At 40.3% G+C, this 288,358-nt stretch overlaps 2 protein-coding genes across 5 annotated transcripts; both read left to right on the forward strand.

The window, feature by feature from the left end:
• Positions 1 to 19,165: 19,165 nt before the first annotated feature.
• LOC124551243 (ADP-ribosylation factor-binding protein GGA2) lies at positions 19,166 to 148,954 on the forward strand. Of its 4 annotated transcripts, none has more exons than XM_047126248.1 (11): positions 19,166 to 19,420; positions 25,722 to 25,882; positions 56,675 to 56,908; positions 57,125 to 57,325; positions 62,441 to 62,840; positions 62,979 to 63,140; positions 88,166 to 88,295; positions 103,089 to 103,513; positions 119,074 to 119,240; positions 139,350 to 139,460; positions 148,853 to 148,954. In XM_047126248.1, the coding sequence occupies exons 1-11, from the start codon at positions 19,384 to 19,386 to the stop codon at positions 148,949 to 148,951; spliced, it is 2,127 nt and encodes a 708-aa protein (XP_046982204.1). In that variant the 5' UTR covers positions 19,166 to 19,383; the 3' UTR covers positions 148,952 to 148,954. The 4 variants fall into 4 exon arrangements, with proteins under 4 accessions (XP_046982204.1, XP_046982212.1, XP_046982220.1 ...); XM_047126256.1 differs by lacking the exon at positions 19,166 to 19,420 and adding an exon at positions 19,747 to 19,858; XM_047126264.1 differs by lacking the exon at positions 19,166 to 19,420 and adding an exon at positions 20,050 to 20,068.
• A 115,131-nt stretch (positions 148,955 to 264,085) lies between these two features.
• LOC124608664 (putative gustatory receptor 2a) lies at positions 264,086 to 264,769 on the forward strand. Its single transcript, XM_047140008.1, has one exon. The coding sequence runs from the start codon at positions 264,086 to 264,088 to the stop codon at positions 264,767 to 264,769; it is 684 nt and encodes a 227-aa protein (XP_046995964.1).
• Positions 264,770 to 288,358: the final 23,589 nt, after the last annotated feature.

Consider the following 288,358-nt stretch of genomic DNA (forward strand, 5'->3'; position numbering starts at 1 on the left):
GCGGAATGATTTGTGTGGTTATATGTTGAACATGTTTTGGAAATCTTTGATCGACCCCCTCTTTAGTAAGAATGCTTCTAGTACCGCTTTAATCATTTCTGTGATTCCGGTAAGCTGAAATAGCTTTACATCAATTGCTTGATAGATCTCGGCAATTGCCACCTTCTCTCTCGCATTGTTATCCCTTCTTCGATTACCTCAGGTGTTGCTTAGTTGTGTCACCAACCTAACTTTCTACTTGTAATTTTAGACAACTGGAGGGAATGTGTCCCTCCGTAACTTGTTCATCGAATCTAATGTTGATTTTTACCTTTGTTTGCTCGTGTCACGTTTCCTCGTCTCACGTCCATAATTGCCTTATCCTCAGCCAGGAAGTCCATTCTGATAATAATTCCTGTGACCAAATTAGGCACCAAGAATAAATTCGCTATCAACTTGTACCCTTGGCACAGAAATTCCATCTGATTTGTCCATTCATCTCAGTACTGTTTCCTAGTATCGTCCCTCATAGTTCCGTTTCCTAAACTTTTAATATTGGGACATATACGTATTTTGCACTCGTATAATTGCTCTGAGATAGCTGACAACTGACTGCCAATACCCATAACAGCTTCTACCTTGATCTCACCTTTTTACATTTAGACTATTAGATAGGAGTCATTCAAGGTTTGTGTGCGTGTCTTCAAACAGCAGTTCTCCTATGCCATCATAGTATTATATAATAACTTTACGTGACTGTTTCCGATCCTAGATGCGGGTTTCTCTGCAGCCTTTCCCACTTTGGTTCAAATGGCTCTGAGCACTATGGGACTTAACATCTTAGGTCATCAGTCCCCTAGAACTTAGAACTACTTAAACCTAACTAACCTAAGGACATCAAACACATCCATGTCCGAGGCAGGATTCGAACCTGCGACCGTAGCAGTCCCGCGGTTCCGGACGGCAGCGCCTAGAACCGCACGGCTACCGCGGCCGGCTTTCCCACTTTGGGTACTAGTCGATTTTGTACTCCTTCTTCCTCCCTTATTCATTTTGAGTTTGGTGAACTGCCTCCACAATCGCAACCTCCGGTAGACGTTCGTTTGGCGCTTTTAGATTCCGCTGAAAATGTGATCCGTTATTCCTATGGCCACCATTCCACTTTCGCCCGTTATTATTGTGGTTTCGGAACTGCTGACCGATATTCTGTGCCCTGCTTCCGTTACCATTCCAATTATTCGACTTCTTCAATTTCCCTTCATTATTAATATTATAATAGGGCTGCTCAGAATTTGCCTTACGACGACGTCCCTAGTTTTTGGCGTGATCTTCATTCATTACACAAGTCATTTCCGCAAGATACCTCGGAATGTCTCAGTATCATTTCGACATCCGCGTCAGTTCCTTAAAACATATGCGAATTATTTCACTGTCGCTACATGGTACATCGAGGTATTGATTTTTTTGCTCATCTGATCAAAGAATTTCACCGGACGCTTAAGACCGGGGGACTCCATATCTTGGAAAATCATTAATTCATGTTTTATTCGTTTTCGCGTGGCCCGCGACCAGTAGCGACTCAGGAACGCGTTTTTAAGCTGGTCATCTTATGCACTGTTTCTGCGGCTACATCTTGCAGGTGTGCGTAAACAAAATCATTCTTCTTTTCAGGCCAGTGCGGTGATATTACCTCTGTAGATTGTTCGATAAAAGTTCGGGGATGCATCATGTTCCCATTCTCTTTATAATGTTGGAATTTTCTGATGGGTAGATACCGTTCTTGGTCAAACGCCTCTTTAGATTCTCTTCTATTGCCCTCAGTCATAATATTTCGTACATAAGAACGTTTTCCATTTTTTCTGCCTCTTCAAAAATGGCTCTAAGCACTATGGGACTTAACATCTGAGGTCATCAGTCCCCTAGACTTACGAGGGTCACTCCAAAAGAAATGCACACTATTTTTTTTAATCCATCTTCTATTCTACATGTTTGAAAGTTTTACGGTGTGTAGATAAATCCTTTAGGAACAATATTTTCATTTCTCCACGTAATTTCCATCCCTCTCAAGTGCCTTACGCCATCTCGGAAGCAGCGCCTGTATAACCGCACGGTAAAATTCTGGACCAACCTGTTGGAACCACTGTTTGGCAGCGTGCACAAGGGAGTCATCTTCAAACCTTGTTCCACGAAGAGAGTCTTTCAGTTTCCCAAAGAGATGATAGTCACATGGAGCCAGGTCAGGACTGTAAGGCGGGTGTTTCAGTGTTGTCCATCCGAGTTTTGTGATCGCTTCCATGGTGTTTTGACTGACATGTGGCCGTGCATTGTCGTACAACAGCAAAACTTCCTGCTTTTGCCGATTTGGTCGAGCACGACTCAGTCGAGCTTGAAGTTTCTTCAGTGTCGTCACATATGCATCAGAATTTATGGTGGTTCCACTTGGCATGATGTACACAAGCAAGAGTCATTCGGAATCGAATCACACCGTAGCCATAACTTTTCCAACTGAAGGTGTGGTTTTGATTTTTTTTTTTTTTTCTTGGGTGAATTTGCATCATGCCACTCCACTGATTGCCTCTTCGTCTCTGGTGAAAAATGATGGAGCCATGTTTCATCACCTGTCACAATTCTTCCAAAAAATTCATCTCCACCATTCTCGTATTGTTCCAAAAGTTCGCTGCATACCGTTTTTCTTGTTTCTTTGTGAGCCACAGTCAACATCCTGAGAACCCACCTGGCACAAACCCTTTTTAACGCCAACACTTTCAGTATTTTGCAAACACTTCCTTCCCCTATCCCAACGTAGCGTGACAATTCGTTCACTGTGATGCGTCTGTCAGCAGTCACCAATTCGTTAACTCGTTGCACATTGTCTGGAGAGTGTTCAGTACGAGGCCTGCCGCTGCGAGGACAATCCTCAATATTGCCGTGCCCGCTTTCATCACGTAACCTGCTTGCCTACCGACTAACTGTATTGCGATCGACAGCAGCATCTCCATACACCATTTTCAACCTTTTGTGAATGTTTCCCACTGTCTCGTTTTCACAGTACAGGAATTCTGTGAGAGCACGTTGCTTCTGACGAACGTCAAGTGTAGCAGCCATCTTGAAGACAAGCTGTAACGGCGCCACTCACGGGAACAGATTGAACTAAGTTTGAAAACAAGCGGGAAGGATGTATCTACACACTGTAAAACTTTCACACATGCAGAATGAAAACTGTATTTTTACAAAAATAGTGTGCATTTCTTTTGGAGTGACCCTCGTAGAACTACTTAAACCTAACTAACCTAAGGGCAGCACACACATCCATGCCCGAGGTAGGATTCGAAGATGCGACCGTAGCAGCAGCGCGGCACCGGACCTAAGCGCCTAGAACCGCTCGGTCACAGCGGCCGGCTCTTGATGCCTCTGCTGACTGGTGTGACCCTCTCACATTCACGATATAGGTCCCTTTTCCTTAACGGAATGCAGTTATTGTACTGCTGAAATTCCTGATTTGCATTGATTTCACACACCAGTTCCGTTTCTTACTACCACAGTAAAATCTGAACTACGCCCTGTAAAACTGGTTCAGAGCAGAGCTGTGTCGCTGATGGTTAAATAGTGCTGTCATCATGCACAGCTGTTATTTTACGTACCCCATTTTGTGACCCTTCGCACTGTGGCGGGTTAACGCCCGGCGTCTCTATGTACGCGTGGCACTGCCCCTGCGTGTGTTGGTTTCCTATGCATTCGATACTCAATCGTTAGGGCTCTTTTTCCTCAAAACGTTGTAGAAAGCTTTGCTCTAAACCTTTCTCTATTTCTCCGAATTTTGCGTCGTGCTCTTCACTAGTTAAATTTTTTGAATGTTGCACTTTCTCCTCTTCTAGATTCTTTGTTCTACCGCGAATTTTGCTTTGAACAGTTTTTCTCGATTTTGTCGTACTTCGTGATTCCGCCTGTGTTTCTTGCGCAGTATGTTTTGCACCTCTGGCGATTATTCTCGCATCTTTCGCTTGTTTCTTTGTGCTTGAAATGTCTTGTTTTATTTCTGCGCAGAATACAAACGTCTGGTTGTCTGTCTGTACTGTCTTATTAATATCGGTCTGCAAACGTTTCATATTCGTTTCCCCATCTCGTTTTAACTCTTTCAGGCAATCGAGTATAAAACAGACCTCATATTCATTTTTCTGCCTCTGGTTCCTGTCCCCCCACGTTGACGGGCGAGGGTCTAGCTTCTCTTAAATCTGCTCTTTCCGTATGAAACATTTCTCGTGCCCATCGGACTACCCCTTGGCGTGCTAAAATCCCTTCTCTGTATTCTCAAACTGCCTGATTCGACGTCCTGATAGTCTCGAGCCGGCATTACAGCCCCTACGTGACTATTCGTCTGTTCTTCATTATCTGACTGATCTCCTATTATCTGATCATTGCTAGTATCTTCAAGATAAGGTACTTCAATGTGTGGTTTCTGTTGCTCAGCTGGAACGATGCTCTTATCGTCATCCAAGATACACTGAAGCGCCAAAAAACTGGTATAGACAAGTGTAGTCAAATACAGAGATACGTTAACAGGCAGAATACGGCACTGCATCGGCAACGCCTATATGACAAGTGTCTGGCGCAGTTGTTAGATCGGTTACTGCTGCTATAACGCCAAGTTATCAAGATTTAAGTGAGTTTGACCGTGTTATTGGCCTGCCGCTGTGACCGACCGGTTCTAGGCGCTTCAGTCCGGAAGCGCGCTGCTGTTACAGTCACAGTTTCGAATCGTGCCTCGGGCGTGGGTGTATGTGATGTCCTTAGGTTAAGTTAGGTTTACGTAGTTCTAAGGCTAGGGGACTGATGATCCGGATGTTAAGTCCCATAGTGCTTAGAGCCATATGAACCATTTGAACGTGTTATTAGAGGGCGCACGAGCGATGAGACGCAGTATCTCCGAGGTAGCGATGAAGTGGGGGTTTTCTCTTACGAACATTTCACAAGTGCATCATGGATATCAAGAAACGGGTAAAACATCAAATCACCGACATCTCTGCCACTGGAAAAAGATCCTGCAAGAACGGGACCAACGACGACTGAAGAGAATCGTTCAGCGTTACAGAAGTGCAACCCTTCTGCAAATTGCTGCAGATTTCAATGCTGGGCCATCAGCAAGGGCCAGCGTGCGAACCATTCGACAAAACATCATCGATATGGGCTTTCGGAGCCGAAGGCCCACTCGAGTACCCTTGATGACTCTACGACACACCTCGCCTGGGCCCGTCAACACCGACATTGGACAGTTGATGATTGGAAACATGTTGCCTGGTCGAACGAGTGTCGTCTGTATCGAGCAGATGGACGTGTACGGGTATGGCGAAAACCTCATGACTCCATGGACCCCTCGAATCATCTGGGGACTTTTCAAGCTGGTGGAGGCTCTGTAATGGTATGGAGTGTGTGCAGTTCGAGTGACATGGGATCATTGATATGTCTAGATACGACTGATAGGTGACACATACATAAGCATCCCGTCAGGTCACTTGCATCCATTAATGTCCATTTCGGATTCTGACGGACTTGGGCAATTCCAGCCGGACAATGCGACACCCCAAATGTCCATAATTGCTACAGAGTGGCTTCAGGAACACTCTTCTGAGTTTAAACACTTCCACTGCCCACCAAACTCCCCAGACTTTATTGAGCATATCTGGGATGCCTTGCAACGTGCAGTTCAGAAGTGATCTCCACCTCCTCGTACACTAACGGATTTATGGACGGTCCTGCAGCATTTGTGGTTTCAGTTCCCTCCAGCACTACTTCAGACGTTAGTCAAGTCTATGCCACGTCGTGTTGCAGCCTTTGTGCGTGGTCGTGGGGCCCTACATAGTATTAGGCAGGTGACCAGTTTCTTTGGCTCCTAAATGTATTTTCTCTTACCTGATGCCTTTCTGCCATTTCGTCATACTTACTCACTTTATGCGCCTTGCTACATGTGAACATGAACACCACAATCTACTCTAGATGAAAAATCAGTACAATAACACATGCAAATTCTTACATACTGACTTTGACATATACTGGATCGTGGCTATCGGTTCCAGACCTATCCTAACATACAGTACGAATTTGTGTCCATACCACACATACAGATGTAGCATAACAGGAAGACTGTTAAGGCTTCCTTTGCATGCTTTGTGGTTCTTTAGTCTATTCAGGAGCGAGGAACAGATGCTACTCATGAACGGACAATTCAGTTATTAATTAATTCTACATCTAATATAAAATAGTAAAAATAATAAAAAACTTTGATGTATAGTAGTAGAGTCACTTGCTATATCAGCTTTGAGTGTAGAAACACATACAGATACAAAAGACAGCAAACTACTTAAGATTCTATACAATTATTTTTAAATTTACTGAGACAATTATTGCCAGTCCTCCTATCTAGAAGTTTACACCCAATGTGCTGATAATATATTATCTGATTCTTCACAAAAGATCTTATTTGTGCAACATCCTGGTTCAAATGGCTCTGAGAACTATGAGACTTAACATCTGTGGTCATCAGTCCCCTAGAACTACTTAACCCTAACTAACCTAATGACATCACACACATTCATGCCCGAGGTAGGATTCGAACCTGCGACGGTAGCAGTCGCGCGGTTCCGGACTGAGCGCCTAGAACCGCTAGACCACCGCGGCCGGCGCAACATCCTGAGTAGGGTCGCCAAATCCAATGCTACCCCCATAAACTGCATGTGTGTCTGTCAATGTAATGTAAAAAAGGTGCGAATTAAATTAGTTCTGCCATTGACAACATGCAACAGGAAGCAATATGTGCGTTAATTCCCTGAGTTGTAACATTACTTCACTCTTAATCAGGATCGGCACTTGCAATCTAGTCATAGCAAAAGTAGAACAACTGGGTACCGAGTAATATATTTATTATAAAAACAACTCTGAAGAAAAATATGCAAATTGTGCAAGTACAGATATAAGATGTGAAAATGGCTGTGAGCACTATGGGACTTAACATCTGTGGTCATCAGTTCCCTAGAACTTAGAACTACTTAAAACCTAACTAACCTAAGGACATCACAGGATTCGAACCTGCGACCGTAGCGGTCACGCGGTTCCAGACTGCAGCGCCTAGAACTGCATGGCCACACCGGCCGGCCATATAAGATGTGAACTCCTGCTCATTAAGCTAAATCTGAGATTGGCAAAACGTCTATGATTTGATTCAAAATAGCATCCCCCTTTACAAGACAAAAACAGTAAGTGATTGATACTGATTAGCATCGAAGCTGCACCCTGACTGGTACTGTTGTAAAGGGCTGTGCGAGCAACCAAATGGAACTTAACATGTTTACTGTTAAACATTAACTCCCTATCTGCCAAGCAGTTGCATGTATCACCGAACTCAGTGCTGGAAAGTTATATTCTGCAGTGGCGATCTGCTCACTGCTGCCGGCTTTAATTTTTAGCTCGTTCGTACCTGGACAGAGAAAATACAATGAATTATAGTAGTGAATATTAAATTTCATACAAACTCTCGACGCTTGAGCATGGCCTTTTTTTATGTTAAAGATCCGTTCATGTATTTATTAACCGTGTTTCGGCTCTCTGTGTTTTACTATAATTGGACTTCGTAATAAGACAGCACCCAAAGACGACGTTGGATCGAGCTGGACGACTTTTTGCTTAGAAGTACGGAACATTTTGCCATGCCAAGAGAAGTACAGAACATTTTGCCATGCCAAGTCACCCAACAATCTTGCAATGACTAAAGATACAAAATAAAACATACAGACTAGTAATACAGTATGTTCTGAAATAAAACTCAATTAAATTACGACACGTACATTGAGACTTGAATTATGCAATTGCGAGAGCTGTTTGGTTGCAATTCGTAAATGTATTAATACAATAATGCAGTGTTAATGGCGGTGTGCCAAAGTACATCCGATCTGGACAAGACCTAGAAAACAAAAGATGCCTCTTATTCTGCCAATAATCTGACGATCAAAAATCTTCAAATGTTTCCTGCAGCTGCATACAATATTTATACAGCCGCGGACTATGTCTATGGCTCAGATTATTTCTTTATTTCATTATTTATAATTAAGTTTTCTGCTAATAAAAGCTCTGCATGCAAATGTGCCTTTAAACGGCGGTCCTGCAGACGACATACGTTGCGTAGCCGAAGATGCTGATAGAATAGAGAACGAGAAGCAGCATTCGCAAACTCCTAGGTTCGAAGATATTTCAGTGCAAAACCAGAGACGAAAAAAAAATTGTGCTTTCTCATAAGCCAGGAACATAGACTTGACTCAAACGTGTGGTAGTAAAGAAGCATTTTATAATGCTGCAGTCTCCACAAAGCACAGTTTCGTTTATGCACTCAGAAAGAAACGAATGATACCATCCTAGTGGCGAAATCAGTGGTTTCAAATAGCCAAGTGCACTTATCGACACTTCACAGAGAGTCCTATAACACACAGTCTAGTGATGTGTACCTATTGACACCCTGCCAGGGAGCCTGCTCACTTCCAAGTGCCTAATTTTCAGCAAACCTCGCCTCATTAACGTGAACCCTTCTTGCAGCTAGTCACCACCTCGTCTCAAATGGAATACCTCAAATTCACCAAGTCATGAAGCCATCAAACAATCTTCAACAAGTTGTGACCCCTCCTCTCTCTACAAATTCAGCCAACCAGATGCTTTTCTGTAACCTTTGGTGGAAATAAACCTGCGCGTCTGCCATTGGAACTATTGTGACAGTTAGTTCCCATCTGCAGCAGACATTCTACAGTACATTCCACCATGCTAAAAAGGCTGATTGTGGCGGTTGCAAGACGCTGTTTCAACACTCTTGTGGTTTCAGTATCGTCTTGGTCCCACCTCCTCAGTGACCGCAGGTCTGCTGTGAGAAGCCCCCTTTTCCACTGGCCACTTGACGGGGTTCCGCTCATAGGCTGTAAACACCCAGCATTCTCTTTTCAGAGTCATAAAAGTGCTCTCGCTGCAGAGCTTGTCCCATGTAGATCACAGGGACTAAGAGGGCCCATTTTTGTCCCACTGTCAAAGGCAGTGTGAAAGTACATTCTAAGCATGCACCTCTACAGAAATGTTAGTGTGGCTACACCATACCAACCAATAACTGATTAATAATGCAATTACCCCTCATAATGATGCAATCCCATGCTAGGTAAATGAAAAATGCATTGTCCAAATTATTCATGTATCTTAGCAACTTCTTGCTGCTGTACACTTTATTTTCTGTGATGTGCTCAAATCACAATATTTTGTTACAAAAACTGAGTTCTTACATAATCAACAGAGTAACTAACTGGTTAGTCTCATAATACTTAACGGATAGAATGCAGAAAGTTGTATTTCATAATTGAACAGCTACAGACAGGACAGTCAATGGAGATCAACAAGGTTCAATATTAGTTCCTCTGTTGTTTTTCGTGTGTGTTAATGGTCTTCCATTTAATATACATCCATTTAATAAGCATTATAGCTGTATTTGCAGATTACACAAGTACTATAATCAGCTGCAAACGACATCAGAACAAGGAAAATTTTAAATAATTTCTTTGTAAATATTATTGACTGATTTACTGCAAATGGTCTCTCTCTTAGTTTTAAGAAAGTGCATCATATTAAGCTCAGCATGCCAAAGAGTACATCACTAGTGATAAATCTGAAGCATACACAGTGGTTAATAAGCAAGGCTGGATATTTAAATTTTTGGGTACATATGATTATGAGAATTTAAATTGAAAAGAAACAAATTCTTGAGGTTGTAAGGAAGTCAGTCAGATTTGCCCTTTATTTTGTAGAGGGTCTTTGAACCAGATAAATCAGTAAGTTAACATGCTTAGCTTATTTATATTCAGTAAGAAGGAATAATGAAAGCCATGACCGCAAAATTAGAAAAAAATGATCCTCATTACTCTTTATTGAAACTGACTGTATTGCTGAAAGGAATGAATGGTGCTGCTAGTGAATTATTTTATCATGATATTAAATGTGATATTAAATGTCTGAAAGACAGCAAGGCTAAATTTCAAAGCAACGTGGAAAACTTCTTTCTGAGCAACTCCTTCAATAAAACAGAAGACTTTTTATGTAGAAAATTCTCACTTATTCAGTGGAGAAGTGTTAAATAGAGACTTCAGTGACTAAACTAAATATTATTTTGTGTTATGTGAACGCATCTGCAAATGGCCTGTCTTCAGCCACCATGCAATTTATATTCTGTAAACTGAACTACTCCACTTCAGAGTCAGCTTGTAGCAAACTAACTAACCAGAACTAAGAGTTCAGAACTAAAGTGTCACATAAGCAAATTGTGCATTTCAGCCAACTTCCATGATCACATTCAAGAAGACATAAGTAATCAATACAGGACATACAGTTAAATTTATACCGAATCATACCCTGTACAAGTGTTTCAATTATCTTCTTTATTTGATTTACCTTCATAACATTTACACACTTTACAGCTATGTTTACATAACACACCAATGTGTTTCATGGCTGAATCCTCTTGTTTAAGTGCTAGAAGTCTTTAACTTATCTCACCCAAATTACTAAATGTCGATATGTATTAGACATCCAAAAATGTGAAAACATCCCACAACATATTTCAAATGCCAGTGTTCACACATGTCATCAACAGAATGGAACAGGGTGCCAACATTAAGGTTGGGAAGAAGGTTTTGATGTTAACATAGGTGGTGGAACTGAGAACTGTAACATAATCTACTAACATTGGAAGTTAAATAATTCTTGTCATGGTCACTCACATTATTGTACTGGATTTTGTGTCTTTCTCTAAGTTTTTATTTATTGTTTGCTTTAATTTTTGTGATAGGTTGCAAAGATTCTAAGTAACTTGGATGTTTTACTTTCTAGCGTTCTTCGAACACAGATGAGATATCTCTAAGCAGTATTGTACCTAGACAAAGAAAGAGCCTACATTTATGAGTCATACGAATATGAATTATTTAAACAATTTTCATTCAACAGCTAATAACTCACCTCTAGTGAAAGAGAAAAATCGCTGTTAATTTTAACTTATTTGGTATATAGAAAGAAAAACAACAATAGGCGAGGAAAATATGTTGTTTGACGTGTTTGCATTTATTCTCTAGCAAATAAATGTCTATATGTTAAAATGTTTGGCTGAAACATTTCCAATTGTTTCATTTCTCAGCAGTTTATTATACACATTTTTGCAGAATGTTTGTTATGAATTATGCTTCAGCCTTTAATAAACTTTATATTTTTTAGTTCCTTAATTGTGATACTATATCCAGACCTTTTGTATCACTTAATGTACCATATCTCATAACCTCAATTATGCTGTTCAGTACTGGGATGAACCAATGAAGTGATACGTCGATGTTCCATGTAGTATGAACACATAATCATGTTCCAGCTTCATTTCCCAGTTTGCACACATTTCGCATCTAAAAAAATTATTGATCTACATGTCAGGATCTGTCTGCATGGATGTTATGTGCACAAACATTTCTGCAGATAGACTGTTGCATGTAGATCAACTTTAAGATTTTAGATGTCTGTTTTTCAATTGGTCAGAGAAAAGGAATTAATATTGAAAATGAAATTGAACCTTTATAAGTTAAAAAGAGAAAAGTACTTGGAGATTTTACTAAATAAAGTTAATTTTCCATTGCGCAAATGCACAATGTTTGAAATATTGCCTGAATTTAATCATGTGTTGCAGGTGGCATCACTGCTAAGGCTGCCAGCAATATATCGCCTATGTTTGGGAGGGTACCTTATGGTCACTTTTTTGGCACCATATTAAATAAAAATCTTTACTGTCTCTTCCATGCACTATTTTTATATATGTTTTAAAATTTTGTAGTTCATTACATTTAATGTAGAGTACCTTCTAAACAATTTGCACTATGTACAAAATTTTCTGAAATCGTTCTTAAAAATTCATGTTTCATTTAATTTCATAACAGACATGTGGAGGCAGCCAATTTGTACTACACATGATAATGTGATGACTAACATACTAGACCAATTTAATTCCACACATTATGTATATTAACCATAAAAATATTATATGTTACATTTTACTTTTTAGGACATGTTGCCAATTAAAAACTTTATTTTTCTGAAATTTAGTTGAAACTGCAATGATCTACGATATAGGTATAGACAATTTTGAAAATATGACCTGGACAAGATTACAAATGGAGATTTGTTTCATATTACATTGCACCAAAGACCATTCCTGAAGCATAGTTATCATTCTGCGGTATTTCTTTGTCTTCAAACTTCTTCTTGTCATTCCTTTCTGCATAGGTTGCTTCTTTGGTCAATGTATATTAATTATATTTATGTTCACCTAGTTCAACAGAAATAACTATTCAGCTTCTTTATGTACAATGATGTTGCTTAGGAGATAAATATACAGGGTGATTCAAAAAGAATACCACAACTTTAAAAATGTGTATTTAATGAAAGAAACATAATATAACCTTCCGTTATACATCATTACAAAGAGTATTTAAGAAGGTTTTTTTTCACTCAAAAACAAGTTCAGAGATGTTCAATATGGCCCCCTCCAGACACACGAGCAATGTCAACCCGATACTCCAACTCGTTCCACGCACTCTGTAGCATATCAGGCGTAACAGTTTGGATAGCTGCTGTTATTTCTCGTTTCAAATCATCAATGGTGGCTGGAAGAGGTGGCCGAAACACCATATCCTTAACATACCCCCATAAGAAAAAATCGCAGGGGGTAAGATCAGGGCTTCTTGGAGGCCAGTGATGAAGTGCTCTGTCACGGGCTGCCTGGCAGCCGATCCATCGCCTCGGGTAGTTGACGTTCAGGTTTCATAACTAGCCTTTTTCGTAGGACTCTCCTTACAGTTGATTGTGGAATTTGCAGCTCTCTGCTAGCTCTGCGAGTCGATTTTCCTGGGCTGCGAACAAATGCTTGCTGGATGCGTGCTACATTTTCATCACTCGTTCTCGGCCATCCAGAACTTTTCCCTTTGCACAAACACCCATTCTCTGTAAACTGTTTATACCAACGTTTAATACACCACCTATCAGGAGGTTTAATACCATACTTCGTTCGAAATGCACGCTGAACAACTGTCGTCGATTCACTTCTGCCGTACTCAATAACACAAAAAGCTTTCTGTTGAGCGGTCGCCATCTTAGCATCAACTTACGCTGACGCCTAGTCAACAGCGCCTCAAGCGAACAAATGTACAACTAAATGAAACTTTATAGCTCCCTTAATTCGCCGACAGATAGTGCTTAGCTCTGCCTTTTGTCGTTGCAGAGTTTTAAATTCCTAAAGTTGTGGTATTCTTTTTGAATCACCCTGTATTTTACATAGATGAATCGCTTAAAATAAATAATATTTGCCTAGCAATAGAACTTTGACTTAATTTACCATTATGCACATAATTCTGGCAAATATTGTTGTATAATTTCGTAAGTATCTTCTTTGATAAAGAAATTGTCGAAATGTAAACAATGTGATGGTGTAGATTGTCTGGAAGTAATTGAATAACAAAGTAGTAGGAAGGGTTTAGCATCTACTAGAAAAATCGTGACTGCTAATTTTATTTATTTATTTATTTCATTTTATATAGATCCTGAAGTGTGAGCATGTCACATGAGATGTGGAACGACTCATATATACAAAACAACAAAATTACAAAAAGATACGAAATATACAAAACAATCTTCTTTAAATACCTAAAAATTTTCTGTGTAATTACACATTCTAACACAAGATTTAAAAGAAAAGTATATATAAGAGCATATTTCTTTGATTATTACATAGCTGAAAAGCAGTACTACAGTTTTACATATTTTAAATTGGAAGATTGAAAGCCATTTCTTTGTTTATAAAATGGAGAGTTCTCTCTAAATGCAGTGTCCCCATTTGGTACATAAAACTTTTCTAATGAATAGATGGGCATATTTAACAAATGTTTCTGTAATTTAACTTTAAACAGAGGTCTCTTAGACATTTTATCTGTTCAGGGAGAGAGCTAAAAATTTTGGTGCCTGATCATTTGACATCTCTTTGAGTCACTGTCGTGTTCTTAAGTTGATAATAAGGATTCACGAAAAAATTTGAATCATTAGGAGGCAAGCCACATGGGAGCTTCTTACCCAATAATTGATACAGAGGTTTCTCTCAGTAGCACTGACTGCTCTGTTCGTACACTGATCACTCTTGATTTTTTCCTTTAATGAATTTATGGATGTATTGGGTTGTTAGTATTTACTGCATGCCAAAAAAATCTACACACACAGAACCTATTTATTTATTTGTCTATAGACCATTCAGTGCAACTGTATCAGACTGTCATATGTTACAGAAATAATATATACATATGTAAACAATAACAGTGTATGATAGGCTTAGGTGAGGATAGGGCAGGAGGTCAGCTTTGGCCTAATCAAAGGAACCACCCCAATATTTACTCTAGCAACTAGGGATAACTATGGAAAACCCAACTCAGGATGGCTGGATGATGAATAAGCCCCGTTCCTCCCAAGTGGAAGTGTGCAGAATTAAGACTGACATAATCATCTCACTCAGCATGTGACTGGAAGAGGAATCACAAATCCATAGTCTATATTGTGACTGTAACATGCACAAGAAGTAAATCAAAGGTATAACAAGAACAAGAAATTTTGAAAATAATGCTGCTGAAAAAGTGAAAACATATCAACACATTATGTAACACTATTGAAAAGTACAACATACACAATAAGTAAATCAATGGTATACTCTAACTAACACGTGAAATTTTGATATAAAACACCCTTGAAAAACTAAAACCACACAAAATACATGACGTACCTAACACTGCTGAAAAGTACAATGCACAAAGCCCACCAACACTACATCTGTCACAACTAGGCGAGAACCAGATCGCCCCTCAGAGGAGATGGTATTGCACTGTATCTGTACGAGCTTAGGCAACATTCTTTCAGTAGGATGTAAACAAAATACTTCACCAAAGTTAAAATAAACAGGTGCAAACATGATGATTTGCAAGTGCTGGAACACCATGACAGGAAATCACATAACATAAAGTCATTGAGCTCACTACTAACAAGTAAAGTCATTGAGCTCACTACTAACAAGGAGAGGTCCCTAGTAGTGGGACCGGCTTTTTAAAACCAAATGTACGGTGATGTAGGTTAAGACACAAAGTATCACATCCTGCATCCATTCACCCTGGTGGACCCTCGATTGTGGGTAGCTGACAAAAAAATTTCGGAATTTTAGTGATTCCCAATGGAGTTAAGAAATCTAATTATGTACTCTGGTTGCATGGTGTACTGGATAGGACAACAGCTTAATATGCAACAGGTTTTGAGTTCGATTCTTATCGGGTGCAGCAATTTGGTTTTTTTTTCTTTATCGAAATGACTTTGGTTATTGCTTTTAATTCAATTAATTGGTTTTAATGCAACTTTTTTATTTCTACTCCTTTACTTTATATTAATCACCATATGAACGTCTTACATTTGTTTCATTTTTTCTTTATATCTTTCTTTTTCCAATCGGAATTTTTATGAATATGAATTTAATTATATTTGTATATTATTATATTCAGTTATTCGAAAATTCCGATCTATCAGTTAGAAAACAAAAGACCAAATAATCTTTTTATTTATTTATTTATTTACACGTCAAGTTCCGTAGGACCAAATTGAGGAGCAAATCTCCAAGGTCATGGAACGTGTCAGCACACGAACTTACAACATAAAAGTAATAACACATAAAAATAAATGTTCATGAACCTGTAAAAAAGTCTGTGCGTGAGTTTAAGTAAGCGCTATCAGCAATCTAATAAGAATCAGCTTAATTTTTCAAGGGACTCCTCGACAGAACAGAAAGAGCGACCCATGAGAAAACTCTTCAGTTTCGATTTGAAATCTCGTGGATTACTGCTAAGATTTTTGAATTCGAGTGGCAGCAATATTGATTGTGCAGTGGTGTGAAAATGTATTTTTTGTTGCCAGATACGTAACTTTTTTGCATGGTAATCCTCATACAAACATTTAAAACATAACATAATAACTATTGCACTATGCACAAAATAACGAAGGTGAAGATTTAAATGAAAAAGGGGCTTTTAAGTACAGCAAAATTTAAACAAAATGAGAAATACACTCCTGGAAATTGAAATAAGAACACCGTGAATTCATTGTCCCAGGAAGGGGAAACTTTATTGACACATTCCTGGGGTCAGATACATCACATGATCACACTGACAGAACCACAGGCACATAGACACAGGCAACAGAGCATGCACAATGTCGGCACTAGTACAGTGTATATCCACCTTTCGCAGCAATGCAGGCTGCTATTCTCCCATAGAGACGATCGTAGAGATGCTGGATGTAGTCCTGTGGAACGGCTTGCCATGCCATTTCCACCTGGCGCCTCAGTTGGACCAGCGTTCGTGCTGGACGTGCAGACCGCGTGAGACGACGCTTCATCCAGTCCCAAACATGCTCAATGGGGGACAGATCCGGAGATCTTGCTGGCCAGGGTAGTTGACTTACACCTTCTAGAGCACGTTGGGTGGCACGGGATACATGCGGACGTGCATTGTCCTGTTGGAACAGCAAGTTCCCTTGCCGGTCTAGGAATGGTAGAACGATGGGTTCGATGACGGTTTGGATGTACCGTGCACTATTCAGTGTCCCCTCGACGATCACCAGTGGTGTACGGCCAGTGTAGGAGATCGCCCCCCACACCATGATGCCGGGTGTTGGCCCTGTGTGCCTCGGTCGTATGCAGTCCTGATTGTGGCGCTCACCTGCACGGCGCCAAACATGCATACGACCATCATTGGCACCAAGGCAGAAGCGACTCTCATCGCTGAAGACGACACGTCTCCATTCGTCCCTCCATTCACGCCTGTCGCGACACCACTGGAGGCGGGCTGCACGATGTTGGGGCGTGAGCAGAAGACGGCCTAACGGTGTGCGGGACCGTAGCCCAGCTTCATGGAGACGGTTGCGAATGGTCCTCGCCGATACCCCAGGAGCAACAGTGTCTCTAATTTGCTGGGAAGTGGCGGTGCGGTCCCCTACGGCACTGCGTAGGATCCTACGGTCTTGGCGTGCATCCGTGCGTCGCTGCGGTCTGGTCCCAGGTCGACGGGCATGTGCACCTTCCGCTGACCACTGGCGACAACATCGATGTACTGTGGAGACCTCACGCCCCACGTGTTGAGCAATTCGGCGGTACATCCACCCGGCCTCCCGCATGCCCACTATACGCCCTCGCTCAAAGTCCGTCAACTGCACATACGGTTCACGTCCACGCTGTCGCGGCATGCTACCAGTGTTAAAGACTGCGATGGAGCTCTGTATGCCACGGCAAACTGGCTGACACTGACGGCGGCGGTGCACAAATGCTGCGCAGCTAGCGCCATTCGACGGCCAACACTGCGGTTCCTGGTGTGTCCGCTGTGCCGTGCGTGTGATCATTGCTTGTACAGCCCTCTCGCAGTGTCCGGAGCAAGTATGGTGGGTCTGACACACCGGTGTCAATGTGTTCTTTTTTCCATTTCCAGGAGTGTAGATGCAATGAATGCAATAATATGAATGAAAAAAAAAAAAAAACAGGGTGATGAAACAAAATAAATTAAATCGAAATTAATACATAAAATTAACTAAAAGCACATGAACAAAGCTTCCAAGTGGAAAAAGAATGACAGGTGGAAAATGGGAGCAAATGAAGAAGTTGATATAATGATTGAAATGATGTGATGAAGGATTGGAAAAAAATTGAACCTTTAAATCAATTACTTGAATAAAAATGATGATCAAAGTTATTTAGATAAAGATTTAAAAATTTACAGCATGTAGCAAGATCCAAATCCAGAACCCCCTGCATGTGAAGCTGCTATCCTGTCCCTCACACCACACAACCAGACTATTTAACATTTTTAATGCCACACAAAATTTCGAAATTCCTTTCGTCAGTTACTAGCAAATGAGGGCCCACTAAGGTGAACAGCTGCATTGTGTGATACCGCGGATCTTAACCTACATAACCATATAGATGATTTCGAAAAGTCGATCCCACTGCTGGAGACCTATCCTTGTAAGTATGTATGTGGGGCCCACTGCATACAATGTATTCCAAACAGAATCGCTGAAAGAAAAAAAAATCCAGTTGCTTTCCAGAACTTGAATGGTTTACTGTTGTTGAAATAAGGTGTAGCAGCAGACACGATCTTCACTCTAACATTTTGTATCTTACGGTCATTTCTCATTCTGTACCCAGTAAAGTACGTCAATGTAATCAAGAAAGACTATAGAATTTAATAAAATCATAAAAAATTCTGTTTATCGATCATTCACAAATACATAGTAGCTTAACACTATTATAAAGGTATGCAAATCTGTTATGTCCAGTATTGATGCTAATTCTCCACATATCCTGAAGCTTTGTTCTTAACATACACATTTGAAGTTAATTAACACAAACTTCAAATGTTTCAAGAGGAGTTTGATTACTATCCTATAGTGCTCAAATCACTCTTCTAATGTTTACTATTGATGATAGCAGTATTTTTGCTAGCGATACTGACTAGTCTGCGAGAACCATAAACATGTGATAGTTAAATGAAAATCGCAATTTAGTAGTCTTCGTTGAAAACCATTAACTTTCTGTCATCATTGTTATTCTTCTCAAAATTAGTAATGATGTTATAAAGTGCGTACGTGATTAATCGCTAGCTGAGAGCTGATACGATAAAGGAAGACGCATCTACAACTACGGTAGCCAAATTTTGTAATGAAACTTTAGAGCAGATGCATAGCAGAGATATTATTTGAGTCGCAGCTTTTCATTTCATCATAAATTTTCTTCATAAAACTAGTACCAGTATATAAAATTTACATTTGACATTGTGATCCCTGTATTTATTCTTCAGATAGACCTAAATGTTTCTTGACTATTGTTTTAAGCTACTCTCTTATGCGCTGGATATAAGGCCTACATGAGAACTTTCTAAAACTATTTTACTCCACTATGGCTTTTTATAGGTGAAAAACCGTGTAGGAAAGGCCATTGGAAGTGATAGAAAAATCGAGTATCATTACGAAAATGTTTGATTGAACGCTGCGGTGTACTCTTGATGAATCAGCTGATGCAATTGAATTTTGCATAGAAACGTCCGCAGTATAATGTCTATTACAATTAAAATTTGCTTTTACTTGAACAACGAAAACAATTAAATGAAACTTCTGCGAAACTGAAAGCAACATACCACAATTTGTATCAGGGGCATTTAGGTCTGAGTATTTTGTTTTGACAAATGGCTGTACAGTTGGTAAGACTACTGTGCAGTGGATGCAGTGTTTGTGGCGATGGAGGACTACTCAGCTACGCTAGAAAATATTATACGTAAGTTGTTAATGCTATGTAGCTGGATGATATTAATTCAAAAGTAGAGTGCTCAAAGAAGATACCATTGTCAATATTGTTCGCCCAATGAAATGCGTCAGTCAGCAACGAAGATTTTAAAACGTCGCTTTCTATGTTGTTACCTTCTGTTTGACAAGCCCTGAGAACCGCTCGACATGAATTAGTTTAGCTTCTTGAGTATTCAGCTATTGTCAATAGCATAGAGTTACAATGCGTGGTACATCGTTAGTAGACGATGTACGAATGAGAAGTTTGTGTTTAGGCGCTACTTCTGACTATGAATAAAAATAAACTATCAATGACTACGAGAACCAAAATTTCATGGAACCTCGAACCTTTCGGAAGATAGCGAAATTCAGTTTTTTTGGCACGACTAGAATTTGGTTACTGCGATGGCATTTCCAACAAAAGAGCAGTGTGTGTTTCTGATTTTCATTACGTTCTATAGAATTGAAGTGAATTTTGGAAAGTAGGACGACACTATAGCGCTAAATAGAGTAAACAATGTCCTTGGTAAACAGTTTTCTTGTGCTTCAGTGATGTAAAAATAAAAAGTGGCCACAATAGTTTTTATCAGCAGTTGACTGGTAGGGGGTTGTAATGCTTACGGAAACTAAAACAAACGAAGTGAGCAACAGCTTCGTAACAAAATCCAATACTTGAGACTTGTCGACTGATGTGTTTTCATATTTCTAAGAAAACATTTTGTAATGACTTGTATTAAAAATCCGAAGCTTTCGACTGTTGTGAATATTTTGATGAAATGCGTACACACAGAATGTCAGCATTGTTCCTGTAACTGTGATGTGCAGGTGTCTGGCGTCAGATCTAATTGTGCTCTCGTAAAAGGTAACTGTGTGCCTGGTTAACCACTGCGTGTAGAAGGATTATGTTGAATATTTGCTTTTTTGTAGGCGAAAATTGTTTTTGTCTGCATCATCGTAATATTTTTTTCTTGACAAACTGTTACATTGGGATTGAAATAATTTGCTAGAGAACGCGTGTGGACAGGAATAGTCTTACGCCAGATCCCCAGTTTTGTGCAGTGCGTCCAGAACAAATGATACACATTCTAGATGTACGTATATTGCTCGTGGCCAAGCGACGTTAGGATATGAATCGCAAAGGATAAAACAAAGTTTCATGAAAAGTAGCTAGTTGAGTTAATTTCATGATTCCAAGAATTATGTACAACATCTTATTTAAAACATAAATTACACTATTGGCAGTGTGTTGCTTCACTTAGACTGGGATGCAGTTGTGTGTGTAACTTATATTGAGAGTAAACTACCCTTTCGACAAGTTTTGTGTTATTTCTGAGGATACGGTATTGGAAAATAGTTATTTTAATCTTAATTTGGTTGAGAGAGAGCATAAGCTAAGTATTTATAAAAATCACCACATATAATTGACCAAAGTTCAGAATTATCATTGCCTTCTAGTATGCTGGATTCCCTTCTGAGCAGGGTATCAAGAATTTGTTAGTTGTGGATCCTTTTTCAGTGGAATGGCTTTCGTAATTGGCAGGCCATTAGAAAATAAAAGGTATAATAAATAATGTTAGTACAGTAGGTCACAATATAAACAACTCAAATCGTATTATCCTCATTATGTAAATCAAAGAATTCTTCAGTGTTGTTAGTTGTTTAGAGCTACATGTTCCATGAATTATAAGTACATTTACTACTAATGCTATATCATTGACAAGGTAGGACCAAATAAGCCCCATTGGAATTTCATTAAGATACTATAATAAAATGGAGAAATGCACTTTGTTAATGTAAAATATGGCAACATGTTGACCATGACATTGATTTTATTATATGATAATGAAACTTAAATTATAATTCCATAAATACAAGTACTTTGAATGTGATACAAGTAGGATGACAGTGCTCCATTCATTTATATGGACAGTTCTTTGCATTTTTCGAATGGTGATGATATGAAGAAAATGATCAAATACAAGTAGGTTGTATGAATTATGTGAATGTAATAACCTACATTACATCACAAGAAGATAATTGCGCTTCTCAGTTTGCTTATTTTCAATGAGATGTATTTTGCACAAAGTAGCCTAACTTTTCATTGATGTTAAGATATGTCGCCATTTTCAGGAGATGATGGTTTAAATTTTCCTCCAGGTTTATTTTTGAACACATTGCCTTCTTTGATTAAGCTGAATGCTTCCTTAATCGGTGTATCCTCCACATAAGTGACCCAATGATGGATCCCTGATAACTCCACTGTTTATGCAGGCTTTGAAAACTTATGCTTCTTTTTGTATTCATTGTCTGGTAATAGGAATTGATTTTTGTGTTTGTGTGATCTTTTTACTATTCCACTATTTTCAAAATCTTTTACGTAGTATTTGAAGTAAATCTCCATTAATTGGTCAGATGCATCTTAAAAAACTTGGAGATATATCATATAGCTTTTCTTTGTATCGGTGTGAATTTTTTGAATGTTTTTGTTTTGGGAAAATCAGATGAAAGACACAGCAGTACTCTGTGCATTGTTCTAGTGTAAAAATTTCTTTTATAATTAATTGTCTAACTATTGTTCTCTACTCTTGTAAGAGTTCATTGAATCCTAAAATTTATTGCTCCATACAGAGTACTTGGTCTCTTTGTTTACAGTTCAGTAGGACTACATCAAAGCATTTTACAAGTAGTGTATGTAAAATTGTCATGTTTGTTCTGTACAGTGTGTTTGAGAAATTCCATGTCTGAATGTGTATTTATGTTTCACTAAATGTGGGTAACCTCATTTAAGTTTGCATTATTTTTCTCAGGTAAGGTGCCTGTCACGTAGAACATTTTTGTTTCAAAGAGAGAAGAAAAGAAAAGAACTTTGAAATATATAGTCTCTAAACAAGTGCAGAAAGCACCAAGTAGATGAAACTTCCTGGCAGATTAAAACTCTGTGCCGGACCGAGACTCAAACTCGTGACCTTTGCCTTTCGCGGCCACATGCTTGGTACAGCACTTGCCTGCGAAAGACAAAGGTCCCGAGTTTGAGTCTCGGTCCGTCACACAGTTTTAATCTGCCAGGAAGTTTCATATCAGCGCACACTATGCTGCAGAGTGAAAATCTCATTCTGGAAACCAAGTAGATGATTGTCAGATCTGAAAGAATGGTACCATGTTAATATGCTGAAGTCAGGGTCTCTGACACTTTAGCACAACAAACCTAAGTGTTGCAGATGAAAATCAGTGAAAGTGGTTTGGATGAGTTCTACTGTATCTTTTGTGAAAATCCCTCACAGAGAATAATTTTCCTGTTTGGGTGAAATTAAGCCAATAGCAAGTTTATGTTCAACAGCAAATATTTTCACATTCATTGTCATTAATAACTAGAAAGCAGTAACCTTTTTTTTTGCCCCCTCTCTGCGACAGCACAGGGTCAGTACGGTAATTAATAGATCTGGCAATATAAGGGATGGCCGAATGTCCTTCCTGTTGCCAACCTGTAACCCTCAGGATGAAATCTGTGTATTTTGACTATCTGTGTGTAGTGTTAGTCACGTGAAAATAAGGAAAAGTTTCTTAAATGTTTTGAATTGTGCAACTGATGCAGGACTTGGGTACCAGCTCAGTAGTCACTTAGTGGGATGTGGGAAACCACATCCAGGCTGATCAACGCACTGACCCTCATCATTAATCCTCTGGGCAGATTTCACCGAGCGAGGTGGCGCAGTGGTTAGACACTGGACTCGCATTCGGGAGGATGACTGTTCAATCCTGCGTCCGGCCATCCTGATTTAGGTTTTCCGTGATTTCCCTAAATCGCTCCATGCAAATGCTGGGATGTTTCCTTTGAAAGGGCACGGCCGACATCTTTCCCTGTCCTTCCCTAATCTGATGAGAATGATGACCTCGCTGTCTGGTCTCCTTCCCCAAACAACCCAACCCAAATCTGGGCAGATTTCATCTATGGTCGGTGCACTTCCTCATCCCACAAGTCCCAAACAAAAGTGGTTACTTCATTGTTTGCATCCGCAATGCTGTGAAGACATTGATATTGTAATTGCATATTTCTTTTGAATTAAGGCATCAGCTAGTTTTAATCATTGAAATAATCTTTCAGAAGGTATTTTATTTTGTATCATGAAATAGTATTCCACCTTACCCCTTTTCACATTATTGGGCTCCTATGATGTGTCAGATATCAGAAGTACAAGGAAAGAGAACTTTTCAAGCACAGAGTGAGTTATTGGCTGTGGCTATTGAATTGAACTCTCATATAAAATCTGTGAATAAAATTACTAGCCGCATAAAATTAGCTGTAGGATAGAGATGATGCTCTCTGGAACCGCGCGACCGCTACGGTCGCAGGTTCGAATCCTGCCTCGGGCATGGATGTGTGTGATGTCCTTAGGTTAGCTAGGTTTAAGTAGTTCTAAGTTCTAGGGGACTGATGACCTTAGAAGTTAAGTCCCATAGTGCTCAGAGCCATTTGAACCATTTTTAGAGATGATGCTCAAACAGAATTTGAATCTTGGCAGCCAGAGATACAATTAAAACACAATTTTCTTTTGATCTCAGAATCAAATAAGTAGAAGTTAACCACGTGAAGAAGCATTGCTTAGTGAAAATATGTTATTTGCTCACGGCAGATAAACCTGTTTACTTCTAACCAAGAGTATATCCATAACTTCATGGTAAAGCTGCCTGTCACCATAACTGAGATATATTTAGTATGAAAATATAAATACCTATTTCATCTTAACAAATGAATGCAGATGTGGAGTTTACCCAAAGTAACTTGTCCCTTACGTAGAAACACAGTCTCGTTCTCAGCGGTGACTGAGTCAAAAAGGGGTGGCTGTTTTATTTTGATTTCATCTGCTGGGTCATGCGTTTCTTTTGTTAACAGCAGCAGTTGCTTATGAGGTGACTTTTTTTTCGGTACTCTGCTTGGAGACTAGCGACTTGTCAAATTTTTGGTCGTGTTGTCATGTTAATACAATCATTTGCAGACTCACTAGCTGTAGCATTGAAGTTCTGCTTGTGAATAGCCTTCACTTATTGAACTACAGTACTACGCAATGCTGAATGCAACTGACAGTGTGGTAACATGATTTTCCGTTCCTCTACTCCTGTATCAACTGAAACACACTGTAATGTATTCCAGCATCTTTCTCTACATTCAGTGCCCATTTCAAATTGCTTAATGCCTTCTGCTATGTTTCATTAGCTTCCTGCCTCCTGGTAGTCAGTCTTGTTCCTAACACTTGGGCTGAACAGTAGTCATCTAAAGTTAAGGTTTCCACTTGTTATTATGGGACTTATCCACTGAGGTGATTTTATCGATGAAACTCGGTGTGGAAAGTTATCAGCTCACAAACAACAATGACTATTCCATCAATATTATGAAAAGAGTAGATACTACTCACCATATAGCAGAGATGCCATGTGCATATAGGCACAACAAAAGGACTGTCAAAAGATTAGCTTACAGCCAACAAGGCATTCTCTCTCTCTCTCTCTCTCTCTCTCGCTCTCTCTCTCTCTCTCTCTCTCTCTCTCTCTCTCTCTCTCTCTCACACACACACACACACACACACACACACACACACACACACACGCAATACAATTTCATACTCGCACGACCACACACACACACACACACACACACACACACACACACACACACAGAGAGAGAGAGAGAGAGAGAGAGAGAGAGAGAGAGAGAGAGAGAGAGAGAGAGAAGGGGGGGTTAGGGAGGGGGGGGTGCAAGTGTGTCTGAATGTTGTCATTGTGACAGTCCTTTTGTTCTGCGTATCTCCAACCCAGCATCTCCACTATATGGCAAGTAACAAGTATCCTTTTCATGATATTCTTGCGTTACATCCTAGATTTTCCATTGTTTGATTTCGTTTGATTGTTCTATGTTAGTTCAAAAAATGTGACAGTGAATGTCGGCAACTTTATTGGCAAAGTCATGAAACCTGGAGATTATTGAGTTACTATCGTTCTTTGTAGGAGGCTGGATAAATATAAAGAATTTTTCTCTCTCTTCTCAGTAATGACAAAGTGATGTAAAATTGTACCTCAAAAGAGTAATGGTTTGTCTCTAGAAAAGCAGAATGGAAGCTGTTGCTAGAGTGAGAGAGTACTTAGTACTGTATTAATAAAAAATGGTGTTCAAGACAATTAAATTTTCAGTTCTGTTGTACCTTAAACGCATGTCCCTAAATCTAGACAGTTTATTGTATAACACAGACATTTGCCTCCTCAGAAAGGTATTTTAATATGCAAAATGAATTATTTTTCAGATAAAGCAACAAACCCCAGTAAACTTGTACACGACACACAGGCCATATATGAAGCATGCAAGTTTCTTGAAAGAGAAACATTTTGTGCACACGAAGCAACACGCCTACTTGCAGCGAAAATTCAGTCACCTGATGAAAAGGAAGCCATGCGTGCTCTGGTGGTAGGGATATTACTGTTATTTCTAAATGTGTAGTATTTGCCTAAAATTGTTTTAATTTTGACAGTATGTTGTGTCACAGATGTGTTCTAAGTGTACTTCATTGTGGATCTAAATATTTTTGCTTGTATCTTTGTCAGTCATAAGTTATGTATTTGGTGTTGTGTTAGCATCGTTTCACTGCATGCAAATAAAACATTTTCCATTGTCTATAATTTGTTATCCATATCTTTCAAATCCTCATTAAAGTCATCATTGTGTATTGCATAATGTATGGAATATGAGAAATTGTTTGGGAACTATTGATCAGCATTGATAAGATTCAAATATTGACTCACTGAAATGGCAAAATGAACATGTTAGCCACCTTACAGAGGTACAAAAAATTTTAAGAGACCTCTCCCAGTCACTTTTGTGTAAACAAGCTAGAATTTGAAATAAAGTGTCATTATGTTTAAGACAGAAGACTTGTGTTCAGGAGTAGTGTTCAAGCTCTTTCTGGTTATTCAGTACACCTGTTAGATTTCTGCTGTTTCACCAAAATTGCTTGATGTTATCACTGGGGAGCGGACTTCAACAAGTTCACTGCCTGTTCTGTTCCCTTTGCTGAAATGAATTAGGTAGTGCAATGGTCAAGGTGGTATATTTGTGTTGAAGAAAGGTGAAACTTTGTTCAGCATCTTCAAATCAAATGGGCTAAATACCACTTAACATAAAATGTGGTATATGCTGGCAACGTCACGAAACCCACATAAGGCTTGTGCCTTTTTCCTTTTACATATGGGCCTCACATCTGGTATAGTTGTGCCTGTGTGTACTGTGGTTGTTTGAAAACTCTTATTAGGGACACAATCACTTGTTGCTTCCCGTATGTGGATGTGTGGAATATATTGTGTGATATACATAACAATTTTTACTGTGATGAGGCTTGATAATTAGTTAATTGTCAAGTTGTAGAACAAAGTGTTTACTTCAAAGTAAAATAGCAGCCTATGCAGGAAAATGATGTCCTTCAAGAAACAAGTGAAATAAATTTGCTTTACTCTTTCCCCCCCCCCCCCCCCCCCCCCCCCCCCCCCCCCCAGCACCAAGCAGTGATAGCACACAAAAAGTGTTAACGTGGGAGGGGCAAAAGAACGGTACCTATGTTTCCAGTTAGTTTTCATTTTGCCAAACAGTTTATTGTTTTCTTCTTTATTACACCAGTAGATAATCCTCAGTCTGCACAAAATAAAAATATACAGAAGGTATCTTTTTGTACGAAGGCCAGTGCAGTGACAGGCATTATTGAATGTAAAGAAAGTTATATTTTTAAGATGTATAAAATTCACTTTATTGTTTATTTCATGTTTTTAGGGCATTTATTGTGTCGCCATTAATGTCAGTGTCCTGAGACTAGTTTGTCATTGAAATTTGTTTGCCACTAACTGTTCCCGGCCATGTGTTGCTATGACTCAGTCTGGTTAAATGGAAAAGAAAGAAAAGAGAAATCGCATGTTTATAATACATATGAGAACTGGATATGTGTCTTCCCCCATCTCTGTCAATCTCCTCCTCCCCTCTCCCTCTATCCATCTCTTCCTAGCCCCTCTGCCTCCCCTCTCTCTGTCCATCACCAATTCCCCTCTTACCATCTACTCCTTTCTATGCTCATGTCCTCCCACTTCCATCACCCCCTCCTCGACAGTGAGTCTTATTTATTGTAATTGCAAATACAGATTCTGTAGTAATATGTATATTCATTGGAGTATAATAATGTGCATATTTGAATATTTGTTGTAAATAATCCACTACAGTTCAAAAGGAACAATGATGTAGGGCTACATAATTACAGTACCAGAAGAAAAACTGACATTCGTTATTCCACATCAAGGTTGTCTTTAGCACAAAAAGGGGTGTGGACAGTGGAACAACAAAAATTTTTGATCATTTACCCAGTGATATAAAATGCCTGACAGACAGCAAAGTAAAATTTGCAAAGAAACTGAGCAGGTTTCTGCACGACAGCCGGCCGGAGTGGCTGAGCGGTTCTAGGCGCTACAGTCTGGAACTGCGAGACTGCTACAGTTACAGGTTTGAATCCTGCCTCGGGCATGGATGTGTGTGATGTCCTTAGGTTAGTTAGGTTTAAGTAGTTCTAAGTTCTAGGGGACTGATGACCTCGGAAGGATGAGTCACACAGTGCTCAGAGCCATTTGAACCATTTTTCTGCTTGCACTACTTCTATTCTGTGGAAGAATTTCTATCTCTGTAATGTGCAAAAGGTGATGGGTAGGAATTACTAAATCACATCTATTTTCTTTTTGTACAAATTGAAATGTTCAGAATGTAACCATATGTACAAATTAATTTATGATGTGAATGTAAAATGGTATGTTCCAAATCATTACAATTTATTGTACAAAATGATCCATGGAACATGCAACTAACTAATGGAACATCATTCCAGATTTTCAGAGCAATCTGTGAAGGACTTTTGGAGATTTACTATGATTTTGTAGGAAACGGACATGCATTTTTATTTATATAGATTGTGTAATATGAATTTTTGTGAGATTGAAAGTATAACTATTTCAGCGACCACAAATTGGTAGACTCATCCGTTGTTTTCTTTTAGCTTGGCATGTTTAAAACTAGACTCATCATTATATGGTGATGATCAGGAGGATCAGTCCTTATTTGTCAGCCAGTTGGCAGGTAGTAATTGATTAAACTTTCATTTTATTCAGAACTGATTTACATTGTCAACATCAGTGTGATGTATGATCCCCACAGACACAAGTACTTTCTTATACCCATTGTGGATGGAAGTAAGTAGCCTCTGAATATCATTTTGGGGAATTGTGTGTCAGGCCTGGAGCACATGCTGTGTCAGTTATGGTTCGTGAACATTGCTGGCTGGTGGCTGGCGTGGAAGTGTATGTTTAGCCATTGCTTGCCAGACGTGCTCTGTGGGTAACAAGTCAGGGGATTAGGCAGGCCAATCAAGGATCCATAAATTCCTCAAGCAGCTTGTGGTGTGAACTACATAGTGAGGTCTTGCATTGTCGTACCGGAATATGCCTTTTGGAACCCTGCTCATGAAGGGTACAACAACAGGGTTTACTGTTCTTGCCACATGGTGGCAAAAGATTCGGCATGTGTTCAACAGTAACCAGATCAATCCAATAATTCCCACACACCATAATCCCAGATGTTGGAGAGATATGGGTCTTAATCATTTCTGCTACTTGTGTTCTGTGAGCAAGCTGTCTGTGGATGTGGTGGAGTTGATCTGACTGCCACAAACAGAAGCAAGAATCCTTTCCGAACACCACAGAATGCCATTCAATGTCCCAGTTGACTCTGGAACTACAATATGCAGCCCCCTGTTCGTGGTGTAGTGTCAGCTGAAAATAGCACATGGCAAACAAGATCTCAACCCAGATTTCAGTTATCTGTTCTCGACTGTTGTGGTGATACACTACCTGTAACCTCCGACCAAATTTCAACTGTTGCCTTGTGTTGTCTGTTCATCAGTTCTAAAATATTTTCATGGTGTAGTCATATTGAAAGGACTCGCAGCTTATCTTCAAACTAAAGTGTTATTGTGGGTCCATCTTGTCACCACTCGCTCTGCACCAATGCCAACTGTCTGTATGATAAGTTAGTATCATCATTGTCTATTCATAATGCTAATGACTCAGGCTTTTTTAAAACTCTGAAAGGTGGTGGAAAAACTGTGCATGCATTTTGTGTTGTAATTTCAAACTGAAAAGTTGCCGCAACATTACACACACCCAGTAGCAATCATGTACACGTAACATTCTTCTTCTGTGAGAATGGCTATATACCGTAATGAAAATAAGCTTGTGTGAGTAGTGTCTCCCACATTCAGGGAAATGAGTTTGACAACATTTTTTCAAAGTGTTCGTGATTAACATTGTCCATTTCCAATAGTGTGTTCCAAAAAGTCTAAATAGCTATCACCTTTAGAGTGCCTTTCTGTACTGGTCCTTTCCTTCTGTATTTATGCAGTAATCCAATCTCATTGTGTATTCATGTCTCTCATTGTGTATTCGTGTCTCTCATTGAATTCATTCCATTCCTCAATTTCCAAATAGCATCCTGATATAGAACGGTCATCAGCAGGTAAAGCATTTGGTTTTACTCATTCTTTCTTTCCATTTAAGACATAATCATACTCATTGGTGAAAGTTACTCAAAGAATATGATACAGATCGTAAGTTCTTTCATAGCAGCAATATTTAATTTATTCTTTGTTTCATTGTAGTTGTTCCTAATGTTCACTGTGTAAGAGATATATATTTCTGAATTTCGGGCCATATTCCATGCAGCAGAAGAAGAAAATAACTCTTAAACAACTATATACTTGCATTTTTTTTTTTTTTTTACCCCTCGTGGATTGTTGTACACTTCAAAATGCCTCTGATAGTATTAAATGGTTTCACAGAATTTCGTGACATTTTAGTGAAGTGACACTGTATTGGCAGTGTTTGCTGCATAAATCTACCGTTTCAGGTGGTTTAGTAAATGATGATCCAAAGCAACGATTTCAAGAATACATGCAGGCCATGGAACTGATTTTATTCTTCTGTCAACGTATTTATCTACCTTATGTGGTGGGTCTCATCCATTTTATCTTGAACACTGTTACTGAAAACACGTGCTTCCTACTATTCGCAGAGACACCTGTTGTAACAAGTCTGAAAGAGCAATCTGTTTTGGAGAACATATAAAGCCACCAGACAGTCCCCTACATTTTCAGCCCACAAGTTGATCTTAAATTGTTGCTGGTATCTTGGCACAATTGAACGATTCCAAACACTGCCACATCAATAAGCAACTCTGAATATACAACTGTTGGATTGACACAGCGTGTATCAAACCACCACAAAGTTTACTTCTCTGATCAGTGATAAGCATGTGAAAGACCCCACACATGATGATGATGATGATGATGATGATGAAATCAGCACAAGAACTGCATGTGAAATAATTTCCAAGCCGCACTATGAGCATATCACATGCTGTGGTGATGTGTATTGTATGTATGCATGGTATCTTTGAATCTGAAGATAGGAAAGGGAAATCAAATGGTCTGAGATATAATCCTCAGCTAGTTAGGATTTTTTTTGTCACATTGCGGGTTTTTTGCTCCTGACAATGATTTGTTAATCTGAAAATGCCAAGTTGCACTAAGGTTCAATATCTGTTAAACTGCAGATCACCCTATCACTGGCTGGTTAAGTCACTTCAAAGGCTGAAGGAAGCAAGGAGTATACCATCCCTAATAGGACAATGTCTAGTAAGACATAGTGGTTTTCAAACTTACCTTTAGGTTGAAGGCGGGCTTCACGTTTACAGTAGAGTACACACAGTTTATAAAACTGTGATGGATTAAAATGGTGTGCTGGACCAAGACTCAAGTCTGAAGCGCACACAATAATTACAATCAAGGTATTTTGCAGGGGTTGTGTCAACATTTGAAAGAAGCTACAGCTGCCTGTTGCATGATCTTCATAGTACAGCAGCAGTGTGTCAATCCTGAAGTGTACTACATTAAGCTGCAAGTTGCTTTCACCCTCATAAAGAGAGGAATCATTTACGCAATGGTTTATCTCATCAGTGAGGTTTAAAATACTTTCCACACATTAGTTAAAGAGTCCTGGTCTAGCACATAGTTTTAATGTGCAAGGAAGCTTCAGAGAGTTGAGTATGATGCTGCTGACTGCAAGAACACTCTTTATTTTTGCTGTGCTATAACTGTCAACAGAATTTGAAGAGGGAAAAATATTAATCCTGGCCCATGAGTGCAGTTTAGGAAAGGGGTTAAGCTTGGGAGTAGATTAACATAGCAGTTTACAAAGCTGCCCCCCATCCCCCCTCGGGAGAAATCCGCGCACCTCTTCTGCCTGTGTCTAATTTAATCATATGTTTAAATGTGACATTTAACTGACAGCAGATAGTGCAATACTCGAATGGCGCTGTCTTTGAGTCATCTGCAACGTTATCATGAGGAGGAACACGGCTTTTTGACGTGTATTGTCACCGCTGACGAAACATGGTCTCACCATTTTGAACTGGAAAACAAGTGTCGGAGCAAGCAGTGGAAACATGTGACTTCATCACCTCCAAAGAAGCAAAAGGCTGTGCACACCAGTTCTGGTAAGATTATGATGTCCTTTTTTTTTACCACAAGGGCCCACTGCTTGTTGAGTTCCTGGTATGGGGAACCACTATCAATGCCCAGCGTTATCATGCCACTTTACAGGACCTTAGACGAACCGTCATGTCAAAATGCTAAGGCATGTTGTGCAATGGCGTTATCCTCCTGCATGATAATGCCCACCCAAACACGGTCAATGTGGTGAAAATAACATTGCAGCAGTTTCGGTGGGAAACACTGGAACATCTACCGTACAGTCCTGACCTTTCACTGTGTGAATTGCGTGTGTTTGGACCTCTAAAACAAGCTATTCACGGACATCGATTCACAACGGATGACGAAGTGTGTGGCTGGGTCCAGGCTTGGATCTGATAGCAGCCTACTACCTTTTTCAAGAATGGAATTGGATGGCTGGTATCGGAATGGGATAAATGTGCCAACAGTTTTGGCAACTCTTTTTGAGTATGTGTACTGGGTATAACTACATTTTTGAGTTAATGAAATCGTTACTGTTACTTTACACTAGTAACCATGACAGATGACTCAAAAATTGTTTTCTTGTAGATGACACCACAAGCGTAACTGTGGAGGAAGTGGAATGTAATATAAACAGTGAAGCTAATAGCTGATAGAGTAGTAATATCAGCACGTGGCTTTCAGAGGACAGATCAACCCTTAACATTAATAAATTGCTATGCACGTAGGTTCAGACATGGAACTCCAGTAAAAATAGAATTTTACTGTCCATTGCTGTTCCGACAGTCAGTGAAGTTGCATTTTAAATTCTTAGGGCTGAGTGCAGATGGTAGACTTTCTGGAAGGATCACTTTCAAAATCTTGGGCCGAAATTAAATGCTAGTGTCTTCACCATAAGAATGATCTCCACTTTCTCAGACAGTGCTTTTGCATACTCTTCTTACCTTCACATTGTTATCTCACATAGTGTTATATTTTGGGGCAACTCTGTGCACCCACGAAGAATATTCTTAGCTTAGAAAAGGGTGGTTAGAGTGATAGCAGTTTCAGTTCACGAAGTTTGTGGTAGGTCACTGTCTAGGTGTCTTGGAATTCTGACTCTGCTGTCCCTGTACAAATATTCCACTGTGGGATTTGTTGTTGACAATATGGACTCATTCACGAGAAACTGCAACTTTCATTCACCAATTACTAGGTGAAAATACAATTTGCTCTTGGATAATGCTTGCTGTACAGAAAGGCATATACCATTCAGCAAGTTTCATTTTGAATAGTCTTCCACCAGAACTGAAAAAAATTGAGTGATAAACCCCAAGTATTCAAATCCAAGTTGAAAGGTTTCCCTGTTGGTTTTGCCTTTTATTTTGTACAAGAATTCCTTGCAATGGTTGAGAACTTTTCTCTGTAATGTGTTATTTATTCGTATACTTCCGTACAACTTTTTCTTTGTTTTATTTATTCTTTCATTCATTCATTTTCTTATAAGCATTCTGTATGCTATGTGCTGACTCATTCTGTGACCAAGTAGCTTAATTAGTTAGTTAATTAACAAGTGATGCCTAAACCATTATCATATATAAAAACAAAGATGAGGTGACTTACCGAACGAAAGCGCTGGCAGGTCGATAGACACACAAACAAAAACAAACATACACACAAAATTCAAGCTTTCGCAACAAACTGTTGCCTCATCAGGAAAGAGGGAAGGAGAGGGAAAGACGAAAGGATGTGGGTTTTAAGGGAGAGGGTAAGGAGTCATTCCAATCCCGGGAGAGGAAAGACTTACCTTAGGGGGAAAAAAGGACGGGTATACACTCGCGCACACACACACACACACACATCCATCCACTCATATACAGGCACAAGCAGACATATTTAAAGACAAAGAGTTTGAGCAGAGATGTCAGTCGAGGCAGAAGTGCAGAGGCAAATATATTATTGAATGACAGGTGAGGTATGAGTGGCGGCAACTTGAAATTAGCGGAGATTGAGGCCTGGTGGATAACGGGAAGAGAGGATATATTGAAGAGCAAGTTCCCATCTCCGGAGTTCGGATAGGTTGGTGTTAGTGGGAAGTATCCAGATAACCCGGACGGTGTAACACTGTGCCAAGATGTGCTGGCCGTGCACCAAGGCATGTTTAGCCACAGGGTGATCCTCATTGCCAACAAACACTGTCTGCCTGTGTCCATTCATGCGAATTATCAGTTATTTTTCAGTCTTTGTTACACAATGGCTTGTCTTCAGATCTGAAACAGAATAAAACTAAGTATGTACCACCTGATATTTTACAGTAAGTAGAAAAGAATCGTACATAAAAGTAGAAAATGTTGTTCAACAGCAATAGTACAGTGGCTGCTCCTGTGCTACACCGTTCAAGCACACTATTTATGCAGTGTCTTCCGCTTTGCGGCAGTTCAGAACTTGGCTGCCAAGAGGAAAAGGAAAATTGTGCTGTTAGTATTTGTGTGACCTTTTTAACATCTATGTTATTTAAATATTTGTTGATTGCATGATAATACAAAGAATATACCTGGGATAGGTTTTCAGTATGATTTACAAAAGTTCCTCCCAGTTGCAAACTAACTGGAGGTTTTCTGTGATGGTAACAGGTGGAAAAATAACTGAACAATGTTGCGCACTGCTTACAGCTTATGCCAGGCAGGTGCAGATTAAAAGAGAATACTATAACACACTCTCACATTTTAAAATCTCATTCGGTACAGTCCCCAACACTCAATCAATCCTTCTCAACCTGTCCGGTAAGTCTCCCCTGACTCGGGGTTGTGGACCAATTTTCCAAACTCTACCCATTTTGTAAACCTCACCAGTACATTTTCTTCATCCCTCTTCCTTTCCCTCTAATTCTTCTGCCAGATGAAGGAGCCACTGGCTCTGAAAGCTTCCAAGACTCATTACCTACATATGTGTGTTCTCCTGCTGCTGCTTGGAAATGAGATTTTTTAATCTATCTAATTACATTATATTTTCAAAAATTGACTGTGTTCATTAATATAATCTCTTATAAGAGTTACTTGTATAAATCACATAGTAGAAAATCTTTTGACAAAGTTGTGGTGTGTTAGTGGACATTTTAAAGAGGGCAGTGCTACTATTTTACCAGTGGGCCTAGTTATGGCAATTATTTTTGTACTCCTGAATAACTGTAGTCATCAGGATGAATTTTCCCTGTGCACCGGAGTGTGTACTAATAAGAAACTTCCTGGCTGATTAAAACGGGGTGCTGAACAGGGACTTGAAGCTGAGACCTTTTAGTCCCGTAAGTTTCGCAGGAGAACTTCTGTGATCGTTGGAAGGAAGATGAGATGAGCTACTGGCAGAAGTAGAGCTGTGAGGATGTGTTGTGAATTGATTTTCAGTAGCTCAGTTGGTAGAGCACTTGTCCATGGAAGGCATAGGTCTAGGATTCAATTCCCAGCCCAGTGCACAGTTTTAATCTGCCAGGAAGTTTCAACTATAGACATACTTCTAAGAATTTTTGGAGAAACAGAAAAGGACAACTTGGACAGCAAAAGACGTAATAATCAAAATACATTTTGAGTTTCCCATAAAAACATGAGAAACCTGTTAAATAGGAAAAATGTTGTTCGCATATTGCTATAGTGTACTGAAGAATCAGAATGTATTGCTACAGATCTGTTATGCATAACAGAATATCATTTAGATGTCACAGAAATTGCACAGATGCGCCTATGCGGATACAATTTAGTATCACATTGCCATAGTTATAATAAAAGGAAAGGGGAGAAGTGGCTTCATAGAGGGTTTGTCTGGAAAGTAATGTATCACTCTTTTTTTCTTTAATTTATTGCTCAGATAGGTTCCACAACTTAAAATTCTCTGACGTATGGTCCTGCATCAATAGATTTTTGCCGCTGTGATTTCCATGCATCATAAGGTTTCTGGAAATTCTCTATCAGGATGCTTTTCAAGAAAGCTGTTTAAGTAACTTGCACAGTGCCCACTGACATGATGTTTTCCTTTGAGTTTGCTTTTCAGTCAAGGAAACAGATAAAGTGCACTGGGGCCAGGTCAGAGCTGTAGGGTGGCTGTGGCACCCTCGTCACACCGATATGGGTCAGATAGGCCGATACAACAAAGGCAATGTCAGCCAGCACACTGTCGGTGCATAGTTTCCGTGATGCAAGGAACTCCTATGAATACAGGCGACCCTGTGAGTCAATCTCTGGAGCACTGTCATGTCCACCTGCGGACACGGGGGTTAGAATAGGCCCGAGGTATTCCTGCCTGTTGTAAGAGTCGACTAAAAGGAGTCTCACACCTTTCGGCCTTTGTGATGTTCTGCTGTAGGGTTTGACCTACATTTTTCAAAATTTTCCCGAAGAGTGACCCAATTGGTGAAGGGCGCCTTACATGGTGCATCATTTCCGTCATGCATTAAGATCTTTAGCCCACTTTCTCATCATGGTATTGCAGTCCCGCTCATCCTCCATCCCATGAGCGAGGACACCTTCCTGGGTGCATTTTCCTCCACCCACTATGCAGTGTCATTTTCTGCACCGACGAGGACCGTGGAATTCTTTGAACCTCATATCCAGCATGGTAGCCAGTCCATTGTGGTGGTGGGGCCACCATGTACCCTGTTGGTTGTAGCCCCCTGACAATACAGGGTCGATCTGTTGATGCCCGTGCTGTTAATTCCCCATGTATGCCATGGAGTAGATGCCAATCACCCTGGGGCGTGGGGACTCCCAGCAATGGCCATCCTGCCAGGTGGCCCTTGCTGAGGCTGGGTGGCACTCGTGGGGAGGGCCCCTGGTCGGAGTAGTTGGCATCAGGGCGGATGACACACCATGAAGCGTAATATATCATCTATTGCTGGTGGTCTGTCGCCAGCAGTCTCTAAGCAGGCAAAGTCTAACTTCAGTGCTAAGAAATATGACCCCAAGTTGTTCCCCTCCCTGGCCACACCATGGGAGGAACTCCAGGCTAAGGATGGCAGTGACGCTTATTCATCCCGGTACCTCATATGTATGAGAGTTGATGGGTAATCTTTCATATCCATGAAGCCTCAGTTTTTTGTGGAGCATTTGGAGGACAAGTTTGGGGAGGTGGAAGGCTTGTCAAACTGTGCTCTGGGTCGGTCTTGATAAAAACAGCATCCTCTGCCCAGTAATGGGCATTATTCGCTTGTGACAAGTTGGGGGGGATGTTTGCTACCATCACGCCCCATAAAATCTTAAATATGGCCCAGGGTATTATATTCCACAGGGCTTTCTTTTTGAGTCTGACAACGAGCTGCATGAAAATTTAGAGTGGCGAGGTGTTCATTTTGTCTGGTGTGTACATCGGGAACTGAGGCATAATCAGATTGCCAATGGTGGCTTTATCTTGGTCTTCGAGGGTGACACATTACCCGAGAAGGTCAAGGTGATGGTCTGCCGCTGTGATTTCAAGCCATATATCCCTCCCCCAATGCGGTGCTTTAAGTGCTGGAAGTTTGGCCATACATCTTCCCGCTGTACTTCCAGCGTCACATATCAAGGTTGTGGACATCCGTCACATCCCATTACTCCATGTGCCCTGCCTCCCATCTGCATCAAATGCAGAGAATATCATTCAGTTTGCTCGCCAGACTGCAGGATTTTACAGTAAGAGAGGGAAATAATGGAATACAAGCCACTGGACTGACTGACCTACACTGAGGCTAAGAGGAAATTTGGGTGCCTTCATCCTGTGGCTATGACCACCACCTACTCTGCCACTGCGAGAACAGGTGTCGCCCCGTCATTTCCTTACATTCCAGTCTCCTCTCAGAACCAGAAGCCTACACCTGCCCCCTTGATGGTGGGGGGGGGGGGGGGGGGTCCACTTCCCTCCCTGTTGCTTCCACACCACCTATTTCGGGAGCAAACCCCCCCCCCCCCCAACCATTGGGGATATCAGTCCCCACTTCTGAGCTGGAGAAGTGTAAGTCTTCTTTGGCTCTTCAGGTCCCTTGGGTCACTCCCTTCCCAGGTTTCTGCTAGAGGGAAAGATGACACCCACCAGTGGCTGAAGAGCCCAAATGCAGCTGGTCGTAGGGCTTCACGATCATCGTCAGTCCTGGAGACTGAATCAGTTAAGTCCTCCCAGCCAGGGAAACCCAAGGAGCAGTGAGAGAGAAATCCAAAAAGAAGGTTCCCAAGACCAAGGGAATTGCAGTAGCACCCACACGACCTCTACCTGCAAGCTCTGCATCTGTGGATGAGGTGGAGATTCTGGCGTTTGCTGAGGACCTATATCTCACCGGTCCCTCAGACACAGTGGATATAGACTGCTCAGGCAAAAAGTCGGTGGCAGCAGGTGACCCTGAGACATAAACTGCCTCACTGAATGTTCCATGCCTTCCCAGTCTCACGATGGTGTCATCCTCCAGTGGAATCGCGGTGGTTTTTTCCACTGCTTGACTGAGCTATGGCAACTGTTCAGCTTTACACCTGCTTTCTGCATTGCCCTCCAGGAAACCTGGTTCCCGGAAATGCGGACCCCTGCGCTCTGCTGCCATAAGGAACTGTAGCGACTATAATAGAGTGTCAGGTGGAGTTGTGTTTATGTATTAAACTCGGTCTGTAGTGAAACTTTGCCTCTTCAAACTCCTCTTGAAGCTGTGGCTGTCAGAATAAGGACGATGCAGGAAATAACTATCCGCAATGTATATCTTCCTCTAGATGGTGCAGTATCCCTGAATGTATTAACTACACTGATTGATCAGCTCCCTAGGCCTTTCCTACTTTTGGGAGATTTTAATGCCCAAAACCCCTTGTGGGGTGGCACTGTTCTTACTGGTCGAGGCAGAGATGACGAAACTTGACTGTCTCAGTACGACCTTTGCCTCTTAAATACTGGGGTTGCTTACACATTTCAGTGTGGCTCATGGTAGCTACTTGGCCATTGATTTATCAATTTGCAGCACAGGACTTCTCCCATCTATCCATACATGGCGACCTGTGTGGTAGTGACCTCTTCCCCATCTTCTTGTCATTGCCTTGGCATCAGGTCCACGGACGCCTGCCCAGATGGGCTTTAAAGAAGATGGACTGGGGAACTTTCACCTCTGCTGTCAATTTAATCTCCCCCACATGGTAACATCGATGTGATTGTTGAGCAGGTGACAACAACAATCATTTCTGTGGCAGAAAACAAGATCCCTCGCTCTTTAGTGTGCCCTTGGCGAAAGGCAGTCCCTTGGTGGTCACCAGAAGTCGCTGAAGCAATTAAGGAGCATTGACGAGCTCTACAGCGGCACCCTTCATTGGAGCACTTCGTAGCCTTTAAACGGCTCCGTGCCCTTGTTTGCCAACGTATCAGACGTCACCTTCCCAAGTCTGAGGAAAGATCAAATGTGTTTTTGAGTACCAGACTCCAACAGGTGTTCCCGGTGTTGACATAAATGGTATGTTATCTACCAACGCAAACGCGATTGCTGAGCACTTTGCAGAGCACTATGCTCGAGTGTCTGCATTGGAGAATTATCCCTCAGCCTTTCACGCTCTCAAACTGCAGCTGGAAGGGAAAGTCCTCTCATTTACTATACACCACAGTGAAGCCTATAACGCCCCATTTACAGAGTGGGAGCTCCTCAGTGCCCTTGCACATTGCCCCGACACAGCTCCTGGGCCAGATCGGATCCACAATCAGATGATTAAACACCTGTCATCTGACTAAAAGCAACATCTCCTCATCATCTTCAACCGGATCTGGTGCAATAGTGTTTTTCCATCACAATGGCGGGAGAGCGCCATCATTCTGGTGCTCAAACCCGGTAAAACCCCACTTGATGTGGATAGCTGTCAGCCTATCAGCTTCACCAATGTTCTTTGTAAGCTGCTGGAATGTATGGTGTGTCGGCGGTTGGGTTGGGTCCTGGAGTCACGTGGCCTACTGGCTCCATGTCAGGGCAGCTACCACCAGGGTTGCTCTACCACTGATAATATTAGGTACCTCGAATCTTCCATCCGAACAGCCTTTTCCAGACGCCAACACCTGGTTGCAGTATTTTTTGATTTACGAAAAGTGTATGACACCACCTGGCGACATCACATCCATGCTACATTATACAAGTGGGGTCTCCGAGGCCCGCTCCAGATTTTTATCCAAAATTTCCTGTCGCTTCGTACTTTCCGTGTCCAAGTTGGTGCTTCCCATAGTCCCCCCCCCCCCCCCCCCCCCCTCCGTGTCCAGGAGAATAGGGTCCCGCAGGACTCTGTATTGAGTGACTCTCTGTTTTTAGTGGCCATTAATGGTTAAGCAGCAGCTGTAGGGCCATCCATCTCACCTTCTCTGTATGCAGACGTCTTCTGCATTTCGTACTGCTCCACCAGTACTGGTGTTGCTGAGCGGCGCCTACAGGGAGCCATCCACAGGGCAAAGTCATGGGCTCTAGTCCACGGTCTTCAGTTTTCGGCCGCAAAGTCATGTCTTATGCACTTCTGTCGGCATCGTACGGTTTATCCAGAACCATGACTTTGCTGCAACAATGATCCACTCACTGTAGTGGAGACATGTCAAATTTTAGGACTGGTTTTCGATGCCCGATTGACTTGGCTTCCTCACCTTCGTCAGCTTAAGCGGAAGTGCTGGCAGCACCTCAATGCACCCTGCTGCCTGAGCAACACCAACTGGGGTCACGCTCTACGCTGCTGCAGCTCTACAGAGCCCTGGTTCAATCCTGCCTTGACTATGGGAGTCTGGTTTATGGTTTGGCGGTGCCCTCAGCATTGTGTTTACTCGACCCACTGCACCACTGTGGCATTTGCCTAGTGACAGGAGCTTTTAGGACAAGTCCGGTGACTAGTGTGCTGGCGGAGGTTGGAGTCCCTCCATTTCAGGTTAGGCATGTAGGCATTCACAACTGCTGCCCAGTTACATTGCACACGTTTGTAGTTCTTCTGCACATCCGATTCACCGTCTTCTTTTCCTACCCACAACAGTTCATCTCCCGCATTGGTGGCCCAAGTCAGGGCTTCCAATTGCAGTTCGTGTCCGATCCCTTCTTTCTAAACTGGAGTTCTTGCCTTTACCACCTATACTTGAGGTCCATTCACATACATTTCTGTGGTGTACACCTAGGCCGCGGATTTGCCTGGACCTTTCACATGACCCTAAGGACTCAGTTAACCCTGCAGCTCTCCGCTGCCACTTCCTATCGATTCTTGACGTGTACCGAGGCCACAAAGTGGTTTACACCAACGGCTCGATGGCTGATGTTCACGTTAGTTTTGCGTATGTCCATGGAGGACATATTGACAGCATTCCCTGGCCAATGGCTGCAGTGTTTTCACTGCCGAGCTGGTGGCTATATCTCTTGCTCTTGAGCACATCCATTCATGCCCTTGGGAGTCGTTTCTTCTGTGTGCTGACTTGTTGAGTAGCCTACAAGCTATTGACCAGTGCTATTCTCGTCATCCTTTGGTAGCGACCATCCAGGAGTCCATCTATGCACTGGAATGGTCTAGTCGTTCAGTGGTGTTTGTCCCAGGTCATGTCGGAATCCCAGGCAAAGAACTTGCCGACAGGCTGGCGAAGCAGGCTACGCGAAAACTGCTAATGGAGATTGGCTTCTCTGCAACTGACGTTCGTTCAGTACTACACCGCAAGGTTTTGTGGCTTTGGGAGACAAATTAGCATAACCTCACCATGCACAACAAACTGCATGTCATTAAGGAGACTACGAATGTGTGGCAGTCCTCCATGCGGGCCTCTCGCCGGCTCCGCATTGGCTACGCTTGGGTGACACATGGCTACCTCCTGCATCGTGATGACCCAGTGTCGGTGCGGCTCCCGGCTGACAGTGGCCCATATCTTGGTGAGCTGTCCTTCTTTGGTTGACCTGCGACGGACTCTTCATTTACCAGACTCGTTGCCATTAATTTTAGCTGACAATGCCTTGTTGGCTAATTTAGTTTTACATTTTATACATGACGGTGGGTTGTATCGTTCTATATAAGCTTTAGCGCATTTCCTTTGTCCCTTAGTGTTCTGCACTCTAATGCTTTGAGGATGGATGTTTCAGTGTGTGTCACAGAGTGGGTGGCTTTTCTTTTTTATTCTCGTGGTTGGCCAGCCACGGTCATCTAATCTTTTGATTTTACCCCTTCTACCTGTTTCTTGCTTCTCTCTGTGGTTTTCTTTTTCTGTTTTGTCCATAGTAGTGTTGGTTGTCCTACTGTCATTTTTCTGGTTCTTCTTTTCTCCTGTTATTGTGCTGTACATCTCCTTCCTTTTCTTCTTTCTATTGTGTAATTATTTTATCGGGAACAAGGGACTGATGATTTTGCAGTTTGGTTGCTTCCCCCGATCTTTTAACCAACCAACCAACCAACCAATCACTGTCATGTAAAACTGAGCATTGATGGTCTGGTCTGGGGGATATAAACTCATGATGCATTATCCCCATTGGAAAGAAAAGAAAAGAAAAGAAAAGAGCATGGACTTCACCCATGTCTTACTCACGTGAGCCTTCTTCTGGCGTGAGAATGACTTTGTGTGCCATTCTGTACTTTGCCTCTTTGACTCTGAATTGTGCTGAAAGATGCATGACTTATCCCCAGTGATCACATTGTCTAGAAAATTGGGATCATCTTCGCAGAGTTTCTTAAGTTCTTCACACACGTCCACTCAGTGTTCTTTTGCACACCAATCAATAGTCTGGGTACAAGTTTCATGCAAATATTCTGCATGGCCAAGTCTTCAGGTATAGTCTCATAAACATCCATTTTCAGCAAGTCAAATATTTCCAACATCGAGCGAACACTCATTTGACAGCCTGAATTCAGTAACTGGCACACGAGTTGCCTGATTGTCTGTTTGCAGTGTTGATGGGCATTCTGCGAAAGCCTCATTGGCGACATCCTCCCGATCTCCTCTAAACAGCTTATGACGCCTTTTTGATTTGATCTGGAAAGGCAAACATCCCCGAAAGTTTCCGTGGCAACTTCAACAACTTCTTGAGTCCATGCATGTTGAGTTGCTGCACTACGCCGGCCAAAAGGACTTCCAACAGGTCTTTTTGTCACGAGATTTACTTTGGAGAGCTGTCTTTTGGGAAACCACTAAGAAGCAGTCGTGTTCAAATTGCCCTTCATGCTGCAAGGTCATTTTACATTCATCTTCTTTCAGTCTGGATCTGAGCCAAGGAAGTGATCAGGAACGGATGAGCGCTAACTTTTTGAGGCAATGTGATTGTTACTGACAGGGCTCTTGGAGTAAAGAGATCTCTACAAAACTGTTAAGCCTCCTGTGGCCACTTGCAGCTAACTACCTGTTGGCTTCTGTCTTGGGTTCTTTGCCCAACGTTTGTTTGATGATTTTTCTGATGTTTTGACAGCACAAAAGGCTGGCATTGCCAAAGCTTCACCCCCCCCCCCCCCCCCCAATTGCTGGTGGTGGATTGAAGTTGAACTCACAGCCACAGATTATATATCCCTGGCACACAAACGTCCAAAGGCTTTTCCATGGTCATTTTTGGTGCAGTTCTCTTCTTGCTACCTGCAATGGTCGTTTGCTACAGGATGGAAATCCAGGATCTGTTCACCTTGAGGCTTTCTCTGTTCCTGTTGAAGCTATTCTCAAGTTTGTGTGTTTCTATAGCTTATCTGAACAAGCGGGTGCAATAGCTCTTCTTGATAGCCAGAACTTCTGTCTCATCGAATTTTACTATATGATAGGCCTCACACAGCACGCGCCGTGCCACGGCCAATTTGTCCACCTGCACCAACCTGCAAAGCTGCTTATGTTCTATGATGCTGGTGTCAATTGATTGTCCGGTCATTCCAACATAAACTTTCCCACATGTGCATGGTATGTGGTATATTCCCGACATTACAAGTTAGTCTCTTTTCTCCTTTGCCAATCTGACACTCTTTAATCTACTTTGTTGGATTATAAATAGGCTTTATGCTGTGTTTGCACAATATAGATAAAGGACTCAAGACATTTCTTTGAGAGCTGAAGAAACTAAAACTAGGACCAAACAACATTTCTGGTTCGCTTTGATGTTGTTGCTTTGTTTACCAGAGTACCACTTAGTGACACTCTGGAGAATATTGGTTCCATTTGCCTGCAAGACGTCACCACACTCTTTCATGCATGTCTCACCACTAAGTATTTCACATGGAATGGCAACTTCTATGAGCAGCTGGAATATGTTGCAATGGGCAGTCCTCCTAGTCTAGTGGTGACCAACTCCTTCATAGAACGTTTCGAAGCACAGACACTGGACTTGGCACCTTATGTATCTGAGGTTTGGTACAGATATGTTGATGATACCTTCGTTGTGTGGAGCCACAGTAACAGCTCGGTGACCTCCTGAGATACTTGAATAGCCTCTATGCCAACATAAAATTTGTCATGTAAGTAGAAAAAGACAAACAGCTACCCTTTCTAGATGTGCTGTTTACAAGGGATGGTGAAAACCTGGGACACAATGCGTGTGTCGAAATCCGACACACAAGGACTGACACATACACCAACTGTCAAATCACCACATGAGCCAGAAAAGAGGCATGATTAATACGTTCTTAGAGCAAGATGAATATGTGAGCTGCAGCACCTCAGATGTGAGATGCAACACCTGGAAAGTGCTCTGAGGAGCAATGGGTTCTCCACCAGTTAAAAAGAAGTGTAACAGTGTCAAACACTCAGTGAATTGACACATCGGAAAAAGAAATGTTGGATAGGCCTTTCTGCCATATATTCCTAGAGTCAGACAGAATTGGTTGTGTAGTGTGCTAAAAATGGTGTAAAGACCATTTATAAACTAACAAAGAAAAGCAGAGTGCCTGAGATTGGCAAAGGAGAAAAGGGACCCACTTACAATATTGGGAATACGCCACATACCACATACCATGCACATGCGGAAAAGTTTATGTGGGAATGACTGGATGATCAATCAACAACTGGAATACAGAATATAAGCGGCATTGCTGGTTAGGGCTGGTGGAGAATTCAGACGTGGCGGAGCACGCGCTATGTGAAGCCTATCACATAGTAAAATTCGCCGAGACAGAGTTTCTAGCTGTAGAGAAGAGCTGTTGCATCTGCTTGTTCAGAGAAGCTTTAGAAATGCACAACGTGAGAATAGATTCAACAAGAAAGAAGAAGTCAACAAAGTGAACGGATCTTGGATTCCTGTGCTGCAGCGAATGACTGTTGCAGGTTGCAAGAAGAGAGCCGTACCAGAAAGGCCCTTGATGTTTGCACTCCAGGTACATATAATCTGTGGCTACAAGCTCGACTTCAGTCCATCACCAGTAAAGGAGGGTGAAGCTTTGACAATGGCAGCCACACATGCTGGTGAAACATCAGAAAAATCATCAAACAAACGTCAACCAAAGAACTAGAGGCAGACGCCAACAGGCAGTTTGTCAAAGAGATCTATGTTTGACAGAGAAGCTAGAACAATTTTTGGCGGTGAAAATGCGAAGGATCTGGAGAATTATTCAGCCATACACATTCCCAAATTTCCTCATTTAAGTATGCATCTGCCACTTCTTGCGTTGTAAGAAAGATCATTTCCTGCATTGAAGAATCTCCCAGTAAATAAATTCTTGAGCCTAAATCATGAGAATTTGTATGATTGTTTATTTATTTATTTATCTATTTATCATACGGCTTCTAGTGCTGGGAGTTCCCGAAGAGGTGAATGGCTCACATTTGATGCAGCTCTTTTTTATTTAATCAGAGGAGCTGCATCTTTAAGGAAATTGAAATCTTTCAGGAAAGAAAGGTATTTGGAAAGGTTTGGCTGTGGCCTACAGTAAGCAACCAAACCCGACCTTTGCCTAAATTGGAAGTGGAACCCTCACAGAAAACCATTTTCAAGGTTACCAGCAGATGGATTCAAACCATCACTGCTCCCGATCCAGGGATTGCTACCTCAGCCCCTCGACATGCAGAGCCACCTGAAGCTGGTGGAAAATTTGAAAAGCATGGTTGTTGTACACTTTGTTTTAAAATAAAATAAAATGCACCACAACAAAAGATATTTTCCCATTAATTGTGCATATTTTAGTCATTTTGATTATGCATGCGTGCATGCATATTTTAGGATTTAATTGTGCATGGAATAACTGGCTTCAGTTATTATAGTATTACAAGAGCATAAATAGATTTTGGATGAAAAGGTGTTGCAGGGCACAGTCAGCTGTGATGAAGTCAAGAAGCCAGATGAAAAAATCTTTTAGAAACTAACAAACTATGGAATTTGCTGTCAGCACGTATCTATTCCACTCTCCACAAACCCCTCCCCATCTTTCCTTTCCGTATTGGAACTAGTTTTCTTAAATGAGTTTGTCCCAGGTGACCAGACTGGATGATATTTTGCCATTTTGGCTAGCAATGATAAAATAATCAGCAAATTTTTATAAAGGAAATGTAACCATAGCCATTTGGGCAGTACTTTTATTGATCAATGCAATTTTTAGACTGCATAGGCAAATTCATGTGTGTTATATGCACTGAATTGAATTTAGTGTTGTTTGAAATGATATTGACCGCCCCACTGCCATGTGAAATACTAAAATATTACTACCCCAAAGTTCTTCCAGCCTCCAGATAATGAATCCAGTGCTAAAATTAAAGTGCTATAGCAGGTAATTACACTGTTACAGTAGTACATATTTTTAACTTACCATAACTCTAGCAGACAGATCAAAACCAGTTTTCTTCCTCTTTCTTGTCACAGACTTACCCATAGATAGAAACTAACACAACAGCACACAACACAAAAACAATAAGTGGTAGCACTTACATTAAATTCAACTGCAAGTAAGAACTGAACTTATTAACAAAACAACTGAGCTCAAGCAAGGCCAACACTTGGTCTTCACTAAAACCGGGTAGTACTATGGATAAATAGATAGTTTAAATCTGTTGTTGGGCTTGCTGACTATAGATAGTGCGTAACTATTTTTAATCGTATTACTGAAAATCGAAATATCATTTAATTTCTTAACACAGCAACTAGGTCGTGTGTAATTTTGCGGATGTCTGCATGCCTTGGGACGTGCCCCCCCTTCTGGGCTATATATATATTGTGTGTGTGTGTGTGTGTGTGTGTGTGTGTGTGTTTGACAGAAGGATTTCCGTGTCAGTGGACGAGTACAACAAACTGAAGGGTGTAGTGCAGAAGCAGAAAGATGTCCAGATTGCTGATCGTGAGCACATTCAGGAGGCTGCTGCTCGGAACTGAGAAGTGCCAGGCAGTGGTTGTGCCTATGTGGTGGCAGCCTCTCATGGTATTTGTTGTGTACCTCTTGTTTTGTCCACATAATGCGAAGTAATCATTTGTGTGGCAGCAAAAAATCATCCCTATCAATCAGATTTGATTAAGAAGGGAAAAAAGTAATTTTGTAGAAACATAAATGTTGACTCCTCACATTATTCGGTGACAATTTACTGGAAAAACAATATGAAGTAGTTTACTGAGGACACATGGTAGATGAGAAATTTAATTCCATCTTAAAATATTTGTCAAATACTCCGAATCCAGCTCTCCTTTATGTCAAGTCAGGGGCATATACAGTGGTGTGTGTGTGTGGGGGGGGGGGGGGGGGAGAGGGGGGGGGGAGGGGGGGTTATGGGATCTGAAGTGAACTTTGGACTAGCTTTAATCAAGACTTAGCTACGCTACACTACAAACAAAAAATCTGCAGCATTCTACATTGTGTAATGAAGCAGAATGAACAGAAAATCAAAACTCCAAGAACAAAGCAAAGATAATTTGGCGTGTTATTAGGTGCAGAATTAATAAACTCGGTAAGATAGTCTCTGCAGTTGCAAGACAGATGGTTTTAAATTGTAAACATTAGCCATGCAACTGAGAGGATTATGTGGAGAAGAAGGGAAGTATTAAGCTGTGTTTGGTCATTTATGATTATATCAGGACTGTGGGCTAGATGTTTGTTGATAATCATGGCATCCAACAGATTTAGTTTTCGGCCTCTGTATGCTAAGTGAAGGGGGCTGGTAGTTGTGGCCCTCACGCAGTACATGCTAAGCAATTGTGGAGTCCTAATTCTGCAACCTCCTCAGCCAGCCTAGTTGCTACACTAGATAAAACTTATCACAATCAGGAAAAGTTATTTTGAGTACCCTATGGTTAGTTAGTAATTAGTTCTTATCTTTGTTATTGAAGAAAGGAAAAAAAAATTGGGCTGTGAAGTTCTTCATATAGTAGGAAATTCTGTAGCTGAAGGATGTCATTGTTTCTGCTATAGTCTGTGATACCTATCCTAGGTATGGTATTGTATACCGCTTCTTGCAGACAGTGGAGGAGGCAGCAGATGGAGTGAAGAGGAAGTGTATAATTTTCAATTTTTATTTCTTTTGCAAGATGTTGTCAATGAGAACAGGACTGTAGCCATTGGTTGTGTCAATAATTTTCCTTTTTTTCTAATTCTGCTGTGAAATCTTTGGACATGGGAACATATATGGGACAGTGTACCATTGAGTGGAAAGCTGCATGTTTGTATGTTACTAGGTGTTGTGAGTTAGAAAGTATTACTATGTCTGCAGTTGTAGTTATCCTAGGGTGTCCATTTCATTTTCATTGAAAAAGGGGACATTTAAAATAAATTAGAGAAAAAACCTGGGACAATGAAGAAAAAAAAACGGGACATAAATATTGTATTGACTAAATTTAATACACATACAAGTGTGCCTTTACAACGTGCACTCAAATGATCCGAAATCACTTTTTACAATTATTCTGCCACACTATCACCGTACTTTTCACTTTGATGTACTTTATCAAGAATGCATTTTCGTTTGAAATTGTATCATAAAAGTCAGTACACGATACACCATTAAAGTGTGTTTTGACAATGAGCAAGGCCCTCACTGTTTCAACTTTCATTCTGTTTTTTTCATCTGACCACAAGGAGTTCACTAACGGAAACACACGTTCCACAGCAGCGTCTAACCCAGGAATTGCCAGACAAAACTCCACCAAATGAATAATGTTTTTACTTTTGAAATAAGCAAATATTTTACACCACATTGCACTAACACTTTCTTTGTCTCCTTCTTCATTTTTTATGAAGTTCTGTGCACATGAAAATTCATCGAACAGTTAGTCTTCATCAACAGGAAAATTTGGTACAATACTTTTAACAAAAACACAACAGTCCTGAATATCCTTCCACTGTAGCTGCTCCTTTTCAGTATTAACCCAGTCAAATGCTTTAAAAGTTGTGAGAAATGGTAAACACCATTCTTTAATATACTCAATGCAAGAGTCATTGAAGATGTCAGCATAAATATGAAATTATTCTACAATAATTTCACCCTCTTCTTCCAGCTTTCTTAGAGTCTCATCTACAAAGGATGTGAGAATTCTTTCAGATTTTCTACATTGTAATTTGCCCAATAATTTGTTTATTTCTTGACAAACTTCCACTATTGTGATTTCTTGTTTCTCAATACATTTAATTGTTGTGGAGAAAGGTTTTAGCTGGCTAACTAGAAAATGTAGAAGAACAATGGACACAGGGTTATCAAAGAATTGTTTAAGGATAACAGTACCCTTATCAAGGGAAATGAAATATGATTTCAAAGCAGGAAATATCTCTACAATTCTTTCCAATGCTGGTAGCAGAGATAGCCACCTTGTCTTGCTGTGCCCAAGTACAGTTTTGAATTCAGTTTCAGTAAACTTACAGAATGACTTCAGATATTCAACCCTTACTGTATACAGGGTGTTACAAAAAGGTACGGCCAAACTTTCAGGAAACATTCCTCACACCCAAAGAAAGAAAATATGTTATGTGGACATGTGTCCGGAAACGCTTACTTTCCATGTTAGAGCTCATTTTATTACTTCTTTTCAAATCACATTAATCATGGAATGGAAACACACAGCAACAGAACGTACCAGCGTGACTTCAAACACTTTGTTATGGGAAATGTTCAAAATGTCCTCCGTTAGCGAGGATACATGCATCCACCCTCTGTCGCATGGAATCCCTGATGCGCTGATGCAGCCCTGGAGAATGGCGTATTATGTCACAGCCGTCCACAATACGAGCACGAAGAGTCTCTGCATTTGGTACCGGGGTTGCGTAGACAACAGCTTTCAAATGCCCCCATAAATGAAAGTCGAGAGGGTTGAGGTCAGGAGAGCGTGGAGGCCATGGAATTTGTCCGCCTCTACTAATCCATCGGTCACCGAATCTGTTGTTGAGAAGCGTATGAACACTTCGACTGAAATGTGCAGGAGCTCCATCGTGCATGAACCACATGTTGTGTCGTACTTGTAAAGGCACATGTTCTAGCAGCACAGGTAGAGTATCCCGTATGAAATCATGATAATGTGCTCCATTGAGCGTAGGTGGAAGAACATGGGGCCCAATCAAGACATCACCAACAATGCCTGCCCAAATGTTCACAGAAAATCTGTGTTGATGATGTGATTGCACAATTGCATGCGGATTCTTGTCAGCCCACACATGTTGATTGTGAAAATTTACAATTTGATCACGTTGGAATGAAGCCTCATCCGTAAAGAGAACATTTGCACTGAAATGAGGATTGACACATTGTTGGATGAACCATTCGCAGAAGTGTACACGTGGAGCCAATCAGCTGCTGATAGTGCCTGCACACGCAACTGGTTCTCCCGTAGCACTCTCCATACAGTGACATGGTCAACGTTACCTTGTACAGCAGCAACTCCTCTGACGCTGACATTAGGGTTATTGTCAACTGCACGAAGAATTGCCTCGTTCATTGCAGGTGTCCTCGTCGTTCTAGGTCTTCCCCAGTTGCAAGTCATAGGCTGGAATGTTCCATGCTCCCTAAGACGCCGATCAATTGCTTCGAACGTCTTCCTGTCGGGACACCTTCGTTCTGGAAATCTGTCTCGATACAAACGTACCGCGCCACGGCTGTTGCCCCGTGCTAATCCATACATCAAATGGGCATCTGCCAACTCCGCATTTGTAGACATTACAGTGACTGCAAAACCACGTTCGTGATGAACACTAACCTGTTGATGCTACGTACTGATGTCCTTGATGCTAGTACTGTAGAGCAATGAGTCGCATGTCAACCCGAGCACCGAAGTCACCATTACCTTCCTTCAATTGGGCAAACTGGCGTGAATCGAGGAAGTACAGTACATACTGACGAAACTAAAATGAGCTCTAACATGGGAATTAAGCATTTCCGAACACGTGTCCACATAACATCTTTTCTTTATTTGTGTGTGAGGAATGTTTCCTGAAAGTTTGGCCGTATCTTTTTGTAACACCTTGTATATGTGGAAATGCTGGCAGATTTTGTTTGCAATCAATTGGCAGTCGATGGGTAGGCAATCTGAGCCAGTTTGTAAAACTGCAATCACCTTTTCCTCAAGATCATATTTCTTTAAAACCTCCAGCACATAATTCTGAAGTAAATCTAAAGTTTCTCCAGCTAAATTAACGAATTTGAGCACTTTCACCGTGATGCCATTTTCAGGGTTAAAATAGTTGATAAGGAGAGGAACCAACTTCAAATCCAGATGATTCGGTGTATCATTCATTACAGAAATGACTCGAGCACTTTTCAGTTCATTTAATACCTGCTGAGCTGCATATGGTGCAATAACATTTGAAATGATTGCATTACATTTTGTGTGTCCACATGTGAATTTAGGATTGAAAAGTTTTTTAACAACTGCTGTAGTACAGTCCATTGACTTAAAGCTATGGTTATGCATTGCACTGTGGTATGCAAACGTAGCTTCTTGTGATGCCAACTGCCTATCAATTTCTGTTACTGATTTTAAGTTTACGTAGTAGTCACTCACGCATTTATTTGCTCTTTTCATTTGATAACTCATGGGATGTGATTCACAGTGTCGGACTTTCCACCATGACCAATAGTAAATTTTGATCTGCACAACGTACATTCTATAGTTTCTCCACTACCTGTGATAAAAGGAAACTGGTATTTTATATTGCTGTTAAAATTACACTTTCGTTTTGGCGTAATGAAACAGTGATTGCACAGTGCAAAACATTAACAGTGTGGTGACGAAAGCCAGAGAGCAAGTATCAGTGGTATAGAGTATCTCTGGACTGAAAGGACGGATTCAGTGGATCGATTTAGAAGAGAAGAATCTTTGTTGCTATTCGTAACCTATAGTGCGCTTAAAATTACTTGTGATTTTTGACAGTTCAGTAAATGTTTGGGGTATGCTGAAAGTCATCACACGCTTCCTAGCGTAAATAATTGCGCAGTTAATAGCAAGTCAAACAACCAGTAGTGTAAAATACTCTAGCCAAGCGGAATCATAAAAAAACGGGACATTTGAGCATCCCCAAAAAAACTTTCGGGACAGCGGGACTTTTTGGTAAAAAACGGGACTGTCCCGGGAAAAACAGGACGAATGGACACCCTAAGTTATCCTATAAATTTTGAAACAATGTGTCTGTGTACTAATGTCAGTGATGAAATCTAGGAAGTTTATGGATTTGTTGCCAATCTACAGGCACAGTAATATCTTCTTGTTCACAACTCCCACTAACACACAAACATGCAGATTTCCACACAAATGCAGCTGGAGGTTGCAGAATTATGACCACATGTGCTGAGTATGTACTGAGTGAAGGCCACAACTACCAGCCATGGTCCCATGTCCTTCATTTAGCATACAAAGGCTGGAAACTCAGTCTGTTGGAAGCCTAGGAAATCAGTGAGCATCTAGCCCACAGTCCTTATTTAATCTTAAACGACTTCCCCTCTTCCAAACTTCTCGTAATCCTCTGTTTTCCATTACTTTCCACACTGGCTGTTCCTTGCTATTCCTCCATTTTCCGTCTGTAATCATTTCTTTTTATTTTATTGTGATTGCCTGTGTACTTCATGTATTGAGTTGTTACAATTGTTAATTCTTTCTTTTAATTGGTTTCTGTATTACTTTCCATGTGTAACACCTCTTGAAGTAGTCCTGTCAAGTACTAACTTTACTTTATTTATTTGGTTTGTTTATTTAATATAAAATGTTATATAGGCATGAGTTTAAAGTATAGTGTCTATTTTTCCTGTTTACTCCCTTTATATTATATTTATTTATTTTACAATGTTTTGCCTTTTAAACTGCATTATGACCGCACTGTGAAAAAAGAGATTTATTGTGTGTTTGTGCCTCAATCTATATGAGTAACATCTTTCCTAATGTCGTTTACAAACACAGTAACTTCTTGGGTGACGAAAGTCAGCTAAAGTGTGATGATGGCGTTATAAGCCAAAAACCAGCTAACTCAATAATTTAATACTGCAGAACATAGAACATTTAGCAACAGACATCACTTTCACCAGCTCAGCTATGAGAGTAAGATTAACAAAAATTTAAAAAACAGTAACTCTTCCGTACATGATGGCGTATTAAGCAGAGTACTGAAATCTTGTGCTGACTTGGTTGTGCACCCTTGAGTTACTTTTGAAATCAGTTGATGAGCAAAGTTGTAGTTCCTGAATGATTGAACTATACAATAGTAACACCTATTTATAGAAGTGAAGATAACAATGACCTCTATTTGTAGACCTATATTCCATCTTCCTAAGTTTTTTGAGAATGTAGGTTATGGCAATATTGAACCACTTTTCTGGGAATAACGTTCTGGCCACTGCTTGGTTTGGCCTGCACAGAGAATTCTCTGCGGTCAAAGTAATATGCAATATCGTGCACTAGTTTGTAGAACTAGGCAACTGTTAGCTTTTTCTGTGAACTTGACAAGGCCTCTGATTGTGTACGGAGTCCATATATATTACGTAAATTAATTTTATCAGGTGTATGTGCATGTTATGGAGCTGTGATGAGCTCTTGTACCAACAAGATGGGGCACCACTACACTACTACCTGTGAGCATTCCTGAATCATGACAGTCTGCAGGGACAATGGACTGGAAGAACGGGGCCCATTGAGTGATTCCCCCCCCTCCCCCTTGTTCCACAGATCTAACCGCTATGAACTTTTACTTGTGAGGGACTGTAACATATCAAACCAGTTGACTTAAGCCACACCCATTGGAGGACCTCTGCCAAGAGATTACAACAGCATGTAGCTGTGGTGACCACTTGCCATTCCACTGTGTGTCTAGCTGCCAACAGTAGACATTTTGAACATCTTACCTGACCAACTGTTAACTGGAGACAGTACTTGATTTGCCAAAGATTTTGAAGGTCTTTTCAAATACTGTTACATTTGCAGGTGATACAAGTATGTGGATAAAGTAACAAAATGCATTTGCATGGGCCTCAGCCAGGAGAAAGATGCAGCTGGTTTACAGCTTGTTCATTGTAAACAGCTTAACTTTTTATCTTACAAAGCCTCATATTATGCCATTCCTAACAAATAAAAATGACTTTAAGGTATCAGAAATAGAGGTCAATGGGCACACAGTGAGTGGCACATATGTGTAAAATTCCTAGGTACTTTGGAAGATAACAAACTGAGTAGGCCCATTTCCACCTTCTTTCCATTTAAAAATTTACCTCATTGCATTGATCTGTGGATAAGATTGTTAGCATACTTTACATATTTGCAGTAGATGCTGTCCTATGGCATCACCTTCTGGAGCAAAGCAGTAAGTTCAAAAAGTATTTTTTCTACAGAAGTGTATAGTAAGAATATTATATAAATCTGATAATGAGCTGTCTTCAGAAGCCTCAGTTCTGTTCCACTTTCCAGTGCAGTTTTTCTATATTTGTATTACTGCTGGATAGTAAGAATGACAGTAGTATGAACTGTGGAATTCACAACCACAGTACTGAAAGAAAAAGTAATTTCCATGTGGACCATTCATCTCTGTCTAGTTTTCAAAAAAAGTCATATATTTTGGTGCAAAAGGCCTTATCAGGTTGCTACCAGGCATCGGTCAGCTGGTTGGAAACATTCAGTATGCCATACTAAAGTAGCTAGCTTATTATTCGCTACTGTAATTTGTCATAATATTGGGGCTCTGGGACGAAAATCCTGGCATTGTGCTTTGTATGATGAGATTTATAACCATTAAAAAAGCCCTTGCCCCATGAAATAAACTGGTATTGCCTAACACAGTGCTTCTGCAGCAATAGTATCTATATAAGTAATGGAAGAACTGTTTGTTAAAGTACTGATTTCATTTAATTGCTTATGTGCAATGTGTACTCGAGTTGGCTGTCATAACAATTATGAAACTCCATCACAGATTGCTAGCATATAAAACTCTTTTGTTCTAAACTGTCTGAAATAGATATCTTAATGCTCCATTAGTAACTTTAATTTGTATCACCAACATTCAGAAACTCTCTCTTTAATTTGCTGTAGGCCTACATGACAGTTAACAGAGTTCCTGTGCTCTGTTTCCTTCTCATCAAGCACTTTCAATTCTTAGCACTTTCAATTCTTAGCATTTTCAATTCGCACTTTCAATTTTTAGCACGTTCAATTCTTTCTTCCCTTTTCGACCACTGATAATGTTCCTCTGTTATTTACTTCTGTTTCTGTCTTACTAAGGAACTTTATATGTTTTGTTTTCTATTTATTTAAAAAAGTGCTTTTTTTGTTTTATTTAGCTTCCATTCCTACCTACAGTTTGATTTACATCTCATATACATTCTGGAGACCACTTGCATCTCATAACCTGGAATTCAGAGTGATAATTTGTTCTACATAATTTATGGTATCACATTTGATCTTCTTTTCTCCTTTTCATACCGCATGTTCAGCTTTTAAAAAAGCTGCCTCTCACTTTTTCTGAAAGATTGAGGTTCATCTCCTTGACTATTGAATGCCAATCATATTGGCCTAGATGTTCCAAGTTCGGTCATTAAATGTTTAGAGAAAATCGTTAAAAAGAGGTTTTGTATGCAATGTATACATATGCAGATAGGTTGCAGCCACTCTAACATATCTGTCCACTGCAAATGTAAACAATTGAATATTTAGACCACCTGAGGGAAGAGGAGCGGAAGGGGGGACCAGTCTCACCTCCCTCTCACGGGGCTGGCAGCCTATGTCTGTGTTTTGTACTTCTGTGAAGGCTGAACTGACATATAACAGTCACAGGGATCACTGATCAGGTTTGGTATTGCGAAGGTCATATTCAAACCCCATCATGAACCAGGATTACTCTCTTCACTCATTTCACTGTAAAAGAAAACAATGAACATTACACAGCACAAACTAGATTGGAGTGCACGAAGCATTTGGCAACGGCTACAATACAGTTTTTTGCTGCTTTGGCAGTGTCATAAAACATTGTAGTTCAGGTCCAGTCTTCACCACTGTCCTATGCAACCATGATTCAAACCACTTCCTATTTAACCTGTATCATTAAAGTGCCTGCATAATGATACATCACATTGTTGCACATTTATTAAAACCTTAAATGAACTGCTTCCATTTCCAGGATACTTTTGTACTTTAGAGTAAACACTATTTTTAAGGCGCAGTGTTAGTTGATGTCAATGAAATATTGTTTTTGCAGCATCTGAAACATACATTTTTATTTTAAGAAGAATGAAATAAATGAAAACGGCTTTGTAAATTAAAAAAAAAACACCTGTTGTCCTCTGTACATGTAGGGTTTTTTGTGCATGATAATAGTGGAAAAGACTTGTGTGCTGCAATACAATAAGAGTCTTTAAATGTGTTCCAGGTTGTAGATACGTGTATGAGGCATAGTGGACCAACATTTCAAGCGGAAGTTGGGAAGTTCAGGTTCCTGAATGAAATGATTAAATTAGTATCCCCAAAGTATCTTGGGGCTCACACATCTCCTGTAGTGAAGAAGAGAGTGCTGCAGCTAATGTATATGTGGACAAAAGAGTTTCCCCATGAGACAAAAATACGTGAAGCTTATGAAATGCTGAAGAAACAAGGTGTGATAAAGGTAATCTTCCCAGTAATGTGTAAGTGAGCAAGTGATCATATAATACAACATAAACTTAAAATTTTCATGAGTTACAACATTTTTTAAATATACAGTACTGTGTGTATTTAAATGCATGTTATTTTTGTTAATCAGCTGTTCTGATATTCTTTGTGTCATTTCTTCCTAAATAAAAGTTAAGATGGATTATTCTGAAGAAAATCATTTAATTTTTAGGAAGATCCTCCTCTTCCTATTTACCAAACTGACAGTGCAGTAAGTCCAACACCAGCTCCAGCACCACCACCACCACCAAGAACAAAAAAGTCTATTTTTGATGATGATGAACAGTCACGGCTATTGCAAAGGTTGCTGCAGAGCAAGAACCCTGATGATTTGCAGGCAGCTAACAGACTTATCAAAAACATGGTGAAAGAGGTAAATGATCTCATTTTTGGTTGTTATTAGTTAATTGTGGTTAGTCAACGAGTCACCTACTGATAATTGACATGTGGCACATGGTTGACTTTTCTGAGATATTCTGTGGAACTAAGTTTAGAGATGTCAGCCTTTTTTGGCGTAACAGGAAACACCTATCAGCAGCTCACTCTTTGAGAATAATAATAAATAAAACTATTCAATTTATGATTAACATCTAAGTCCATCATGTATTGTGGGCTGGTAAATATTCAAACCAGAAAACCAGGAGGAAAAAAATCATACATGGTCAATACAAGGTACTTGCAGTGGTGTGTTTATATATTTAATAGTGCCATTTAGTGCATTAACTCTTTTTCTAGTTTGAGTACACACACTTGCAATCATTCACCCAGAATCCCAAACAACCAGCCCTTTGCTGTATTGACACTGTTGATGGACTGGGAAAGAGATGAAAAATGTGGTATGGCTTGAAAAAGGATGTGTGAGTAAAGGGTGAGGGCAGGCTTTTGGAAATAGGATGTAGGAGATGGAGACTGCTTGAGATTTATGCCAGGGAGATTGTTGGAATGAAGGGTATGGTCGAACAACAGTTTTCAGCTACACATTTTAGAGGAGCTGTTACTTTGGGGCAGGATGGAAATAGCACAGGCGTTGAAATAGCTGTTGAAGTAATTGGTGTTGTCATGTTCACCATTGCTGTGCTGGAGTTTGCTACTAGACACATTTAAGTTGCGGTCGCTTATGGGAGGAGCCAGTGGATTAGCTGTCATACTCACATAGAACACTGCACATTTATTACAGTATAGAGTTATAATGTGGAGCTGTCATATGTGCCCCTGTCATTTGTAGCACATTAAATGGCCACGGCCCTCTGTTTTGTAGCATATTAAGTGTCTGTTACTGAGCTGCAGTAGGAGATGGTGGATGGGTATTTGACAAATCTTGCAGCTAGGTCACCTACTGGGAATTGTGTGTGGAGCACAGTTGGCTTATGGATAGGTGAGAGTATAGCTAAGGTTGGTGTGTGACAGAAAACTACTTAGAGGGGTGAGGGTAAGATTTTGCATAGAATATGCCTTGTCTCCAACACAGGGAGATATAGACAAAACACATTAAAGATATGTTTGAGATTTTCAAGGTGTGCCTGATAAGGCAAGTACTGGTTGTTGGCCAGGCAATGTGTTGAGACATTTGCTGGTGTCATGGTAAAAAATGGTGTAGGAAATTTCTGTAATAGCTGGGCAAATTATTTTTTCTCTCCCCCTTTTTTCTCCTTATGCTCCACCCATCAGTTTTGTGTTCATTGCCTTGTTACCAGAGTTCATAATCATTGTTGTGCTCCTAGTTGGTACTGAGGGCAGTGGCAACCAGTCCTGAATGTCAGTGACCTTGTCAGTGCTGAGTTGAACGTGATAATGTGTGCTTAGGCTAGAAATAAGCTGAAAGCTCAAATGCAGGTGTGATTTTCAGAACAATTACTTGTATTTTTGTGCCATCCAGCTATTATCTGCTGTTGAGTAAGTATTGTTCCTAATTTTAGTTTGCTGTTTCTGTCATGAAATTTCCATTCTTGTGTTGTTAAGTACATTGTGAATTAGGCAGACATGTATACCAAAACATAATTCTACATGACTCCAACAAGTACATATGGAACATAAGTATATATTGTGGTTTATGGTAAGGCTATATTTTCGTTAATGGTAGTGGGATGCTTATACATGCATTGTCTTTGTACCTTCAATTCCGAGTTAGTGTTAGTGATTTATTCTTTTCTTGTGTTTGCTGGTAGAATTATTGATTTACTCTTTTCTTATTTTTCCTTTAAATTACACCTTCATTATTTCTCGCATATGGCATTACAGAACATACACATATATGTGGGGTGGGCACTCCGAGCAGGGTAGCGCCGTGGTTAGCACTTGGACTCGCATTCGGGAAGATAATGGTTCATGCATCCGGCCATCCTGATTTAGGTTTTCCACGATTTTCCTAAATCGCTTACGGCAAATGCTGGGACGGTTCCTTTGAAGGACACAGCTGCTTTCCTTCTGCATCCTTCCTTAATCTGAGCTTGTGCTCTGCCAGTAATGACCTTGTTGTAAATGGGGTGTTAAACACTAATCTCCCCTTTCTCCCCTTCCTCTTCCTTCTCCTCCTCCAGCATTTATAGTGCCATAACCGTGTTGCTCTTGAATCAAAGGGGAAAATTGGAAATGTTTACATACAAAATTTGCAGTATTCATAAGGGGGGATGAGAGAGTGACTGTTAAAATCCCTTTCTCAACATTTTTTTCAGGGTCACATTACTTACTTTAAATGTGATTGTGTATTTTCTTCTACAGAAATAGGAAGGTCATTAAATTTTTAGTATAAAAGTTGTACTACATTTGTTGTTTTGTAGTGATAGGTGATGTGATATTTGACAAATAAGACAGCAAATGGTTTTCATGCATTTTGACTTTACTGGCATCAATTTACATAATATACATACAGTACTTTTACACTGCATAACCATAATTCATTTTCACATTACAAACAATTTCAGTTTCACAGATGCTCAAAATTACGACCATTAACATCAATGCATTTCTGAAAACGTGCTTCAAAAGACATTTCTTTGTTGATTCCAGCGTGGACATTCCTTTTGATGTACATTTTCAGGTGTGGCTGGCATTTCGTGATAAACTTTGTCCTTAGTGTATCCAGTGGCCTATGGGCAGGCTCTCAGCATCCTATCCGTCGATCATGATAATCGCTGCTTAGTATTTCTTGAGCTGTAGCTGGGTAATGAGATGGACAACAGCTGAGTAATGAGATGGACAACCACAGTGTTGATACCGCATGGCACCCTGTTCCATAAGGGGCACAGCAATGCTGGACGTTCTTTGTCCAAAAACTTTCTATACCTCCAGCCATTCAGTTTACCTTTAGTGAAGTATGGTCTGTTGATATGTAATCCCAGAATTGTACATCAACCATTCATGCTCCACTACCTGTAATGCTCAGCTTCACATAACTATCTTGGGTTTTCCTCTGACCAACAATGCATATTATGTTGGTTCACTTGACCAACATTGGCAAATGTTGCCTCATCAGAAAATAAAATGTTTGAAAATGTACTATGTTCACATTGTACTACAACCCTTTGGCAAAATGAAACATGCTTCTGGACTAATGTGATATGGATGGAATTTATTACACTTAAGTATTCGAAGAACACTCCTTTGAGAAATTCGCGAATCACATTTCAGTTGATGGGAACTTACGTGAGGATTAGTGGCAGTTGCAGCTAATACAGCGACTTCCAAATTTTTATCAGTTGCAGTTCTTTGTCGACTGTGTTTTTTTTGGGTAACACCTCTCAGTTTGGTGAATAAGTTGGCAAGTCATTGAAACTTTCTTGCAGATGATTGTCTCCTTTCAGGATATCATTCTCTGTATAAGTCTCAAGTTGCTCCAGCGTTCTTATGAGCTTCACCATAATGTAAATCATATCGATTCTATCATTAATTGTGCATCAAACATCCATGATTACGAAACAAGGTGGATCTCATTGAGAATAGTAGGTAATGTTCTTAAGAGGTTCACCTTGGCTCTGGATAAGCTTGTACCGATGCCGACAAACCTGTAAACAAATGAGTATCGTTATGGGAATACAAGTAAAAGCCAGTGTGGTCTGACATGTAGCAGTTTTGCCTCTCTTCAAATTATGAAAGCTTTGAGTGTGCTGATTGCCCAGAGGGGCATTATACCCACACTATGTGGAGGGTGTAACTCTACCTGGAGGTTGGGGATGTATAATGACTTGGACACACTCATTCATGTTACTGTGAATGTGAACAAGGCTATTAATTTCAGCATTCTCATAAATTGGGTGTTGCCCTTTCTTCTGCATCTTCATAATGAGTAAGCTGAGGGCACTTCCATATTATTAGATAACAGCCAACTTCACAGGGCTGGTGCGCATATGTTTCCATTTTGGCGAATGCGTGGCTTGACTGGCGTGCTGAATCAGTCGATCTTCATCTGGATAAGGCATACCTAGGAAGACTTGAGGACTCCTTTCACCACCAAATTGTTGGTATTATAAAGGGTAAAGGCGGTGTTGCATGGTATTTGAGCGATGTCCCCTAGGGTAATAATAAAATCTGACAGCCAGATCACAAAACTTGGTATGCAAGTCTTTTAGGCCATCTTTCAAAGCATGTACGGGGCAGTTATCTGTAACATCACTTACAGTTTCTTTCTGCTCACCAGAGTCAAATGCAGCACTTTTCACAGGTATTCCCCTTCTTCAAGATGTAGCACCATACTCATGCTCTTGTTCAGACACGATTGAATCTTGACATTTCATGATGGGGGACATCAAACCATGCAGCCTTATTTGTTGTGTTTTGATTTAAATGGGCATTCTGAAGTGGATGTTGGTTCCAGCTTTTGTCCCATTTCTCAGTGACATCGAAAACGTATGTGATCCGAAGATAAAAACTTCACGTGTATAGCTGGTGGATTCTGAAAAGTGAGTTCTTTTGGGACTTCGTATTTTTAAGACTTTGCCCCTTCAACATTTTTCTCCTGAGATCTGGAGGAACAGGGCACTACTGAATGGGAATTTATCTGCCAGTGCCAGTGATGGTCCTCATAGCCTCATTCAGACCTGCATCTATGGTATTTGTATGTAATTGCACAATGTGGTTGCCGGAATTAATTTGACTTACCTATCTTCATTGTGAATTAGTCCGGTTGAAATTGTGTTCCTTTATTAAAGGTGTCGATTTCCACAGAACGTTATTAAGGACTTTCTTTTCTTCTATTTTGAACTAGATATTGCTGTCATTTTATCATTAGTGATACCAGTGATAACAAATTTTGAAATGTAGAACTATCATTGTTTTTATAGAACAGTGGAAAATAATGTTACAGGTACTGAAATAATCACTTTTGAGGGATGGATATTGCAACCAGAAGTGATATGCTACACTTCAAACTTAACAGTATTGTAACATTTTGTTCTGTTGAGGCTATACTAATCTTTCATAATTCTGTTGTTAACAGTTTAATGTTGTGGTTTTCAGAATGTGTATGGTAGTGTTAGTGTATTTATTGTTCCAGGATGAAAGAAGACTTGAAATGACCAACCGTTGTAATAATGAAATAGAGTCTGTACACAGCAGTGTTCGATTACTATCGGAAATGCTGGACTCTTACAAGCCTGGCGAGACTTCAGAAGAGGAACTTGAACTTATCAAGGAGTTGCATCAAAGCTGTAATAATCTACGAACAAACTTATTTCGCTTTGCAACAGAGATACACAACAATGAACATCTTCTCAACAAAGTACTTCAAGCAAGTGATGCTCTGGGTCATGTGTCGGACAAATACAATGCCATAATTGTTCAAGGTGAACTGCCTGAAACCAAAAGTACGTCTTTGCTGGATCTCAGCACACCAAGTGAAGAAAAGCTCCCACCAGTACCAACGGAACTTCTTGGCAAACAGCTTGCTGATTTGGGTAACACTTTAATGTCTTGTAACTGCAAGTCTTAAGGTCCCAGTAAAGCACATCACAAATTAGAAATATGAATTGCCTTACCAAAAAGGATATATTTAATTGGTGAACCACAATTAATGTTATATTCTCTATTGTTAGGTCTTGATGTAGAGCCTCCAAAACAGTCCGCAAATACACCAAACGCATCAGTTACACAATCAAACATAGAAGTACTCGGAGATATATTTGGTGGTGCAGATATTGCACCTAAACCTCTTCCTGTTCTGCAGCCTGTCACACTCCAACAGCAGACGCATAAAAGTAGGTATTCATTTAGTACTATCTTTGTTTAAAATAATAGCAATGTGTGTAGTATTCTTTCCACATTGTTATTAAAAATAAACACCCAATAAAATTAAATGTGTTCCAAAATGTAACAGACAAATCTATTGTTGCCAAATACTGGATTTATTATTCATGGCAGAGATAATTAAAACTTAGAGTTTTCTTGTAAGCCACACTGTGTTGATTGTTGATAAGTGGGTTGTCATTGGTTTATGTAATAATGAAATTTAGGAGAACTCAACTAGCCATCACCTATTTAGTAGAATTTATAGTTAACATTTTGTTTTAGAGAAGTAGATCATGAAAGAAACAAAGCAATATATTTATTTGATTTGGAAGGATGAATGAAAAACGCTGGCTGTGTACTTCTCAAAGAGATGATCCTGACATTTGCGACATCAGCATTATTGGATGGGGATGCAAACCACTATTCTTCCAAATGTGAGGCCTATGCACTGTGTTAGTTATTAAGTTGAAAGAAGAGATAGATATTGGAGGACACTGGGCATTATACACTGATGGAAAAAAATCACAACATCAAAAGTAATTAATTTAGAGTAATGAAATTTCAGAAACACATTTGTCTAGGCAACATATTTAAATGACTAACATTGCAAGATCATAGGTTAATGTAAATGCGAGATAAACCATTGCAAATCTGAAATGCTGGAATATTAAAGTTCGCGTATTAGAATACTGGGTTAAAATGTTACCAGCTTTTAATCAGGTTTAGAACACGATGGCGACATTCAGATGAAACAAGAAGAAAAATCGATCTAGATTGAAATAAATTATTTTAAACTGATTGTAGTTGTTTTCATGAGAATAAATTACATTGTCAAGACCTGTCTTGTTGATGGTCCCAACAGACCTCAACAGATTGCATGGAGCGTGAAAGTTTGAGAACATGACTTACCATGATTGGGATCTTTTACTTATGTATTAGTTAATGTTGTAACATATTACTTGCTCCCCAGAAGGTATTGCAGTCCATGTTTCACAGTTGCTCAAGAACAGCACCAATGGAAGGGTTGTAGGGGGAAAAGTGATAACAGCTTGGTTGAGAACATGAGTGTGTGGAGGAGAGTAGTGAGTGGGCAGCAATTACACTATGTTGCCAACCATGGGTATCTAGGCACATACTGTGGAATTTTAGAAACATCTACTATGTTTAAACTGCAGTTGTCTGATTCCATATGAGGTCGGAATTTAATTGACTATAGGGACCAATGGTATACTTAAGTGTTTTGCGCTGCAATGTTGTCAGTGCTCACTGTGACTTACGATGGGAACGAAAGGGGGTGTGACAGCTGCTGGTTCTATGCAGCCAATGAGAGAGCAGCAGGCAAATGACAATTTTGAAAGCAAGAAACATTGTAACATTCTCGTGTAAGTGTTGTTGTTGTTGTTGTTGTTGTTGTTGTTGTTGTGGTCTTCAGTCCTGAGACTGGTTTGATGCAGCTCTCCATGCTACTCTATCCTGTGCAAGCTTTTTCATCTCCCAGTACCTACTGCAACCTACATCCTTCTGAATCTGCTTAGTGTATTCATCTCTTGGTCTCCCCCTACGATTTTTACCCTCCACGCTGCCCTCCAATACTAAATTGGTGATCCCTTGATGCCTCAGAACATGTCCTACCAACCGATCCCTTCTTCTGGTCAAGTTGTGCCACAAACTTCTCTTCTCCCCAATCCTATTCAATACTTCCTCATTAGTTATGTGATCTACCCATCTAATCTTCAGCATTCTTCTGTAGCACCACATTTCGAAAGCTTCTATTCTCTTCTTGTCCAAACTATTTATCGTCCATGTTTCACTTCCATACATGGCTACACTCCATACGAATACTTTCAGAAATGACTTCCTGACACTTAAATCAATACTGGATGTTAACAAATTTCTCTTCTTCAGAAACGCTTTCCTTGCCATTGCCAGCCTACATTTTATATCCTCTCTACTTCGACCATCATAAGTTATTTTGCTCCCCAAATAGCAAAACTCCTTTACTACTTTAAGTGCCTCATTTCCTAATCTAATTCCCTCAGCATCACCCGACTTAATTAGACTACATTCCATTATCCTTGTTTTGCTTTTGTTGATGTTCATCTTCCTTTCAAGACACTGTCCATTCCATTCAACTGCTCTTCCAAGTCCTTTGCTGTCTCTGACAGAATTACAATGTCATCGGCGAACCTCAAAGTTTTTATTTCTTCTCCATGAATTTTAATACCTACTCCGAATTTTTCTTTTGTTTCCTTTACTGCTTGCTCAATATACAGATTGAACAACATCGGGGACAGGCTACAACCCTGTCTTACTCCCTTCCCAACCACTGCTTCCCTTTTATGTCCCTCGACTCTTTTAACTGCCATCTGGTTTCTGTACAAATTGTAAATAGCCTTTCGCTCCCTGTATTTTACCCCTGCCACCTTTAGAATTTGAAAGAGAGTATTCCAGTCAACATTGTCAAAAGCTTTCTCTAAGTCTACAAGTGCTAGAAACGTAGGTTTGCCTTTCCTTAATCTTTCTTCTAAGTTAAGTCGTAAGGTCAGTATTGCCTCACGTGTTCCAGTGTTTCTACTGAATCCAAACTGATCTTCCCCGAGGTTGGCTTCTACTAGTTTTTCCATTCGTCTGTAAAGAATTCGTGTTAGTATTTTGCAGCTGTGACTTATTAAGCTGATAGTTCGGTAATTTTCACATCTGTCAACACCTGCTTTCTTTGGGATTGGAATTATTATATTCTTCTTGAAGTCTGAGGGTATTTCGCCTGTTTCATACATCTTGCTCACCAGATGGTAGAGTTTTGTCAGGAGTGGCTCTCCCACGGCCGTCAGTAGTTCCAATGGAATATTATCTACTCCGGGGGCCTTGTTTCGACTCAGGTCTTTCAGTGCTCTGTCAAACTCTTCACGCAGTATCGTATCTCCCATTTCATCTTCATCTACATCCTCTTCCATTTCCATAATATTGTCCTCAAGTACATCGCCCTTGTATAGACCCTCTATATACTCCTTCCACCTTTCTGCTTTCCCTTCTTTGCTTAGAACTGGGTTTCCATCTGAGCTCTTGATATTCATACAAGTCGTTCTCTTATCTCCAAAGGTCTCTTTAATTTTCCTGTAGGCGATATCTATCTTACCCCTAGTGAGATAGGCCTCTACATCCTTACATTTGTCCTCTAGCCATCCCTGCTTAGCCATTTTGCACTTCCTGTCGATCTCATTTTTGAGACGTTTGTATTCCTTTTTGCCTGTTTCACTTACTGCATTTTTATATTTTCTCTTTTCATCAATTAAATTCAATATTTCTTCTGTTACCCAAGGATTTCTACTAGCCCTCGTCTTTTTACCTACTTGATCCTCTGCTGCCTTCACTACTTCATCCCTCAAAGCTACCCATTCTTCTTCTACTGTATTTATTTCCCCCATTCCTGTCAATTGCTCCCTTATGCTCTCCCTGAATCTCTGTACAACCTCTGGTTGTTTTAGTTTATCCAGGTCCCATCTCCTTAAATTCCCACCTTTTTGCAGTTTCTTCAGTTTTAATCTACAGGTCATAACCAATAGATTGTGGTCAGAGTCCACATCTGCCCCTGGGAATGTCTTACAATTTAAAACCTGGTTCCTAAATCTCTGTCTTACCATTATATAATCTATCTGATACCTTTTAGTATCTCCAGGGTTCTTCCATGTATACAACCTTCTTTCATGATTCTTAAACCAAGTGTTAGTTATGATTATGTTGTACTCTGTGCAAAATTCTACCAAGCGGCTTCCTCTTTCATTTCTGTCCCCCAATCCATATTCACCTACTATGTTTCCTTCTCTCCCTTTTCCTACACTCGAATTCCTGTCACCCATGACTATTAAATTTTCGTGTAAGTATCAAATTAAAATCTGATATCAATATAATGGAAGGAAACATTCCACGTGGGAAAAAAATATATAAAAATATATAAAGATGAGGTGACTTACCGAACAAAAGCTTTAAATATGTCTGCTTGTGTCTGTATGTGTGGATGGATATGTGCGTGTGTGCGAGTGTATACCTGTCCTTTTTTCCCCCTAAGGTAAGTCTTTCCGCTCCCGGGATTGGAATGACTCCTTACCCTCTCCCTTAAAACCCACTTCCTTTCGTCTTCCCCTCTCCTTCCCTCTTTCCTGATGAGGCAACAGTTTGTTGCGAAAGCTTGAATTTTGTGTGTGTGTTTGTGTTTGTTTGTGTGTCTATCGACCTGCCAGCGCTTTTGTTCGGTAAGTCACCTCATCTATATAAATTAAAATCTGATATTTATTTGGAAGGAAACAGCTGTGTTCTCGGGTCCCATGGTAAGCAGAACCTCAGAAATCACAACATGTTTGGAAAAAACAGTCAGATATTAGTGACAACAAGGTATAAATTTCACAGCTGTACTATTAGGATGATGGTTTAAAAAATGATTATTTTTTAATTTTAAAATTTAAAAAATGATACCATAGATGATAGGGTTATTAAGTGATAAATGTAGAAAATGATCAGCCTGAAAATTAATGTAAACCATTTCCTTTCATTTATTTTATTTCCTTTTATATTATCAGAATGTAGAAAATCAATAACTGTCATAAATTTGGAATAGGTATAAAGTTAACTTTTTAGGGAGACACTTTGTTAGTAAAACAGTGAAATTTTGATTAATCAGAATATGTTAAAAATAAATTTTTCTCAAGAAGCCCCATGAAAAGAAGGGTGTTGTCTTATAGTCAGGTAAATATGTTATATGTATAGCATTTTGTATCAGCCTTATAAAGGATCAAAAGAAACCCTTCTTGGTATTTTCAACCACATATCGTCATAGGAGCTATACACGGATTTGCGAAGTGAATCCATTATCAAATACTCCTCCAAAAACTGGAAAATGGTAGAACCATCATGAGAAATGACCATAGTGGTGCTCTTGCAAGTTAAGTTGAAAAGATGCATCTCGTTTGGATGTTGCATAGGAAGAAGCTTGTTACCCACCTCCAGTGTGGATTCAGGAAGTATCATTGTGCCCTAGATAATTTGACTTCACTGGAGGCAGCTTTACAGGAATCCCTCCAATGCAGAAAGTACTTATAGGGGTACCCTCTGATACTGGAAAAGTACAAGGTTGTCTTTCTGTTATTGTTATACACACTGTCAAGGAATTTTATACAAGAGAAAGATGTCCCTTAAGGCATTGTTTTAAGTGCCACACTCTTTGTCATTGTTATAAACAATGTAACTGACCCTGTGAACAGTCCAGTGAGTTCTTATTTGTTTATTGACTGTTATATGATATACTTTTCCTCCCACTGTCTTTCATCCACAAATCATCAGTTATGTTAACACTTCAGAGGACATGACAGAAGACAGATTGCAAGGTTTCAACAGATAAAACAATGTCTGTTCATAGTGATTGTATCCATCACAGTTTCGGTGAAAGAAAACTGTGTTTTAATGGCACCATTTTCAGTTTCAACAAGTATACTTGTTGTTTCAAGAAGGAAATGGTAATTGGTTTGAAGAAACTCATGATAATTTCTGTATGTGATTACTGATGGCAGAATGCTCATGTGGTTAGAACTAAATAATACCTCAGTTTAATTGGGGAATGGGTGGTTCTCACTAAGCCCATGTCCATGCCCCCATTATGATGGTGTGCTATATGACGTTTTACTATTGAGACTGAAATGTGTGTAATGCTGACTGGAAGCATGACATTGTGTAGTTCTTTGGTGGTTTATAAATGGTGTCAGCTATGTACTGTGGGCTCATAGGTGTAGCTCCATGAATATGGATTCTGCTTACATTTCATCTCTGACATTCAACATTTTTACAACTTTAATTTTGATGTGAGATCTGACATATGCACTACCACTGCTACCATGCTTGTTTAGCTTGTCAGCTCTGAGCACATTGTATCTTGAGAGACTCACAGACTTTAGGACATATGTTGCTTCAACTCTGTTTCAGGCAAGAGGAAAGTGTAAAAGTTTAGTTCTTCATTGTGTGAAACCAGGTGCTGGACATTGGAATGGATGACTTAACAAGTTTGAAGTGTACCTGTGTGTTTATGTCTAGTGTTACTGGAGATATAGAGTTGCAAGGGTATGGAAAGTGAAAAACATATTATACTGTCAAAGAGCTTTGATAAATCTTTTACCAAGCGAGGTGGCGCAGTGGTTAGCACACTGGACTTACATTTGGGAGGATGACGGTTCAAACCTGCATCCGACCATCCAGATTTAAGTTGTCCGTTATTTCACTAAATTGCCAGAATAGTTTCTTTGGAAAGTCATGACCGATTTCCTCCCACACCCTTCCCCTGCCCAAGCTTGTGCTCTGTCACTAATTACCGCATTGTCAATGGGATGTTAAACACAAATCTTGTATAATAATTAGTACCATAGCTCAACTTTTGGGGGAAGGATGTAAAAGATACACTATCAAAGATTTTATAAGAGGTCTTTTGTACATGATACTTGGAAGAGCTCTTTTATTGTACAGTTTTAAACATGGCTGTTACTCAGCAACCACATACAAGTTTCAACATAGGATTATACAGCCAGCCGGTTGCAAAATCAATGTTTGGTACGTTGACCTAGGTTTCGACATCTACTAAGAGTGTCTTCGTCAGAATGAAATTTTAATAAACCTTATAAAAAAATATGGAAAATTTAGTATGACGAAAAACACATTAACCAAGATGTCAATTGTCATGAGGTACAAAGGTTACTTATGTAAAATTACGTTGTGAAAACAGAGTGGTCCAATTTTAGAGCAGCTGTGCTCAAGCTAAAAATAAAGTAAAATGTTCCAGCCTTTGCCACGTGTGCCTCACTAGGAACATCATCAGACCTACCAGCCCAGCGGCGTACAGTGCCACCACGAAAACAATATAAATTGCACCGCCCATTGCACACGGACTGTGACATGTGCCCATTTGAAATATTGTAACAGAAATAATTGGGAAAAAAAAACAACAGTTAATTTTAAAAACAAATGTAAAGGAAGACAGCTTAATGTATTATTGAAAATATACAGTAGTCAAGCAGATGAAGTACAAATAAGAGCCATTTATTACGCTTTACAGAAATTACTATTACATAAAGGACAGAATAATATAGATGTTTCTTTTTTTTTTTTTTTTTTGCAAACAGGTGTACAATCCAGAAAAAATTTTTCATGAAGGTAACTTCAGTACCACATGTCTATGAGTGTCAAAAGAAATGGCATTTTGGAACCAGTCAGGAAAATGCAGTAAAAATAAAGGATTCAAAATTCAATGAGCAGTGGATTGAAACCATTGAAAAAATTTTTGTTACGTAGTTGTAACTGTTCATTGAGGATGAGGCCATTGTTCTTAGAAATATGCTTGAAAATCTCCAGCTCTTTGAGTACATCGAGCCTGTGACCTTTCTTTTCTCTATGTAAAATGGAAATTTCTTCGATGCTTTTCAGCTTGTGCCCGAAAATAACCAGATGATCAGCAGAAGTGGAAGTGCTTCTTTTTCCCAATAAATGTTCCTTGTACCTGGCATTAAAGGGCCTTCCAGTTTGTCCTATACAACAAACGGGAAACGTATCACAAGTGATTTTATATTCTCCCGAACTGTTTATAGGAACAGCTGTGTACGGGAGGTTATGAATGAGATTTTTCATGGGAAAGGTAACTTTGAATCCATATTTTTTATCAGAAGACGATGAATTTTATACTAAATAGGGCCTAAAAATGGAATCGAGGAAACATTATGGTACTTGTGACTCCCAGAATCATCACTACTGCCTAAAGTGGTCACTTTAGCATCAGTTTTAACTTTGAAAATCTTGTCAACTAACATTGGATCATAGCCGTTATTAACTGCAATAATTTTTATGATATTCATCTCTTCATGAAACTTGTCGGGTGACAAAGGTACAGAAACGGCTTGATGAATGGCTGAATGGAAAAATGCTTTCTCATAAGAATGAGGATGCACTGAACTAGCGGGCACAATTTTATCTGTGTTAGTGGCTTTTCGAAAAATAGCGAAAGTAAGTCTGTCGTCGTCAGTAGCAATACTTAGGTCCAAGTAATTAAGCTGACAGTCATCATTTTCTAATTTACAAGGGAAGCTGATTTTTTCATGAAGACTATTAAAAATTTCAAATAAATGCTGAAATCCTCCTCAGGAACCACTGTATATATCAAAATGTCGTCTACGTGTCGAGCACTGAAAAATTATTGAAGAATTTCTCTTCTAGCAAATTAATGAAAAGGTATTTCTGATGAGCAAATCACTGACGTAATTTGTTTGCTATTAATGGTAGTGAAATGTAACTACTTTGTTTTCAATGGCAAATTTACCACCAGCAAGACGGCCAGGCAATGGGTGACCCACTTGCAGGCATCTTGGCTGATATTTTCATTAATACACTAGAAAAAAATTCTTCAATAGTTTTTCAGCTGCTGATATGGCCATTTTGTCATATGCTTGGTACGTAGACGATGTTTTGATCATATATTGTGGTTCCCGGGGAGGAATTCAGCATTTGCTTGAAATTTTTAATAGTCCTCATGAAAAAAATCAGCTTCATTTGTGAATTAGAAAGTAACGGTCGTCAGCTTAATAACTTGGACCTTGGTATTGCTACTGACAGTAACAAACTTTCTTTGGTATTTTTCGAAAAACCATAATACAGATCAAGTTGTTCCTGCTAGTTCAGTGCATCCTCATTCCCACATGAAAACATTTTTCCATTCAGCCATTCATCGTGCAGTTTACCTTTGTCACCTGACAAGCTTCATGACGAGGTGAATGTAATAAAAATTGTAGCAGTTAGAAACAGCTATGATCCAATTTTAGTTGAAAAGGTCTTCAGAGTTAAAACTGACACTAAGGTGACCACTTTAGGCATCAGTGCTGATTCTGACAGTCACAAGTAGCTTTAGGCCCTGTTTCATACAAAATTTGTTTTCTTCTAATTAAAAAATATGGATTCAATCTCAAGTCCACAGTTTCTCCTATAAACAGTTCAGGAGTTTATAAAATCACTTGTGATATGTGTCCTGTTTGTTATATAGGACAATCTGGAAGGTCTTTTAGTGTTGGGTACGAGGAACATTTATTGGGAAAAAGAGGCACTAATATACACAATTCCATTTTTGCTGATCATCTGGTAATTTCCAGATGCAAACTGAAAAGCTTTGAAAAAAAGTCCATTTTACTTACAGAAAAGCAAAGTCATAGGCTTCATGTATTCGAAGAGCTGGAGATTTTCTAGCACATTTCTAAAAACAGTGGCCTCATCCTCAATGAACAGTTACCACCATGTAACAAAAATTTTTTCAATTGTTTCAATCCACTGCTCGTAGAATTTTGATTCCTTTATTTTTACTGTATTTTCCTGCCTCTGGTTCCGAAATGTCATTTCCTTTGAAGCTCATAGATATGTGCTACTAAAGTTACCTTCATGCAGATATTTCCTGGATTGTACATCTATTTGCAAAAAAAAGGCACCTGTATTATTCTGACCTTTATATAATAGTAATTTCTGTAAAATCTAATAGATGGCTCTTATTTATGCTTAATCTGATTGACTACTGTGTATTTTCAATAATACATTAAGCTCTCTTTCTTTATATTGTCACAGAAGAAGTTGAGTAGCACCGTGGTGTAGTGGTTATGATACTAAACTATTACATGGAGGATCGTGAGTTCAAAACTCACGTGGTCTGTACAATTTTAATTTCTATATTCGGTTCGAGTAAATTCTAGAATTATCCACAAATTTCAAGAACCATTGTTCTGGAATGTTCCATAGCTGTATATATACTGTATGTGTTCTTGACGGAGGCAGTTTGCTCCATGCTCTTGTATGTGTAAGTGCTGAATAAACCTTCATTAAGTGAAGTTAGTGTCCGTCATTCATCTAAGTACACCTTCTTCTTCGTGACATTATTCTGGTGGAGGCACTGAGTATTGGAACTTGTGGTAGCGCACATTATCGATGACGCAGTGCCTCCCATCAGGCCACGACATAGCTGCCATTTATGTGACGAGAAACCTGAGTTTGAGCCATATAGACAATTATAGATAGTGGTCGTTCAAAGATTATGCTAGACGAGATGAGATACTGTGGACAGGAATATGCGCATCCAAGTGTTTGGAGACTGTGTGTGCTGGATGTAGTGATCATTCCCGCAGTCATTGCTAGAAAGGGAACTGTCATGTGTCATGCCATGCATCAACCCATGGATCTTGTAGTATAATGTAAGAGAAGCATACCACTGAAAAATAACTTGTTCATCCCAGCCTCTGTCATCTCGTTTAAGAACGGATTCGGTGAATTGTGGATAGTTAACTGTCGCCGAGAACCGCAGATCCTTCCAAGACACATGTGCGTAGCAAACGCTGAGCCTTTAATTGAAGAACAGCTGAGCATCATAGAAACCTCCCATGCAATGTCCGTGGGCGAAATTAGCGCTTCCACTACAAGACAAGATCTTCTTGCTCAACTGTCACCAGATCTCTCACTGAGGAACAATAGAAGAAGCTACTTGCCATTCTTCAAGAGTTCTCTGAATGCTTCAGTCCACAGCTGAAGAGAAAAGTAGACAAATTGACGGTGAAGCACTGGGTTAGCACTGGAGACCATCAACCAATAAGCCAGAAAGCATACCGTGTGTCAGCAATGGAACGTTGAATAATTTGTGACGCGGTAGAGAAAATGATGAAGAATGACGTCATTCAGCCTTCACAGAGCCCATGGTCGTCACCAGTGGTTCTTGTCAGGAAGAAGGATGGCAGTTGGCACTTTTGTGTTGATTACAAGAAGTTTAATAAGATAACTAAAAAGGATGTTTACCCTCTTCCACGAACTGACAATACACTAGATTGTCTGAAGGGGGCCAAGGTCTTCTCAACCATGACCATGTACTCAGGATGCTGTCAAATTGAAGTAGATGAGGCTGATCATGAGAAAACTGCATTCATCACCCCTGAGGGCCCGTATGAGTTTGAGGTAATGCTGTTTGGTTTGTGTAATGCACCAGCAACTTTTGAACGGATGGTGGATAGTCTTCTAAGGCTCCTGAAGTGGATGATGTGTCTTTGTTATTTAGATGACAGTACAGTGCTCTCAGAGACATTAGATGAACGTATAAAAAGACTGAGGGCCATTCTTAAGTGTCTCCAACAAGACAGACTGAAACTTAATCCAAGAAAGTCTCTCGTTAGAGCAAAAGAAATCAAAATACTTGGACACCTTGTGTCAAACAAAGGTGTGCGGCCAGACCCAGAAAAGGTGAGATCATTACGGAATTTCCTATTCCTAAAAGTATTAGAGATGTGAGAAGCTTCCTCGGATAATGTTCTTATTACTGTTGTTTTATCAAAGACTTTTGTATCAAAGCCAGGCCTCTCAAAGAGTTGTTAAAAGCTGATGCTAAATTTATCTGGGGTGGTACTCAACAAGATTCTTTCGATGTGCTGCAAAAAACTCTGACGACTGACCCTCTGCTTGGTCTGTGTGATGAGAGAGCACCTACAGAACTACGCACAGATGCCAGCGAGTATGGGATCACTGTCTCTCAAGAAACCTTGTGCAAGACCATCAAGACTTTGATGAAGATAGTGACTGCCTCGCTGGACTCCAGGATCTCTCTGCTGAGGAGGAGGAGGATGCCAAAATATCTCAAATTATGCTTGCCTTAAATCAGTCAGAGGATGTGAAAGGACAATTTAAGGTAGTTAATGGATTACTTTGCAAGAAAAACTTTTATCCATTTGGAAAGAGGTGGCTACCAGTGATTCCTAAACACATGCTCTTAGATGTTCTACAGAAATTCCATGACACAACTGAGGCTAGACATTTAGGATTTATTAAGACATACAATAGAATCTGCAACAATTTTTTCTGGCCAGTTTTATGTAGTAGTGTCCGTCATTAAGTGTCGCATTGTCAAGAGTGCCAGAGGAGAAAGATAGTTCCTCAGAAGCCACATGGGCGACTCATACCAATTCCAGCAGCCAGAATGCCTTTCCAGCGAGTTTGGATTGACCTCGTTGGACGATTTCCAACGTCTGCTAGTGGCAGTAGATGGATTATTGTTTACACTTATTATCTGACATGCTATGCCATTACAAAAGCCGTGAAAACAGCCGAAGCATCCGAGGTAGCCAAATTCATCATGGAAGACATTGTATTAAAACACTGTGCCCCAAAGTCATTAATTATGGATCGAGGGAAAGTTTTTCAATCGAATTTTGTGACAGAGAAAAACCTTCGTTGTAACATTATTCATCACATGACGACTACCTACCATCCGCAAATTAACAGGCTTACTGAACACCTTAATAAGACTTTGGCCAACATTCTATCAGTGTCCTTTAATGTTCAGCAGAGCAACTGGGATGAGGTGCTAACTTTTGTAAACGTTTGTTTACAAAACCGCCAAACAAGACACCATTGGATTTAAACCATTTTTCCTGGTGCATGGGTGTGATGTGACTATGATGATGGACACTGTTTTTCCGTTACATCCTGACGATGTGGACGACGACTATGTCAGCCAGGTGTGTTAGCTCGACTCCGCATGCTGCAGGATCAAAACAATCGCCGAAGGTATTACGCGAGCCATCGCCCTATTGTTTAACAGCCTGGTGACCTCATCTGGATCTTCTCTCGTTTGGACAGTTGATCTCTCTGAGATGCTCCTCAGGCGCTACTTTTGACCTTATAAGGTTGTAAGACAGTTCTCTGGTGTCACTTATGAAGTTGAAGATTTTGACCCCGACACAATATGACAAAAGACGAGAGATACGGTCCATGTCCTTCGAATGAAGCCCTATAAGGATCCCTCAACCCAAGGTAAATTCAAAGCTCCATCGACAGGCAACAAGCAGAAAGGTGATGAAGAGTGCAGCGGCAAAGGAAGTTCTAAGATCACCGCCAGGGCGAGCATTAATCATTGGGAGTCAGAGTATGCAGGACCGATGACCCGTTCCCGGACTAGGAGGACGTAGCACAGAGACGCTGTTCTCTTAAGGAGGGAGCAATGTCGCAGAAGAAGCTGAGTAGCACAGTCACCATGGTGTAGTGGTTATGATACTAGACTGTTGCATGGAGGGTCGTGGGTTCATGAGTTCAGAACTCATCTGGACTGTACAATTTTAATTTCTGTATTTGGTTTGAGTACATTCTAGAAGTATCCACAAATGCCAAGAATCATTGTACTGGAATGTTCTGTAGCTGTATGTATACTGTATGTGTTTTGGCCGGAGGCAGTATTAACTGTCATTTTTTTCCAATTATTTCTGTTATTATGTTTCAAATGGGCACATGTCACTGTCCGTGCCCTATAGGCGGTGCAACTTGTATTGTTTCCGTGGCAGCAATGTAAGCCAGTGACAATGCTTGACGAAGATATCCTCTAAATTTCTTTGTACATTATGGTTTCTGGTAATATGCATCCATGCCATTTTAGAATATTTTCTGTCTACTCACCTTTTACTAGGTATTTATCTCTTTTCTTTTCAGCTCCTAGAATTGAATAAAATACATGGTTAGTCCAACTAATATCTATTTGCCTAGTTACATGTCTCATCCATCTCCATTTCATTTTCATTTCAGTTGTAATTATGTATTCCACTTGGCTCTGTAGCCTGTTCTATTCTCTCTCTCTCTCTCTCTCTCTCTCTCTCTCTCTCTGTCTGTCTGTGTGTGTGTGTGTGTGTGTGTGTGTGTGTGTGTGTGTGTGTGAGTGTGTGTTTCTGTTTCTGTTTCTGTCTCCATGAGTCTCTTAGTGCCTCACTAAGTAACCCTCAACTTCTGAATGATTTTTCCATTAAACTTCGATTCTTGTAAATTTTTGCTTTCAGACATATTGAAATTTATTTATTTTTTTAGAATTCAGTTTACTTGACTGAAAGGACTCCAGGCTATTTTTAGTCTGCCCTTTATATTTTTCTGTCCTTACAGTACTCATCAACTCTCCTAAATACAACTCTTCAAATCATTCTGTGGCTTCATTTTAATTCATGCTGTTTTTCTTCCTCCATGGTTTGATTATACATTAATTTATAAGTTAGTCTTATTATAATTCATTATGAGCCCTGTTTTCAAACTTGCTCTATTAAGTTCTTCCATTGGTTCTTGAAGTTATCCTGGTGTAGAGACAAACAGTGCAGTATCTTCACCAAAAGTGACAGTGGTTTGGTTACGTTACAGTAACACAAATGCCATCTTTTTTTCCCCAAGAGGGCTGCAGAGAACTCTTTTGGTAGTATGTAATGCCTAAATTCTCCTACAAATATGATACTAGAGTCATTCAGGAACAAACAACCTAGAGACTGTAAAATGAAAATCACTGAACGAATTGCAGTGCCATTGCCTATCAAAGATGATGTCCTCGTAAGAGTGCTGAGGATCCACACTTGCTGCTGGAGGGACGTGGGCATGTTGTCAGAAAGAGCACTTGCATGCATTGACCATCCATTGTACTGAATACATAGAAATGAAGGCTTCAAAAGAAAAGTAAGGGGGTGTGGTTTGTTTTCTGATGGTGAAAGGAGTTGGGGGAATGGGAATTCATCAAATAGTGACCCAAGTGTACAAAAAGCTGTGCATGTTCATTAAAAGGGTCCAGGTATGGTACAAGTAATTCAAGAAATGACTGATGTGCCAACGAGGCACAATCTGGGACATCACACAGCATTAGCGATACCACTGTCCTATAGATGGATGCCTTTAGTACCAGAGCATCAGAATTGCAATGCAGTTTCCTCCATATGCTTGTTCCATTCTTTGGTGAATTTCTGTTCCCTGCAGTGCTTTTGCTGTAATGAAACATACTACATCCATTTGCTGTTATTCTAAATCCCCCATTTCTGTTTTCAGCGCCATGAGTGCAGTGGATGTTAGACAGGTGCACATACTTGTTCTGTCATTATGTAGGTGTGCTCCAATGTCCTCAAGTCCTCAGCACTCTTACAGGGACCACACCTTCTTCTGTCAGTGGTGGAATTGTGATCCATTAAGCAGTTTTCATTTTACAACCTCTGGGTCATTTCTTTTTGAATGTCCCTACTACATCATAACTTGAGTAGAGATATTAGTGAAAATAATTTTCTGACAGAGGTTATGCATATTTAGGAGATAAGGATGCAATATTTGAGATGTGATGATGTTGCTGTCGTAGCTGCCGCTGCTTTATTAAGATATAAATGAGACAATGTTGAGATGTATGAGTAATTCTACATGACAAAAAGGCAGTAATAATCAGTGGGAAGGAGTTATGAGGTTTATAGAGCAAGGAAAAAATTGCACAATTTGCAGGGTTGAATGTTGCTGATTGATGTAAACTAAAGTGAGGAGACTAGCTAGAAGATTTGTGCACAAAGGAACAATGCAGTTCAGATGGTTTCTCTGGTGATATTCGTGACTATAATTTGGAGTTCAAACAGATACAATCAGGATGATATACTAATAATGTAATCAAGCAAAATGACAAAACTGTAGTATCATGAGCTAGAAACAAATAAGAACATTTCAGAACCAAAATTAAAATAATTGTTACGGTAGCAGCGGTAAATAATCTTTGTTATAATGATAGTAATTATAATTAATGTAACAAGGGTAATTAAAAGAGCAAAAGAATAAAATAATTACTTTGTCAGAACTAAAGCAAATACTTTTTAGGTTATTACACTAGTGGCTGGCAAGAGAAGGGAAGCAACAGTTTTAATTTCAGTGTTAGGCCACTTAGTTTTTGATTTATGTTATTCATTTCTTTCACATTTGTAGCCATTTCCTTGCCAGATGGTGTCCCTGCGGTTACTTGGTCCACACATTCTGAACTGTGAGATAATGCTGTTCATAATTCTGAGTCATCTGCTTTAGATAGCTCCTGTTGTTATGCCAGTTATCTCTGGCACATTTTGTTTTTTGCCTGAAAATTTTGTTGTTTATAGTATGAGATGAACTCGATGAGATTTTATGGCATGTGAACCTCTTTGTTCCACCAGTGGCTCCTATCAGTGTTCATCACAATCACTTCCATGCCTAGTTTTCCATGCAATATATTTAAGCATAGATAAGCAGCATGTAAATGTCGTATTGCTGACCATTATATCTGTCAGAATATTGTTTCTCTATGAGATGTTTTTATTAAACAAACATTTTGGCTGTTAAAACACGAAATTTGAATATGTTTTATTTACACAAGAAGTTGTCTGCAAAACTAATTTTAACATTTGAAGTATTTTAACACAATTTGTTGACTGCATTTCACATTTACATTTAGATCTGATCATTGTTGCTAATAGAACCATTTGTCAGTTCTCCAAGGTGACTTCGCAGTTGCTGTGTCTGGGCCAGGTAAATGAAACATATAAACGAGAAAAAAATCAAATAAAGTATAGTTGTTTCATTTGCCAACACTTGTTGATTTTGAAATAAGGGGGAGGCAAAACAAAGTAAGTTCATTTATTGAGATTGATGTGATGTAAAATAAGTAATGACTGTAATGTTGCTTACACAATACAATAGGATGATGCGGTGGTGGTCATCTTCATCATCTTCAGTCTGAAGACATCAAACTTTGCCTTTCTCTAAAATCCCCCTCTCCACCTCTGCCTCTCCCAATTTGGCCATTTATTAATGCCTCAGCGTGTGTCCTATTAGCTGATTCCTTCTTTTAACCAAGTTACGGCACAATTTTTTCTCCCTCACTTCGGTGCACTACCTTTTATTGGATATCTGCTCCACCTGTATAATCATCAGCATTCTTCTGTAGCATCACTTTTGAAAGCTTGTAGTTTTTTTGAAAGCTTGTAGTTTCTTCTTGTCTGTACTGTTTATTGTTCACATTTCACTTCCACACAAGGATACACTGCAGACGAATACTTCCAGGAAATATTCGCTTACACTTAATTTTATATCTAGTGTTAAAATATTTCTCTTTTCGGGAACACTTCTCTTGCTATAGCCAGTTTTCATTTTATATCCTCTCTCCTTAGACCATTGTCGGTTATTTTGTTGCCAAAATAGCAAAACTCATGTACTACTTTGTCTCATTTCCTAATGTAATCCTGTCAGTTTCAGGTGATTTAATTCAACTACGCATCCTTATCCTTGTATTGTTGTTGATGTTCATCTTACAACCTTTTATCAAGATGGTCCATTTCCTTCTCAACTGCTGTCTCTGTTTCATGCCCTTTGACTCATATTGCTGCAGTTGTACTTCTGTACAAGTTGTTGATAACCTCTTGCTCCTTTTCTTTTGTCCAACCTACACTCTAAATTCCAATTAGAGCATTTGTCAGAATTGTCTTTTTTATGCTGTAAATGTTAGTTTACCTTTCTTCAGTCTGTCTTCTAAGATGAATCGTAGGTTCACTATTGCTTCATATGTTTCTACATTTCTCCAGAACCCAAACTGATCTTCCCCCAAGGTCAGCTCCTAACAGTCTCTCCTGTCTGCTGTAAATAATTTGTGGTAGTTTTTTGGAACCATGATTTATTAAACGGATAGTACAACATTTTTCCCCACTGTTAGCAGCTGTCTTCTATGAACTTGGTTTTAGTGCCGCCTCCTTGAATCCAGGGGTTATTTTGCCTGCCTCCTAAATCGTGTGTACCAAGTGGAATAGTCTTGTAATGGTTGACTCACTCAAGGATCTCAATAACTCTGTTGTAATATCTTCTACTGCAGGTCCCTTGTTGCAGTTCAGGTTTTTTGGTGCTCTGTCAAATTCTTCTCGCAGTGCCCCATGTTGTCTTAATCCCCTCTTTCTTCTCACTTCATAGTAGTGACTTTTGAATTTCTTTTATAGCTAACCTATACATTCCTTCCATCTTTTAGCCGTATCTTCTTTGCTTAATATGGTTTTGCCTCTGAGCTCTTGACAATCATACAGGAGCTTCTCTTTTCTTCAAATCTTTCTGTAATTTTCCTATAGTTGGCATCTACCTTACTCAGTAATGCATGTGTCTACAGCTTTGTATTTCTCCTGTAGCCATTCCTATTTTGCCATACAGCACTTTCCATTGTTCTCATTTTTTAGGTGTCTGTATTATTCCCTTTTGCGTGCATTTCTGTTTTTCTCCTTCCATCAGTTAAATATCTCGTGTGTGATGAGAGTACCACTACTGGAATGTGTCATTTTGGCTGTTTGAATGTCTGCTGCCTTCACTATCATATCATCCTAAGTTACCCATTGATCTTCTGTCACATTCCTTTCGCCTGCTTCAGTCTCTCTCTGCCTGACATTCTGTTTTGAACTCCCAGCACTCTCTGGTTGTTCCATCATATTCAGGCCCCTTCTTTCCTACTTTTCTGCAATTTTTCAGTTTCATTCCAGAGATTGTGATAAAAAAAATTTTGGTCATTCGGTAAATTTCTGAGGAGGAAAGAAATTTGTGGTATAAGGTGACTAAAAGAACAGACTCATTGATATGGCACATTCTGAGGCATCAAGAAATCTTCAGTTTAGTGCTGGAGGGAAGTGTAGGGGGTAAAATTGCAGAGAGAAACCAAGAGACGAGTATAGTAAGAAAGTTTTAAAGGATGTCGGTCTACTACATCTGCTCGTGAAAAAGTGTTGCAATTCAAAATCTCATTTCAAAATTTCCTCCTTCGAATTTTATAATTTTTCTTAACCTTTCTGTTGCCGCCATGTCTCTTCCACATATACGGCCTCTTTTTATAATTATTAAACCAAGCATTAGGAATGATTAAATTATGTTCTGTGCAAAATTCTAGTAGGCAGCTTCCTCTTTTATTTCTTCACACAGTGTATACTCTCCTACTATTTTTCCACCTCTTCCTTTTCCTGCTATTGAATCCCAGTCTGTTGTCGCAATGGAATTCTTGTCTCCCTTAACTATCTGAATAACTTCTTTTGTATCATTGTATATACTTTGAACCTCTTCATCATCTGCTGAGCGAAGACGTATATGTTGTTGTTGTCTTCTTCATCCCAGAGACTGGTGTGATGCAGCTGTCTACGCTATTCTATCCTTTGCAAACTTCTTCATCTCCAAATAACTACTGCTACCCACATCCTTAAGAATTTGCTTTCTGTACTTCTCTCTCTCTCTCTCTCTCTCTCTCTCTCTCTCTCTCTCTGCAATTTTTACTCCAGCATTGAATTGAAGATTTCTTGATGTCTCAGACTCTGTACTGTCAACCAATGTATTCTTTTAGTCATCTTGTACCACAAATGCCTTTCCCCAGTTTTATTCACTACCTCCTCATTAGTTATGCGACTTATCTAATTGTCAATATCCTTCTGTAGCATCACGTAACATCACATTTCAAAAGCTTCTGTTCTCATCTAGTCTAAACTACTTATTGTCCACATTTCACTCCTGTGCGAGGCTACATTCCAGACAGGTGTATTCAGGAAAGATTTTCTAACACCTAAATTTATATTCAGTCTTAACAAATGTCTCTTCTACAGAAATGTTTTTGCTGTCATCGCCAGTCTACATTTCATATCCTCTCTACTTTGGCTATCATCGTTTATTTTACTGCAAAACTCATCTACTACTTTTAGTGTGTCATTTCCTAATCTTATTACCACAGCATTGCCTTATTTAATTTGACTATGTTCACCTACCCTTGTTTTGCTTTAGTTAATGTTCATCTTATATCACTCTTTCTGTACAACTGCTCTTTCAAGTCCTGTGCTGCTGTCTCTTACAGAATTACAAACATCAGCAAACCTCAAAGTCATTATTTCTTCTTCATGAATTTTGATTCTTTCTTTATTGCTTGCTCATTATATAAATTGAATAACGCCAGGGATATATGCTCCCTTCTCAACCACTGCATTCCTTTCATGCCTTTCGAGCCTTATAAGTATCATCTGGTTTCTGTACAAGTTGTAAATAGCCTTTCACTTCCTGTGTTTTACCCCTGCTGCCTTCAGAATTTGAAAGAGTGTATTTGAGACAACATTGTCAAAACCTTTCTCTATGTCTACAAAAGATATGAACATAGGTAAGCCTTTCTCTAACCTATTTTCTAAGATGAGTCTTAGAGTCAGTATGTTTCATGGGCTCTAACATTTCTCCAGGACCCAAACTGGTCTTTCCTGAGGTTACCTTCTACCAGCTTTTTCACTCTTCTGTAACTAATTTCTGTCAATATTTTGCAGACATGATCTATGAAACTGATAGTTCAGTAATGTTCATATGCGTCAGCACCTACTTTCTCTGAAATCGGAGTTACTACATTCTTTATGGAGTTCAAGAATGATTTCTCATCCCATACATTGCACACACAAGGAAGAATAGTTTTGTCATGGTCGGCTCTCCCAAGGGTATCAGCAGTTCTGAGGGAGTGTTGCCTACTCCAGATGCCTTGTTTTGGCTTAGGTCTTTCAGTGCCCTGTCAAATTCTTCTCGCAGTATATCTCACACCTCATATTGATCTACTTAGTTGTTCCTTTCTGCAGTAATGCAAAAAAGAAAAATCACAACACCAAGGAGTAGTTTTGGCGACATAAATGAAATCTGGTATGCATGTTTCTACATCTGAAAGGTGATGATTATTCAAAATTCACGACAATCGCATAAGAATGGCACTAGTAGCACCACTATGAGGATGCAAATCAGGTTTGCTTTAAATACACACTGTAATGGTCATGAGCATTAGTTATCTTTGCAATTATACAATAACGCATTTAAGACCACAAAGATGCCATTATCAACACCACACTGTATTTGAACTAGGTCACATATTAGGGCTACGAGAAGCTACATGATCCTTCTGTGATATTGTAGAAAGACTTGGTAGGATAGTAGTCATAGCACATGAGTGCTGAGAGTGGTGATCACAAGAATGTATGATCACAAGAAGACTGGTCTCCAGACGACCACTTGGCGCTACCAAGAGGTAGTTGTTCAACGTAAGCTCTGGCACATCATATTGCATCTTCAGCAATCTGAGTCGAATCAGTTACTTCAAGGACAGCTCCGAGCCAGACACACTGTGGCGTGCATTCCATTAACCCCAAACCACTGTCATTTGCAACTTCAGTGGTGTCAGGTGAGAGTTCATTGGTGGACAGGGTGGAGAGCTGTTGTTTTTTCTGATGAAAGCTAGTTTTTCCTTGGTGCCCATGTGATGCCCATGTGTTCATTAGGAGGAGGCCAGTTGAGAGCTTACAACCAACCTGTCTGAATGCTAGACACACTGGACCTGCATCTGGGGCTGTCTGGGCTACAATTTTATAGGACAGCAGGAACACTCATTGTTATCCCAAGCAACCTGACTGCAAATTTGTTAGTCAGTCTGGTGATTCAACCTGTTGTGCTGCCAATCATGAACAGCATTTTAGGGGGGTTTTCCAACAGTATAACACTTTCCCACATACCCAATAAGCTATACAGACTGTCAAATGTTACTTTGGTCTGCTCGCTCACCAGATCTGTCTCCAACCGAACACATATGGGACATCATCCAACAAAAACTCCAGTGTCATCCTCATCTAGCATTAACCGTCCCTGTATAGACCGACCAAGTGCAAGAGGAACGGAACTCCATCCCACAAACTGACATCCAACACCTATACAACACAATGCGTGTATGTTTGCATGCTTGCATTCAACATTCTGGTGGTAACACCAGTTATTAATACACCAGTATTTCACAGTTGGATCGGCCTATCTCGCATTTGCGTTAACCTGTGATCTTGCAGTGTTACTCACTTAAATATGTTACCTATACAAATTTAACAGTGGAAAATCCAGGATGGAATAATGACAGTATTATTAAAAGGATAGATTGCTAGATTGCTACTCACTATATAGTGGAGATGTTGAGTTTCAGACAATAAAAAGACTGCTGAATTAGAAAACACACACACACACACACACACACACACACACACACACACACAAATTGACGCAAACACAACTCGCACACACATGACCACTGTCTCTGGCTGCCGAGGCAGACTGCGAACAACAGCGCACGATGAGAGAAGCAGTCCAGGTGATGGGGTGAGGAGGAGGCTGGGGCGAGGAGTGAGAGATGTAGCAGATTACGGGTGGGGGGGGGGGGGGACGGTGAAGTGCACATCATAAATTCTTTCAGTCTCATCATCATCATCTGCAGAGCTAGTTGGCATGTAAAGTTATACTACTGTGGTGCGTGTTGGCTTTGTACCTATCTTGGCTTTGATAATGCTGATTATAGCAACTTAAACCTGAACAGGAGTCATGTCCATCCTACCACCGAAGTTCATTTATCCCCACTGTATCTCAATTCAACCTGTTCATGTGCCTTTTCTTAATTTTCTAGCTTTGCCAAGCATGGTTAGGTGCACATTGGCAAAACTGTCCCCCCACCACTTTAATTTATGTTACAAATTTATTTTAATTAAGTATAACATTCCATATTCTGACCCGTGGAACTCCAGTTCTGTTTTTTCTGGTAACTACATCCTTCCGAGTAGTCCTTGGTTGAAGATCCCAATGAGGGACTATTTTGCTTCTAGAATGTTGTGCAGGGCTATTACAAATGATTGAAGCGATTTCATAAATTCACTGTAGCTCCATTCATTGAAATTTGGTCACGACACACTACAGATACGTAGAAAAGCTCATAAAGTTTGGTTCGGCTGAAGCCGCACTTCAGGTTTCTGCCGCCAGAGCGTTCGAGAGCGCAGTGAGACAAAATGGCGACAGGAGCCGAGAAAGCGTATGTCGTGCTTGAAATGCACTCACATCAGTCAGTCATAACAGTGCAACGACACTTCAGGACAAAGTTCAACAAAGATCCACCAACTGCTAACTCCATTCGGCAATGGTATGCGCAGTTTAAAGCTTCTGGATGCCTCTGTAAGGGGAAATCAACGGGTAGGCCTGCAGTGAGCGAAGAAACGGTTGAACGCGTGCGGGCAAGTTTCACGCGTAGCCCGCGGAAGTCGACGAATAAAGCAAGCAGGGAGCTAAACGTACCACAGCCGACGGTTTGGAAAATCTTACGGAAAAGGCTAAAGCAGAAGCCTTACCGTTTACAATTGCTACAAGCCCTGACACCGGATGACAAAGTCAAACGCTTTGAATTTTCGGCGCGGTTGCAATAGCTCATGGTAGAGGATGCGTTCAGTGCGAAACTTGTTTTCAGTGATGAAGCAACATTTTTTCTTAATGGTGAAGTGAACAGACACAATGTGTGAATCTGGGCGGTAGAGAATCGTCACGCATTCGTGCAGCAAATTCGCAATTCACCAAAAGTTAACGTGTTTTGTGCAATCTCACGGTTTAAAGTTTACGGCCCCTTTTTCTTCTGCGAAAAAAACGTTACAGGACACGTGTATCTGGACATGCTGGAAAATTGGCTCATGCCACAACTGGAGACTGACAGCGCCGACTTCATCTTTCAACAGGATGGTGCTCCATCGCACTTCCATCATGATGTTCGGCATTACTTAAACAGGAGATTGGAAAACCGATGGATTGGTCGTGGTGGAGATCATGATCAGCAATTCATGTCATGGCCTCCACGCTCTCCCGACTTAACTTCATGCGATTTCTTTCTGTGGGGTTATGTGAAAGATTCAGTGTTTAAACCTCCTTTACCAAGAAATGTGCCAGAACTGTGAGCTCGCAACAACGATGCTTTCGAACTCATTGATGGGGACATGCTGTGCCGAGTGTGGGAGGAACTTGATTATCGGCTTGATGTCTGCCGAATCACTAAAGGGGCACATATTGAACATTTGTGAATGCCTAAAAAAACTTTTTGAGTTTTTGTATTTGTGTGCAAAGCATTGTGAAAATATCTCAAATAATAAAGTTATTGTAGATCTGTGAAATCGCTTCAATCATTTGTAATAACCCTGTACTATAGGAGATGCCATCATTATTAAACTATACAGTTGGGCTGCATGTCCTTGGGGAAAAATATGGCTGTGGTGTACCTTTGATTTCAACCATTAGTAGTATCAACATGGCAACATGATATTAGATAATGTTTAAAAGGTCAGATCAGCCTTCATGCAGGGCATTGAGGCCACTGCTCTTCTTCAGGAACAAAATGTCAGTCTGCCCTGTTCACAGATACCCTCCTGTGTATCATATGTAAAGTACGGTTGTCTGTATTGTTGAGCCAAGCAGTACACCACCACCATCACCTCCACCACCGCCTGTGGTTTGTGTGTGTGTGTGGGGGGGATTACACATGTATTTTACACCAATATTGGCTTTGTTGTCGTTTGCCCAGATATGTTTTGCTCATCTTCTGATAAAAGTTTGTGCAGGTCTTGGATTAACAGCTGCAGCGAACACAGATTTATGAAATTCTGCAGCCCAATGTAAATACTCGGTTGATGTGTTGCATCTGCTGTCATAAGTATTTTGTGGATAAGATCTTCTGTTATAGGAGCTATCCCTTACTTTGTAAATGTGGCCATTGTTGCTGTTATTTTTTGGAAGCATAATCCAGCTAAAATAAGCACTAGAGAATGGCACATGTGCTGTATTTCATCAAAAGTCTAAAAATTATTAATGTTGTTGTTAGATTTTATACAAATCTCCTTCCATTGTAGAATGGGATATTATTGTAACATGTGTGGCATTTAAATAGTAGTTGTGTTACAAAATACTGTTAATAATTCAACTGGATAGATAAAAAATCTACTCACCAAGTGGCAGCAGAACACACACTTAAGACGGTTGTAATTGGCAAGCTTTTGAAGCCAGTGCCACCTCCTTCAGGCAGAAGGCTTCAATGGGAAGGGAGAGGGGTGAAGGAAAACGAATGGAGAGGTCTAGGAAAAAGGGTAGATTTTGGGAGAGTCACCCAGGACTACAGTTCAGGTGCGACTTACTGCAACAGGAAGAGAGGGAAAGACAATTAATGATGGTTTTTGTCTGCCGCATTACCAGTAAATGTGAACTATTGTGTAAGAAATTGGGTCACTGTGCCATGATTCATTGTGATTCTGAATGTTAATTGATGTTTACATTTAATGATTAATTGAAACTTATTATGTTGCAGTCTCTAATATGTTGGATCCTCCTGAGAAGCCCAGTAAACAAAAGGCATTGGAGGATCTCGATGTCCTGGGGGAAACACTTCTTAAACAGAGTTTGCCTGCTACATCCAAAATTGGTTCACAATTTTCCAAGTAAGTCACCAGCATTAAAAATAGATTATAAAAAGAGAATTAGAATTTAATAAAATATTTCACATAATGACATTAATTTTCTCAGACTTGTAATAAGTTGACTCCCCTTGTTAGCTTACTGCAATTTGAGCAATAGGATACTGTTTGGAATAGAGGAAATAATTTTTCTGCAGATAAGAAAATAATTTCATGTCTGGTCCTTAGAGTCTTTTCTGATGCATCTGTAACCAGAATCCACACACTCTTTGCAATACTCAGAAACATTTTTTAGTGTGCCCAGATTAATCCTCTACATAGCTAAATTAAATCATTTTAAATAATGGTCACCAGCCTTACCTTAATCCGCGATGCAGGATTAAAATTGTCACTACTCCTGTACCAGTAATAAATCCCCTATACCAGTCTTTTTACTTTGAGATAGGTTCTTAGAATGAACTGGAAAATGTGCACCACTAACAGTTTATACACTGCCTCCAGCTGACTATTAGAAACTTTTGCTGTTAATATAAAAAAATGTGAAAACAGAAATACAATTCAGAATCAACTAGTCCAGAGATACAAAAGCATTTCACTTCAAATTTCTGTGGAAATAAGTGGAATTTGTTATTTCAAGCAGACTTTGTGTAATCCACCCTATTCAGTAAACACCACTTCAGCTCAGCACTCTGAGGCCCTTTTTTTCCGACTAAGTACATGCTCACTAAAATGCAACACTCACCAAGAAAATCTGCAGATTAAGCAAACTTCCAAGCATGTACACATGTGGGAAAGCAATTGTGAACTCTTCCACAATTTTCTGTGCTGGTGTAATGATAACTTTCTGAATCATGAAGGATCAGTCATACTATACCTTCGTATATGCAGCATTCTTAAAACATATCATCGCAAGGCCCATGACTCATCACCACCTTTCTGCTGGGCTGCTTACCAATGCCTCGATTTAGTGAGCTCCAAGTTGCTCTGTGAAATTCTTTCAGAATTTAACCCTTTCAGCCAGTCAACCTTGAGATATGAATGCAAGCATTTCATTTGTCAATTCTTACACCTGCGTATAAAATTCTTGTGGAAGGTGCTGCTTATTATCAGAAGTCTAGCTCTTTAGGTCAGCTTTGTAGACATTGACCATAACCCTGTGTGAAGGATTATTCCTTTTTTTCCTCTCATCTCCACCTTCGTGTCCTTTCCTACCCCCATCCCCCCCTTCCCCCTCCCCTGTATATGCTCTACACTTTGTACCCCTTTTGTTGTCTTGCACATCTGCTGATTCGTCTGTCAGAAGACCTGCCTCACACCACCCTCCTACACCCTCCTTGTATCGTGCATCCTTTCCTACCCCTTGCCACTTCCATCTACCCTGGCAACTGCAGTCAGTCTTGCAGTGGCCACAGCTGTGAGCATTTGGGTGTCCGTGTAATTGTGTGTGAGAATGCGAATATGTGTACTTTGGCTAGAGGAAGGACAAAAGCTAGTGTAATTACTGTTTTCTGTTGAATATTTCTGTGTACCATACATAAGTGAGCTGTTGTCGAACCTTTATTTTATTTCTTAGTTCATCCAGAAATTTGTTGTTTTTATTAAATAGTTCATATCACAATATTTTTACAAATAAACTAGCGGTTACCCACAGCTGTGCATGCACATCAGTAGTTTTCTTTTGGGATGATTGATGTTCAGTAAGTAAGCTGTTGTATGTGTAGTAATGTAATGATGTCAGCTGCCCTCAAGTGTCTGCCTGTTCTGGTAAGTGTAACTATTGATGTGTGCTGCCAGCCCCCTCCCCCTGCCACTCCACTTCTCTAATGCAAGACATGGTGGCATGTGCAGAGTCTCTGTCAAGCAGTGTGCGTGGAGGGGAATGGGCAGGAGTGCACGTCTATGCATCGTGCTACTGAAGTAACTATACATTGTACAGCTGGACATTATATGACAAATTTAATAATATTTTAAGACACTTTATGTGAGAAATGTTTTCCATGCCTTAGTTCACAGTCTGTCTGACTATTTTATTTATTTATTGTTTTTTTCTTTTTTCTTTTTTTTTTTTTTTATTTTCTAAAGTAGTCTATGTTCTACCTCAGAGTTCAAGCTATCTCTTTACCTAACATCATCGAAATCTGTTCAGCAGTGAAAACGTGACAGAGAGTTACTTTCACAGTTAATGTTATTAGTCTGGAAGTATGGACGAAACATCTTGAGAATTGTGGCATCATGGTATTCATTTGGTTGAATCATATTATGTAGAACACACAAATCAACAAAAGCATTTGCAAAAATATGATACAGTTCAAACATAAAGAGTAAACAGTTTTTTCAAAGAGTAAATATGTTTCCCAATGTTGCATAAAACTAAATTACCTTTTTATTTATTTATTTATTTATTTATTTATTTATTTTTTTTTTTTTTAAAAGAGTGGGTAAAATGTACCAGACATTTGCATGGTTGGATTTCTGGTGTAAAGGTTATTTGGAGGGGATCATGGAAGAGTGAGGGGAAAGTGATTTTGTGACATTATTTTGATGCTCAATCGTTGGGATGGTATTCTACTGTTTTATCTTTTAACGTAAATAGTGAGATGTTTGTCATGGACACTTGGAAATTCAAAAGGGATTTCTTTTCAGCTTTTTTTTTTTATATGATAATTTTCTTGCTAGATTATAATGTGTCTCCTATTGTTAATTCTGATTATTTTCATGTCTTTGTCTCTGGAGGGTGGCTTGTGATTTTGTTCTCTGAGATGGTCTACAAAAAATTGATTTGTCCCATACTTTCAAATTCTTATCCTTTTTTTTTTTTTTTTCCTGATGGCGATACAGCCATCTTTCAATGTTTTGGAATTTCACGTAGTAATGTTACATTTATCTGAGAATTTCGTAAGTAATGTATTATTTTGGTGAAGAAGTGTTGCTATATGGTAACGGTTGAGGAGATTTTATGATCTGTTGTATGAAATCAGTCTGTGGGTTTGCAGATCACATTCACAGTAAGGATTATCTTGAATGTGTATTCAATGACAATGGCTTGGTGATTATCCATGATTAAATCTTAGGCAAGGTATGGAGCATATAAACTTTTTATTCGCCTTAATTGTGTGGAATCAGGGTTTCAGGGGAATGTTTGGCTGTTTCCTTTAATGTGTGTGAACAGTTGATATTTGTCTTCCTATTGGCGCCTTGTTCTTCTGTATAATACAGTCTTTGGGTCTGATAGCAATAATGTGATGTTTTTAAAAGTGCTTTTGTATGTGATAGCAAACATTTTGCCTGTTTGTCCCATGTATCTGCTGTCACATGCATAACATTGTAATTTGAATGTACGCTGTTCAAAAGATTTGGGGGAACATGACTTCGGGCATCTGCCACACTCCGTTGAGCAATAATTCTGGACTGAGTATATTATCAAATTATACTTTTATATTTCACAAATTAGGTACACCACAAAACATCATTACATCCTTGTTCATTATGCAAAAAGAACTGAAATGCCTGACGGGTGTCTTAAACAAAGTTGAAACAATCACTCACCCTGTCATCCTGGGCACTTTTCATTGGACTTCAAGAGCTTCAGAAATGTGTATGGCCTCCATGACCATTTATCTACCTGACAGCTAAGTGGCTCACTCCTTATAAGTCTACAGAGGTCACCCTATGTTATCCATTTCCATTCTTCAATGAGAGCCCTTGAGAATTCTTGGAGAGTCTGTGATGGAATAGGGCAAGCATGAACATGTCTGTCAAACATGTCCCACATATGCTCAGAGGGGTTTAGGTCAGGAGTCACTACTCGCCATTTCATTACTTCAGTGTTCAGATGGTGCAAGGCATATTCGTGTCTCCCACCATATGGGCCCTGGCATTACCATGAATGAAAAGGACTTCATGATCACCACCTTATGCAGCAGCCAACACATGGTCCAGCAGGATCCGTTTGGTGTACTATCACAGAATCTTGGCCAAATCTGATAGCTTCCTGGACAACGTTTGGCATGTACTACTGACAGTGGCATCTCCACACGACTTGGCCATCACATTGTGCCAGAGGAAGTCTGGACTTGTTTGTGACTAACATGTTTTGCCAGTGATGCAGTTGCCAGCTGACATGGGAATGGCAGGACTGGAGGCAGGCTGTGAAATGTCATGTCAAGCGGGGTACTCAAACAGAATGTCTGAATTGTAAGGTCTTTTCTTGTAATCTGTTCCTTACAGTTTGATTGGACTCAGCAGCAGTTGTCTTGCAGTCTTCTGGTAGTAGCCATACGCCACTGCAATGCAGAGATGGCCAGATATCACTTTCACTCAGCATTGTAATTCATCAGCTACCATGTCCAACTCGCCATATGTACTGACCTCTCTGCCTGTAGCATGTCCACGACCTATGGATGACAAGATGGAGAGACATTGACACCTACAGCAACATGGCGGAGTTTTGTTCGTTTTGGATCAAACATACTGCCCTTGCATCTTGCATTGTATTAAAATGTCACATTGCATGTGATTGGTTGAATACAAGGTTTACAAATGACAACTATCATCTGTGTAACTCACTAGAAAACACTGGAACACTGTGTTTCTCACTTCCTTCTTAGGATTCACCTGATGTTGTAATGCATAACATGCCCAATAGGTGGTGAATGACATTAGTTGTTGCATATGTTGAAAGTGAAGATCTGAAACTCTTGTCGCGCGGGATTAGCCGAGCGGTCTAAGGCGCTGCAGTCGTGGACTGTGCGGCTGGTCCTGGCGGAGGTTCGAGTCCTCCCTCAGCATGGGTGTGTGTGTTTGTCCTTAGGACAATTTAGGTTAAGTAGTGTGTAAGCTTAAGGACTGATGACCTTAGCAGTTAAGTCCCATAAGATTTCACACACACTTGAAACTCTCCAATAAGACCACAGGTACTGCGTTAACTTACTGGATGTTGATACAAGTGTTCCCGTAATTCTTTTGAACAGTGTGTTCTTGGAGAGAATTGTCTGTTATTCATGTTATGTGTACGCCGTGCCTTTTGAAAATGGTGGTGATTTTATGTGTGAATGTGTGTTTGTATGTCACTGTGTATCATCTTGAGACATCTTTTATATTTTCCAGATTATTCTCTGTCAATGTTATGGAAGTGTGTGTGTGTGTGTGTGTGTGTGTGTGTGTGTGTGTTGTTTATGGCTCTTCGTTTAATGTTTAATTATGTTGTTTAACTGTGGATTATGTTGCTTTTGCATTCATTGTTTGTGACTGTTTATGATGTCTAATTCTTTTCAGTAGCTTTTCTTATTGAATAGCACTATCTTGAGTCTGCGAAGCATGTGTAGAAGTGCTGCTTGTAATTGTGAATTTTGGGAGTATTGAGGTTTGTTGGGTGATTGTGTCAGATGCTGTGGATTTGTGGTAAATTTTGAATAGGTGCTTGTTATTTTGTATTTTTTTAATTGTTATATCTAAAATGTTAATTTGATTAATATGTTCATTACCAGTTTTGAATTTTATTTTTTTATGCCCCTTGTTTATGCTGGCATGTACAGGGTGTGTCAAAAAAATGTATACACACTTTGAAGCGTCATAGAAAATTTATTTCCCGTTCTACAATGTTAAATTTCTGGAAATGGAAAGCTTAAAGTCCAATTGGAAAAATAAATGTACTTTGCAGATGTGATTAATGTTCAAACTGGTGGTCTTCAGCATCAATACATTTCTGAGTACGAGCCACCACTGATTCCGTACATTGTACCAAAGTGTCCAATGAGATTTCTGCCCACAGTGCTTAAATCTCATTCCAAAGTGTGTCCAGGTTATGTGGTTTACGTTTGTACACCTCATTTTTTACTGTGCCCCATAAAAAGAAATCCAGTGGTGTGAGGCCTGGAGAGCGTGCAGGAATTGATCCCCTGCATTCTATCCACTGGCCTGGCACATTGTGATCCAGTTATGCTCGTATATCCCTATGATATGATCTTGTTGGAAATAAATTCTCATCATTACCGTATAATGCACGAATGGCAGGGAATATGGAGTCAGCAAGCATTGTTAGGTACGTTTCTCCAGTAACAGTACCTTCAAAGCGGAAAGGCCCAATGAGTCCCCTTGCAGACAAACCACACCACACATTTACACCAGGAAAATTCACACCCTTTTCAACTGTAATGTGAGGATTACCAATTGTGCCTATTGGCAGTTCCATTGAGTTTGAATTGGGCTTCATCCGACCAACAAAATTCTAACCTTCGATCTGGATCATCGTCACTTAGCTATTGCACCAGCACTTGTAGCTGTACGAGGTCGCCCCGATCGACCTTTATGCACATCACACACTGTTCCACGAATTTCGAATTTGTCTCGTAGACGTATAATTGTTAACCTTGAAGGTGGTTCTGCACCATACTCACTTCTCCACTGTCTTCGAACCGCAGCTACATTCTCAAACTTCCAGTACCACTTAATTATCTGTTTCCGCACTTCAAAGCTCAAACACACGTCCACCATGTTGCAGTTACTTCCTTGCCACTGCTGCCACCTGTTGAAGAAACACAACATTACTATCTCACAGATATTTAACCTTGTTGAACGGGAAATAAATTGCCTATGACAGTTCAAAGTGTGTATACATTTTTTTGACGCACCCTGTATTTTATCAATTTCTGTTGTATACAAGAAGATTGATTACGAACAGGATCCCCAGTTTCATGAGTCTTAGGTATTATTTTTATAAAGCACATTGAATAGATTATTGTCAAAAAACAGTTGCAAAAGAACGCAACGTATTATACTGGTTCAGATAAATGGATGACATCCTCTGCATAATAAATGAACCATAAAAAATTGTATCATTACATATTAAATCCATTGAAGCTGTCTTAATGTAATAGGCAAAACATGTCTGGAATTATAAAATAAATTACAGCAAGACAAAGGCATATAACTATGCAAACAAACTTGTTATGTCTAAATTCCATATTTTGTGAGATGAAGGGGTTCAAGTCCAGTTTCCACAAATTTGACTTGAGACCATATACATAATACCCACATACAGTTTCAGGTGCGAAAGAAGGCTGTCAGTGCTGTTCGAGCCCATGGTCTGTTGAGGCACTGTTACCCGTTATTCTCATGATATATGCTTGAGTGGTCCACTTACAGGAAATAAAATAAAATATTCTTATCGGAGGTGTAGATACTCCACCGTTGGTGTGGATACTCCACTGTTATGTGCGAAAATAAAGCTATATGTGTGAGTACTATTCATCAGCTTGTGAATGAGGATTGGAATGTACATCACCGCCTAAGTATGTCAGCTATTCAGTAAATTGCACTCTGTGGAGTAAACAACGCTCTGTGTAGCCTAAGGATCGAAAATCCAGTAGCTAGAAATCTCAAGAGAAATTCGGTATGGGAAAGCAAAAAAGCTTTTAAGGCATTGTAAGCACCTAAATTTTTCAAGTTTGTTAAGAAGCTAAGGCTAATGCATTAACCATGGCACAAACCAATAAGACATGTACCTGCAAATGCACATGACAGGAAAAAATCCTCCAGTACCCAGAACTGCTCCCAGATAATCGTGAACATTACTGTCCATTAGTGTGCTACCATTACAACAACCAACAGAAAGGGGGGGGGGGGGGGGGGGGGACTGCAAGATGAAGAAATTCGTAACTACAGGGAAGAAAAGGAGGGCTGCACAGTCAGTGGACCCTCACCCACAATGCTAACAGACTTTCAGAAAATTGGCCGAAAGGTGTCGTACTGTGTGGCGCAAATTTTGTTCGAAGAGATTGATGCCGACTGTCCACCTCAAAATATGAATTTTGAAGTTTGCTACAGGGAGCTGTCTACCCCAGAAACCACATGGTCAGGCTTCACTATTCTTGTTGAGGTGAGACTTTTGGTGCTGGTGAAGCCCTTGGGTCTTTGTCTTCGAGACTCATTTCAGAAACACTGACTGAGCGAGGTGGTGTGGCACAGTGATGAGACAAAGTACTTGTATTTAGCAGGATGCTGGTTCAAACTCCATCCAGTCACCTTGGTTTAGGTGTTCCATGATTTCCCTAAATTGCTTAAGGCGAATGCCGGAATGGTCCCTCGAAATGAAATGGCGGATTTACTTCTCCAATCATGTCTTACTCCATTTCTAATTACCTTGACATTGTCAGGATGTTGAATCCTAATCTTTCTTCCTTTTTCTTCTGTTGTATCTGATTTTAAAGATACTTGAGGAGTAGAGTGCACAGATAAGATTCAAGTGATCATCAGATACAGTGGTGTGTTGGTTTATTCCTTCCATGTCGTTGTTGAGAGAGACCATTCTGAATATGAAACAGCTATTTAAATTTCTTGGTCCATATTTGATTATGAACTGATATGGCTATCACATATACAGGTCTTAATATTACTTGAACATAGATAGCTAGCACATGAGATATTATTGAAAGTATTTTTAAAATGTATCAATTTATCAATTATCTATTGACTGTTTTGTGCAAGTATTTCAAACTAAAAATAACTTTCTAAGCATTTTCATTGTTTAAAGACAACAATACAAGATATGCAGATTTGTCTTGTAAAAAGTAAGGTATTTGAATTCTTCTCCTTTAGTCTGTTGTATTTTTCATTAATTATGCAAAGTCGACAGACAGCACGAATATTTAGTGGCCATTACATGCAACATGCTATTAGATTTTGCCCAATATTCTAATGCACAAGCACGCTTGTCTGTTACAGGTTTTTCAAAATATTGATGTAGGTCAATTATGAAATCACCGTCTGGTGTAACGCGCTTGCTGATTGGGCAAAAAAAGTAGACCATCTGATTTCAAATGTAGACGTATTAGCACTGCTCATAGATGCTTGTGTTTCAGGTATTATTCTTGGTGTTGCTGCAGTGATAGCAGCATACTCTTTCTGAAATAATTGTGCAGTGTTGTCTGCCTCTTGAAATGTCCTGAAACCAAGTTTCTTAAACCTAGGATGTACTAATGTCACACGCGTGGTTTCAGACTTCCATTGACTGATGTAATCAATTAATCCAAAACCTTTGTTCTTCATTAGTTGTTAAGGTGCTTTCCAAGTCTGACAACTTAGCTGAAACACCTCGTATAAGAGGTATAATTAAGTAAGCAGTGACATATGACTTCCCTGAGATTGTTGTTGTTGCTACTTCAAAAGGTTCAAGAAGACTCATCTCGTGTATAGCTAAGTAATTTTCTGCTGTGAGGGAAGGCCGTGCTTTCCAACTTTCGTTGATTGCTGCCGCAGGCTCACTTCAAACTTCCAAAAGTCTTTCGAGTATGTAGTGTGAGCTGTTCCATTGAGTTGATACCTCTTGTATCAGTTTGTTTTGTTTGCTCCTTTCTGAGCATTGCGCAGTTTCTCACTGGCTAGTGTAGAGTTACAAAAGAAAGTCACAGTAGCCTTTGCTTTCAATAAAAGTTTGGAAAACCATTCTACTTTGAAACAATCGTGTACTGTTGAGTTGATGCAATAGGCGAAACAGGATGAGTGTTGAATCCTTAAGATTTCAGGTGGTTTTTTTTTTCCCTCATAACTGCAGCATTGGCTGATTGTCTGTAATGACTGCTACTGTCTTGTTATGAATATTGTATTGTAGTAAGATTTGATTGATGACCAGGAAAAAAAATGTAATGTTAAAATTAAGTGCCAATATGTCCAAGATTTTGCTTAATATTCTCATAAAAAATCAATGTCTTCTTATATGAAAAAATACTTTCATATATAAAAAAATAATTCTCATAAAAATCAGGTCAATATATTACTTGTTGATGATAAGTTCAGCTTCAGCATCTTAAAAGTGCAGGGAAATCAGGAGAAAGAGGAGGAGAGGAAGGTTACCATGATGAATAGGTGTGTGAGAGGGTAAATGTTTACTGGTCTGCCATGCAATGCTGCTACCTTACATGTTAATGCTTGCTGATGAACTGCAGCGGATATGATATAAACTGCACGTGGGAGTAACAACTTCAGAGAAAGTGCATTGAAGGGACAAGGGGTGATTCTCAGTTGACTCTAAATACAAAACAATAGGGCCATTACTCTACTGTAGCGCAACAGCTGCTACATTGCTGAGGTCGGCAGCACTCATGATTTTAATGCAGTCGGCATAAAGTGTATAGCTTGTGGAAGTGTTGGGAGTTTCACCGTTCACCGAGGGAAGTGTAAGGAGGGGTATAAAGAGAACAGTAGTAATGAAGGGTAAGGAGAAGTACGGGGAGAGACAGCAATGCTGGCACCTTCACCCATCTTACCGATGTATTCCTATAATATACCCAGGCCACTCGAAGTCTGAAATTGACAGGTCCTGATAGATAGTTTTTTGACGGATTCACTATGTTTGTGATAAAACAGCTACCATTACACAACAGCTGAGAGGTTTCCATTACCATTGGAAAATTCTGATTCAATTAATACAGCCTGTGTTAACAACTTGCTATGGTTAGCCTTTTTTGGTGAAAGATATGCATTAATATTGACGCCATTTTATAAGTACCAGAAGTTTTAGTTTTAGTTCTAGTTCTTTTCCAACTCACTAACACAATGGTAGCATTTTCGTATAAATTGCACACCAAAGCACGTTGTTTATATTCTCGGAAGACAGCAACGCAGTAATTGTAATGCCACGACCAGCCGATTTTGCTCTTCTATATTAATTTTGGTTCAGTGTTGGGACTCACATTCATTTCTCTCTTGTTACTCTGTTATTGTACAAACTTGAAATTCATCTCTCAAGTGTAAACTTTGGGCAGTCCGCTATAAATGGTGTGCAGAAGTAACAAGGTTTTGAGAAAGCTCATTATAGAGACATCTGCATTCAAATGCAGTAATGGATAAAAAAATAAATTAAGCCTGTTGTAACACAGTTATTCAATGATTTGAAATGACTCAACGTCTTTAGATTTCTATTGACAAGAGGGGTGGGGGTGGTGGGAGATGAAGCTGCCAAGAAGAACTTCACAAGCTGTACAGACGTGAACTGTACAGGCATGTACTGCTCACGAGAATGGACTGAAACTCAACATGGTATTGAAAAGTTAGGGAAGCAAACATTTTAAAATATATTACTTATATGTGCCACTGTTATGACCTACAATTGTTGTCACTTTTAATATGAGTGAAACTAATTTTTTGTCCATTATAAAGTGCCAAGTCAATATCAGTACGCCTTTGTTTGTGTTGGTATCCATGTCTGTTGTAACACTCAACAAATTACATTTTGTAAGGGCTTTCTCTAATTTATTTTTTATCTCTTCATGTAGTTTTGGAATCAGTGAACATTTAAGTGTGGTTTTATCTGGCCTCTCATATCTGCTGTCTATGGCATGAACAAATTTTTTTGAACCTTGATTGTTGGAAGTGCTTTACGGCAGCATATCGATAGCGATCATTTGTGCTTGGAGGGAATCAAGTTCTTTTTTTCCTTTTCAACTGGTGTCGTACAACTGACTTCTTTTAAAATAATGTTTTAAAAAACTACTTCTTTCTTTCTTTGTCCCCCCCCCCCCCCCCCCCCCCCTCTCGCCCCTTGCACTTGATATAGCTCATAATTTGACCCTCACCTTTCAATTCTACTGCTAATCTATGGTTCTCTAGTTTTTCACCATAATTTCTTTTAAGCGATCTCTTAAATTAGTTGTATTTTCTGGATGTTTATATTCTTTACCGCAGATGGTACACTTCACAAACTATTATCTGCCTCCTCCTTGAAAAAAAATCCACACAGATGATTGATTTTTAAGATTCATTTTCAAAACAATAACAAAAAACTCTTTTTATGCACTTAACACATAAACAGAGTAATCTTGGAAACACAAGATTTCCTCAGCCAACAGAGACTCGGTGGCACGCAAAAAGTACAGATCGTTTCATGTCAGCGCCACTCAGAGTACTTCATGGCGACTGTGCTCTTTGTATCACTGCTGCCAACAATAGCGTTTCAACGGTTGTGGCTTGTGGCATTAAAGTTGTGTGACAAAGAATAATCGCGCTGTTGTGTGACATTTAATAACAAAGTGAGTGATGAAGAAGCCATTGTTTGCACTGAGAGGTACCTCCTGCGATATCACAAAGAGCTAGAAACTCAGCATCCTTAATCAGGTTGCAGAATGCTGTAAACTGGTCAGCTAATTCACCAACTTCACTAGTTTCAAACAAGGGATTTCATCATTAACGGGCAAGAACTTAACAAATATCTACAGGATTAGAAATTTTTACAAAAACATTCCTGGGCGTTCATCACCAAGTCTTGGCAAGAAGAGGTTAGTTTTATCTTACATCCTTTGAAACACTCACATTTCACCTTAATTACTAATGAATATGCATTGCAATACTGTGAAAGCAGATAGCCTGTAAATACAGTTGTATATTTTAATGATTATATCCAGCCACCTTACAAATAAAAACCTTGGCACTTGACACGTGCTTTTACTTTATTCAGTTTTGTGGGACGTGGTACGCTCTTGAAGGAACAAGCTCTGCTAATTGAATAGAACACAGGTAACCAACATATGAAAGATATTTGTGCTTCTTCAAAGGCAGAAGTGACACAGGGGCGTTAGGATTGCATTGATGTTTTGTGTTTTCAAATCATCTTATGCATTAACATGCCTGATTGCAACCACTTGTAAGTCTACAGTGAGGACTCAGAAACAGAAGAGGTCAATAGCGAGTGTATTTAATTAATAATGATAATAATCATCTTTATTTTAAAATGCATTATGCAGTACAATCATAAATGCTTACAAATCTTTAAAATGGCTTTTTTTTCCCCCTCTACCTACTGCGTTGTATTACAACAACCTTTTTTACTTTTTTATTCCTTGCTACAACTAAATATCCTCACACGTTTGAAGATGACAACCTGTATAATACACATTCGTGAATTCATGTTATTTATGTGTGTACTTTTCACAATAAGCATGTGATCGGTACGACATACTCATGACCATGAGTTGTTGTCACTGGAAGACGAACACGAAAACTCCCTCTCTGACGACCTGTTCCCCGTAGCAGCCAGTCTATTAACAACATACATTTACACACAGCATAGACTGGCTAAGGCACCACCTTATTTAATGCTGTTTAAATATCTCCATGCAATCTACTTCCCTCTGCACTCCACTCGCCATGGAGGTAATAGGACCTGAGAGTTTTTCACGCGCCAGTTAAAGAAGAATTACATTATAAACTATATGACTGTTTATAATTAAATCAGATTACTGATAGTGACGATAGTGCAGACACTATTGATTAATCAATAGTTTATTAATGGTTAAGTAACACTAATAGGTCTCTTAAGACACTTACACATCTTGAAGCGTCTTAGCCACAGTTCTTGGGGAAAAGCAGACTACATCTGCTCCAATTTTATAAGGAATTTGTGCAGTCCTGTTTGTATGACATGTTAGGAAAGAGAGCACTCAGTCTGCTAATGAGAGGGCAATCTACTGCTTGAGTGAGAACTTGCCTTCAGTTTTAAGTAATAAAAGTTGGAAACACAAATAACATTTTGCAACTTTTTCCCTGCTTGTACCAAAAGTTTTGAGAAGGAATAACTATGTCTGTAACAGCAAAATTTAAAATTAATTTTGCAGCTCTTTATTTTTTTTTCCTTTCTTCCAGACAACTTGTAGACACCTATGCTTTTTAAGTATTTTTCTATTTTGTTACTAGTTTTTTTATTTTAAGTAGTTTATTATTTGTGCTATTAATTTTTGAGGAACTTTTAATTATTGATGTACATATGTAAATGATTACACAGTCACCTGGCCTTACATGCAAAAAGTTCTTGTTGGTAATTTTTTTTCCTATATCTGTTAAGTGACTAATGGGTTCAAGTGCCTTCTGATCTTACCAAGAAACTGTTCAGCTTACCTGACATACATAAGTAAAAAAAAAAGAAAAGAAGAAGAAGAAGAAGAAGAAGAAGCAGATTGATGTGTAGAGCACAGTAAAACATAACGAAAAACAGCTTCACACTAGCCTTCTAACAATAGCTCTTTTCCAGAAATAATTCACATACACAACCACACAGACATCCAAATGCACACACAGCAAGACTGTCATGGTCACGGGAGTGTGCATTTGGGTGTCTGTGTTGTTTTGTGTGTGTGTGTGTGTGTGTGTGTGTGTGTGTGTGTGTGTGTGTGTGTGTGTGTTATTGCTGGAAAAAGAGCTAGTCCTTGAAGGCTAGTGTGAATGCTGTTTTCTATTATATGTTACTGTGCTCCATAAATTGATCTGCCTTAGTTGAGTGGTTGCCTTGAGTAGTCGCCTTTCGCTTATTTTAAGTTAAGTTAAATAGGAGTGTTATCTTCAAAGTAACAGTACCAAGCAGGGAAAAAATTTCTTCTGTTATGCATTATTATTTAATTAGAATCATATTGTACCATTCTCCATATAATCATTTATGTCTATACATAATGTGATTGTGTGTATAAGTAGTTTTGTTCCAGTGTCAGCATTTCTTCAACCTCCATGTTGATTGAAAAAATTTTTCCATTCAGTGTTCCTTCAACTTTTACAAATAAATCGAAGTTACTTGTTAAGAGAATTGTTTACATGAGTGATGTACTATATTTCCCACCTGAAGAACTGCACCACTGCCTGTTTGTAATGCCCAGTGTGTATGCGGTCATTGTCATGCTGTAAAAATTTCCTTGTGACTCCTTCCCTTGCTGTTTGACATGCTTGTGCACACGCACCCCCCAGCCCCCGGACAAACACACTTTACAGATGACTCTTATAGTATAAATAGCTTTTTATTCCTCAGTATTGAACTTGAAGTTGTGCTTTTTTTGTAAACAGGCCACCAGCGAAAATACCCATGAATTTGCTGAGCAGACAGCAAGATGCGGCAAAGCCAGAGAATATCACAACATCAACACCCATCAAGAAGAGTGGCAGTGACAATTCATCGGGTGTATTAGATTTGGATCTTCTTACTGGAGAACCAGTGAAGCCCTTAGAAAAAGATTCTGTGCAAAAAATGGAGAGCAGAACATTAGATCTACTTAATGGTGATGATACGATGGTAGATATTAGTGAAGAAACACCAGTACATTCTTTCTCTGAAAATAACAAAAATGACAGTGATGACCGGCTAAGTGTTAACTCAGTAGATGATAAATCTCACAGGACTAGCACAGAAAGTGTAAATATCTGTGAACCTAAGCAAATTGAAGTGAAACCCTTGAATGACATCAATGTTTCTTTGGACAGTATAAAACCAGGTAATGATAAACTTGTTTTATCATATATGTTATTTAAAATGACATTGTTACAAATCTTCGAATTTAACTTATATTTTGCTCTTTACCATTTTCCTGTATACACGTGATATCATACCCTAGTTTCAGGGATGTTATGAAGTTTCACTATAGAGAACAAAATTATTTTCTATAGTGTTTATTAATAATTATTTATGCAAAACAATGGAGTTTATTTGGAGAGTGGCCTAGTCTAGTTTTGTGTTTTTCTAAGGCACCTATAATGAATGCTAATGTAATTTTTTAATGACACTACAAATACATTAGGAATATTCTTTAAAATAATTTCTGTGGCAGTGTGCCAGCCACTATATCCCCAATTTATTTCTTGATTTTTATTTTTTAAGGCATTGAAATGTATGTGGCTAATCACAAATTGAACCATCTCAAAAGTAAATTTGGCAGATTGAAAGTCTTTTCTTGCCGCAAAATCTATCTCACTTCAGAAGGAAGCAAGTGTAGTGAAATCTTGTATGAAGGAAAATATGCAAAATCTCTGCTTCAGTTAATTGAAAAATGAAATTGTAAACAAACTATGGCAAATGTAAACGTTTAGATTATATAGTGGTGTCCAGATAAGAAGGCAGCTGAGTGATGCATTCTGTGCAGAGAGAAAGATGGAGGATAGTTTGTAGTGTTGCAAGTGTGTTCTCTATCCCTGTTGCACACCAGGCTCTCCAGCTGTTGCCTAACCAGGTAACTGGCGATGCTAGGATAGTGGCACTTTGGACCACTGTTCCTACTTCTGCCTAACGGTTTACAGGCTTTAACTGATGACATAACAATGTTGTCTTATATGACATGAAGGCTGGGCAGCATATTTGAAGTGTGTGTTTGGTAGTATTTGGTGATGCTCTCTAGTGTTGAATTTTGATGTTTGGAAACTAGTTCACTGCGTTGTTATTGTTAGTGAGAGGTTGCAACTGAAGGTAGATAGTGGCAGTTGCTTTGACTTGTGGTTTGAAATTTTTAGTAGTTATCGTACATATCACAAAGAAATTCAACAGTCATTCGCTGAGTGCTGCTGTGTTGGTATGATCAGCAACTGTGTGCCTTGCTTGGTGAATTCGTATACAGTAGTGGAAATTGGTGTAAAGGCAGGTTCCTTACAAAAGTGCTGGTCTTGTGTGTGAAGCATACATGTATCAGTTTTGTTGTGAAACTATTACACACATAAATGGTAACAATGGAATTACGTAATTTCTTTGATAATACGAGTAACAAAATAAGGGGTTCACATTTCCTGGATGAAAATTGTGGTACATAGGGTCTCACTGTTCTTTTGTGTTATCTTTCCAACCTCTGTTCTTCCTAATTGCCTCAAAAATTCTCTGTGGCGTTGATTTCGTTACAGCCATGATAAACATGCCTTGGAAGTTTTTGGTTGCAGCAGAAACATGCGCAGATGCATTATCTTTTTTAAAAAATTAGTGTTTCGTCCCCTAATCTGTGTGCATTCTTATCAGTTCTATCTATACCACTTCAGTGTACATGTTGAAAGTTCATTCTATTGTTCAACCATGCAGTGCAAGATTTACCTTTAACACAGAAGGCTGTCCAAATCATAATGCTTCCACTGCCAAAATTTCTGCTCATTCTTGCCTGCTGTTCTGTTCTCATATCATGCCAATAATAATGAAATTCTTCCGGCCCGTCAAAGATAAACTTTCCATAATTAAAGATCACTTTATCCCATTCTAAAGTTCACAACATATGTTTTTCAGTGAACTCCAATCTACCATGTTTATGTTTGAGTGTTAGAGCAAGTTTCTGCAGTTGATTCTTGAATGCTAGATGTTTGTCATGTGACAAAATATGTCATCCATATCTGGTAGTTACTGGCATCCATAAACTGGCAGCAAGTTGAGAAGGATAACAATTTGTGGCCCTTGCTTTTCCCAAAAGTAACCATTTTGATACCACAGATAATTTTCTACATTGACTATATTTTCCATTCTGTCCATATAGTGTGCCCAATCTAACAAAATTATCAGTCATTGTACTTGAACCATTCAACTTCTTGGTGATTTGACAATTAGTATCCCATTTCATTGTAACCACTGACTTTTGCTTTTTCATCACATGACAAATGTTTTCTGCTTGGCAGTTTCACAGTCGTGCCTTATGTGTACAATACACACCGTCACGAACGGTGTCTTGTTTCCTATCTGCAGTAAAGGCATTTAGTATTTGTCTGAACTGAAGGAAAGTTGCCACCTCTAACTGGGAACTTTACTACCACCTCTTATGAATTACATATGACCTAGTGTCACAAATAGGCGAAAGTAATGCACCTTACGGTAAATGTGCGAACTAGTGCAAGAAAAAAATGGATGTGGTAATGAAGTAATCTATAGTGCAGCTCAGGTTTAGCTTAAGTTGCAATGTTTGAGTTTGGTTGTGAGTAGATAAAGCCAACGAATGTGAATAGAAGAAAATTTTGTGTGGTGACTGACAGATCTGTAGCATTGGCTGAGGTCTAGGTTAAGTTTGCTGTGGCTGTTTGATTGTCCACTCACAGCAGTCACTTTTAAAATGATCATTTCAGAAACTTGGTGGGGTATTTTCTGAGTGTTCCGATTTCTAAGGTGGTGATTAGGCAGGCACTGAGGAGAACAGTTTCAATTTTGTGGAACATTCAAATTTATATTAAAACAGTTGTGAAAAAAGATAGATTGCTACTCACCATGAAGGTGACATGTTGAACTGTGGACAGGCACAATGAAAAGACAGAGCAGCTGGAGATAGCAGTGGTGTGTGCCTGCTTGTGTGAAAGTGTTTTCCTTTATTTTCTGCAGAAGGATTTTACCACAAGCTCAGTGTGTAACAATCTTTTCATTGTGCCTTTTGTGCATTTTGAACAACTATTTTTCATTACCGGTATACTATTGCATATTTCATTAACTTGTCATGATGAAGTTTATTGAACTGTATTTTATCATTGGTCCTGTCACATTGTCTTAACCCTAGCAATTCAAACGCATTTTCTATGATGCACTTGGGCAGGGGAGTTATTTTATGCCCATCATAAAACAAATCTAAAAAAAAGTAAAATTAGTTAATTGCTGTTGAATGATATTAATAGCATACTTTTTAAAGAGGTGCTAATGTGTAAGTAGGGCCCAGAATGTGAATACTTTTCAAAGAAGTACTGATGTGTAAGTAAGGTCCTGAACCTGAAAATGTTGAGTGTGGTACTCATTGGGAAATGTGACATCTGCTATTAACACTTAATTTTATAGGTTAAGTTTAAATGAAAAATTTAAAACATGTCTTGAATCTGCTAGAAGAAATCATTAAACACACAAATATTTTTTCCAGAATTTTAAAATATAAAAAAGTGACTAGATTACAATATTTTCAAAAGGTGGGCTTAAAGAAACCCCCCTTCCTGGTGGTGGTGTGAGGATTAATCAGTCAGCACCATTCTTCGTCAAATACTATCCCATATTTGATCTATTTCTTCTAAAACACAATTTTCACATCACTGTATGATTATTTTGTATGATTTATTTTAGTAAATGTGTTTTTTACCTACATTTCAGTATCCTACATATAATTCTAATATATGAGGCTTGTCTAAGAAGTATCCAACCTTTGGCCAGAAAAAAATATTTTGAATACCTGATGGTGTTGGCACCCTAATCCCCTTCAAAGTAGGCCCCTTGTGCTTGCACACACTTCGCCTACCGATCCTTCCACTGCCAGAAACACCTCCGGAAGTCTTCTTTTGGGATGGTGTTCAGCTCTGTCATCGTGTTCTGCATTATCTCTTCTCTACTCTCAAAATGTGATCCTTTCAGCAGCGTCTTCAACTTTGGAAATAAGTCACAAGGAGCCATGTCTGGAGAGTAGGGAGGCTGTAATTCCATGTTTGGCCAAGAAATTTTGGATCAAGTTGGTTGAATGTGCGGGGGCATTGCCGTGATGCAGTTGCCAGTATTTCGCCATCCACATGCCTGGTCTTTTGCGCCGAACTGCATCATGGAGTCACCGGAGAACATCTTGATAGTACTCCTTTGTCACTGTTTGTCCTTCTGGTGCGTATTCATGATGCACAATGCCACGGACATCAGAGAAGACAGTCATCACCACCTTGATTTTTGCTTTGCACCTGCTGCACTTTCTTCAGCCTTGGATACTTGGGATGCTTCCATTGTGACAACTGTCTTTTTGTTTCTGGGTTGTACATGTACACCCATGACTCATCTCCAGTTATTACAGTGATCAGAAACCCAGGATTAGTGTTGGTGGTGTCCAGAAGGTCCTGTGGAACTTCAAAACTGAGGTCGTTTTGTTTCGGCGACAACAACTTGGGCACGAATTTCGCAGCCACTCGGTGCAAGTTCAAATCATATTGCAGAATTGCATGTGCAGAATCTGTACTCACTCCAACCTCTTGGGCAATCCCCCACATGGTCAGACGACGATCCTGCTGCTATGGAAGTCTGTAAATGTTATTCAACTGGCAGACGTACAAAATGGGGTGAGTGCATGAATGTTCGAACTTAAGTACACCTGCCACTGGAGCTCCAGAGAGGGGATGCTTGCGTCTTATTGGCAGCAGTGTAATTGTTCTTGGCAGCTGTAAGAGATGTGGTGGTGTAACTGGCGGCTCAGATATTTGAAAGTGCAGCCGATTAGATAGCAGCTAATACCACAGTTTCCCACCAACACCAACTATTCTAGCTGATGTGATATCCATAGTAGTTAAGTTTGATATATTAGCTGCTGTGAAATTTGTATTTGTTATAAAACTTGATGGTGAAGCTAGTCTTATTCGTGCCAAGAAATTAAGTCATACTGTACGGTCTGAGCTGAGAAAGGTAAAATTACCTGTCAAAGATATTTTAACTTTCAGGACCAAGTGCAGTCACTTTGTGGTAAGAATGTGTTCAATCAAATGCATCGCAGAAATTCTATTCACAAAATTGTTTGAGTGCCAAGGATTGTGATAAAGTTGAGAAAGAATTTGCATTACAAGAGAAGTGAGACAAGAATTGATCACTTTTGGAGAGACTTATTGAATGGTGATAAACCTGTCAACATTTATGTAGCTATCATGAAAAGTTTCTCATTCTGAGTCAAGGTTAAGCCTTCACAGAGCAAAGTTTTTTCATTAGCCTAATAAAAGGAGTGTGTGGTAGCCAAACAAGAAACCAAGTCATTTTTAGCCATACATCAAGTACATGACTGCCTGAAATTGGCTGGTGGTATCTTCAGGATTGATGTGACTCTCGCACTGCTTGAGATTGGTATGGCAAAGTCTTATGCCGAAGTGATGTGAAGAAGATGAAGAAGCTGAGAGAGCTGGATGGATGAGGTGCATCATCCAGCTAGTTAATGAACTGAAGGCCAAAAAGTCATGGATACCAGCAGAGGGGGCCACAAAATGTGTATTATTTGGCAGAGAAAATGTCATTATCCATACCACAGTGCTGTTATTGTTATTTTGGAAACTTCAGTATTAATTTTATTCAGAATATTCCTTTTATGTGTCTTGTCCAATTTGTTGCATTATCTTCCCTGGAAAGTTCATAAATCTTTGGTGGTAGGAGGAGCAAAAACTTGCTGTTAATTCAAAGTTATAACGAACTCATTGATAAACACAAAAATATTATAACTAAAAATGACTTTTATTTTTACAACTTACCTGTTTACATACTCTTCAGATATCAAAATATGTCAGGGATAAATACTAAACCTGTGTCTGGAAGTCAGACAATTTCACTTTGGGAAACTTATGACAACCCTGACATTGTAACTGTTATTCATATTGAAAGAAAAAAAAAAAGTGTTGCTCATAATTTGCATAGCCAGAAAGTTGTATTTGTTAAATATTTGCAGAGTTCTAATACAATAATGTAACACTTAGTTGAAAAATGGAGTGTTTTGAACTCAGTTTCTAATTCTTAAATGATTTTTATTCATATTTAATGCTAAATATCTCAGGTTTTGTGAAAGCTGTTCAAAATAACAGGAATGGAATTTCATTATCTTTTGGGAAAGAATTTTCTGCATTAATTTCCATGCTAAGAGATATTTGCATAAGATAAGGTGCAGCTCTCCCGGAGATTTTATGCACCTGATGACAAGTAGAGGCAATTTTCTACTTTCCAGTGCATTGAGATGATTGATGTGAACAGAAGATCAACAGAAGAGTGTGTGTCTTGTCCACATTGTTCACTAATGTATCATTTGCCTGTAGAAATTGGTAAGTGATGCATTTGTCAAGACACTATGTAATGTTTCACATTATTACACCATGTAGGTTGCAAATTTTGACTGAACATGCAAAACTCCAGGTTAGAATATCAACATGTGAAGTTACAGATGGGCACAATTAACAGACACTTACAGAAAGCTTTCAGAATGCTGGTCCAAGGTGCCACTGATGTGTGTGTGTGTGTGTGTGTGTGTGTGTGTGTGTGTGTGTGCGTGCGTGCGTGTGTGTGTGTGCAAACTTCTCTTTCTTTTTCTGGTGAAGGCTGTTGCTGAAAGCTTTGTCTAAGTGTCTGTTCACTGTGCCTTATTTGCAACCTTACATGTCATCTTTACAGTAAGTAGCAATCTATCTTTTCCTTACATTGCAAATTTTGATTGGCAAGTTAAATGGCAGTTAAACCCTTAATGATAAAAGAAGAAAGCATTCCAACAGGTTTTGCAAAATCCTGGATCTTGATGGCGACTTACTGAAGAAACAAATTGAATCATTTCCAAAGTAAGAAACCTGCTACTCTGTACATACAAGTGTTAGTTGCTGATTAAATTCAAATCTTGCTACTCTGGACATGCAAGTGTTAGTTGCTGTTTAAATTCAAATCTAAGTGTGTTTAATGTCCTTTTCCAGGATAAGTACCCTGAACTAAATACCAGCAAAAATTAGCAGAGGGAGATTTTTCATATCTTGGTGTGCAAAGGTCAGGTGCATGTTCATATGGTGAGAAACTTTTTCAGTGGATGCTTAATGCAGATTCTACCAAAGGGATTAACATATTTGAAATGGAAAGCACAATTTACCCTGCTAGGTCCGGCTGAAGTAGCATACAAAACACTTACTGCTGAAACTGGAAAAAGCAAAACAACAATAAGTGACATTTTGAGTTGAACTTCAGCAAGTACTCTTCTGTCCTTAGATTCTCATGTATTTTATAATTGACACTGCTCTTGTCACAACCTGGAAGTATATAACTGCTAGTAATGTTGTTGTCATGTATTTTTGGCTTGAAATTATTGCCAGAAGAGATAGAGCAAAGATACCTTAATACATCCTAAAGTATATTCTCTCACATTTCAACCTGCACAGTGATGATGAGACTCAGTGAGACTCAGAATTCATTAATCTGGTCTGCCTGTTACATTGGGCAGAATATCAGTTATTGGATGATATCCCGTTTTCAAAATCTGATTGTTAATAAATATTTGATTCCTCATTATAGGGAATAGTTGCCTATGACACAATAGCAATTTGCCAATGTGAACGACAATGGATTTCTTGTCTACAATATGGAAGCTAATGATTTCAGGGATTAGCACACTAGACCAAGTGTTGCATACAGACTTATACAAAATAACTGAGTGTATCTGGCTACAAATTTAATCTGATGACTGCACTACACTAAGGACAAAGAAAAGTCGCAACATCGTGCAACTATGGTTTGTCAAAGCATTGTAAAAAAGCTGAGAGGTACTGGGAAAAGAAACTGCCACCATCTAACATTTCAGTTTTCCTTGTCTTTTATGATAAATCAAAAGCACCAAGAAGAGAGACTTGCTTGACATGTCAGTATATCCCTGCTGAAAAATGGAATTTCTATCAGCAATTGGCAACTGAATAGTCGATTAACATGCCTATCTGGCAAAACCCATTGTTTGGGGACTGCAAATGGTATGCAGAATGTGCATGTTAGTGTCATTGTGACAGGAATAGTGTTAAACTTTTCAGTGTTGTCTGCTGCATCTTGGACAGATTTTTATTGCAATAAGCATTGTGTATTTTGATCTATTTTTTCAAAATAAGCTTTCTATTTCTGCGAAAAAGTAACGCAGATAATCCAGTGTGTTTCAGCAGTACAACTTTGTAACTGCAGATACAATGTTTTTCTTCCAGGAAGATTAAAATTGTGGTCTTTGTTTCAAAGGTAATTTAAGCAAATGTGTAATAAGTCTTACAGTAATATGCAGAATAGCATTTTTCTTTGTATACCTTGCCTATATCAAGAAAGCCTAAGTAGGTAATTGAAAAAGAATTTTTTGTCCTCGTGTAAAATTTACTTTTTGTTGGGTACAACATTGTTCATCACCAGTTTGTTTATAAAACCCAAAGAAAACAGGCTGTTGCACACACAGTTCAAAATAAAATGTAGGGTGCCTGGTTGACAGTGTTAATAACTCTTGTACCTTTGAGAAAATTTATACATGATGTATACAAATAAACGATCTTTCAGAGCATGTCAAAAAAATTATGATCACATGTTAAATAACTCAGCAGTCAGTGTGGCACACAAACAGATGCCACAAAAGGAAAATGATCATTTTAAGTTTTATATTTGAAAACTGCAAGTAACATCATACATTGCTCATTGACATCATTTGCCTGGAATACGAATACTCAAGTGAGTAAGCACTCCCGGTGTTTTAAAACAGTTGAAACTTTTGAAAATGAACTGGATTGGACAGACTTCCCATAAGGCTTTGTATTGAGTACTAGTGATACTAGGATAGGGGCCGGGGGGAGGGGGGGGCAGATGTACAGCAGGCAGCAGTTTCCTCTCCATTTCCCTGCTAATAACGGTTATTTCTTATAATTTGCAGTGCTCAGTAGGATGGGTCTGTTTAATTCCTGTCATTAATGTTGTCACTGCCAAAGTGTCTCTGAAGTTGTGTTAAAGTCTCTTTGGCATTTGAGGTAGGATAAGATTAGTGATAGGAAAATGGCTGAGAAGGAGTGAAGACCCTCAAAATAAAAATCTCTCGAATCCCTATGTTTTAACCCACAGTAGGAAGCAGACTATGGAAGACTACTTTTTTATTGAAACACAAACTGACCCTCAGTGTCTGTTCTGTAATGCTATTTTATTGTTGTGGAGATAGTACTCTGTGAAATGACAGTTTCATCTCCTTCGTGAGAAATTTGTGATCACTTTGGATCCTTTGGAAAAGAAGCCCAACTTTTCGAGTTAAAACAGAAGAGAGAGAAAGAAGTAAATTCATGTAGATGTATGTGATTACTTAAAAATATTGCTATTATTTATAAAGCATTATCTGGTTTTGCCTGGATTTTTACCAGTTTACAGGAAGAGAACCAACTCATTAACAGTGATGGCGAAAGGGAAGGAAGCTATCATAGCTCTTAAAATAGCTAAAACAGTGTATCGCTTCAGTGATTGAGAATTTGTTAAAGAGCATCTTGTTGTTGCTTCAACAATCTTGTGTGTAACGGTTCTTTCTGTTACTGAAACATTTGTGCTTTCATGGAGAACACTTTGCAGGCATTTTGAAGAGGTGGCAAGTGTGCAAATGCAACTGAAAGATAAGACTAAAAATTTTGTTTTTTCTCTTTGGGATTATATGAAAGTGTGCATTTTATGGGTGTTGCTGAGCTTGCTGCATTGTGATAGGTGTCAACACTTGAGATCAGTGACGTAGTGGATCACTTGATATAGTATCAGTGCGTGACACTGTTGTGGCCGATGAAATATTTTCTTTCTTAGGAAACGTTATTGACAACTATGACCTTTATTGGGAAAAACTTTCATCAGTTGCAACAGACAGACCTCCTTCAATGATTGGTCAAAACACTGATGTGTTGCTTTGATAAGAAAAAAAAGGTGAAAAAAGTTTATATTCAGCAGGAAATACCAGCAAAATACTGTGTCCTATCTTGCATTAATCTGCTGGTAAAATATGCCAAAATAAGAAGTGCCATGGACATTGTTGTAAAAACAGATAGTAAATTGGATGAAAATAATTTGGGGCAACAGCAGTTTAAATATTTTATGGCAGAGCAGCCAGCGAGGCCTTTGTCAAAAATAGACCACACGCGCCCACACACACACACACACACACACACACACACACACACACGTTGCTGGCTGAAGGCTTGTATGTGACAGCCTTTTTGTTGTGCCTTCTGTGACTCAGCATCCCCGATGTTGATTGCAACTTCCCTTTTCATAATATTGTTACATTCCATCCTGGATTTTCCATTGTTGTTTCGGAATGTTTTTTCTTCTTATGTAAAGACATAGCATTATTCATGGACCTGAAATTAAGGCCAGTAAAAGAATTTGGTGACCCCAGTGGATATTGTTTTCCTAACTCACCGTACAAAGTATCTGAATATCTTGAACACAAAATTGCAAGGTGGGTGTTTTTGACACTGTTTTTGGTTTTCAAAAGAAAATTGCTGTTATCGCTAAAGTAACTTTCAGAAAGTCCATATGCGCTCTTCTTGAATGTTGTATGGGTTATAAATGAAACAAATATTGAAAAGCAGACATTCTTTGTGATGTTAAAGGCTTTTTTAGAAAACTTTGATAGTAGATTTAGTGGCATAAAATGATTTGAACTTGATCTTAAGTGTTTTTGCAACTCCTTTAGCAGTGGAAATGCAACATGTGCCTCCTGAAATTCAGTTGGAGCTCATTGACTTTCAGTGTAATTATGTGCAATTGTTTAGAGTAGCTGACTGGAGCAATGCATTTGATGAGCAATAATTTCACTCCAAACATCAAGATGGTACGAAGGAAAACATTTAAATATAATAATTGAATAGATATGGAAATACTCTCTCCTCCTCCCCTTACCTGCCCCTCCTCCATTAATAGTAGGCCAGCTTTAAACTCAACACTACTCAGTAAGATTACACATATTGACAGATGTTTAGTTAAAAAAAAAAAACAACTTTTCTTATTACTTAATACCTGTGTTGTATTTGTGACCAGGAAATTAAGTCAGCGAGAGCTATACTTTTATTCTCTTTTTCTTGACCCCTCTATTCCCCCCCCCCCCCCCCCCCCCACACACACACACACACACACACCCAACCTCCATCCCCACCCAACCCCCACCCCACACCCCTGTTTTCCACTTAACCGGTTGACAGAATTTTGAACTTTTTGTACTGCTTGTAATTGCTGTCCACCTATGCAGTGCATTACTTTGAGGTGCTGCAGTATTTATTATGGCACTATGCAGCGAAAAGACCATTCTTTATTTGTTTCTTTGTTACTTTGTTGTGCCTCTTTCTTGTGGAGTCCACAGTTGACTGAAATTTATATTCACTCAGTAGTGGACACCACAAGAATGTTATGTCAACTGTGGACACCACACGATCCTGAAAAAGATAGCAGCAGAGGGGTTAAAACATAGATTGTATAGAAGTAGTACAGCCTAAAAATCCAAAGTTTTTACTATCAGTGAGACAGCCACGAAAACCTGCAGACTTAAATAAAAGTTAAAATTGTTCACTGTGTAGTTAGAAATGTTCCCATTTTATCTGTTGTGCCGAAATTCAGCTTGTTCATTTGTGGAAAGCTGGTCAGGACAATTGGAGAATCTTTACATGTCCATTGTTATAATAAATGGTTACAAGGATTTTGCCTGTTCAATCTGAAATGAAAATAAAAACTTTTTCATTTAATTTATTTACACAACCAGTTTCAATGTTCCATTACATCATCTTCAGGCCCCTTGACTAATATCAATTGGGAGGAATCCAGTCTAGTGTGCAGTCATAACAGGAGCCAATATTATATAACCGGTGTCCATAGATACATGTAGTACCATCCTATGCAAACCTGTGTACCGGGTTTGAAACAGTCCTATTGACTGATTTGAGTTAAGAAAAGATGCAGGGGAAGGGTATCAATCTGAAGATTGGTTTGAATGCGACAGTGCTTCACTAGGCATTGTCCCATTGCAGATGGTATGCCATTGCCTTTGTGCGACTTTTGGTCTTATGTACAGCTTACCCAGACAGTTAGACGGGGAGCTACAGTTCTATGTTAACTCCAATCCACAGTAAAACTTGGCAGTTTTCACAGCAACAGAGAGTCAAGATGTGATAAGTAACTCATAAAAATCCCAGGAATGACCAGGGATTGAATCCTAGACAATTGGATCCATTATCTAGCACTTGATCACTGAGCCACATTGATGGGGGCTATGACGACTTCTGTGATTATGAGTGTGATTTGGAAGGGTACCTTCTCAGTATATGCAGTTTAGGAAGATGTTTGTAGATAATGTGAATCTATAATCTTCATGGTACTGAACCAGAAGAAATATTTAAAAACTGATATATTACTGTAAGCTTAAGCTGCTGGATAATTGAGTGCTGCAGTAAAATATACACAAACTATCTGCAGAGACACGAGAACTTCTATCTCAAGCTTCAACCAAACTGATGAAAGCACTCAAAAGAAATTATTTAAAGACAACAAAGTGTGCTAGAGGCTGCACAAATCATGAAGAGAGAAGAATGGGTGAAAGAAAGGGAAGTGGGAAACCATTCAAAACAATCTTGAGAAAAGAAAAATCTAGTATGATTACTTCATTTTTTGTTAAGGTTCCGAAGGAACAGCACTCCAGAAATATTTTGTTTTTCCTTCTCCAGTATTGAAATGTAGAATGCTATTAATTATAAAAATGTGATGTAGATTTTAGTTATGAATTAATATTACCAATATCGAATTACCAAAACTGCATCACCAATGTCTCTGCACATATTAATAAATTTGTTTAAAAGAATAAATGAGCATATATGCCAACCAGTATTGTAATGGAGAAACATATTATGCTCTTAACTCTGCTTTTTGGTAGGAGATAATCAAAAACGAAATCAGTTCATTTGTGCCTTGTCTGTTTATTGAAATAATTTGTCAAGTTTTAATCACCTTTTAAAAATATTTTGTCTTTGTCTTCATCTCCTCTTCCACATTCAGTGTTCTCTGTTTCGTTGTGAAGCAGCAGTCACAGTTCTGACATCACTTATCTACTGGAAGCTGGGTTCACATGCGTCAATCTTCAGCTGCTCCTTCAAGTTTTCTTCATTGACATCTTCAAAACAATTTAAACCCGTTGTCATATTCATTATTTGTACAGTTTTTATTTCTTCATCCCTGAAACCTTGAAAGTCACTTTTCTCTGTATCTGTAAGAATTTTCCTCCATGAATGAGTATGTGAGGAAAATGTTTTGTTGTGTGTTTATTCAGTCATTTTAGATGTGGTGACCTCACTCTATGTATTGTGACAAATCCATTTAACTTGAATTCATACTTACTTGAGTATTAACTCACCCAGCCTGGCAGATGGATTAATGACTTAACGTGGATTCAGAGAAAATGCTTCCCCCCCCCCCCCCCCCCGCCCCCCCCCCAAAAAAAAAAAAAAAAAAAAACCACACACACACACACACACACACACACACACACACACACACACACACACACACACACACAGTGTTCTAGATGTGCACAGGGCATGAATTGCCATAAAAAGATCTGTGGATTGAACCGTGAATGTTTGGCTGTGTAGTTTAACATTTACCTGCAATTCACCAAGCAATACTAATGTAATTGTAGCATTCTGTGATGGCATTTATGTAACATTTTAAGAGAAAATCATACTACAAATTAATCTTGTAAACAGTCTAACTTCCACTTACAAGGCATGGATAGCATCTATTGAAGTGTTTGTGTATTTAGGGAATCCTTCGTATTTGTGCGACTTGCATAAACTTTAGAGGTCCAGGGGTTGTGCCTTCGACTAAATTATTCTTTAGAGTCCCTGTCCTAATGCTGTTGCACATCATATTTCGTAAAAATATTTCTAATTTTGATAGCAGAAATATCTCTTGTACAGGGCTATTACAAATGATTGAAGCGATTTCATAAATTCACTGTAGCTCCATTCATTGACATTTGGTCACGACACACTACAGATACGTAGAAAAACTCATAAAGTTTTGTTCGGCTGAAGCCGCACTTCAGGTTTCTGCCGCCAGAGCGCTCGAGAGCGCAGTGAGACAAAATGGCGACAGGAGCCGAGAAAGCGTATGTCGTGCTTGAAATGCACTCACATCAGTCAGTCATAACAGTGCAACGACACTTCAGGACAAAGTTCAACAAAGATCCACCAACTGCTAACTCCATTCGGCAATGGTATGCACAGTTTAAAGCTTCTGGATGCCTCTGTAAGGGGAAATCAACGGGTCGGTCTGCAGTGAGCGAAGAAACGGTTGAACGCGTGCGGGCAAGTTTCACGCGTAGCCCGCGGAAGTCGACGAATAAAGCAAGCAGGGAGCTAAACGTACCACAGCCGACGGTTTGGAAAATCTTACGGAAAAGGCTAAAGCAGAAACCTTACTGTTTACAATTGCTACAAGCCCTGACACCGGATGACAAAGTCAAACGCTTTGAATTTTCGGCGCGGTTGCAACAGCGCATGGAAGAGGATGCATTCAGGGCGAAACTTGTTTTCAGTGATGAAGCAACATTTTTTCTTAATGGTGAAGTGAACAGACACAATGTGCAATTCTGGGCGGTAGAGAATCCTCACGCATTCATGCAGCAAATTCGCAATTCACCAAAAGTTAACATGTTTTGCGCAGTCTCACGGTTTAAAGTTTACAGCCCCTTTTTCTTCTGCGAAAAAAACGTTACAGGACACGTGTATCTGGACATGCTGGAAAATTGGCTCATGCCACAACTGGAGACCGACAGCGCCGACTTCATCTTTCAACAGGATGGTGCTCCACCGCACTTCCATCATGATGTTCGGCATTTCTTAAACAGGAGATTGGAAAACCGATGGATTGGTCGTGGTGGAGATCATGATCAGCAATTCATGTCATGGCCTCCACGCTCTCCCGACTTAACCCCATGCGATTTCTTTCTGTGGGGTTATGTGAAAGATTCAGTGTTTAAACCTCCTCTACCAAGAAACGTGCCAGAACTGCGAGCTCGCATCAACAATGCTTTCGAACTCATTGATGGGGACATGCTGTGCCGAGTGTGGGAGGAACTTGATTATCGGCTTGATGTCTGCCGAATCACTAAAGGGGCACATATTGAACATTTGTGAATGCCTAAAAAAACTTTTTGAGTTTTTGTATGTGTGTGCAAAGCATTGTGAAAATATCTCAAATAATAAAGTTATTGTAGAGCTGTGAAATCGCTTCAGTCATTTGTAATAACCCTGTACAACCTCCCTGCCCCCTCCCCCCCCTTTTTTCATTCTCTACGTCACTATCTTTTCTCGTCACTCTCCCAATAATTCATGATGTTAATTGATCAGACCTTTTGTCATACATGCCTAAGTACATATTGTTTTCATTTTTAGTACTTTTTGTTGTATGTACAAATGAATTCTGTTGATGCCGTATTTTGCAATGGTAATGCCAATCAACTTTGCACTTCTTGGTAGAGGAAGGTGTCAACATGCAGTGCTGAAGCAAGTATGTACTTGAAACCAGTAAATGAATTCACATTTTCACATTACTGCTGTAATGGTTTTGCAGGATCAGTCCCACCGCTGACTGTGCTGGATGAGAAAAACGGTGTCTCAGTTATACTTCATTTTGCAAAAGATAGACCACGAGAAGATGTATCAGTTGTTGTTGTGACAACCATAAGTAAAAATCCATCACCATTAACTAACTACCTGTTCCAGGCCGTTGTTCCCAAGGTAATTGCAATTTACTATCATTAGCAAATAGTATGATATTTATGATGTAATGTGGTATTAAGAATTGTAATAATGATTAGGATATTACATTTCGGTTGTGTATGTATCGTTTGTAGTAGATATTGTCAGAATATTAGTACATATCGCTGAAATTTTAATCCCTGTGTTGATAAATTTTAGTTAAGTCCCATAGTGCTCAGAGTCATTTGAACCATTTGATAAATTTTAGGCTGATTTATGATTTTGTCTTGGCTGTTTCTGTTAAGTTAGACTTCACTATATGCAGACGCAATGCAACCATTGATTATTTTATCTAACATCTTTCACTAAGTTTTACTCTGCCAATACACCAGTCAATATTTCTAGCATTTGGCTCTTCAAATTTCATGGTTCACAGCAAAAGGATAGTATTAGATGTGTGCTAGAAATAAGGCTAAGTTTAAATGTTATACAACAAAATAATTATTGTACAGTAAGATGCACTGTACTGAAAAATTTGGAAGAGCTCTACATCTAAAAGCTTATAAGAAGTAATGTAATCCCAAAGAGAAGGCAACTTTGTTACAAAATTCCAGTCTTTCTCACTTTTCACATTACATTATCAATTGTACTCAACTGTTAAAACTGTACTAAAATAAATGTATTAAGTTTGAGAACCTCTGTGTGTTATGTGTAACCAAAAAGTAGCACTAGTAATCCAAAAGTTCTTATGGAATTACCAGAAAGATGGCTATCAGAGGACATGTCCATTATAATTATCCGGGCTGTTATGCTGTGGTCGATTGATGAATTGTGTGTCAATTCCCAATGTTTCGTCCCCATCTGCGGGAGACATCTTCAAGGGGGTCTGTAGCTCGATGGAAGTTCCAACACAATTCATCAACTGACCATGGCATAACAGCCCTGATAATTATAATGGACATGACATTTCCGGCCGTGAAAGTCTACATTTTAGTATCACAGGACAACTTACATTGTCAGTGAGAGGCTTTATACATCATCCAAATTATAATATAACTTAAAACAAAGATGATGTAACTTACCAAACGAAAGCGTTGGCATGTTGACAGACACACAAACAAACACAAACACATATACAAAATTCAAGCTTTCGCAGCCAATGGTTGCTTCATCAGGAAAGAGGGAAGGAGAGGGAAAGACAAAAGGATGTGGGTTTTAAGGGAGAGGGCAAGGAGTCATTCCAATCCCGGGAGCGGAAAGACTTACCTTAGGGGGAAAAAAGGACAGGTATACACTCTCTCTCTCGCGCACACACACACACACACACACACACACACACACATCCATCCGCACATATACAGACACAAGCAGACATTTGTAAAGGCAAAGAGTTCGGGCAGAGATGTCAGTCGAGGCGGAAGTACAGAGGCAAAGATGTTGGATGACAGGTGAGGTATGAGCGGCGGCAACTTGAAATTGGTAGAGGTTGAGGCCTGGTGGGTAACGGGAAGAGAGGATATACTGAAGGGCAAGTTCCCAGACGTTGTCACTGTGTAAGTACAGGCATTGTAATCAACAATGGTGTATCCATGGCTTGATGGGGTAAAATGGTGATAAATATTTGTCTCCCTTTATGGGAATCACAAATTATGTGGGAATAAGGGTTGTGACTATGTGATATGAGGAAGTTTGGTTCAGTCCTGGAGGCGTGCTCAGACAGCTGATGTGGTTGAGACGACCGCTTGTGACAAGCGGGAAATCTGGGTTCGAGTCCTGGTTCAACAAAAATTTTCATGTGTCCCAAACAGCTGACGTCAAAGCATATTCGCAATATACGAACTTCTTTTGTAATGTCTACCACCGCTGTACTCGTTAATGACAGTGTCTGTTACTTGCATGCATGTGTGAAGAACATTGTATTGTGAAAATACAAACCGGGTATAAACACAGACATTGTAACCATTAATGAGGTAAAAACATATCTTGGCCTTTCTTCAATCTAATCTGCTACAAAAAGTTTTAGGGTTAGCATTGGCTCCTGTGCAGTAGCCACCAGAAAGATCGCGGGAGGCGCACATCGGCACGGCGCGTCACGGCCGGTAGTTGCCGCAAGTAGAGTCCCGTCCACCAGAGGGCACGCGAGAATTCGGACACGACCTCTGCCAGTGTAACAACAACAACAACTCAGGCAGCACGGGCCATGCCCAGTCAGTTAACATCGGGCATGCCTAGGGCACAGTCCCGGTCTACGCTAAGTGAAGTGCAACGTAAACGTGAACAGTGTTACTACATCCTGTGTTCCCACCTTTCTGTGAAACCCAAACTGATCTTCGTCAAGATCAGCTTCTACAAGTGTTATCATCATTATGTAAATAATTTGTGTTAGTATTTTGCAACTCTAACCTGTAAACACTCATCTACTTCGGAATTAGAATTGCTGCATTCCTCTTAAGGTCTCAAGTTATTTTTCCTGCCTCATAAATTTTACATAGCAGCTGTAAGGTAAGGGTTAATAAAGTCCCATAAAGACCTTGTGCAGGCCACTAAAATCCCATATTTAATATTTTTCCATTGAATGTTCATAGGTATGTAACTCAGTTGTCGAAATTACATCAGTATTAGGCCTGCATGTTGCTAGTCAATATATTGTAGCCTGAATTTGTCTTATAATCATGAATTTGTCTTATGATCATGCTACAATAGATTTGTCTATATAATCATGGTACAATACATCACATTACTTATTTATTACAAGACAATGCATTTAAGTTTGACTTAGCCTTATTTAATCTGTAACTTGTTGTTGTTGTGGTCGTCGTCATCACCACTTTGCCTGAAATGTATTTATCACCATTACCTTCAAAGTAGATCACTTGGTGGCATTTACAATGTTCCCTATGGTTTTTCCATGAGCTGAAAGTTCCTTGGAATGATTTTTTTGTGAGCCTGTTTAGTTCCACTTTGTGATTCTATTTGAATCTACTCAACTGTGTGAAATCTTTGGCTTTTTAACTTGAGTTTCATTTGGGAAATAAAAAAAAGTCACTTAATGCGAGGTTGGGTGAACATTGCTGGTGAGGAACAACTGTCATTTTGCTTTTCACCAGAAACTCCTGGGTGATCAACATAACTTGTGGCTCCACATTGCCATGATGGAGGAACCAGCTGCCTGTGCACCACTTTCAATGGACAAAATCCTCTGACATGTCCCGTAAGACAGCCATATGACATTGCTTACATTCTGGATGGTCTGACTATGATCTTCCAGCACCATATTCCAAACAGCAGTAACATTTTCAGCAATAATGCCAGTTGACAGGCGTCCCGAATGAGGTTCATGGTCAAACGATATTTTGCCACCTAGAAAATGTTTAGTACAGTCACAAGTTTGTCTGCGACCTAAGATGTCTTCCCCAGATGCATGCTTGAACATGTCATGTGTTTATGTAGAGGTTTTTCTGAGTCTGAAACAAAAGTTTATGCACATGCATAGTTCCCAAGGATCTGCCATCATCAATTTTGCAAGTTGCACAGCACAATATAATTGAGAAAATCACATGAAAATTAAATGCAAGCACCTAGCACAAACCCGCTGGAGCCACTAACTCTCATGGGATGCATCTACATCTACATCTACATTTATACTCTGCAAGCCACCCAACAGTGTGTGGCGGAGGGCACTTTATGTGCCACTGTCATTACCTCCCTTTCCTGTTCCAGTCGCGTACAGTTCGCGGGAAGAACGACAGCCGGAAAGCCTCTGTGCGTGCTCGAATCTCTCTAATTTTACATTCGTGATCTCCTTGGGAGGTATAAGTAGGGGGAAGCCATATATTAGATACCTCATGCAGAAACGCACCCTCTCGAAATCTGGAGAGCAAGCTACACTGCGATACAGAGCGCCTCTCTTGTAGAGTCTGCCACTTGAGTTTGCTAAACATCTCTGTAATGCTATCACTCTTACCAAATAACCCTGTGACAAAACGCGCCACTCTTCCTTGGATCTTCTCTATCTCCTCTGTCAACCCGACCTGGTGGTGTTTTTGTCATACTTGATAGACTTCACCAGCCACACGTACATGCCAGGAACTTCTGGGTAGCAGTTTGTAGTTACAGTTGTCAGAAGTTAAAAAAAAAAAAGTTTTTAAGGACAATAAACTGTTGACTAAAGGAAAAGAAATTTGCAAATATTATTTTGTTAGAGGTTAGCCTCATGATGGAATGATATACAGTGTGATTCACCTAAGGGTGCGTTCACACTGCCGGCCGGGCGGAGCCGAGCCTGGCCGGGCCGCCGCCCGCGTTGATATCAAACACGTGGTTTTGAATTGCGGTGTTCACACTGGCTGCCGGGCCGCGCCGACACGGTGTAAGCCTCCCGGAGCCGAGCCGGCGACATCTCGAATGTTTAATATTGCCGGCGCGAGCCGACCGCAGGCGCGAGCCTGTGGCGCAGCACTTCTGCTTCTGCAGTATACGCATCACACGTCTCCCTTCTGCTTTCATCACAAGTGTGACTGCACACGTCTTTTATTTTAAGATGTTACCTCACATTTCACAATCAGTGAGGAAAAATTACATTTATTATAATGATACATGAGAAATTACTTTTATTTCATTTATTTAATCTACCGTATTTACATTTAAATTTGTGTTCTGTTTCGAAATTTTGTCTTGAATGTTCTGCAGCACATACTAAAATGTATTATGATTCGTTCTGTAATATGAATAAAATTTTTCAGGATAGTTTTTAAGTTCTTCATGCAAAGAAAAAAACTCTCCTAAATGTCTGTCGCTATTTATGGGATGAATCCATAACCTCCTAGTTCTTTTGTACTTCAAAACTCGACGAGTTACAGCAGATTCAAAACAATACGAATAAAAGAGTGAAGACATTGTTCTACACAGCACAGACTAGGTAAAGGCGAGCAGCTGTTGGCTGCAGCTGCGTTTTCTACTGACTTGCTTGTCAGCTGTCGAAGGGTGGGGATTTTTTAAAATTTATTTATTTGGCCTCCGGCAGCTGACATCCATTTAGCCAAAGAGTGGGTATTGCCTTGACAGTGCAGCGCAGCCCGCCAAGGAAGAAAAAAAAAAACAATGAAGAACAATGAAACGCACATCTGTGTCGATGTACAGTAGTTTCATTAACTCTCCATTATTTTTTCTGTCAAAGTAGACAACGAGACTACAGAATTGCGCTTCAGTTTCTGCAGTAAACGTATCACAAATCTCCAGTTTGTTTTTGTAATTAGTTTTACACCACTGATCACTAGTAATTAGTTTTTTTCTGTCCTGCATTATATGACTACATTAAACCAAGCTGTAACCGCTCGAACTCCGTGGCTTGCGGACGCGGCACTGACGCCACTGAATATCTCGCATTCCTTGTGACCAGAGACAGATATCAGTGTCATTATCATTTCAAAAACTTTTTGGTACTTTTAGCTACATTTCATTCGCAACAATGTATGGTGTAAAACGCATCTAACAGTAAGCTACCCGCTACATAACTTTTTCACTACAAGATTTGTAAATCAAGTGCACAACGTTGACAAATAGCATCATTTCACAATGACTGTTAAGAAATATGAAAAGATAAGTGATTCAATACGAAGCTAAGATGTTACACTAGCACGTGTACAAAAATCAGATTTTTTAGCCGCATACTTTCTTCAAAATCGGTTGGGAAGCGTTACGAAACTAAGAAATCACGCGAAACGAAAAGTAGACTTTTTCTTTTTTCACGACGTAAGTAACGCTTTTAAGGAAAAAATGAGTTCATAAAACGATGTGGCGCAGTCTTATATGCCGCTAAGAATTTTTAGAACATGAAAATCGGAGAAGTGGATTTTCCCCCATTTCGCCGACCCGGCGCGGCGCGCAGTGTGAATGCACTACACGTCGGCCTGAGCAGGATAGGCACGAGCCGAGCCAGTACGCGTCAGCCCGGCCCGGCCCGGCAGGCAGTGTGAACGCAGCCTAATACATGCATACATGCTCTGCCAGTATTTCTGGAATGGAAGGCACCATTGATATGCGGATTTTACAGATTAAGTAGCTGCCTTTGCAGCCCATACACAGTCTTATGGGAACAATGCCCATTGACAATATCAGGAGTCTAGTGCAAATAGTTTATTAGATATCATAGTCTTAACATTGTAAATGCCGACAGTTGTTTGTTCAATGTAGTGGCACGCACACTTGTGAATTAGACATAGATGCATATGTGCGGCTGTAGGTGTTGTGCTGTTGAATGGGGCATTGCCTAGAACAAACGAAGGATGAACAAAAGTGAATACAGTACTTCTGTGGTGTCTTACGTATAACGAACTGGCTTACCCTCAAAGTCTGTGGTCAGAATGAGCACCACTAGTATTAACACAAGCTTGGAGTCTGCCATGCGATGATTGCTGCACACGTTCTAGCATTTGAGTGGAAATGGCAGGGCAGGCAGAAGTAATATTTCATTTCATATCATCTGGTGTCATTGAAATGTGCTTGAAAACAGTGTCTTTCAGCTTCCCCCACAAGAAGAGAAAAGTAAAAGAAAAAAGTCCAGAGGCATCAGAGCTGGGGAAAGGGCCACCCAAGCTTCGGGCTCTTTTTTCTTCCAGTCCAATGATTTGGAAACAGTCCCTGAAGACGCACATAGTCATAATTCGTGCATTATGGGCCAGACACCTACCATGATGATTCCACAGGTTCCTTCTAGTATGAAGGGGAACTTCCTTTAAAATCTGTGGCAGATGGTCTGTTAGGAGGTTGAGATACTAGGGGGGATCAAATATAACTGGGATTTTTGTTCCTGAACATCAACAGTTGGTAGAATTGGCCCCACGCTTCTGCTATGCTTAGGCGGGACCGTTAGAAGTGAGGAGAGCATACTGTTAGATTTCCCTGCCGTTTTGTCAGGAATGCTCATGGTGTCTGAGCAACAGGTGCACCCCTCCATTGCGCACTGAATAATTATCAAATTTCTTGCTCGTGGAGGAGTTACAGTGGTGAAAATTTACCAATGATTGACTGCACAGTTCAGTGATAAAACATTATCTAGGACGCGTGTGTTTGCCTGGCATAAAAAGTTCAAGGAAGGACAAGAATATGTTGAAAATCAACAACACGATCGCCATCCTCAGACCAGCATTGCAGAAAAATACCTTCGGGTCGTTAAAGACACTATTGACGACGACCGACGGGCGATAGTATCAGAAATTTTACAAAAAGTGGGAATCAGTTGTGGGAGCTGTCAAGCAATCATCACAAATGGTCTACAATTCCGTAAAGTGTGTTCCAGATGGATCCCTAAACTTTTGATCGAAAATCTGAAGTTGAGGAATTTGGAGGTCTGTTACAGGCTTACAGCAAGGTTTGCGGAAGAAGGTGGTGCATTTTTAAGTCGGATCGTCACCTGCGACAAAACATGGGTTCACCACTACACTCCAGAATCCAAACAAGCCAGTAAGGAGTGGCGGAGGAAAGGGGAGGCAGCACCAGTGAAAGCCAAGACTCGACTGTCAGCTGGCAAGGTTCTTTCAACCATTTTTTTTCAGTCAGCAAGGCATTTTGCTGATTGTGCGTCGCTCCTGCAAAAAATCAGTCAATGCTGCTTACTACTGCGAACTGTTGAACAAGGTGAGAGTTGCATATCGCCGCATAAGATGCGACCAATGAATTCGACAGGTCATCTTCCTCCACGACAATGCATGTCCCCATACTGCAGTTCTAACTGTCTCCAAGCTACAGGAAATGCACTGGACTACATTTGATCATACTCCTTACAGACCTGACTTATCGCCTTGCGATTTCCATGTATTTGGACTGCTTAAAGAAGCTCTAGGAAGATGACGATTTGAAGATGAGAGTGTGGAAGACTTTGTGCACAACTGGCTGGTGACATGAACCAGTTCTTTTTATCAGGAGGGCATCAAAAAGCTGCTCTTACGCTGGGACAAATGCATTTCGAAAGCAGGAGACGATGTGAAAAAATAAGTTATAATTGCCTTGAGTATTTCAATAAATGAATTTAAATAAAAAATAAAGTCCCGTTTGTATTTGATCCGGCCTCGTACTTGTGTGAATTCAGTATTTCCTCTACAAACAACGGGCCTTTGAGGTGATGGTGTACTATTCCACACCACGTTTAAACTCCATGGACGCTGATGTTACACTGATGAAGCCATCAGCTATTGTCAGCAGACCAGTAGTGCCTGTTTCTGAGGTTTATGTTATAACTTCAAGTTTAACAAATACACTCCTGGAAATGGAAAAAAGAACACATTGACACCGGTGTGTCAGACCCACCATACTTGCTCCGGACACTGCGAGAGGGCTGTACAAGCAATGATCACACACACGGCACAGCGGACACACCAGGAACCGCGGTGTTGGCCGTCGAATGGCGCTAGCTGCGCAGCATTTGTGCACCGCCGCCGTCAGTGTCAGCCAGTTTGCCGTGGCATACGGAGCTCCATCGCAGTCTTTAACACTGGTAGCATGCCGCGACAGCGTGGACGTGAACCGTATGTGCAGTTGACGGACTTTGAGCGAGGGCGTATAGTGGGCATGCGGGAGGCCGGGTGGACGTACCGCCGAATTGCTCAACACGTGGGGCGTGAGGTCTCCACAGTACATCGATGTTGTCGCCAGTGGTCGGCGGAAGGTGCACGTGCCCGTCGACCTGGGACCGGACCGCAGCGACGCACGGATGCACGCCAAGACCGTAGGATCCTACGCAGTGCCGTAGGGGACCGCACCGCCACTTCCCAGCAAATTAGGGACACTGTTGCTCCTGGGGTATCGGCGAGGACCATTCGCAACCGTCTCCATGAAGCTGGGCTACGGTCCCGCACACCGTTAGGCCGTCTTCCGCTCACGCCCCAACATCGTGCAGCCCGCCTCCAGTGGTGTCACGACAGGCGTGAATGGAGGGACGAATGGAGACGTGTCGTCTTCAGCGATGAGAGTCGCTTCTGCCTTGGTGCCAATGATGGTCGTATGCGTGTTTGGCGCCGTGCAGGTGAGCGCCACAATCAGGACTGCATACGACCGAGGCACACAGGGCCAACACCCGGCATCATGGTGTGGGGAGCGATCTCCTACACTGGCCGTACACCACTGGTGATCGTCGAGGGGACACTGAATAGTGCACGGTACATCCAAACCGTCATCGAACCCATCGTTCTACCTTTCCTAGACCGGCAAGGGAACTTGCTGTTCTAACAGGACAATGCACATCCGCATGTATCCCGTGCCACCCAACGTGCTCTAGAAGGTGTAAGTCAACTACCCTGGCCAGCAAGATCTCCGGATCTGTCCCCCATTGAGCATGTTTGGGACTGGATGAAGCGTCGTCTCACGCGGTCTGCACGTCCAGCACGAACGCTGGTCCAACTGAGGCGCCAGGTGGAAATGGCATGGCAAGCCGTTCCACAGGACTACATCCAGCATCTCTACGATCGTCTCCATGGGAGAACAGCAGCCTGCATTGCTGCGAAAGGTGGATATACACGGTACTAGTGCCGACATTGTGCATGCTCTGTTGCCTGTGTCTATGTGCCTGTGGTTCTGTCAGTGTGATCATGTGATTTATCTGACCCCAGGAATGTGTCAATAAAGTTTCCCCTTCCTGGGACAATGAATTCACGGTGTTCTTATTTCAATTTCCAGGAGTGTATATTTCAAGGAAGACGCAATACGTGAAAGTCACAGATCAAGTAAACAGAGTAAGACGTGTGTACACTTTAACAGTAAAATCATAGCTGAGTCCAAGTCTAGCGGCCACTGGCGGGCTGGCCGCTTAGGTGGCGATGCTGCTGCATTGCTGGCAGACAGCGCCGCATGTAGAGGACGCGCGTAACTGCGCGGCGGCACTTTGAAAGATCAGCGAGTCACAACACTTTTCCCCCCGTTGAATTTTTTGCACAGGTCTTGATGGAAGTGGCCTGTAGATTGCTAATGTCCATAGGTGGTGTTTGACTGGCCGTAAAGTCTCGAGGAGGAGGCCTCCTGTACGGACGGAAGTGGCCCCGATGATAACGGGTCGAGATGACCGGAGATGTGGGGGTCGAATCTGCTGGGGCCCTGTGCACCAATCTGCCCGTTGCAGCAAGTCCAGTTGTTATAACAGGAGACATGGGCGATTTGTCCGCGTCTGTAGGAGAGGGAGGCGAGTAGAGTTGCTCCGACAGATGATGGTCATCTGGTTCCTGCACGTCTCCTGGTGGCATCGGTTCTTGTGCTGGCACCGATATGATGGTGAGAGGACTGTGTTGTGAGTAATGAGAGATTCCAGTATCCCGAGCGTCAGGTAGAGCCGAAGGTGGTGTAGCGGCATCCGGAACAGGCGTTGCCGGCACACAAGACCGAAGCTGGTCCGAATGACACACTGCAACACCCGTGTCCATCTGGATTTCATACAGGTGTCGGCCACAGTGTTGTATGATGCGGTCAGGACTCCATTTTGGCCGCCTGCCGTATCCCCGTTCCCATACAAGGTCGTTGGCGGTGAACCAGCCAAGCGAAGGCACCTGCAGCTGTGAGGTGGAAGGCCGCAGAAGGTGAAGTAGCGTGCGGGGCTGTCAGCCATATAAGAGCTCAGCCGGGCTGTGGTCGCCCATGGTGAAACGGTAAGAAGCCAGAAATTGGAGAAGCGCGTCAGCAGCAGCAGAAGTAGTCAGGAGTTTCCTCATTTGAGCCTTAAATGTGTGGACCAGTCGTTCAGCCTCACCGTTTGACTAAAAAAGGTCCCACGAAGTCAGCATGAATACGCTCCCAGGGCTTCTCAGGCGAAGGCCACGGTGACAAAGACGACTTCGGGGCGGCGGCCCTTGACGCACAAGGGCCGCAGGCAGCAACCATGTGTGCGATTTCAGAGTCAATGCCGACCCAGTACACATGACAGCGCGCCAGAGATTTTGTGCGAGAGACACCCCAGTGCCCTTGGTGAAGGAGGCGCAAGACCAAAGCACGCAAAGACGCAGGTACCACAACACGCGGCGAAGCATTTTCGGTGGAAAGGAGGATAACACCATCACTAGCCGTGAGGCGGTAACACAAAGCGCAGTAGTTCCGCAACGTATCAGAAGTCTTAGCAGATGGACGATCTGGCCAACCCTTCTGAATACAGCGTAAAACCCGGGATAGGGTAGGGTCAGAACCTGTAGCAGCCGCCAGCTGGTCCCCGGTGATGGGGAACCCGTCCACAACCCGCTGCTCAGCAACATCCAGGTGGAAACACAAAAGTTTGTCCCTATCAAATGCCACATCAGGACCCATGGGAAGGCGAGACAGTGCATCAGCATTCGCATGTTGAGCCGTCGGCCGGAAATGAGTCTCATAATTGAAACGAGACAAGTAAACAGCCCAACGCTGGAGGCGGTGTGCAGCCTTGTCGGGAAGTGACGTTGATGGATGAAACAAGGAAACAAGTGGTTTGTGATTCGTAACAAGATGAAATTTGGATCCATAGAGAAAAACACTAGACTTATGAAGAGCACAAATAATGGCCAAAGCTTCTTTTTCAATTTGAGAATACTTTTGTTGGGCATCCGTGAGCATTTTGGAGGCATAAGCAATGGGTTGTTCAGAACCGTTAGAAAAACGGTGCACAAGGACTGCACCGACCCTGTATTGAGAGGCGTCCATGGCAAGAACAAGATGTTGGCCAGGTCGATAAGTAGCCAGGCACATGGCCTGTTTCAGCATAGTCTTCAATTTCTGGAAAGCCGCATCGCATGACGCGGACCAGTGAAAAGGCACGTTTTTATGCAACAGGCGATGCAACGGCTGAGCCACCGAAGCAGCATACGGTAAAAACTTGTGATAGTATGCTATTTTCTCGAAGAAGGCCTGCAGTTTCTTAACAGATGTAGGGCGAGGAAGGGCATCGATCGCAGCGACAGTTTGCTGAAGCGGACAAATACCATCCCGAGAGAGTTGAAACCCCAAGTACGTGACAGATGCCTGAAAAAATTTTGATTTCTGAAGATTACACATAAGACCGGCAGTTTGTAAGACATGAAAAAGTGTGCGGAGATTTTGAAGATGTTCGTCAGTGGTGGAGCCAGTGACAACAATGTCGTCCTGGTAATTTATACACCCAGGGACAGTGAACAATAATTGTTCCAAGAATCGCTGAAAGAAAGCAGGGGCTCTGGCAACCCCGAATGGCAATCGTTGGTATTGGTAGAGGCCAAAAGGCGTGTTAAGGACCAGAAACTGCCGGGAAGCAGTGTCGAGAGGAAGTTGATGATAAGCTTCTGACAGGTCAAGTTTAGAAAACTACTGGCCTCCAGCAAGTTTAGTGAACAATTCTTCAGGTTAAGGCATAGGGTAAGTGTCGATAAGGCATTGAGCATTTACAGTGGCTTTGAAATCGCCACAGAGACGAATATCACCATTTGGCTTAGCAACAATGGCAGGAGAGAACCACTCATTGGAAGTACAGGAAGCAAGACCCCTGAACCAGTGAGACGATCCAGCTCCCGTTTGACCTGATCACGAAGGGCCACAGGAATGGACCGAGCCCGAAAAAACTTCGGCTGAGCAGTGGGTTTGAGCGTGATATGAGCTTCAAAATCGTTTGCACGGCCTAACCCAGGAGAAAAAAGTGATGAAAATGTCGTCGACAAGGAATCCAGTTGAGCATAAGGAATAGCATCAGAGACGGTATTGACAGAGTCATCTATGGAGAACCCAAAAATGCGAAAGGCATCAAAACCATAAAGATTCTCCGCGTTACTATGGTCGACCACAAATATGAGAACAGTGTGAATGACAGATTTGGAAGATACCTCAGCATCAAATTGTCCCAAGAGAGAAATCTTCTGTTTATTGTAAGTCCGTAATTGCCTAGTAACAGGTGACAGGCCTGGAGAACCCAACTGAAGATACGACTGAGAATTGATGATACTGGCAGCAGAACCAGTATCCACCTGCATGCGAATATCTCGACCAAGTATTTGGACAGTGAGGAATAACTTCCCTGAAAGGGAAGAAGTGCAATTGACAGACAACACAGAATAAGAATCAGCGTCATGTTCATGAACATCATGTTTGCGGTCGGATTTGCAACCGGATGACACATGACCCTTTTTTTTGCATTCGTGACACACAGCCCAACGTTGTGGACAATCTTCTCGTGAATGTTTCGTAAAACACCGCGGACATGAAGGAAGTTGCCTTGGGTTTTGCTGCAGTTTCTTAGAGGTTTGTTTACGGTTAGGCCGAGGCTGCGCTAGGGAGTGTACTGCGGCCACGTCGGCCAGTGGGGACATGCCACACGCTTCTTCAACATCGCACAGAGGTTGTATTTCCCCGATATCGTCCCATGCCTCTATTTGTGCTCCAGCGGCGCGAGAAATTTCAAAAGACTGAGCGATGGATAGGACTTCATCTAGAGTTGGATTTGCCAACTGAAGGGCATGTTGCCTAACCTCTTTGTCGGGCACTGCTCAGATAATAGCATCTCGTACCATGGAATCGGCGTAGGATTCTTTGTGAACTTCAGTAACAAATTGACACTTTCTACTGAAGCCATGAAGTTCAGCAGCCCAAGTGTGATAGGATTGATTCGGTTGTTTTTGACAATGATAAAAGGCAACACGAGAGGCTACCACATGCATTTGCTTTTGTAAATAGATGGACAGAAGTGTGCACATTTCAGCAAAGGACAAAGACATAGGATCTTTCAAAGGAGCCAATTGCGACAACAACCGATACATTTGAGGTGAAATCCATGAAAGGAACAGAGACTTACATGTTTTTTGTCCGCGACATGAAATGCCAAGAAGTGCTGTCGAAGACGTTTTTCGTAATCAGACCAGTCTTCCACCGTCTCGTCGTAAGGAGGAAAAGTAGGTAGAGACAACAATTCTGTGACGAAACCACAAATCGAATTTGTGAGAAGCATTTGCTGCTCTATGAGACCTTGCAATAGTTGCTCTAAAGTAGCCATGGAAACATGTGGGTCAGCGGTGGAAAAGAAAAATCCCATCCTCATCGTCAATTGTTATAACTTTCAAGTTGAACAAATATATTTCAAGGAAGACGCAATACATGAAAGTCACAGGTCAAGTAAACAGAGTAAGACGTGTGTACACTTTAACAGTCAAATCATAACTGAGTCCAAGTCTAGCGGCCGCTGGCTGTCAGGCAGCGCCGCATGTAGAGGACATGCGTAACTGCGCGGTGGCACTTTGAAAGATCGATGAGTCACAACAGTTTACTTGGCCACAGTTAGTAAATATTGCTTCATCCATAAACAAGAGACATGACACATCTGGAGTATCACATTTTAATTTCCGTGCAGAACTTGAGGGGGAGAAATGTGATAGGGATGGAACTTATGATGATTTAAAATGCATACTACATTTGCCCAACTTTGGCCGCTTCCTTGTGTGATTGTACAGGAAGTACTTTGTGGATCTATTGCTACAGCAGCCAGAATATTAATTTCACCCTCCTCACCAGCTATGTTTTGTTCAGCTATATATTTTAGGTGCTACACCACCAGTTACATGCAATTGTTTGAAGAGGTTCACAAATAATTGTCATGTTGATTGATTTCTCTTGGGATACCTTTCTGTGTAGACACTACACAAACAAACGAGATTCTTTCTACATCTTCTTGCATTCACCATAAACATGTATGCTTCTTCCAAGCATGTCCTCCTGTGTCCACTATCACACAATAACTGTCAGGACCATTGCAGTGCAATCACAGTGTACACACAAACAATGTAAACAAACATAGCATCATTGCATAGCATTTAAGCAAATAGGATGGAAAAAACAGCTGTCAGTGTTTACAATTTTCACTGATGATAACTCGTAAACTACTTGCACTAGCTTGCTGCACGAAACACCACTGACATTCTCATTTGTCTTACTTTTAGGATTTTACTGTCAATTGGCTTTGACCCATTTAAAAATTTGCAACTTTTGTAAAATATGTAAATAATAACTGAGATACCAAAAGGTGAAATGAAAACTGGAGAGCCTGACTGGACTACATTACAGAACAGCTTGGTGAAGCAGGCAGAAGCAGTTTGTGAGAAGACAAGTGTGAAAACAAGGGAAAAGGGAATGCCATGGTGGAATGAAAGAGTGATACAGCCATAAAAGAATCTTGGGCAAAAAGAAAGCGACCAAGAAAAAAGGAAACCAGAACTTACTAGAAATACTGAAATAAAAAACTATGATTTGGAAGAACAGTCACAGAAGAGAAGACTGAGACATGGCAGGTATTTGCCCAGAAAGTTGAGGAGGGTAGCAGAGGCAATGAGAAACAACTGTACAATGTTATCAGAGGTAAAGTGAAAGTTGTAAAGGCACTTGGAGATGAGGATGTAAATCTGGTTAGAAAAGAAATTGTCATCAGAGAAATCCTGAAGGACCATTTTGTCCAGTTAAAGAACTGCACAAAAAAAAACAGGTAATCAAAACCACAGTGAGGAGCTTCCTGCCATCTGGACAGAAACAGAGACAACTTTAAAATCTGTGTTTAGTGGTAAACTCCAGGTGCAGATGTAGTAAAGGCAGGCACGATAAAAGGCAAAACATATCCAGAGCCTACAATGGCTACACAAAACACTCAGAACATTGTGGAAAGACAACAAGATTCCCACAGACAGGAGCAATAGTGTTTTAATTCCTATGTTTAAGAAAGGCAGTAGACAGAGAATGATTAGTTCAGAGAGGAATATCCCAGCTGTCACACGGGATGAAAAGTCTGGAGAAAATCATAGCGTGAAGATTGAGAATGGTTTTAAAATTGATCAGAACAGCATCAGAAATAACATATAATCAATGGATCTTCCTTGGTACCAGTGTACTAATGGAAAAATACTGGGATGAAGACAAAAACCTGTTAATTGTTTTTTAAGATGTAGAAAAAGCCGTACTGTAGTGTTCTGAGGAAGTAGATCTGGGAGTGCCTGAGGAAAATGAATGGACTGGAAGGACAGGTATGAAAAATCCAGGCGCTATACCACAACTGTGCTAGCTGTGAACAAATTGAGGAGAGAAGATCATCTTATGGATAATATAATAAAGAACACTAAGAAAAGTTTTGGTGAACTCGATACAGGTGATTGTTTTTATTTTGGCTGAGGCCACAATCATAGTAAAGTTTTTGAGTGATGCTGCTGCCATTTGATAATAACTTTTACTTTATTGTTATACAATCCAGCTTTGGCCTTAGGCCATTTTTAGTTTCAAAAACTTATTTGATGTCTTATGACATACATATAACTTTTTGTACTAGAAAATGGCCTAAGGCTGAAATCTGGATTGTATAGCAATAAAATAAAAATTATTACAGTCAAATGGCAGCAGCATCACTAAATAATAATAATAATAATAATAATAATAAGCCTTTGATAGTGTACCCCACTCACGGTTACTACAGATATTGGAAATATACAAAGTAGATCCTAAATTGATACAGTTTCTAAACATAGTAATGAAAAACTGGAAAACCACACTTAATATTCAAACAAATTCAGATAACATCACATCACAGCCAATACAGATTAAGCGTGGAATATACCAAGGAGACTCATTAAGTCCTTTCTGGTTCTGTCTTGCTCTGAACCCACTATCCAACATGCTAAATAATACAAATTATGGATATAATATTACTGGAACATACCCACACAAAATCACACATTTGCTATACATGGATGATCTAAAACTTCTGGCAGCAACCAATCAACAACTCAACCAATTACTAAAGATAACAGAAGTATTCAGCAATGATATAAATATGGCTTTTGGAACAGACAAATGTAAGAAAAATAGCATAGTCAAGGGAAAACACACTAAACAAGAAGATTACATATTGGATAACCACAGCGACGGCATAGAAGCGATGGAAAAAACAGATGCCTATAAATATCTAGGATACAGACAAAAAATAGGAATAGATAATACAAATATTAAAGAAGAACTAAAAGAAAGATATAGACAAAGGCTAACAAAAATACTGAAAACAGAATTGACAGCAAGAAACAAGACAAAAGCTATAAATACTTACGCTATACCAATATTGACCTACTCATTTGGAGTAGTGAAATGGAGTAACACAGACCTAGAAGCACTCAATACACTTACACGTTCACAATGCCACAAATATAGAATACATCACATACATTCAGCAACAGAAAGATTCACATTAAGCAGAAAGGAAGGAGGAAGGGGATTCATCGACATAAAAAACCTACATTATGGACAGGTAGACAATTTAAGAAAATTCTTTCTAGAACGAGCAGAAACTAGCAAAATACACAAAGCAATCACTCATATAAATACATCGGCTACACCACTGCAATTTCATAACCACCTTTACAACCCTTTAGATCATGTAACATCAGCAGATACGAAGAAAGTAAATTGGAAAAAGAAAACACTGCATGGCAAGCACCCGTATCATCTAACACAGCCACACATCGATCAAGATGCATCCAACACATGGCTAAGAAAAGGCAATATATACAGTGAGACGGAAGGATTCATGATTGCAATACAGGATCAAACAATAAACACCAGATATTACAGCAAGCATATTATTAAAGATCCCAATACCACAACAGATAAATGCAGACTTTGCAAACAACAAATAGAAACAGTAGATCACATCACAAGTGGATGTACAATACTAGCAAATACAGAATACCCTAGAAGACATGACAATGTAGCAAAAATAATACATCAACAGCTTGCCTTACAACGTAAACTTATAAAACAACACGTTCCCACATACAAGTATGCACCACAAAATGTACTGGAGAATGATGAATACAAATTATACTGGAACAGAACCACTACAACAGATAAAACACCACCACATAACAAACCTGACATCATACTCACCAATAAAAAGAAGAAATTAACACAACTAATCGAAATATCCATACCCAATACAACAAATATACAAAAGAAAACAGGAGAAAAAATTGAAAAATACATCCAACTGGCTGAGGAAGTCAAGGACATGTGGCATCAGGATAAAGTTGACATTATACCAATTATACTATCAACTACAGGAGTCATACCACACAATATCCACCAGTACATCAATGCAATACAGCTACATCCAAACATATATATACAACTACAGAAATCCGTAATTATTGATACATGTTCAATTACCCGAAAGTTCCTAAATGCAATATTACACATACCGTACAGTTAAAAGGAAATGACGCTTGATCAAGGTCTGCGTCACTCCATTTTTAACCGGACTTAACGTCTGAGAAAGTGAAGGAAATAATAATAATAATAAGGCTGTTGCTTTTGCTGATTATGTCATGGTCTGAGGTGATCCAGAAGAGGAAGTTCAGACCAGACTCAAATGTGTGGAAATCCAAGTTCTAGGGTTACAACCTCCACATCAGGGAGACCACGACAGTGGTGATAGCAGTCAGCAGAGAAGGGCATTCATCAATCGTGAAATTAGGAGACCACATAGGTAGAGTGTGTAGAATTAATCTCCAGAACGAGACTGGGCATCAGATCAGAAATGAAATTCCTTAGTTCCACCATCCAGAAGACCTTCCTTAGATCCACCATCCAGAAAACTAAGGTGGATAAGTTAAGGAATGAGGAGATGAGGAACAAAGCCGGTATCAGGACATTCCACTTGGACAGAAGCAGTACATCCAGACTACTGTGATAAGGGCTTGTAATGGGTTGGAGACTTCAAGAACAGTCCGAATAGATTTGGAAAGAGAGGTGGAAGAAAAACGCCCATTAGGAAGATCCAGAACCTGTTATTGGACATGTTAAAGGAAGACCGTGCTGACAGGGGAAGGACAGTGGATGATGATCTCCATGACAGATTATGCATGGACAGAAGAAACGGGAAGAGGGCTCATTAACAGTACCAAAGGAACTGGAACTGTGCAGTGGTGGTGGTGGTGGTGGTGGTGGTGGTGTTTTGTCCAGGGCTTTAGACTGGTTCTTTTTTTTTGCGTGGTTGTTATTCTGCTGCCTTCACTATTCCATCTGAAAGCTACCTGGTTGTCTTCTACTGTTTCCTTTCCCCCAGTTTGTCACTTTTACCTAAGGCTCACTTTGAAACTGACGACAATCTTTGGTGGTGGTCCACCCCCCCACCCCCACCCCCCCTTGTCTTTCTGCAATTTTGTAAAGTTTGAATCAGCAGTTCATAACAGATACATTATGATCAGAGTGCACATCTATTTGTGGAAATGTGTTTGTTGTAAAGTCTTTTGTTTTGCCTTTATACAATCTATTTCGAACCTTGTAGTAGCTCCAACTCTTACTTTTCCTATTATCAGGTACCTGTCCCACACAATTAAATTTCCATTTTAACATACTGAATAATTTGTTTAATCTCATCACACACTATTTCTATCTCTTCATCGTCTACAGTGTTAGTGGACATAATTCATAGGGCCTTCTTGTACTATTGTAGTGGATCTTGCCTTTGTGTGCATCTGGTCAGCGGTGGTACACACACTATACTGTTCATAATAGCTTACCAGTAGCCCTGTTTTCCTGTTCATTGTTAGTCCTACTCCTGTGTTATACCTATGTCATTTTGTATTGATAAGCCTTTACACAAATGACCAGAAATCCTGTTCTTCCTGCCACCATACTTCACTTATATTCAGTATATATAACATCAGCCTATCCATTTCTCTTCTCAAATTCTGTAGCTTATCTTCCCAATTAAGGGATCTAACACTTCACATTCTCACCTGTAGAATGCTAGAGTTCAATTTTTATGGTGACCTCATCATCCTGAATAGTCCACACCTGCAATTCCAAAAGGGGTAAGTATACCAAAATCAACAAACCATAGAGTGGAGCTGCATGTCTTTGAGAAATATAATGGCTGTAGTCTCACCCTGCTTTCAGCCATTTGTAGTTTTAAAGTGATGATATTTGTAAACGTAAATGGAAATCTGAAAGTTAGTCTGACTTAACTGAATTCGTGTTTTATGTTTGTTTTTTTTCTAAAAAAAATTAAAAACAATATCAGTGTCAGACTGTTTTATCAAGAATACTAACTGGTTCACCTTAAGTGCAAAAACTTGAAAGACATACATTTACATTGCAGGCCCTTGTTCAATGATGCTTTGTCTTTTTTTGCATGATATATAATTTATTTTGTTACAGTCGTGCAAGTTAAGGCTTCAGCCTCCATCTGGATCTGAACTTCCTGGGCACAGCCCATTTTTGCCACCTTCCGCCATCACGCAAGTCATGCTGATTGCAAATCCAAGAAAGGTGAGGAATCAAGCCACAATGATAATTTAAAAAGTATTTTGATGACTCTGCCTCAATTGAATGATGAAGGGTATTTTTAATATTTAGTATGGAAACAATTAATTTTGCATATTATTGTAATGTGGTGGTGATATGTTAGAATCTTCAAACCATTTGCATTGACACCTAAACACAAATATTCACATTAGAAAGACACTGTATATTAATCTGAAGACCTAAAAAATTCTCTGAAGACTTAAAAAATTCTAACATTGCCGTGTTAAACTGATATTATAACCTTTGTAGAAAAACACACACACACACACACACACACACACACACACACACACACACACAACTAATGTAAAGTATTGAAACCGCAGTCGTTTTAACGTCTAGTATTTAGGTTAAACAACTCAAAAATAATAAGAGAATGTCTGTTACATTATCTGTTGGCATGAGTAGACACCTCACACTACGGGACCTTTATAAAATAGTGCTTACATATATTGACACCTGTTAATGCAACAATATAACACACATATAGCAAAAGGGAGTGGGTATACAGTCAGGTAACTTATTTGCATTTCGCACTTCCTGTCTGAGGCTTAAAAAGATTATGGTCAACAAATGCAGACCTTTTGCACTTTTTATAATTTTGTGCTTATAGTGTTCAGCATTACAATAGTAACAATATTCATTTTGTTAATTTGCTGTAGTAAGAATTAACTAAACTTGTGAATGAGTACAGCATAAAACAGAATAATTACCTTTGGTGTACAATATTCTGCTAGCAAAGATAAGTCTGTTCCATTTCAGTACAGTGAGATCTGAGATTTAATTCCATTTGCATGTGATTCAGTGTTAACATCCGAAGGATTTCCTACAAATGTTCACTTCTGCACACCTGGTCAAATAATACACTCCTGGAAATTGAAATAAGAACACCGTGAATTCATTGTCCCAGGAAGGGGAAACTTTATTGACACATTCCTGGGGTCAGATACATCACATGATCACACTGAAAGAACCACAGGCACATAGACACAGGCAACAGAGCATGCACAATGTCGGCACTAGTACAGTGTATATCCAGCTTTCGCAGCAATGCAGGCTGCTATTCTCCCATGGAGACGATCGTAGAGATGCTGGATGTAGTCCTGTGGAACGGCTTGCCATGCCATTTCCACCTGGCGCCTCAGTTGGACCAGCGTTCGTGCTGGACGTGCAGACCGCGTGAGACGACGCTTCATCCAGTCTCAAACATGCTCAATGGGGGACAGATCCGGAGATCTTGCTGGCCAGGGTAGTTGACTTACACCTTCTAGAGCACGTTGGGTGGCACGGGATACATGCGGATGTGCATTGTCCTGTTAGAACAGCAAGTTCCCTTGCCGGTCTAGGAAAGGTAGAACGATGGGTTCGATGACGGTTTGGATGTACCGTGCACTATTCAGTGTCCCCTCGACGATCACCAGTGGTGTACGGCCAGTGTAGGAGATCGCTCCCCACACCATGATGCCGGGTGTTGGCCCTGTGTGCCTCGGTCGTATGCAGTCCTGATTGTGGCGCTCACCTGCACGGCGCCAAACACGCATACGACCATCATTGGCACCAAGGCAGAAGCGACGCTCATCGCTGAAGACGACACGTCTCCATTCGTCCCTCCATTCACGCCTGTCGCGACACCACTGGAGGCGGGCTGCACGATGTTGGGGCGTGAGCGGAAGACGGCCTAACGGTGTGCGGGACCGTAGCCCAGCTTCATGGAGACGGTTGCGAATGGTCCTCGCCGATACCCCAGGAGCAACAGTGTCCCTAATTTGCTGGGAAGTGGCGGTGCGGTCCCCTACGGCACTGCGTAGGATCCTACGGTCTTGGCGTGCATCCGTGCGTCGCTGCGGTCCGGTCCCAGGTCGACGGGCACGTGCACCTTCCGCCGACCACTGGCGACAACATCGATGTACTGTGGAGACCTGACGCCCCACGTGTTGAGCAATTCGGCGGTACGTCCACCCGGCCTCCCGCATGCCCACTATACGCCCTCGCTCAAAGTCCGTCAACTGCACATACGGTTCACGTCCACGCTGCCGCGGCATGCTACCAGTGTTAAAGACCGCGATGGAGCTCCGTATGCCACGGCAAACTGGCTGACACTGACGGCGGCGGTGCACAAATGCTGCGAAGCTAGCGCCATTTGACGGCCAACACCGCGGTTCCTGGTGTGTCCGCTGTGCCGTGCGTGTGATCATTGCTTGTACAGCCCTCTCGCAGTGTCCGGAGCAAGTATGGTGGGTCTGACACACCGGTGTCAATGTGTTCTTTTTTCCATTTCCAGGAGTGTATTTTGATATGACGTTGCACTATGCATTTAGAGCTGGAGAAAAGGTAGACTAGGAAGAAAAAATTAACAAATTAATTAATAGAAAAAATACTGATTGACATTGCTCAGGAGTGGATATTGAAAAAGACAATAGCTACATTGGTTAAATTTTGAACATCATTCTTATCCTAATGAAGTTTCTTTCTGACTTGGAAGTGATGGAAGAACCCATAATGAATCTATCCAAAAGATTTAGTGCAGGCAGATAGCCGAAGAAAGGTGACATTGTAGTTAACAAGGAAAATATCAAATTAAAAGTTCCTGCAGAAAATCTACAAAATCATATTCACCATTATGTATAATACGGCTGTAAACCACTGATAATTTTTCCAAATATCATGTTTGAAGTATTGACTGGCTGATATGGCAAAAATCGTAAATACGTATTTGCAGGGTGTATATGCCCGAGGGGGGGGGGGGGGGGGGGGGGCGACAACAGGATTTTGTTTTCATACAAGAAAACATGGGAATTTTTCATTACTTTAGTTTTCAGTTAAAATTTTGTAATTTTGACTTATAATAAGAACTGATACTCTAACAAAGAATTTTACTTTAGCCCAATGCTGGAGAACAGTACTGCAGCAATAAAGCATAAATGAGGGAAAAACACCAAAATGAAACTTAAATTCCAAAGCAAATGGTCCATTTACAACAAAACACAGGCGTCTGCCAGCAGCAAAATGTGTCAGAGGCTTTACGACAGAACTGTGCAATACTTTGCAATAACAAACTGCTTTCGATGATCATGACATCACAACTGTTAACATTAGTTTCCTTTGATCAGTTACAAGAGGACACATGCACATGCAAAGAGGTGAAGTATTGTGTGAGCGGCACCTTCTCCCGCTTCTCGCTACTTGAAGCATGACTGTCAGCTGCATAAGCAGTAGCAGCAAGCAGCCAGATGCTAGCTGGAAAACTTTTTCTAGCCTGGTCAGGCTGCCAGATTCGTGCATATGCAGAGCAGTCTGAGTTGTAATTTGGCAGTGGGGGCGGGCGGATGGTAGTAGTCTCCACATGTCCTGTGTTCACATTTCGTGAGTTTACGGTTTTCTCTTTGTTTATAGATCTCACGTCAAATGAAAACGAACTGGATTTCTGTGGGTGGGAGCTATCAAGTGAATTAAAATACATTCACATAACTACAGAAGACTGAAATATTTCATTAGTTTCAGGTTTCAGTTTTTTGATTTTATTTTATTTCCACATTGTTGGCAATCAAGCATTAATCATCTTGCAGAGCAGTGGAGTTATTTTTGTTGATTGCTAAGGAAATTTGGAGTTTAGTAACAGTTTCGCAGAGGCAACCAGTTTATTTGAAACGAAGTATTTCATTCCACACTACCGGCTAGTTTCTACTGTTTGTTGAATTTTAGGTGCATGTTTTCATCTTCTGCAACATACAGCATAATTCTAAAATAAAAAACCGAACCTGAGATAATGCAGTGGTGGTACTCCAAAAAAATTCACATCCTGAAAACCACACTCAAAAGCATAATACCAGCTAGCAGCCTATTTCTGCATGACTCTGGACGTACGAATGTGCACTTTAATTTTAATATGGTTTACAAAAATGGTGCTCTTGGAGTAAAATGTCCTGTTTCTTTTATGACATAAAGTCAGATTTGTTAATGTTATACAGGGTGGTCCATTGGTCGTGACTGGACCAAATATCTCACGAAATAAGCCTCAAATGAAAAAACTACAAAAAACGAAACTTGTCTAGCTTGAAGGGAGAAACCAGATGGCGCTATGGTTGGCCCACTATATGGCGCTGCCACAGGTCAAACGGATATCAACTGTGTTTTTTAAATAGGAACCCCCATTTTTTATTACATATTCGTGTAGTACGTAAAGAAATATGAATGTTTTAGTTGGACCACTTTTTTCGCTTTGTGATAGATGGCGCTGTAATAGTCACAAAGATATGGCTCACAATTTTAGACAAACAGTTGGTAACAGGTAGGGTTTTTAATTTAAAATACAGAACGTAGAAACGTTTGAACATTTTATTTCGGTTGTTCCAATGAGATACATGTACCTTTCTGAACTTATCATTTCTGAGAACGCATGCTGTCACATCGTGATTACCTGTAAATACCACATTAATGCAATAAATGCTCAAAATGATTTCCGTCAACCTCAATGCATTTGGCAATACGTTTAACGACATTCCTCTCAACAGTGAGTAGTTCGCCTTCCGTAATGTTTGCACATGCATTGACAATGCGCTGACGCATGTTGTCAGACGTTGTCGGTGGATCACAGTAGCAAATATCGTTCAACTTTCCCCACAGAAAGAAATCCGGGGACGTCAGATCCGGTGAACGTGCAGGCCATGGTATGGTGCATCGACGACCAATCCACCTGTCATGATATATGCTATTCAATATCGCTTCAACCGCATGCGAGGTATGTGCCGGACATCCATCATGTTGGAAGTACATCGCCATTCTGTCGTGCAGTGAAACATCTTGTAGTAACATCGGTAGAACATTATGTAGCAAATCAGCATACATTGCACCATATAGATTGCCATAGATAAAATGGGGGCCAATTATCCTACCTCCCATAATTCCGCACCATACATTAACCCGCCAAGGTCGCTGATGTTCCACTTGTCGCAGCCATAGCAGATTTTCCATTGCCCAATAGTGCATATTATGCCGGTTCACGATACCGCTGTTAGTGAATGATGCTTCTTCGCTAAATAGAACTCATGCAAAAAATCCATCATCGTCCTGTAATTTCTCTTGTGCCCAGTGGGAGAACTGTACACGACGTTCAAAGTTGTTGCCATGCAATTCCTGGTCTACATCTACATCTACATATATACTCCGCAATCCACCATACGATGCATGGCGGAGGGTACCTTGTACCACAACTAGCATCTTCTCTCCCTGTTCCACTTCCAAACAGAACGAGGGAAAAATGACTGCCTATATGCCTCTGTACGAGCCCTAATCTCTCTTATCTTATCAGCGAAATGTAAGTTGGCGGCAGTAAAATTGTTCTGCAGTCAGCCTCAAATGCTGGTTCTCTAAATTTCCTCAGTAGCGATTCACAAAAAGAATGCCTCCTTTCCTCTAGAGACTCCCACCCGGGTTCCTAAAGCATTTCGGTAACACTCGCGTGATGATCAAACCTACCAGTAACAAATGTAACAGCCCGCCTCTGAATTGATTCTATATCCTCCCTCAATCTGACCTGATAGGGATCCCAAACGCTCGAGCAGTACTCAAGAATAGGTCATATTAGTGTTCTATAAACGGTCTCCCTCACAGATGAACCACATCTTCCCAAAATTCTACCAACGAACCGAAGACGACTATCCGTCTTCCCCACAACTGCCATTCATATCACTCTGCAGTGTTACGCCCAAATATTTAAGCGACGTGACTGTGTAAAGTGCTACACTACTAATGGAGTGTTCAAACGTTACAGGATTCTTTTTCCTATTCATCTGCATTAATTTACATTTACTGTATTTAGAGTTAGCTGCCATTCTTTACACCAATCACAAATCCTGTCCAAGTCATCTTGTATCCTCCTACAGTCACTCAACAATGACATCTTCCCGTAAACCACAGCATCATCAGCAAACAGCCGCACATTGCTATCCACCCTATCCAAAAGATCATTTATGTAGATAGAAAACAACAACGGACCTACCGCACTTCCCTGGGGCACTCCAGATGATACCCTCACCTCCGATGAACGCTCACCATTGAGGACAACATACTGGGTTCTACTACTTAAGAAGTCTTCGAGCCACTCACATATTTGGGAACCAATCCTATATGCTCGTACCTTAGTTAGAAGTCTGCAGTGGGACACCAAGTCAAATGCTGTCCGGAAATCAAGGAATATGGCATGCGTCTGATACCCTTCATCCATGGTTTGCAAGATATCATGTGCAAAAAGGGCGAGTTGTGTTTCGCAGGAACGATGCTTTCTAAAGCGTAGAAATTTGGTACGGGTGCAATCGATGTTGATGTAGCATTCTCAACACTGACATTTTTGAGATTCCCAATTCTTGCGCAATTTGTCTGCTACTGATGCATGAATTAGCTTCAACAGCAACTAAAACACCTACTTGGGCATCATCATTTGTTGCAGGTCGTGGTTGATGTTTCACATGTGGCTGAAAACTTCCTGTTTTCTTAAATAACATAACTATCCAGCGAATGATCCGGACACTTGGATGATGTCGAGGATACTGAGCAGCATACATAGCACATGCCCATTGGGCATTTTGATCACAATAGCCATACATCAACATGATATCGACCTTTTTCGCAATTGGTAAACGGTCCATTTTAACACGGGTAATGTATCACGAAGCAAATACGTCCACACTGGCGGAGTGTTATGTGATACCATGTACTTACATGTTTGTGACTATTACAGCGCCATCTATCACAAAGCGAAAAAGGTGGTTCAACTAAAACATTCATATTTGTTTACGTAATACATGAATATGTAATAAGAAATGGGGGTTCCTATTTTTAGAAAAACATAGTTGATATCCGTTTGACCTATGGCAGCGCCACCTAGCAGGCCAACCATAGCGCCATCTGGTTTCCCCCTTCAAGCTAGACGAGTTTCGTTCTTTGTAGTTTATTCGTTTGATACTTATTTCGTAAGATATTTGGCCCGATCACTATCAATGGACCACCCTATATACCTATGAACATAAGTTAATGTTCATTTGAAGATGACTAAAAGGGCAAACTTGGTCAGTAGTATTGAATATATTATGTTATTTCAAATACACTGACAGCTTAAGCAGAATTTTACAAATCTGCCTTCCTTGAAACAATTTTTTTTTTATCACAATACATGTTTCAACTCTTATCTGATACCTCCTCTAGGCTTGACGTTATTTCTTAATTTGTGTTGTTTTTGGCTTAAATTTACAGAACGCCGTTCTTTGGTAAATTATAAGCTGGATGCACACAGTGTGTTTACATTATAACTCCCCATAAAGCTTTATATTTAATGCTGAAGTAGAATATAAACTGCCAGCTGTACAATTTCTTGGCTTCACAGATGACCTTATTAATTTTTTATAGTGTTTGAAGACGTCATAAAAAATTATTGTGCTTAGTTCTGGCATATACAAACAAGTGTTTGAGGCATATGAGTAGAGCAAATGCCAAGCAAGGCCTTACAACATCATCGTAGCTCTGTGTGTGCAGTAACGCATGTTTCCCGACATCTCTGGCAACTGGTCAAATGAACCTATTTCTAACAGATCAAGGAGAATGTTGCAGATGGTGATTTGAGAAGTGTTACTTTCTAAGTAAATTTCCTTTTACACAAGATGAATTAAGTTACGTGTGAGAATGTGCAATGAATTCCTTAAATCACAGTGTGTAGGACTCTCATTCAAAACTTAACACTTGAGGTCCAGCCAGGGAGAAAAATTTCGGATCCAAAAGACCAGCCATTTATGTCATTTTTTTTTTAAATTTTAGTGGCACATTTGTCTGTAATATATCTTAAATGGTAACAAGCACAACAACGGGCTAATATATGTGAAAGTTTAGCTTTGCTTGTAACTAACTAAGAGTACATTAATCTAAACCATTAACTTTTCCTATTTGTGTGTTCACGCCACTTAACAGGGATGTAGCTATTGGCTGACTGCATCACGTGTCCTATGCTCTGAATATCTGCTGTAATCGGCTGGCGAGATCAGGTGACATGAGCTTTAGTTGGCTGACAAAAGTGCATTGCAATCTTGATTTCAGTGCTTCGGAAACTAATGTGCTGCATTTGGTGGAATTTGCATTTATACTTTCATAATTAGAAAACGTGCAGTGTGCATGTTGCAGCCAGCGCATCAGAGATCTTTTCAAAAACATAGTCTTTTTTTTCCCATTTCTTAAAGTGCCAGGAAGTTCTACATCAGTGTATAAAACAATTACCACGCAAACAATTAATAACTATTACAGCTCAGATGGAAATTATGTCAGTTAACATGGAAAAAGTGTATTTTTTAAATGGGAAAAATCTGGCTTTCTTTCTTTCACATCCCCACCCCCTTTCCCACGGGTGAAAGACATTAGTATATGGTTATTTTAATTATTGTTGTTGTGGTCAGAAATGACAGTATGAAAAAAAAAACATTCCCACTGTTTGATGTACCACATGGGTAGGAGTGGGACATAAGTGGTTATTTGTAACCTCTAATTTCTCAGAAAATGACTGCACAAAAACTACAAGACAGGTAAAACGCACACACGCATCAGTGGGTAGTGCATCTCTCCCAAGTTTTTAACTCACACAACAGGTGCTCAGTATGGACAAATGTCAGTATATGCATGCACTTCATTGATATAAGTAGGCCAGGAAGACGCAACAGCAGCCTGCATTGCAAATCTGCTCATTGGGTTACCTTTCTGCTGGCACAAAGTAATTCAGTTCAAGAAATAGCAGCTACAACCTACAGGTGCAAACTGTAACTGTAAGAATTCTGCAAAATGTTAGCAGGTTTCCCTCTACCAGTGGGACATTGATACAAGCAATAACATGCAGCAAATTCCCAGTGGTTCTCTGATAATCTATTATGGGACATGTACATGATTAAATTACTGTTGATAGTATTTTAAACTCCTTAAGAGAAGGAAATTATCATTTTGCCTGTACACATTTACAACTGAATTATTTTTTGAATGAACAGTCATTGCATTGCTTGTTAAAAGATGAGCTGTTTCACTATATTGAAAAGTGAGATCAGGAGGTGGCTACTGTTCGTCTTATTAAAAAATTTAAATATGTCCACTGTATTTAAAATGGTCAATGCAGTTGGCGACTGCCTCCACCCCTGCTCCCTTTTTGCCATTTCACTAGCTCTCACAGAAGTGCCATAGGACTAGTTTTTAATTTAAGTGCACTACTACACTTCACTGGACATATGAAGTGCATAATTGATTCAGTGTTTTGCTATCATTTGTTGTTGTTGTTGTTGTTGTTGTTGTTGTTACTGAAAGTTGGACTAGACATTTTTTACTTCCATTTTCAGGAACCAGTTTCCCTGAAATTCATGATAAGTTATTCAATGGATGATGACACTATAACTGAAATGGGTGAAGTAGAGCAGTTGCCATCTGAAGTGCAGTGACTTCAAAAATAAATAAAAAACTATCATAATGATGAGAAATTATATTATTTGTTGGAATCTGCATGAGTAACATCAAGGCTGGAATTTATGTTGGCTGTTTGTTCTGCAGTGCTGTTGTATGCTGTACATAAAAAATTAATGAGGTTAAATATGTATTTTTATTGCTGCATCAAACCTTATTGATAATAGTTTCACAAAGACTGTAACACACCAAAACAAAGTGTAATTTTTAAGTGTAATCCATGTACAGCCACCTAAACTACATAAATTTTCGTGTACACTGTAATATTTTAGAAACGGTAGCCATAACTGTATTTGCCACAATTAATGTACTTGAGCTATTTATGAAATATGTTATTTGTTGTTGAATTTCGTGGAGGTGCTTCATCTATGCTGTGTCTGCTTCACTACTCACTTCTATTTCGTTTCAGCAGTCTTCTTTTCTTGTAGTAGTGCCACAATCACAGAAAACAGTATTTACTTAACAGCCAATGAGCTATAACACCTTAAATTTGTTTTTAAATGTGTTATTTAAAGCTTTACTCTGAACTGGCTTTATATTAGTTGTCATGCCATTAAGTGACAGAAGACACTCAACAATACCATGGTGGTATATTTTTGCAGCCATCGGAGCAGTTTCTTATTGCCGTGTAGTTAAATTATTGTTTACAACTTATTGTAAAATTTACTACAATTTATGTGACCTTGTTGAAGCATTGTAGCAATGCTTGTAATTGCCAAAAAATGTTTATAATGTATGTTTATTTGCAAATTATAAAAATTTTATAGTCTATATGGATTATTGTATTAATGCTTGCTGCATGAAGTAATTCATGCAGGGGTTATGAGCTACAAATTGATCATTTGTTATGATAAATTTGCTTTGAAAATAGCTTTGATGTCACATAGCTATTTCTATAAATATACTTAGAGGAAGCATTGTTCAGTTAGAAGATAGGGAACACATTAACAGGAGTGAGTGTAGCCCTTTGGCCAAGTTTCTCATTTATCCACGCCATACACCATATCTCCCCCCCCCCCCCCCCCCCCCCCTCCCCCACTCCTCCTCACCCCACCGCCACCCTGCCCCTTCCACTGTGATACAAAATGAGATTGATACATTTTGAATGAGTCAGTTTTATAAAGAGAACATAAAGAAAATATCTAATAGAGTAGAGGTAAGCAAACATAATATTTATTAAATTTAATGAATGCAGCAGTTAAGGGATGTTTGGTTGAAGATTGTTTGGCAGAAAGGTCATATTGTACATCACTGAGTTTAAAAAAATGTAAATATGGATACATCAAATTTAATCTCAGTTTATACACACTTCGAACACTCTAGTACATAAGTGGATAGTTTTAAACTCAGAGTATCATTTGCTGATAATGCATACTGTCATTGACAGAAAAGAATACACTGTATTCAACAGAACTTGGAGGATATATTCATCCCATTTCTAGTGTGAGACAGGGTATAGAATTAAGAATAACTGTGGCCAGCAGTAAAGACTGTAAAGCGAGTAATTTACAGTAAGTGTTGTGAAAAGCAATTCATCAGAAATTCAGAACTTAGTTACAGAGACAGTGAGAAATGTGGAAAATTTCTAAAAGCTAATTATTGTTTTTAAGATAACTTTCTGTATTTTACTGCATTGTCTTGGTGCCATGCACAGGGTATCCCTTTAGTGTACAGACATGAATGTGGTCAAGTGCACATAAAATGAAAGTTTGAAAGATTCAGCATTGACTAGCTGCTTCTGTTTCCAGTAGATACCAACATTTTTTACAGAATAGATATTCTTTGGAAATAAGCATTCAGTGGTTAATCACTGTGATGACATGATACACCATGGACTGTTCTCTTTCGTTCGGGGACACTGATCTGCTTATTAATTTAATTCAATTCGAGTTTACAGGTATTAAAGATAATTTAACTTTGAGTTCTAGACCAGGGGAAGTCAACTTGCAGTTGTCCTGATTCAAAGTCCTTTGAAGGAAATTTAGTTTGTATATCACATTTTGTTACAGACCTACATAGTCAAACAATACAAATTTGCGTTATGCTTCCTCAAAGCAGATTCTGTAGTGTAATACTCAGTTCATGGCACTGTTCATTATTGGAAAAAAAGTCTTCTAACTTTGCAAGATGAAAATATTTACAACACTGCACAAACATGGTAACGTAACATCTAGTATAGAATAACCAAAAACAGGTACAAAGACACCTGGTCAGTTAGAATGAGAGATTTTTCTCAGTTTGGTGCAGAGAAATGAATTACTACTTCTCATTTGTAGTTTAATAGGTAAACAAGCGATCTTAATTGGTACTGAATAGCATGGCTTTGTCAATGACATGTGTTATTTGAGCAATGTATTTTTATCCATTTTTGTATTTATCGTAATTTATGTGATCGCATTAATAATGCCACGAGCAAAAAAAAATTGTAGTTAGTTTCTTTCTTTGCAAAGAGGGACTCGTCAGTACATTTGGTAACAAGCAGTTCTACATGATATATTTTACATATTAGGATGTTAATTTTTAATTATTTTATTTTTTCTGGACATTTACAACAAAAAAGTACATATAAATGTTACCCCCAGTCAAAACTACCTTCCTTTTAAGTAATTCATAGTGATAATTTTTACACAAGGAGGCTACTTGCATCTGGCACTTTTGTTTGTAACATGTACGCAGCCTTTCACGTGAATTCTTTTATAAAATTTAGATACAGCGATAAGTAAGAATATTTAGCCATAGGTGTCAGCACAACACAAGTGGCAAGCATTATAATATGCTTTATGAATTGAAGAATAAAAATTATTAAGAACAGTGCACATTCATGTTACATAACAAGGTTTAATAGCTGCGCAGTAGTAAAAAAGGGGGGGGGGGGGGAGGGAGAGAGAGAGAGAGAGAGAGAGAGAGAGAGAGAGAGAGAGAGAGAGAGAGAGAGAGAGAGAGGAAATAGGTGAATGTTATGTTTCATCCTTGTAGTGATGACATTGTGTTAATTCAGATGTTTCTTTATGAAGAGCTATCTGTGGTTTTAATACAATAATAATAAGTGTTCTGGAGCTAAAAATTCTCAACGTCAGTTTGGATGTTACAGAGTCCTGCAGTGAACTACCAAGATTTGATTGCAGAATGATAGAAACATTTAGATCATTGACAAAAGAACTTATTATCATTGCTTAAAAATTATCAATGGTTAGTACAGAATCCACATGTAGTTTGTTGCACAGTTTGTGCTGTGTAGTGATCATAACTGATTAGATATAGTTACTAATCATGAATTTATGGAAGCATTGGTGTCAGTAAATTCTCAATTTGTAACTGAATGCAGTCTCTTATGCAATATATTTTAAGCAACTAATTCAATATCAAGTTTACGGAAATTCCTGGATGGAGCAGTACATAAAATATGGGAAAGGCAATAACTCACCTATAGTAGGTCAATGTTTGAAGCACAGAAACACATAACAGTAAATAGCATTCTCACTAGGTATTGAACAGCAGCTCTTTTCCTAGCAACAACACACACATTCACACATGCAACCAGACACACCCAAATGTGCACTCGCGTGGCCATGTCTTACTTTTACACTAACTTTTGAGCATTAGCTCTTTTTCTGGCAATAGTACACACAGTTGCGCACACAACCGCACAGACACCCAAATGCACACTCCCATGGCCATGGCAAGGCCCGACCATAGGTGTGTGTATTTGTGTGTCTCTGGAGTTGTATGTTTTAATTTGTATACCATTGCTAGAAAAAGAGCTAGTGCTCGAAAGCTAGTGTGAATGCCATTTCCTGTTATATGATTCGGTGCTGCATGCTTTGATCCACTGGAGGTGAGTGATTACCTTTCCCTTATCCTCTGTGCCACTTTTTTATAATAGTACATGTTGGATCAACACAGTGTTTAGTGTGATAACCCTGCCCCCATCTGCCTCTCATGCCCCCTCCCTCCTTCCTCAACTCTTTCCAACAAAGAGCAAATAATGAAATCATGTTAATTGCAGTGACTCGGATCTATGAAATTTGTAATGATAGACATACTAATAAACCTAAATTACATAAGGCATTTTGGGATGGTTTCTTTGAAATGGACATGGCCAGTTTCCTTCCCTGATCCAAACTTATGCTTTGTCTAAAATGACCTTGTCAGCAAAAAGTCATTAAATCATAATTTTCCTATTTCAAGAGGTAAAGAAAATTGTGTAGTTATATTTGAAGAGATGGTCATATGTGGAAGTACTGAAAAATCCATTTGATTAGCAAATCAATAACCGTATGTGGTATCTTGAAAGCAAAATACAAGCGAACATACTGAATGAAAACACTTAGTGATGGCTGGCAGTTATGATGGTTTACCTACTGATCAACTGCATGGAAAGGAGGGGTTGGGAGAAATGCCACAACACTCTCAAGATTCTCTACACTGGCCATTCTCTTTTTTTCTGCAACTTACTTATTCTTTCTTCCTTTGCATTTAAATTTATATTTTTTTGCGTTTTCGACCTTTTTCCCTCTGCTTTAAAAAGTAACTGTGTCAAGTATTGTTACTTTATAGTGTTCAACATGTGATATTTATTCAGGCATGTATCAGAGATCAGAGTGCTATTTACAAAGGTAACCTTAAAAACTGCGCTGGTGTATAGTTGTGTGTGTGTGTGTGTGTGTGTGTGTGTGTGTGTGTGTGTGTGTCAGCATTTATTGTTGTGTCCCTGTAGTGAAAGCCATTTTACTGATGAAGATTTGGTCACACGCCAAATATGAAAAAAAGTGACTCCAGCAAGAACACGTCCATGTCATAAAAGAAAAGACACTTTTTTATGTTATCCATGAAGCAACCCTGATGGATAAAACATACTGAAAACAGCAAATATGATGTTTGCAAGATTGTGTACTAGTGAACAATAAGAAGTAGGGGACTCTGTTTTAATATACTTATTCAAAGAACAAGTGAATACACTCATTGGCTCTCGTTTTCATATCTGAAGATGGAGGAAACTTTCTTTTGTGACAGTTGTGTGAGGACAAACTTTTGTAAGTGTTTCCTTTTAGACTACAGTGGCTTGTTCTTAAGTTAACAGCAGCCTCAGCTTCTATATTGCCTAAAACATGATTGGCACATTTCATCTGTATAATCAGCATAACTAAACAGGATAACATCGTGTTCACATTTATAGACAGATATTGTTAAACAACAAAGGAACTGTAAATTAGCTCACTGGCAGACAGGTTTTATGTTTAATATCTCAATAAAAGAGCAGAAATTTATAATTAATTATACCCATTATTCTAGCCATGAGAAAGGGTTAATATCTTGGTCATTTAAAATCTACATATTTTGTTATGGACAAACATCTGCTGTGTTTGATATTCCACGTCTTGGTGAAAAGTGCAGTCTTATATGGTTGAACCAGTGTAGGAGGACAAATCACATGTGAATCTAGAATATAACACAATCTAAAGGGTATTTGTTGACATTATAAGTGGCTTCTCAATTCTGAACATGGTTTGTTAGGATAATTTTTAACAGGTTAGAACTTGTAACACTTTGAGTATTTGTAACCTAACATATGTGGTGTTATCTTCACGTGTTAAGTTTGCAGGTTATTGGGCTGTTCCAGTTCTACTTTGATATACTTGATACTAAATTAACTAAGCAAAGCATTTTAGTTAGCTGTAGAAACTACCACATTTGTAAGAGTAATGTCTAGTAACTTGTTAGTTTTAGCACACACTATGCTTGTGTAGAAACTTGTAAAGTTATGATTTACATTCCTGGTGCATTGGAAATCTAAGTAACTTGTATTTGATGTTATTTTGTAACATATAGTTGTGTGTTTATTGTGAAGTATTATATTGATCTTGTGTAGTTAGAAACTAAACAGTTCGGAATCCCGTGTTATATTATGCCTCGCAGTTATTTCCACAAGGACTTTGCAGTAAACTACAATGTGGATGTGTATAACTTGACAACTTTATGTATATGGAAGGTGGCTTTTATACTAAGTTTTGTCCTTTGGAGAAATGTGATTTTAAACATTTTTCATTAGAAAACTTAAATTATGAACATGTGAAGAAACAATAGAAAATATAAAAGAATTTATCTTTATCATTAGGACTACTGTTGCATGACTTTTCTTGTAACAAGTTGATGATAAAATGTGCAGCAGCATTCTGTGTATTTTTAGAGAAAATGTTGCTATTTGCATGACTTCTCTCATAAATCAAATTTTGGCTTACGTTGTGATGAGTGGTATTCGCTCGCATTTTCTTATACATATAGATCTCAGTCAGTATGTAGTCATTATGTAACTAAATTAGCATCTTTTGTTAGATCAAATCAACATACTTGCAAATACCATATGGTTGTGGTGCAAACTGTTACTTAGTTTACATAACTTAAAGTTATCAAATTGAAAGATGAGGACTAATTTTCATCATGTTTTCCCTCAACCTTCTGTCCTCCTTGAACACTGGTAAATATTTAAAGGCTATGTAATGTGTCCCTGCACATTTTAAAAAAAATACTGTATGCAGTTAATTGAATGTAGGCAGCTATAAATGTTTAATGACAGGAATATTGGAATAACTGGTAAGTTGAGAGCCTGGACATGAGGTGTGGCACTACTTGCTTCTCATTCCATAGCAGAATTCTGTTACTGAAAGACCCCTTTCAAAATATTCATTTTTTCTGGCTGACATTTATAGACTTTTTTATTTCAGTGGTGAAGTGGTTACCTTTCACCTCTTTTTATATTTGTGACACAGCTATTTGAATATATGCAGCTAGTGTCATCAGGTTGTGACCTTTTTCTAACTGTAATGTTCATTCGATGGCTGCTCAAAATGTATGTTGCAAAGTTTCCAGAGAGAGAACTACATGAGACATTTTCTTTATTTTTTGTGATATACTTTTTGCTTGTGATCAGTTAAAAATTCCTGCTGAATTTGCTTGTAAAACACTGGTTGTGTATGTATAAAAAGTATGCATATTAACAGTGTGACTTTTGTTAAATCAAGTACTTACATAAAAGTATTAGAATTTTGATCTCAATACTGATGAAACTGTACTTTTTAAGGGATGTAAATATTTTTGTACAATAGCATAGTAAATCAACCTCTTGTTTCTTTTTATTGTTATCATTGGTGCTGCTGCTGTTGTGAAGTTTGTTTCAAAAGACATATTTTCATTTTAAATCTTGACAAAGAACAGTTTTCTTGTGCACAGAATCTATTTGATCAGTGTATGCATTCAGTTTTTGTAATCATAGCAGCAGCTGTTTGTGGCTTCATATGTGGCCTTTAGATTTTTAGCATGTTTTACTAAAAAGTGTAAAATTCTTTAAATATTGTAAAGTAAAATTGAAATAAACTGACTTATATAATGAATTTGTCTTTATTGTCCATGAAACATACTAGGACAAGTTGAGAGGGTCTTGGTCTGAAGGTCTTAAAATGGTTTTCAGACCGTCTCTTTAATTCAGCTGATCCAGATGGCTTTGTATTTTTCATTGTTTAACTTTTTAATCTCCTCAATGGAATCAATAAGAAGAATCCTTTTTGCATCTGAGGAAAAACTGGCACAGGGTGACTGCCTGGCACCCTTTATTAAGATTGCTTTCAATTTATGCAATCAAGTGGTGGACCCATGTCTCATATTATGCAGCAACTAATTGACCCAAAAAATTAGTTGCATCAACTTTTTTAAAAAAAATCTGAAAATTTTTGAGTAATTTATTTTCAAATTCACTTTATTTGTTTATTTGTTCTATGTTGGGCTCCAATGTCCGGAGACAGTGGCCGTTTGTGTGTGTGTGTTTTCTATTGTGGAAGAAGGACTTTATCAGGAAGCTTAAAATTTTAGCAGTCTTTTTGTTTGTGCCTGTCTGTGATTCAATGCCTCCTCTGTGTGATGAGTAGCGATCTGTCCTTTCCATATTATTGTAATTCCATCCAAAACTTTATTCTGATATTTATGTGGTGTCAGATATTTCATACATCCTTATTAGCTGATTTACGCTGCAATATTTTTGTTGATGTTTTGTGTGTGGTTGCAGCATCAGTATGTGCCTCAAATGGATCACCTACAGTTAAGTACAAATTCAAGCAGCCATTTCTTAACTGCAAAAAATGAAGCAGATACCATGTAAAACATTCACCAACTGGGGATGAATGTCTGTTGGTGATAAACTGAAAGAATTTTGTAAATTTTTGGTATTCCAATTCATTCATTTGCCCTAAACACACACAACAGAACAGTTTGAAAACACCATGTAAACAGAATTTTCGTAGATCATTATGTGTAATTTTTTAGGTATTACGTATAACTGAAAATATTATATTTCCAAATCTGAGAATATTTTAATTCATGTGTGTTTGGCAACTTAGTTTATAAGTGAAAGTTGCTTTAAAACTGAAATATCCTCACATAAATTGAATGTATCTTGCTTTTAGATTTCTATTATTTCTGTAATATAAAAACTATCTAAGATCTCATGTTTTATTGAAATAATATCTAAAGTTGTAAGTATTTTCCGTTGCACTGTTGGTCTTACAGAATTATTTGGATTTTGGATAGTACTGGAACTAGCAGATTAAGAAATATTCTTAATGCTATTGCTGTGTTGAGAAAGTTTGTGCCAAATCATTTTTTAAGATATTGCTGGACAATATGTGGATCACAAGACCAACTTTTAGAAATTGTAGTTTAAAGCATTAATTTTATTATACTACATACCAGTACTGCCAATATCAGTTTCGGTTCTCAAATTGTCTTTAGATTTCAGCTGTAAATCTTCACAATGTTTGACCAGTTCTTCTTTCGGATATCTAAATAATGTAGTGCTGACCAAACTAAAAATATCATCTTCAGTTTTAGCTTTTCAAGTATATTTGTCAAGGAAATTCATGTGTGATCTGGAATTCAAAAGAAAGCTCAACTTTGTAATTGATTTTCAGGTCTAATAAAACTTTCTCATGATGCTCATACTGAAATTGTGTCTTCTTGGGCAAAGTATATTTACTGGAGGGAAATCTGTTTCAGCATTTAATTTGTGTACCACTTTGGCACATTCCTGTAAAACGATTTCAAATTGTTCATCTGTGAGATATTCTGTGAATTTTATTAATAAAACTCTTTAATAGATTTATGCATACCTGCATATTAACTTTCAGACTTAGCACCATTTTGCTGAAAGAATTAACTTTGTTCAGAGCACTGAACCAGATTAGAAAAGAGCAAATAAATTTAAAATTCTAAATTTTGGAAGCAAGTTTCGTAAATTGTAATGTAATCCCAACTAGGCCAGTTTTCTGATATATCCAACAGAGCATCAGATATTTGTTCAGTACGATATTGTAACGGTTTGATTGTATCAATTCCATCTCGTAGCACTTAGAGCTTCTAATTTAACCCTGGTAAATGTTAGCAGACAATCAACAATAGTCTTGGAGACGAAAAGAAAATGTGAATTTCTTGAACTACATCAAAGAAAATGATCTTTTTGTGAGAAATATTTGCTGCATTATTTACTGTTGTGTTTAAACTATGAGCTGAGCAAGGAACATTATATTCACACGAATTGATATAAAAAAAAAAAAAATATTTCAGCAATGTCTTGTGTTTTCCACGCATGTTTGAGCCATTATTGTAAGCTAGCCCTCATAAATTTTGAATATCAAAGTTTAATTGCAAAAGTAAATTCAAAACAAAATTTAATAAACTGTCTCCAGTTGAACAGATAACTGAAAAAAAAAACAATGAAGTGTTCATGTACCTCTACTTTTTTGTGTGTATAATTTTGGTAAACATGCCTAAGTATTACTGTTATTTATTCTGTGTTGCTTGCACCTGGTGTGCAGTCCAGTGTGATATAAAAATGTGTTGATTGCCTGACTTTATTCAAAATATAATAATAATAATTTTTTTTTTTTTTCTCCCCCATTGTGCTGAGGAAATCGGGTAGTTTCGTTTTGAGTGAGATCTAAATAGTGGTCTATACCCATCTGACTTGAATCAAATTTTGATTCAATTCTGAGAATATATTCCTACATAACTGAACAAAACAATCATTTATATCACTTTTAAAAAATTTCCATTATGTTTTTTCAATGCCAGACACAGGCGCGATAAAAATTGAAGACTGCAAAATACTTTCTAATACATGATGACAGTGCTTCACAGAAGCTCTGGAAAAATCCCCCACGTTCGTTTCTTTCAGGAGTGTTAGTTCTGCAACGTTTGCTGGAGAGCTTCTGTAAAGTTTGGAAGGTAGGAGACAAGATACTGTCAGAATTAAAGCTGTGAGAATGGGGCGTGAATCATGCTTTGGTAGCTCAGTCGGTGGAGCCCGTGAAAGGCAAAGGTCCTGAGTTCAAGCCTCAGTCCAGCACACAGTTTTAATCAGCGAGGAAGTTTCAAAGATAATTGTGTACATAAGCATACTTCTGGCATAATATTATAAGAAATCAATTCAGAGAACAAAAAGTTGTGTATCATTTATGTACACACATATCACTGTTTCTTACACCACAAATACTGTGTATACCTCTGCTGTCTAGTAATCATTTCTTGTCTCTCATACAACTTATCAAAATTGCCTTATTATTGTATTATGTTGCTGGAAATAAAATAAAAAACAAAGTATAAAAATAATAATTTTATTATATAAAAAATTTTCGCAGGAAGTTCATTACATTTTATACTCTGCAAATTTCATACACTTTCTACATGATCCTCCACACTTTTTACAGCATTGACTATTGCAAACAGCAGTTTCTTGCTTTTTGAGTAGATATTTGGAGCAACTCAATATGATAATCAAGGTTTCACTGCTGTTATCTCCATTAATGAAATCAGAGTGGCACCGAATAGTGCTTTGTGGGTAAACTGTGTGCATTATGAATAATGTATCTGTAATATAGCAATCGACCAGCTTCTTATGCTCAGACAGAAGTAGTTCTGCATTGTGAATACACAATTAACTATCATAAACTTCAAAAACATCAAAGTATTTGGAATTGATGAAGCATTCTCTCTGAAGCGATTGTATTATTCACTCATCAACTTCTGCAAAAGCTTTTAGATCACCAATAACTTCGTATGTGAGAGCTAAACACGTTTGAGAATTAAACAACAGTCTTCTTTTAGAAATCTAACAATAACGTCATGCTCTGTGTGATACTTTGTAAGTAGAAACTAACATTTTTGTATACACAAACAATTACTTGTCAATTATTTCAAAATCACGTATCTCAATGTTGTTCTCTTTTCCACAGCGCATTGTGCACGCTTTACTACTGTTGAGATAGCCAAGTTCAGTGGAACTGACGGTCAAGAATCTTAACGGTAGATATACCTTCCAGTCCTTCAGATAAACCAGCACCATTACTCCAGATATGGTGGTGATGCGTTTTGTGCTTAATATCGAATGGCCAAGCTCTTTTTTTCCAAAACCGACATGCTTACTGTGCTCATCAGGCTCTTCGAGCTCTGTAACATGCAATCCCTGCTTTCATGTATTACAGCAAGTGATTCAAGCAAAATATATAAATTCTTATTAGTAGCAATGCCTGCTCTACTTACATCTTTCGCTAAGACAGAGACTGCAATGTTGGCTCTCCAAAGGTTCAGCATTAACTGATAGCTTCCTAGCAAGTTTTTTTCCAGCTTTTATAGTAACCTTCCTGCTGACTCAGCAGGAATTTCTTATCCTGTGTGCTGATTCAGGGATCAAACAGTAAACATTCCCAGAAACATCTGTTTCCCACAAAATAGGTAAAGCTAAGCAAGGTGCAACACTTGTTTTTTTTTTTTTTTTTTTTTCTGAGAGTAAAACAAGGAAAAATGTGTTGAAACTTGCAAAGACTTATTGCACTCAGCTTCTCCTTCTCCCCCAAACTGCAAGGCTCTAGTGAACAAATTCTGAATTTAAAAAAAAAAAAAAATCCTGGTGTGAACCCCATCGATATTTATTTGTATTATTGAGAAAGAGTTCTCCCCCATGTAATGAGTCAACATTGGAGCTCACGTCTCAGCAGTGAGAGGAGGCCGGCAGCATCCTTGCAAGTGATAAGATTACCCATATCTGTTATCTTGTAGTGTGTCAACTGGAGAACACTTGTATCTCTGCCTAGTTCTGTACACTTGGTGATACTTACGCTAACATTTTTTAAAACTCTTTTGCAGAAGCTCATAATCCAGTGCATACTATTGCAATCCAAAAACCAAGTCATGGGAACTGTTTTGAAATCTAGTCTCTTGTTCTAGTACTTTCATCAGACATAAAACTTTTAGGCAACAATCATTTCTTCATGAAGTTCTTCAAATTTCATTATCATGTGAATTATCATCTACTGCTTTTAAGGCCAGCAAGAAAGCTGATCACCAGTTAATTCGGATTATTCTGTTAGACCGTCGGATTATTCTGTTAGACAGTCAGTGAGAGGGCACCTCCTGCTCCTTATAAAGCGAGTACACCATTTGTTTGTTACATATTTTTACGAACTTCAAACAGGACTGACTTCTTTACAAATACCTAGAGTATTTTTGTAATTTCTTGCATGTTTGAATGCATACTAGGCACAAGCTTTTATTTTAATAACAGTGTAGTGTACAGTACCACCGTTGCTATTGACCCTCGTATCGTACAGGCTTGGTTAATATAGCTCAGTGTCTGTTAGACCGTAGTGAGAGAGCACCTCCTGCAGCTAATAAGGCAAGTACACCATTCGTTTGTTACATATTTTTATGAGCTTCAAATGGGAGCGACTGCAGAATGGATAGGAACTGTGATTGCTGTGTACAGATGGGAGCTGAGTTGGCGACCCATCGCTCACAGCTTCAGGCTGTGTTGGCTTTTGTCACACAACTTGAGGCTGCTGCCAAGGGGCATCACTGTGGGGGGTCAGACGCGGGGATGTGAGGAATGTCAAACACGTCCCAAGTGTCTCCCGATCAGTCAACTGCTGTGGCCTACCCGAGTACTGCCTGCACTGAGGTTGACCCCTCACCTATGGTCGAGTGGGAGTTCATTCCAAAGTCTGGCAGGCACTGAAAAACTTTCCGAGAGGCCGATCGTAGGGCCTCTCCAGTTTGTTTGACGAACAGGTTTCGGGCGTGTATCTGTGGCTGATGATGTCTTTGATCCCGATGGAGTCGTCCACCCTGTTCCAGAGGAAGCTTCTCGGCCTGCAGGGTCTGGGCGTTCACAGAGGGTGGGTTTGCTGGTAGTTGGGAGCTCCAATGTTAGGTGCGTAATGGGAACCCTTAGGAACATGCCTGCCAAGGAGGAGAAGGAAGCCAGTGTGCACTCCATGTGCACACTGGGAGAGTCATTGTGGATGTGGAAAGGCTGCTTCTGGATGCCTTGAACAGTAGAGGGTGCAGCCAACTGCAGGTGGTAGCTCATGTCGGTATCAACAATGTGTGTTGCTTTGGATCGGAGGAGATAGTCTCTAGTTTTGGGTGGCTAGCGGAAATGGTAAAGACTGCCAGTCTTGCTTGCTAGATTAAGGTGGAGCTCACTATTTGCAGCATCATCAATAGAACTGACTGCGGTCCTTTGGTGCAGAGCCGAGTGGAGGGTCTGAATCAGAGGCTCAGGCAGTTCTGTGACTGTGCAAGCTGCAGGTCCCTTGACTTGCACCATCAGGTGGTGGGTTTCCGGGTTCCACTTAATAGGTCAGGAGTCCACTACACACAGTTAGCAGCAACGTGAGTAGCAGGGGCTGTGTGGAAGGGACTGGGTTTTTTTTTTTTTTTAGGTTAGAGGGCTTCAGGGAACCACAGGAAAGGTGTCCGTCTAAAAGGGGGCAGGTAAAACACAGTAAGTTAGTTGTAGAAACTATCGGTATTGTAGTTGTAAATTGTTGTAGCTGTGTTGGGAAAGAACCAGAGCTCCAAGTCCTAGTAGAAAGCACTGAAGCTCAAATAGTTATAGGCACTGAAAGCTGGCTAAAACCGGAAATAAGTTAAGCAGAAATTTTTCAAATGATCCAATAGTGTTCAGAAAGGATGGATTAAATACAGTTGGTGGTGGAGTATCTATTGCTGACAGAAGTAGTTTGCTTTGTTGAGAAATTGAAGTAGAAAGTTACTGCGAAGTAGTGTGGGTAGAGGTTATACTTGACAATTGGACTAAACTATTAATTGGAGAATTTTACTGACTCCCGACTCAGAACGTATAGTTGCTGAACAGCTCAAAGAAAATTTGAGTCTCATTTCAAATAGGTACCCCACTCATACAATTATAGTCAGTGGTGACTTTAATCTACCCTAGATATGCTGGAAAAATTATACGTTTAAAGACGGCGCCAGGCATAAAACGTCATCCAAAATTGTACTGAACGCTTTCTCAGAAAATTATTTTGGGCAATTAATTCATAAGCCCACTCGAAGCGTAAATGGTTGTGATAGCATACTTGACCTCTTAGCAACAAATTATCTTGGACAAATAGTGAGTATTGGTGACGAATACAGGGATTAGCGACCACAAGGCAGTAACTACTAGGCTGAACACCGTAACTCCTACAACCATCAAAAAGAAACGCAAAGTATATCCATTTAAAAAAGCCGATAAAAATGCTCTTAACACCGTTTTAAGAGACAGTCTGCACTCCTTCCAATCTGATCATATAAGCATAGAAAAGTTTTGGAATGATTTCAAAGAGATAGTATCGACAGCAATTGAGAGATATATACCACATAAATTAGTAAGTGATGGTACTGATCCCCCATTGTACACAAAATGGGTCAGATTCGTGTTGGAGGAGCAATGAAAAAAGCAAGCCAAATTTAAAAGAACGCAAAATCCCCAATACTGGCAAAGTTTTGCAGAAGTTCGAAATATAGCGCATACTTCAACGCGAGATGCTTTCAATAATTTCCACAACGAAACTGTGTCTCAAAACCTGGCAGAAAACCCAAAGAGATAATGGTCATACATAAAGCACACCAGTGGCAAGAGATAATCAATATCTTCACCGCGCATTAACAACAGTGAAGTCACTGATGACAGTACCACTAAAGCAGAGTTATTAAACACGGTTTTTTGAAACGCCTTCACCAAAGAAGACAAAGTAAATATTCCTGATTTCCAATCAAGAACAACTGCCAGGTTGAGAAACATAGATATAGATATACTCGGTGTAGTAAAGCAGCTTAAATCACTTAATAAAGGCAAGGCTTCTGGTCCAGATTGTATACCAGTCAGGTTCCACTCAGAGTATGCTGATACAATAGCTCCATATTTAGCAATTATATACAACCACTTGCTCACAGAAAGATCCGTACCTAAAGACTGGAAAATTGCTCAAGTCACACCAGTACCCAAAAAGGAGTAGGAGTAATCCGTTGAATTATAGGCACATATCGCTAATGTCGATTTGCAGTAGGGTTTTGGAACATATAATGTTTTCGGACATTATGAAGTACCTCGAAGAAAACGATTTATTGACACATAGTCAGCACAGATTCAGAAAATGTCGTTCTTGTGAAACACAACCAGCTCTTTATACTCGTGAAGTAATGAGTGCTATCGCCAGGGGATGTAAAATTAATTCCATATTTTTAGATTTCCAGAAAGCTTTCATCACCGTTCCTCACAAGCGTAACCTAACCCAACTGCGTGCCTATGGAATATCGCCTCAGCTGTGTGGTGTGATTTGTGATTTCCTGCCAGAAAGGTCACTGTTTGTGGCAACAGACAGAAAGTCATTGAGTAAAACAGAAGTAATATCCAGCATTCCTCAAGGAAGTGCTATAGGCCCTCTATTGTTCCTGATCTATATTAACGACATAGGAGAAAATCTCAATAGCCATCTTAGATTGTTTGCAGATGATGCTGTCATTTACCATCTTGTGAAGTGATCAATGACCAAAATGAATTGCAAAATGATTTAGATAAGATATCTGTGTGGTGCAAAAAGTGGCAATTGACCCTGAATAAAGAAAAGTGTGAAGTTATTCACACGAGTACTAAAAGAAATCCACTAAATTTCGATTACGCGATAAGTCACACAAATCTGAAGGCTGACATTCAACTAAATAATTAGGGATTACAATTAAAAACACCCTAAATTTGAACAATCACATAGATAATGTTGTGGGTAGAGCAAACCAAAGACTGCAATTCATTGGCAGAACGCTTATATTCATATTTATTCACCTTTAAATATTTTACATGTAATTGGTGTCCTATAATAAAAGTTACAGATACATTGTATACGTCTATGAGTACGTATATTTGACAAGACAAATTGCTTGTATAATATTATATTCCTAATTCTGTAATATATACTACTTTCACAAAATGTTCCGTCAAAATTCAGTGTCATTTATTGGACACTCTTGAAATTCTTGAACTGTATAAATACTTTACTTTTTATCCATTTTGATAATTTAAATTTATCCATGGGCATAGAATGTGCACCTTTGCATAATTTGTTAAGAAATGTGGATGCTAGATACTTATAACTGCAGTGAATCTTTGATAGTCTGGCAAACGGGATGTCAATTGTATGTCCATTTCTTGTATTATCTGAATGCATTGCCATCCTAAGGTCAAAGTTATTTAAATTTTCTTTGGCATATATCAGGCAACTATAAATATACAAGCCAGGGACTGTCATTATATTTAATTCTTTAAGATGCTGTCTGCATAAGTCTCCGGGTGGTAGTCCAACAAGGCATCTGATTGCTTTCTTTTGCCATTTAAACACAGTCTTTGAAATTGGGCAGTTTCCCCATAGTATAATCCCGTAGGCAAGGTGAGCGTGGAAGAAGGAAAAATATCATATGCAGTGCACGCATTGCATGATCTATTAATTAATGTATATGAGTCATTAAGTCACAAATATTCGATATAAATACATTCGTATTAATTAAATCATAATGTAATGTATATTTCACAGTCTGTATTTTCTTTCATTTGGAGCGACCGGTAGTTTCTGTTGTAAACGAGAGATGGTGCGGCTGCATGGGCTCTTCCTTGTTGCAGTTCTTGAAACAAATAAGAGAGGCGCTTTGGTAGAGCCCGTGCTAGCCCGCGTCAAACATGGATGGTTGTAGACAATACGAAGATTGCATTCAGCATGATTTCTCTTCTGCTACCCCGAATTCATCGCGCATTCGTGAGATTAGCGACGTATGTTGAATGAGACTGAATAATATTTTAGTTTCGCGAAATGGGTGATTGTAAATTGTAATTTTTTTTTTTACATGCGTTTAGTACGTGGCGCCCCTTGGGCCCCGGCGCCCTGGGCGACCGCCCGAGTCGCCCCACCCTAAAGCCGGCGCTGAAAATATGCATATAGTAGGAGTGTTCTACTAAAAGAGCCTCTCAGTTTATGTAACAAGAAGATTGCACATGAGAGTTTTTTGCATAGCATGCCTCTGTAAGTTTCCCAGTTAAGTTTTTGGTTGATATGGAACCATAGTAGTTTTACAGATTTGTTTTCATGTTTGGGGGGCATTCGAATTAAATACAGTACCTTCTGTCTTATTATTATTTATCTGTAATGAATTTGCCTGAAACCAGCTGGTGCATCTGTCCATTGTTAATGTTACATTATTCTATAATTCATCCAAGTTGTTTCCCTGAGTAATTAGCATTGTATCGTTTGCATACAGTGCTGTGTCACAAGGTAATGAAGAAGGCAAATCATTTATGTAGACTACAAAAAGAAAAGGTTCAATTACGGAGCCCTGTGGTACTCCTTTGGTAACTGGTAAGAAACTGGATCTTTTTCATTTATAGCCTCTGTTTGTTTTTTGTTGCATAAGTAAGACTGTAATAGTTGGAGAGCGCTCTCCCCTATTCTGTAATACTGTAGCTTTCCTATAATAATATTGTGGGATACAGTATTGAATGCTTTCTTAAGGTCCAACAGTCTTGCACTAATTATGGATTTGTTCTCAAAGGAGTCGTATAATTTAGTGACAATGCTCTCTGCTGCCTTCATAGTTGAGAGACCAGTTTTGAACCCATACTGTGTGCAACATAGCAGTTTATTTGATTCAAAATACTGACTCATTTGCTGGTGGATACAGTACTCTATTATTTTTGAAATTATGGGAACTAGCGAGAGGGGTTGGTTATTGTCAGGTAAATCTTTCTCACCTTTCTTATACACAGGTATGATAACAGAAATTCATAAGCAATCTGGGTGAACACCTTCATTTAATATCTTATTTATTACCATTGTTAAGGGGATTGTTATTTCTTATATTTTATAACATAATTAGATTAACCATAGTAGTCTTCAGCTCTGGAGTTACTGAGCACGGCTTTTGATTCACTGACCGGTCTAGGAGTTACTAATGTCCATTCAAATTTATCGCTCAGCTTTCTGTGTATTGTAGGTAGCAGTGCTTCTGCCTTTCTCACATCTTCCTCTATCTTAATTCAGAGACAGGATTGGCAAAATGTGCATTTAATATATGTGGAGGAATTTGTATACTGTTTTCTTTCTTTTGGCAGTTTATTTCTGTTTTAATGACTTTCCATGCTGCTTTGCATTTATTTGTGGAATTGAGTAAGGATGTGTCATTGGCTTTGCATTTTACTGTCTTGATTTTAGACCTACAGTGTTTTCTGGCTAGTTTGTACATATTTTTATCTGCTTCACTATGGTGAGACCTGTCACAATACATGAGCATAACTGTTCTTAAGTTGTTTAACAGTGGTGTGTGCCATTTTTTCATTCTTTTGGTTTTGTGGTGGGTGTAATTCTTGTGGGTTCTTTGGTACAGTTTAGGGCAGGTTTCTTCAGATATTTTAACTACCCTGGCTCAGCAGCTGTAGTGTCAGAACACCTAAAGGAAAAATTTGGAAAATATTTCGAGTAGATTTCCCGACCATGTCATAGTTTTGGGTGGAGATTATAGACTGGGAGACTCAAATGTTTATAATGGGTGGCAAGGCCAAAGAATCCAGTGAAATTTTTTAAAGTGCATTATCTGAAAACTACATTGAGCAGTTAAACAGAGAACTGACTCATGGCAATAACATGTTAGACCTTCAGGTGACAAACAGACCCGAACTATTTGAAATAGTTAACGCAGAACAGGGAATCAGCGATCATAATACGGTTACAGCATCGGTGATTTCAGCCATAAATAGAAATATTAAAAAAGGTAGGAAGATTTTTCTGTTTAGCAAAAGTGACAAAAAGCAGATTTCAGAGTACTTGACAGCTCAACACAAAAGTTTTATCTCAATTACAGATAGTGCTGAGGATCAGTGGACAAAGTTCAAAACCATCGTACAATATGCATTACATGAGTATGTGCAAAGCAAGATCATAAGGGGTGGAAAAGAGCCACCGTGGTACAACAACTGAGTTAGAAAACTGCTATGGAAGCAAAGGGAACTTCACAGCAAACATAAACATAGCTAAAGCCTTGCAAACAAACAAAAATTACATGAAGCGAAATGTAGTGTGAGGAGGGCTATGTGAGAGGCATTCAACGAATTCGAAAGTAAAGTTGTATGTACTGATTTGGCAGAAAATCCTAAGAAATTTTGGTCTTACGTCAAAGCGGTAGGTGGATCAAAACAAAAAGACCTGACAGTCTGTGACCAAAATGGTACTGAAATAGAGGATGACAGACTAAAGGCCGAAATACTAAATGTCTTTTTCCAAAGCTGTTTCACAGAGGAATACTGCACTGTAGTTCCTTCTCTAGATTGTCGCACAGATGACCAAATGGTAGATATAGAAATAGATGACAGAGGGATAGAAAAACAATTAAAATAGCTCAAAAGAGGAAAGGTCGCTGGACCTGATGGGATACCAGTTCGATTTTACAATTTTACACAGAGTACTGTAAGACAGATTAAAGAGTGGAAATGAATTGGACTCAAAGGCAAGTCCCACTTTAAATCTCTTAGACGTCCAATAAAATCACATGGTAGTGCTCATTCTGTAGAAAGTAATACCATCAATTTTTTTGTAAGGTGGGTACAAAATGTACTGTGAAAATTTTTGTGAGATGGAACAAGCAGTTTCTACAGGATATCAATTGAAAAGGTAGCTAAACTTTTAGAATACCTTGTTGCATGCTGAAACACAGATTGAAGAGTGGAAACAAATCAGACACGAAGGTAAGCTCTACTTTTACCATCACATAGTTGTTGAATAAAACCTTGTGTCAGATATTGTGCAAAATAAGTAACTTTGTCCATTTCTGGATAGAAAATGGGTTGTATCAGATCTGCAAAAGGCGAAACAGGTAGTTGCTGCATGTTCCTTTATTAATAAAACAATTGAAATTTTTAAATTATTTCATAGCACATTGTAAATGAGATTAAAGAGTGGAAATAAATAAAAACTGAGCTGACAAGCTTTGATTATCATCTGAAGTTCACGATGGCTGTCGAAAGTACTTGAGTGAAAGACTGGGAAACTGCATATGGAGACCTTCCATCTGTTGACAGATGTATGTAAAAAATTTTTTTGCGAGGATTCAGAAACAGTCCGCGTAATTATTGATTTGGATTGAACAGCCCACATTGGGTTATGGGAAGATACAGCAAGAGATCATATTCACTTCCACAGACGAATTGGAAATATGAGCCAAATAATTGTGCCAGTTTTGTGCCAACAGTGTGTAGTACGAGATGAGCAAGCAAGCACACCTGACAGTCTGTAAGAGATATTGCCACAGCCTCATCTATCACAAAGACACAGGCAGTGCTGTGAGGGCTTGCATTACCATTCCATCTAAGACAGGTGCACTACAACTTTAAGAATTACAGTGCACTAATTAAAAAAAAATATTTTTATCACAGTTTCATTTTCTAAAAAATGCAAAGTTGTGTTGTGAAGAAGCAAGGTCTCAGTGCTTAATCTATTTCTCTCTCTCTCTCTCTCTCTCTCTCTCACACAACCACACACGCACGCACGCACACACACACCAAGAGAGAGAAAGATTGTGGTTCTCAGATATCTCGAGGAGGGTTCTTCTTTCCTTGGAATATATATGGAAAAAAGGACAGGTATACACTCGCATACACACACATATCCATCCGCACGTACACAGACACAAGCAGACGTGGAATATAAAAAACAAAGATTATGTGACTTACCAAACGAAAGTGCTGGCAGGTCGATGGACACCCAAACAAACACCAAACAAACACAATCATACACACAAAATTCAAGCTTTCGCAACAAACGGTTGCTTCATCAGGAAAGAGGGAAGGAGAGGGAAAGACGAAAGGATGTGGGTTTTAAGGGAGAGGGTAAGGAGTCATTCCAATCCCGGGAGCGGAAAGACTTACCTTAGGGGAAAAAAGAACAGGTATACACTCGCACACACACACATATCCATCCGCACAAACACAGACACAAGCAGATGACGCTGCCCTAGGTCAAACAGATATCAACTGTGTTTTTTTTATATAGGAACCCCCAATTTTTATTACATATTCATGTAGTACGTCTTCCCCCATGAACCATGGACCTTGCCGTTGGTGGGGAGGCTTGCGTGGCTCAGCGATACAGATGGCCGTACCGTAGGTGCAACCACATTGGAGGGCCATCTGTTGAGAGGCCAGACAAACATGTGGTTCCTGAAGAGGGGCAGCAGCCTTTTCAGTAGCTGCAGGGGCAACAGTCTGGATGATTGACTGATCTGGCCTGTAACATTGACCAAAATGGCCTTGCTGTGCTGGTACTGCGAACGGCTGAAAGCAAGGGGAAACTACAGCCGTAATTTTTCCCGAGGACATGCAGCTTTACTGTATGATTTAAATGATGATGGTGTCCTCTTGGGTAAAATATTCTGGAGGTAAAATAGTCTCCCTTTCGGATCTCCGGGTGGGGACTACTCAAGAGGACGTCGTTATCAGGAGAAAGAAAACTGGCATTCTACGGATCGGACAGTGGAATGTCAGATCCCTTAATCGGGCAGGCAGGTTAGAAAATTTAAAACGGGAAATGGATAGGTTAAAGTTAGATATAGTGGGAATTAGTGAAGTTCGGTGGCAGGAGGAACAAGACTTTTGGTCAGGTGATTACAGGGTTATAAATACAAAATCAAATAGGGGTAATGCAGGAGTAGGTTTAATAATGAATAAAAAAATAGGAGTGCGGGTTAGCTACTACAAACAGCATAGTGAACGCATTATTGTGGCCAAGATAGACACAAAGCCCATGCCTACTAAAGTAGTACAAGTTTATATGCCAACTAGCTCTGCAGATGATGAAGAAATTGAAGAAATGTATGACGAGATAAAAGAAATTATTCAGGTAGTGAAGGGAGACGAAAATTTAATAGTCATGGGTGACTGGAATTCGTCAGTAGGAAAAGGGAGAGAAGGAAACATAGTAGGTGAATATGGATTGGGGGGAAGAAATGAAAGAGGAAGCCGCCTTGTAGAATTTTGCACAGAGCATAACTTAATCATAGCTAACACTTGGTTCAAGAATCATAAATGAAGGTTGTATACCTGGAAGAATCCTGGAGATACTAAAAGGTATCAGATAGATTATATAATGGTAAGACAGAGATTTAGGAACCAGGTTTTAAATTGTAAGACATTTCCAGGGGCAGATGTGGATTCAGACCACAATCTATTGGTTATGAACTGCAGATTGAAACTGAAGAAACTGCAAAAAGGTGGGAATTTAAAGAGATGGGACCTGGATAAACTGAAAGAACCAGAGGTTGTAGAGAGTTTCAGGGAGAGCATAAGGGAACAATTGACAGGAATGGGGGAAAGAAATACAGTAGAAGAAGAATGGGTAGCTCTGAGGGATGAAGTAGTGAAGGCAGCAGAGGATCAAGTAGGTAAAAAGACGAGGGCTAATAGAAATCCTTGGGTAACAGAAGAAATATTGAATTTAATTGATGAAAAGAGAAAATATAAAAATGCAGTAAGTGAAACAGGCAAAAAGGAATACAAACGTCTCAAAAATGAGATCGACAGGAAGTGCAAAATGGCTAAGCAGGGATGGCTAGAGGACAAATGTAAGGATGTAGAGGCCTATCTCACTAGGGGTAAGATAGATATCGCCTACAGGAAAATTAAAGAGACCTTTGGAGATAAGAGAACGACTTGTATGAATATCAAGAGCTCAGATGGAAACCCAGTTCTAAGCAAAGAAGGGAAAGCAGAAAGGTGGAAGGAGTATATAGAGGGTCTATACAAGGGTGATGTACTTGAGGACAATATTATGGAAATGGAAGAGGATGTAGATGAAGATGAAATGGGAGATACGATACTGCGTGAAGAGTTTGACAGAGCACTGAAAGACCTGAGTCGAAACAAGGCCCCGGGAGTAGACAACATTCCATTAGAACTACTGATGGCCTTGGGAGAGCCAGTCATGACAAAACTCTACCATCTGGTGAGCAAGATGTATGAGACAGGCGAAATACCCACAGACTTCAAGAAGAATATAATAATTCCAATCCCAAAGAAAGCAGGTGTTGACAGATGTGAAAATTACCGAACTATCAGTTTAATAAGTCACAGCTGCAAAATACTAACGCAAATTCTTTACAGACGAATGGAAAAACTGGTAGAAGCGGACCTCGGGGCAGATCAGTTTGGATTCCGTAGAGATGTTGGAACACGTGAGGCAATACTAACCTTACGACTTATCTTAGAAGAAAGATTAAGAAAAGGCAAACCTACATTTCTAGCATTTGTAGACTTAGAGAAAGCTTTTGACAACGTTAACTGGAATACTCTCTTTCAAATTCTGAAGGTGGCAGGGGTAAAATACAAGGAGCGAAAGGCTATTTACAATTTGTACAGAAACCAGATGGCAGTTATAAGAGTTGAGGGGCATGAAAGGGAAGCAGTGGTTTGGAAAGGAGTGAGACAGGGTTGTAGCCTCTCCCCGATGTTATTCAATCTGTATATTGAGCAAGCAGTAAAGGAAAGAAAAGAAAAATTCGGAGTAGGTATTAAAATCCAGGGAGAAGAAATAAAAACTTTGAGGTTCGCCAATGACATTGTAATTCTGTCAGGGACAGCAAAGGACTTGGAAGAGCAGTTGAACGGAATGGACAGTGTCTTGAAAGGAGGATATAAGATGAACATCAACAAAAGCAAAACGAGGATAATGGAATGTAGTCAAATTAAATCGGGTGATGCTGAGGGGATTAGATTAGGAAATGAGACAATTAAAGTAGTAAAGGAGTTTTGCTATTTAGGGAGTAAAATAACTGATGATGGTCGAAGTAGAGAGGATATAAAATGTAGACTGGCAATGGCAAGGAAATGGTTTCTGAAGAAGAGAAATTTGTTAACATCAAGTATAGATTTAAGTGTCAGGAAGTCGTTTCTGAAAGTATTTGTCTGGAGTGTAGCCATGTATGGAAGTGAAACATGGACGATAAATAGTTTGGACAAGAAGAGAATAGAAGCTTTCGAAATGTGGTGCTACAGAAGAATGCTGAAGATAAGGTGGGTAGATCACGTAACTAATGAGGAGGTGTTGAATAGGATTGGGGAGAAGAGAAGTTTGTGGCACAACTTGACTAGAAGAAGGGATCGGTTGGTAGGACATGTTTTGAGGCATCAAGGGATCACAAATTTAGCATTGGAGGGCAGCGTGGAGGGTAAAAATCGTACAGGGAGACCAAGAGATCAATACACTAAGCAGATTCAGAAGGATGTAGGTTGCAGTAGGTACTGGGAGATGAAGAAGCTTGCACAGGATAGAGTAGCATGGAGAGCTGCATCAAACCAGTCTCAGGACTGAAGACCACAACAACAACAACATGTAGTACGTAAAGAAAAATGAATGTTTTAGTTGGACCACTTTTTTCACTTTGTGATAGATGGCGCTGTAATAGTCACAAATGTATAAGTATGTAGCACGACATAACATTCTGCCAGTGCGGACGGTATTTGCTTCGTGATACATTACCCATGTTAAAATGGACTGTTTACCAATTGCAGAAAAGGTTGATATCGTTTTGATGTATGTCTATTGTGATCAAAATGCCCAGTGGGCGTGTGCTATGTATGCTGCTTGGTATCCTGGACGACATCATCCAAGTGTCGGGACCGTTCGGCAGATTGTTATGTTATTTAAGGAAACAGGAAGTGTTCAGCTACATGTGAAATGTCAACCACGACCTGCAACAAATGATGATGCCCAAGTAGGTGTTTTAGCTGCTGCCGGGGCTAATCCTCACATCAGTAGCAGACAAATTGTGTAATAATCGGGAATCTCAAAAACGTCAGTGTTTATATCACATTTTTGCCTACTGATTCAGCAGGGAAGTGTAGTATAAAGTTTGCAAAATCTCACTAGGAAGCTATCAGTCGATGCTGGATTGCTGGAGATACAACATTAGAGTCATTGTCGTTGAAAAAGATGTAAGCACAACAGGCAACAGGCACTGTTAGTAATAAGAAAATATATATATTTTTTGTGCTTATCAATTACTTGCTGAGAGATTCCACGTTATCGAATTCAAAGAGTCTGGGGAGTGCAGTAAGCTCTGTAAGCCTGTTGCTGTTGGGAAAAAAAAGCAGCACCATCCAATACTGAGTGCAAAATGTGTCACCACCAAATGGGGAGTAAGGGTGCTGGTTTATCTGAAGGACTGTAAGATATACTACCATCAAGATTCTTGAACATCGGTCCCATCAAACTTGACCTCCTTAAGAGTGGTTAGCTGTGCATAATATGTTGTGGAAGAGAGAATAACATAGAGATAGGTGATTTTGAAATCATTGATCCACAATTGTTTGTTTATATAAAATTGTTAGTTTCTGTTTACAAAGTACCACATACAGCAAGATGTTATTATTAGATCTCTAAAAGAAGACTATTGTTTTATTCTCAAGAGTGTTTAGCTCTCACATACAAAGTCATTGGTGATCTAAAAGGTTTTGCACAAGTTGATGAGTGAATAAGACAATCACTTCAGAGAGAGTGCTTCACTGATTCCAAACACTTTGATGTTTTTGAAGTGTATGATAGTTACTTGTGTATTTATTACGCAGAACTTTTTCTGTTTCAGCATAAGAAGTGGTCGATCACTACAGTAAATATATATTATTCATAATGTATTATTTAGGAGTAAACAGACGACTTACTGAAAGGCAGAAGCTTTGCTTTGTCGACTGATACCCAAACAAAAGGTACAAAGCTTTGCTTTGCCGGCTTTCGGAATGAAATTCCTTTCTGTAGCTGTACCGGAAACACACACACACACACACACACACACACACACACACTGTTGGGTAGGGGTTTGAGGACAGCGAGTTATTGTAGGTTTAGGCCAGGGAAGTTACGGGAACAAAGGATGTGCAGCTCAGAAAAGCTGGTGGTTGTGCGGGGAGCGATCCAGATGGCACAGGCTCGTGGGCTGTAAAGCAACCATTGAAATCTCACTTGTTGTGCTCTGCTGCATGTTGTGCCACTGGTTGGTCCAGCTTGTCTTTGGGAACAGTTTGATGGTTGCCATTCATTTTGGTTGTCAGCTGGTTGGTTGTCATACCAATCTAAAACGCTGTGCAGTGGTTGCAGCAGAGCTGGTATATAACATGTATAACATGGCTGCTGTCACATGTGGCCCGGCCTCTGATGGCATAGGATAAGCCTGTGATGTGCCTGGAGTAGGAGATGCCGGGAGGGTGGATAGGGCATGTCTTGCATATGGATCTTCCCCAAGGGTATGTGGCAGAGGATTGGGGGTAGGGGTGGCATAGGGATGGACTGAGATTATGTGGAGGTTGGGAGGGGAGCAAACACCACTTTGGTGGGGGACAGAAGTATCTTGGGTAAGGTATCCCTCATTTCAGGTCATGATGAAAGAATAATCAAAGCCCTGACAAAGGGTGTGGTTCAGTCATTCCAGTCCCAGATGGTGTTAGGTGACAAGGGGGACACTTATTCGTGGTTGGTTCTTGGGGTGGATGTGAGGGTCAGATGTGTGTGGAGATATGGCATGGGAGATCTGTTTGTGTATTAGGTCTGGAGGGTATTGCCTGTCTGTGAAGGTCTTTGTGAGGCCTTCAGCATACTGTGCAAGGGAGATCTCATCACTGCAAATGCATCTGCAATAGGTCTCCAGGCTGTATGGGAGGGATTTTTTGGTGTGAAAGGGGTGTCAGCTGTCAAAGTGTAGGTACTGTTGGTGATTGGTGGGTTTGATGTGGACTGAGGTGTGGATGGAGTCATCTGAGAGGAGGAGATCAACATCTAGGAGGGAGGACCAGGTGAAGTGGATGGGAGAGAAGCTGTTGCGATTGTGGAGGAATGAGAATAAGGTGTCCTGGGTCCAGATTATAAAGATGTCATCAATAAACCTGAACCAGACCAGGGGTTTGGTGTTTTAGGAAGCTAGGATGTTTCCTCCAGGTGGCCCATGAAGAGGGCATAGGAGGGTGTCATGCAGATGCCCATGATTGTGCCATGAATTTGTTTGTATATCTTCCCTTCAACACCTCGGGTTAGAATGTAGTTGATTAGGTGTATGTGGAATGAAGTGGTGGGTTAAGAACCTGCAGGGCATTTGGGAGAAGTAGCCTTCAGTTGCGACAAGGCCATGGGCATGAGAGATGTTGGTGTATTAGGAGGTTGCATCTACATTGACAAGTAGGGACCTAGAAAGTAAGAGTGTGGGAATGGTGGAAAGCAGGTGCAGGAAGTGATTGATATCTTTAATGTGGGAGGCTAGGTTTTGGACAATTGGTTGCAGATGTTGGTCAACAAGGGCCAAGATTCTTTTGGTGGGTGACTGTAACCAGCCACAATGGGGTACCCAGGATTGTTAGGTCTGTGGATTTTGGGGACTGTGTAGAAGGTGGGTGTGCGGGCTGTTGTCGGGATGAGCAGGGGGATGGATTCAGGGGGAGATTTTCTGCATAGGGCTTAAGGATTTCAGCAGGGATTGGAGGTTATGTTGGATTTCTGGGATGGAATCACTTTGGCAGACCTCACAGGTGGAGATGTTGGGCAGCTGGTGGAGGCGCTTCACCAGGTAGTCACCCCGGTTCATCACAACAGTGGTGGAACCTTTGTCTGCTGGAGGATGATCAGGTCAGGATCCGTTTTTAGGTTGTGTAGGGCAGTCCTTTCTTCTGCTGAAAGGTTGTTGGCCTTAGGGAGGGACCTGGGGAAGGATGGTGAGGCTAGGTTGGAAGTTAGTTAACGTGCTGTCCCCCCCCACCCACCACCCTATAGTGTGTGTGTGTGTGTGTGTGTGTGTGTGTGTGTGTGTGTGTGTGTGTGTGTGCGCATGTCTCTGGTTGAGAAAGGAATTTCATTCTGAAAGCTAGCAAAGCCAAGCTCTGTACCTTTTGTTTGTGTATCTGTTGACGACACAGCACTTCTGCCTTTTTGGTGAATCATCTCTTTATTTCTAAATAATTCGTTATTCTCAACCAGAATTTCCCATGCATTATTATTTGTAATGTACACAGTTTTACCCACAAAATGCTATTCAGTGCTGTTCTGATTTCATTTATGTCAATAACAGCAGTGAAATCTTGATTATTTAATAGGGATGTTACAGATATCTTTTCAAACTGCAAGAAACTGCTGCTTGTAAATGTAAAACGTAATTAGTTCCATGTGAAAAATTTTAGTTAATAAAATTATTATTTTTGTATATTGATTGTTTTTCTCTTTATTCATCAGTAATATATTAAAATAAAAAGGCAATTTTGATACAGTTGTGTGAGAGACAAGGAATGATTACTAGACAACACAGGTATGTACCGTATTTTTGATATAAGAACTGCAGATGCATATTTTTTGACCTTGGGATTTTTTTTAATTATAGTATGCCAGAGGTATGCATATGCATACAGTTATTTTTGACTTTCACAGAAATAAAATTAACTTGACTGGATCATAAATTTTTGTAGAGATCTGTAATTATACTTCGAGTGATCAGGTGTGGTCTGTGATCAATAGGCATTATGCCATAGGTATTCAGAGTTTACTGTTTAGCATTTAGCAATTATCATTTACCATTCACTGTTTACCATTTATCATTAGCATTTACTACAATGGAGGTGTGGGTTCTAAAACACAACTCGTCTTTTTCCACTTTCTTGGATTCTAAATACTGTGCTGGAAAGAGGAAGGGTTTGGGTTATAATGCACACAATTGGTCTGTATGTAAATAATGTAACTTGACACAATTTTTCTTGGTGGAAACAATGAATATATTTGACTTTCAAGTGGAATTTACCATAATTTTTATTACATATCTGGAACATCATTTAAATACTGTGCTCTGATGGTTGGGAAAAGAGGAGGGGGAGCACACAATTGATCTGTTTCCATATAAGGAGGTGAGGGTTTTCCATAAATTGGGGAGTTCCCTGCTGCACTGGTTCAAATCACTGCATGTCAGTCAGTGAGGCAGTCATGATATTCTGCAGTGCATATAAATCCAATGTTATTGTGTTTGACATGAATTTGTATCAAAACTTCTACAATGCATATGTTAAGCCAAATGCCCACATGTGTAAGCAAGAAGTTAACCAATTGTGGAAGGAAGTTAAGCTGAAGTTCACCAACAAGAATAATCTTAGTGATCATATAAATCAAGAGATTGAAAAATTACATAATTATGTGGTTAAGAGGGAGATACAAATAATGTTGTCTTTCATCTGCAAAGTGAGTAAAGGTTCAGCAATACTCGGTGTATATGATCTATAATTAAAAGGTAAAGTTTTGGGGATCTGTCAAATGCTTAACACTATTTTTGCAGAGCCCTTTTGTCCATCTGTTTGTCTCTGTCCATCCAAATAGTAGTCAGGTTTAGCATGTTTAAAAAAATGTTTTTAATCATGTGTTAAAAATGATGTTTAGTGTAATTTCTATATAAAACATGGTTTTATTTAAATGCTTAAATGGATGTCCTTTTGCATAGTTGGAAACTCCCACCACCTTGGATTTAAAATACTGCCCTGTGACTGATAAAGAGGGGAAGGTGAGAGGCAGGAGGGGTTGTGGTCTCCCATTGATAAGGATGATGACATCATCATTTCAAGGTCATTGATGACAGGCACAATCTTGGAAAAGATCAGTGACTGAGATCAAAGTGAGATAGTGTGTCTCTAAAGGTTAGAGCTGCACTAGATTGGCCATATCTGTACCACTGTCTAGGCAGTATTTCTTTATTTCCGAAAACCACCTGACTCAGTTTTGCACCTACACTTATTATAAAAAGTATGGACAGATGGTACATCAAGTGAAATTTGCAACTGCATTGCAGATTTGTAGCCAAGAAAGAAGCAACATGTTATTTCAGTTGGAGAGTCATGGAAAGATATAGAAGTAACATCGGGTGTTTCCTAGGAAAGTGTGATAGATCCTTGCTGTTCATGTTACATAATAATAACCTTGCAGACAATATTAATAATTATCTCAGACATTTTGCAGATGATACGGTTAATAATAATTAAGTATGGTCTGAAAAAATCCACACAACTATTCAGTTGTCTCTTGATAAGATTTGAAAATGATGTAAATATTGGTAATTTGCTTTAATGTATAGGTATGTAAAGTATTGCACTTCACAAAGAAAAAAAAATAGTATACTATGACCACAACATCAACGAGTCACAATTGGAGTCATCAACCCGTACAAATACCTGGGTGAACAATTTATAACAATATCAAATGGAATAATCACATAGAGTCAGTTGTTGGGGACCATGGTTCCTTGGTAGAATACTAAGGAAATACAATCAATATACACGGGAAATCGCTTCAAAATAGTTGTGTGACCCAGTTTAGAATGTGGCTGAAGTGTGAGGGACCCACATAAAATACAATTGACAGGGGTTATTGAACATATACAGAGAAGGGCAGCATGAATGATTAGAGGTTTCTGTTACCCATGGGAGAGAGTGATGGAGATGCTGAGGAAACTTTACTGACAGATGCTTGAAGACTGGTGCAGAGTACCCTGAGAAAGCCTGCTTACAGAGTTTCAAATCCCAGCTGAAGAATCTAGGGATACACTACAGGGTGGTGCAGATAAAAGTAGCCCATGTAAGTATAAAAGAGATGCAGTGAAATTACAGAAATGGATTTACCATTTATTTACATAGAAAAACAGTAAAAAAAGCATTTCTCAAAGATGTTGAAAGTGAGCCCCTGCAACATCAATACACAGCTGTGGACATGTAAGCATATTCAGATACACTGAGAGTACAGTGTAAAGTTCGAATATTGATGATGGCAACTTCACAACTGATGTTTTTCAATTCCTGTATTGTCTGTGGATTTGTTTAGTAGACCTTGGTCTTCAAGTGTCCCCACAGAAAAAAATCACATGTTGTTAGATCCGGTTAATAGAACCTGTTTTCACGTATGCTTCTGCAATTTCATTTCTTTCTTCTAAGGAGAAAGTCATTTTGCAGACCACAAAGAGAAACATCTAACTTCACTGACAAAATACACTGAAATTCTGACAGAAGAATGCTAACAATTGATTTTTGCATAAAACTGTCCATTGTTGTAGCTGTTTGTTCTATGCCAGAAGCCGAAATATTGCATTTAAATTTGAAGGGGAGGCAGGCTACTTTTAAGTACACCGCCCCCTACAACCTCCCATGTATTGGTCCTGCAGCAGTTGCTTACAGTGGATGAAAGTAATAACAGAGGAGCAGGAGAACAGCAGTCTCTCTTCTTGTGCTCCATATGTAAATGGAATGAAAAGAAACACTAATGACTGGTACACTGGGAAGTAACCTCTGCTTGCACTTCACAGTGGTTTGCAGAGTATGGATGTAGGTGTACAACTGTCATTACAAAAAACATTGTTTTCACGTTTGTAAGTCATGCATAGAGGACATTCCCACATACCACTAGGAGTGAGAAGAGAAGTTATGTACAGCCCTTGTCAACTACAAATGTGCATATTGGCCTTTTAGTATGACTATGCTTATTGTGTGCATTATACACTGAAGAGCCAAAGAAATTGTTACACCAGCCTAATATCATGTAGGGCCCTTGTGAGCATGCAGAAGTGCCATAACATGATGTGGCATGGGCTTGACTAATGTCTGAAGCAGTGCTGGAGAGAAATGACACCATGAATCCTGAAGGGCTGTCCATAAATCCATAAGAGTACAAGGGGATGGAGATCTTTTCTGAAGAGCACGTTGCAAGGCATTCCAGATACGCTCAATAATGTTCATGTCTGGGGAGCTTGATGCCCAGTGGAAGTGTTAAACTCAGAAGAGTGTTCCTGGAGCCACTCTCTAGCAATTCTGGATGTGTATGGTGTCGCATTGTCCTGATGGAATTGCCCAAGTCCATCAGAATGCACAAGAGACATGAATGGATGCAGGTGATCAGACAGGATGCTTACGGACATGTCACCTGTCAGAGACATACCTAGATCTATCAAGGATCTCATAGTACTCCAATTGCACACGCCCCACACCATTACAGAGCCTCCATCAGGTTGAACAGTCCCCTGGTGACACGCAGGGTCCATGGATTCACAAGGGTGTCTCCATACCCATACATGTCCATCCGCTTGATACAATTTGAAATGAGACTCATCTGACCAGGCAACATGTTTCAAGTCATCAACAGTCCAATATCAATGTTGACGGGTCCAGGCGAGGTGTAAAGCTTGGTGTCATGCAGTCATCGAGAGTACACAAGTTGGCCTCTGGCTCTGAAAGCCCATTCGATGATGTTTCGTTGAATGGTTTGCACACTGAAACATGTTGATGGTCTAGCACTGAAATCTGCAGCAATTTGCGGAAGGGTTGCACTTCTGTCACGTTAAATGGTTCTGTTCAATCATTGTTGGACCCGTTCTTTCAGGATTTCTTTCTGGCCGCAGCAACATCAGAGAGTTGATGTTTTACCAAATTCCTGATATTCATGATACACTCATGAAATGGCTGTATGGGAAAATCCCCAATTCATCACTACTTCAGAGATGCTGTGTTCTGTCACTCGTGCGCCACCTGTAACACCACGTTCAAACTCACTTAAATCTTGATAACCTGGCATTGTAGCCACAGTAACTGATCTAACAACTGCATGAGACACTTGTCGTCTTATATAGGCGTTGCCGGCCGCAGTGCTGTATTCTGTCTGTTTACAATCTCTGTATTTGAATATGCATGCCTCTACCAGTTTCTTTGGTGCTTCAGTGTATGTGCCATACGCTGATTCAGGGGTATGAACCATATTTTTATTTTGAAGAATGCTTTGTGAAGTAGAAGAGATACAATTTTTAAAATCCATGTTTGTAATGTAGCTGTAGTTCTTTCTGTTGTAGTTTCTGAAGATCTAGTCATAAGTAAAAATTGTAACTTATTGTCCCCATCAGAAAATGAAATAAATTATTATTATTTGGAACTACAGTTCTTGTTCAAACATTTCCAGCTCTCTTCATTGGTACACCATGTAAAGAACTCTTCTTTGTATCAGGCAAGTTGGAGACAGGGCCATTAGTGGATGCTTCCTCAATGTTTTGTGAGCATAATTTACAGGACACCTTTGGTGTTAACCACATCCATATTGGGCAGTAAGACCATTGGTGAAGTCATAATGGCCAGGGGGAAGAGGTGGATGTGCTGGGGGAGGGGGGGCGGGGGGAATTTGAACCCCGTTCATTTTATTTGTTAGGAAAGCCATTTTATTCTAACTCATTCTTTCCTAGCATTTAGCCTGTCATACAGGATCCATTTTTTTTCGTGATCTGGTGATTTTATTTTATTTTCATTTTGTGGCCAGATGCACTTCTGGCCACACCAGTAGTCAGGTAACCTGAGAGAGGGGAAGGGGAGGAAGGGGAAGGGGGGAGGTGAGATGGGGGGGAGGTTGAGGAGGGGGGTATGTGAAGGGGGAGGGGAGATAGGAGTGGGGGATGGGGATATGGGAGGGGGAAGGGAGGAGTGGAAGGTAAAGTAAAAAGTAAATTAAAAAGTAAAATAAAAAGCAAAGATTAAAGTAAAGTGTAAAGTAAAATTGTGTGCATCATCTGTCTGTGAATCATGTACATTTGTGTTACATGTCAGATTATTTGTTTGTGTACCATATTTTCTGAGGCAGAAATTGGGGAACAACCTGGAATTGTGTAAAGAAATGCAGAAAATCGTCTAAAAGCACACTCAGGCTAGTCAGTGTACCAAAACCATGGTCGTTTATGAGCTGCATGATTTCAGTCCACACGTGGCTTACCACCCTGCCTCACAGGCTAGCATGTTGTGTGTTTAGCTGTGTGAGCAGGTTGAAACTATTTGATTCCAAATACCCTAGAAAAATTCCAGATTTTTCCAGTGCTGCACTTCGTTCAGCGAGATTTTCACATGTTCTGTTGAAGAAGTGTAAGACACTGAGAAATCAATTTAGGTACGGTACTTTCATTGTTAGCTTCACTTAGCAGATACATACCCAAATGAAGCAAGCAGTGGATGGGCAGGCATCGTGAACTGTCCCAAAATAATAAAAGCACTGTACTAGCCACTGATATAAACAAATTGTTTTGATTATACTGCATTTGACCCTTACCATACCAAGGAGGGGGAGGGCGCTTTGTTCTCACCTTTTGACCATATTGTGATCTAGTCAGGGGTAGTTTATATTTTAAATTGCTCAAAAAAGTCTTTATTGGTTTTAATTATGTCTTCTACCATATTCTATAAATGTTTCAAATTTTTCAGTTAAACTTAACTCAGTGGTAGGTGTGACTTTTTACAATTTTCAGGTTCAGGGCCTACTTACGTAGCAATATTACACTGAAAATTATTTTGTGAGTAAAAGTCAGCAATAATTGACAAAATTTGTGCTTTAAAATCTTTTTTTTCTATGCATTACTGAAAATGCATTGGTTTCCTACAAGATATTTTCAGTATCTGGGCCCCCATCACACATCAGCAACTCTTTAAAAATTCTGTTGTTAAAATAAGTCAATGACAATTAACAAATTTTAAAAAGATTTTTTGAATATTGGCATAAAGTAGCACCCACCTCTCCTCTTCCCTCTCTTTGTAATACATATTAATGACAATTTGTTGGTATTGTAAGGGTCAACATTTTATATATTTTATTCTTAGTATTATTAGAATATTAGGTATCTGTGGCACATTATGTGATGGTGATAGCAAATTAAATTTGGAATTGGGGGTGAGGGAAGGAGACAGACAGTGAAAAACTTCGACCCTCCTCATGAACCAAACCTGGATCTTCACCTGTCACTTGCAGTGCCACCTCTTTTGTCTGACAGTTCCAAGATTGCCTGTCGTCAATATTTATTTATTTTGTTCCAGTTAGAACTCAATTATTTGAATTATGATGTTCCTGTCTGATGCAGAAAAAGTATTAGGCCATGATGCCGTGTCAGGAATCACACCAGCAGACTATTATTCAGAGTGGTTTTGGGTAAAAAAAAAAAAAAAAAAAAAATGTATTGTAGGGTTGTAGGGGAGAGTGCTGTACCTTGAGGATGGTGTACTTGATTATACATGTTGCCTGGTTTCTGTTTTAATCTAGTTACCAATTTTAGAATCATATGAAAGACTGCAAACCATTTCTGGCAATTTCTACTGTTTCTGTTCTTGTGAGACATGAGGTTATGTTTTGTGTCGCATTTGTTAATTTTTTAGTTCTACACATTTACATTTAAGTGCTGTATTGCATGGTAACGCTATTTGGAAGGTATTGTTAATTCTTCAGTAAAGGAATCTTATGGTAAGTAGAAATCTGTTTTTTTTTTTTCACAAAAAAAAAAGAAGTACGAATCATATAACATGTGGGTGGTTAAGCTGTATTTTGCCAACCAGCGCCATCTTACACCTAGAATGGAAGAAGATCTTCTACCATGAAACATGTGTCATTTGAAAATGATAAGAGCTTCTTTAATGTCTTGAAAATAAAAACTTGTATTACTTTTCAGTAGCTTCTATTTCCGAATGTATTTAACTTGTTTTTGATAATATTTATACTTAATTTGATTTCACTTACTTATTGTTGGTATGTACTGTAATAGGGTAATAATGTAGTATTTAGGCTACTAAATATGGTATTGACAAAAGTATTCTCAATTGCAACACTTTTAGATTATTTGTTCCTATGTACTGGGTGGTTATAATTGAACTGCGGTGTTCTGACTGCTGCAGTGTGTGACTGCTGCAGTGTGGACTGTATACATTGCTGGATGCTGAAACATTGTAGGTAAATCAGCACATTCGCAGAGTTTGCTGAAAAAAATAATAGCTGCACTTTCTGTGAACAGGCACTGTATGCAGACGGTCTGTGATGTGGGTGCAGGAAAAGGAGAGAAACGATCAGACACATGAGAACGGTGGTTCTGGCATGTTTATTAGCTTATGGTCAACATTTGTTCAACATAGTCACCCAACTCAGCAACATACTACATCCATAACATGGCATGGTTGACAGTTGCTCGCGCCATATCCAGTATAATCAGAGCAATATGTCATCGTATGCCGTCCTACAGATCAGGAAGAGTCTGGATACATATCTGGTAGACCTGATCTTTCAGATATCCCCACAACAAAAAGTCACATGGATTTATGTCCTGGGATCTGGAAGGACACGCATCTTTAAATTGCCAAGAGATGATGAGTCGTTTGCAAAGGTTTCTTGAAGCAAATCTTTCACCTGCCAAGTGACATGTAGTATCTTGCATGAAAATAGTGGTGTGGACACAATTTCATTCTTGTAAAGCTAGCATTGTATTTTGCACAGTGAGGTCATTATAATGTGCTGATGTCAGTGTACATCTATTAGGGCTGTGAGGTGTCATCTCCTTGAAGAAAAACGTTATGAGGATAGAGGAGCTTGTGAAACCATGCCACAGTCACATAAGCTGAGTGCAGCGGATGTTCCTGCACAGGAGGTGGCAGAGTAGATCCCCAAGTGTGACAGATCTGTGCATTCACAACACCAAGCAGAGTAAGATGTGCCTTGTCCATCCAAAGAATGTTCCCCAGCCACATGTCAACCATTTTCATGTGTGCCAAAAACTGGAGGGTAAAGTCATGACATTGTAGTCTATCTTGGGGCTTCATTTGGTCCACATTCTGACTTTAAAGGGTCACAAATGTAAAATGTGCTGCAAACTCCTTTGAACTGTTGACCAGGGAGGAGAGAGTTCCTATGACACAGCTCAAGCACTATCTGTAGAATTTCATCAACAACTGCTGTGGGAATGGGCTGTCTCCTTCTCCCTGCTACACCACCTAATTCAGATGTTTCTTCAAATTTCTTGATCATATTCTTTAGCCCATGTACTGATACTGGGCCTCTTCGCAGCTGTTTCTGTCAGCAATATTCCCACAATGCAGCACTGCCATTCTGCTGTTCTGATAAAACAATTTTACTAACAGCGCATGGGCTTTCTTCTCAATAGCTGTTGCTTTCCATATAGGAAAACTTCAACCTTCTTAATCCTCCACACCAAAAGTCACTTCACACTCGAAATCAACATGCTTTGCCAAGCGACAAACAGCATGGTGACGTCAAAAGAGGAAACATTTCATATTCTGACTGCTTACAGCGCCATATTTTCACCTGGTAGCAGAAAGTGGAACTATTTTTTTCCAGCATACTCCACAAGCGCACGGATTAATGAGCATACCTACGATGTTTCAGCGTCATGCCATGTCTACAACCTTTGTTGCACTCAGAACGCCATCAGTTTAATTATAATCACCCGCTACCTGACAATTTTGTATCTTGGAACATTTTTCACGTTTCGGAAATCTTACTTTTCTGGAGTAATTTTTACAATTTCAGAAAAATACTGTAGCACATAAAAAATGAATGCTATGATTTAAAAATGGAATCAGAAAATATATTAAACTTCTATGCAGAATTAAAAGTCTGAAACGTGTTGCAAAATACGATACTTTCTCTTACGGTACAATTTAAAGCACAAGCACGAGACCAAATTTGGGCTAGCTCTCCGAAACTACAATCATGTCCATTTTACAGTATGTTGGTTGGTTTCGACCGCCCCAGAATGTATTCGCAGGTACAAAGTTTTCAACAAACTGTTGGTCTAAATCACGATACCCCAAATTCCTAAGCTAACAGCTGACAACAGCTGAAATCGCCACACTCACCTTACGGTTCTGTCCCCTCAGCAACCAGGAGTACGATTTCTGCAAATGAAACTTCATGCAGACGGTAATATTTCTGCTGGTAAACGGATGTAAACGACACACAATGGACCATTACAGCATAACTCCTGTTTTACTGGCAAATAATCTTGCTTGCATTGAAATGAAGTCACGTATATTGCAACTTCAGGGAAATGTGTCGTTAAAACTGAACCCTTGTATAAAGCTTGTGACAGACACTTGAATATTTCGGATGTGGGGTAAGCAAAAATAGTGAACATTTCGTGTTTAGATTTACTTGTTTGTTATATGTACCACACAAATTACACGAACTTTTGATACTGACAAGCAAGAAGTTTGCGTTACTGGGAGAAATAAGAAATAATTGTACAGTTTTTTCCGTGTAATTATACTAGACGTGTGCTGTTCCATACGTCGACAAATTCAGACACATACTCCTGTACAGACATCAGTTTTTCTGCAGTTTGCTTAAATCGGTTAAAATCTATTTCCTTTGAATAGGACACAGCCTATGCCATTCCCCATGCTTGCTCTGTCCGAGGCTTTGGTGCATCTCAAACCTCGTCGTCTTTGGCATGTTGAACATTGTCTTCCTTTTTTTCGACACATTTATTCATTACTTGTCCTGCCAGTTTACAAAATCCTGGCCCGAGCTTCCAGTGTCTCAAATTTGTTAGTAACTACATAGTGGACTTATAGGCATCTACAGACATTTTTCCTAGAGAGGACAAAATTGTGAAACTGTCAATTTTGATATAACAGAGTCGGTGTGTTTGAAAATGCACAATGTCCCAGCGACTAAACCTGACAATAAGGACGCAAATTTTTTATTATTGCAGTTGACTGATAGTTAACCAGTTAGTACTTTAAGGTAGATTGCTTTGATACTTAAACAGTAAGCAAATTTCAATAGTATATGCCAAGTACATCGATTTATACTACTAATATGAATATGAAACCCATCTTTTTGACCTAGCGATCTGAAATTACACGATTACAACCAGGGTATCCAACGAACAATGAAATAACGCGTGCTGAAAAGTAATGTCTCCGAATTTTTTATGTGAAAACTCTTAATGCTTCTTAAATAAAAAGAACGTTATTAACATTCTAAACATTTATTCTTTGTGTCTACACATTTCCAGCGCCGGCCGCTGTGACCGAGCAGTTCTAGGCGCTTCAGTCCAGAACTGCGCGACTGCTACGGTCGCAGGTTCGAATCCTGCCTCGGGCATGGATGTGTGTGATGTCCTTAGGTTAGTTAGGTTTAAGTAGTTCTAAGTTCTTGGGGACTGATGATCTCAGATGTTAAGTCCCATAGTGCTCAGAGCCATTTGAATTTGAATCACATTTCCAGCCCTCTGTGCGTAAAGAGTTGTGCACTGCAGCGTGTGACATGACGGTGTGTAACGTCTGTGCATGAGAATCGGTGTGCTGCAATCGAGTTTTGAGTTCGTCCGCGCATGGAGCACCTTATTCTTCAGGTTGACATTGCCGGGCCACATCCGAGCACTGCGACATCTGCAACAATCCGATGTCTTGGGTTCAGTGTAATTGATCATCCTCCATACAGTCCAGATGTAGCCCCATCCGATTTGCATTTATTTCCAAAACTTAAACGCCCTCGAGAACTTCACTCTGATAGTGATGAATCGGTGCAAGCAGAAGTGCGGTTGTGGCTTCGTCCACCAAGTCGAACATTCTGCAGTGATAATGTCAACAAACTGGCCTCTCGGTGGGTGAAATGTGTTTTTTATGAGTGACTATGTCAGAAATAATCATTTGGAGATGTTAATAACATTTGTTTTATTGAAAAAGCTTTAAGAGTTTTCACGTGTATAAAATTCAGCACGCCCTCGTACAAAATATCTCCAAAAAATTGTATTGAAATTCCCATAAAATAAGACGGAAACGAAAAATTAAAAATCTGTTACAGAGAAGAAAGTCAATACGACTGAACAAATCCTGTAAGATATCTGCAAAAATAACAAAAAAAGCCAAATTAATACTCATCGAAAGTGGAGAAACAAAGAATAAACTTTATAAAAGGCTTATTCAACTCTGACCGCATCTATAACATTTTGTTTACATACAAAACTTCATATTTAATCACGTTAATAGATTTATTTCATTACTTTCATGCTTTCAGTTTTTTAAATTTTAACTGGCGTGCCTGACGCACGGAATTTGAGGAATTCTCAGCAAACGGTTCTGGAATATGCAGTTTAGAAGAGTAGCAAGCAATCATTGATAGAAATTCATGAAAATGCTGTAACAGATAACAAGCCCTTATCCAGGTTCTAGGAACGGGCAAGTGTGCCTCCTCTTGCCTCCCCTTGCGGACGTCTACGAGCGCACTTGACGATACAGTCTCCCGCGTGAACGTCAAAGATTCGCAATTGCAGCTCAGGTACGTTTTAATACGTTGAAGACTTGCAATAGTCACAGCTAAGGGACATGGCATTTTATACTCCCACAACCTTAACTCACAAAATCATTTAATGGCAACCCTATTTGCCAACGAGGAACCTCTTCTTGCTGATAGAGACAACACCCCCCCCCCCCCCCCCCCCAAAAAAAAAAAAATGTGCTTAGAGTTATAACTTAGCTGTTTCGACTAAAACAACCAAACGTTGTACGTTTTAACGGTGACGACTCGATTCCAAGCACAAATGTAATAAACGATCAGAAAATGGCCGAGTAAACGAGTTCAAATGCTTCGGAAATCCCTTTTCATTCAACTGCTTGGAAAATACTGTTTCCTTCATAAACGAAAAACAGATATTGAAGAAAATAAAAATATTTATTTGTGTCACAGGGACCAAGTACAGAGTACTTGTGAGGTGCCCGCATATTCACATTGTCAACGATTTCGTCTAAATTTATGGTATACATAGGACTTGACCAGAGCTGAAAGTGAGAGAAATGAGAGCTCCAGATGGCGAAATGTTTAGAAAAAATATCATTTTTAGTGTGGCTTGGCATAGCAATGTTCCTTTTATGTTGGCATAGGTGTCAGGCACGCTTCGTACAGTGGAAAGAGTACAGAACTTATAACGATATGTTTACGTAATGTGTATACATAAACATACAGTTATAAATGTCCCCGTTCGTAGCCGCTAATTATAACAATATGTTTACTTTTGTGCTGTAACATATAGCTATAATCAGCGGTGGAAACATATTTGCGAACGCCGACCGTGTGCGGCTGTTTCTTGTTGGATCGTCTGATCAGTCGGAAGTTGCATTGCGGAAGAGAGTAAATGCCTATTCAAAATATAATTATTTTTGGATAGCTCAACATGAATTTCCTAAGGGACCGTAGTTTATCATGCATTTACCAATACAACATGGCGCGGAGAAAATATTTCGCCGCATACAACTTCCGTCCGATTTCGACGAAAGAATTCGTGACTGTGAACTCTCTATTTGGCAGAAACATAAAGAAAATTAAATAACTTCATGAAGGAGTGAGACATAGATTCTATATTAAATAAATAGTCCATACACCAGTTCCATTTAAATCTGAATTTATGGCAATTAATAGACGAACTTACACTGCAACGAAGGATTTAACATGGATGCCGTTTTGACTGGCATTTCTCGTAATAAAAGCAATTCCTTTGACGTTTTCACATACACGTCGCACAATAAATCTACTGCTAGGCACTTTTAGTATTACACATTTACTTTACACTAGAACAATATTATTTTAACAATAATAATACGACGGCAAGACATGCGCGTCCGACACAAGTTACAAGAGACAAGAGAAGAATGAGTAACTGTTCATCGAGAATATCTCGTACATCAAAAAAAAATGTGTAAAAAAGTGTTCTTCTTCTGTCCGTTTTTCGCGCCGCGGTTTTCAAAGTCAATAACTCACAGCATCTCTGACGGCGCTTCGACAATAAACAAGTTACGTCACAGGTCGTTCACCTTTTACATTCTCGCAACATTATTTGCTAACTGTAGCTGTTGCCGAGCGACTGCTCAATTAGTGATTGATTTAAAATAATAAGGCAATCACATAATGTTACAAACTCTAATACAAGGCTTGGGGGATGGGGGTGTTGAGCTTTTTTATTTTACACAGCAAAAAACCAAAATAATGCTCATTATATTGTAACTTTAATGTGACCACCACCTGCGTCCGATGTTCACTTGCAATGACCATTCACTGACGGCAGGTGGCAGCGCTAGCAGTGGAGGATATATCCTGTTCAGGGGAGAACATGGAAAACAGTGCAGTCGTTGTAGAATTACGGAAATTGAGCGATGTATCTGATATGCAAAAGAGTATGGTCATTGATTTTCCTGCCAAGGCTAGTAGCACACCCAGAACGGTTGAGTTTGTAAACTACTCGTGTGCCGCTATGATTAACGTATACTGTGCATGGCAAAATGACACTATCCAAAACTGGCACAGAGGTAATTCAGTGTGGTGCACTGCAGTCAACAGATGACGGGCATGAATGACGGCTGCGGATATGTGTATGGATGGATAGCCGTGCAGATATTGACACATGACAGGGGTGAATAACAGCTGCAGATGTGTATATGGGCGGATAGCCAGGTAGATATTGACAGATGACAGAGGTGAACGACGGCTGTAGATGTGTGTACAGGTGGATAGCCGTGCAGATATTGACAGATAACAGGGGTGAACGAAGGCTGCAGATATGAGTACGGGCAGATAGCCATGCAGATATTAGGGTGAACGACGGCTGCAGAGATGTGTATGGGTGGATAGCCGTGCAGATATTGACACATGACAGACATGAATGACAGCTGCAGATGTGTGTACGGGTGGATGGCCGTGCAGATATTGACAGAGCACACAGGTGAACGACGGCTGCAGAGATGTGTACGGGTGGACAGCATTGCGAATATTGACACATGACAGGGGTGAATGACGGCTGTAGATATGTGTACGGGCGGACAGCTGTGCAGATATTGACAGATGACAGGGGTGAAAGATGGCAGCAGATATGTGTACAGGCAGATAGCCATGCAGATGTTGACAGATGACAGAGGTGAATGATGACTGCAGATGTGTGTATGGGTGGATAGCTGTGCAGATATTGACAGATGACAGGGGCAATGGCAGCAGATATGTCTACAGGCGGATAGCTATGCAGATATTGAAAGATGACAGGGGTGAATGATGGCAGTAGATATGTGTACGAGTGGATAGCTGTGCAGATATTGACAGATGACAGGGGTAATTGACGGCTGCAGATGTGTGTACGGGCGGATAGCTGTGCAGATATTGACAGATGACAGGGGCAAATGAGGGAAGCAGATGTTTGTACGAGTGGATAGCCATGCAAATATTGACAGATGACAGGGGTGAATAATGGCAGCAGATATGTCTATGGCTGGATAGCTGTGCAGATATTGACAGATGACAGGGGTAAACAATGGCTGCAGATATGTGTACGGGCGGATAGCTGAGCAGCTATTAACAGATGACAGTGGCGAATGATGGAAGCAGATGTGTCTACGGGCGGATAGCTGTGCAGATGTTGACAGAGACAGGGGTGAATGATGGCAGTAGATATGTGTACGAGTGGATAGCTGTGCAGATATTGACAGATGACAGGGGTAAACGACCGCTGCAGATATGTGTACGAGTGGATAGCTGTGCAGATATTAACAGATGACACTGGCTAATGATGGAAGCAGTTGTGTCTACGGGCAGATAGCTGTGCACATATTGACACATGACAGGGGCGAACGACGGCTGCAGCAGATATGTGTATAGGCGGTAGCTCTGCAGATATTGAGCAACTGATGGCCCATACAGCGAACATTGCTGCGTATGGGCCTCCGCAGCAGGCGCCTGATTGATGCACCCATTCTGACTTCGGTTTTCGGTGACGAAGCTTGGAATTTGCATGCCACTGGAGGTCACATTAACATGACTGCACCATGTATTTACCTGAAAGGTAGGAAAGGGTAAGGCAAAGGAAAATTTTGTAGATGAGTGTATGTTAAATACAGAAATGTTGTCATTACTTTATCAAAATTTGGGAAACTAACAACAACCCCACACAAAAGACTTCTGACTGACGTGATGAAGCATTACATGCAGGACAAACAATTTGTTCTGTTAGCGACTCGTGGAGGCGACAAATAAATCCAAAGTTATAGGATGCAATTTTTTCAGGATGAAGAAATATCGCCATCATACAGTATTATCAACCCCCCTCCCCCCCACCCCCCTGCCACTCTTTCGCAGCAGGGTGTGCGATGTGTGTTTAACTCAGCTGTTTGATCAGTCTAATGCAGGTTTACCCAAACTGTCCTCCACAGAGCACTGGAAATCCACAAGAAGTTAGTTAAGTGCTCCGCGAAAGAATATTAATAACGTTGCTTTTCTTGCGACTTTTTTAATTAGATTTTTGAAATTGAAGTAGTCACTGAATAAAACAAGTTTTTCTCATTTTTAAAAATGATATTAATTCTATTAATCTTCAAAATAAACAAGATATTCCATCAGAGTGCCTGGATTATCAAAGTGTTCCTTCAGAGGTAACGTGCACAGTGAATTTTAAAATGGCAAACACACATTAGTGTTCAAGACAGTTCACTGCTGAACTTATTGAAATCTTTTAAGAGTCACACATATTTGTGGAAAATTAAAAGCAAAGAGGGCTGCGATCGAGATAAGGATGCAGCTGCTTACAATTCCTTAACAGAGAAATTACATGTGGCAAACGCAAACAGGAGAACGGTGGTACGAAAATAAATTTACCACAAAGAGCTAAGCAAAGTAATGAACTCTATTCAGATGACGAAATACACGAGAGCGTGCTGAAAAGTAATGCCTCTGATTTTTTTAATGTGAAATTTTTAAAACTTTTATTAAAACAAACGTTATTAACATTCCACGTCTTTATTCTTCATGTCTACGTATTTATTTCTCAACGTAGTCGTTCTCTTACCCTCACCTGCCCGAATCTTCTAGCAACTCATAACATTCCTCTCTCTAGTCTTCCAGAATTCTATGTTACCAACAAACTTGACACTAACTACCCGCTAGATTTTCCCTGTTCTCTGATCTAAGTACTCTGCTGCATCTCTACCACCACATTCCCCTAGCATTAATCAGCTCCAGTTACCTGATCATGAAATCAATCCTGATATATACTTGTCCTGCCAGATTTAGGTAAACCCACTACTTCCCCTCTTGTCAGGTCTTCCTTCCTCACCACTCCCCTCCACCCACATTCTAAGGCATGGTTCAGAGCTGTATTCCTCTTCAATGTTACATCCTGCAAACATCCACCCACACAAACCTCCTCTTAAACATTACCCCAAATCCTAAAATTCCTGACCGAGCGAGGTGGCGCAGTGGTTAGCACACTGGACTCGCATTCGGGAGGTCGACGGTTCAATCCCGCGTCCGGCCATCCTGATTTAGGTTTTCCGTGATTTCCCTAGATCACTTCAGGCAAATGCCGGGATGGTTCCTTCGAAAGGGCACGGCCGATTTCCTTCCCCATCCTTCCCTAATCCGAGCTTGTGCTCTGTCTCTAATGACCTCGTTGTCGACGGGACGTTAAACACTAATCTCCTCCTCCTCCTCCTAAAATTCCAAGAAATCCCACGATACCCGTTTTCCTGGCAGTATGCGTCCACTCATCTTTTCACTTATGTCTGTACAAATTTTCATCAGTCAACACATTTGCTTTTTATTTTTTAACTTATTTAACTGACCATCTGTTTGTATTGTTTTAAATTCATCTGTGTCTATATTTTAACCAATCAACAAACCAGCCTTTTACCTTTTAACTTATGCAACAGATCTTCTATCTTTTGACTTATTTAACTGATCATCTGTCTTTTACATTGAGTCCCAAAATATGTTGTGGTAAATAAGTCACAATTTCGACAACTGGTGTGTGTATCATATTGTCAGTGCTGATATTTGATACAACTGTATGATTGCTTCACAGCGGATAAAGTTCTATAATATATACACCAGAATTGGTAATAATTCGCAGTAATCACCAGAAATTATCATTGCAGCAGGTTACCGATGTAAGTTTTATTGACACTGTAAAACTGTAAACCAGTGACACGTAACGAATAGTCAGAGACAGCATTTATAAGCACAGAGATGGATTTGTTGCGCTACCCTCCCAAATCCCATAATATCAATAGAATGCAGCTCCTCTTTGAGAATTTATAGCAAATAAAGTTTTAAAAAAGTGAATGCGATTTAAGAAATGTACAACATATAATGTTAGCACTATTAACAGCTAGATTGGTTTATTTTATGCAACTTATTTCATGTACAGTTAACGGTATTTCCCTTCTGTTCTGTACAAGGTGGTTGCAAAGGTGGATCGTCTTCTTGTTTGATTGGTTTGCACGAAACATCAGCTGTGTGAAGATTCTCAGCTGGGAATGGTGTGGAGCGGGCAGGAGGTTTCCCATCAACTTGTGTCTTCTTCACGACTGGGCACCACGTATTTGTTTAAACCTGCGCACAAAAATAACGTTATATTATTAACAGTGTGTGACAACGTAAATAAGGTTAACGTAGATTGTATGTTGATGTTGTGTAGGAAGTAGCTAATGGAGGGGTAAGGCTGTAGTCATATGAAAGGATCAATATGTGGGCGTTGCAGATAATCCTTCAGATTAGTGAATAAAGAATATGGTAGCACAACACTGTAGTCAGCAGTCCGTGCACGCCAAAGCTCGTCATCCACTAGGGAGAATTAAGAAACATTAATCCCCAATGACCTTGGTGTTGACAGAACTTTCTTAAAGTCTGTCTTTGTTTTGTTAAAGTATAAACCTGTAGCAGTACTCACTTGATGGGCAACGCGGCAATTACGTCGCTCTCTCTGGCCATTTCTTTACGTTGCTGGAAGAACTGGTCGTCTTCATACAACAAGAAGTAACGTCGACCAGTTACTTTGCAGAGTATAGATGTAGATGTACACAAAGAATTTGGATTTTCGCGGCCAGAGCGCACCTGCGGAAGAAAAAGAAAATGATTTAGCGCTCTTTACAATTAGCTCAAAATTCACACGTTTCAAGCAGTCATCTTTAGAGAAAGTGGCTCACACCTGATAAACTTATCCATTGGTTTTACGGTATTTGTTTCACAATAGAACATTGCGCCCACAGTCTCTGCAGAAATTATTACCGGCAGTTCGTTTTAATTGTGCATTACATTTTAGACCGGAGCATTTTTTTCTGAAGTTTAAGTGTAATGACGCTTAGCAGTGTGTAACACTTGTAAGTCAGTTTGTTGATACACCATCAGATATATACCCGGCAATACAGCCAGAATGTGTTGTTTTCATGGAATTACCAACGCTATGCTACCCAAGTAAGACAAATAAATGTAGAAAAAGCATTCAGTACGGGTGTGATGATAATAAAAAACTTGCACATATACTGTGTTAGAGGCATACAGCAAATTGCAGTGAAAACAAAAATCGAGAAAAACGGTGAAATATTAAAAAAAATTGATATAAAAAATGAATGAGTTGCTTGCTAAGGAGACGATTAACAAGACGTACACGATTATCAGTACGTGCGACGAAAATATAGTGGTTGCTTCCACAGCAGTGCTCCACATACTACCACATGCAGATCAGAGGCGGTAATAAACGCTTCCGTCGCCTGTACAAAGGAAGAAATTCCAAGCTTGAGAATAGGACAATAGTTGTTGCTGTGCAAATAAGACAAGGCAGATGGAGTTCCTGACTGGGGTGAATGGCGCTGAACGATACTTACCTGAACGATCCGTGATAGAGGGGCAACGGCAGAGAGGACGCAGGTCTCACCCTGCCAGAGGTGAGCACGTGGTTAAGTGAATGTCTCAGTACTTCTCGTAGACTTCGGCAATAGTTTATAGCCACCGCCTAGTACCGGCAGAGGAACGAAAACTGTCTCTTGAGGAGAGTTCATGTGGCACATTGTTTAGATATTGCTTATGTACAATCATAGGTGTACTTAATATAGAGAGAAGGTGGTTTGTTACAACGCAGTTGTCAAGGGTCACTGCCAGGCTGAACTGAAAAGAATTAATATGGACGAATGAGTTTTAATATATGTAACAGCAGCAGATAATATGGTAAGCGTGATGCGGAAGTCGTAGTGTATGCATTCCATCGACCTGTGTAGGATGTTATGTATCTAGACTGAAGCAGGGAGTGAAAATTTGTACCAAGAACGGGAATCGAACCCACGTCTCTTGCTTACTAGGTAGGTGCGTTGCTTCCACAGCAGTGCTCCACATACTAGCGTGTTGCTCCAACGCAATTTGAATCGCGCGCCAAAAACAAAACAACCAATCAGAGACTGTGCTTGACATCTGTTGAGCAGCCCAGAGAGCTAAAACACCAAGAAGAATCGCTTCTCGGCTTTTGGCAAGATCAATGTGTAGTATTTGTGGCCCTTAAAAGGGCCGTTTATTTGGAACTGCCTTCAATGATTATATAAAGTACAATCACCCACAATGCGACAATCTTCCAATGAAGAAGGACCACTAGCCTTCACCCATAAGTGAACGCTAGAATCAGAATTGATCTTACAACGTCTACGACAAGACAAAGACAAACTCCCGTGCGGAAATAGGTAGGAACCCTCACTAACAATAATAATCTCAGAAACCGGTATAGTACGGTAAGCTAAGATTTCCCGAGTTTCAAAGGATTCCAAACCGGGTCTTCCTGCATTATTACAAGCAACGAAAGCTACAGTTAGCCATCCGTTACCCAAACTGGAAGAAGAAGAAACTTTCATTAAAGAAAAATTTAACCTCGCACCACAAAATAAAGTAGGTCCATGAATAAGAACAAATTGAGTAGTTTTACCAACTCCTCTTATGTCCCAGACTGAAGCGGCTAGAACCGCTCGGCTACACCGGCCGGTAAATTGTGCCTTTACAGGGTACGTGTGACACCAAGGTAAATTTTCCCTCTTCTAGTTCCATCGCGAGCACTCTGGAATGCTCTCTGGGCTGCTCAATAGATGTCAAGCACAGTCTCTGATTGGTTGTTTTGTTTTTGGCGTGCGATTCAAATTGCGTTGGAGTGTGCGGTTCACAGAACTGCACACACTACCCTGTCACGCCTCTATCCAAATTCTCACTTCCGCCCCAATTTTGTTTAAATTCCCCTTTGCACACGAACAGAATTGACGAGGCTCTCCATAATCTGGAACAGAACCTCAGCATCGAACGTAAATGAAACCCAGATGCGGGAACTTATACAAACGAAATTAACAAATTTCAGAGACGTTACTGATCTCGTACAGATATGACTCTTTGTATACAGACTGGGCCGGCAGCGAGAATTTGGATCGATGAGGGAGGCGTGCCAGAGTAATCCGTGCAGTTGTGTGAACTGCTGTGCCACGGTGGTTTAGTGGCTAACGCACCTACCTAGTAAGCAAGAGACGTGGGTTCGATTCCCATCATTTATGTAAATTTTCACTCGCCACTTCATCCTGCATACAGAAAATCGTATCTGTGTGAGACCAGTAAAGCCTCAAGAAATTTATTCATTTCATCCGTGTAGGATGACTGCTGATGCACAGCTGTGATTTGTAGATATACCACAATCACAAGCTAATGATTATGTATTACCCGTTTGCAAATGAGGATATGTCTCTACTCGCAGACTACCTAGCGAGGAAATGTCGAAACGCTCCCGATAGTAGGAATATCATCAGATCTGCATCTGTACGCTAAAAACCATCAAATTGTGTCATTAAAAATGGCTCTGAACACTATGGGACTTAACATCTGAGGTCATCAGTCCCCTAGAACTTAGAACTACTTAAACCTAACTAACCTAAGGACATCACACACATCCATGCCCGAGGCAGGATTCGAACCTGCGACCGTAAGGTCGCGCGGTTCCAGACTGAAGCGCCTAGAACCGCTCGGCTACACCGGCCGGTAAATTGTCTTTACAGGGTACGTGTGACACCAAGGTAAATTTTCCCTCTTCTAATTCCATCGCGAACACTATACGGCAAAAATTTTTATCGGTATTCCTCTGCATATGTCCAAGTATATATTTTTCTATTGGACATAACATGAGGTATATCTTGCTGGGAATATTACATTTCTCAACTCGTGTATGAAACGTGAACACTGGGAATTATGAGACTAACTACTGTCTGCGATGTACAATGCCTTTCCTGTATTCTTTACCAGCGGTATTTGTTCAGAATTTATCTGATGGTTTCTTTCATACAGAACAAACCCATGAGGAAACGCGAGGTTCTTCTCTGAATATTCTTTCTCTCTCCGTTAATCCACACAGTAGGAATCCCAAACTGATCAACAATCCCCACGAACTACCCAGGTAGACATCGCAGCACTGTGTTCTGTCACAGCTGTTCCAAGATCCAGATATCCTTGGGAGAACGCCACTGGCATTGTGAGTTACTATCAGGAGATTCTCTTCAATCTCAACAAATGTCACGCCTAAAATTTATTTCAGACGACTCTGTAAGAAAAAGACTACAGAGGGATGATCAAGATGGCGACCAAATGGGACCTCCGATTCCTATCCACAGTTCTGAGATCGTTGTGTTCAAGAGCAGTATGATCTTGAGGGATGCCTTTCAAAAAAGTGTTTCTTTAAGAAACATGTTGAATACTAGCGCAGTAAGTGAAGACGAAGCACATCCATACCTGTTACTCAATCACTAACTACACCCAATCACATGTTTCTTGCTGATCTGTGTCGGCAGCTCCACAAGCTGTTTGCGGGGGATAGTGTTGCAAACAGGAAAGTCGCAACTCCAGCACACTGGAACTACTTCTTTTGCTTTTGACTATATCCCGAAGCAAGTCGGGGTTGGGGTGGTTATTATCGCATTTGATAACGTTAATGTTAGAGGGTGGCCAGATTCCCATCCTGTCACCACCCCCGTAACGACCATCTGTCTGTGTGTAGTGTTATCCAGATGAAAGTGCGAACTTTTCCTACTTGTTTCCGAATCGCGCATCTGAGGCGTGATGTGGGTAGCAGCCCAGTATTCACCTAGGTGGATGTGGGAAACCGCCTAAAAACCACACCCAGGCTGGACAGCACTCGGTTCCTTGCACTTAATCTGCCGGTCGGAACAGCAACGGCCGAAACGCACTTGGCAAATACCAAGGAACATCTGCCTGGATCTATTTAGTGTGGAACGACCACTTAAAGCTATTGTACGAATCGCAGATGCCAGACTTACATTCGCCTGAAAACTTCTAGGAAAAATCGGTGTATTCACATAGCAGCCAGCTTTCAAAAACCTTGTACCATCGGTTCTTGGGAAGTCTAAGTATCCATGCCATGTAGTAATAAAATAAGACTGAGAAGATTCAAAGAATAGGTGCACGTCTTCTCACAGGTTCACTCGGTCAGCACGAGTGCGTCATCGAGATGAACTTCTAACTTCAGTGACAGACATCACAAGAGAGTTGTCATGCATCAAGGCGAAGACTGAATTAGAGAGCGTACTTCCCAAGAAGAATCAAGCAACATCTCAAAATAAATCGTGAAATAGTTATGTAGATTACATGAGAGAGATTCGATCTTATATAGAGACCTGCCGACAGTCCCACATAATGTGCACCATTTGCAAGCGAGGCGAGTTGTATGGGACGAAATATTGCTGCTCGATCTGCTTACGACCACAGAAATAATTTCGGTTGAGCAGTATTAATCTAACTATTCGTGTTAGTGCAGTTGTAATTGTGAAAAATACTATTGGAAAGCGAGTAAAAAGGCGTTTTCACGATCATTTCATTTGCGTGCTGTGATAAAACCTTACGAGAGGCACAGGGACACAAACACAACCCAAAAATCTGTTAAACAGTTGGGGAAATGGGAAGTCTTCAGGAACGGATTTATGGCGTGTTCCTGCGGAGAACAATGATAGGTTGCCACCTGAGGCGTTTCTATTGGTCATATGAAAATGGCTGGAGGAAGTTCATGGCGTGAAACTTGCCACCAAAGAACAGTCTCTTAGATAATAATTAGGTATGTAACTTTTTTATCATACCAAATAAATGGAGAGGCTGAAAGCATGTTATCTTATTCAGTGAGCAGTAGCCATTTTTTAAAACGTGACCTGGATGGAGTTGGATGAATAGACCTCTGAGTGCACGGTGACATCCAAATGGTACCAAACACCCTGTCGGAGTGGGTACTGTGTGCATTGAATACCGTAGTGCTGAACGAGATGTGATATTCTAATCTTACAGTGTCAGTGCCACGTCGGTTTCTGGAGAATGCTCGTCCAGTACCAGTGAGAAATACTAGCCCGTTGCTCAAATAGATTATTTGAACACCTACATAGCTGGACTAAAAGAAGAGGTTGGTAGGAAGAAGTTGGTAAGACATAGTCTGTGGAGTTGGTGCCTCAGCAATAGTTAATTCTGCTGTAGAGGGAGATATGGGATTGAAAGTTGTAGAGAGAACCACGTTTTGACTAGGGTTAAGAGGCTCTTTACGATGTAGGTTGTATTTGCTTGCAGGGAGGAAGAGGCTTGCACAGCATGCAGTAACATGGAGAGCTGCATCAAACTGGGCTTCAGACTTACGACCACAATAATAACAAAGTGACAGTGAGACTAAGTTAGCGAAATGGTCAGTTTTAGAATTAACATCAGAAATATGTCTGTCTCACATCCTTAGAAAAAGAAACAAATACTTCCCTACAATACAATGGAGAGCTAGGCTTGAAATTCTTGATTTTGATGCTCTCTTCATTTTCGTGCGGAAAGTGATTCGTATTTCCTTAAGCAATTGGCATGAGGAGGTGTGTTCTTATTAACTTGTTCTTATTACATACTTGTAGTAGAGTGCAGGTAGTACAACAACACAGTGTTTTGTACATAAGGTCGCACGAAAATTTTTGCCAGTCTGGGACTCGGACCCAGATTTATTGTATTTCGCGATTAGTGGCCGTAACCATCAGGCAATCTGATCGCGCCTATTAGCCTGATTCAGGATGTAACTGCCACCTTTGGTCCAACCTACATAATCCCAAGACTGTTACCAGAAGTTCTCCCACTGAGTATGTGGCAACAACACCGCTGGTGAACTGTTGAGTTGACGGCCATCGATCACTTTGCGACCGTATGCGAAAAGTAGGAAATCAGTATTCGTGTTCCAATGTGCCACAAATTATCAGTTGTCATAGAACATTCACTGCATTCTAGCTACGACTATCACTCCACTGCTTTTTATTAATTTCATCCCCAAGCATTCACTTATTTCATTTCAGTGCATGTAATTAACTTCAACTCAGGAAGAAATTCAAAAAATTTGCACTGGTATCCAAAATTAAATCAACAAACTGAAATTTTGCAAGGTTGCGTTTACTTTGCTACAAAAGCTCTTCGCTTTTTCCAAATTAACAGATTTGCATGCACATTCTGGCAATTGGTAAATGTGCTCAATATGAGACGTAACCACTTCTGACAGCGAGACAGGACTGATAACGACGGGGTATGCTGTGAATGATCTCATCAATCTCATGTTGAGGTAATAATACCCAGCTGCTCGTAAGTCTTGGAGAGTGGTTGGTGGATGCTGTCATGATGCAACCCATCTCCCTAGTGCATTCCAGACATGCTCTATGGGATACAAATCGGGAGAGCGAGCAGACCACGCCACGCGTGCAGTATCTTCCGTTTCCAAGAAAACATCAACCCCCCCCCCCTGCTCTTTGAGGTCGAGCTTTATTGTCCACCAATACGAAGTCTGGACCTCCAGCAACTCGCAACAATCGCACATGAGGCCCCAAGATCTCATCACGGTACCTGGCAGCAGTTACACCTTGCCGATTCACCCGTACAATTTCATGAGGAGGTGTTCGAATGGTCAACATAATCCCTGCCACGCCATTAGGAACCCTCCTCGATACTGGTCTCTTTCCACAATGTTTGGATCTCGAAATCGTGTCGCACGTTATCTCCAGTAATGCATCTTCGAGAATCATTCTCCAAACCATATCGAGATTCATCTTTGAAGAGAACACTGGTAACTGCTCGACCGTCCAAGTGGCTTGTTGACGACTCAGACGTTTCCTTCTGTGGAGACGCGTCAGTGTTACACATACAGCAGATCGCCGACCATAAAGGTCACTCTGCCGAAGCCCTCTGCACACCGTTGGCCTCGATATGACACGTCCAATTGATGCTGCGAGGTCAAATGCCAGTTCCTGTGTAGTGCAAATGTAGTACAGTCACGCCCTTGCAACCAAATAACAACCTCCTATTTCCGATGTCACACGTGGTCGGTGCTGTCCTGGTCTTCAGGACACAGTCTCGGTCTCCATAAACTGTCGCCACATCCGAAAAACAACGGAATGATTCACATTATGCCATCGGGCCACATCAGCTTGCGACTGTCCTGCTTCCATTCTTATGGCACTCCACCGCAGTCGTAGCCGGCTGGAGTGGCCGAGCGGTTCTAGGCGCTACAGTCTGGATCCGCGCGACCGCTATGGTCGCAGGTTCGATTACTGCCTCGGGTATGGATGTGTGTGATGTCTTTAGGTTAGTTCTAAGTTCTAGGGGACTGATGACCTCAGAAGTTAAGTCCCATAGTGCTCAGAGCCATTTAAACCACCGCAGTCTGGTAGGCGTCTGTGACTGTGCACACAGCGATTGTGGTTATGGAACTACCCGGCAAACGCTACCCCGTTTGATAGGTGTCCTGACGTCATCGTTGGCGTGATTGTCCGTTGAGTGGAATGCCATCTTTCGTGCAGAACACTATAGTCAGACATCTGTTGACAGTTAGTTTGACTACATCGTAAATTAGACGCAGGACGGAGAAATACCGGTTTGTTGCTTTAATTTCGGACGACAGTGTATTTATTGAGAAAAAATTGAAAATGCATAAAGAGGGGTACTTACCGAAAAATCTTCGCTCGATGGCCGCTTCTTCAACTTGTTAATTTAGGCGTGTACTGGTAATTTAGAGTCAACAAATCCGTGATTCACTTTAGCAAATCACCTGTAAAAAGAAAAAAGAACTATTATTGTTGGTGTTAGTCGCAAATACTGCAGACGAGAAAATACTGTGTAATGAAATTGATAAGCCTTAAGAAATTAGGTAAAAGTTCTTACGAACAAGAACGAAACTACAAAATCTGAGACTCTTCACTTCAATAATATCTTTACGTACTAAATGAGAAACGTAACGAAACGTGAATACTCTACAACAAAGCGAAAACTGTCTTTCGGTCTACGAAAGCAACTTAAGATTTCTAGAATAGAGTTGTACTTACACTATATTCAGGACGTCATCACCACCAACTTCTCTGTAAGGGAAAGAATAAAAAGAAAATAATGAAAATGAAGCATGTCGGGGATGGACAAAAGTAAACATGAAACAATTTATGAGAGTACTGTACTCACCCTGTATACATGGTGAAGTCGGCGCCGCCAAACTTCCTGTAAGAAGAAAAAGACGAGTCAGTTAGTTAGCCGCTCAACGCGGTCTGTTTGTGTGAGTGAAATGGATGAGAGCGGTGTCTCTGAAGAGTAGTGTATCTAGGAACACGTGATGTGGTACAGTTTTTCGCATTTGGAAAAACTTTACTGTTCCAGAACAGTTACAGTAATTTCAGAAAAATACTGCAGAACACATTAGGTAAATGCTATCATTTCAAAATGGAATAAGAAAATACATAAAACTTCTGTTACACGGCTGAGACGTGTTCTAAGTTGCTACTCTCGCCACTATCTCAATGGGAAAAGCGCCTATTACGGGAACACAATTCCGCTGTCAGCCTAAGTATCTGGGCAATGAAGTGAACACAGTGATAGAGGGTTTAGTTTGTCATACATGCTGTGAAGAGTTAGGAACGCTTTATTTCATTTTCGCCCATTTCATTTCAGTAAGGGGCAATTCATGGGAGTGACATTTCAACATGTACACAGCAGCCACTACACGTTCTGCTAAAACCCTGACTATAAACGTTAAGAGAAGCTTCCTATCTCACCAGAGTTACGGTGGCAGTGTAGTTTTTCGTCTGAGTTTCGTATGACATTGAGTAGAACTGCCACGACCCGAAGACGCGTCTAGTGAATATAAGTGTTTCCGCACGTGTCATATACGAAGTCTGTTCAAAAAATTCTGGAACTTCGTTCACAAAATTTTTCTACCTTTACATTTTTATTACTGCGCATGGTCTCTTTCGGAATCTCTCCTCCACAATTGATACCCGACTACCAACGCCGTTTCCACTTCCGGAAGCAGCCTTGGTACGCCTCTTGCTGGATAGCTCGAAGCGCCTTTGCAAATTTTCTTTTATCTCGTCTATCGTTGCAAATCTTCATTCTTTCAAAGGGGTTTGTAGGTTTGGAAATAAAAACAATACGGAGGATGAGGGAGTGATTTCATTTTTTGTGCTGTCACGCATCAACAGCGATAAATGCGTTGTCGTGATGCAGCAGCCATAAATTGTCTCGTCACATTTGAGGCCGTTTCCTTCTCACATTTTCTCTCAGGCGGCGCAACACGTCGCAATAGTACCATCGATTAGCAGTTTGTTCTTGTGGCTCGAATTCGTGTTGAACTAATCCTTCAAAGTCAAAGAAAACTATCAACATGGCTTTGAGGTTTGATCTGACCTCACGAGCTTTTTCCGCTCTTGGAGAACCTTTCCCAATCCATAGTGAAGACTGACTCTTGGTCTCAACATCATAAACTTAGACCCACATCTGATGATTCTCTTAAGGGACATCTCGTTCTCATTTGCGCTATACAAAAGCTCTTTTCAGACTCCGAGGCAATGGTCTTTCTAGTCTTGACTCATGAGCCGTGGGACGAACTTGGCGGTAAGACGTTCCATTCCGAGATGCAGTGTCGGGCTTTCATGACATGGGACAAATGAAATGTTACATTCTTCTACTATTTCTCGGACAGTCAGTCTTCAATTGGTACGCACAATTTCGTTGACGTTCCTGTCATGAGTGTCGTCGATAGACATCGAAGGGCATCCTGAACGAGGGTCAACTTTAACTTCTATCCGACCACTTTTAAACCGTGTGAACCATTCGTAACACGGAGTACTGCTTAAGTACTCAACACCGTAGGCTTCTGTGTGTCTGTAAAGATTTTTTGAGTTTCATGCAAAATTTATTGCAGACGCGTTGCCCCTTTAACTCTGTCATCTCGGAATTCGCAGACTGTGCGACACAACGTTATACTCTACACAGCACTGAACAACAAAAACAGACATACAGAAATGAAAGCCGGCCGCGGTGGCCGTGCGGTTCTGGCGCTGCAGTCCGGAGCCGCGGGACTGCTACGGTCGCAGGTTCGAATCCTGCCTCGGGCATGGGTGTGTGTGATGTCCTTAGGTTAGTTAGGTTTAAGTAGTTCTAAGTTCTAGGGGACTTATGACCTGAGATGTTGAGTCCCATAGTGCTCAGAGCCATTTGAACCATTTGAACAGAAATGAAACTTCCGGCAGTTACACATTAAATACATGCGTGTGCAGGGATGCCAACCGCATTTCGTTCTAACACACCATTGGCGCGAAATTACGAATGTTTCGGAATTTTTTGAACAGACCTCGTACTTATGACGGAATTTTTTTCATAGAAACATTTCATAAGGCGACCACTGTCAAATAGCAATGATATTGTACAATTAAAGTAATTAGTGATATGTTCGTCGAGGACCAAATGCACTGCCATCGTCTTCAACGAAAGTAAGAGAAAATTCACGATAATTAAAAGAGGCAGCAATAGATGTGTTACGTTGCAATCTGCAATTTTAGTCTCGTCTAGAGGACCATGTACAACATTCTAAAGAGTTAATGCCAGATAGGAATAAACTTTTTCAAGACATAGCTGTACCTTTCTAGACTGACTACTGAACAAATGCAGCTCTCTTTCATATCTTCCTATCTTGCTCAGTCCACAGACTTACAAGTCAAATATGTACTGTTCGATACCACTCAGTTTTTGCCATTGTCAGAAAAAGTGGTTCAAATGGCTCTAAGCACTATGGGACTTAACATCTGAGGTCATCAGTCCCCTAGACTTAGAACTACTTAAACCTAACTAACCTAAGGACATCACACTCATCCATGCACAAGGCACGATTCGAACCTGCGACCGTAGCAGCAGCGCGGTTCCGGACTGAAGCGCCTAGAACCGCTCGGCCACAGCGGCTGGCTTGCCATTGTTTATTTAACTTTTCAGCCATAAGGACGAATGCTTATGCCACTATGCCTGAGTATGAACATGTCGTGAATACAGACACTTAAGAATAACTCGCTGTTTCTTAGGGACGATTCATATCCGGTGTGTTATGCTGATGACAACTTCTAACTTCGGCGGCCTCTCACATATACGAGGTGCATTCAAGTTCTAAGGCCTCTGATTTTTTTTCTCCGGACTGGAAAGAGATAGAAACATGCGCATTGTTTTAAAATGAGGCCGCGTTCATTGTCAATACATCCCAGAGATGGTAGCACCGTATGGCAGATGGAATTTTACCGCCAGCGGCGAGAATGAGAATTGTTTTAAATACTTAAAATGGCGACGTTTTCCTTACTTGAACAGCGTGCAATCATTCGTTTTCTGAATTTGCTTGGTGTGAAACCAATTGAAATTCATCGACAGTTGAAGGAGACATGTGGTGATGGAGTTACGGATGTGTCGAAAGTGCATTCGTGGATGCAACAGTTTAATGAAGGCAGAACATCGTGTGACAACAAACTGAAACAACCTCGGGCTCACACAAGCCGGTCTGACGACATGATAGAGAAAGTGGAGAGAATTGTTTTGGGGGATTGCCGAATGACTGTTGAACAGATCGCCTCCAGAGCTGGCATTTCTGTGGGTTCTGTGCACACAATCCTGCATGACGACCTGAAAATGCGAAAAGTGTCATCCAGGTGGGTGCCACGAATGCTGATGGACGACCACACGGCTGCCCGCGTGGCATGTTGCCGAGCAATATTGACGCCCAACGACAGCACGAATGGGACTTTCTTTTCGTCGGTTGTGACAATGGATGAGACGTGGATGCCATTTTTCAATCCAGAAACAAAGGGCCAGTCAGCTCAATGGAAGCACACAGATTCACCGCCACCAAAAAAATTTCAGGTAACCGCCAGTGCTGAAAAAATCATGGTGTCCATGTTCTGGGACAGCGAGGGCGTAATCCTTACCCATTGCGTTCCAAAGGGCACTACGGTAACAGGTGCATCCTACGAAAATGTTTTGAAGAAGAAATTCCTTCCTGCACTGCAACAAAAACGTCCGGGAAGGGTTGCGCGTGTGCTGTTTCACCAAGACAACGCACCCGCACATCGAGCTAACGTTACGCAACAGTTTCTTCGTGATAACAACTTTGAAGTGATTCCTCATGCTCCCTACTCATCTGATTTGGCTCCTAGTGACTTTTGGCTTTTTCCAACAACGAAAGACACTCTCCGTGGCCGCACATTCACCAGCCGTGCTGCTATTGCCTCAGCGATTTTCCAGTGGTCAAAACAGACTCCTAAAGAAACCTTCGCCGCTGCCATGGAATCATGGCGTCAGCGTTGTGAAAAATGTGTACGTCTGCAGGGCGATTACGTCGAGAAGTAACGCCAATTTCATCGATTTCGGGTGAGTAGTTAATTAGAAAAAAAATCGGAGGCCTTACAACTTGAATGCACCTTGTACTGAAGGCTCTACGGGAAACATTTACACCTACATATATACTCCGCAAGCCACCAAATGGCATATGGCGCAGAATACCCTGACCACTACTATTCATTTGTCTTAGTGTTCCACTCACAAATAGAGTGATGGAAAAACGTCTACATGCCTTCGTACGAGCTTTAATTTCTTCGTGTTCCTTATGCGAAATGTACGTCGGTGGCAGTAGAATCATTCTGCAGTCAACTTAAAATGCTGTCTCTCTAAATTTTCTCAACGCTTGTTGGTCGAATCTACCGGTAATAAATCTAGCAGCCCGCCTCTGAGTTGCTTTGATATCTTCCTTCAATCAGACCTGGTGGGGATTACAAAAAATCGCGCGGTACTCAAGAATGAGTTGCACTAATGTCTTCTACGCGGTCCCCTTTACAGATGAACCACACTTTCCAAAAATTCTCCCAACAAACCGAAGTCGACAATTTGCTTTCCCATCTACCATCATTACGTGCTTGTTCTAATTCATATACACTACTGGCCATTAAAATTGCTACACCAAGAAGAAATGCAGATGATAAATGGGTATTCAGTGGGCAAATATATTACACTAGAACTGACATGTGATTACATTTTCACGCAATTTGGGTGCATAGAACCTGAGAAATCAGCACCCAGAACAACCACCTGTGGCCGTAATAACGGCCTTGATACGCCTGGGTATTGAGTCAAACAGATGTTGGATGGCGTGTACAGGTACAGCTGCCCATGCAGCTTCAACACGATACCACAGTTAATCAAGAGTAGTGACTGACGTATTGTGACGAGCCAGTTGCTCGGCCACCATTGACCAGACGTTTTCAATTGGTGAGAGATCTGGAGAATGTGGTGGGCAGGACAGCAACCGAACATTTTCTGTATCCAGAAAGGCCTGTACAGGACCTGCAACATGCGGTCGTGCATTATCCTGCTGAAATGTAGGGTTTCGCAGGGATCGAATGAAGGATAGAGCCACGGTTCGTAACACATCTGAAATGTAACGTCCACTGTTTAAAGTGCCGTCAATGCGAACAAGAGGTGACCGAGACGTGTAACCAATGACACCCTATACCATCACGCCGGGTGATACGCCAGTATGGCGATGACGAATACACGCTTCCACTGTGCGTTCACCGCAATGTCACAAAACACGGATGCGACCATTATGAAGGCTGTAAACAGAACCTGAATTCATTCGAAAAAATGACGTTTTGCCATTCGTACACCCAGGTTCGTCGTTCAGTACACCATCGCAGGCGCTCCTGTCTGTGATGCAGCGTCAAGGGTAACTGCAGCCATGGTCTCCGAGCTGATAGTCCATGCTGTTGCAAACGTCGTCGAACTGTTCGTGCAGATGGTTGTTGTCTTACAAACGTCCCCATCTGTAGACTCAGGGATCGAGACATGCCTGCACGATCCGTTACAGCCATGCGGATAAGATGCCTGTCATCCCGACTGCTAGTGATAGGAGACCGTTGGGATCCAGCACGACGTTCCGTATTACCCTCCTGAACCCACCGATTCCATATTCTGCTAACAGTCCTTGGATCTCGACCAACGCGAGCAGCAATGTCGCGATACGATAAACCGCAATCGCGATAGGCTACAATCCGACCTTTATCAAAGTCGGAAACGTGATGGTACGCATTTCTCCTCTTTACACGAGGCATCACAACAACGTTTCACCAGACAACGCCGGTCAACTGCTGTTTGTGTATGAGAAATCGGTTGGAAACTTTCCTCATGTCAGCACGTTGTAGGCGTCGCCACCGGCGCCAACCTTGTGTGAATGCTCTGAAAAGCTAATCATTTGCATATCACAGCATCTTCTTCCTGTCGGTTAAATTTCGCGTCTGCAGCACGTCACCTTCGTCGTGTAGCAATTTTAATGGCCAGTAGTGTAGCTTTGCAACTTAGCGTCTAGATATTTAACTACCCCAATAAACATAATATGAGGTGAATAGAATAAGTGTTGCCTGTAAAGTGGACATTTAATCTGCATTCACGTCGTATTCGCACAACAGTACTAACCTGCGCCTGAGTGGCAAGGACGACCTGGATAGAGGTGGCGGCAACGGCGGTGACCGGGGCGGAGGCCGCGGCGTCTCCGCCGTCGGAGGCGTGGCTGGGGACAGCCACGAGGACTGCTTCGGCGGCGAGCCTGGGCGAGGAGAAATATCATGTGGATAACATAATCGTGGCTTCGTCTTAGGCTGAAACACTTAGGTATCGATAGAAACCCGTCCACGCGACAGCAACGTTACTTGGCGAGGAATGACTGCTAGTGAGACACACGCACGGTTAATGTAGCAACGGTGAGCGTGCTGTCCGGGTGCAGAATGGGGAAGGCGCGCGATCTATCTGACAAGGAGACGGCACGACCGTGGGGTCGGGGATTTGTCCGAAAGTTTGTGTGGTGAAAGAGGACCCCTAACACCTCAAGTGGTTAAAATATTAGGACGCACTACTCGGAAAATCCCGGGAAAAATCAATCCAAAGTTTCTTGGATGACTTATGAGTATAAAATGTTAGTCCATTACCGAGCCGCCGTCTGGCCTACATGGTTAGCGCTCGGACCCTTACGCCAGAGGTCTTTGGTACGGTTCCTCTTGCAGCACTTTTTTTTCTTCTGTTGCTTGCAAAATTGCAGCGCATTGTTACAGAAGGATCGTGAAATTGATTCCCGAGAAGATTGTATAAAAATTCATTCTATAATTCACCGTCAATTATTGTCACCAATATTCCGAGACATGATTCAATATGCCTGGTTTGCCTCAAAATTATCAACAAGATGTCGCAAAAATTATAGCTTTGTTTGTTTTTACGATAATCACTACTGCAGTTCTTGTTTTAATTATTATATGTATAAAAACTAAATGTTTCCCAATCGACTTTGTTATTCCGATTAAAAACCAAATGTTTCCCCTCATATAATCTACAATTAAAAATGGAAAACCCACCGCCATGAATTGTGTTGTTGGACAAAAAGAAAATAATTTTTATTCAATAATGTAACTAATTTGTTAAAGCTAACGGAGGTTTGCAAAACTTGCTGAATTATTGGTGGAATAACAAAAGAAAATAAAAGAGATGAGAAAAAAGTGCCGCAGGAGCAATCGAACCCGAGACCTCTGGCGTAAGACTCCGAGGCCTAAACATCTACGCTAGACGGCGGCTCGGCATTTGGCTCACATTTTATACTCATAAGGCACCTAAGAAACTTTGGATCGATTTTTCCCGGCATTTTCCTGGTAGTACGTCCTAATATTTTAACCACGTGAGGTGTTAAGACGTCCTCTTTCACCACACAAAATTTCGGACAAATCCCCGACCCCACGGTCGTGCCGTCTCCTTGTGAGTCTGACCGAGGGCAGACTGCGATCGCCCGGAGGACTGGCACGAGCATTTCTGGAACTGCACGATTTGTCGGGTGTTCGAGGAATGCCGTGGTGACTGTCTTCAACACGTGACGTCTTAGTGTTGGGTGGCCACCCTCGACAGGTGTCGGGGGGTCGTAGGCTGGGCAGACTGGTATAACAGGACAGGAGGCGAACTGTGGTGGACCTAACATCAGACTTTAATGCTGGGCAGAGTACAAGTATGTCTGAACACACAGTACACCGAACCCTCCTAACCACGGGCCACCGCAGCTAACGACCCACTCATTTGCCAATGTTAACACCGTGACATCGGCAATTACGGCTGAAAACGGCACGTTCCCGTCCGCACATGGCAAAAGTGCTTGTCTTTGTGCTTGCCAAAACATAACTTGGCCAGCAAGGTCGCCGGACCTCTCCCCAATTGAGGACGTTTGGAGCATTATGAGCAGGGCTCTTCAACCTTCTCGGGATTGTGACGATTTAACGTGGCCACAAAATACGTCAGTAGGATATCCAACAACTCTACCAATCAATGCCAAGCGGAATAACTGTTTGGACAAAGCCAGGGGCAGACCAACGCGTTATCGCTGTTATCGACTTGCTCCATTTGTGAAGCTCATTCTTCTGAAAAAGTTATTTTTTTTCTGAAACTGTAATCATTTGTTTGTCTGTACATGTAAATCACATCTACCGATTTCCGCCCATTCGGATAATTCGTTCGTGGTGCATCTTTTCTTTGTTTTAGAGTCTAATTGTTCTAATTTCGCCAGTTCGTCTTTCAAATAGACTGTTAGTAACTGTCAGGTCGGCCCGCCCGGTTAGCCGTGCGGTCCACCGGGACCGAACCGCACAATAACACTGAAAGGGTAGTTCAGCGTGGGGCGGCGGAAGGGTGAATGGACTGTGGTAGTCGTCGTGGGGTTGTGGACCACTGCAGCTGCGTCGCAGACAGAGCCTCTCCGTCGTTTCTAGGCCCCCAGTTAACATACAATACAACTGTCAGATCAACCGAACGCAATTACGCTACTAGCTGCCTTTTATTGCTTTTCTCCCTTTGGTGACCTTCGTCCCCGTAGTTTAATCCCTCTCTGACTTGTAACCCTCGAAAAATCGAGTGCGAATATATCACCAGCAGCTCGGGGTATTACCGTGATATCGAGTGTACTGTATCTTCGATGTCTCAAAGAGCGTAATGTGCGTGAATTGTTAACGGGGAGTTTTCTTTATTAACAAAGCCTATGGTTGTATCAGACAAAGGTATCAGCGCTACCAAGGGCTATCAGGGCTACCAAGAGCTATTTTAAACACCTGTTTCACCTGGGGTGGTCCCGTAACAGCTATATTATACGAGATGATTTACATCGAGGTGCAATAGACAATACAAAAGAAACTTCAAAATATTCATGCAAGCAGAACGTGCTAAAATAGTCAACATGAATTCCACAGTCCGCCAAGTAACACATCGCAACAGATAATTATTAACAGACATGTGCTTCCATAAAATTGCCCACAATGCCTTTTATCCGTACTTAACCACGTGTCCAGTAAGTTTCCAAATATTAAAAATTAAAGGGACTGTAACATACAACGCAATAACATCGTTTTTTGTTGATACGTTACTTCTCAGTCCAACATCAACTAGGGTGTGCGCTAACAATTGTGTCATTTTGCGCCCTTCGTCCAAAAATTTTTAAAATAAATTTAGCGATTAATGTCCCATCACCGAGGAGATCTTTACAGATGGTTTAAAGATATATTTAAATATTTAAAAACAGGGTAAATATATGCATTACGTTCAAATTATTGGAATGACTGTGGTGCCTCTCTCGTCCTTCAGTATTATGATAACGACACTCTCGAATTGGTAAAACCTAATGCATACGCACTGCTGAACGACAGTTATGGACAGTTATGGACTATGTCGAATGACTGTGGTGCCTCTCTCGTCCTTCAATATTATGATAACGACACTGTCGAATTGGTAAAACCTAATGCATACGCACTGCTGAACGACAGTTATGGACTATGTCGTTACTGTACGAGTGTAAATTTGCGGCACAAACGGAACGAATGAACTGGGATGTTGTGGCGAGCATAATGTGGAAATGATTCTGTTAGGAAATCATAGAAGTTAAGCTGATGTGTAATTGCTTGGTCCATTAACGTGCATTGTGGAGGAAAGGAAAATGTAACCACGTGGGAAAACTACATTGAGAGTAAAATGGAAGGAGAGGTTCTTATCCAGCAGGAAAGATTGATGCCACAGCGAAGCTTGAGGGATGTGTTTATCTGTAAGCAGTGTGGTGGAGGGTACGGAGTGTGCGTAGACTTATGGTCAGGAGAGTTATGTAGAACAAAGTTGAGGTCACATTCCGATTTCAAAAATTAGTAGACAAACTGATAGGATTGCTGGTAGTGAGTTGGCAGGGTGCAAAAGATATACATACGTTCTAAATTTGGGTTAGGAGGACAGGCATTTGTGCAGGGGACGGAAAAACAAACTGATCGTAGCGTATTCAAGAGTCTGAAAAGAATGGGAGAAGTTCGAAGGAGTGGAAACTCAAATGTATTTGTAGGGTTAGTTTGATATGTGATTTATGCAAGAGATTTCTATCTGAAGATTCCACGATAGTTTACAGTCGATGTTAGTTCGTTAATGGCATTAGTCCAAGCTATTCTAATGTGCTGATTAGCTCGAAAGGGCGAATGCTGAGTATGGTTCGTCCTATAATTATTGCTTAAGGTTTGAAACTGTTTATCTGAGGAATCTATTGCTTGTATCAAGGGGTGAACTGGTTGATATCTGGCTACAGGGCTCACTGGGATTTCTCGATGGCTTAGATAGGTGGATTAAATGAGGTGGTTCAGTCACCTCGGCGATGTAAACGACATATAGCGGTGGAGACTGGAGAGAATTTGCAGCAGATCTATGAGGGAGTGGATTATGTTGGAATCGATGTTGTTAATTGTTATGAATCTGGGCGAATGGGCAGCAAGACTTTATTCCGAAAATGAAAGTGGGTTTATATAAGTGTCTTTAACTGGAGTCTGAAACTGAAACCGGAATTATATATGTGGGTAATGTGACTTTGATATGATACAAGATGACAGAGATATAGGAGGTGATCTTACCAAATAACTGTGAAAAGAAATACAATAAATATAACCAGACTGTTTAATGAAAATTGTAACGTCAAGGTACGTAAAGTTAAACATCGTTTACCACTCTTCAAACGATTACTTTTCATGTAAAAGTTAATACTGCTTCGAAATTTAAGTACTCATTGTTGACGTAAATCAACGATCGTATCCACAAGTTTTAAGATAAGAAGGTAAAGATATGCTCCCAGTATGGGAAAAGAAGTGTCTCAGTTTTGGTGCGTTGGAAACTGTTGGAATCGATTGTACTTACATGTGACTGGCAGCGCCATCTTTTGGTCTGCTTGCTGCCTGCAACAAAGATAAGTGAATCAGTATGCTTCGAATCCATAAATACTCTTGTCATATTACACAAACCGTGAGCTCATGTGCAAACAATTAGCTGCAGTTAGAGAGACCTACACGCTCATCATTTTATCGGCCGATCGAGCAACGGATCCTACAGTCTGTAGGCTTATTGGTCGACCGACTGACTGATTTTCTTTGTCGGATGATCGGCTGGATAACAGGCCAACATGACAGAGTGCGAGATGGACGAAAATTTGTTCTTTAAAAACTGCAGATGCTTTTGCGATGTATAGTACGAGGCGCAGAGAAATAAAAGTACAAAAAATTAGACGAAAACTGGTTTCATTTTTTCAGCGTAGCCATGATGATGTTATGTGGCATACAGACAGTAAAAGATATATATTTAGTGAATAGACTGTCTGTATGCTTCTTTTTAGGTTTTATTTCCGATACTTATCGGAAATGAAGCCTAAAACCCGAAATACAGACGGGCGGGCAGTTTCACTCGAACTACAGACAGATGATTTCAGAAGATCGCTTTGGGTTCTGGAGAAATGCAAGAACACGCGAAGCAATACTGCCCCTACGACTTCTGTCAGAGGACTTGTTAAGGAAAGGTAAACCTACGTTTATAACATTTGTAGACTTAGAGAAAGCTTTTGACGATGTTGACTAGAATACTCTTTGAAATTCTGAAAGTAGCATGGGTAAAATACCGGCAGCGAAAGGCTGTTCACAACTTGTATAGAAACCAGACGGCAGTTATAAGAGTCGAGGGGCATGAAAGGAAAGCAATGGATGAGGAGGGAGTGAGACAGGGGTGTAGCCCATCCCGGTGTTATTCAATCTGTGAGTGGACCAAGCAGTAAAGGGAACAAAAGAAAAATTTGGAATAAGACTTTAAGTCCATAGAGAAGAAATAAAAACTTTGAGGTTTGCCGGAGACGTTGTAATTGTGTCAGAGGCAGCAAAGGACTTGGAACAGCATTTGAACGGAACGGACAGTGTCTTGAAAGGAAGATATAAGATGAACATCAGCAAAAGCAAAACAAGGGTAATGAAATGTAGTCAAATTAAATCAGATGATGCCGGGGGATTTCGATCAGGAAACGAGACACTGAAGTAGAAGATAAGTTTTGCTATTTGGGCAGTAAAATAAGTGATGGTTGCTGACGTAGAGAAGATATAAAATGTAGACTGGCAATGGCAAGAAAAGCGTTTCTGAAGAAGAGAAATTTTTAACATCGAATATAGATTTAAATGTCAGGAAGTCTTTTCCGAAGGTATTTGTCTGGAAACTCAGTTTCGAGAAAAACAAAGTAGAAGCTTTCGAAATGTGGTGCTACAGAAGAATGTTGAAGATTAGATAGGTAGATCACGTAAATAATGAGGAGACAAATTAGTGCCACAACCTGACTACAAGAAGGGATCGACTAATAGGACACATTCTGAGACGTCAGAGGATTACCAGTTTAATACTGGAGGGAAGCGTAGAGGGAAAAATCGAAGAGGGAAACCAGGAAATAAATACAGGAAGAAAAATAAGAAGGATGGAAGTTGCAGTAGTTACTCGGAGATAAAGAGTCTTGCACAGAATAGAGTAGTATGGAAAGCTGCATCAAACCAGTCTTCGGACTGAAGACCACAACAACAACAACAATGTTTTAGACTCATGAAATATACTTGTTTCACTGTTACAAGTATTTAAAAATGTCTAGGCGATCGCCACGCCTTGTGCTATGAAAACATGAAAAGCAAAGCGTAGGAACGCTTTTGCGATTGTACCACTGTCTAAATACCTCATTCCTTAGTATCTGTCTTATTTAGGAATACAGAGACGACTCACCGAAAGGCGAAAGCGCTGCGCCGTCGACAGATACATGAATAAAAGGTACAGAGCTTTGCTTTGCTAGCTTTCAGAATGAAATTCCTGGCTCAAGCTGTAGGAGAACATGCAAAACACACGCACACACACACACTCATTCATATGCACATGTCTGTCTCCTTACATTGTGCTCATTCTATACTGCCAGCTTTTTTCTGGGCCACCGTGAGTGTACTGGGGTGGGGGTGCAGGATGGGGTGGGTGGTGGTGTGAGGGATGGTTCAAATGGCCCTGAGCACTATGGGACTCAACTGCTGAGGTCATTAGTCCCCTAGAACTTAGAACTAGTTAAACCTAACTAACCTAAGGACATCACAAATATCCATGCCCGAGGCAGGATTCGAACCTGCGACCGTAGCGGTCTTGCGGTTCCAGACTGCAGCGCCTTTAACCGCACGGCCACTTCGACCGGCTGTGAGGGATGGAGAGAGGTGGGAGGCACGGATGGGGTTGGAGGGAAGCTTCTAGCAGCTCATGGGAGAGTGGATAACAGTCTGTGGGCTAGCTAGGGGTGGAGGTAGAGGGGGCAGCTGGCAGATGGCTGAGCACACGATTTCACAGATTAGGGCATGGGATGGTAGCACACAACTATCCTACACGCATTGGGTGGGGGTAATGGGAATGGGAAGGTGTACACACACGCACGCACGCACGCACACACACACACACACACACACACACACACACACACACAGGCGCGTGCACGTACACACACACGCATGCAAACAAACACACTATTGGGTGAGGGCTGGGGGGGACATCGAGTTACCTTAGGTTTAGGCCAGAGAAGTTATGGGAGCGACGGATAGCTCCCACCTGCACAGCTCAGAAAAGCTGGTTGTGGTTGGGAGAGCTCCATAGTTGGAAGCTATCCTCACAGCTATCCTTACAGCACATCTTTGACTCATGTAACCTCCCTGGCCTAAAACTAAGGTAACTCGCTTTCGCCCAGCCCCCTCCTAATAGTGTGTTTCTTTGTGTATGTGTTTGTATGTTTGTGCACCACCCCTTTCCCATTATGCCCACCCAATACACGTCAGTTAGTTGTGTGCTACTATCTCATGCCCTAACCTGTGGAATCGCCTGCTCAGCCGTCTGCCACCTGCCCCCACTACCTGCATCCCTAGCTAGCCCACAGACTATTCCCCAGTCTCCCACGAGCTGCTAGACGCTTCCCTCCAACCCCCTCCCTGCCTCTCGCCTCTCTCCATCCCACCCCCCCCCCACCCCCCCCCCCGCACCATCTTGCACCACCACCACCCCAGTAGACTCATCGTGGGCCAGGATGCCAGGATAGACCTGGCAGTCGAATGAGCAGAATGTAGGGAAACACACAGGTGCATGTGAGTGAGAATGTGTGTATGTGTGTGTGTGTGTGTGTGTGTGTGTGTGTGTGTAGTTGAATGTTTCACCTACTGCTTGAGAAAGGAATTTTAATCCAAAGCTAGTATCTGTCGACGGCGCAGCGCTTCCGTCTTTCAGTGAGTCGTCTGTTTATTCCCAAATAATTCGTTATTCTCAGCGAGTACTTATTATTATTATTTCTATTAGATCATTTATATACAGTGTAAACAGTAACGGTCCTATCACACTTCCTTGGGGTAATCCACAAATCATCTCTCCACCTGTAGATTTTATTTCAATAAGAGCAACATGTTGAGTACTATTTGCAAGGAAGACTTGAATCTAGTCGCAAATCTCTCCGATACTCGATAAGTTTGTATTTTTTTCACTAAACGGCAGTGCGGAATGGTGTCAAGTGCCTTCCTGAAGTCAACCTGAGCTCTGTTGTCCATAGTGCTATGGATCTCATAGAAGAACAGAGTGAGCCGAGTTTCACAAGATTTCTGTTTATGGAATGCATGTTGATACTTATAGAGGAGATTTTCCTTCTCCAGAAACATCATAATTCTTAAGTACCCGGCCGCTGTGGCCGAGCGGTTCTAGGTGCTTCATTCCGGAACCACGCTGCTGCTACGGTCGCAAGTTCGAATCCTGCCTCGGGCGTGGATGTGTGTGATGTCCTTAGGTTAGTTAGGTATAAGTAGTTCTAAGTCTAGCGGACTGATGACCTCAGACGTTAAGTTTCATAGTGCTTAGAGCCATTTGAACAATTTGAATTACTGAGCATAAAACATGTCTCATAATTCTACGACAATGTCAATGATATAGGTCTCTAATTGTGTGCATCTGTCCTACGGTTCTTCTTGAAAACAGAAATGACCTGGTTTTTTTTTTTTCTAGTCGCTATGTACCCTTCCGTTGCTCCAGCTATCTACGATAAACTGCTGCCAGAAGGGGAGCAAGTTACTTTGCCTTGTATGGTCCTGATGTCTTTATGCTACAAAGAGATTGTACTTGCCTTTCTACTCCGCGACTTCTCACCTCAATATCTACCATTTAGACCTTTATATGACGAATGAAAGGAGAGACCGCGTTACGATCTTCTGCAAAGAAACTATTTCGGAAGAGCGAATTCAGTACTTTGGCCTCCTCTCTGTTATTTTCCGTTTCGGTGCCAGTATGATCACTGAGTGAATGAATAGATGATTTCGAACCGCTTACTAATTTTATATAAGACCAAAACCTCTCAGGGTTTTTACTCAGATCAATTGACGAAGTCACTGAAAGCCCCTCTCATTGCTCTCCTTACGCTTATTTTCGTTTCGTTGAGCTTTTGATTGTCAGGTAGATTTCCACTTCTCTAGAATCTGAAATGAAGCTCTCTTTGTTTACACAGCAGTTTTCTAACATTGCTATGAAACCGTGGTGGGTTTTCCTCACCCCTTAAGACCTTGCTCGGAATATACTTGTCTAATTATATTCTACTTGTCTAAGGCATACTGAACGATACTTTTCAATTCTTCCAATTTGTGCTCCACATCTTTGTCCTCTTCACCAGATATTTGAGGCTAAATACTCAGATACTCTGAAATTTGTATCCTGTCACTCTTGCTAAGCAAAAGTATCTTCCTACAGTTCTTAACATTTTTTCTAAGATCCGTTGTCATCACAGCTTTGTGATCACTGATACCTACGCTAAATGAATCGATAAGTTCAGGTCTGTTTTCTGCTAAGAGGTGTAAGATGTTACCTTCACAAGCTGGTTCTCTAACTATCTATTTAAAGTAACATTCAGAATAATGCCACACGAATCCCTGTCTCTGGCATCCGTTTTGATAGAATGACTCTCCCAATCTATACCTGGCAAGCTGAAGTTGCCCGCTATTACAATGGCAAATCAAGAAATTGTGAACGATATTCTGCAAGTTCTCTCTGAACCGCTGTACAAAATAGCTCCTGGCCCATGCGAGCTATAACAGCATCCGATTATCATTTTTGAACGACCTTCGACGCTTAACTTCACCCAGATTAATTTACATTTACACGATGTTAATTTACATTTACACGATTAATTTACATTTACACGATATCGTGTATGGGCCTTAATTAGCGCGCTCATATCGGACGTCAATCTGTCCTTTCTAATTACACGGAGGGAAGTGGTGCAGCGGCTATTACACTGGACTCGCATTCCAGCCATCATGATTTAGATTGTCCGTGATTTACCTAAATCGCTCCAGGCAAATGCTGCGATGGTTTCTTTGAAAGAGGGCGGCCGATGTCTATCCACATTTTTGAAATATTCCGAACTTGTGCTTCGTCTTTAATGATCTCGATGCTGACGGGACTTCAAACCCTAATCGTGTTTATTCCTTCGTTGCGGTCACAATGCGTGGATATCCTCGACAAACTGTGACGTCAAAGTGGACCAGTATCGGTAGCAGCTGGAAGCTGGTGATGTTTGGCAATAATGGGAGACGCGGTTCGCTTGAGTGCAAGATGAAATACGACGTGTATCTTTCCAGAGCCGGATGAGAGTTTGCCTTACTGGAGAATTTCGCGCTATTTACTCTGATATTACTTCATTTGAACCCAGAATTCACCGTGACGTGCACATAAATATCGCGAGTTTTCGTTTCTCTGGCTGCTTCAGATGGCTTCATATCTGAGTCCAAGGAGCTAGTGGCTGGTCGAGCTGAAAGCAGGCGTAACACAAATTTTATTGACTGTTCGACAGGCGTCTTCCACGTTAGTGGAGACAGGACAGAGTTTATGGTCTGGGGTTGTAACGCTGCTACTTCCTAACGCCTAGATATCTATTGTTATGGATAATCAGCACATTTTCCAAACCCCTAGGTATTTTGTAGCCGGAAAAAGTGCCTACAGAATTATTTATATTTATAGCGATGTACAATATATATTTTACGTTTTGGTATAAATTCGTGGTACTCAGCTTTATTCAATTATCCGGTATGTCACGCTACACCCAATGATCAAAGACGACATCATCTATCACCATTTAAAAAAAGCACAAGAATACATAAGGGACATTTTGGCAGTAATGAGCAACTTGCGTTTTAGTGTATAGAACAGACAAAGTGAATATTTATGTACTGGTAGAAAACTATTTAGTAATTCAATAACCATAAGCATCTACTTGGTTTTTTCCCAGGAGGGTTGGACGAGGAGGCTGAGAGAGAGGAGGGAGCACAGATTTAGAACAGAATGATCTTCACAAACTTCAATTCTCTCTTGCCCTGCCACATCAATGCCGTATCAGTTTGAAAAAAAATCTGATAATTAATATGAAAGAGAATGCACCTCTGTACATAAATGACAAAAATACAGTTCCAGACTATCTAATTGTTGAGTTAGTAAAATATATACTTACAGTTTACGGCACAGAATCCATCCACACACAGCCAGGAAAAATCTGGAAATTAAAAGACAAAAATATTGAATCAGAGCTAGGAGGTAATGGCTTGGCGTATACTTATAGAACAATAAATTTCCTGGATAATTCCTGAATTTCTTATCTTCATAAAACTGTGTTAAGTAACATGCTTTTAGACACAGCACTGTTTGTTAAGAGCTTTCATTCACAAAGACCCACGATAGCAGCTGACAAGGTATCGCACCGCAGAACTGTATACAGCCTAACATGATAGTTGTGCATGTAAGATGATAGTTACAGTGAAGCTTTTGTGTGAAAATACTTGTTTAATCAATAGAAAATTAATTTCATTGGAAAAATAGGGTTCTACCTGCGATTTAACAAACAAATATTTAAACTTTCCAATACATTGTGTGTCATTTTAGAACTTAGGCCAATTCGTTTTGAAACTTAGATATTAATTGCGATACCGTAAAATGGCGTTACTTTGATAAAATTTTTGCTACGTCTTTTCATAAATGGCAAGAATAAAAGGATAGTGGCAGGGAGAAAATTTCAAACACATTTTTCTAGTACTGTCAAAGGCTTGTACCATCAACGGGGCTACTTTGACCGCCTGTCATTTCTTCATAAAAAAGTGCTAATGTAATGTTGGGACAAAGTAAGTGCAATGGAAATCTGTAGAGTAGACATTCAGGAGCATCAGGAACAAATAAAATACTAAATTCTGAAAGCAAGGGCAGGTAATATTGTAATTTTTTCATAAAGCGACACAGTAAATATACAAGTGTACTATATTTCATCAACTGATAATTAATTTTCGAGTTACACTACACTGTGGTAATCATATGCAAAGAGAAAATGTAGTATGTTAAGAATACTGTACAGTGTGGATATGAGTCTTACTACACAAATTACTGAAGTTCTAGTACTTGAAAATAGTCACGTTTTTAGTCGCATTGAACTGATAATTCTCATCAAATCCTTCCAAGGGCAAAATAATTTATTTCTTTTGTTCTAACCATTTGCAGTATTACTTTTTCTTTCCCATACAATTCACTTTAGCACTCTCATCGATCCTCTCAGTCACAATCCCGGAATATAGCATATCGCCTAAATGCTAATTGATCTTTCAACGTTTTGTGGCGCTGGACGTCATCTTGCACATCAGAGAAACTTCAGAATGATGATCAGATTCTAACATCATTTCATCTTCATTTTAGCTCACCGTACCGCAAAATTATACTCACTGTGTTTTTAGCTTAACTGATGCGAACCCTACAGACAGAAATTATTGGGGTGTAATAGCAGACAAAATATTTATGATCAAGATCTAGTCCAGTGCTGCCAACACAATATTACTTTATGGAACTCATAACCTTCTGTATTGTTGTTCACACAAGATAAATTCATATTACTTTGTACTCCATGCTAGTGATGTAATTTTAGTGAGCAGTGGGCCGAAGTTTTACGCAAAAGGTGAAAGTCACCTGAGTGTATAGTATTGTTTTGGAGTAAACATGAGAACAAAAATCTTTAGATTCGACTATCGAGCTCCAGAAAACGACTCTGATTATACTTTACTGTCGTTGCCATTATAATTACTTCGCTAATACTGCAAATCAATGTGTTCACAGATTGGAAAAAAGTCTCTTTGAGCTGTTCGTGCAATGAAGTCACAAATATTCGCGGACGAGAGACAATATTACAGCCGAGAATTAAAGGCAGTAACTTCAGTACAGGCCCATTTATTCAAGAAGAGGAATTTTCTACGAATCGAATCAATAAAAAAAAGAAAAATATGTCTACGGTGCTGCATAAAATGTACGACTGCAATTCACATTCGGGAAAAACGTAAAACATGATGCGTGGAAAATTTTTTCCACGAATAATGAAGAATGAATAGGAGCAACCACCCGAAAAACGCATTGTCTGGTACGACAAGGGACCATACGACTCGTAAAAGCAAAGATGACATCTCAAGCAAAGGGCATTTTTCCGATGTACACTTTCAAAAATGTCAGTTTTCGCTACTGTTTGTGATACAAACAGCATACAAGTGTTGCAATTGGGCATCCCTCTCATCTTGGCGCCGCAGGCTGTGCACATACACTGTTGTAACTGTGATACGTCCTCAGTGGTCTCCATGCTATCGGGATGTCGAACTCCAACACTCTGTACGTGCTGGCCAAAGATGCTTGTATTTCGTTTCTTGCCCAATTACAACGTGGCTGCCAACAAATGTCATAAGAATGCAAAATTAAAACACTTTTTGATTCTGCTCCCACATCAGTCTATGACATCGCATATTGATACACGAGGGCATTTCGAAAAGTAAAGATACAATGGCTCACAGTCCTTAAATAGCACATTTATTTAGAAAACGTCAGTTACATCCTATTAACTGGATTATTTGTTATTTTTTGACATAATCACCCCCGTTATCCAAACATTTGTTAAGTTGGTGCACAAGCTTTTGTATCCCACAGTCATAGAAGGTTGCCGCCTGTTGTCGGAACCACATTTCAACTTCATCTTTGATCTCTTCATCGTCGTGGAATGATTTTCCACCAAGATGTGACCTCAGGTAAAGGAAGACATGGAAGTCGGTGGTCGCAATGTCCGGGCTGTATGGCGGATTGTCCAATACGTCCCATTTGAATTATTTGAGTAGTGCTTTGGTTACGAGCGCAGTGTGAGGCTGAGCGTTGTCATGAAGCAAGCGGACTGCACTTGTCAGCATTCCCCTGCGTTTGATTTGAATTGCCCTTCGAAGACGTTTCAAAGTCTGGCAATATGCAGCAGCATTAATTGTCGTTCCAGGAGGCATAAAGTCCAACAGAAGAATGCCTTGTCTGTCCCAAAAAACAGAAGCCATGATTTTCTTCGCTGAAATCGACGTTTTGCATTTCTTGGTTTTTGGTGAATTCGAATGGCTCCATTGCATTGATTGTTGCTTGGATTCAGGTGTATGGTGATAAACCCACGTCTCGTCATTTTGGAACCCAGCACGCACAGTTTCCTGTACCCTAACTTGACAGTCACAATGTCATAAAGAGTTGTCATTGACAGTCCGGTATGATCTGATGCAATTATTTCAATGTGAGACGTCTATTCACACGAATTGCTTCCTCCGTTCTCCGAAGAAGGGCATTAGAGATCACAGATGGCCGACCTGTTCTTTATTCGTCATGAACGTCAGTCCTCCTTCAGAGAAATGACGACACCATTTCGTTACATTTTGTCGATTCATAATGTTCCCATAAACAGAAACATTTTCTTTGTGAATATCCGCTGGTCGCTGACCTTTTGCATGAAGAAAATGACGAAGCGCACTTCGCATTTGGCGGGAGTCTGAATCGGCGCAGCCATTTTAATCACGGCCTACTCCAACCAGAAGCAACGTTCAACTGCCGAACGACTGCGAGGAGAACGCTAACGGTTCAAGGTTAACACCAGTGATGCCAACTTGCTCGCCAAAACTCTTCTGTTCCTCTGGCGTACAGTGCACCTTTACTTTCCAAAATTTTCAAACACAGAAAGAAGTAAGGAAGTCTTTATCATGTTCAGATCGGTGGAACTTTTTTTTCCCTAACTACAGCATGGCAGACTATGTAGACGACAAGAAAATACAGGCACGCCGAATTCCCATGTTCTGAGGTCGGAGATCTACATCCAGTTAGTATAGAGATCACTGTACGTCCTGCATGGAAATCTTACAGTTGTGGCGCCCCAAGCGGCAGCTCGGGTCTTAAACTGGATTGACTGCGCTACAAAGGTGTCCCGGTACGATATTCTATGAATAATGCGAACAGGAAATTTGTATCACCATACTGGTAGAACACATACCTGCTAATTGCATGCAGACGTGTAATACGGAACATTGAAACTGAATCAATAATATCTGTACCAGTATGTGTAAAGAATTGGCTACTGGTTTTTACGCTCGGTAACAGTTGCTATGTTGCCACATTTATATCAGTTATTTGCAGGAACATATACGGCTCAGAAGAAATTAAATAAGTCCCATGGTCATATAGGAAATTCCAAAAATGGTTCAGGCGATGGTAATTGACGTCTTGTAACGACAGGAGGACAACATGAAAGTCAGTAGAAGTTCTGTAATCGCTACCCAGAACTTCAGTGGCAACGCAGAACTCGAAAACAGTGGAAAATGTATCATTAGTTCAGCCATACCGTGCGTCAGTACATCAATGTATTTCATGACCTACACTATGTGATCAAAAGTATCCGGACAGCTGGCTGAAAATGACTTACAAGTTCGTGGCCCCCTCCATCGGTAATACTGCAATTCAATATAGTGTTGGTCCACTCTTAGCGTGGATGCAGCTTCCACTCTCGCAGGCAGACGTTCAATCAGGTGCTGGAACGTTTCCTGGGGAATGACCGCCCATTCTTCACGGAGTGCTGCACTGAGCAGAGGTATCGATGTCGGTCGGTGAGTCCAGGCACGGAGTCGGCGTTCCAAAACATCCCAAAGGTGTGCTATAGGATCCAGGTCAGGAGTCTGTGCAGGCCAATCCACTACAGGGATGTTATTGTCGTGTAACCACTCCTCCACAGGCCGTGCATTATGAACAGGTGCTAGATCGTGTTGAAAGATGCAATCGGCATCCTCGAATTGCTCTTCAACAGTGGGAAGCAAGAAGATGCTTAATACACCAATGTAGGCCTGTGCTGTGATAGTGCCACGCAAAACAACAAGGGGTGCAAGCCCCCTCCATGAAAAACACGACCATACCATAACACCACCGCCTCCGAATTTTACTGTTGGCACTACACACGCTGGCAGATGACGTTCAAAAAAATGGTTCAAATGGCTCTGAGCACTATGGGACTTAACATCTTAGGTCATCAGTCCCCTAGAACTTAGAACTACTTAAATCTAACTAACCTAAGAACATCACACACATCCATGCCCGAGGCAGGATTCGAACCTGCGACCGTAGCAGTCCCGCGGTTTCGGACTGAAGCGCCTAGAACCGCTCGGCCACCTCGGCCGGTTGACGTTCACCGGGCATTCGCCATACCCACACGCTGCCATCGGATCGCCACATTGTGTACCGTGATTTGTCACTCCACAAATGTTTTTGCACTGTTCAATTGTCCCATGTTTACGTTCCTTACAACAAGCGAGGCGTCGTTTGGCATTTACTGGCGTGACGTGTGGCTTATGAGCAGCCGCTCGATCATGAAATCCAAGTTTTTTCACCTCCCGCCCAACTGTCATAGTATTTGCAGTGGTTCCTGATGCAGTTTGGAATTCCTGTGTGGTGGTCTGGATAGATGTCTGCCTATCACACATTACGACCCTCTTTAACTGTCGGCGGCCTCTGTCAGTACCGAGCGAGGTGGTGCAGTGGCTAGCACACTGGACTCGCATTCTGGAGGACGACGGTTCAATCCCGCGTCTGGCCATCATGATTTAGGTTTCCGTGATTCCCTAAATCGCTCCAGGCAAGTCCCGGGATGGTTCCTTTGAAAGAGCACGGTCGACTTCCGACCCAGTCCTTCCGTAATCCGATGACATCGCTGTCTGGTCTCCTTCCCCAACACAACCCAAACAACACCCTCTCTGTCAGTCAACAGACGAGGTCGACCTGTGCGATTTTGTGCTGTACGTGTCCCTTCACGTTTCCACTTCTTTGTCACATCGGAAACAATGGACCTTGAGATGTTAAGGAATGTGGAAATCTCGCCTTGAGACGTGTGACACAAGTGACACCCAATTAGCTGACCACGTTCGAAGTCCATGAGTTCTGCGGAGCGCCCCACTCTGCTCTCTCACGATGTCTAATGACTACTGAGGTCGCTGATATGGAGTACCTGGTAGCAGGTGGCAGCGCAATGCACCTAATATGAAAAACGTATGTTTTTGGAGGTATCGGATTCTTTTGATCACATAGTGTATGTCGCATTATAAAAGAAACCTTTAATACAGAGATTTTCAGCATCAGCTCACTGCTATAGTGCAGGACAGGACGAAAGATGCATACGTACGTAGTAATGCCAAGAGCCGTAACTACGAAAGACGTATGCAGTCATTTGACAGATCAACAATATAGACGGTAGACGTCACAATAATAAATGAACTTGTAGCTTGAATTATCAGAGGGTGTAAGTAAACAGGAGAGGTACTGCATCGGATCACGGCTTAATATTTTATAAGTGAACTGTCTTAGAAATTTTGAGGAAGGTTCTGAGGACGGCAAAACACGATACGACACAAATGAGACTGATGGGAACCAAATTACAGTTGTATTCCTATGGGAATAACCAATTAACAAAAGAACATCTCAGAAAACAGAAAGTAACAATGCAAAAAGCATTATCGAACATTAAGGAAAGAGGATCTAACAAGAGCCAAAGATCATGAACGAAACACGCCAAAGGCTAAGGAAACTGACAAAGATCAACGAACGAAACACTCCAGAGGCTAAGAAAAGAACGTAAAAGGGCAACACTGTATAGCCAATTCAAACTATTGTAAGACGTGAGGGTGCTACATAATTTATTTTTAATTGTTCAAATGGTTCAAATTGCTCTGAGCACTATGCGAATACTTCTGAGGTCATCAGTCGCCTAGAACTTAGAACTAATTAAACCTAACTAACCTAAGGACATCACACACATCCATGCCCGAGGCAGGATTCGAACCTGCGACCGGAGCAGTCGCTCGGCTCCAGACTGTAGCGCCTAGAACCGCACGGCCACATTTTTAATTGTACGGTCGGTTTTAGCCACAGAAAGTTATCTAGAATAAATTTTTCTTCATAGCAGATGTTACATTAAGTTATTTGTATTTTAGAACAAATGGGGTATTCAAAAAGAAGCAACAGATTTTAAACATTTATTGCTTCCAAACTACAAAAGATAGGAACACAATTCCAACGTTTCTGGAAAGAGAAAGGTTCAAATTTTTATGCATTCATTGTGAGTACCATGTGTTACACGACAAATATCACAACGGTGGCTCATTTCCTGCCACACATGAAGCAACTGGTCCCTCGTTATCGAATTCACAGTCTCAACAATGCGATGTCGCAGACTTTCAAGATACTTCAGGCATAGTGGAAATAAAAACGCGGTAATTTACGTAAACCCACAGATACAAGTCACAAGTTGTGAGATCTGGGATGGGGTGATTTCATCTCATATCATACAGGTCATGTCAACTGGGGATCAAGAATTTCTCTGGAAAAAAAAATATATATATATATTAGACTTCTACATCATTAAGTGTTAAGAAATAAAGTAATTGCGTTTTATCTTAATTTTTGTAAATGGTACGGCCCGTTGAAAAATGTAATTTTGTAAATAACACCTAAAACAGCAGAGAACAAAAAAACTAATAAACAAAAAGTACAGGAGACCTGGCAGATGTTTTGCATTAAAGCTCCCTCTTAGTGTGTTGAAATTCAACTGACAACCGCACACTTATGTGCTTCCCTTACCTTACAAATTTAACACGAAAATACGAAATTCAAATTAATTTTTTTTACTTAAATTTTTTTTTCTAGTTTGGAAAATCACAGAACTCTATCTTTGTCATATTACCAGACGCTACTAATTGAATTATAAATAGTTTCTTCTCTGCTCCAACTATTTGTATTATGTAAATATTTATCACAAAAAATGTGAAATATGCATTTTTACGAGTTTTTCCGAAATATTTCATTGAAAACCTCCATGAAAACTTTTAAGAATCACACAAATTATTGTTTGGTTAATATGTTAGTAGTCAATGCAAACACAGTGGGCAATATTTTTCTGTGGAAAGTGTTAAAAATTTTATCAACATTTTGCATTTTTTCTCATTCCAGAAACGTTGGAATCGTGTTTCTATCTTTTGTAGTTTGGAAGCAATAAATGTTTGAAATCTGTTCCTTCTTTTTGAATAGCCTTGTATATCAAAATATTTTTGTTGGTTGTGTTCCACAAGTTTGATACAGATTTATTTTGTGGGACACAGTCAACAAAAAATATTCTGCGAAGTTAAAAGCACAAAAACATATGAAACATTTCAGTTCAATGTAAAATGCCTTTTAATAACCGTATTATGGAATCCTACCAAATATGCCACAGTAATACAGACCTACAAATTTTCTTAGTGTCAGATGTATTTAATATTTGCAGAAAAAGTTAATTCACAAAATAAATTGCGCAAAACTGACATGAGTAGATAATGTACCGTACATAGATGTTAGGTAGATTTATATGCACTGTAGTTATTACAACTCTAAAAAATCTTCTTCATTAAATCGGAAATCTGTTAAGAATATGCAGTAGTCTCGACCAGGTCACGAAATTAAGTGGACTGAAACTCTTTGAGATTCGCACTCTACTCATATACAGGGTGATCAAAAATCAGACATATGATAGGAATGATTATTCGAAACAAAAAATCCTAGTAAACATAGGATCTAAAATGCATGCCATAAGAGCTATGAGTCTTTCCAGTAGAAAAGACGTGTTTCACATTAGCAAAGATGAACAAGTACTCATAGCTCTTAAAGTATGAATTTTAGAGCCCATACTTACTGGGCAGTACAATTTTTCTTGTTTTTTACGTATTATGTCCTCCAAAAACATGGAAACCAAAGAGCTTGCAGGAGAACAGATTTGTTTCACATATTGAACATGAAGAAGTGCTCATAGCTCTTAAGGTATGGATTTTAGAGCCCATGATGACTAGATTTTTTTCCCCTTCGAATGGCCGTTCCTGTCATATTCCTGAATACTGACCATTCCTCAGTTAGATAAAAAACTTCACATTAGGTTGATCGACAAACTTTTTTTCTTAATATCGATCTCTTTTGACAATCAGTGAATATCTCCGCCCACCGTCAACATCAAACCCTATTGTCATTCTCTATGAACGCATTATTGTGCAACAACATAATAATTTCGGTCTACCACTAGCATAGTGCTATGCGGATAGTAGGATAGTATTGCCGGACATATCTGTAGTCAACCAGTATGATAACACGCTAATCCTCGTAGGAACAATACTTGAATGTAATTTTTAGTCGGAAAGAAGGAAAACGTACTTCATGATAAATAGTGTGAATAAAGTTACACGGACGAATATAAGTTCTAAACACCCATGCAACAGGCAGATACAAATTATGTATCTCATCAAGGGGCTCCATAACTTTGCACAGCGCTGTATAGCGTACGTGCCATGCATGATTGAGGAATGTTGCGTTCAATACATTTGGTTGTCTTTTTGAAATATATATAAAAAAAATTAGGAAGCCTCGAAATCGTGATGGCGGCACATGTTTGCGGAGAGGGCCCACTGCTGAACCCGTAACATATGACATCTTAGCATAAACTACGAATGTAATATGCGTTGAGAAAGATGTGAGAGCTATCATAGCATTAATTAATTTAACCTATTACACCTGAACATAACCACCTTCAGTGGATGGTACGTAACTCAGGTCTGGGAGAATTTCTTACTTATATTCGGATATTTAAAAAAAGTGTCGTAAAAAAATCACACTTTTAGCAACCTGTCTTGTTTAGACATCGAAGCAGATATGCCCTAAGTTTAATCAAGATTTGGAAATGTCACAAACGATGTCGATGTAACGATATTCATGCCATGTTCAGGGCAACTTGGCGGGTATCGTTATCAGGGTAGAAAGTATAATGACAGAAATATCTTCATAAATGAGGAGACCTTTAGTACGAATCTTGAAACTTAACCATGCCCTAGCGTAGTTCATTATGGTAGTAATCCACGGCTTGCTGAACTTGACTCCAGGCATGAACCTAGTACTTGATAAACAAGCAGGATGGGCTACGCAAGCTACTTGAAGCAGCATCAGTTGTGACAACGGAAATACTTGAAATACTGGAAGCTTCAAAATATGCTCAACAGGAAACAGGAGGGGCACTGAATACTGTGCCTTGGTTTTTACTTTCTACTTACGACAAGGAGTAAAGGCAATGTTACGATAACTATACAATTTTCAGATAGGTGCACCTGATAGAGCAAATGGCTCTTGTGGGGTTGTATATAATCTGCAGTCTCGACGACTGGTTACAAATGACTTCAGTGTGTACGTATTTCAAGAAGTAGGCAGTAGGATATTTGAAGAATATTGGTTTCCATACGCAGATAGAATATTTTTACTGTAAACATGTACTTACACATAGTTGTGAATAGAAAGTAACTGTAGTCAAGACTACACGGAGAAATGTTCATTACCAAATAAATAAAATTATCAAGAAGAGTAGGGCTATCCTCGGTTGTTAAACTATCTATTTGCAGTCAAGACAAAAACTTACCTTACAATTGATTCTAGGATTCAGTTCCTATCGAGAAGAAATAAAGTGTTTGTTGAAGTCCATTACACAGCTCATACGTTCATACGAAACACTAAGCAGCATCCAACACACGTAAACAAAATCCTATTACAAAGATGCGTTACTACAGATCTACGAGTGTTAGCGCGAAAATAATGTCAGCTGACACTGAAGTAATCGACGTAAATTTGAGCACGAAAGATGATTAATATGAGTGAATTTTTCACAATTACAAATACAAATGTTTTGGGTCTAGTGAAACAGGGGATACAACCCGTCGGCTTTGACCAATGGCGTCAGAATTGCCAGAGAGCATTTATTACACAGATGGAAGAGCTGAAAAGACTGTTCGGAAACAAAGGAATACGAGAGACGAAAAATATAGTTGACATATATCAAGGCAAAAAGTATTTTCACGTTAAGGATATCGCGTGTTTGTATCGTATTATTCCTGTGGAAACTTAAGGGGAAAAATGGATGGAAATATTGGTAGCATAGAATACCTCACGTCACATATATATGGGTTGTATCTCGAACCTCATTCCAACTGTGTTGGTAAACTGCAGTACGGGATGCAAGTTTAGCGTACGTCGATTTCTTCGATTTCGTTAGCATTAGTATCCTGTTGTTTAGGTGAACTATATAGATCAACTGAAGCACGGGATACAAATTTTACATGTGTTGTTGCTTTCGCTTCCGGTACCACTAATAGTCTGTTCTTACGTAGATAGTAGTACTACCGATGGCAGAAGGTGCTAGGTACATAATATTTGTATCCCATACTTCCGTTGACCTATACATACAGTATGTACACTGCTACCGAAAATGTGGAAATGGACGTACGTTACATTTGCAACCTGTACCTCAGTTGAACTACCCGAAGAGGCAATAAGACAATACATATACATTTTGCATCCTGTACTTCACTATGGGGTACAGTTTTCTTTCCCCTTCGATGCTAATAGTACCGACTGAAAGTTATAGTTTTGATCACAGCAGTGACAATATTATCCCGTTCTTTAGTTGAGCTATATAGCTATACACAACATTTTTATCCTGCTCTCCAGTTGACATATATAGGTAAATCTCATCAATGTTGCATATGTCGTTCTTTTGGAATAGGTAGTGTCGGTGTAAAGATCAACTGAAGGACGGGATACAAATTTTAGTTGTGTCGGGCATTTCGCCTTTAATATTGCTAGTACAGATTCGAAAAAATTGTACAGATACCAATGCTGGGAAACGAAAGAAGAACAACAGCTGCGAAACTTTTATTACATACTGGAGTACACGAAAACATACGGAATGGTATAATACAAGAATGGAATACGTCAAAATAGTCAAATACAATAACAGAAAAAAATGGAAAACTGAAATTATCACACGGGAACTTCTTAAAAGAACCGAAGGTCGCCTAGAAAGACATCAACAAAAATCACATACCCACATACACAACAAACACAACATTACGAAAACACACACACACACACACACATTCACCCCCTCCTCCAAACCCCACCCCCCCATCCTATTGTGAAATTAGCTAACATATTTCGGACTGTACATATGCCCAACATGTTTAACAAAACATTTGAACGGGCAATTTGTTTGGGGGATACTACGCCTCCATGAATATTCGTCTAAGTGAGTTTGAAGTGTGGAAATCCGGCGTTTCCCCTTCGCCATAAGAGATTTCACAGCTGACCAATAACTCTCTATTCTATTTGTGCAACCCCCTGTGGATAATGATCTGAACTCAATATCCTGATTAACTACGAGATGCTGATAACCTCTTTCCCCTAAATCCCTATATGAAGAAAAACCATCTGCAACGTGATCTTCAATTAAGCTGACCAAAACTTCCTTCGATTGGGTACTACTTTAAACACTACATCGTCACTCTTGACCAGAATCTACAGCCCCTCCCCCCCCCCCCTCCCATAATCCCACCGGACATTGCCCCCTGTTGTACTTCCTTTTGCCAAAATGCGACTCGTCAATTTCGACCATAACACCCCCCCCCCTCCCCCCTCCAACGGCCCCTTATATTTCATGTATTCCCCACAAACGACCCTACAAAAAGATTATCAATCGACAACAGTACGCTTACTCACACGACATTCAGGACATACAACCACACAGAATATCTCAAACAGTACGTGATTTTCATAATGTCTCTCAAGGCGAGCTTAGATTTTTCGAACCACGTTCCTCGTCTAATACACCGCCACAACCGATCTTTGCTGTGAATACGACGACGAGATACACTTGTGTGGCGCATATGTTCGCCGCACTCACGACATCGAACATACTCGGCAACGAGACCACACATTTGTAAAAAACAAATCATGGGCAACATGCCTACGTCCATAGCCTGTCTCAAATCATCTAGGTTCATCGGAACAGATAAATCCATACCTACAAACGAAAATGAGATACTAAAAATTGTCCTAAAATAAGAAACTAATAGTCCAAATTACCTCAATATCACTAAGAATGAAATTATGTACCGAACGAATTGCAGACAACCAATTATTTAAATAAATGCGCAAGAAGAATATTTTGAGCAATATATAGCAATCTCTTTTAAAATCACATTCAATTATTTTAAAGTACAATGATAGCGCTTATCCAGAACACAGAACTGTTTCATTATTTATGGCTCAAAGTGAAGACATTATTATCTATGAGTATGACGTCATTGGTCAAAGCCGACGAGTTGTTCAAATGGTTCAAATGGCTCTGAGCACTATGGGACTTAACTGCTGTGGTCATCAGTCCCCTAGAACTTAGAACTACTTAAACCTAACTAACCTAAGGACATTACACACATCCATGCCCGAGGCAGGATTCGAACCTGCGACCGTAGCGGTCGCGCGGTTCCAGACTGTAGCGCCTAGAACCGCTCGGCCACTCCGGCCGGCCCGACGAGTTGTATCCCCTGCTTCACTAGATTCAGTTCCTATCAGGAAGAAAGAAAGTGTTTGCTGAAGTCCATTACACAGCTCATACGTTCATACGAAACACTAAACAGCATCCAACACATGTAAAAAAAATCCTATTACAAAGATGCGTTACTGCAGATTTACGAGAGTTTGCGCGAAAATAATGTCAGCTGACATTGAAGTTATGGACGTATATACGAGCACGAAAGATGATTAATATAAGTGAATTTTTCACAGTTACAAATACAAATTTTTTCTACCAAGAGTAAAAGAAGCTTGGCCTTAATTAAAAGACAGTACGAGACAGAAATTGACGAGAAATGTGTTGCAACAAGTAGATGAAAAGGCACCACAGACAAACTTACGGCAAGCACCAGAGATTGACATTATACTTGTCTGCAGAACAACAGGTGATTTCCAAGAATGACTGGCTATCGAAATCGCGGGGGCCAAACGATACATATCGAACGTGATGTTGTAAGTCGTCCATGCGACTCTGGTGGCGGGCGTTATGAGTATATTTACTGTGGTCACTACAGCAACAACGAAAGAAGAGCGTTAAAAAAATACTTTTAACTACAAAGTAGACGACTTACCTTACTCGTCGTCGGTGTTGTCGTCATGTGAAAGTCCATGTGATGTGTACGCTACAGGGACAATACCCTTTTTGTCACGGGTAAACTCTGGCAAAATCACGCAAGAATATCGGCAGTGTCACATGCGTTAACTTTTCCCTGGAAACGCAAGCTGTGGAAATAGAGGTACAGAAACAAGTACAGTTCGTCTCTTTGTCCTGAACGCCCTTCTCTTTTAATGGAAGACTTCACAGATTTCCATAGCCGCTCGATGTTCTGCGTGTGCACACTGGGTTCATCCGAAGACACAAAATCTACAGAGAGGTTGACGAACACGTAGTCGAATGCTTCAGCTTTCAGAGTCTTGTAGGACTGAAATCCATCTGTAATGACTTTAATACCAGGCAGTATGAAGTGCTTTATCAGACCCACTAAAATGGCCTTGTCTCTGGACAATACTCTCACAACAAAACACTTCCGGGACACTCTTTCTATTTCACCGAATACCCAAATATGATCGATTTCACTCTTTGAAGGTCGTCCTCTCTGGTTCTTCCTTCTAGCTATATGAGATTCGTCTACTTCCACAACTTTACTTGGTCTACAAATTGGTACACTGTCTTTTGTCACTGTCACATTACACACTTCTCTGCAAAACCCGAAATAGTCACACACGGTATTAACAGATAAGTCAGTTTCCGATGCTGTTGCTTGCAACGTGTAGTTCGAACCCAGCAAGATAGAAGAATTACGCTGGTATGGATGGATAATTTGGAAGAGTCGAACCACGTGTTCTTCCTGATACCCGTTTGTTTTCCCCACTGTCCGCAATGAAACTGTAACAGTATTTCAGCATCGAAATTCCTTTTACTAAGTTTTACACGCTTCGCACCACCACTGTTTACACAGTCCCTCCTCTCCTTGTCCGGTAGTACTCCATATTTGCGACAAAATATCAAACAACTTTTTATGCTGTACAAGCATGGAATTAGATTTTTCCACGTGTGAGAATCCGCCGAAGAAACATCAGGAACACTAGACCTCCCATTCGCTATCGACATAAATCGTCTGTTTCCCAAGCAACTCACTAATAATTCGCGGAGGTATATAATTTAGAGCAACTAAAGGAACGACGGAAAACAGATAAAAATGACGATCACAAATAACGGAACATAACACCCGCCACCAGAGTCGCATGAGCGACTTACAATCACACGTTCGATATGTATCGTTTGGACCCCGCGACTTCGATAGGAATTCATTCTTGGAAATTACCGAACAGCTAATGAATCGATTCTGAGAAATTTAAAATTTCTATCAATAATAACGAATCAATACAAAATCACAAGTTCTGATATTCTTTATTTCGAGTGAAATAGGCACTTTATTTCTAGTTTCTTCCACAGATCCCGTGTTAGCAAGGAGTAGCGTCAAAGGGTAATGCCATAAAGCTGTCGTCTGGATTTTTGTATTAGTGGCTCTAATGATTTGCTAGTCGAATAGGTATCGGCATTTGCCTATTTCCCTGGACTCAGAATGTATAAACACCACCGTCTTACTTACCCCTGGAAGAGAACAGCTCCGAGCACGATCAACGGAACCATCACGTACGTCACAACGCCTTCCATCTTGACAGAGCTTTAGAATATGCGTTTCCACGGAAACTATACCATGGGACATCGATTGTGGGAATTGTTGCACCCATTTTCTGGAAGTTTCTCGGCTGTGGCTGGAACCGAGACTTGTTAGTAAAGGAAATCAACAGAGTAAAACTGGAAAACGCTATGAATAACAATTTTAGCTCTTGCAAATTCTGAAGGTTTAATCCTTAGCTCCCCAGGTCATTTTTTTATCACACACTGTCTCAGGTGCCGTCCGATAGATCGCTATGTTTAAATTTCCATAAAAATTGCATTCAGCAGCGTCAGTGAGACAATTCAGCTTCTTATGAAAAATGTTACATTAATACCGCACAAAAAATATATTCAAATAAATCTTAAAGTTTATTTTTACGAAAAAAAACGGGTTTAAGCAGAAAACTGCACAAAATGAACCTAACATTACATGACAATGTTAAAGCTACGAGGCGTGTTTTTTAAGTAAGTACCGTTTGGAAATAAAAAAAGACGTGCTAACATATCTTAATAATTTTATTTTTACATGAAAGCCTGTACCTTAATCTACTTTTCTACATAATTTCCGTGAATATTGAGGCACTTGTCATAACGTTGTACCAATTTTTGAATACCCTCCTCATAGAAGTCTGCCGCCTGACTTGGTAACCACGGCATCACCACTGTTTTGACTTCGTCATCGTCTTGAAGACGCTGACCACCCAGGTGTTTCTTCAAGTGCAGGAACAGATGGTAGTCTCTGGGCGCAAGATCGGGGCTATACGGAGGATGAACTAGAGTTTCCCATCGAAAAGATGAGATGAAATCCTTGGTCTGATTCGCCACATACGGACGGGCGTTGTCTTGCAGCAAAACGATGCCCTTGCTCAACTTCCTTGGACTGTTGCTTTGATTTTGGTGTGACGTAGGCCACCCATGTTTCATCGCCCGTTACAATTTGGCTTAATAAATCATCACCGTCGTTGTGGTACCGCTCAAGGAAAGTCTATGCACTGTCTAAACGTTTGGTTTTGTGCACATCCGTCAACATTTTCGGTACCCAACGTGCGCACAGTTTTCGGTAATTCAAGTGCTCAGCCACAATGCCATACAAAACACTACGAGAAACATTAGGGAAGTCATCCCGCAAGGAGGAAATCGTAAAGCGTCTGTTTTCTCTCACCTTATTGTCCACTTTCTGCACCAAACTTGCATTAACGACCGAAGGACGCCCACTCCGTTGTTCATCATGCACATTTATACGGCCATCTTTAAATGCTCTCACCCACTTTCTTACCATTCCATCACTCATAATGTTTTCTCCGTAAACTGCACAGATCTCACGATGAATATCGATCGCTTTTAGACCTTTAGCACTAAGAAATCTTCTAACAGCCCGTACTTCACAGTCGGCGGGACTCACAATTATCGGAGCCACTTAAACACTCAGTTTTTTTTTTTGGTCATCAGTCTACTGACTGGTTTGATGCGGCCCGCCACGAATTCCTTTCCTGTGCTAACCTCTTCATCTCAGAGTAGCACTTGCAACCTACGTCCTCAATTATTTGCTTGACGTATTCCAATCTCTGTCTTCCTCTACAGTTTTTGCCCTCTACAGCTCCCTCTAGTACCATGGAAGTCATTCCCTCATGTCTTAGCAGATGTCCTATCATCCTATCCCTTCTCGTTATCAGTGTTTTCCACATATTCCTTTCCTCTCAGATTCTGCGTAGAACCTCCTCATTCCTTACCTTATCAGTCCACCTAATTTTCAACATTCGTCTATAGCACCACATCTCAAATGCTTCGATTCTCTTCTGTTCCGGTTTTCCCACAGTCCATGTTTCACTACCATACAATGCTGTACTCCAGACGTACATCCTCAGAAATTTCTTCCTCAAATTAAGGCCGGTATTTGATATTAGTAGACTTCTCTTGGCCAGAAATGCCTTTTTTGCCATAGCGAGTCTGCTTTTGATGTCCTCCTTGCTCCGTCCGTCATTGGTTATTTTACTGCCTAGGTAGCAGAATTCCTTAACTTCATTGACTTCGTGACCATCAATCCTGATGTTAAGTTTCTCGCTGTTCTCATTTCTACTACTTCTCATTACCTTCGTCTTTCTCCGATTTACTCTCAAACCATACTGTGTACTCATTAGACTGTTCATTCCGTTCAGCAGATCATTTAATTCTTCTTCACTTTCACTCAGGATAGCAATGTCATCAGCGAATCGTATCGTTGATATCCTGTCACCTTGTATTTTAATTCCACTCCTGAACCTTTCTTTTATTTCCATCATTGCTTCCTCGATGTACAGATTGAAGAGTAGGGGCGAAAGGCTACAGCCTTGTCTTACACCCTTCTTAATACGAGCACTTCGTTCTTGATCGTCCCTCTTGGTTGTTGTACATATTGTATATGACCCGTCTCTCCCTATAGCTTATCTCTACTTTTTTCAGAATCTCGAACAGCTTGCACCATTTTATATTGTCGAACGTTTTTTCCAGGTCGACAAATCCTATGAACGTGTCTTGATTTTTCGTTAGCCTTGCTTCCATTATTAGCCGTAACGTCAGAATTGCCTCTCTCGTCCCTTTACTTTTCCTAAAGCCAAACTGATCGTCACCTAGCGCATTCTCAATTTTCTTTTCCATTCTTCTGTATATTATTCTTGTAAGCAGCTGTTAAGCTGATTGTGCGATAATTCTCGTACTTGTCAGCTCTTGCCGTCTTCGGAATTGTGTGGATGATGCTTTTCCGAAAGTCAGATGGTATATCTCCAGACTCATATATTCTACACACCAACGTGAATAGTCGTTTTGTTGCCACTTCCCCCAATGATTTTCGAAATTCTGATGGAATGTTATCTATCCCTTCTGCCTTATTTGACTGTAAGTCCTCCAAAGCTCTTTTAAATTCCGATTCTAATACTGGATCCCCTATCTCTTCTAAATCGTCTCCTGTTTCTTCTTCTATCACATCAGACAAATCTTCACCCTCATAGAGGCTTTCAATGTATTCTTTCCACCTATCTGCTCTCTCCTCTGCATTTAACAGTGGAATTCCCGTTGCACTCTTAATGTTACCACCGTTGCTTTTAATGTCACCAAAGGTTGTTTTGACTTTCCTGTACGCTGAGTCTGTCCTTCCGACAATCATATCTTTTTCGACGTCTTCACATTTTTCCTGCAGCCATTTCGTCTTAGCTTCCCTGCACTTCCTATTTATTTCATTCCTCAGCGACTTGTATTTCTGTATTTCTGATTTTCCCGGAACATGTTTATACTTCCTCCTTTCATCAATCAACTGAAGTATTTCTTCTGTTACCCATGGTTTCTTCGCAGCTACCTTCTTTGTACCTATGTTTTCCTTCCCAACTTCTGTGATGGCCCTTTTTAGAGATGTCCATTTCTCTTCAACTGTACTGCCTACTGCGCTATTCCTTATTGCTGTATCTATAGCGTTAGAGAACTTCAAACGTATCTCGTCATTCCTTAGTACTTCCGTATCCCACTTCTTTGCGTATTGATTCTTCCTGACTAATGTCTTGAACTTCAGCCTACTCTTCATCACTACTATATTGTGATCTGAGTCTATATCTGCTCCTGGGTACGCCTTACACTCCAGTATCTGATTTCGGAATCTCTGTCTGACCATGATGTAATCTAATTGAAATCTTCCCGTATCTCCCGGCCTTTTCCAAGTATACCTCCTCCTCTTGTGATTCTTGAACAGGGTATTCGCTATTACTAGCTGAAACTTGTTACAGAACTCAATTAGTCTTTCTCCTCTTTCATTCCTTGTCCCAAACCCATATTCTCCTGTAATCTTTTCTTCTACTCCTTCACCTACAACTGCATTCCAGTCGCCCATGACTATTACATTTTCGTCCCCCTTTACATACTGCGTTACCCTTTCAATATCCTCATACACTTTCTCTATCTGTTCATCTTCAGCTTGCGACGTCGGCATGTACACCTGAACTATCGTTGTCGGTGTTGGTCTGCTGTCGATTCTGATTAGAACAACCCGGTCACTGAACTGTTCACAGAAACACACCCTCTGCCCTACCTTCCTATTCATAACGAATTCTACACCTGTTATACCATTTTCTGCTGCTGTTGATATTACCCGATACTCATCTGACCAGAAATCCTTGTCTTCCTTCCACTTCACTTCACTGACCCCTACTATATCTAGATTGAGCCTTTGCATTTCCCTTTTCAGATTTTCTAGTCTCCCTGCCATCTTCAAGCTTCTCGTAGAACGTTATCCTTTCGTTGATTATTCAATCTTTTTCTCATGGTAACCTCCCCCTTGGCAGTCCCCTCCCGGAGATCCGAATGGGGGACTATTCCGGAATCTTTTGCCAATGGAGAGATCATCATGACACTTCTTGAATTACAGGCCACACGTCTTGTGGATACACGTTACGTGTCTTTAATGCAGTGGTTTCCATTGCCTTCTGCATCCTCATGTCGTTGATCATTGCTGATTCTTCCGCCTTTAGGGGCAATTTCTCACCCCTAGGACAAGAGAGTGCCTTTGACAAGGCCGTTGGCAGAATTAGGCTGACTTCTTATGCTGGAAGTCTTCGGCCGCCAATGCTGATTATTTACCAAATTTAGGCAGTGGCGGGGATCGAACCCGGAGCCGAAGACGTTTTGATTATGAATCAAAGACGCTACCCTTAGACCACGGGTACGCTACCTACGCTACGTAAACAAGGAAGAATCAGACTGTAATGACGCCAGTGCGTAGATTAAGGTACAGGCTTTCATGTAAAAATAAAATTATTGAGATATCTTAGCAAGTCTTTTTTTAATTTCAAAACGGTGCTTACTTAAAAAACACGCCTCGTATAAAAACTCAAATACCCTTTACTCCAAATTTTACTTTTTGCTATATTTTTATTGTTTATTCTACATGAAATAATAAAAACATAAGAAATTCACATACAACATTTTTAAAAATAAAAATTACACTAGTACTTTTTTGGTTTCTTTCTCAGAAGTGTTCTTGGCACGCTGCACATATTTTTGGAGAGCATTTAGGGTAGATTGGCTTCTTACAACAATGGCAAATATAAGAAGTCTCCTTTTTTGGGCCACAGGTGGAGCATGTTTTGCGTTTTTCCAATCGTTCTACAACTACTTCTGTTCTTGGTTCTGCTACACCCAAAACACGGCAAATAGATGCACAAAGTTCACGGGGTATGTGAAAATTGTTGACTCGCTTTTCCATTTGTGGTATCAACTACGTGTATGCAAGCTTCATCAAAAAATTAAAGCGGCTGATTTGAGTAGTGTGTTTGTAGGAGCTGAGAAGGACAAAGGCATTCACCCCACTTTGTTCAATACGCGGAAAAACAGTGCCCTTGTCCATCATTGGTTGCGTCGTGCAATTGCGTACTTGGCTCGCATCTCATCTATGGCGTCAACACCACATTTTGTGTGGTTATAGTATGAAATTATTTCTGGTTTACCTGTATCGCCATCTTTACATTCATCATGGTGCGTCGACGATATTACTTTTTACTCCTACACTTTTCCGGCATGAATAAAACTAGAGTTAGATCATGCGTGAATGCATGCATTGCAGAAGTGACTTCCTTGCTTCTCACAGGTAACAATTCTTCTCATATTCCTCTTTTATTCTTTTTTCAATGCTCCCATGTACGTTAGTCCTCTTGATTTGAGACATGTTGCTAACTCAATTGAGCTAAACCAGTAGTCTGTAGTACGAGGTGCACTCAAGTTCTAAGGCCTCCGATTTTTTTTCTAATTAACTACTCACCCGAAATCGATGAAACTGGCGTTACTTCTCGACGTAATCGCCCTGCAGACGTACACATTTTTCACAACGCTGACGCCATGATTCCATGGCAGCGGCGAAGGCTTCTTTAGGAGTCTGTTTTGACCACTGGAAAATCGTTGAGGCAATAGCAGCACGGCTGGTGAATGTGCGGCCACGGAGAGTGTCTTTCATTGTTGGAAAAAGCCAAAAGTCACTAGGGGTCAGGTCAGGTGAGTAGGGAGCACGAGGAATCACTTCAAAGTTGTCATCACGAAGAAACTGTTGCGTAACGTTAGCTCGATGTGCGGGTGCGTTGTCTTGGTGAAACAGCACACGGGCAGCCCTTCCCGGACGTTTTTGTTGCAGTGCAGGAAGGAATTTGTTCTTCAAAACATTTTCGTAGGATGCACCTGTTACCGTAGTGCCCTTTGGAACGCAATGGGTAAGGATTACGCCCTCGCTGTCCCAGAACATGGACACCATCATTTTTTCAGCACTGGCGGTTACCCGAAATTTTTTGGGTGGCGGTGAATCTGTGTGTTTCCATTAAGCTGACTGGCGCTTTGTTTCTGGATTGAAAAATGGCATCCACGTCTCATCCATTGTCACAACCGACGAAAAGAAAGTCCCATTCGTGCTGTCGTTGCGCGTCAACATTGCTTGGAAACATGCCACACGGGCAGCCATGTGGTCGTCCGTCAGCATTCGTGGCACCCACCTGGATGACACTTTTCGCATTTTCAGGTCGTCATGCAGGATTGTGTGCACAGAACCCACAGAAATGCCAACTCTGGAGGCGATCTGTTCAACAGTCATTCGGCGATCCCCCAAAACAATTCTCTGCACTTTCTCGATCATGTCGTCAGACTGGCTTGTGCGAGCCTGAGGTTGTTTCGGTTTTTTGTCACACGATGTTCTGCCTTCATTAAACTGTCGCACCCACGAATGCACTTTCGATACATCCATAACTCCATCACCACATGTCTCCTTCAACTGTCAATGAATTTCAATTGGTTTCACACCAAGCAAATTCAGAAAACGAGTGTTTGTACGCTGTTCAAGTGAGGAAAACGTCGCCATTTTAAGTATTTAAAACAGTTCTCGTTCTCGCCGCTGGCGGTAAAATTCCATCTGCCGTACGGTGCTGCCATTTCTGGGACGTATTGACAATGAGCGCGGCCTCATTTTAAAACAATGCGCATGTTTCTATCTCTTTCCAGTCTGGAGAAAAAAAAATCGGAGGCCTCAGAACTTGAATGCACCTCGTAGTATCGTGGTTAGTCTGTTCATTTTGTTTAGCTAGTCTAATCACAGTCTGAGTTGGTTTATGGAACTCTTTTCTACTACGCTTAGATTTTGTCCATCTGAATCCCTTCATCGCTTCCTGTGTAAACATATGCATTAAACAGATAATTAGTGCGAGCATCAGTAACGCACATGACTTTCAAGGCATACTTGAAATTAGCAGAATGTTTAACTAAAATTTCAGTCTCTACACTAATGTCCTCATCACTGTGATCACTTGTTTCATTCAAGGAATTCACAGGTGGCAAAACAAATTCATCTTCGCTTCTACGCTGTTCCGATTCTAAATTATGTTCACTTTAGGTTTCCTTGTTACTATCTGAGCCAACATTACTTCCTAAATTGTCCTCAAACCATTTTAAAACACTACCCTCGAAGTCAGGGTCTGTAACATGAACAGTAGACCAAGACATAGCTACTGGATCCATAACGCCAAATTCCAGGTGCGGTTACAGAGACCGCTAGAACAAAGAGGCAGTAATAGTATCGATCCACTTCACGTTCAAGTGTCTACTGACAAGGGAAACCACAACGCTGTCATTACGAACCCCAGCCCCATTCATCAGCAAGAGAGCAGCTGTGACGTTAAAGGAACGAAACTGTGAAATTACCATTCTGGGTAACATACTCGCTTAGAAGAAACCAATAACAAATAATAATAGGTCTATCTTAATCCTCTCAATACATAATTATTCAATACTCTTAATTGCATCAAGAAATTTGGCATTTACGAAAAATTATCATTTTAACATCCTAACTTAAGAAACCTGGGGCCGGCCGAAGTGGGCGTGCGGTTACAGGCGCTGCAGTCTGGAACCGCAAGACCGCTACGGTCGCAGGTTCGAATCCTGCCTCGGGCATGGATGTTTGTGATGTCCTTAGGCTGGCTCTGAGCACTATGGGACTTAACATCTGTGGTCATCAGTCCCCTAGAACTTAGAACTACTTAAACCTAACTAACCTAAGGACATCACACACATCCATGCCCGAGGCAGGATTCGAACCTGCGACCGTAGCAGTTGCGCGGTTCCGGACTGAGCGCCTTAACCGCGAGACCACCGCGGCCGGCTGTCCTTAGGTTAGTTAGGTTTAACTAGTTCTAAGTTCTAGTAATGTCGTTGCAAAATACCGTATGGGCGGTACTGAATGTGTCTTGATGTGTATGTTAATATGTGAAATACACATGGCCTCGACTTTTCCTAGGACCCGTCCACACGCAACGATGTCTGCTCAAATGTCTGTGCATGACGCACGCTGCAAATGTGGTGTGGCCACACAAGATCCAATCTACTCCTCGCCCGTCATCTGTCGGTGTAGACAAGAAATTTCTGTGGCAAGCGACTGCGTTTTCGTAACCTCAAAAGTTTATTTCATTTATTCAGAAATGGAGAAAAATCTGTTACTACCTGCGTTCGACCTTGGGTTGAAAAAAAAAAAAAAAGCAGGAAACTGAAAGACCAATCAAAATGGCCCAGAGTAGACCATGGCTGCTTAGTGAAGGCATTTTTCGGACATAAATTTACTTCACGAGTTGCAGGGTGTATTCGACGACTGGCGTAGTTATTAGCGGATGGACTTTTAATCTCTTAACGCTCATAACTCCTCGTATAATACGGAGAAACACGTCTATGAAGAAAGAAATTTCTCCACATGAGCTGCTGGCGGTGACGTTAAAATTCTTAGCCACAACAAGGAGCCGTAAGGATCAAGAATTTCGAAGCAAGTATAAAGTGAAATCTCACTCAACATTTGTTTACGCTGCCCTGGAGGATGATTGCAGGAAGGCATGTAAGGTACGGTATCTCAATTCTGAGATGGTACAGGTAGTACTTTTACAGATTTAGACGTGTTTTAAACACAGTATATTCTTAGAAATTATATACGTGGCCTATGAACTATAGCTTAGTTTGTTTCTGAGGCGGGATTTACATTTCCCTGCCTGAAGTCTACCAGCAACTTGTTAAAGATTTTTGTATCCTTTCTGAACTCTAGACAGGGATTCGAAGTTTTACTTCTAGTCATGTTGTGGTGAATTCTACACTTCACCTCTAAATCACTCTTCTTACGAACCACATCTTGCATTAGGAAGTATTGTAAAACAAGTGTAATAATTGATAAATCTCGTTAACACGAATCCGAAGGGACCGAAAAATCAACAGTTTGTGTTTATAAAATTTGTGTTAAGTGAATAACAGAGATTTTAATAGGCATGCATGTACAATAGCACAGTAATGCGCAATACACTAAGTATCAATCACCTTATATTACTGTAGACTTATAACACTATAAAGTGACTGTAAAAGTACAAGTACTCACAAATTACACTTTTTTCTTGGAAAAAAATTGAAGCATAATTCGCTGACGTTGACGGGAACAAAAACATCTTGTAATTTCACAACCAGTTGTAACTATAGCGCCCAGCAGTGATGGATGTTGAAGTAAATCGTTCTCAACTGTCCAAGGCTGTAAACATCTCCTAACGGGTAAGTGAAATGGTATTTGTATTCTCCTCGCCCTCACTTTCTTCTTGCATCTCGGCCACCACTTTTGGCTCATCAGATTCCACAGACGCACATACGGCAGTACCGTCTTCTGCACTAATGAATTCCTCAAAACTAATTCCAGAATCGGTAACGTCCTGCAGAACTGTCCATTCATCAGGTGGAGCGGCAAACTAACTCGTGGACATCTCCAGTGTTGCTATGTCGCCAGGCTCTGTTAAAACACTTCAATGTATGATGTGGCAACACGAAGTTCCAGCCATTTGCGATGACTTTTATTGCGTCAAGCAGATTCCAATTTGGGGCTGCAGTACTGATTTCAGCAGCACGAATTGTAGCTCTTAACAAGTCGCTTGCCATAATGTCTCTTGATGAGAGAACTGATGCCTTGGTTCAAGGGCTGAAGGTGGCTTGTTGCGTTTGGTGGAAAAAAAAACTGAACCTTTATTTTGATTAGGTTAAGATCCTGTACGTTATGGGCAGTACATCTGTCCAATGCAAGAAGAACATATGTGGTTGGAGCAACCATTCGACTATTGACTGTTGAAACGAAGAAGCCACTTACGAAATGATGTGCCGTCGATACAAGCTTTCTTATGGTGAGAGTAGTGAACATATTTATATTTTTAACATAAACCGATTTCTCGGACTCAACCGATAACCCAGGCACGAAACTTCTCACAGTCGTCCGCATTACACACAATAGCAACAGTTACATGTTATTTGCTGCGTGCTCCGCCGTGATACTTATCACCTTTTATCTCCAGGTTGCGATTTGAAAAAAGTTTGTAGAAAAGTCCAGTTTCGTCCATATAGAACACATCACTCGAGGCATACTTTTCCCTCACTCGGTCGAATTCGTGCAACCAGCTGTTTTGAATTATCGTAGATAAAGTCTGTTTGGGTAGTTCAAACTGCTCTGCAATAGCTGTTTTTTGTACCAAGGTCACTTTATCTAGAAAATTAAGTTTTACTTGTTTATTTCGAGATGTCTGTTTCCTCTTTGCCATGTTTCACGTGCTACCGGTTGTCGATTTTTATTCAGTATTCTAAGTCTATTTGGCTGCGACCAAAAGAACACCTAGAATCAAATACGTTGCAGATGTTAATGCACACATTATCGAATTTATTTAAACGTGTCTTGATTGTTGAGGTGATAATCGCGGCCGACCTACAATACGTTAGAAACGAGTCAACAATCTTTAGTTATCTTTGTAGTTACGTTTCTTGCATTCATTTCGGGAAAAATTAACACTTAATAATACTGTAACATCGAAAGTTTGTCTTACAATGAAATTTAATAACGCTAGGGGTTGGAGACGAGTTCGTAATTCGCTTTAGCCAAAATGTGTGTTAACCGATAAAGCTTCCCATAAGAACTAATGTATTCCTGTCGGGGTCAATATTTTTTTCACGTTAACCGCGAGTTCCCGCTAACAAGGTTATACTGTATATCCATGAAGGCATTGTTACGTGGTCTTCCACCATCAGCTTAAAACAATTTTCTGACTACAGTCTTCTTTACAACAAATAGGGCCTAATTCTTTTGTTACACTGTCACATACGATTATGGCATAGGAGAGTACTGGGGGAGACTACGCTAGCAGCCGCCAGATCGAATAGATTTCGTTACTTTGCTTAGTTTTTTGCAATAATGAGTCCGCAACGACTTTTTTTTTAAACTCCCCTTTCCCTATTTGCCGTACGTTCAACAGCTCTTAATTCCTCTATTAAAGATTTGCAAGCAGATCCCTTCTTATCTCTAACGCTGTGGCTCTAAGCACTATGGGATTTAACATCTGAGGTCATCAGTCCCCTAGACTTAGAACTACTTAAACCTAACTAACCTAAGGACATCACGCACATCCATGGCAGAGGCAGGATTCGAACCTGCGACCTTAGAAGCCGCATAGTTCCGGACTCAAGCGCGTAGAACCGCTCGGCCACATCGGCCGGCTCTAACGCTGTATTGTTTGCTGACAGTTTTCCACAAACATGTATGGCTCCTATACATTTCGATAAATTCGGCAACGAACTCTCTAGAGCACGTACGTGTACCTGCCGTTTTAAAATCCACTATGCAAACACAGACGAGAATCATTCGACTGAACAAACAGCTGACTCAAACACGTTTCGCGTGGCGCACTTGCTCCAAATCGTCTGCGCAGATATAATTTGATCCCACGGATTCCGCTCAAAACTCCACCTCCAACTTCAAGGTTTGCGTGCACCTCATATTTGTGCAAATCTCCTGGTCACACATAACGATCTATCTGTGCAGACGTGATGTGCGCAGACATTTACATAGATAATTTTGTATGTGAAGGGTGTTTAGAGGATAGGAAGACAACAAGCCACAGACCGAACTGCGTTGAAATTAGAATGATAGTAATATCTTCAGCTGTTAATGGGCGTTGATATATGTCAACGGGGACAGGTGAAAAAGTGTGTCCCGACCGGGACTCGAAACTGGGAGGTCCTGCTTACATGGCAGACGCTGTACCCATCTGAGCCACCGATGGCACAAAGGATAGTGCGACTGCAGGGACTATCGCGTACGCCTCCCGCGAGACCCACATTCTCACCTTGTATGTCCACACACCACATTCGTAGTGTCCCACCCCAACACACTCATTACTCGTGGAAGACATTCTTACCAAGTCCCGTAAGAGTTCGGGGAATATGTGTGCATCCGCATAGAAGAAGAAGGTCATGGCCGGTGTTGGCAGAACTGTATTCTTATATGGATATGGCGTCTGTTCTTTCGGACATATCCGAAAGTACAGACACCATATCCATATAAGTATACAGAACTGCTTTGAGGTTAGCAGCGATACACATTAGCGTGGCTGCGGTACAACGGGCAGCAAAATCCTGGGTTATGTCTCTGAAAATTTCACAGGCGGAATATAGCTGTGAGACACCACGGCAGCGCAACGGGTTGATTATGCAGACGCAACTGATGGTAGAGAGCTGGAATTTCCTTCCGTAGCACCGTACTAGACATTTATTACACTCACCGTTCCATATGACAGTCCTATTATAGTTCGCATTCACTGGCCGCCAAGTACAGGCACATAGTGCGAGGGAGTGATGAAAAGTAACGTCGCCGAATTTGTTACTTGAAAAATCTTGAAGCTTTTTAAGTAAAACAAACATTCTGCACCTTTATTCTTCATGTCTACATATCTGAATAAACTCTTCGAATTAGAAACTCGATTACATCACGCACCGACATACACTGAAGCGCCACAGAAACTGGTATAGGCATGCGTATTCAAATACAGAGATATGTAAACAGGCAGAATATGGCGCTTCGGTTTTGAACGCATATATGAGACAAGTGTCTGGTGCAGTTGTTTGATCGGTTACTGCTGCTGCAATGGCAGGTTGTCAAGATGTGAGTATGAACGTCATGTTAGCGTCGGCGCATGAGCGATGGGACACAGCATCTCCGGGGTAGCGACGAAGTAGGGATTTTCCCTTACCACCATTTCACGAGTGTACCGTGAATATCAGGTATCCAGTAAAACATCAAATCTCCGACATCGCTGCAGGCGGAGAAAGATCCTGCGGGAACAACGACGACTGAAGAGAAACGTTCAACGTGACAGAAATGCAACCCTTCCGCAAACTGCTGCAGATTTGAGTGCTGCGCCCTCAACAAGTGTCAGCCTGCGAACCATTCAACGAAACATCATCGATATGGGGTTTCCTTGATGACTGAACGACACAAAGCTTTACGTCTCGCCTGGGCTCGTCAACACCGACATTGGACTGCTGATGACTGGAAACATATTGCCTGTTCGGACGAGTCTCGTTTCAAATTGTATCACGCGGTGGACGTGTACGGGTATGGAGACAACCTCATGAATCCACGGACCCTGTATGTCAGCAGTGGACATTTCAAGCTGGTGGAGGCTCTGTAATGGCGTGAGGCATGTGCAGTTGGAATGATATGGGACCCCTCCTACGTCTAGATACGACTCTGAGAGGAAACACGTACGTAAGCATCCTGCCTGGTCAGCTGTATCCATTCATGTCCATTGTGCATTCCGACGGACTTGGGCAATTCCAGCAGGAGATTCCGACACCCTACACGGCCAGAACTGCTACAGAGTGGCTCCAGGAACACTCTTCTGAGTTTAAACACTTTCGCTGGCCACCAAACTCCCCAGACATGAACATTATTGAGCATATGTGGGATGCCTTGGAACGTGCTGTTCAGAAGAGATCTCCACCCCCTCGTACTCTTACGGATTTATGGACAGTCCTGCAGGATTCATGGCGTCAGTTCCCTCCAGCACTACTTCAGACAATAGTCGAGTCCATGCTACATCGTGTTTCAGCACTTCTGCGTGCTCGCGGGGAGGTTAAAATGGTTCAAATGGCTCTGAGCACTATGGGACTTAACATCTGAGGTCATCAGTCCCCTATAACTTAGAACAACTTAAACCCAACTAACCTAAGGACATCACACACATCCATGCCCGAGGCAGGATTCAAACCTGCGATAGTAGCGGTCGCGCGGTTCCAGACTGAAGCGCCTAGAACCGCTCGGCCTCATCGGCCCGCTCGCTGGGGGCCCTACGCGATGTTAGGCAGGTATACCAGATTCTGTCGCTCTTCAGTGTAGTTACGTTACACACCACCATCTTACACACTACAATACTGAGCCCTCTAGCGGCAAGGGCTGCAAATATATTGACATGAAGAATAAAGATGTAGAATGTTAATAACGCTTTATTTTATTTAAAAAGCTTTATGAGTTTCCAAAAAAATAAAAATAAAATAAAGTCAGACGCATTACTCTTCAGCACGCCCTTGTACAAGATTCTGTGTCATGCGATCCCCAGTGTGTCTCACGCACTCCAGTTCCATTAGAGCAACAATTATCTAAGCGCTGGGGACAAGGAATTCACTTTTTAAAATATTCTTGCAGACATGTGTGGGACAAAATATTCTGGATCACATACATGATCAGCAATGGCCTTGCCATAGTGGATACACCCGTTCGCGTCAGATCACCGAAGTTAAGAGCGTCGGGAGTGGCCGGCACTTGGATGGGTGACCATCTGGGCCACCACGCGCTGATGCCATTTTTCGGGGTGCACTCAGCCTCGTGACGCCAACTGAGGAGCTACTCTAACGATTAGTAGCGGCTCCGGTCAAAGAAAACCATCATAACAACCGGGAGAGTGGTGTGCTGATCATAAGCCCCTCCTATCCGCATCCTCAGCTGAGGAAGAAACGGCGGTCGGATGGTCCCGATGGGCCACTTGTGGCCTGAAGACGGAGTGCAAGTGCATACATGATCAGGTACGCATATATAAATGGTCGGTTAGTTTTGGTGTTGCACCCTTTATGCTTCATTCAGTAAATGGAGAAAAAAGTTTTGTTTCTTTTCAATGGCGAAGTTTTTCTCGATTTGTTCCACTTAAGCCAAGCTGTGTTGTCTGAAGGGTCATTAACTAAGGTGATTATAAAGGGAGTTTGCTGATTGCAGGAGACAATGATGAGGCTTATTTGATTGTTTAAAGTAAAAGATCTTAGATATTAAAATGGAACAAGATTAAGTAAACTAAAGAGTAAATTTGACAGAGACTTTAATATATGTATATCATTCGCATGTAAGAAAAGATACAATTTACTACGAAAATGCGACTATACAATGGTGTGCGATGGGCAGGAGCGGGGGCAGGGGGGGGGGGGGGGGGGGGGAGATGAGGATCTGTAGTGGCGGATGCATAGGGGTCGAAAGTGTGAGAGCAGCGCTACCTAAGCTTGCAGGTGGCGCTGGTTGACTTCGTAGTATAAACCTTTTTAACAACCTAAATGATCAATGGATGCTCATTGTAAGAGACATGTCGTGATTCGAATATGAGTGCAGGTAGGCAGTTTTGCACACTTTCGAGAACTGGCACTGATTTCATACATTGTGTGGAATTTTTGTAGCAAGAATAGTGTTGGCACGCTTACCACCAAACATTGTGAAATAACTCGTGGCAATAGTAAGGAACTTATAGTACTCCAAGGAAGTTGATGAAAATCATGCATGAATAAGCTCAACACTTGATTCAACTGGCATTGTTTCATATATCTATGGTGGACTGTCCAAATGAGATAATACAGTTGTTGACAGGACATCAAATGCATTTTTTATTGTTTACAAACAGTACTACCGGTCCGCTCGCGACTGTCTTCCTTGTCATCCACTTCCAAACTTAGCCTAGTGCGCCAGTATGCAGAATGAATTAACAATGAAAGGTTAGTAGTTGGCGGGGATGCAGTGTTCAGTACTCGCTGTCGATGAGAGTGCTGTGTTGTCGAGATTGCACAAGACGTGAGTAACATCCATCAGATGTAAAAGAAGCAAACACCCAATAAGTGAAAGCATAGGGGATCAGATTATTCAGCTAATGCATAGTAGTTAGCAGTGTCTCATTGCAGTTTCTGGGCGAAAATACTGACTCAGTACTCCTTCCTTATCTTCAAGGTCATGACATCTCTGCATCCAGTTCTCAGGGAAGTATGCTTGTTAGATTTCGCTGACATCAGCATCAGCACTTTCTTACCACCAAGGTCGTTACAACTGTCATCATCGCTTCTGGCCACATGCACTAATGCCAGTCTAGGAATCCTGAAACATCAGCATTATCTTGTCATCAAGGCCACCCGCACCAACCCACCCCCCACTCTGCCACACATCCCGCCCTCACATCCCGTGTATCTGTGCACACTGCCACTGTACTGTAGAGAAGCTGTGACGTAATGAAGCCTGCAGTTGTGATGTCACAAGATCAGTTTAATATGTACAATGTGTGATACTGATGCAAGCACCATCATTTCTTCATTGCCTGTACATACATCTAGGTCTCATGTGTTCATTTGACGAGACGATTGTGCGAAACAAAGAAAAGTTTGTCAAGTCTATTTGTTGTAAACATTTATCAAAGAATTGTTTGGACAGTTTTCTGCATGAGGAATGGAAAAGTATGACAGTGGAGGAGTGTTTGACTGTAGACAGGAGGAATATTGTTCAACAAATAACGGGCAGTGCAACAGAATTGCAAGAAGGCGCATTACATGTTTACATCCACCAACACATGGTGTTGCAAATGTTGGAAGTGTACACCTTTCTTAAAATGTCTGTCCTGCCTCCCACAAAACCAGAAGCACATCAACTGCAGTAATCATTCGTCCATCTATAATAGTGATAATAACAATTATTATTCCTATCATTATTATTGTGTTTGTATGACAATCCGAAATCCTCCAAGCGCTTAACAACAAATACATCAGATCCACTCAAATTATGGTAGACGATATGCATGTGTCGTTGCTCGAAATTTAATGCATTGTGAGTTGCACTGCAGAATTTTCCCATTAGATATCAGTGGCCTCTACATGGCATTTCTGCTTTTCTATCCAGAGGCAACCCACAAATGACATTTAACTACTTGTATAAGGTATCATTCTTTTGCGATCTGGTAATTGGAATGTTTTTGCTGCCAGCGACAACATCCCATGCAAGCATTTTCGAGTTCAGAGTGCTACAATCTCGCGAGATTTTCCCCCTGACATATGAGTCAAATTTGTTGCGACTGGAATCGTATCAGCATACAACTTGAGCAATTCTGCCAAAATTTATTACGATGTTAGATTTGTACTGTATTAGGCGACGAGCGATTTCGCCTTTGAAGTGTTACGATGTTAGATGAGAGAACTATTAGACGATGAGCAATTCTGCCGCTATGTTAAAGAAGATGTGTACTAGGCTATGAGAAATTACACCATAATCCATAACTGTGAGGAGATGAGAGATCCTTTTAATAAGTAAAGTGTCATGAGATGTGCCAACAAAGCATGAGATACTTCATGCAGCAGCTGATGATGATTAGAAATGATGAAATTACAAGAGCTAGTAAGTACAAAATATTTTTAGATCACGATCATACGTGAGACTAGTGTAAGGAAATACTCACTGGACACGCCACAAATGTAAGAATATTATAAACACTAAAACAGAGATGTACTACTTAAGGAACATGTGAGAAAAAATAGCTTATCATTGTTGAACATTTCGATACAATCAAGAAGAAATGTGGCATTGATGTAGATTTCCTCTTTTGCCCACGACTTTGTTTTAGTGGCATTTTCATGTATGACGTAACACCTGCATGCAATGGTCACATCAGGTACGTTGATGGTAACAGAAGTTATATTAAGGTAGCAGCTTTGGTACTATTTAACTCTGCAAGACACTTGCATTCGTCTATCATGCAAAATGAAGAACAAAGGGCTCAGTTGTTTGATTAATAAGAAATTCGATAATTTACTGTTTGGGCAGGGTGTAGCCTTATTAAAACTAACATGTACATTTCGCTAACCATACAACGATTGTTGAACTCGGTATTTATTTGTGTTCAAACCCCAAGAATTCTACATCTACATCTTCATTTACATCTACATACATACTCCGCAATCCACCATACGGTGTGTGGCGGAGGGTACCTCGTACCACAACTAGCATCTTCTCTCCCTGTTCCACTCCCAAAAAGAACGAGGGAAAAATGACTGCCTATATGCCTCTATACGAGCCCTGATATCTCTTATCTTATCTTTGTGGTCTTTCCGCGAAATGTAAGTTTGCGGCAGTAAAATTGTACTGCAGTCAGCCTCAAATGCTGGTTCTCTAAATTTGCTCAGTAGCGATTCACGAAAAGAACGCCGCCTTTCCTCTAGAGATTCTTACCCGAGTTCCTGAAGCATTTCCGTAACACTCGCGCGATGATCAAACCTACCAGTAACAAATCTAGCAGCCCGCCTCTGAATTGCTTCTATGTCCTCCCTCAATCCGACCTGATCGGGATCCCAAACGTTCGAGCAGTACTCAAGAATAGGTCTTATTAGTGTTTTATAAGCGGTCTCCTTTACAGATGAACCACATCTTCCCAAAATTCTACCAATGAACCGAAGACGAGTATCCGCCTTCCCCACAACTGCCATTACAAGCTTGTCCCACTTCATATCGCTCTGCAATGTCACGCCCAAATATTTAATCGACGTGACTGTGTCAAGCGCTACACTACTAATGGAGTATTCAAACGTTTACAGGATTCTTTCCCTATTCATCTGCATTAATTTACATTAACATTTGTTAGAAATTTCAGCGCCATTTGTCGGAGATCAGTGGCACTACTTGGTGCCTGCAAAAGGAATCCCAGACAAGCACATTTTTGAATAAGTAAGATTTTTCTTTCATATCATGAGTACAGTTCAGGAGGTGATAAGTGAAGACAGTGACACGTTCCATTTAGATGTAATCTCCAGTTATGTAGGAGATGAGCAGAGAAGGGCAAGTAATTGTTGAAATAATTAATATGTTTTGCCACCATACTAATGCGAAGAAACTTTCTTTTTCACTAGATAAAAATCCCAAGCATTAAAACTGAGAATCAGAAGAATCTGAGGAAAGAAAGCCAGACACAAAAATTACCGGAACAAAAGGGAGAGGGAAACTGGATTTGATGAAATCAAACAGTGCTGGATAAAAAGCCTGCAGAGTGACAGTTTAAATTTACTGTGATTAGTGTAAGAGGTCTGTTCAAAAAATTCCGGAATTATGTCAACAACATTTTTCTACGCTCACCTTTTATTTATTGTGCATGGTCTCCTTCCAAATACTATCCTTTACAACTGATACACCGTTCCCACCAGGGTTTCCACTTTCGGAAGCAGTCCTGGTACGCCTCTTGCTGGATCGTGAGAAGTGCCGTCCGCGAATTTTCTTTCATCTTGTCTATCGTTGCTAATCTTCGTCCTTTCAAAGGGGTTTTCAACTTTGGAAGTAAATAATGTCGGCAGGGGCCAGGTCTGGTGAGTACGGAGGATGAGACAGCATAGTGATTTCGTTTTTTATACAATAGTCACTCACGATCAGGGATGAATGTGCGGGTGCGTTGTCGTAATGCACGGGAGATGAATTATCTCGCCACATTTCAAGCCATTCCCTTTTCACATTTCCTCGCAGGCGTCGCAACACTTCTCCATAGTATCATCGATTAACAGTTTGTCCCTGTGGCGCGAATTCATTATGAACTAATCCTTCAGAGTCAAAGAAAACTGTCAGGGTTTTGCCATTGGATCTGACTTGACGAATTTTTTTTGGTCTTGGATAACCGAGTACGGCTTAAGCACTCATAACCCCTAACTTCCCTCATCATTTGGTATGTCTCTGTAAAGGTTTCCTTGAATTTCACGCAGACACGTTGCTCCTCTAACTCTGCCATCTGGAAATTTGCAAACTGTGCGACATAACTCATTACAGCACTGACAGGCATACAACAACGAAACTTCCGGCAGTTACACATTAAACGCAGGCGTGTGCAGCGATGCCAACCGCATTTCGCTCCAACACACAACTGGAGCGAAACTACAAATGTTCGGAATTTTTTGAACAGACCTCTTTTGCAGAAATTTGCTGAATATTAGTTGTAGACATTTTAATTTTGAAGAGAAATCTTTTCGTTATATTCATCAGCCAGTTCACAGCACAGATTAGATCGTTGTGTACGCAAGCAAAGCATTAGTGTATGCAAGCCTACCATTAGTGTATGCACCAGAGTGCTAATTTTAATTTGTGGTATTTGAAGTGGAAATATACAGGGTGGCCCATTGATAGTGACCGAGCCAAATATCTCACGAAATAAGCATCAAAGGAAAAAACTACAAAAAACGAAACTTGGCTAGCTTGAAGGGGGAATCCAAAGGGCGCTATGGTTGGCCCGCTAGATGGCGCTGCCATAGGTCAAACGGATATCAACTGCGTTTTTTTTTAAGTAGGACCCCCCCCATTTTTATTATATATTCCTGTAGTACGTAAAAATATATGAATGTTTTAATTGGACCACTTTTTTCGCTTACCAATTGCGGAAAAGGTCGATATCATGTTGATGTATGGCTATTGTGATCAAAATGCCCAACGGGCGTGTGCTATGTATGCTGCTCGGTATCCTGGACGACATCATCCAAGTGTCCGGACCGTTCGCCGGATAGTTACGTTACTTAAGGAAACAGGAAGTGTTCAGCCACATGTGAAACGTCAACCACGACCTGCAACAAATGATGATGCCCAAGTAGGTGTTTTAGCTGCTGTCGCGGCAAATCCGAACATCTGTAGCAGACAAATTGCGCGAGAATTGGGAAGCTCAAAAACGTCGGAGTTGAGAATGCTACATCAACATCGATTGCACCCGTACCACATTTCTATGCACCAGGAATTGCATGGCGACGACTTTGAACGGCGTGTACAATTCTGCCACTGGGCGCAAGCGAAATTACGGGACGATGACAGATTTTTTGTACGCGTTCTATTTAGCGACGAAGCGTCATTCACCAACAGCGGTAACGTAAACGGGCATTATATGCACTATTGGGCAACGTAAAATCCACGATAGCTGCGGCAAGTGGAACATCAGCGACCTTGGCGGGTTAATGTATGGTGCGGAATTATGGGAGGAACGATAGTTGGCCCCCATTTTATCGTTGGCAATCTAAATGGTGCAGTGTATGCTGATTTCCTACGTAATGTTCTACCGATGTTACTACAAGATGTTGCACTGCATGACAGAATGGCGATGTAGTTCCAACATGTTGCATGTCCGGCACATAGCTCGCGTGCGGTTTAAGCGGTATCGAATAGCATATTTCATGACAGGTGGATTGGTCGTCGAAGCACCGTACCATGGTCCGCACGTTCACCGGATCTGACGTACCCGGATTTCTTTCTGTGTGGAAAGTTGAAGGATATTTGCTATCGTGATCCACTGACAACGCCTGACAAAATGCGTCAGCGCATTGTCAATGCATGTGCGAACGTTACGGAAGGCGAACTATTCGCTGTTGAGAGGAATGTCGTTACACGTATTGCCAAATGCATTGAGTTTGACGGACATCATTTTGAGCATTTATTGCATTAATGTGGTATTTAGAGGTAATCACGATGTAAGAGCATGCGTTCTCAGAAATGATAAGTTCACAAAGGTACATGTACCACATTAAATTAGAAACCCTACCTGTTACCAACTGTTTGTCTAAAATTGTGAGCCATATGTTTGTGACTATTACAGCACTATCTATCACAAAACGAAAAAAGTGGTCCAACTAAAACATTCATATTTCTTTACGTACTACACGAATATGTAATTAAAAATGAGGGTTCCTATTTAAAAAAAAGAAAAACGCTGTTGATATCCGTTTGACCAATGACAGCGCCATCTAGCGGGCCAATCATAGCGCCATCTGGTTTCCTCCTTCAAGCTAGACAAGTTTCGTTCTTTGTAGTTCTTTCGTTAAACGCTTATTTCGTGAGATATTTGGCCCGGTCACGATAAATGGACCACCCTGCATATGTATGTGCATCGAGTGTTAAAAATTTTATTGGAAATAGATGGCATTATTTAAAAATGATTAAAAGATCTGCCCAAGAAGTTGACGAAGTCATCGTTATGAACCAGTCATGCAAGAAAATATTCAGAATTTTTTGGAAGTCGGTAAGGTAAACGCGATTTCTGAGGAAGTCAATAATATCTGTGCAGTATCAAAGGAAGTAGGTGTTGTGGACTGGCAAGACAGCCAATCCACAAAGACGGGTAGCCGAAAGGCACGCGTTTAAGCTCACGCAGGCTGGCGTGAGGTCTGGAACAGGTACAGGAATTTACAGTAGCAAAGAACGTAAGTAACTACTGGAATACTTAACTTTAATTCATAATTGGTGAACATCGGTCTGACGGTACATGTATCACAAGATAAATAGCAGTTGGTAATGGCGCCTTGCTAGGTCGTAGCAAATGACGTAGCAGAAGGCTATGCTAACTATCGTCTCGGCAAATGAGAGCGTAATTTGTCAGTGAACCATCGCTAGCAAAGTCGGCTGTACAACTGGGGCGAGTGCTAGGACGTCTCTCTAGACCTGCCGTGTGGCGGCGCTCGGTCTGCAATCACTGATAGTGGCGACACGCGGGTCCAAAGTATACTAACGGACCGCGGCCGATTTAAAGGCTACCACCTAGCAAGTGTGGTGTCTGGCGGTGACACCACAGTAGGCAATATTCAAAAAAATTTGGAGGAAACATTGGACAAAGTAGTCTTTCTACTGACTTAAATAATAATTTTGATGAGTGGAGCACTTACAGAACAGGAATTGAGTTAGACTCTTGAGGAAAAATTCACATTTTGGAAGGAAAGCTGAGATAAGACAAGGCAATAGGACAGGTTTTCAAACATTATCATGAAGAAAACAGTAGTTACGTAGGTGAATTAATGGCAAGAAAGATCGAAGGTTTCGAAACCAATCCTGAGAGCAACATTAATAAACCCCAGGAACAAGCGCAGCATATAGCATAATCTGCTTGCAGCAGACTCAGTGATGTTGCTTCATAGGTAAACTCGAAAGTTAATGCCGAGCAGAATATTGTCGGGAAAGTTGAGAGTGCCATCGAAGCCATCCAATATAAGTTCGCACATTTGAAAGTCAACGTGAGCAGTAAGGAAAGCCAGTGGACGGTTCAGGAGACCACGTTATCTACCCAACTGAGAGAAATTACAGATTAACCAAGTCCACAGAGTAGAAATGAGACTGTGTTAGTTGCCGCCCTGACCAGAGCATTGACAGAGCATAATTTATCGATGTACCTCTTAGAGGACGAACCGATAGTTCGCGACTTTCATACCAGGGAGGAGAGATGAATATCCATTGGGTTATGATTAAGTACTTCTACGGTGTGCTACAACAAAGTTATAACGATAAACAAAGGGTTGTATTTGTCAGTACATTATGTCTGCAATACAGCGCCACATTGTTGGCTGCCAAAATACGACGATTTCGACAAGGCTTTTCTTGAAAAATGTTTTTCAAAAGATATTCAAGAGAGACTGCGAAAGGAGGCTATGAAATATGAAACTATTAATAGCAGAATAGAAATCTAGGCGACTGCTTTGAAAAATGTTTAAACAAAGTCAATTAGTGTAATCAGGAAATTCTTCGGGTCAATATTTTGTGAATATTAAAAGCAAACTGCTCATCGAAACGAGAGAGGAATTATTCACGATGCCTGAAAACGACTAAGAGACTTTCACAGCATTTGTGATCTCAATGGATTTGCTGGAAGATGACAGCAGAGCTGGTGTGGCAGCAGCATTACTTTCCGACCATAGATGGTGCCACAGACGAACAGCTTTTTAATAAATTCGATTTTTTATTTCATATCAACAAGCAACTTTGTTAATAGAGAAGGTTTTCTTCTTTCAGATCAACAGGTGACAGCTGATAACGGCTGGTGTATTGTAATTGTAACTGTCCAGCATAGTACAATAACAAAGATAGTCAATGTTTTATACTTATACACCACATCAGCAGTCACTGCTATACACTAATAGCGAATGATATTTCTTACTGACTAATAAAAACGGTGTCAAACATTATTTGTAACTTGAGTTGATGAGGCATTTTTGTAGCAGACTTTCAGAATATGTGAATCAAAGGCGTATGACCAAGGATATCCTCAACTGAGATAAAATAGGATACATACGTTTAATGTTATGAAAGTAGATTAAAAATGTTTGGGAGTTTGTCCCTGTTAGACTGTCAGGTAATACTGTGTGTGCTACATCGATTACACTTTAAAAAGCTGCCTACAAGGTTTTTCTTGCAGAGCTGCCGACATTTCAAGGGTCACGGAAAAGGATCCTCTTTCAAGACAAACTACAGGCTATAATGGCCAAGGTTGGTTGGAACATCCCATAGCTCAATACCTTCCGGAACTCCCCAACTTTCTTTTAACAAAAGGATCGACTTGGTCCAGGAAGTGCTGATGATGACATTAGAGAACGCCTTTACTAGAAGCCAAGAAAACGCGATCACAGATCCGCAACTACTGATATCAAGTGATGTCGAGATGGACAAGGAATCCTTCAAGGCAAGGACTCTGTCAGAGGCCAGTAGTAAACGTCTGAACATCGTGATCTGTACACATCTGCTGATGTCATGCATCACTTAAATCTGAGTTCTCTGTATGAAACTGGCACTTAATATCAGCTGTTTTCAGCTACAGTTCTCTCACTAACGCTGCACTTACGTTATTTGACTGTGTTATGTGGGTTTCTCTTAGGATACTTTCAACCTTGCTGTCTTCATTGCTGCTTAAAGACTTGGAGTGGCAACAAACTCTCTGGATAACTTTCATGCTTTGCTTGCCGTGACATCGTAACAATGTGGCACAGACTGGTCTTTTTGTAAACTGTCGCTATTGTGTGGTAGCAATCCAAACTTTGCAATAAAGCTTATTTGCTACGCCATAGTAGGTGTACTAGCGGTGATCTGAAGACAGTTGCCGCACAAATGCTAGTCCAGTACCTTAAGAACTTATTCTCACACTTGCTACTAAGTGAACGTTTTGTCTATAACGACCCGAGCGATAAATGAAATCGACTTTTTGTCAAATGATTGATAGCAGTAACAAACACGTAATTGATTATGTTGTATAATAAACAGTGGAACACGAGTGACAGTCACTCTGGCAATTTGACAACGCAAATTACGCTGTAATTTTTCCTGAGGGCTGTGTGGTATGATCAATAGAATGATATGACTAATGATCTTGAGTGTGAATAATTGATCAAGACGGGCTCTGCTGTCACTTCATTAACAACACTGTGAGTGTATGATTGCGTCCCAGATAACACACGGAAGTCGGCCACATAAGCAATGAAGACACGTTTCATCCAGATGCGTCATATTGTTTCACTGTGTTCTATTTGTTGTCGCGGGTGCAGTACGGCCTGGGGCTTATTTTGTGTACTATTTTGCACTGTGCAGTTCACTCCAGTTTGACTTTCTGAAGAAATCCGACGGTAGATCGTAATTAAGTTGACATCAATATTTGTAAATCGGAACTTATTATTAATTCTTTTCGTGTCAGAAATCAAAATTCAACATTTTTATACAATTATATCTTTATTTTTCCCTGTGAGACCACATTCACTGAAAATCATTACCGTTCTACCAACTTCTGTTACACTGAACTCTTCTTTGATGACTGCTTCCAACTGCTTGTTCCATATAAGTATTCATTGGATTTTGTGATGAGCTCTATCCTTTGATCTGTATAAATCTGCTGAAGAGTTTCTCTTTGAATCCAGAATAGTTCAGTCCATGAAGGGTACTCCTTGTGTCAGATAAACGTTAGACAGATTCAGCAGAATCATATGAATCAGATGACTGTATATTATTTGTAGGGCTTATGGGCACGAAATCTACTATGAGTGGACAACGACTAAGAAACGCTATCAGGTGTCTGTATTTCGTGACACAAGTGTGTGGCCTTGCTCCAGCAGACTTTGACACTGAGATGCTGCAGCTATTCAGTATCACAGTGCCACTAAACAGAACTATAAGCTTCATTGTAAGTGCATTGTGGCTCACGGTAATTGCGTTTGGTGGCTCATATTGCCTTTACACTCAGTCGTGTATAAAAGTTTTTTCACGTACACAGCCAACATTGAACTTCTTAAAGCAGTCACTTCTCTGGTTTAGCTGGTTAGAATCAGCAGCACTATTGATTAATGCCTTAATTACTGGGCACCACTATCTCACTGAAATTGTCAGTAGTTTAAAGCTGGTTGATTCATTGTTGATTCAACACCAAGGCTTAAACTGGAAGAAATTCTATTTCAAAACGCGAGTGTTAGCACTGCTCCTGTTGAGTACAGTTCTGATATCCTTAGCAGGTGTCAGTGTCTGTCAGGTTATCGGACTTTTCCAATACATGCCGAAAGTGATTATCTACTTCTCTTTGGGGACATACTCGCTGCTGTGGCACGTGCAGTTCTTTGGCACCGTGCTGCTGGTTAGAGACCGCATGGGAGCCATCAACACCCTACTGCTGGCAGCTGTGCGGCCGCCACTGGGGTCCGAAGCAGAGCTGGAGGAGCTGGTGACGCAGCCCTCACTGGCCGGGAGGGCGCTGGTGGCGGAGGACGATCTGCTGCGACTGAAGCGCGCCACGCTGGCTCTGCACCGAACTGCCCGGCTCTGCAGGCGGCACTTCGGGCCTGCACTGCTGTTGGCTGTCCTCAGGAGCTTCGCCTCGGTGGTCTCCTTGTCCTACGCAGTCCTGGAGACGGGGAGGCGGTCTCAGATACCCGAGAGGGTGAGGCTGCCGCTGGTGGCTGGTCTCTCCTGCTGGCTGGACCTGTCCCTGAGCCACGCCCTCCTGGCCTGCTGGGTCTGCTCTTCCGCTGCGGAACGCGCCGCCACTGTTGGACTCAGGATGGCCAGGGTTCGCCTGCTGGTACGGTCTTCTGGCTCGTCGGGAGTTCTGCAGCTTCCAGTCGACAGATTGCATTTTTCCGCTGCTGGATTCTTCGACATTGACCTGCCCCTCTTTGTGTCCATTACCACCGCTGCTGTAGCCTACCTTGTAGTTCTTATACAGTTTTCTGCAATGTAAGTAGCATACTTCCGGACATACTTCTACGTTCTCACTACTCTTGAGCAGGGGTCTCCAAACTTTTTAGTCCGCGGGCCACATTGACTCCTCCACGAAGTCGTAAGGGCCAAAATCTACCTAGTGGGATTAAAGCACCCTAGCATTCCATGATCACCGTAATGTAAGGCTAAAGGAAAGATGAAATCGCAAAAATCTAAAGTTGTCGGAATAGCTAGCACTGAAACGAACTACGATTTTTCTTTAATTACATAATTTTAATTGGTGGACGTACCTGACCGAAATTCTGGCATATTTTAGTCTGGCGAATTTCACCGACTAAAAAGTATGTCACTGCACGTTCTTCACGAAAGCGTCCTGCAAAGTTAACGAAATCTCGAAATCATTGTTAGCAACACTATTACTGCAAGACGTAACAGAGGTGGAGTATGTCAACGCATTGTTATTTCAAGCGGCGCAACAATAAGTCTAGTTATGTAGTCTCGTAGCCAGTAGCAGAGCCAATGTCGCGGTGTATTGGTCGCGATAGGCCTCGCAACTCAATTGTTTACAGTGTAGGTACCACCTCAAATATTTGGCGGGCCGGATACCGGGGATGTCCGGCCAGTTAACGCGGGCCGGTTTGCCGGCCCACGTGGGCCGTTTTCGGTCCGCGGGCCGTAGTTTGAAGACCCCTGCTCTAGAGTATTTGCCATCCTCAATAATACAGATGGGTCCAAAAAATGTATCTACTGTTTAAAAGTCCATAACTGGCAAACTAATTGACGGAGTGTGCCCGTGAAACTGGAGTGAGTCACTCAAGTGTTCAGCGAATTTTGAAGACAGCAAAGTGGGAGTGCTACATCCCACGATTGCTACACGCAATGAACGAGGACGACCAAGATCGTCGAATGGAGTACTGCGACTGGTTTACTAACATGGTGCACAATGATGAAAAGTTTGCAGAGATGAGGCACAGTTCAAACTCAATGGTACAATAAGTCGCCACAATTTCATCTACTGGGCCGCTGAAAATCCGAACGTCCATATAGACAAAGCCGTGAATTTCCCAGGAGTAAATGTGTGGTGTGGGTTGTCTTACCAGGGCTTGATTGGGCCATTCTTTGACAGCACAGTTACCAGTGAGGTGTACCTTCAGAAGCTTCGGACACCCATTTTACCTGCCATCCGAGACTTGTAAGGAGATGAAAGAGTTTACTTTCAACAAAAAGACAGTCCACTACCAAAATCGTGTTAGGGCGTATCTCGACGAAAATCTACCAGGAAGATGAATAGGCCATAGAGGTGCTGTGAAATATCCACCAAGTTCCTCAGACCTAGCTCCTCTGGACTTTTACTTGTGGGGAACGCTATGGGACGTCGTTTATCGACAAAATCCACGCACATTGGATGAACTTCGAGAATCTATCGTACATTCATGTGCAAATATCCAACTGAACACGTTTCAGTCAGTAGCTCGTGCTGCAGTTCGGCGGCATCGTTCGTGGTGTGGATGTTAATGGTGACCATTTCGAACACTTACAGTGATATCTTTAATTTGGACTTTAAGTTACACTTTCACCAAAAATGAGACAACTCCGTCAATTAGTTTACAAGTTATGGACTTTTAAACAGTGGATAAATTGTTTTGGACCACTCTGTAGTATTTACATTTATCTTGGTCATTCAGTTGTTATTGTACTTTTCACACTGTACAGTTTGCCACTGAAATGAGCCACTTTACATGAATATTTTATTGGCTTTTTTTTGTACTGAGCAAAATAATTTTTTATCACTAATTTTGAGCTACTATTATATCTTCCATAAGAATTTTACATATGCTGTCGGTCATTCAATTATGTTTTCATTTTGTTCTGAATACAGTAAATCAGTCATTGATCTCATAAAAGTAATTGAAATTGTACTCAATCACATGCACAAATCATATGAGACCACTTCTTATTATTACTAATCATTTCACAAAACAAGAAATTAGTTGCTAATAATCTAATGATGTCACAGAAGTAGAGCAAAGCTAGACAAACGTTCTTTGTAAGAAATGTAGATAACAAAATAAGTATATTGGCAGAAATGTTTCTATCCTGAATGGAAGTGGAGTACTGTGGGGCTGTATGAAGGTTCCACTGTTGCAGAGGAAATAATGATCAGTGAAATTTTAATCTGATCAGCATTTCAACATGTGATCATATTAAAATTAGTTTCTCATTAACTGTCAGGAAATTGGAACTATAATAATGTTTCAGTAGTCACCAAATTGCAGTGTTTCATTTGCTGCCTTTTTTAATACACAATCATGTTACTATTAACTTCATTTCAATGTGTTAAGAGAATGTGTATTGGCAGAAGGGCTTCACTGGCACAAAATGCTTAAAGAAATTGTAATAACTGTCTATATGCTTCAGCATGTGCGATGCAAATAGAAAAAGAACTTGCATGAGTAACTAAATGCTAAATTATCTTTGTTGAAGGAGGGAAAATTCAGCTATACCTTTTTTCCTGCGATAATCTTTTTCCACATCATCGTCACTCATTCCACTGTTTTATTTTATAACTTCATTTTCTTAAAGTTTAATTCTTACAAATTTTTGAAATAATCACATTTACAATCTTCAGATTCACAGTTTAATAATGTTGATATACTTAAAACACTGTGCTCTGTTTTTTCTAAAGAAAAATAAATGTTAGTTTGCAGTAAGTCCCAAAATCACTGTGCATTAGAGACAAGCTGTTGTGCTACTAGACAGGTCTGCAGTGTTAACATAAGATCTATTTCTTTCTAATTAGGTTCACACTCCCCTGCAAAATACAACCTTTGATGGAACTGCTGTTTGCTACACTTAATTTTTACGTATTTCTTGCATATGTTTTCCATTTTATTGAACATTATTTTCCAATGAAGCCCTGTACTTTTGATTTATGTAGTTATTTGTTTAAGTAGGCTTTAAAGACATTTACTGGAAATTCTACAGATTCATTAGTCTGTTGCCTGTGTATGTTACAGCTAACACAATTTTGTAATTATGTTTTTGCAAGGAATTATGTGAAACATGTTAGATAAGAACAAAACTAATTATAAACGTGCACTGAAGCTAACAGCGTTCATATCGTTCAAAATATTTCAAACTGTCAAAATGTAGATGTGTGGTATACATGGTTGTTGATACATGGGCTTTTAAATTTGTCACAAACATAAGAATGGCAATTCATATGACATAATTTCCATGATGTGGATTCTATTGATAATGTATCTATCAGTATGAAAGGTCTGCTTAAAATCAGCTACACTGTTGTGCAAAGATTTGTTGTTATGGATGAGGTACATGAATTTTGTTAGTATTATCTATAGATCCTTGCAACTGGAAATCCATTAATAAAAATGGGGTCAGATATTATACTAGTATGTTTTACAATTTACTGCCAAATAAGAGAATTCGTTATGGAAAATCAGGTCAATTATAACAATGGTATGTGATTATAAAGAAGGAAAGAAAAAAATTCAAATTGTCAGATTTAGATTGCAATCAACTGTTGTGAATTAATTTTCTCTTCAGGGCATATGTATAAGATTTCCTTTTTTCGATTAGCTGTTAATTTTTTCTTGCTTCCACCATTAATAATATTTTGCTGCTAGCGATGATGGATATTTAAGTGGTAAATAAAGAAACACTATTTTCTAAAATACAGTTGTTGTTTAATTATTTGCTCAATGGGGTGAGTTTTCTCTGTAAGATTAGTACTCTCAGTCTCTTCTCTTTTGCATAATTAATTTTAACTTTAGAGTGTTTTACATTTGTCTCATTATTATCTAGCAGCAATTATCTCTCACTTCACCAAAATTCTGTTTATTCGATTTGCTTGAAATACATGCTCCATAATCTACTAAATTTATTTTACTGATCTTTTTATTTTCACATAATTACTTATTTTCTCTTCTACTTAATAGCCTCTTCCCTCCTGTGGTTCCTCATTTCTAAAGGTTCAAAACGGTGTTGTGCTCATATCCAAACAGCAACTGTGGTCGCATTCCATACAAAACATGTCACTACTAGTTTCCAGAACTGTTGCAGTGGGAAGGGTGGTATGGTGGTTATGTAGTAGATTCACAATAAGGGAAACAGTGGTTCAAATTCTCATCTAGCTCGCCAAGTTTTCTATGACTTCTCTAATTTATAGACAGTTATTTTGAAAAAGCCATGGGTAATTTCCTTCTTCAATTCTCCATAATGTGAGGGCCTAGCCTTCAATGGGACGTTAAATCCTGTCATTCTTCCTGGTACTGAGCCTTTGACTAGCAATGTTTTAACCACAGAATATTTCTTTGCAGTTCTTGTCGCTTGGTTTTTGGTAAGAAGCCATTTATTGGAAAATCTAGATAGTTACTCTGTCTTTTATACTTCCCCCTCCTCTTCCAGTTTATGCTTTAGGGAGACCTACATTGAAGGATGAGTGCTTCCAGCAAGTGCACATCATATGGTAAATATTTTTGGCTGTTCTGTCAAACATGATTGTCGATAGGCAGTTACTAACTATTAAATTATCAGGAACGATGTTGAAGTAACAGCTTATGTACATACATCTGGATTGTTCATGTGAACATTTGAAAAAATGCTCTAACAATGCTTTCTTTATCAACTGACATAACCTTGTCCAGATAACTGAATAACACATCCACTTCTGCAGTTTGGCATAGCAGAAGAGTTATTAGAATTCTATTTATTAAAGTTGTTTTATATGTCCATGGTCACCATAAGAGAATATAGATTCTCTACATTTGCCTCAGAAATGGCGGAATGGTAATGAAGGTAAGAATAATCTATTTTATACTCAAATCCAGCATAATTTGCTTTAAGTGACATTCTCCGTATTTTGTCTTATTTCCCTATTGGCTGTTGACGCATTACATACAAGGAATTAGCTTTGCAAAGTGCAGCCTGAAAATACACCTATATTGAATAATGATTGCAGAATGACTCACATAATTCATTATTACATTGGCTAGCTTCAATGGCTCCTTACTGTTGGCAGTGATATTCGTTCTCTGCTCCAGTGAAATTGGAGCCATGGAACATCAGAAATGTCTATTTGGAATATGTTTCAATGTTGATACAGTGAAAATGTCAGTTTGGCTATGATACCAACTCATACTACTGGTAATTTCATTTTCAAAACAGAGAATCATACCTAATTCCAACAGAAGGCAAATAGAATATTTTTTATATCTGTGAAAGCAGCTTTGTGATGAAATTTAAAAGGTATAATTCATATTTTTGCAAATCAGACAGTCTCCCTAATGGAAAGTCATGGTATGGAACATTACTCAACAGTGATTTCATCACTGTTTTTAATCCCAGAAGCAGGTGAAAGGAAGTAGTATATACTGAACTAAGGCCTAACTGGGCAAGTCAGACGTCCTCTGGGTATTTATTGATCTTGTGTACTAAAACCATGTGTAATTAACTATTGTTTAATACTATCACATAATTTGTATTGTTATATTTTCACATAGTAGTTTGAATATATTCCTAAACATTAAAATTGCACTATTGCTGTCTTTGTATTTCATTCCCTACTCACACTGGGATAAGCCATAGGTTTTTTTCAACATGAATGTTTGATAAACATAAATTCTTGACTTCACTGTTCCTGTCACCATTGTACTTTAAATTAATATTATGTGAAATAGTTATGTTCATCTTTCAGACTAGTGTGTCCAAATTAAACCTCAGTGACAGAGCATTATGAGTTCTCTTGGATACATTGTAGTGCTCTCCATAACTTCCAGATAGTATCTCTTTAATGCCGCTGTTATAAATATTGTGCTTTTTAGAATTTTCATTCGTTTCATGTCTTCCATGATTTAAAACCTACGTCCAGCAAAAATCTGTGGTGTGTTTACAAGCTAGTATTAACGTCTGCCCGCTGCCTAATCGTTATGCGTTGTTTTTGATTCAATTCAGTGCTTGACAAGTTTTCCAGAAAAAAGGCCGGTTTTAGATTTTTGTTATAAAATATCATGCTTTTTAGGTTTCATTCACTTTGTGTCTTGTACCTTCTATGTTCAACGAGTATCTATAGTGTTATTCTATGTCGGTGTGATGTCTGGAAGTTAGCAGCACAACTCACTGAAAGACACATTTTTACTAATTATTACTATAATAAAGCGGCGCTTTTTAGTTTACTGTAAGAATAGCGTCATGTGTAAAAAATGAGAACCATTTCTGGAAAACTCGCTTTATGCAAAAAATAAAATTTTATGTGGGACACATTTACCTAATTTAATGACTTATTTAATTAACAAGCAAGTTTAGAGGACTTTTTTTAACAAATTTCATACAGTTCTGTTTATATTTTAAGACAGTCTTTCAATGTGCATAAAATTTTTGATATTTCATCAACGGCTGGGAGTAGGAAAACAGTTTTCTTTTTCAAAACTCGATTTATGCTCAAGCTAGATTAGTGGAACCTGGATAAAAAATGCCTGTTTCTTACAATAAAATTTTTAAAATAATATATTTTTCTCTTCTACATAACTTAAGGGACTCTTCATTGTCAAAATTCTCCATCAGCTGTCATGATCTTCATATTCCTCACCACTTGCAGAGAGTTTGTCATTGTAGAAACGTGCTGCATCCTTAGGAATGCTACGGAATTAGCTTCATTGGATCATTATCAATTTCTGCACTCGTATGGTTTATCTTGGGAACAATCACAGCACATTTGATGGCTTTGAACGAAGAAACGTTCTTTTTCAAGACATCATACTTCTGGTCTAGAGAAATACGAGGATTTAACAGCACATTGAATCTTATCATTGGTTTGTCTGTAAATTACTGCTCATGCATCCATCATTTTGAATGGAAAGGTTATCTTCAACAATTCTATAGAAATCCATTTGAAGTCACAGGAAAAACAGTTTTCCCACCACGTCAGCACATTTCCAAACCTTGCTATAACGTCACTGTATTCATAAGGTGATATGATCTCTTCTTTCTCGTGAGTTTCTTTTGGCGGAAAATCAGAGCATCGCAGATACTCATAGGCGCTTGGAGATGGTCTACTGAGATCTGGCAATGAACAAAAGCATGGTCAGTCGATGGGCGAAGCGTCTGCCATCATCGCAACAAGGTCGCGCAAACTTTCCTCATTCACCCTACAGCCCAGTTATCGCACCTTCGACTTCAGTCTTCTTGGCCCAGTGAAGGATGCGCTCCGCGGGATGCTGTACAGTACGTGAATGACGGAGAAATTATTAATGCCAGAAGACGTTGTCTCCGACATCGACCAATAGAGTGGTACAATGCAGGCATACAGACACACCCAGTAAGTTGGCGTAAGGCCGTCGGATTGGACGGAGATTACGTTGAAAAATCTACATCTACATCTAAATCTACGTCCACACTCCCCAAGCCACCTGACGGTGTGTGGCGGAGGGTACCTTGAGTGCCTCTATCGGTTCTCCCTTCTATTCCAGTCTCTTATCGTTCGCGGAAAGAAAGATTGTTGGTATGCCTCTATGTCGGCTCTAATCTCTCTGATTTTATCCTCATACTCTCTTCGCGAGATATACGTAGGAGGGAGTAATATATTGCTTGACTCCTCGGTGAAGGTATGTTCTCGAACCTTCAACAAAAGCCCGTACCGAGCTACTGAGCGTCTCTCTTGCAGAGTCTTCCACTGGAGTTTATCCATCATCTTCGTAACGCTTTCGCGATTACTAAATGATCCTGTAACGAGGCGCGCTGCTCTCCGTTGGATCTTCTCTATCTCTTCTATCAACCCCATCTGGTACGGATCCCACACCGGTGAGCAGTATTCAAGCAGTGGGCGAACAGGTTTACTGTAACCTACTTCTTTTGTTTTCGGACTGCATTTCCTTAGGACTCTTGCAGTGAATCTCAGTCTGTCATCTGGTTTACTGACGATTAATTTTATATGGTCATTCCATTTTAAATCACTCCTAATGCCTACTCCCAGATAATTTATGGAATTAACTGCTTCCAGTTGCTGACCTACTATATTGTAGCTAAATCATAAAGGATCTTTCTTTCTATGTATTCGCAGTACATTACACTTGTCTACATTGAGATTCAATTGCCATTCCCTGCACCGTGCGTTGCAGATCCTCCTGCATTTCAGTACAATTTTTCATTCTTACAATCTCTCGATATACTACAGCGTCATCCACAAAAAGCCTCAGTGAACTTCCGATGTTATCCACAAGGTCATTTATATATATTGTGAATAGCAACGGTCTTACGACACTCCCCTGCGGCACACCTGAAATCACTCTTACTTCGGAAGACTTCCCTCCATTGAGAATGACATGCTGCGTTCTGTTATCTAGGACCTCTTCAATCCAATCACACAACTGGTCTGATAGTCCATGTGCTCTTACTTTGTTCATTAAACGACTGTGGGGAACTGTATCAAACGCCTTGCGGAAGTCAAGAAACACGGCATCTACCAGGGAACCAGTGTCTATGGCCCTCTGAGTCTCGTAGATTCTGTAGACAGAAGAGTCCAGAGTAATTAGTGTAATAGGATCATGAATAAAACCAATATTTTTTCAGAAAAAAGCGTTGCATTACTTATTGAACATCGTTCTTATTATGTGCATATAGGAGACAAATACTGCAGTGATTTTGTCTAGCGCAGTAAAATCCACAGTCTACGATGAACAGTCGTGAAACCCTGTAGGGGGGGGGGGGGGGGGGGGGGGAAGAAAAAACCTTTTGAATCAAGGTACTACACGCCAGCCGCTTGGAGCGGCTAAAGCGATACTAGCGCTGCAAGCGATTCGTGCGTAATAATGGAAGCATGGAATGGTATAAACGGATAGTTGTTTTTGTAAAGTGATGTTATTTCCATACTTCACAATCAGTTAACGTGGCGGTGAGATTTCCCATAGGTGAAGGAAAACGTAATTAAAGTAATATCCTGTCTCCTGTTAATGTTAACATATAATAAGGAAATCCTTGTGCAATGTAATATGTCCAGCTCACACTAAGAGAGTCGTTATCTTATCATCGAAAATCGTTTAAAACGGGGAATGAATTGGGACCTGATCTGTTCGAAAGAGACATTACGGGTATAAGTATATCAGCATGATTGGCACGTACTTTCTAATGTTTTGCGCCGATTGCATTGTTGCACGAGTTTCTTTGCGGATATCGGGCTCATGTTAATACTAGACACGATTTTTACAAGCGTGGAGATATGCTTCACTGCTGCTACTACTTATAGCGTCACAATGAACTCCTAAATATGACGTCATTTGCGTTCTGAACTTCGACCATAGATACTAATAGACTGGGCAAGCAGTGCAGCGGCTATACGTCTGGCGTGGCTGCGACATAGAATCACGTGACTGTTGGCAGAACGTCGGCGGGAGTTCAAGGCAGCATTCTGATTCTTGATTTCACTTCCAGTATTTCTCAGAGGATTTCCTCCTCACTTCACCACATTAAATGTAGCTTATGTAAACACAGCTAGAAGTGATAAATTATTGCGTAACCACTGTACAAATTTAGTTTTACAGCCATTACTTCACAATGAACTTTGTGAACTGCTGAAACACTTTCGATGTTCGGCAATATATTCGCCGCGAATATTTCAGTGTTACCAATTATGAGATGCATTCTCTACTCACAATACGCGTTATGCACTGCATAAAATGTAAATATTGCGTGTGTGTCTTTTAGTGCCTTGGTTGTAGAAAGTGTTATAGACTTCATAAATCGGCATAAACAACAAAACCTGTAACGTAAACACACGTTTTCACATCGAATGTAACGAACTCAATTGTGTCGTTTACCCACAAAACGTAAAGCAGTTTCATTTGAAAGCTCTTTTTTGGTTTAAACAGTTTGTTTCGTAGATGTATCAAATAAGATATCTACAAAATCAGTACCTACTTACATGAATACTTGTTCCACAGATCATGAATACGATACTTCACAATGATGTGTCAGTTTAATGAAAGGTAGACCTATCATTACATGACAATTCTTCCAATCATTTATTTATACCTAAAAATCGTCTACTGAGTAGGAGCTGTCATTTACAGATTCTTTTAGTTTGATTTTAAATGCTGGTTGGCTATCTGTCAGGCTTTTAATGCTTTTTAGTAAATGACCAAAGATTTTTGTAGCAGCGTATTATTTATCCCATACATTACAGCTTATTATCTGGAAACTAACATAGGCCATACAACTACCTTTTTGCAAATGGTATTCAGTATTTGTTTCTGATATTTGTATGTTTTGTAACTGGGAAGTACAAAATAAAACTAAACCCTGATGAGAAATCAAATCCATAACTTGTTTTTGCAAATTGTTCTCTAAAATAATACCAGCATAATTCAACCCTTTTTGTACCAAAGTCAGATTTAATCCAGGATAGTAAAAATCATCCTTTCTTCTTATGTAGTAGCAATGCACATTGCCATTGCTTTTGGAGTGGGAAGGGTTATTGGTAATAAATCTCTCTCTCTCTCACACACACACACACACACACAAAATATATATATATATATATATATATATATATATATATATCTTCTTCAAAGTGCTTCGAACAGATGCGTGTGTGAGCAGTAGGCTTGAAATCTTTTCGTTTCACTGCCTGTATCCACATCTGCCTGCGTCCTTCATCCTTTGGAAACCTATACGAAAGAGAAAAAGCAGCTTTGTAGCTTACCATTTCAAGAAATATATACGATTGCAATGTGCGCCTGGAAACACACACAGCACTTCAAACCGCCAATTTACGTAACTGTGGCGTTCTGGGTAAGGATATGATACACACAATAGTCTATCAGTATTCAAGAAATACCGCTAAATTATACTAATAATACTTACACGTGAAATTTAATGTTACTTCCCTTCACAAAACGCTCGGTACAACCATAAGCACAACAGGATACCACCATTGTTTTGCCAATAGTCACGTGGTATAGCAGTAGAGATGTTGGTGCCACGAAATATACGTCATGACCAGTCTACCAATATCTATGGTCGAAGGTTCTGAACGTTGTTTCTACGCTCCGTATAGACAATACACAATCATTCCGCAGTGTGTTTACACAGCCCAACCGCATAGCAGCGCTGCCGTAGCAGTTTAAAAAAAAAGCTATGGGAGTTTCGCGACTGTTTCTCGTAGATAGTGGTAAATGACCGGTATAAAAACTCTGCGATCACCGTGTGCCTCAGGAGACAATGCCAGTGACCGAGTGGCCTACCTCTATAACGTCCTAAGTGTCTTGATAAGGCTTAATGCCCACTCATCCCCCACCCTTTGTCGGCATAAAGTGTTAGCAGGCTTTAAAAAACTTAATGATCCTTGCACGAGGATCTTGCGAGACCCTCTAACTTTGACATTTATTTTTCCAGAACCTGTACTGTAGATAGTAACAAAACGGAGGAAGCTTTCTGTACAATAAAGGCTGCAGTCATTAAATTCTTCCTACGAGAGGCGGTAATTGCTCTACTAACATGAATCAGACTTCACTCACATTTTTGAAAAGGAAATGTGAACGAGTTCATGAAATCTGTTTATGTATGAACTTACAAAAGATGAAACGATATTTTTTTTAAATAAGTGTTGCGAAGAATTTCGAAGTTTTACTATTACGTAGATCACAGAATAAACATCTTTCACTTTTTCTTTGGGATTTACAGATGTTAATAGAATCGGTGTTATCGGAAAAACTAAACATTCGAAAACTGTCCGTTTTGCTGTTTAGCAGTAAGTTGTTCCGTTTTTCCATTCCATGTGTGTATTTTTGTAGAACATAATTGCTTGCATGTATTTTCATCGCTATATTTCTTCACAGCTATAGTGTTAGAGTCAGCTTCTGTGTCGGTAGGAGCTTTGCTTCATTGAGGGTCCAACAGTCATTTGCAATACTACTCGTCCGCTTTGACCAGTGGCGTAATGGTGATGTCTGTTCTGACGTCATTTCTTGGTACATATTTTCTGTTTTGGCTGTGATTCAAGGGTTTAGTCCACGTAATTGTCTTTTTTATTGCACCATTGTAGGTCCCAGTAGTGCGCTTGGATGTGCTAGAAGTGTACTTACGGTGTTTGAGAATTTTTCCATTGCACGCTGCTATTAGCATCGGATCTCGTAATCAATGACGGGAAGCCAACATGATGAATCATGTGTCAGATGTACATGGCCAATGAGATTTGATATTCTCGTTATTAAATTACCTTGCTTCATTTATGAAGTTAGGTATTTTTTTTCATTTTCAGCAATTTAATCAGCTGACATTATCAATTTAAGCTGTGCTCTTACGTTCCTGCCTAACCACAACCTCGGAACTCGTACCATATTCGGAAAGAAACAAGAAGTCCGCAGCTCGTGGTCGTGCGGTAGCGTTCTCGCTTCCCGCGCCCGAGTTCCCGTGTTCGAATCCCGGCAGGGTCAGGGATTTTCTCTGCCTCATGATGACTGGGTGTTGTGTGATGTCCTTAGGTTAGTTAGGTTTAAGTAGTTCTAAGTTCTAGGGGACTGATGACCATAGATGTTAAGTCCCATAGTGCTCAGAGCCATTTGAACCATTTTTTTAGAAACTAAAACTATAAATTTAGCCTGTGCTATCAGTCTCAATCTAAGCAAATATTTGTGATAACTAAAACTATAAGACTGAGCGATTGCCATTGGCTACTGTATAATATCACCTGACTGGCTACGACCGACGATAATTGTCAACAGCAGCACGCAACGACAATACGCCGACATCGTAAGTGCACTCCAGCCGACTGCGGTAGAAACCCAGCGATGCCTGTAGCTTCTTGAAAAAGTACGCCGTGTTAGACTTCTCTCATATATTCGTAAATGTATAGCGTAGACTCCACTTAAGCTATATAGCTTACGTTCATTTTTCGATACTAGCTTCCGTTATTTTGCTTTAATTATTTTCCATTATTTTAGTTCTTACTATGTATCGTGGTCTCCATTGTAGCTGCAAACCGTTTTTTGCGATGCTCGTTTCGTAGCTTTCCAACAGTTATATACGAATTTGATTTGAGGTACTTGCTGCTTTTTACTGTATTCGCCGCATTCTGTATCTAATATTACTTTCTGACTGAACGTTGTAATATTGTAATGTGTGGTATTTCTTTTTTCGACGCATAAAATTCATTAAGATTAGAAATATAGACCATAGAGAAGGTCTATGGATTATGGTTACAGTACTGAGTATATGCAGGGTGGTCCATTGATAGTGATCGGGCCAAATATCTCACGAAATAAGCATCGAACGAAAAAACTACAAAGAACGAAACTTGTCTAGCTTGAAGGGGGAAACCAGATGGCACTATGGTTGGTCCGCTAGATGGGGCTGCCATAGGTCAAACGGATATCAACTGCGTTCATATAAATAGGGACCCCCATTTTTATTACATATTCTTGAAGTACGTAAAGAAATATGAATGTTTTAGTTGGTCCACATTTTTCGCTTTGTGATAGATGGCGCTGTAATAGTCACAAACGTATAAGTACGTGGTATCACGTAACACTCAACCAGTGCGGACGGTATTTGCTTCGTGATACATTACCCGTGTTAAAATGGACCGTTTACCAATTGCGGAAAAGGTCAATATCGTGTTGACGTATGGCTATTGTGAACAAAATGCCCAACGGGCGTGTGCTATGTATGCTGCTCGGTATCCTGGACGACAACATCCAAGTGTCCGGACAGTTCGCCAGATAGTTACGTTATTTAAGGAATCAGGAAGTGTTCAGTCTCATGTGAAACGTCAACCACGACCTGCAACAAATGATGATACCCAAGTAGGTCTTTTAGCTGCTGTCGCGGCTAATAAGCACATCAGTAGCAGACAAATTGCGCGAGAATCGGGAATCTCAAAAACGTCGGAGTTGAGAATGCTACATCAACATCTATTGCATCCGTACCATATTTCTATGCACCAGAAATTGCATGGCGACGACTTTGAACGTCGTGTACAGTTCTGCCACTGGGCACAAGAGAAATTACGGGACGATGACAGATTTTTTGCACGCGTTCTATTTAGCGACGAAGCGTCATTCACCAACAGCGGTAACGTAAACGGGCATAATATGCACTATTGGGCAACGGAAAATCCACGATGACTGTGACAAGTGGAACATCAGCAATCTTGGCGGGTTAATGTATGGTGCGGAATTATTGGTGGAAGGATAGTTGGGCCCCATTTTATCGATGGCAATCTAAATGGTGCAGTGTATGCTGATTTCCTACGTAATGTTCTACCGATGTAACTACAAGATGTTTCACTGCATGACAGAATGGCGATGTACTTCCAACATGATGGATGTCCGGCACATAACTTGCGTGCGGTTGAAGCAGTATTGAATAGCATATTTCATGACAGGTGGATTGGTCGTCGAAGCACCATACCATGGCCAGCACGTTCATCGGATCTGACGTCCCGGGATTTCTTTCTGTGGGGATAGTTGAAGGATATTTGCTATCGCGATCCACCGACAACGCCTGACAAAATGCGTCAGCACATTGTCAACGCATGTGCGGACATTACGGAAGGCGAACTACTCGCTGTTGAGAGGAATGTCGCTACACGTATTGCCAAATGCATTGAGTTTGACGGACATCATTTTGAGCATTTATTGCATTAATGTGGTATTTACAGGTAATAACGCTGTAACAGGATGCGATCTCAGAAATGATAAGTTCAGAAAGGTACATGTATCACATTGGAACAACCGAAATAAAATGTTCAAACGTACCTACGTTCTGTATTTTAATTTAAAAAACCTATCTGTTACCAACTGTGCGTCTAAAATTGTAAGCCATATCTTTGTGACTATTACAGCGCCATCTGTCACAAAGCGAAAAAAGTGGTCCAACTAAAACATTCATATTCCTTTACATACTACACGAATATGTAATAAAATGGGGGTTCCTGTTTAAAAATACGCAGTTGATATCCGTTTGACCTACGGCAGCCCCATCTAGCGGGCCAACCATAGCGGCATCTGGTTTCCCCCTTCAAGCTAGACGAGTTTCGTTATCTGTAGTTTTTTAGTTTGACGCTTATTTCGTGAGATACTTGGCCCAGTCACGATCAATGGACCACCCTGTATATATCACGATATGTGTACTCTGGTTAGAAGTATGGACAAAGTTATAACGCGGTAGTAACCATGTTGCTTACGTAGTCTGTCACATCCTCGCCTTGTACATTACGTAACTGATGCGACTAATATAACTTCAGTACATCCTAAAAAACTTGGGAGTTACATGCATAAATAATGTGATACTGATATATAGACAAGGACGAACAAAGAGGAAATTGCAATACTAGTAGTCGTTTGTGAGCAGTGCCATATTGGAAAAGCCACAAACGACTAAACAACATGGCGACAGTAATGTCGTACCATTGGTGATATTGTGTAACATAAGCAACACAGAAAGTTTTGATTACAACAATTATCTACATTGAGAAAAATAGTTCGAATTTCAATTATTATAATAAATCACAGATAAATACGACAAACGTTTCTTCGAAAGAAAGCGAATCGAGCATCGTAAAAAATTGCTCTACTGGAATGTAAACCACAATACACAGGAAGAAATAAAAAAAAAGCATTTACCGTAAATAAATCTTGGCTAAACAGTGTCGGAAAATACAATGTGACTATGCAGAGTATCCCAGGAGGAATGGTTTATATTCAGGTATAAGACAGGAACCAACATTCTAAGCAAAAAATTCTTATCAACATGGGTTCTAACATGCACACCTTAAGAGGCACGAGCGCTTCTTCTTCTTCGATACTACGAAACATATTTGTTCCACTGCAAGCTCTTTGCTGTCTGTATTTTGGGAGGGGAACCACAGTATGAACCAAAAGGAGAAAAAATTGTCTTGTATACATACTCTAAAATGCATACCTTGAGCGCTATGAGGATTTGTTCAATAGAAGGGATATATTTCACCGTAGCGAAACGATAAAATCCTCATAGCTCGTAAGTTATGCCCTTTAGCGCGGACGTTTATTGGACTTCTTTGGTCGTTTTTTTTTTCGAACTACCACATCTCAATATATGGAAAGCAAAGAGTTTGCTGTACAAGAGATTTATTTCACAGTATCGAGGATAAAAAACTACTCATATCTCCCAAGTTATGCATTTTAGAGACCATGGTACCTGACTTTTTTTTACTTCGAATGATATACCTGAACATACGTCATTCCTCCTGGGACACCCCGTATGGTTCAAGTGGAGATTCCCATATGCAGTTGCCTTTCGCAGAAAGTGCTCTACCGACTTTTTTTTAAGGTAACTGACAACGATGAATTTTTTGTTTTTATTTTTTAATTTATTGTATTTTTTTTTAAAAAACGTGTACGAAACGATTGTGATTCGGCGTATGAGAAGAAAATAAGCAGTCGACCGTGCACACTTTCAAGTCGCTGGCTGGGACAAGTTGATATGTCGCACCGTTCCGGGAATGACTGTACGCGTGTCAAGAGCATATGACGTTGGATACTCCCCAAAATTAGAAGAGCAGGATATTGGGGTGGACCGTCGGTGGCTGGTTGCGGTATACACTGTGTTACGAACAGACCTCGCGTTCCGTAGTGTATTTAAGGCGGTGCTCGTCCTCATAGGCAACTTGTGCAAAATGGCGACGCAGCAAGACCAATACGGTGTATTCTTTGGTTGTTGGGAGACTTGCCGTTGACAATGTGATACCAAAATGCCCTGATGTCCGACGGAAGGAAAGGAGCATGTGCAGTTTTCCTCACCGTTGACCAACGTTGGGCGCGTTCCGGAAGAGCGTCGTGTACGCAACTAAATACGACAAAATAGGCGGAGCAATGTGTGCCACTCTGATCTCTGAGGCAGGTGAGTCCATCATAAGGGTTTCGAAAATTTCAATGTGCAAGGGACTGCAAAGGCTCTCGCCAACTTCTCAACATGGTATGTACGTATTATGCGGGGCTCTGGCCCGAATATGGACAAGACCGAGGCCACGTTTTGTAAGGGAAAGAGTAAGGGTCACGTATCGGATTTTGAAGATGGTGCCAACGGAAATGAAGTACCCAAGGGCCTGTTGGAGTTGACGTCCAAGGATCGATGGTATAGAGAGTACTTGGGCGGCAAGGGCCAATTTAGGAGGCACGTGTGTGCTGACAAGTCACTCTCTGTAGTAGTTCAGGTTGCGCAGGATGTTATGCCGACGTGTTTGGGATGGACTGCAGGAACCGACGGTCCGCTTTTGCCACTGTGCAGTGGGTAGAGACAGTAAAGTCGATACCCAGGAGACGGAACGTTGTCAGTAGCGGTCCTTCGTCTTGACTGAGCCGCCCAAGCGCAATTCATGACCCCTCCTCACAACTTTATTTCTTCCAGTGCCTCATCTCCTACCTTCCATGCTTCACAGAAGTTCTCTTGCGAAACTTGCACCGATCGAGGTGGCGCAGTGGTTAGCACACTGGCCTCGCATTCGGGAGGACGACGGTTCAAACTCACGTCCGGCAGTTCTGATTTAGGTTTTCCGTGATGTTCCTAAATCGCCTCAGGCAAATGCCAGGATGGTTCCTTTGAAAGAGCACGGCCGGCTTCTTTCCCCATTCTTCCCTAATCCGATGACCTTGCTGTGTGCCTCCCCCCCCCCCCCCCCTCCCGTAAAACAAATAACCAACCAACGAAACTTGCGAGACTAGCACTTCTGGAAGAAAGGATACTGTGGAGAATGGCTTAGCCACAACGTAGGGGATGTTTCCGCAGAAGAGTGAAAACTCCCCTTGCCTATGGCTGAGCGACGTCTCCACAACATCCTTTCTTCTAGGAGTGCTAGTCTTCCAAGTTTCGCAAGAGCACTTCTGTGAATTTTGGAAAGTAGGAGATGAGGCACTGGTGGAAGTAAAGCTGTGGGGAGGGGTCGTGAACTATGCCTGGTAGAGAACTTTCCTGCAAAAGGCAACGGTCTCGAGTTCAAGAGTCTGTCCAGCGCACTGTTTTAATCTACCAGGAAGTTTCTTATCAGTCCATACTCCGCTGCAGAGTGAAATTTTCTTTTACAAAGCTTGAAGATATAAGCAGATCTACTACTACTGTAAATCTAATAACAGAAGGGTATGGGATGAGGCTCACCAATTTGGCTCAAACTATGTGAGTAGAAACAGGTAAACGCCTCTTTCAGGTTCCTAGAATATTTAACCTGAGTGGGCCATAGGGAAAGGCAACAGGCTCTCTAAGGATTTAAGCGCAGAGTGCGAGGGATTTTTGAGCAGCATTTCACATAGTGGCACGGTAGGCCAGTGGTCATCCCATCTACGCAGTCCATCGGCGTGGGTCCGATTCCTGCTGCTACCACTAGTTTTTTTCCATTTTATTTTATTCCTCGCAATGTTAAAGGATTAATTACAACATTTAAATACATTTAAACAGTGCGATTTATATATGTAAAATTAATACATTCAACTTAGTTACGATTACTAGCCTTGTAACTGAAATGACTATAGTCCACCACATTGTAGCACAATTGTAAAATTTTGCAAGAGCGACCACTGCCATTTCGATTTCAGTGTTTCAGTATCAGATTAATTTACACTTCACACATTTTACTTTGTTTGCACGATTATCTGAAGTTGTTAGATCCAGACCTTGAGCCGGACCAGTGTGGCCACGCGGTTAAAGGCGCTTCAGTCTGGAACCGCGCGACCGCTACGGTCGCAGGTTCGAATCCTGCCTCGGGCATGGATGTGTGTGATGTCCTTAGGTTAGTTAGGTTTAAGTAGTTCTAAGTTCTAGGGGACTGATGGCCTCAGATGTTAAGTCCCATAGTGCTCAGAGCCATTTGAACCAGATCTTGAAAAATGGTTATCCATATATAAAAGCGTGTACCAAGATACTTTGCATATAAAGACTCCTATTATAATTTGAAGTTATAACTGAAAACAAGTAATTATATATTCGCTGGAAATCATAGACCTTTCTGTCTGTAATCCGTTCTGGGACTTTCTAATGTGAAAACATACTTATTTAAAGTTTCCAGAAAGCAACAAAAGCAGTTATTGGAGTAATGGCTGTTGCAAATGTGAAACAACTGGATTATACGAAAAAGACGTAATTAACCATACCTTCCATCCAGTAACTAAGTTTTCAGTTACAAAAAAACTTGCGATCTTATGCTCCTGAGATTCCGAAAATGTTATGAAGTATGATACAAGCATTTGTTAGGCTTATACATCGTCATAAAATATGGCTTAATATATTTCATTTGGAGAACTTGGATGACACAAGCTTCATCTCACAAGTAAACAAGTGTATCGTTATAACCAAAAGACAGTACAGTTACACAACAAATGCAAAAATATTTACAGAAATCTTCAGCCTTTTTTTCTAGACATGTACATGCATTTATCCTCAATGCACACAGCAGCCACGCTTTCGAAAAGAAACTCAGCAAGCCTGTAGCTTACAAAACCATACACAAACTCTTTCATTTTCAAAACAACTGCTGAATGGCCTCCCAAAACATGACACCTAATAGAACGCCGCGCCATTGCGGGGAGTGCTGCATAACATATCACAGTCTCGCTATGTATTCTCTATCTCTCTGATCGCAAGCATACCAACTGAGACCAGTTCCCACATAATCCTTAAGAGATGCTCTCACAGCTCCCAGGTAACATTGACAACTTTCAGTCCGTCCGGAGTACACTAAACTAGTTGAGCCGCTAAAATGAGTATGCTACAACTAGAGTTCAACTGAAATCGGTCGATTTGGTTGTGGTAACAGACTGACCCGTGCTGTAGCGTGAGGTCTGTATTAGGTTGAAAGTTTTTCACTTGCGAATCCAATGTTTACGTTCGCATGATATTTAATTGGCCGATTTCATCCGAATGCCAGTTATATCATACTCATTTTAGTTGCTTGTATTGTACAGGTTAGCTGTTCAAGAAAGGCCCCCCCGTGATGTAGTGCAGTTGTCAAGGCACTGGACTCTATTTAATCGATTAATTGATTTCTTTATTAATCCATGAAACATTTTAAATTGTGTAGGTTGTCTCTTCAAGCATGTATATATATCAACAACTTAAAATAAATTTTTACACTATAACTGACAAAGATTTTTCTTTTAATATATACTTAAATTTGTTGTATAGTGTTGCATAATTATTACTTATGCATGTGTTATAACAAAGAACTTCTTAAATGCATTAACCGTTTTTCTTTCAGGTACTCCATTACTATATAGAAGCTTATACTTTGCAAATAATTTTTTATTTTTGTTTTGAAAGAGTGGATCATATCTATGTCTTTTATATGTTCTGGTATATATGTACATATCTAGAAAAAAGGTTGAAGATTTCTTTAAATATTTTTGCATTTGTTGTGTAACTGTGCTGTGTTTTGTTTGCAGCGATAGGCTTGTTATATAATTTGAATGCTTTGTATAATAAACTCTGCTGAGTTTTACCTTTTTACTTTCTGTACAGATGGAAATTATAACTGTTTCTAGTTTCATAATCATGAGCTAAATAATTTTAACATAGTAGACAATAGTTGTTTTTACACACTTAAAAATCTGAAAAATATATTAACAAGTGACAGTTAAGTTATCCAGCATTTTACTTTAAGGGAAGTTAAGGTTTCCAGCATTTTAAAGGGCTTAAGGCAGTAACTTATGCTGCCACTCTTTATTATTTTATATATCGCTCATTTCTGCAATCAGAACTTAGCTTGGATATTTTTCCTATTGACTTCCCAAACATTTATGCCATAACTAATGACAGAGTGAATAGAAACAAATGTACTGATCTGGTACAGTAACTATTGTGTACTGATGTAACAATTCTGAGAGCGTAGAAGGCTCTAAAGATTTTGTTACAAAATATTTTTGCATGTTCTTCCCACTGTAATTGACAGTCATGTTGCATTCCGGGAAATTTTGTGCTTTCCACACATTGTATGGATTCATTGTTTATTTTAAGGGTCTTATAATCCAGTTGTTTGTTTATATATTAAGTCATGGTTCTTGTTTTCTTTATATTAAATTTGAAGTCATTGTTTGTTGCCTACTCATATACATTGCTAAGTGTTCTACCAGTTTAGCACTTCTGGTGACTTGTCCCTCATCAGTATGGCAATCACCTGCAGGCAATATTGTTTGCCCATGCTTGATAATATGTGGCAATTTATTAATGCAAATTAGGAACAGTACTAGGCCTAGCTGACTGGCTTGTGGTATGTCTATATTTATACAGTTAGTGTCAGAAGTATGTTTCTCAATACAATTAAAGCTACTTGATATATGTGTCATTTCAGTCAACTGTTCTCCACTCTTTAGTTGTGAATGGAACCTCTTGTCCACTATAACCCTTATTGTCTGATCATCTAGTTTATTTAACAGTATTTTTTGATCCACAGAGTTGAATGATTTAGTTAGAATGAGGAATATACGCATTGCATAGTTACCTTCATCTAGTGCTGCTATGGCAAGTTCCGTGAGACATACTGTCGCCAGTTTAGTGCCTTTTCCTGACTGGAAACCAAACTGGTCTTAGGAAACTAGGTTGTATTTATTTAAAAATTGCAGAAGTTAGTCTTTCATGATAGTTTCTATTATTTTCGAAAAGCATGAGAATAGTGAGTGTCCTATAATTTTATACATTTTATGTGTCCCCCTTTCTGAGGAGTGAGAGAGTGATTTAGCATGCATTCAGTAGTCGGGAAAGCAAACCTGTTTGAACGGTTGATTTATAATGTCAAATAATGGTGTTTTTAGGCTCTCAATGCAGCCCTTAAACAGACAAGTTGGTGATTCGTCCAAACCTGCTGAAATTTTATTTTTCAGTTCGCAAACTGCTTTGAAGATCTCCTCATTTCTCATGGGCAGTACTAATATTGAATGTGGTATACATTTATTTAGCTTTTTGACATATGAAGTGTTGGAAATTTTTCTTGTAGTTTTGTTCTTATTCTGCTTAAGCAGTTAGCTACATAGTTTGCCAAATTTTTTGGATTTTTTAAAGGTAGCTTCGTCTTGTCTTACTTATGTTTCATTCATTTACTTTTCTGTTATTTGTTTCGTGCTTTAAAATCATCCAAGCTGCTTTGTTTTTGTTTTCAACAGAATCAGTTTGGAATTATGAGCCCTCTTTGCTGCAAGCAACACCTTCCTGTATGTTTTCCTGTAGCGTTTATAAAAGCATGAGAAATGTGGATTCGTTTGCCTGTTTTTAATGGAGCTGAGGTACTTCAGTGTTTGGGATGATTCTGATACATTTTGTCACCCATTTGTTTTGTTCCACTGTTGATAATGGACATAATAGTTAAGGAATTTTTTTCAAGCTATATTTTGAATAGTATCAAGAAATTTTTGAGTTTTTCATTTGCATCTGCCTCTGTGTATACTGCTTCCCATGTTAATTCTACTATTTGCTCGACAAACTCATGGCTTTTTGGTTTAGAAAATACTCGTCTGTAGACGTCCTTTTTTCTGTAGCCACTTTTATATTTATAGTTTGATTCAGTTGATTAGATAATCCTATATCTACTACACCTACACCTCCGGTTTCTTTGTCTATATTTATTATCACATGATCAATAGTTTTCATTGATTGGTTTGTTATTCTTGTTGTGCTGTTAACTTCACACTAAATTGAAACTATGAGTGATGCTTAAGAATAAGTCATTCGTAGCATCATGATTCGATATATTTATATTTAGGCGTCCACATACGAGAATGTTGCCCTTTGGAGTGGATATCATATCAAGGACTCGATTTAGCTTACACAAACACCCTCTGTCTAAATTCTCGACATGAATGCCAAGATGATAGCCAGACAGTATTTCTTTACCCTCCTCTACCTGAGTTTGGGCCCCATCTCTGATTATTGTGCTGTACACTAGCCATTGAAGCCCAAAAGTTTTTGTTTTGTTTTATGTTCAATATATTCCAGTAATGTAACTAATAAGTAAATCGGATAAGTTCTTAGAAAGTAAAAAAAAGATTTTAACTTTTTTGTCCGTTAAAGTCGAACAGCACAGAAATCCATAACACGGTATTTTGTTGGCCCACGCTAAGAAAGGCATAAGCGTGGTAGAGTTTAATAAATGTGAGCAGTTTTCTAACAGCATAGCATTTAGGAGACATCAATTATTATTGAAACGTCAGGGCATGTGCTGTCAAAAGTGCTGTGTAAATTGCTAGTACCTTTGATCTCTAGTAACTATTCAGTTGTCTGTAGGGAATAAGACAGGGATACAGAGAAGACTCCTTAATAAATGGTTTAAAGCTAATTCACTGTCATTAAACTTTGAGAAGACTCACCATACGTAGTTCAGAACCTGTAAGAGATTTCCTTCCAGCATGTCTATAACATATGAAGACATGCAGATGGAATATGTTAACAGTGTTAAATTTCTGGCATTACAACTAGATAATAAATTCAGTTGTGTAGGGCATACTACAAAATTTCTGAAGCACCTAAGCAGTCTATATTTGCAATGTGAATCATGTCAGATGTAGGAGATATAAATTTAATAGAAACTTGAATACTTTGTTTACTTTTATTCTGTTATGTCATATGGGATCATATTCTGGGGTAA

Source organism: Schistocerca americana, chromosome 1 (assembly GCF_021461395.2).
Source record: "Schistocerca americana isolate TAMUIC-IGC-003095 chromosome 1, iqSchAmer2.1, whole genome shotgun sequence".
Classification (NCBI taxonomy): Eukaryota; Metazoa; Arthropoda; class Insecta; order Orthoptera; family Acrididae; genus Schistocerca; species Schistocerca americana.

Coding starts and splice junctions, on each gene's coding strand:
- LOC124608664 (XM_047140008.1), top strand. CDS start 264,086: ATGCCGAAAGTGATTATCTACTTCTCTTTGGGGACATACTCGCTGCTG.
- LOC124551243 (XM_047126241.1), top strand. CDS start 20,152: ATGACTTGTATTAAAAATCCGAAGCTTTCGACTGTTGTGAATATTTTG. Junction 62,841..62,978: donor CAAACAGCTTGCTGATTTGG/GTAACACTTTAA, acceptor CTCTATTGTTAG/GTCTTGATGTAGAGCCTCCA. Junction 139,461..148,852: donor TGATTGCAAATCCAAGAAAG/GTGAGGAATCAA, acceptor TTCCATTTTCAG/GAACCAGTTTCCCTGAAATT.